General features: G+C 41.5%; 3 protein-coding genes and 1 pseudogene across 5 annotated transcripts; 2 read left to right on the top strand and 2 right to left on the bottom strand.

The window, feature by feature from the left end:
- The first annotated feature begins 155811 nt into the window (after positions 1–155811).
- STX16 (syntaxin 16) lies at positions 155812–178834 on the top strand. Of its 2 annotated transcripts, none has more exons than XM_063297003.1 (8): positions 155812–155996; positions 166113–166220; positions 167017–167157; positions 168818–168980; positions 169082–169173; positions 169967–170110; positions 170931–171011; positions 172519–178834. In XM_063297003.1, exons 1-8 carry the CDS (start codon positions 155916–155918, stop codon positions 172621–172623), a joined length of 915 nt encoding a protein of 304 aa, XP_063153073.1. In that variant the 5' UTR covers positions 155812–155915; the 3' UTR covers positions 172624–178834. The 2 variants fall into 2 exon arrangements, with proteins under 2 accessions (XP_063153073.1, XP_063153072.1); XM_063297002.1 differs by having other exon boundaries at positions 155812–156050.
- Positions 178835–179772: 938 nt separating this feature from the next.
- On the top strand, positions 179773–203216 carry NPEPL1 (aminopeptidase like 1). 2 transcript variants are annotated; one of them, XM_063297000.1, is made up of 12 exons: positions 179773–179953; positions 185935–186030; positions 186549–186719; positions 188140–188229; positions 190047–190128; positions 191829–191971; positions 192635–192712; positions 195963–196063; positions 198446–198569; positions 199309–199485; positions 200053–200163; positions 201846–203216. In XM_063297000.1, exons 1-12 carry the CDS (start codon positions 179804–179806, stop codon positions 202002–202004), a joined length of 1482 nt encoding a protein of 493 aa, XP_063153070.1. In that variant the 5' UTR covers positions 179773–179803; the 3' UTR covers positions 202005–203216. The 2 variants fall into 2 exon arrangements, with proteins under 2 accessions (XP_063153070.1, XP_063153069.1); XM_063296999.1 differs by having other exon boundaries at positions 185935–186120.
- A 1027-nt stretch (positions 203217–204243) lies between these two features.
- LOC134494006 (G-protein coupled receptor 12-like) lies at positions 204244–205066 on the bottom strand (annotated as a pseudogene).
- A 264-nt stretch (positions 205067–205330) lies between these two features.
- Positions 205331–286301, bottom strand: LOC134493995 (piezo-type mechanosensitive ion channel component 2-like). Its single transcript, XM_063298860.1, has 41 exons — positions 286284–286301; positions 285578–285692; positions 283971–284107; positions 282915–283178; positions 282271–282376; positions 281807–281988; positions 280361–280509; positions 278322–278518; positions 267753–267916; positions 264672–264848; positions 262956–263099; positions 262253–262453; positions 259343–259547; positions 259051–259152; positions 257518–257683; positions 256738–256981; positions 254511–254607; positions 250887–251049; positions 249313–249402; positions 247712–247812; positions 246320–246391; positions 245568–245692; positions 242717–242852; positions 241726–241892; positions 228200–228366; positions 226398–226640; positions 225716–225974; positions 224947–225135; positions 223884–224040; positions 222188–222314; positions 220435–220582; positions 219123–219337; positions 216334–216492; positions 214434–214581; positions 213064–213249; positions 212569–212661; positions 211249–211418; positions 209729–209845; positions 209250–209329; positions 207377–207605; positions 205331–205718 (listed from the first exon to the last, which is right to left on the bottom strand). The coding sequence occupies exons 1-41, from the start codon at positions 286299–286301 to the stop codon at positions 205463–205465; spliced, it is 6465 nt and encodes a 2154-aa protein (XP_063154930.1). The 3' UTR covers positions 205331–205462.
- Positions 286302–288358: the final 2057 nt, after the last annotated feature.

The raw sequence follows: 288358 nt of genomic DNA, 5'->3' as shown, positions 1-288358 counted from the left end.
CTAGAACTCACAGTCTCCCGGTTTCTAGCCTGTTGCCTTAACCACTACACCAAACTGGCTTTCACATATGAGGTTTAATGGCTGAATATTTTCCTCTTCTTTGCAAAGATTGTGATCTTTGCTATTAAAGGGAATGCCTTTTTCATTTTGCCTCCTTTCCCATGTCAGCAACTATAGCAACATACAACAGTGATCACAGCTATTGCCAAAAAAAGAAAAAACCTAATAGCAAAATTGACAATATACTAAGATTTTAGCGTCACTGGTCCCATGGGCTTTAAACATAATAGAAGAATGGCAGCAAGGTGGTCAAGGAGCCTTTCCAAGATTTCGGTGTTTCTGTCGTCCCAATTTCTCAGCGTTTTGTCAAACCACCAGTCAACTACAGGTAGTCCTCACTTAATGACCATTTGTTTAGTGACTGTTCAGACTTACAATGGTGCTGAAAAAAACAACTTACAACCAGTGCTCACACTTAGAACCGCAGCAGCGTCCCCACAGTCACGTGATCACAATTTGGGCACTTGGCAATCGGTTCCCATTTGTGACCGTTGCAGCATCCCATGGTCATGTGATTGTCATTTCTGACCTTCCCAGCCAGCTTCTGGCAAGCAAAATCAATGGGGAACTGCATGATTTGCTTAATGACCATGTGGTTCGCTTAACAACTGGTGATTCGATTAATGACCACTGCAAAAAGTCATAAAATTGGGTCAGATTCGCTTAATTACCATTTCTCTTAGCAACCAAAATTCCACTCTCAATTGTGGACGTTAAGTGAGGAATACTTGTACACAGAAGTAGACATACTACTGAAATACATGGAAGAGGAATGCTAGCGATTTATTTCCTTTTTGTGTAGTGTGGGGTAGAGACACTTTCATTGACTTCATGGTGGTGGTAGCTCAGGGAACTGACACTGATTGGAGGATGCTAGGTACTGCTTATGTCAGCCCACAATATAGACTGATGGTGGATTTATTCACTAAGCATACTTTTATTAATTGAACAGAGTAGCAAATGCTTCATACAGAATTTGTTGTTGTTTATTCGTTCAGTCGCTTCCGACTCTTCTTGACTTCATGGACCAGCCCACGCCAGAGCTTCCTGTCGGTCGTCAACACCCCCAGCTCCCCCGGGACGAGTCCATCACCTCTAGAATATCATCCTTCCACCTTGCCCTTGGTCGGCCCCTCTTCCTTTTGCCCTCCACTCTCCCTAGCATCAGCATCTTCTCCAGGGTGTCCTGTCTTCTCATTATGTGGCCAAAGTATTTCAGTTTTGCCTTTAATATCATTCCCTCAAGTGAGCAGTCTGGCTTTATTTCCTGGAGGATGGACTGGTTCGATCTTCTTGCAGTCCAAGGCACTCTCAGAAGTTTCCTCCAACACCACAGTTCAAAAGCATCGATCTTCCTTCTCTCAGCCTTCCTTACGGTCCAGCTCTCGCAGCCATATGTTACTACGGGGAACACCATTGCTTTAACTATGCGGACCTTTGTTGTCAGTGTGACGTCTCTGCTATTAACTATTTTATTGAGATTTGTCATTGCTCTTCTCCCAAGGATTAAACGTCTTCTGATTTCCTGACTGCAGTCAGCATCTGCAGTAATCTTTGTGCCTAGAAATACAGGGTCTTTCACTGCCTCTACGTTTTCTCCCTCTATTTGCCAGTTATCAATCAAGCTGGTTGCCATCATCTTGGGTTTTTTGAGGTTTAGCTGCAAGCCAGCTTTTGCACTTTCTTCTTTCACCTTCATCATAAGGCTCCTCAGTTCCTCTTCCTGGTTTTTTCCTCAGTTCCTCCCTGTTTTTTTCCATTATCCAGCGGATATTGGCAATTTGGTCCCTAGTTCCGCTGTCTTTTCTAAACCCAGCTTGTACATCTGACAATTCTCGCCCCATGAATTGCTGAAGTCTGCCTTGCAGGATCCTGAGCATTACCTTACTGGCATGTGAAATAAGTGCCACTGTTCGATAGTTTGAACATTCTTTGGTGTTTCCCTTTTTTGGTATGGGGATATAAGTTGATTTTTTCCAATCTGATGGCCATTCCTGTGTTTTCCAAATTTGCTGGCATATAGCATGCATTACCTTTATAGCATCATCTCGCAAGATTTTGAACAATTCAGCTGGGATACCGTTGTCTCCTGCTGCCTTGTTGTTAGCAATGCTTCTTAAGGCCCATTCAACCTCACTCTTCAGGATGTCTGGCTCTAGCTCACTGACAACACCGTCAAAGCTATCCCCGATATTGTTGTCCTTTGTATACAGGTCTTCCGTATATTCTTGCCACCTTTTCTTGATCTCTTCTTCTTCTGTTAGGTCCTTGCCATCTTTGTTTTTGATCATGCCCATTTTTGCCTGGAATTTACCTCCAATGTTTCTAATGTTCTGGAAGAGGTCTCTTGTCCTTCCTATTCTATTGTCTTCTTCCACTTCTGCACATTGCTTGTTTAAAAATAATTCTTTGTCTCTTCTGGCTAACCTCTGGAATTTTGCATTAAATTGGGCATATCTCCCCCTATCGCTGTTGCCTTTTGCTTTCCTTCTTTCTTGGACTACTAGTGTCTCAGCAGACAGCCATTTTGCCTTCTTGGCTTCCTCTTTCTCTGGGATGCATTTTGTTCCCACCTCTTGAACAATGTTGCGAACTTCTGTCCATAGTTCTTCCGGGACCCTATCTACTAAGTCCAGTCCCTTAAATCTATTCTTCACCTCCACTGCATATTCCTTAGGAATATTAGTGAGTTCATATCTAGCTAATCATAGGGACGCGGTAGCGCTGCGGGTTAAACCGCTGAGCTGCTGAGCTTGCCGATCGGAAGGTCGGCGGTTCGAATCCGCGTGGCGGGGTGAGCTCCTGTTGCTAGTCCCAGCTCCTGCCAACCTAGCAGTTCGAAAACATGCAAATATGAGTAGATTAATAGGTACTGCTTCGGTGGGCAGGTAATGGCGTTCTGTGTAGTCATGCCGGCCAGATGACCATGGAACTGTCTACGGACAAACGCCGGCTCTTCGGCTTTGAAACGGAGATGAGCACCGCCCCCTAGAGTTGGACACGACTGGACTTAATGTCAAGGGAAACCTTTACCTTTACTATCTAGCTAATCTGTGGGTCTTCCCTAGTCTCTTTAGCCTGATCCTAAATTGTGCAATAAGAAGTTCGTGATCTGAACTACAGTCAGCTCCAGGTCTTGTTTTTACTGACTGTACAGATGTCCGCCACCTTTGGCTGCAAAGATGTAGTCAATCTGATTTCAGTGTTGTCCATCTGGTGAAGTCCCTGTATAATGTATAAAGCCGTCTCTTAGGTTGTTGGAAGAGAGTGTTTGTTATGCAGAGTGAGTTGTCTTGGCAAAATTCTATCAGCCTATGTCCTGCTTCGTTTTGTTCTCTCAGGCCATGCTTACCTGTAATTCCAGGTGTCATCTGACTGCCCACCTTAGCATTCCAGTCTCCTGTGATGAAAACAATGTCTCTTTTAGGCGCGTTGTCCAGTAGGTGCTGCAGATCCTCATAGAACTGCTCTACTTCAGCTTCTGCAGCATCTGTGGTTGGGGCGTATATTTGGATCACTGTGATGTTAGATGGCTTGCCCTGAATTCGAATTGAGATCATTCTATCGTTTTTTGGATTGTATCCAAGCACTGCTTTAGCCACTTTACTATTAATTATGAAGGCTACTCCATTTCTTCTGTGGTCCTCTTGTCCACAGTAGTAGATCTGGTGGTCATCTGATGTGAAGTGGCCCATTCCAGTCCATTTCAGTTCATTGACGCCCAAAATGTCTATCTTTAATCTTGACATCTCACCAATAACCACATCCAATTTGCCCTGGCTCATAGATCTTACATTCCAGGTTCCAATGGTGTGTTGATCCTTAGAACATCGGATTCGCCGTTCACCACCAGCACCGTCGGCCGCTAGCCGTCCTTTCGGCTTTGAGCTAGCTGCGTCATCACGTCTGGGGCTAGTTGAGCTCATCCTCTGTTCCTCCCCAGTAGCATTTTGACCATCTTCCGACCTGGGGGTCTCATCTTCCAATGGTATACCGACATATCTCTGGTTGTACTGATCCATTTAGTTTTCACGGCAAGAATACTGGGGTGGGTTGCCATTACCTTCCCCAGGGATCGCATTTAGTCTGACCTCTCTGTCATGACCTTCCTGTCTTGGGTGGCCCTTCACAGTTTAGCTCATGGCATCATTGAGGTGCTCAAGCTGCAGCACCATGACAAGGTAACGATCCTTTGCTGAAGTCATGCAGAATTACAGTGTATTAAAAAAACCTCAGTGTTCAGGAATCAAGCAATTTCTTGTAACCATTCACCTAGGTAATTAAATTTAGCTTTAGACTACTTGTTCCTTCTGAAAAAAATGCTCATCAAAATGTGGTTAGAAAATGAAGTTACTTTCAGAAGGAAACATAACATATTCCTTTTGGAACCCTCCCAAGCTTTAATGAGATCCAGAAATTAAGCACATCAACTTTGAAAAATTAGAGTAAATGATTTTGTAACGACAATCTTAACTTTCAAGATCTGCATCTGATTCTTCCCAGGCAATGCCTCCAGATGAGATCTGTGAGCTGAAATTAATAGAGCTTAACAGCAGTGAAATTCCTTTAGGAATGTTTTGCAGCCATTTTCTTCCCTGTTCATTACTATTATTATTTTGTAGTTCTTATTATTAATGGAAAATCAGAATCCATGCACTGTTTTTAAACACAAATGTTTCAAAAGGGCTCACAGATATGTGTAAATGCTCTCTGTGCCTTTTTTATATAGGTATCTTTTCATGTCATAAAGTTCCCCAAGGGGAGAAAACACTCCATATACATTTTATGGACACACACACACACACACACACACACTTAGCTTAAGAGCCCCAACTGTGCATGTAGTATCTCATCATGACAGCTGTTAAGACCATATCCAATTTAAAGTGGGGAGAATATAGCCTTCCAAACTGGAAATCTATCAAGATGCAAGCATCTGGTGTCTCCACCTTGTAGACTGCCACTGAACCCATAATTGCTACAGATGATATTTTTTTTCCAGGTCACGCAGATGGCTTTAATTTAGGGGACTGATTCTTTTTCCCGTCTCCTCAAATAGCCCAGGTGCATGCACAATTTCATTAGGCATAGCCTTGCCCAACCTGGTCCGCAATTAGACCACTGTAATTTGTGAAATCTGCCTAATTTGAGGAGTTGAGGACAGTCATTTTGTGCTCTTGATCCCACACTGCAGATGAGATATGATCTCCTTACATTTGACAGGATTTTAATCTACCCTGCTTTTTCCAAATTTGGTCCAGTCAACCTGTTCCACCACTTTTCCCTGATAAATCAAGAAAGCCACAACGTCACAAAGGTAAGAGTACATGCCGGAGAAGATGGGTAAGACCCATCTATATAATGATGCTTATTTGCAAATGATAGTAGCCTCTGAGCCAAAATGGGAGAATTATAGTGCTCAACATTAGAAGAACACATAGACTCTGTGAGCATTATAGAAACCTGGTGGAGTATCTCTGAATATCTGTATAAAAGACAGAGAAGACTGTACTGTGGATAATGTTGGCCTGTATGTCAAAGAGGGCACAAAGTCTGATAGAGTAGAAATAGATGGAGCAGAGTTTTCCACTGGATTATTGTGGATGTCCATAACAATCCATGAAAGGAAGTTGATACATATGCCACCTTTTTCTCACACATACACACACAAGTGACAAATCTAAATTTAATGTACAGATAGAAAAAATAAATTTAAAAGGTGCGTGGGGAAAAAAAACAGTATTAGTAATAGGTGACTTCAGGCACTCTCACATAGATTAGCAGCATGCACATTCTGGATGTGATGAAGAGACCAAACTTTTAGATATCCAAAAAGGACTGTGTCCTGGAATAGCTAATGAAGGACACAACATTAGAATTAATCCCAACTAATCTCCAGAATCCTGCATATGGTCTAAAGTGTACTGAGCCTGTTGAGAACAATGATCATAATAAAATCATTCTGTATGGATGTAAGTGGACACTTGTTGTAAAAGTCCAACACAGTCATACAGTATTTGACTTCAGAAGAGCAAACTTCCAAGCAAGCAGACAAACAAAAAAGAGGGCAATTGATGAAAAGAAAGTTGAAAGGGAGAATCAAGATGATCAGTTCTCTCCACAATGCTTTGAGATCATTCAAAGCTACAATAATAGAATTATACTCACATCAGGAAAGGCACCGCAAAGTCTACAGAGGTCTCCGAATGGCTCACAAACAAGGGCAGACAAGCAAAATTTGAAGTCTTGCCCACATGAGAACAGAAATGAATTCAAACTCTGACTAAAGGTATGCAAGCAGTTGATAAAAGATGCAAACTTACAATGACAAAATCAGACTCTGGAGCGTATGGCAAAAAGCATGCTGGCTGGGGAATTCTGGAGGCTGAAATCCACACATCTTAAAGTTGCCACGGTTGAGAAGCACTGCAATAACAAATTATTCTTCAAAATAGCCAGAATATAGAAGCAGCCAGAGAGACCATTGTGCCATTGACCACACAGACATTAAAGGTGCAGTAAAAGAGGATAGGGAAATAGTAGAAAAAGCGAATTATTTCTTTGCCTCAGTCTTCATTGCTGAAAACATAGGAAAGGTGCCCATGCCTGAGCTGGCTTTCAGGGAGAAAACTGGGCAGAGAAAAATACAGAAAAAAATGAGAGACAAAGTTATAAACCAGAGTGACACTAAATCCCTGAGTCCAGGCTGTATCTACCCAAGGAGTTCTTAAATACAAAATTGATGGGTTTTTTTAGAAAAATATGCAACTTCCCAATGCCTGGAAAATATCCAGTGGGACTTCCTTTTATAAAGTTCCTCATTGAAGCTTCTAAGCAAATCCAGCTGCCTCAGGAATAGAGGAGGAGGTGCCTTCATGGATTGGCAACTATTTGAAAAACAGAAAATAGGAAGTTCTCACACTGGTGAGACAGGCAAAGTGGACTCTCTCAGGGATCAAGTTGGGCCAATGCTTCTGAGCAGTGAAGGATCTGAAAAACTCCAAAATGATATCTCCAGTCTGGGTGAAGGGGCTTCAGAATTACTAATGTATGATCTCCACATGCTTTGGACTACAACACCCACCACACTAATCTAGCACTTGGTGGGAAAGCTTGACCTAGAATGAGCAAGTGGGGAAGATTTGGATCTAGATTTTTCTAGCTGTAGGCCTGCACTTTAATGCAGACTTGAGATGCCCTTGAGATATATCAAATTACAATTGCCAAAATTCTGGGACTCTCAGGTTCTGTCCCTAACTATGGCGCAAACATGCCATGGTAACATCCAACAGCTAACAGTAGTTAATGGCACTGCAAAGTGTTTAAAACCTACTGTACACCACCACCCGTTACACAGAGATTAAAGTCACATGACCTGTGATATTGGTCATCCAGGTTGATGCAGGCATGCCCTCTCTCACCTAGGGCTTGGCCTGCCTGAAATGATCAATAAACACCTTTAGGGAGAAGCAAGCAAGTCATCCAGGGTGTCTGGGGAGGGATCAAAAAACTCAAGATGGCTACAAGCATGCGATTGAAACCCTACCCTTTTTTATGTGCACATAAATCCCTACCATCTTCACTTTTGGGACCCCCACCCTGTGCAGATCCCTACAAACCAATCTCCCAGTCCCATTCTTGGTTTTTATTCTGCCGAGCAAGGATGAGTTTCTCCTGCACAAGACTTAAGGGAACGATGCAAAAGTGTACAGCATTCAAACAGGATTTGGAGAGAGGAGATGACATGTGGGAACACGGCCACTACTTTTGTGAGTTTTTTTTTTAAAAATAGTGTCAAACCAAATGACCCCTCTAGTTCTGAACAAACATGGCTAACAACAATAGGAGAGTCTAAATAGGATTTAAAGGATGGTTCAGCATACATGTTTAGATGCTAAAAAGGACCCAGAATATTATTAACATGCTTAGCTGGTCTTTGTTTGTCTTAGACAAGTCTGGACAACTCCCTGCTGTCCTTAGCTCCTTATGGTTTCAGTAAGAATTTATAGACCCGAAGCCATCTGCCTCACGTTGCAGCTCTTCAAGGCCAGTGTAAATGCACTGAGGGGGAACGAAAGACACACAAAGGAAAGGTTAACCGCTCTGCCTCCCTGCCCCTCTAAGGGGCACCATTTATAGTCACAAGTACAAGGCGGCCTCTTAACAGATGAAGTTCATTGCCTACAAGCACCTCCAGAGGTAACTGCCAAGTACATAAAAGAAATTAATTGCCCGGCCCCATTCTCTACCCTCTTTTAGCATGTTTCTCATGATAAAAACATCCCACAGGCTTTGCAGAACAGTATGAAGGCGGCCCGGTTTATTTGAAAGGACTGCTTTCATCTGCACCGTGCAATCAGATCTTCTTGGTAGTGCGGGTATGTACAAATTCCACAGGCACCCAAATTTGTATGTTTGCTGCAGAATATAAATTGCACATTCCTGGTTTGGATGCACCAAGCTGAAGGTGTCCCGTCCCCCCACCCCAGCACCACCACCAAGTTCCTTGCATGGCAGGCAGCAAACAAGTATTTCTTCTGTTCCCCCACCCCCCCATCAATTTTTTAAAAACTCATGTGAAATTAAAACAAATCTGGGAGCTCTGGTCTGGCTTTCCTTCTGAATGACAGATCCTTCCTGCCCTGTGCTCACCACATCTCTCCAAGCACAAGAGTCAAAGCATCCTTCTTTACAGCTGAGGATGGGAAATATATTTGTGGTTTTGGGGGAAAAGAGCTCAGAACTGAAGAGGCAGAGAGGATGTCAGTTCAGGTTTGGGCTAAGTGCCATCTTCTCAGTGGACCAAGCAACTCTCAAAAGTGCTCACTGCTTTGGGAGCATTTCCTTTGCATTGTCAGACTCTGCTGCTTTCTGCTGGCCACCTCCCCTACCTATTCATCCTGGAAGTTCCCCTTCAATAGCACATTTGCACAACATGCTAAGCTATGAGGTGGTTTAGTTTATGGCAGTGTTTCTCATCCTTGGCAATTTTAAGATGTGTGGACTTGAACTCCCAGAATTCCCCAGCCAGCCACATAGGGTCCACACATCTTAAAATTGTCCACACATCTTAAAATTGCCAAGGTTGAGGAACACTGGTTTACAGGATTATCCAGAGCTAGGCCACGGATTAAATTAGGATCAAGGAGAAATGTAATCATGGTTTGTAATCATGGCTGCTCACGGCTTAGTTTACTCTTGAACCATGGTCTGGCATGACACTCAAGTATAAAGAATGCTTGTGGTGAAGCAACCATCATACTCCAGGAGAACGAGATAGAAGAATGAGTGTATGCAAAATAGAGCTGCCCCAAGCTCTATGGTTCCCATTTTGTTTTTCCCATTCTGTGGATATGTGAGGGATTATTTTCCTAAAGAGGCTGGGAGAGAGGGATTAACCCTTTCCTTTTGCCATATTCAGTGGCTTTGACCCCAACTGAGCCTCTACTTCTTATGCTCCTTAATATTTTTTAAGATATTTTAATAAATGCAATATGGTCTTTTTGATGCACTTGAGGAACTTTCTGTGTTTGTTCCTAAAATAATCTGGCCAATCTTGAAATCTTGAGTACCGACTTGAGATGTAGGCAGGACTGGCCCTCCTGTTAGATAAAATGAGGCAACTCATTTAGCAAATTTTGCATCTCATTTTATTTATTGCTATTGAATTTTCATTAACTGATGATGATGATTGCGAGATTTTCTGCCATGTGTCAAAAGCTTCGTTGCTGCCAGTTCATATCCCCAAAATACAAGTTCCAAATTTTACAATGGAAATGACTGTTAAATCTAAAGTTTCAGTACAGATATATCCCTAAACATATTTAAAAGGGTACTTAAAAGCCAGAAAAGATGCAAAAGTGGAGTGAGCAGACAACCAAAATGATTAAGGGGCTGTAGCAGTTTCCCTAAAAGGAAAAACTACAGCATTCAAAGTGTTTTAGTTTAAAAGTTGATAGATAAAGGGGGACATTACAGATCATATTTCCCCAGCCTGATGAGGAATGCTCTGATAGAGATGTATAAAATCATGCATGTGGAAAATGTATATTTTTTAAAAAATCCCTTTCTCACATTGTTCAAACTGAAGCTAAGATAAGGAGATTTGAGACTGATAAAAAGAAAATCTTTACAAAATACCTTTTAAAAAGAGCTAAAAAGAGCATGGAAGATTTGTACTACTATTGGCAACTAATCAACGTTTGATTCTTCTCTCCTAATCACAGGGGATGTTGCTTCAATTCCAGCTGCTGGGGAGAATGAGCGGAAGAGAGTTGTTGTCCTCAAGTTCTTGAGATATGAGCTTTTTTCCTCAACCCACATATATCCCTCAATTGTCCAGGGGGAAAGCTGCTAACTGAATATGAACTAAATGGACACACTGGAGGAATTTCCCAACCCAGTGTTAATACCTTAATGATGAGGTCCCACTTTTTGCCCAGTGAATCTGCCAGATACAGGAAACATTCTGCATTTGCAGTTTTCCACTTCCCGCATTAGCAGCTGTCTGCTGAATCCAGAGATGGGACTTTACAAGCAGCCAAAACCTGTGGCTGCTCTGCAACCACAGGAGACATTTGAGTATATCTCCTGGCTCTTGCTTTGGGATGGAGAAGCACACATCCCCATCACCTCCCCTGCCTTACAGCTTGCTCTGGAATCCTCTGGAAAGTGGTTTGCATGCCACACGTGGTGAAAAGATTAGGAGGAAGCCCATCCTTTGTTGGGAACAGTTTGCAAATCCAAAGGGCTGTGGTGTGGAAAAGCTCAACAACTTCCTTGTTTCTGACTTGTCGTTGACTTCCCCATTCCCATTTAAATGCTGGATAAAAATGCTTTCATTTAAAGAATTCTCATTAATTCATAAATTCATAAAAGAACTGCAACTAGTAAATTTCCCAGCTCCTTACACAACTTGGAAGAGTAATTCTTATTTAAGGTCAAGCACCAGGAAGGCTGGATTTTTCAGAACCATAATACAATAATCTCATTTTTCTTTCCCTTCAGCCCACTCCCTGTCCATGGAGAAGAATAACACAAATTGCTTCCTTCCAGAAGTACACCCAAGACCACCACTATTTCCCACCAGGAGAGCAAAAACACGAACCCCGAGTAATACATCTTTCACAAGTTACATTCCCATTGTTTAGCATGGATGTTGTTGTTTATTCGTTTAGTCACTTCCGACTCTTCGTGACTTCATGGACCAGCCCACGCCAGAGCTTCCTGTCAGTCATCAACACCCCCAGCTCCCCCAGGGACGAATCCATCACCTCTAGAATATCATCTATCCATCTTGCCCTTGGTCGGCCCCTCTTCCTTTTGCCCTCCACTCTCCCTAGCATCAGCATCTTCTCCAGGGTGTCCTGTCTTCTCATTATGTGGCCAAAGTATTTCAGTTTTGCCTTTAATATTATTCCCTCAAGTGAGCAGTCTGGCTTTATTTCCTGGAGGATGGACTGGTTTGATCTTCTTGCAGTCCAAGGCACTCTCCGAATTTTCCTCCAACACCACAGTTCAAAAGCATCGATCTACCTTCTCTCAGCCTTCCTTATGGTCCAGCTCTCGCAGCCATATGTTACTACGGGGAACACCATTGCTTTAACTATGCGGACCTTTGTTGTCAGTGTGATGTCTCTGCTCTTAACTATTTTATCGAGATTTGTCATTGCTCTTCTCCCAAGGACTAAGCGTCTTCTGATTTCCTGACTGCAGTCAGCATCTGCAGTAATCTTTGCACCTAGGAATACAAAGTCTTTCACTGCTTCTACATTTTCTCCCTCTATTTGCCAGTTATCAATCAAGCTGGTTGCCATAATCTTGGTTTTTTTGAGGTTTAGCTGCAAGCCAGCTTTTGCACTTTCTTCTTTCACCTTCATCATAAGGCTCCTCAGTTCCTCTTCGCTTTCAGCCATCAAAGTGGTATCATCTGCATATCTGAGATTGTTAATGTTTCTTCCAGAGATTTTAACTCCAGCCTTGGATTCCGCAAGCCCAGCATGTTGCATGATGTGTTCTGCATACAAGTTGAATAGGTAGGGTGAGAGTATACAGCCCTGCCGTACTCCTTTCCCAATCTTAAACCAGTCCGTTGTTCCGTGGTCTGTTCTTACTGTTGCTACTTGGTCGTTATACAGAGTCTTCAGGAGGCATACAAGATGACTTGGTATCCCCATACCACTAAGAACTTGCCACAATTTGTTATGGTCCACACAGTCAAAGGCTTTAGAATAGTCAATAAAACAGAAATAGATGTTTTTCTGAAACTCCCTGGCTTTTTCCATTATCCAGCGGATATTGGCAATTTGGTCCCTAGTTCCTCTGCCTTTTCTAAACCCAGCTTGTACATCTGGCAATTCTCGCTCCATGAATTGCTGAAGTCTACCTTGCAGGATCTTGAGCATTACCTTACTGGCATGTGAAATGAGTGCCACTGTTTGATAGTTTGAACATTCTTTAGTGTTCCCCTTTTTTGGTATGGGGATATAAGTTGATTTTTTCCAATCTGATGGCCATTCTTGTGTTTTCCAGATTTGCTGGCATATAGCATGCATTTCCTTGACAGCATCATCTTGCAAGATTTTGAACAGTTCAGCTGGGATGCCGTTGTCTCCTGCTGCCTTGTTATTAGCAATGCTTCTTAAGGCCCATTCAACCTCACTCTTCAGGATGTCTGGGTCTAGCTCAATGACCACACCGTCAAAGCTATCCCCAATATTGTTATCCTTCCTATACAGGTCTTCTGTATATTCTTGCCACCTTTTCTTGATCTCTTCTTCTTCTGTTAGGTCCTTGCCATCTTTGTTTTTGATCATACCCATTTTGGCCTGGAATTTACCTCCAATGTTTCTAATTTTCTGGAAGAGGTCTCTTGTCCTTCCTATTCTGTTGTCTTCTTCCACTTCTGCGCATTCCTTGTTTAAAAATAATTCCTTATCTCTTATGGCTAACCTCTGGAATTTTGCATTTAATTGGGCATATCTCCCCCTATCACTGTTGCCTTTTGCTTTCCTCCTTTCTTGGGCTACTTCTAGTGTCTCAGCAGACAGCCATTTTGCCTTCTTGGTTTTCTCTTTCTTTGGTATGTATTTTGTTGCCACCTCCTGAACAATGTTGCGAACTTCTATCCATAGTTCTTCCGGGACCCTATCTACTAAGTCCAGTCCCTTAAATCTATTCTTCACCTCCACTGCATATTCCTTAGGAATATTAGTGAGCTCATATGTAGCTGATTTGTGGGTCTTCCCTAATCTCTTTTGTCTGATCCTAAATTGTGCAATAAGAAGTTCGTGATCGGAACTACAGTCAGCTCCAGGTCTTGTTTTTACCGACTGTACAGATGTCCGCCACCTTTGGCTGCAAAGGATGTAGTCAATCTGATTTCGGTGTTGTCCATCTGGGGAAGTCCATGTATAAAGCCATCTCTTAGGTTGTTGAAAGAGAGTGTTTGTTATGCAGAGTGAGTTGTCTTGGCAAAATTCTATCAGCCTATGTCCTTCTTCATTTTGTTCTCCCAGGCCATACTTACCTGTAATTCCAGGTGTCATTTGACTGCCCACCTTAGCATTCCAGTCTCCTGTGATGAAAATAACATCTCTTTTAGGCGTGTTGTCCAGTACGTGCTGCAGATCCTCATAGAACTGCTCTACTTCAGCTTCTTCAGCATCTGTGGTTGGGGCGGATATTTGGATCACTGTGATGTTAGATGGCTTGCCCTGAATTCGAATTGAGAGCATTCTATCATTTTTTGGATTGTATCCAAGCACTGCTTTAGCCACTTTACTATTAATTATGAAGGTTACTCCATTTCTTCTGTGGTCCTCTTGTCCACAGTAGTAGATCTGGTGGTCATCTGATGTGAAGTGGCCCATTCCAGTCCATTTCAGTTCATTGACACCCAGAATGTCTATCTTTAATCTTGACATCTCACCAATAACCACATCCAATTTGCCCTGGCTCATAGATCTTACATTCCAGGTTCCAGTGGTGTGTTGATCCTTAGAACATCGGATTCGCCGTTCACCACCAGCACCGTCGGCCATAGCCGTCCTTTCGGCCTTGAGCTAGCTGCGTCATCACATATGGGGCTAGTTGAACTCATCCTCTGTTCCTCCCCAGTAGCATTTTGACCATCTTCCGACCTGGGGGTCTCATCTTCCAATGGTATACCGACATATCTCTGGTTGTACTGATCCATTTAGTTTTCACGGCAAGAATACTGGGGTGGGTTGCCATTACCTTCCCCAGGGATCACATTTAGTCTGACCTCTCTGTCATGACCTTCCCGTCTTGGGTGGCCCTTCACGGTTTAGCTCATGGCATCACTGAGGTGCTCAAGCTCCAGCACCACGACAAGGTAACGATCCTTTGCCGAAGTTAGCATGGGTGCTACCCTACAATTTGCCAAGCTGGATTCATGCAGACAAGTCAGCTACTTCTTTGATCATTCAGTAGGACTTCAAAATAGGTCATTATTGGAGATTGCTTTTGGCAGTCTTAAATATTGTAACAATTCCTAGCTATGATGTTTCAGCTAGCCAGCAATGAAAAGGAGGGGAAATACAGGAGACATACCTCCATAACGTCTAGACAAGAATGGTGATATGAACTGTAGGAGTTTTAGTATTGATTGACTTTCTTTACATGAGCAGACGAATGACGTGATGGCTCTTCATATTTCATATTTCCAGTCAGGGGAAGGGGGAAGTTAAGCCTGAGGCCCCTCTGCTGTGGGGTGCCATAGGGCTCAGTGCTTTCCCTACTTTTACTTAACATCTGTCTCTGGGGGAGGTCATCCTCTAACACAGGGTTAGGAATGATATTCAACTTTCCATCTCAACCCCAGGTGGAACAGGCAGTGTGGTCAAGATTCTGTCCCAGTGCCTGGAGGCTGTTACAGCCTGGCTAGAGAGGACTGAGCTCAGTCCCAGGCAAGTTGTGGTAGATGCCATTTGGCCCTAGGCATGCTTAGTTCTGAACAGGGTTGCCCTCCCCCATACAAAACTAGTTTGCAATTTGGCAGTGCTTCTAGACTCAGAACTCCTGCTTGAGGAACAGGTGGTTGCTGGGCACAGAGGGCCCTTGCACAACTTCACCAGGTGCACCATTACAATCTTTCCTGGAATAAGAGATCCTACTCACCATCACTCATGCTTTAGTCATTTCCATTTTTGAATAGCAGATGTTGTAAGGAAGGCAATTGAAGGGAACCTTCCTTGTCAAATTTCCTGAAATATAGCTGGCTCTCTTAAATGAACCTTTGGTCAGATTCAAGAAGGCTGTTCCTTACAAAGAAGTACAGCAGAACAATAGATGCATCAAGTCTAATTGTGGCACAAACCCACTTGTACTATATACTAATGTTTTACTTAATTCTCAGTCCTTGTTTCTGATATCTCACAAGCCTATGTGTTTCTTTTCCCTCTTCCCTGTAAGTGCTGGTCACAGCAAGTGCACTCAGTTACAAAATAATTTGTAATATGTTAGCCTCAATGCCTGCCCTATGCTTTTATTTTTCATCTGAGGATAGATGAAATTAGAGGAGTGAAACTCTGCATCATCTATTTCCCTTCCCATCTTGGTTCCTGCCACCTGTGGGATCTGAAATGTGATCGCTTGTATAAACAGAACCCTGAATCTTCCACCTCCTCTTCTGTTCAGCTTGGCTGCTTGGGACTTTCAAAGGTCATCTCTATAACTGAACTTGGAAGAAAAAGACAACTACTCTCACCCTTGTTTGTGAAGGCATGTGACTTCTGATAGAAGTCACACTACGGTCTGGTGATGATCAGCAAGGCTCACTTGTCCAGTTTAACAGTAAGGCCGTACAAATTTAGTGGACTTCCCAGATGAGCTGTTATAAAATTGCACCCTAAGTCAGTGAAATAGATAAGAGTGTTGGCACCAAATCTGGGAAGGGGGAGTATGCTACAGCAGCTTAGTTTTCCTAAATTTCTGATTACTTCCTATCAAGAAAATTGCATGTAACGCTTAAAATCAACTAGAGTTCAATCCCAAGTAACAGCTGGTTTTGATATTTTCAAGGGCAACAAGCATCATTTATCTCTGCATCTCTTCTTAAGTGCAACTGCAAACTATCTCAGCGCCTAAGAGAGCCACTTTGAATGCCCAAAGCTTGCTTTTACATCCTATACAAAGACTGGAATGAGATACAAGTCCAGTGGCTTAAACATCGGTCATTTATCTTTGTCCTTACACACACTTTTTTTAGTTTTGTTTTGACCATATTTTTGCCTGATAAGGAATTCTAAAGAACTTGAAAGCACGCACAGTGTTTTGTGACCTTAAGATGGTCTAGTAAAGGTTTAATCATATACAGTTTTAATAGAAGAGAATGTATGTAGCTCAGGGTTGAACTGTGGAGTCCTTGGTGCTCTCTGGGCTTGGTTGTTTGCTTGCAGAGGTGTCATTACCTGACTAGGTAACATCATCAGTGCTGGTGAGTGTGGGATTTACTCCCTGTTTATGCACAGTAGCTTGCTCTGCCAGTGGGGGTGGGGGGGTGGTTTTTTCCTTGGTAGTTCCTTGATTAGGGTATTGCTTTCTGCTTGATTGTTTGTCTGGTGTTAACCCCTGCTTATCGAAACAATAGAAACATACGTGGGTTGCTTTTTTATATGATAGAAATGCAAGTCTATTGAAAAACAACCCACACTAACCAAGTGCTCCATTACCAAAGTAACAACCCAACCTCCCACAAGAGTAAGAACATTATTTAGCAAGTACAAATGCACTGCAGCAACCCAGAACAGTAGAGAAAGGAAACAGACCACCTATACAACATCTTCCAACAAAATGGATACCCACACAACCTGAGTGCCTGACCACTCACCCCACTACAGCACAACCAACACAAGCTATGAAAAGGATAACACTGCCATACATCAGAAACAACCAAGAGACTGTTACAACCACATGGCATCTCCATAGCACACAAACCAACTAAAGCCCTCCAGAACATCTTAAATAAACCAAAAGACCCAGTAGCCCAAGAAGAAAAAACAGCAGTCATCTACAATATGCAGTGAAGGACTGAAACAGCCGCTATGTAGGACAGACAGCCAGGACAGAAGATTAGCAGAGCGCATCCATGAACACCAACTAGCAGTCAGAAGACACAATGAAAACTCACAACACATGGACAGACTCAACCATAGTTTCAACTTGGAAACTGAGCATCCTAGACCAAGCTAAATCCAAAAACTCCAGAGAATGCCTGGAAGCCTGGCACTCAAACAAATCAGCCATCAATAGACACTTAGAAATAAACCACGTTTACATACCATTCAAAAGAGACAAGGAAAAGTTAAGAAGGAAACAAAAAGACCAGAAAACATCCTCTCCAGCAGCCAGCACCCAGATAAGCAGGGATTAACACCAGACAAACAAGCAGGAAACAATACCCCGGTCAAGGAACTACCAAGGGAAAAACCACACCCTCACCAACACTGGCAGGGCAAGCCACTGTATATAAACAGGGAGCAAACCCCTCACTCACTAGCACTGATGATGTTGCCTAGTCAGGTCATGAAACGTCTGCAAGAAAACAAGTTCAGAGAGCACCAAGGACCCCACATATACAGTTTTTGAACTCCTCCTTTCTCTGTTTGTCTTCAGTCTGTCTCTACAGCTGCTGATATCTCTGGTTCATTGCCTATACTTAGGTCCAGTAGGAACCATCCTGTTCGATACTCTCAACACTGCAGATTCCCCAACCTGGGTCCTCTCTGGGTATGTGGCCTTCAATTTCCCATATTCTATAGTGAGCTGAAAATTCTAGAAGTCTCATAAATCTGGAGGATGCTAAAGTTGGGCAATTCTGCCCTATCTATCTATCTATCTATCTATCTATCTATCTATCTATCTATCTATCTATCTCACTGCACAGACCTGAAGTGCTCCCTCTCCTTTGTTCAGCAGATGGAATGGTAAAAGGCAATCTAGCACCTACCAGAAGTTTTGGATCTTGCAGCCTTTAATCCTTGACCATGCTTCCAGAGGTTTATAAGAGTTGGAATCCAAAAATGCCTGGAGGACACTGGGTTGCCCACCTTGGGCCGTCTGTTTTGTGAGAGAGAGACACCATTTCAGTGTTTCTCCAGCTGCCAAATATCCAGTGTCACACCTGAAAAGGTCAACCCTCACCGAATGTTCTATTCAAAGGCATTCCAAGAGTTAAGAATTACAGAGTTGGAGTGAATCTTGATGGACTAATCTTGGCCAGATTCTCTTCCAAGTATTCAGAGGTGTGCTGTCTTTGGTCTCCGAACAGCCTTTTCTACTGTCATCCAGATGTTTTGAGGATATCAAATCTCAGAATTCTCTCTAAATTAGCCCAGAGGCTCCACTTAATTATCAAAACCATTAATTAATATAGAAAAGAGGATCACAACAGTGCACAGTAATTAAAGGCTAATAAGAATACGTTGTGTTGTAGAAACGACGCTATTTTATTTCTCATCCCCTAGAAGAATGAATTTAATTAATGAATCAATATCCCACCACCATTCAGCAGGCTCTGTGTGACGCACATAATAATCCTCAACAATTAAAATAACAAAACAAGTGTGCCAAAAATTAAGAGATAAAAATTAGAATTAAAATGAACATGATACTAACCATAAAACAGATTAAGATTAAAAATTAGAAAATCAGCCCAGCAAAAGAACTCATAAACCTCAAGGGCACAATGGGAAAAATATATATGTAGTCTTTGCAACCTTCAAACCTTGGGAGACAGATTGTTCCAAAAAGTCGGAGCAACCACTAAATAAGCCTGCTTCCTGGCTTTGCAAAGAAGAATGATGGTTTGGTTATAAATTTGCTAATTGTTTTCTAAACTGCAAGTAAGAGTGTTTCTCAACCTCAGCAAATTTAAGCTGTGTGGACTTCAACTGCCAGAATTCCCCAGCCAGCCATCACTAACTTGGTGTTTAGGTCCCTATTCAGTAATGAAAACGTTGAACTTCAAAGTTGTGATTGTTCTTCATTTCAAGCCATACCATACCCCCTCACTCATAACATGAGTGGCTGGATTGTCTATATTGTCCTGCAAGGCAGTGATCCTTGTCAGTTCAATTTCCTTTGATCTGGAACGACACTGACAGTCCAAACGTCCCAAATGAAGCATTTCACACCTCCATTTTTTTCCCTTTCCACTCATGCACTGTCTCATGCTACCTCATCCATATGCACCTTCTTCTGCAAGCTATGCATGCCTACATGTGCTAACATCTGCGTTTTCTCAACAGTTGCCCGCAAACACCCACACAGGTGCCTCCCACCCCTGGCTTCAGAAGAGAAGCCTCTGTTCTTCTCTGGCTGGCAAGACTTCTGAGCCATTCCGTCCCCCCCTCCCCTTCTTTTCCTGAACTGACCCATGGAGATGGGCCTGAGCCAAAAGCACTATGTGGTCCAATTAATAAGGTCTTGAGCAACTTCAGCCGGACAAATAGAAAGGCAGAGAGAGAGAGAGGAGGCTTGTGTTTACTCTCCATCCCAAGAATTCCCCCTAGAATTAAAAGACTGCAGTCAGCTAATTCTGTGGCTGCCAATTCACTTACCAGTATATCCTTCCAGGGGTATTTGCTGCTTTCTTGACTCCTTTGTCTATTCCACTGTTCAGTTCAATTTTATTACAGTCACTGACCAGTACAAGTTACAATTCTATAAAGATATACACATTAGCCTTAAAATATGAACCATCTGATTTGAGATAATTTTACATTTGAATTTACAAGTTCCAATTAAATATTAAAATATGTTTAGATCACAATATAAATGAGCCACATAATCAAATTTAAAAACAATCTTATTAATTTACATTATCATGACTAATGAACTGAACTGAGTATTCCACTGTAATCTCTAAATGACAATCCCTTAACATTTCCTATTACATTCTCCCAAATGACAGATTTCTGAGACTATTATTGTTATAATTATTATTAACACTCCATCCACATTTTAATCTCAAAACTATCGTGTGAGGAGAGTTAGGCTGAGAGACTATGACCTGTCCAATGTGAGTTGAAATGTCGAGCTAGGATATGGACTTAAGAGTTCCTGTTTTATTCCGTCATTCCAAAGTTACATATAGGGTTTTTAAAAAATATATATTTTATATTTAGTTTCCAGGGAGTAGCAGCTATGGGCTAGGCTGGAAATGCGAAGTCCAAAAAGACAGAGGCAAATTACTTCTGCATTGCTGCCTAGAAAACTACAGGAATATGTCCATGAAGTTACTAGTAGCTGACTGTGAGTTGAAGAAGACTTTACTTTTGACACACATTTCATAATTTCCCCCTTCTGTCACATTAAAAATTAGAATTTATTTTCTATCCCACCTTTATTATTTTTATAAATAACTCAAGGCGGCGAACATACCAAATACTCCTTCCTCCTCCTATTTTCCCCACAACAACCACCCTGTGAGGTGAGTTGGGCTGAGAGAGACTGACTGGCCCAAGGTCACCCAGCTGGCTTTCAGGCCTAAGGTGGGACTAGAACTCTCACACCACGCCTGATTGGCTCTTGGGCTGAGAGAGGGGGACTGGCCCAAGGTCACCCAGCTGGCTTTCAGGCCTAAGGCGGGACTAGAACTCTCACACCACGCCTGATTGGCTCTTGGGCTGAGAGAGGGGGACTGGCCCAAGGTCACCCAGCTGGCTTTCATGCCTCAGGCGGGACTAGAACTCTCAGGCTCCGGGTTTCCAGCCTGGTGCCTTCACCACTAGACCAAATGTAATGGAAGATATCATAATTTTATTTTATTTATTTAATTTTTATCCTGCTTTTATTATTTTTATAAATAACTCAAGGTGGTGAACATACCTAATACTCCTTCCTATTTTCCCCACAACAGCAACCCTGTGAGGTGAGTTGGGCTGAGAGAGAGTGACTGGCCTAAGGTCACCCAGCCCGCTTTCATGCCTCAGGCGGGACTAGAACTCACAGACTCCGGGTTTCTAGCCCGTTGCCTTAACCACTAGGCCAAACTGGCTCTCTTTGGTGGTAACTTTGGGAAATCACCCCCATCGCTTTTGGGTGTGTGTGTTCGTGCACATATTCTCAAAGTCCAAATTGTGTCCTTCACATGTTTTTGACTAGTATTTTCAGGAACCCAAGCCAGGATGCTAAATGGCCTGGAATGGTGGAACTCATACAAGTTAAAGCGATCATACAAGCAATTAATGACAGACGATCCTGGAAAAATGATGTCCATTGAGTTACAAAGAGTCAGAAATGACTGAAGTAGTGAATAACGACAAGGTTAAGCTGAGAAGTTGGAAAAAAAAACCCATATTCTGGATGTAAACGTTTTCCATATGGTTGCCATGAAAACCAGGCTAAGCTGGTATCCATGTAATTATTAGGGATCAAGCTCATTTTGAGAGAGACTTTACTTACTCCTTGAAAACAAGGAATAAGGAAGGAAGAGAGAAAAGGAAATAGGTATAGCTTGTGGGAAAGGGGAATGATATACCACTGACTCACTCCTATGAACAAACATCAGATTTCAGAAGCAATTCTTGAAAAGGATGAGTGAAGAGTTTCAAAATATAGACATCTAACATATGTACTGCCCCAGACCTTTGCTTTTACTAAGTCTTTACGCAGGGGAGTCTCCAACTGGAATAAAAACTGAGCAAGAAACCTCAAAATTGGATGCACTGTTAAAATTTCCTCAGATTTTCATTCAGCATAAAATATTATTTTGCTTAAACCATATCTCTACCCACTTCCACAGCTCAGCAGGGTTTTATAAAATATTTTTAGCATCTGACAGCTGAGATGAAGTACACTGATGTTTTTTAGTAGTCCAATTTGCAGCAATTACATTTATTTTCTTGTAATGAAATCAACTGTGTTGCCCAGCTGTTGGTTAATTTTTGATTAAAGCCTGCAGTTGATCAGATGTCAGTGTTCAGAGGAACTAATGAAGAACAAATACTCAACTCTGATATTCTAAGGTAGCGTTTCCGTTTTCTTCCTTTAGGGAACCTTTCTCACTTGTTTAACTGCTAAATAATTTCTTAGTGTTCCTTGCTGAACTTGAGCAGAACCTTCCAGAGACGTTTCTCAAGGACATTTCGGATAGTTCAAGATTTGTTGCTAAAATTTGTTGCTAAGAATGTCCTGATCCACTGCTAAGTAGTTTGGGTTGGACTCAGACTTTACATGGAGAGCCAGATTTGTAGATGGCCTCTGCTTTCTGAACTAGGTTAGCTATCTAAACTTCCTGATTAGCTAGGCTTGATACAAAAGGGAAACTCTGGCCTAGAGGACAGTATTTTGCAAGATCTCACATAAATTTATTGGGGAACTTCTGAAGATCATACAACTCTACACTGTTATACTACATTGTTACACTACATCATACTACTGTACATTAATCGCTGTCTCTGCTATGAACAAATGTACAAATATTTTTGTTTCTCAGGAGCAGATTATCGGCCAGACCTTTCCATGGCCTTCTTACAGAGGAGGAGGAGATACTTTTCTCAGAAAACAGTCTCCCCCATCTACAATATCCACTTGCCTTCCTTTTGTTTTCCAGGCAATAATTCCAACAACAGCAACATTTGGAAAATTGCTGTCAGGAACAAGAGAAGAGAAGCCTATGAAAAGCAAAATGAGCCAAAATGCAGGGAGGTTGTACCAAAATAAGACATGGACATCTAGACTGAAGCCATTTAGTGACCTGCTAGAACCACCTAATGGAGCAGAGTTTAACACAGCAGAGAAGCTGTGCACAGAAAAAGAATATTATCTTAAATGGCTTTAATGAGCACATCAGAGAAACACAGGTTATTGATCTTACACACTCAGCCCTCCCAAGCATAAAGAATTACATGCTTAGACATAGTTAGCTCAAAGTAAAGTAAAAGAATATCTTACCATTTTATTCCTTGGTGGAAAATGAAGTTCCTTGTATCTTCTGTTCTTTCTAAACTTAATTCACCTTAAACACTCAGCCCTATAGCTGCCAAGAGCTGCATGGAAGAAAATGGGAATTCTAGGCCCACCACATGGCGCCCAGAGATATGGAGCAGCACACAGCCATGTGCTTAGGTCCTGATGGAAGAAGGAGAAAGAGAGAGAGAGGAAGTGGGAGTGGCAACAAACAGCTTCCTCAGAAGCATGTAGAGTTTGCATCCTAGAGCAACCATCCATATGCTAATGAGGCATGCTGGATTTGCCAGGATCTCCAACATGGACCACCTGGGCCCTGTTCAAGAAGTGCAATATAGTCCCACCTCCCTGGTAGGAAAATTCAATTCCAAGTTGTTGTTGCCTACAGATCTAACATTAACTCATCCAGCTGATACCTTGGTAAGATAATTCACCTGTGCTGAATATTATCTCTAGTGTGTTTCTTGAAAATCAATATCTCTGCTTGTCGCAGCTGTATTTTTGAAGAGGATAATGTTGTATTATCCTTCTACAGCAACTATATAAGATTCTGAAACATCCAGCAGATCCTGATTGAGAAGTCCTGTTTTGGAAGAGTTAAAGGCCTTTTTTTTTCAATCATTTTGGATGGCCTAACAGCCATGGTACATAGCTGTACTTGGCTTGAACTTGAGAATAGGATTTCACTGCTGAGAATCAACTCATTTGGGGTGAAGGATAACTGTAGTTTGTGACAGTTTCATTCCTCAATCCAGGACAGGCCTTTCAGAATAGTCTGATTTAACCATAATTAGTTTGATTCTTAATCTAGATTTAATAAACTTTTGAAAAAAGAAGAACATGAGTCTGCTTGTGGCTCTTTGCAAGGAAGAAAATTTAAAATTAAGGTTTACATCTACTAACTTCAGAAATGTTGCTCTAGGCCTCTGAAGAAAACAGCAGGCAAGAAAAAAAAAGTGCCAGCTCATGAGAAAGAAAAGTTCTAATCTAACCTGGAATCTATTGCGCTAATTTTATGCTTGAAGTGGTCTATCTTTTGAAAAAAATGGAGTTGCCTACCCCTTCTCTGAATAGTATTAATTCCTTCTTCTGTCATGTCTTGATGTGGGGTCAGTCATACTACAAGGCAGACTAAGGCAGCTGTCTCAGGTAGCACATCATGGGAAGAGCAGCCTTCTTTCACAAGATCTGCCAGCCCACCCAGCCTCTCTTACATTAGACTGCTGTATTTGTTATTATTTTACTGTAAACCTGGGCAGTGTTGAGCTTCGGGGTTTAATGATCATGGTCTAGACAGCAGAGTTCCTGACGTTCTGCCAACAACTGTGGCTGGCATCTTCAGAGGCAAGATGGTCTGCTACACAGACCACAGACAACTGAGCAGGGATTGACTTCATAGCCAGGTGACCTGACTTTTGATTGGTCTTTAGCTGAGCTAGTTTCTGATTGGTGCAGTTTGGTGCGGACTGGTCTCTGATTTGTTCTTTCTTTGTACCTGAACCTGATAGGTCATTTTGGTGTTGTTGGTTCCTGATTGGTCCTTTGTTCATGCTGGCTTCTGATTGATCATTTCTGGAGTACTGATTCCTGTTTGCTTCTTCATTCATGCTGGGTTCTGGTGGGTTAATCTGAGCAGCTGAGTCCTGATTGGGTCTGACTGAAGATGCCAGTCACAGTTGCCAATGAAACATCAGGAAATCTGCTGTCTAGACCACAGTCATTAAACCCTGAAGCTCAACACTGCCCAACAGATACCGGCTGTGAAAGCCTACACCAGTATATTACTGTAAACCTCTTTTGAGTGGCATGATAAAACTGAAAGCAGTTCGTGGATTTGTAATCACTGCTTTTTGTTTTATCAAACTCTTCTCAAAATAGTTTAATTTTTGCCCTACCTAGGTGTCCAGTCCTCCTGCAGCCCAAGTAAAAATGGCCATGGACAGCAGTGTCCAGCAGCCAGACTGGGGTGGTGGAGATGCCACCCTGACTGCAACCACTTTTCCAATAAAGTATGGTAGTTAAAGCTGATTTTTAAATACTTAAGTCAGCTGTGGCCTGGGCATGATGCAACTTCAATGTCATGTGGACATAGCATAAAAAAACATTTACTGGAGCATGCACGTGCTACAGTTGAATAGACATGAAGATAAACCCTTAGATATTTTATACTACACAGTAGTCAAACCGTTCTAGGAGTCATTTCTGTGTGCCAGTCCAAGCTGTTTTATTTGCTCATTCCAAATGTTATTGAGGCTAGTATCTCTGCCAGATTTTGCATGCTTCATGACATTTTTTACCTCCAAAAATACACATTCTCTTGATGTTCCTGGTATTTCATTTTATTTTCCTGTAATTTATTTGGAAATTTGCCATTTAGGAGCAAGGGGTGTGTTAGCTTGGTGTTTCACTGTTCCATCTTGGTTGGGTCAATGTTCAGCTTCCTAACTGTGGTCCAGGTTCCCTTGCTGTTGTGAGTCATGCTGGGCCTTATGTTGTTCTTTAAGCAGCATGGCTGCAAACTGGTAGAGTTAGTATTTTCCACAAATGGGCCAAGACAGAGAAGAACATTGTTTCTAGAACAATTATTTAAGGGAGAGCAAGAAAGAAATCAGGGTGGAAAAGCTACCTTTTCTTATGCACTGCTGGCAGAAATGGAAAGGAAGTATATATTTCTTTTCTTTAGGACTTTTACAGCCATTTCCTCTTGTTTGTTTCTTTTCCTTTCCTCAATTGCTCTCAGTGCCTCTGAATACCTTCTTTTTGCAGTCTCTGGCTTAAGAACTCAAAGATCGGAGTTCTGGCATCAGGGGACACCAGCTATGTATCTTCCTTTGGCCTCATGGGGACTTGAAAAGTCAAATAAGTAGTTTTCCACCTCAGAACAGAAGATCTCCCATGGACCCTATGATTTTTCTTCCCAGGGAGCTGCCTGAGGAAGGTACACAGCGTTCACCTAGAAAATAACCTTTTTGTAAACTTAGAAAAAAATAAATTATCCTTGCATTTTGCAAGCAGAAAAACATCTGTCATGACCAAGACTAATTTGGTTTCGACACTTGCATTTTAAGGCAATCATTTAAAAAATGGATGGGTTTGGCAAAAGCAACAAAAATATAAAATGAGATTGTTTCTACTCATATCAACAGGTGAAAAAATAGCAGCATCTTCTATATTTTAACACAAAAATGGCTACTTTTCAGCCAAACAGATTTATTTGGGTTGTTTAATCTGAAAAACTGCCAGTGTTCTTTTTCTTCAAAGGGAATTCAGTGAAAAATTGGAGAAAATAAGCATGAAAAATTAATTCAGCTTCACACCCAATCAGCTTGACTTGTTTGGAATCTTATTAATAATAGTCACAAGATATAGTACCCTGATGATGCTCCCGTACATTAATTTAAGAACTTTTTATCATCTGTTCCCTTGGAATATATTATTTATTTAAGATGATTGTTTTTATTGCATTGTTTTATTGTAATTTAATTGGTATTTTATTCTTGTTTTATTGTAACCCCCCCCACTCTGAGTGAGATGGGAGGTGACTAAATTTGAAATATAAATAAATAAATAAAATAGCCCAATGCATGTCGATGCAAAAAGAGGTCCCCCTGCTTACTCACAGATAAATGGGTACAGAAGTGGCTTAGAATTAATATAATTGAACTCAGGTGATTCCCCCTACCAAGATATAGTCCAACACTAGATGGATTCACAAATTATGCCATGCCATAAGTGTGATTTATTTGGGGCTTAGAATGTTGTATGACCACTGCAAGTGTGGGTTAAAGATCATGGCTTATATTTTAAGGTGTTGTATGAACTCAGCCATTGTGGATTATTCAGTAACTCATGATTAAAACAGAAAAGTGATTTGCATAAGCCCAGCTGGCCACAGTTTGTTTCATCAAACCAGTTTTCATGCTTCTACCAGAGAGGGAATGAAGTGACCACATACTGACTTCTAAAACATGTAGCATCTCTGAGAACGGTGCCACTCTTCAAATACCAGAATGGGCATCACACAGATAATTCCCCAAACCTGGTCTCTTTTGTCTGAGAATGCAGAACACTGGAAAACAAATTTAAGTTACAGGAGGGCAGATACTTTTGGAATGTTAGAAAAAAACTTCCAAGCAAGAAGAATGGTTTGATAATGGAGAACCCTTCATTAAATGTGCTCAGGCAGAGACCAGCTAGCCAGCGATCCTTCAGCGATGCTTTAATTTGGATTCTTCCCCTGAGCAGGCAGTTGGGCTTCATAGCCTAAACAGCTGTCTGTGATTCTACTCATTCCAAATTGGTATCCTTAGTATGGTTCTTGGAGTTGCCAAGATTTCCCTTGGCACCTGCCAGACTCCCTACCCCACCTGATTCTATTTTTTTCATACACACACCTACACACACACCTACACACATACCTACCTACCTACCTACCTACCTACCTACCTACCTACCTACCTTTATATTTTAAAGAGAAAACTAGCATGCTGGAAAGCAATGTACCAATCTTAAGTATTTGCAGCAATGCCAAGGGCCCCACATAGACCCCAGAGGGAGTCTTAGGAAAGCTAACAGTGGATGGCTTCAACCCAATGCTTTCTTTAGAAGTGTGCTCCTTTTTCCAGAAATAAAAAGAGGAGAGCTGAGATGATAGGAGCTATCCTGGGAGGAGAGCAATCTCAACTATTTATTTTCCAGTACAGTAGGGAGGTGTTTGGGGATTAGCAGCTATTTCATTTATTTTTTCATTACCTTTCTATCCCACCACAATCAAAATCAGCTACCTTTTGTGACAGTGCTCACAACATGGTCTCAAAAGACTAGATGTATATAGTGGTCCCCAAGGTGGAGATCCTCTCACTTAGAGCATGTGCCAGAGCTGGATCAGCTGGCAGTTACTGCCTTTTGTTTTCTTGTCTGGTAGGACCCTGCAAAGAGGATCATTCTGAACATTTTTATTGCCATCTATGAATACGACTGAAGTGTTCTTCATGTAATTGGAGCCAGTCCTCCAAAGAACTGGCAAGCTATAACGCAAAGACATTCAAACAGTCAGACCATCTTTAAGGTCATTGCTCGATCCAATCCCATACCTGTAGTTTGGCAGCAATGTTACTCTCAGCACAAATGCAATAAAAAGCACACGTCTGGGAAGTTTTCTTCCAGAGAATAAACCAAGTGTCAGCAGTCATTGGGATAGAACGGCCCATAAGCCTCCCATATCCCATGCTTCTTTACCGTTTGCTCCACTGAAAGCCATTCAAGCTGAGCCTTGTTATGACTGGCACAGCAGGAAGCTCAGACTTGTCCATTTATCAAGGACCATGCGGGTGTTTCATAAAGTTCCCTTTCATATGGCTGCTTACTTTGAGACTGGCAGGGTTTTTCAAAGGGCTCTTTCCTGCATTTACCTCTGTAATAGTCAAAATGCTTCTTGAAGTAGCCTACAGCATGTTCTATTATGTATTATGACTGTGCAAGGCTTTGACGCATGTGGGGACAGAAGTTCTTTAAAGCAGCTGCATTATTTCCAGGGGTCTCATTGCAGGTTGATGGACTTGGAGGCATCCCTCGCAAAGAGCCTGAGACTTGGAGCCACCCCCCATTTAAATTTCCCACAATACCCTGCCATGCCACTGCATCAAAGAATTGGTAGATGTTTAAATGTATGACAACTGGCTGGCCATAATCTCCACAGTTCCCAGGTCTTCTGGCATTCCTAAGAACATTGCAACTGTCCAACACTAACAGCCAAGGCAGGGAGGACTGTGAAGCTCCAAGACTTTTCATACAGCACCTGCTCCCCTTATCAATGCCCTTTCTGGAACCTCCTCAATGACTGAAAATTGGCAACATGAATGCCATTTGCTCTTTGATGTGGGGAACTTACCAAAACTATAGTTAAACTCTTTAAAAGACTTAATGTTTTAGAAATCAGGCTCCCCACAAAGCAAAGGGATAAAATGGAAAACCCTGGCTCCTTCCCCAACCATGAAGCCCTCGTTTCAATCTCCAGAGAAAGGTCAGGAGCCATGTGCAAGCTGACACTTGGTTCTGACTTTTGGGTTCTCCCCACTACAGATGAAGAGGGGCTCTCCACCCATCCTTGAGTCAACAGAATACGATCCTGAAATTTGCTGTCTTCATTTCTGATCCTTCTCCTCCTCCTATTGCCCATGTCCCAAGTTACTGCAGTGTCCAGATTTCCCTCTGAAGAAATCAGTGAGAAAATGAAACAGATTTTACACCATGAGGCAGTCTTGGATACAGATGGAATGAGAGGGAAAATGTTACTTTGACACTGGTACCACTAGGAACAATTTAAGCCTGTCTCAGCCATGAGCTGGGGATGAGATGAAGACGACATTATGGGGACATAGCAGAAAAAGGACATGTTTGTGCCTTGGGCAAGTGGGATGCAACCTATGTCCCAAAAGCAACTAAATAAGCAACTTTTCCATTTATGAAGTTCCAACATGCATCACTACTATTTTGCTTCTATTCTTTTGAATTCTCCAAGGGAACTACAGTTTTAAATGCAGACTTTCACAATTGTGTTGGACTTCCAATTTAAATGCTGCTTTGTTAGACCTGAAAACCTGCTCTTCCAATACTTTTTCCATACAAATTATGGCAATAGATGGCATTCTTTTCTGAATCTCTAATATCCCTTTTCTAAAATTCTACCATCTGTTCCAATGCAATTAGTTGTAATTTTGCAACCCTGTTGAAGAAATACAAAACCCCGCACAGCTCCTGAAAATAAGAGCCACAGAGAATATTTTGCTGTTTAAAATTCACTAACATAAAGTGGGGGGGGGGGGAAACGTCCTGCCGGCTATGAATCTTACAAACCACGCTAGGCATTAGAACTAGTTGGTATGACACTTTTTGTTTGTTTTCTGTTCTGCTAAGAGAACTCTATATTTTAATGATGAGCAGGCATAATTTTTCCTAAAATGTTACTGAAACCGCCTAGTTCAAAATCTTGGTAAAAGAAGCCAGCCTACAAAGGGGGCATAGTTTGGATCGCTACCTTGTATGAGTTGGTTCAGGATATTGGAAGAGAAGGCAAATGGGTGTCCATCTAATTCCTAAATACTCCTGCTCAATGAGGGCCCTCTTGACCTTAAGAGGGTACTTAAGACATGTTTATTTCACAAGGGTTTGGGCACTAATGGCGAACCAGCTGCTTAGTGTTTTGCAAATGGGCTTGCTATTGGATTTTATTTTATTTTAGCCTTAATGTTTGTTTTGCTGCATTATTGTAAACTGCCTTCAGTCATAGTAGGCAGTATACAAATTGTTGTATAAATTAATAAATCATCTATCAATATGTATTTAACGAAATGTAAATGGTGGCAGCAAATGCCTTTGGATGGAGATCTCAACATTTAAAGAATAAATATAATAAAATATAATTCCCTTTTGGGAGATGGGCGGTGATAAATTTGATAAATAAATAAATAAAATAATTCGAATTAATCTGTAAAATAACACACAAAGCTGTTTCAGTGCTGTAGTGCTGCTGCAGAATCCAGGCAAAGCAGCATGTGTTATAAAATCCCTAGTCTTGCTTAATGTGTGAAGCCTACTCAGATCCTAATCCTAATCAGGAACTTACATAGTTTGCGATATGAATGGATGATTGTTTAGGAAAAAGATTTATGCTTGGTAGGTTTAAGGAAATAGAATTAAGACAATAGATAAAGTAGATAAGTGAGATCAAAAAGATGACTGGAATATCCATGAAAGCTATGGGTTATCAATGGGACAGGTTGTGATTGCATATGTCCATAAAATTAACCAGGGGCTGAACCTGCCCCTAACCCTAACCCTAATAAATTCTGGGAATTATCCCAATATATCTGGTGGGTGCCAGGGTAGGGAAAGTCAGCACTAAACTTTTTCATTGCAGACATTTCAGCCACAAATTCCGTTTTTGTTTTCCTTCTAGGATGTTATTGAGAGAATGGAAGTATATTAGATAATCAACTACTTCCATTCCATAACAATATTGATGCTAGCTAGCACTTTAGGTTTTATGGTTGTGGAATGTATGCACTCATGCAGAACAAAGAGTTACAAGTCAGAAAAAGCCAGGGAGACACATGGAATTAAAACGAAGGCTCTGTGTATCCTTGACCTTGAAAACAATTTACTGTTCTTCGTAATAGTAAGCAAACATTTCACCACACCTTAATATCTGGAAGATCTGCTATTGGGCAGATGAAATTGCTCCAGGGGCTGGATCAAGTCCATGAGCTGCCAACTGGCTTCCCTGCTACAAACCACTGAATATTTTTGTTTTTTCAATAAATCATAAACTTACTCCATTTCAGACAGGAACCTTTTTTCTTCAGGGCAGAATAGTTTGTCCTCCCAAGAGCTGGCAGCTCTGCAAACCGAAGAAGTAAGCTTATAAATGGCATTCAAAATGAAATAAACATAATTTTGTGTAAATAAGAAATCATGAGATAGTTCTGTCTTTCCATAATCAAAGGATGAGGAACCTACTTTAGAATGCATGTTTCTTAGTGGGGTTGCCTGTTTCAAGAAGCGTCAACAAAACCGTTTCCCAGACTTTCAGATAGCCAAATCCAGTTTTCGAGCTAGCTGCTTTTTAAGTTTCAATACTATTTGCTTTATTTCCAAGTAATCCCATTAAATTTAGTGGAACTTTTTTTTTTCAGAGTTTTCATATTTTACATATGTGGTTTTTATTTTATGTGTGTGTGTGTTTGTGTGTGTATACACACACACACACACACACATACATATGTCTATATGCATGTAAATACATCTGTAAGGGGCCACGATAGCTCGGTTAAGATGCTGAGTCAGAGGACCATTAAGGTCGGCAGCTCAGCAGTTCGAAACCCGAGAGCGCGAGCCGCATGACAGAGTGAGCTCCCGTCAACTTGTCTCAGCTCCTGCTAACCTAGCGGTTCAAAAGCATGCAAATGCAGGTAGATAAATAGGTACCACTTTGGTGGGAAAATAACAGGGACATGAAAGGAGCCCCCTCGGGTGTCCCCCAGGCAACGGTGACTGGCAAATCCTTTCAATACAGAAACAATACACACACCAAAAAAGTACATCTATGTGCATATATGCCATAAAAAACCTATGGTTTTCCATGGCATATGTTATAGCAAATAACAGGTGAACAGGATAATTCCTCTCTATTTTACCCAAGCAGTGTAGAGTCCAAGAAAATATGAGGGAGGCAAAAAATATCTAGAGGTATTTCACCTTTGACAAAATACCTCTTTCATGAATGTTTCCATTGATACTAATGGTGTATGAAAAATCACCTCACCCTATCTGGCCTTTGCTAACTGTGTTTCTAAGCTAGATACACAATGTCCAACAATCACCTTTGCTGTCTTATCAAGGAAGAAATACATCTTCCTCCCTCCACTTCTCCAGCAGCCTAATAATGAAGGTTCAGGTTGACAGAGCTGCCAACGTGTTATCTTTGTGTTATAAATGCAAAAAAATGATTTGCTTCACAAATTCAAAATCGATATTTAGGCAATTCTGCCAGCACCCTGCTGAAAAAAAAAATGGAGTCTTCTCTATCAGTCATTTTAGCAGCTCACTTCCTTGAAAAAAATGAACTATTTGCCAATCACAGATAACTGACATGTGCTGAACAGCTTGAAAGCAGAGCAAGCACTTCTCTCTGTAAAGTATTAAGACGGTTTAAGACCAGCAACAGAGCAAAATATAAAGAGATTCATGTTTTCCTTCCCCCAGTTGCCAATGGCAAAAACAAGGCAGAATTTGGGGATACATCATTTTGTAGTGTGCACCTGTGAATCTAAGCCCCTATTAGCTCATTTAAAAAAAAAATTCACAAGAAAACTAATAGTCCCTCTATCAGCTAATTCATTTTGGACACGGGTTTAGTGCTATTCCAGAAGAGCACTAAACCTGTATTCAGAAGCAGCCTAAACGGCTGACAGACACTAGAAGGATTCTGTGATTAAATGTCAAACAGAAACCTGTCTCTTTCTCCCCCACTTTACTCCCTGCCCTGTTAGACAATGTTCTGTTAGACAAGCTGTTCAGGCTGATCCAGGTCTCCAATCAGATTTTCCTACTGTCCAAATCAGGTTGTCCCTGGAAGACAGAGTCCAGGACCAAAGGGGAGAGAGAGTGCCTGCATCGGCCTAAAGTGACTAATAATAATAGGTGCGTTGATCCCAACCCCTAGAAGTCACCAGACTGCTTCAACACATGAGATTGTACCCATGGCAAAAATTGTGTTAGAATAAGAAGGAAAACACTACTTCAAAATTAGAACAGCTCAGGATGAATTAAAACTGATTTTGGTATGGGTTGGGAACAAGATGAAGGAAAAGTCAGAAGGATGTGGCCCAGGAAGAAGCTGCCGGGGCATGTTTGTGCGATGAGTAGATGCAAATGAGGAAAAGCTCTTGAGATAACCCTGGAAGACACATCAAAAAGAACCTTGGAGTTGCGTCTCCACAGTTAGCGCTTGGGTAGCAGCCCGAATGGGTGCATCACCGATCACAGCCTTGGCTGCTATAGTGAAGCTGTACTGCTACTTAAATGACAGCAATTATTCTAATTCAGCAAGCGTAACTTTGTGTCATCCTTTGCTCTTTTTGGGTAATGCAGTTCCTGTTTTTCAGAGCCAGTGGCCACCCAAGTAATCGTTCATTGAATGAAATATATCTAAAGCAGCTTCTCCCAACTGTTGTCCTACAGCTGTGTTGGAAGGTAGCCCTCATTATCCTGAACTGTCCAGCAGATTCAGTAACTGGAGTCTAACACATCTGGAAGGTAACTTGGTTTTCCAAAATATACAGACTAAAGAGTGTGATCACAGAGAGCTAATTTTAAGTAACAGCATTCATTCTTTTTCTGATATGCATAATTTTCCCTATACCATCCCTTCCGTTTCTCCTCTGCTTCCCTTGTTCTGTCCCCCATCCCGCAAGGTTTTTCATAAAGCCTCTATTCACTCTCCCCCAGAGTTATTCCTTTCTCTTCCTCTTTGGGGGAGGACTGGTTGCTGCAATGTTAGGAATTGTGTTGTCTCTTTTAATGCAAGAGTGAATAATCTTGGATAATAATTGATTTCTTGTCTGATACCTCAGACTCCTGCAGACCTAGGCAAAATTAATTCCCACAAGAGGTCACAGTTGAGGCCTCGAGACCAGGGAACTATCTATGATAAACACAACCATTTATCATTCAGCTGTCTTTCTCGGAGACTGAATTCACTTTCAGACAATCAGTCCTCCCACTAATTTAACCTAATGGCCAGCAAGCAAGTTTACAGATCTCCTGAGTGTGTTGAGCTTATCTTGGGGGCTTCAGTTCTATCCCTCTCCCAGCATCCTCTCATCAGTAAGATAACCAAGAAAAGAGGTCCACATACAACCAGGCTGTAAGGTATGTCAAATGAGTTTCTGTTAGCTGCAAAAGAGGGTTTGGATAACCTAGCCAGATAATCAAGACTGACACCTTGTTTAACCCACTTTGCTATCAGGCAGTGGGAGGATGAGAAATGGATGGGAACGGAAAGGAGAGGAGGTGGGGTGAGGGGAGCAGAGTGGTGTTGACTTTGTCAGTGAGAAGTGAGTGCAAATCCTCTTGGGTGGCCTTGTTAAGTCATAGCACAGATTCTTATTTCTCTCCTCTCCTTCTTTTCTAAGGGAAGTATGGCTCTTCAGATAAGTGGTGCATCAGACAAAAAGCAGGGCTGGCAACCATAAGAAAACACCTTCTATATAGATAATGCTTTTTGGCATGTGTACAGTACATCTTGAATACCATTTTGGTGGGATGAATGAGAGAAGTCTTTCAGTCTATCTCGTTCTCATCCACTCCTGGTGACTATTTCAGCAATGAAGTTGACATGCCATGTATGGATAGGCACTCTGGAACTACAACTCCCATCACCTGTCACCATTGGATGTGTTAGTTGGGGCTACTAGGAATTGTAGATCAGCAGCCGCTGGGGACCAATAAATTCTCTAACCTTGAACAACATCCACAGCGAATCCCAGGCTCACCCCCATGCACACACACATGGTACTTGTCTTCCACTTACACAGCCATGGTCAGAAGAAGATTCTGTTTTTGTTACTCTCATTTCCCCATATTCTCCAGTGTCATAATTATGGTTAATGCCGATTTATTTCAACAAGCCAGTTTCATTAACCATGCTTTAAAGCTAATTTATTTCAAATTAACCATAATTGAATTTAACCAATGTGTTTCTAATTACCCAAAAAACTATGGAACGCTAAAAGTAAAAACAATTTATTTTGAACTTCTCCCAATTGTATGAGAAGAGGCTAAAATAGGTAGGGAGAAGTAAGTGACCTGCTCAAGGCCCACCATAAATTTTAAAAATCACAACAAATATGGCTTAGTATGTTATGCAAATGTCAACACTGATTTATTTCCTAATTAAGCAGCCATATGAGTTTTCATCTTACATGTTTATCGACATTTATATACTGCCTGTTCAAACAACTCAAACTGGCTTATAATAAAAATTAAAACAGCACTAAATAAGAAGAGTATAGCCATTTAATTAAAACCTTAACTGAATGCTCCATGGAAGACAACTCTCTGCCAGTTCCGAAAAACTAAAAGGGGGGGGGGGCTGAATTAAAAGGGTAGCATTACGTAGAGCAAATTTATGCACACTGAAAGTTCAAATCTTTTTTGCAAAGAAACAAAATATTTTTTTCACCTGTATTAATGTTGTTTAAGGTATGAAGACTTTAAAAAGAAACCACAGCACACAGACATTGCACAATGTCTCTGCAATTTCAGTCTGAACCTGCCCCATTATAGGCCTTTAAACCTGCTGTCCTCAGTGGTATTCCTCTTCCAACTGTTTAAAGCACCTTGTATATTTTATCTCAGTCGCCATTACAGCCTTTTCTTAAAGTAGGTTAGTATTACAAATGTTATAACTGCAGTGGCAGGGATAACGAAGTTCTCTTGCCTAAGGGCACACAGGGAATCTGTGGTTAAAACAGAATTTGTTCGAGGGATTTTATAGCATGCAGTCAGATATTATTATTATTATTATTATTGTTATTATTATTATTATTATTATTATTCAGAAAGCCTTCCCAAGATGGTTTACACAAAAAAAAGAGAAAACATCAATAAGATCAACATTAAAACCAAAACCCTGTAAAAGCTGAAACAGCACAGCAGAATACTAGACTCCAGATGAAGCTCAGGCAGAAATTCAGGGAATATTTGAATGAATAAATGAGGGTTTAGGGCTTTCTTAAGAATTGCCCTGATGGATCCCTGGTGGGAAGTGTAAAATTGCATTTTAATGGCTGGGAACATAATTTAGGCTTCTAAATCTAGAATTCACTTTAGAACCCATCAACTGTAGTCTGTTATTAATAGAAATTATTTATTATTTCATACAATATGGTTAATTTATCACATAGTAGGAGATGGCTTAAGCCACTGTGAATTAATATAATGTTCTTATACAAATCTTCATTTTATGCTATCATGGCATTATATATAATACTTATAAATGCTATTTTTTTTTCTTGGGCACCTTACTTAGCAATCCTCATCTTACAACAACCTTGTCAAGGCATCTTTGGTACCAATTTTAATGCTATTTTTTAAAATGAACTCAAAATATAAAAGTTATGCAAAGAGTTGGTGCAATTCATATCAAGGAAGGAAGGAAAGAAAAATCAATCAATCAGTTAATCATGCAAACCTGATTGCTCTAACTTTCCAACTTACATTGGGAAATCTCTTTCAATGAAAATAGTATACAGTATTTGTTCTGTACCAGCTGACTGTCTTTATTATTATTATTTATTTGGAGAGCCAGTTTGGTGTAGTGGTTGGGCACTGGGCTAGAAACTGGGAGACTGTGAATTCTAGTCCCGCCTTAGGCACAAAGCCAGCTGGGTGACCTTGGGCCAGTCGTTCTCTCAGCCCTAGGAAGGAGGCAATGGCAAGCCACTTCTGAAAAACCTTGCCAAGAAAACTGCAGGGACTTGTCCAGGCAATCTCTGAGAATTGGACATAATTGAAATGATTTTTTTAAAAAAATATTTATTTAAATGTATTGGCCACCCAGCTCCAGCCAACTCTGGAAATCTTACCTTGCCGTTATTGTATCTGATCGTTCCTTATTGTTACCTACGAAAATTAAATTGTTAAACTATCACGGACTGCTCCATTCTTCAACTGATCATTAGAGAAGTGTGCTGAATTGGTTAGGAGGCCAGACTACGAGCAGAGAGATCCAGGTTCTAGTCCACCTTCAGCCCCAGAAGCTGACTGGGTGACTATCGGGCAATCACTCTTTCTCAGCCCAACCTACTCACAGGTTTGTGGTGGTTGTGGGGAAAAAAACAGGACAACAGGAGCACTGCATATGCTGCTTTGAGTTCCTCTACAAAAGGTGGAATCAAAATTTAATACATGCAAAAATATAGCCCAGATTATGATAGATATCACCACACAGAATACTTTAGCCATTGTGTGCTTAACCGTGTTCAACCAGAATGTTGAAAAATGGCACTTGTGATACAAATAAATGAAATAGAGGATGAGAAGCTGATATTGCCAGCCTCTCAAGCAGTTGAGAAGGCTCTATCTTTTCCCAGACTGGCCCCAGATGAAGAACTGATCTCTCCATTTTTTTCCCCCTAGAAGACAGCAGATGTTCTACTGATGTTAGAAGCAAACCACAAGGCAGTTAGTCTGTCCAAGAAGACCCCAGCAGGATGGAGAAGGCAGAGGCCAAAACTAACATTTCAGTGCCGTGTGGTGAGTTTGTTTTCCATAAAGCTCTCTTGGCTTTAATGGGCTGGGCGTATGACTCAAAATTAATGGAATGCAATAATTAATTTCACTTGTCAAGTCTGCGTTACCACATCTTCCGTGCTGGAAGTAGTGTCACATCATGCTGTGTTTGTAGAATAACCTTCAAATGTATTTAACATGGAAAGTAGGTCTACATAATCCAAGGCTATTGCCTTAGAACTGAAATAAAAGCAACCTCAAAATCATCGTTGTCAAATACATCGGTGGAGAGGAGTTCCAGTGTACGACTGATGATTCTAGAAAAAAAACGGTGATTGTTCAAGTAGAAAAACCCTCTGGGATATTTTTCCTGCCCCTATCAAATTTCTCTACATCCAGGAAATTACCCCATCAATTCTCTTCATATTGGATGGGAGTTACAGGCTTGCTGTCCGGAGTAGAACCTGATTAGCACTGTAATTTCTTTTTTTTCCCCCAAACACAATCTCATAAACCTTCCTACAGCTGCTTCAGAACAAAGATTTATCTTGCCATTTTTCCTGGGCATCCTCCCAGACCTTCTCTTTCATAGTAGTTAGCAATGATTTTCTTTCCCCTAAGAAATTCTGTGCAGATGCATAATCAATGCAGTAGGTCCTGCCTTAGAGCATAAAGTTAAATCAGTTTCCCCAAACTGCCCTCTTGTAGGGGTGTTTGGGACTGCAGTATGCTGGTAGGGGATTCTGGGAGTTGCAGTCCCAGCAGTTCTGAAGAAAGACAATTTGGAGACGGCTAAGCTAAAGTTGGTGAGAGCCAGTTTGGTGTAGTGGTTAAGGCATCGGGCTAGAAACCGGAGACTGTGTGTTCTAGTCCCACACTGGGCATGAAGCCAACTGGGCAACCTTGGGCCAGTCACTCTCTCTCAGCCCTAGGAAGGAGGCAATGGCAAACCACTTCTGAAAAACCTTGCCAAGAAAACTGCAGGGACTTTTCCAGGCAGTCTCTGAGAATCAGACATGACTGAACAGATTGAAAAAAAAAAGCTAAAGTTAAAGGCAATTGTTCTTGTTTTATCATTTATTTTCTCGTGCATTTAATTTTAGAAAGAAGAAACACCTATCACCACCACTCTATAATTTCTACAACAGGAACCAATATTTCAGTGCTAAATGTGAAGGAATGAATTAATGTAATGGACTGTCTTAATCCATTCCTTTGATCATGTGGAGGTAGTTCCTGACATGGTGAAAGAACTCTTTTTTTAAAAAAATTGCAGGTAACTTTGTTTTATATGTTCCAATAGTGCATCATATAGAGAGATACCTGGAATCTGTCAAATAGGGCACATATTTTCTTTCAAGATCTTCAGTACCCTAAAACATCTCACCTTGCCACTTAACGGCCAGTTATTAGTGGATTTAAATACCTTCCATTTTTATGCATCTCTGGTTTTTTAATTCTTCTACCCAACAATATATCCTGAATCCATATCTGGTCTCCTGCTGTCTCAAAGAAGCACTTTGAGGAGTGAAATGTCAAACCCAACTATTTCCTCGAGTTGATGAAAGATTGCTTTCAGGTGCTTTAGGGGTTCCTTCGGTGGATGTCCATAAATCAAGATATCATCCAGTTGCATACTCAACATTTTTGCACAGCAGTGAACTCATATTTGCAAGATCATTAAGGAGCACCTTGTAATTCACACCAGCCATGGCCTAACAACAAATAAGGCTCGTTAGTTAGTGTTGAAAATCATTTGGGGAGAGTCATTTTATGCATCTGCCAATACTTTCTAATAAATCTGAAGTTTTAAAACACATGTGCATACACACATACCCAAGCATAATTGAGGCCTGACATCAGCTGGTACCTCATTAATTTATACAGCTTGTTGAAATAATTTGTTAACACAAAGATGTACAGCTTGTAGAGCATGGAATGGGCAATTCCCAAGTTACTACTTGTCCATCTTGTTAAATCTACAAGGAACATTATATCTGACTCAACCTCCCTGGATATATCTTTTGCAATGTTTTCTTTACATAAATCTGAGTTTGCGTGCACACACAGACGCTTTGTGTTTCCTTCTCTTCATATTTTAAGTAACTGTATATTCTTCATCATAAGCACCATGGTTGACTTGTTCCTATTTCTTAGAGACAATCTGTAGCCTTTCTTCCAGTTTGATCAGATGGAGATTTTCCATTGATGTCTATTGATACATTCTTTATTTATCTACTCTTCTATCTACTTGAAAATCAAGGCAGCACACAACAATAAGAAAAATATAAAATGCAGATCAAACAACAATATAACCAACATACAGATCAAAGCATTGTTCAGCTTATTGCCGATGAACTCTCTCATTGCTCATAAAAAGGGACTAAGTGACTCTCCAGTTAACTCCCACCTGGTAAGACTGAAACCAAATAACCAATCTAAGCAATATAAAATATATGATTACATTTTACATACATTACTTGATGAAGGGAAATTTCAGGATTTGGACCAGGATGTTTGGGAAGGTAGTACTTTTTCCTTCCCAATTTGCTGATCTTTCTCTGACAATTACCCATAAAGGCTACTATTTAGTAAAGGATGGATCCTTCCTACCCACAGGATTGATGCACTACCTGTAAAGTGATGAATTTGTGACTTCAGTAGCACTGACTCTTCACTGCCTTGCAACCTACTGATCACAAGGGACAATAGGATGTAGATATTTGTCTCTTAGTTTTTTTGTCTTTCACTCAGCCTGCTCCTTGTCTATCTGATTGCTAATCTCAGGGTCATTCTTCTGTTTTTATTTTTAGGCATGCATGTAACCTTGGATGATAAACTGATTAGGGTCATCAGACAAGAACAAACAATGGTGAGGTACCTTTAGATGGGCCACCTGATTGGCCCTGTGGGTCACATGATCAATCCTTTGCTGAAGCATCACATGATTAGTCTTTTGAATCTGCTACAGCAATGTTGGGTGGGGAATTCTGAGAGTTGAAGTCTACGCATCTTAAAGTTGCCAAGGTTGAGAAATATTGTGCTAAGGGATTCTGCATTCCGTATCCTTCCAAGTTCCATTTCCTTTTCTCCAAAGTTTTAGTGTGGGGTATTGCTTCTCAGATCTTTGCAGGGTTACATGAGGATCTGATAAATATCCCATGGGCATTTGATGCATTAGATTTAAAAAGAAAAGGATGCAAAGGAAGGCAGAAGCTGCTATGATATATTGAATACGTTAAAATGCAAATGTTCAGAGTATAATTATTTGTTCAGCTCTCTTAGTGAAGGTACCTTATTCTTAGGTAAAAAGCATACTCCTTGAGGATCAATTCTCACAGTATAAACCCATGGCATATTTCTCTAACTATTAACCCATTTATTTTTTAGGGGGAGGGGATGAAAATCAATTGGTATCCTTTAGCTTAGCAATGGGGAATTTTTGGCCTGCAGAGCACAGATGGCCTGCCAATGCTTTGGCTGGATCACTTTTCCCATCTCCCCATAGATCCTCCCCAAATCTCCCTGAAAAAGTAGCTGTACCCATATCACTAAATAGTAGTAAGGGACAGGAGAGAAATTACAGGGCCCAATTATTTTTTGGTGCCCAGTTATTTGCCAAGAACAGAATTCCCTTTCTTAGCACATTCCATGGATTTGGACTAGTCACGATTTCTCTGTCCAACCTATTTATTTGTGGGTTGTATTTGTAGCCTGTCTTTTCTCAAGGAAGAATATTTGGAATAACAGGATTTGTTCAATGTTAGGATTATGATTTCCATGTTGCTCTTTTCATTGCAAAAAAAAGTCCACAAGGAGTCTACTGTCTGTGGCAGCGGGAGGTCAAAAAAATCAAGATGGTACTTGTGGCTGCATGATCAAGCCCTGCCCCTTTTTCATGTGCATCAGTGGATTTAATAAGGGGGCGAAGCTTCACTCACACAGTCTTGGCCACCATCTTGACTTTTTTGACACTCACCCATGACCATCCTGGTTTGCAATAATCAAAAACATTTCGAAATAAAAACTGAATAAACAATCTTCCAAAAGACAAACGGTGTATAAAAAGGTGGCCTTTTAAAAGGTCCCTAAAGCAAGTTAGTGTTGGGGCCCAACTGGTTGCAAAAGGAAAGTGATTCCATAAGATACACTCCACCACAAGGAAATCTTGCTTCCATCCTGCTATCAAGCAAAAGGACGTGGCTTGGAGAACAGGAGGAAAAGACTGGACCTTGTTACCTTTTTAAGGTAAAACACTCTTTTACCCTCACAATAATCCTGTGAAGTAGATCAGAGAAAGGGAAACCCAGACAGTTATCTGTCCAAGCAGGGACTCAAACCAAGGCTTTCCCAAGTCCTAAACCAACAGCCTGCATCACTCTGGCTCTCTGAGGTCCATTGTGAGGATGAAAAAGGATGGGGGACATCCTGGGAAAGAAAATGAGATTTAAATGGGTGGGGAAGGATCAGAGTTGTGAGACTGGGAAGAGTTTTAGTGCTTGTTCTGGAGAGATCATTGTATGGATTCTTCATGTCATAAACTCTGAGATCTTCAGATTTCACTCTGGGGATAAAAACGTGTTGGGTGTTTGAATGTTCAACATGCCTTTTATTTTTTTAAGAGCAGAAGGGGATGGGATATCAGACTGTAACACTCTTAGAATTCACTCCTGCCTCCGCCATGCTCTAGTCCCGAGGAACCCCTCCCCACATCCGGGAGTTGCTTCAGGGAGGATCTGCCACTGGCACCACTTAGAGATGGAGGAGGCTTTAATGGACTCTGCAGCACAGAGTTAATGGATTAACTCCCGTCTGAATTCAGTTAGGCACTGCCTGACTCCGTACTGCTGCTGGGCATGAAAGGTGAAAGGTCCCCTGTGCAAGCACCGAGTCATGTCTGACCCTTTGGAGGGACACTGCTCTCACGACGTTTTCTTGGCAGACTATAGAGCAGGGTGGTTTGCCATTGCCTTCCCCAGTTGTATACAGTAATTCACTTGGCTGTCTGCAGCTGGTTTTTGTGCAACAAGGAACAGACATATTAAATGTGATCATTCATTTATGCAGCATTTCCTTTGGCTGAGGAGACCCTTTTCCCTCCTCTCCACCCCCCAAATTAAAAATTGGAGGCAGACTTCACTCTTGTACCTGGAATGGTTCATGAAGAATGAAGATTAGATTACAGACTCACACGGGAGCCAATACCACCCTCAGTGTTTCGGCTTCAGTTTGCAATTGGAAGAAAGCAAACTAGGAACAGCAACACATATAGAGATGCATGCATTGAGGACTTCCCTCTGGGGCTTTCTTGGGAGCAGTGAAGGAAGCTTTAATAATATTTTAATCACTCACGAGATGCTGGTAATTACTTCATAGATGAACTGTCTCGTAAGAACCTGCCACTGTGTGCTGATGTGGAATATGACATCTTGCTAATTCCTGGAACTGAACAATAGGCCAGGAATTTTGGTTAGTATATGATGGAGTTTTTAAACGTTAATAAAAGAACTCCAAGAAGCAAACAGCAATCTTGCAGAGTAGAAGCGTGAACCAAAAAAGGGATTTGTGCATTAAGCTTAATTACGTTCAGTAATAAATTCAGTCTTCACACTGTAGTTAGATGAAGAAAATAGAGATAGCTTACTTTTATTGAGTAGATCTGGATACAGGTAGGTTCATAGTAGAAAGCACTTAATCATCGCTGGTTCTTGGTAGCAGAGGATGGTTGGGGAAGTGCTGCATTCCTGCAGCTCTTCCTGCTTGCATGTCTGCCAGAAGGTCCGTAGGTTGAGTCATGGCAACTGGATTTCTTTCTTTTTGGTAGAAATGTTTCACTGCTTGTCCAAGCAGCTTCTTCAGTCTTCAGTTGGACAAGCAGCGAAACGTTTCTACCAAAAAGAAAAAAGTCCAGTTGCCATGACTCAACCTACAGACAATTCCACCTGGATGACTAAGAATCTTCATTGACGTCTGCCAGAAGGGTAATGGAGACTGTTAATCCCCAAGCCCAAGAAGAAGGAGGAAGTGGAAATCAGGTGACCCATGTGACATCCCACAAGCACAATGGAGATGCGTTTGCTAGAGAGACCCCCCTTATGCTTATGAGACAATGCTGAGTTGATCCTTGATAATTCCAACAGTATATATCCTTCATTCACACAAACACATGTGCTTGCATAGGTGTGTCGAGAGAGAAAAAGACATTTCCTGTACAACAAAGTAGGAAGAACTATTTTTAGGAGTAGAACCCAAAAGTAGGACACATTTAGAACTCAGATGAATAGTGTTACAGTAAACATATTTAATAGAAAAATACACCAAATGGCCAAAGATTGTTTCAGTAGAGCAGGAAAACTAGAGCTAATACATATCCAGCCTGCTGCAGGGACTAGCAGTGTGAAACCTGAGGTCACTGGAGCACTCACGGGATCATTAGGACACACCTCCCTAAATCATTTTAATATTGCCAAATAATTTCACTGAAATCTAGCAGGATTTGGAGTATTTTGTGAGAGTTCTCCTAAGATTTTGATGATCTCATTTGGGATTTCATGAGATGTTGCATATGATTGTGAAATCTCACAAGATTTTTACAATCTCATGAGAATTTTAAAAAAATAGCAACACCACTGAACAAAATTACGTACATCAAAATTAATTCACAAAAACAATCACATGTGTTTTCATAGGCATTTCCCTCAAATGCTTATTTTTCTTTAACATGCACATTTCTTTTTTTTTAGCACACCTGTTTTCTATGCAGCTTTTCAGCCAAGAACCGGTTCACAAAATTTGGAGAAGGGCACAAAGGATAACTATGTTCTGATCTACATTTTAATTCAGGAAGTTGAAATTAGCATAGCTAACTTTAAAAAATATTTACCATGTGAAGTCTTACAAAATGACTAACTGGAGCTTATGTTATTAGCAATTATCGCAATGTTTTCTAGAATCTGAAAAGATTTCGGACAAAGAACAATCAGATGTAACCAAATTTGGTATTTAAACATTCTTGTTACCATTTTATTCAAAAACATCCCCAAACATTTATGTCCATCATCTATGGCAGCCTTCCATGTGTTTGCAAAGTATAAGGATATAATCTATAGGGTACATTTTCCAGGAGTTTTCGGCAGTCCTTTTTAATATTATTTAGCGCAATGTCAGGTTTAAATTTGAGCTATGCCAAAAATATCCTCCTTATTCAATTATGCAGCTTGGCCAGATTAAATCTGCTGCCACCCAGGTGGTAATGTTGCCTTAATATTCATTTTTATGGGAAACTCTATAACATTGTTTGTCCCCTTTCCCACAAAAGAAAAAATAAATAAATGATAAGGTGCATTGTGGTTGGTCTTCCTTGTACAAACATGCCACTCCTGAATTTATTGGATGACTTGTTGAGAAATTAACAATTTAAAGTAGCTGGCAGAGTTTTTAATATGAGGGCCAATATTTTTAAATGACAGTATTTGGATAAAAATTGCTATCTTTATTGCTTTAAGTGACCCTTTAGAGAATCCACTCTTAAAAATACATGAATGTTTCATCAGTTGTTTTAGAGAAATAAAACACATTAGCTTTTGGACTTGCTGCTGTAAAATTTACAGTTGATACTTACTCACTAACTAACTAACTTATTTTGTCCAGCCAAATAACACCTGCTTGCAATAATCTTCAGTAGCTTTTATAGGCAAGCTATGTCCAGTTGGGCTTATGTGAAAAATATCCTTAGTTTGCAGTCCAAATCTCCCAAACCCAAGCCATAGATTTCTGTGGAAAACTCAGCTACCCAGTGGTTATGTGCCTCTGTGTATTTGATTTCCTTCACAATTGATATAAATCAAAAGCTGTTTTCAGTTTGAAGCTTTAGTTTAAGCTCCTTAAATATCAAAAGCTTATTGAAAAATTGTTAGGAGTATGGCAGAATTGGTGTCAGGATAAGAAGGAAAACATTTCTTCTGAACTAAGAACAGCTATTTACAAATCGATATTGTCTTCAGAATAAGCTGGGGATGATGTGAAAGCAATGCCATGAGGATACAGTCACACAGGCATCTTTATGCCATGGTTGTTGTTGTTGTTGTTTATTCGTTCAGTCGCTTCCGACTCTTCGTGACTTCATGGACCAGCCCACGCCAGAGCTTCCTGTCGGTCATCAACACCCCCAGCTCCCCCCGGAACGAGTCCGCCACCTCTAGAATATCATCCATCCACCTTGCCCTTGGTTGGCCCCTCTTCTTTTTGCCCTCCACTCTCCCTAGCATCAGCACCTTCTCCAGGGTGTCCTGTCTTCTCATTATGTGGCCAAAGTATTTCAGTTTTGCCTTTCATACCATTCCCTCAAGTGAGCAGTCTGGCTTTATTTCCTGGAGGATGGACTGGTTTGATCTTCTTGCAGTCCAAGGCACTCTCAGAATTTATGCCATGGTTAGCAGGCACAAAATGAGGATGTGTCCTGAGTCAAATACTTGCTTTACGCAACATTCTGAGGTGGGTTTTTCTACTGAGAAATTGGAAGGTTCCTCCTTAATTATATTTATCTCAGTTTATAAAGATATTTACAGCTGGTTCTTGTCTTCACGATGTGAGAGCAAAATCTGGACCCTGTGGAAGTTTGGCATGACACTGGGAACAGCTCATTAATACTCTAGTTTCTCAAAATCTAATATTGGATTTTACAGCAAGTTGATAACATGGCTGTAGTGAGATGTCATGTAATGTGGAACAATAGTAATAACATGTAGCAGCTGTCAAATAAATCCTGTATCTGTGTTATCCCACCCCAAATCCTTCAAGTCAGCTGCAGTTCCCCATTTTGGAAAGAGGAGAGTCTTAATTTTATTGATACTGCTTTATAACATGTTTTAGAATGATCCTCGAAAGTAAAGAGTGTGACTGTCAGGAAGTCACATGGCTGATTTATAAAATATCACTGAGATTAGAGTAAAGGTTGGTTGGTTGACTGATTTCAGTTGACTCAAGAAAATCCCTGCTTTTCATTCAGAATTACTATGTATTGCTGTAAATTGCAAATAATATTTTAAAACGGCAGTATTTGGATTTTAAAAATTAGATAAAAATATCTTGAAAGATAGATATTTTAGTTAATTTAAATTTCTGCACACAAAGTTAAAGCATCAAAATTCTGCTGGGTTTTAAATGAGCAGTGTTTGACTTTCAAGGTAAGAATTATATCAACTGTGTTATTGCAACAGTTGGAGGAAAAGGGAGGTCTAAAAGGTATTAGAGCTAGTCACAACATTGGCTCCACTGAAGGGACAGTTCTTCTGTGAAGCAGCCAATGAACTTCTGAAATTAGCCTGCGGCCAATTGAAGTCTGTAGCCCAGTCAGGAGTGCTCAAGTCAACATAAAAGGGAAAAGTAGACTTTCAAAGCAGAACAGACGTATTCCTTGAGGCTGCTCTGAAGAAGAATGGGGCACTAATAGGGAATCATGTCCATTTTTGTCCTCCAGAAACAGCTGCCTGCCTGTTCTAGTAATGGGGCAACCAGACAGAACCATTTCATTTTGGGTTAATCTGCAGTATTTCACAGTTCTGTTTTGCAGTAAGTTTTATTGGGGGGATGGGAGTTGAGGCCTACTAAGTAGGTTGGGTCACATCACATTCCTGGGACACTTTGTTTCAAGGGGAAGTTGGGTGGGTTCTTGGTTTCTTACCTTAACTATACAGCTTTCCTCTGTTTCCCATCTTAAAATAGTAGAAATGGTACCTTCAGTTTTCAGCCATCATGCTCTGAAGAACTTCTGAGAGAAAAAAAAACTCTCAAGTTTTATGTGGCCTTGGGGTCACAAACTATCCATCCTTATGCTAAGACAATTCAGCCTCCTTTTAATCTAATCTATTAGGGTTAGGATGATCTATTGGAAGTGGGATTTAAGAATCACATCAGCCTGCTCAGTTGATCTTGAATGAGATACAGCAGGGGTGGAGAACCCATGGCTCTCAGGAGGCTTCTGAGCTACAACTCTCAGCAGCCCTAGACTGGACAACCAATAGTGTGGGATGCCAGTTGTTGTTATTTAGCAACATCTACAGATGACAGGTTCCCCACATTGAGATATAAGGTTATTTTGGGTGTTACAGCAAAAAGAAGGGAAGAAAAAGTACAATGATCATCTAAGATCTTCTCTGAAACTGTGATTCCTGCTGCACTTTTGTGATGAAATGGACAAGCTTCCTTCACATATGCAGTTCTTCTGATATGAGAGTTCCTCTGGGAAAGTAACAGAGACTGGCATAAGCTGTTGGTGAGAGCGCAGGGGAATTCAAGGGAAAAGGTGTAGCTCTTCTCCAGAGTCCCTTGACTTTGTGGAAATCAGATGAATAACTGCACGACAATCCAGTTATGAATGGATCAATCTTTAGCTGGACCACAACATAAAAATGAAAGACAGGACAGCCTGGAGAAGATGTTGATGCGAGTGGAGAGTGGAGAGTGGAAGGCAAAAGGAAGAGGGGCCGACCAAGGGCAAGATGGATGATATTCTAGAGGTGATGGATTCATCCCTGGGGGAGCTGGGGGTGTTGGCGACCGACAGGAAGTTCTGGCGTGGGCTGGTCCATGAAGTCACGAAGAGTCGGAAGTGACTAAACGAATAAACAACAACCTACTAGAAACTGAGTATATTTATTTGGAACCCAAGAAGAGGGAAATGGTCAGTTGGAAGACAACTGGTAAGGTTTATTAGAAGATGTTCAACCTTTGTACCTACTATGGTTTTGGATGAAGTTTAGCTAGATACTTCTTAAATTTTATTCTGCCATGGATCCATGATGCAGTGAGATTTCCAGATTCAGTGCAAGTAGGATTCCATGGCAGAATTTTTTAAAAGTGAATTCCCAACCTATTCTGGTAAATCAGAAGATAAAAACACCATGAACTGAGCGACTGTATCCATGTAGTTTTCTTAGCAAAAATATGAAAAGAACTGTCTTTGCTTTCACCAAAGATGTTCCTTTGATTCCCAAGTCTACTCTACACCCCTAGGATTTCCTGGTGACCAGTCCTGCTTAATGTTCTTCAAGATCAGCCAGGTTAAGACTATCTGAAGGGAGGCAAAGGTAAAGACTAATTTATCTTAACTATTCCTTTCATTAGCCCTTCTTGCAAGAGAAGAAGCATTCCAAAAACTTGACTATGTTTTGCAAATGTAATCTCAAATCCAACTGGACTATATCCATCCTCCAACAGAATATCCCATTGTTATGTGATACTATGATTGGTTCTTTAGCAATCTGATTTTGCTATAGTTAGTGACCCCTTTAAAATTAGGACCTTTCTTTTGACCTAGTACTAATTTCAGTACAATTAACTTTAGGTAAATGCCATTTCTTTTATCTTAACCTAGAATTGCCTGGGTGTTATTTTTTAACTTTTGTTGGGATCATTTATTCAAGCCTGTTTTCAGCTTCTGTGTGCCCTCCAGGAAGTTACCAAAAGTTTTGTTTTTAAAAAAAAACCTTGCTGACTAAAGCATTAAGTCATTTTGAATGTCATATTATATTAGTTTCTTTGTGGAGAATAAAATAAGTATCGTTACGAGTGTGGATTAATCTAGGAGGGCTTTTACAACATCCTACTTCAAACAAAGGGGCCTACATGTTTTAATGATGAGATTGCTATCTGGCAAGCCTGCACATAAAACTTACATTTTACAATCCACTGGTCAAATCATTAAAAAACAGAGCACAGCCCTCCAAAGAGAAATTAAGGTTAATGGATCAGAAATAAGCGCAAGAATTTTTACGGTTCAGGAATCAGTAAAAAAAAATTTTTGCTTTTAGATTTCTGTGTGGGCAAACCATTCAGAGGTCATGGTATGAAGATTTAACTTTGTCATGGTTTTGACACTTAATGAGAGGAGAAAAAAAAAGGAAAGAAAAGAAACAAACCCTTCCAGGAGCTTGCAAAAAAATGGGCACCAACAATTGAAGACTGGCTTGTTCAGCTAACTTAGTAGTCACTGCTTGATAGAGGAGACTCATGATGGTCCAAGAAAATTCTCTTAGCAATTGCTCAAGATTACAAAATGAGAGTCATTTTTTTTTAGTGTGCACTTACATCTAAGGGCAGGACCTATTTTCCCCATGACAACCCAGTGAGGTAGGTTGACTGAGAAAATGATGACTCAAAATCACCCAGGGAAGTTCCATAGCTGAGAATGGACTAGAACCTAGGTCTTATTTTTCCAGTTTAACATCTTAACCATACTGGTTCTGATTGATTTTTTTGATTGATTATGTGCCATCAAGTCATTTTTGACTCCTAGTGACTAGATAGATTGTAGATACTGACTCTGTTACCTACCTATTAGATATAAGGTGGGTGTCAGATGTAGGCCTGGTAGGCAATGTCATGTAGATTGGGGTAGAAACCTCAAAGTGATTTATACTTGTAAAGGCAAGTCCTGGGCAATAGGAGAAGGCATAAATCAGTGTTTCCCAACCTGGGTCACCTCCAGATGTCTGGTTCCTAGACTTCTCAGCAATGGCAATTCTGACTGGGTAATTCTCAGAGTTGAAGTCCACACATTAGAAGGGTACCCCCAGGTTGGAAAGCACTGGGTGAAATGGTCAGGTACAAAAGTGGCCAAACATCTCCTTTTCTCAAGATGATTTTTCTATGTAGAGAAACTCTTTTGGAAATAGGCAAACTTTGAACTTCCTTCTTCATTGTTAATTATGGACCTTCTGGAATAGCCAGGTCTAGCTTTGGTTACCAAATGCTCCAAAATGAAGTACAATAATATAGGTGGGGCTGCTCCTGAGGATGGTTTGAAGGCTCCAACCAGTATAACATGTACATTCTCATATACTAGTAAGGACAAGGAAGTCAAACACAGATAATTTTGCACTAATGCACTGGCCACTAAAACACATTCAAAATGTTGGTATTAAATGTTAAAGACCTAAACAGTTTGGGACCAGGCTATTGATAATACTAATGGGACAGATGGCAGCACCAGGCTGACCTTCATTGTGTTTGGAAGCTAAGCAGGGCTGGGTCTGGTTGATACTTGGATGAGATTCCTCCCAGACATACCAAGACTGTGGGCTAAAGTGGGAAACTAGAAAAAGCATCCTAGAAGAATGCAATGCCAAATTACTTCTATAACATTGCCAAGATAGCTACATGGATGTACCCATGAAGTCACTAGGAGTTGGGCTCAACCCAAAGGAGACTTTATTTATTTAAGGAACTTCTCCATTCTGGTGCAATCCTAGACAAGTATCTCTGCAGAGGTCATTCTTGAATGCCTCTCATTAAAAATTGGCCTGTAACAGATACAGAATCTTCATGGTAGTTGCCTAAACACAGTGGAACTCAGTTTCTTTGGAAGCTGTCCTAGCCCTTTCTGTGCAGGCGCTGGCAAATAATCAGGACTTTTCTGTTTAAAGTTCCCTTTGCAGTCTAAGCAGCTTTGTATGCTATTCCTTATTATTGGCTCTCCAAATGTTATGTCTTGCAGCTGGCGGTGCTCTTGTCTGTTTGCTTCTCTGTAAAAGCATACCTCTGAAAAATTCCTAAAGTACATATGTGAAGTGCAATTAAACAAATTTATATTTCTGTATATTAGTTTGTATGAAGCACTGAAGGAAAACTTCCCCTCTGAGTTTTTTGTGTTGCAAAATTAAAGAGCTGGCTGCTCCCAGCCAGTGTGCAAAACTATGTTCGTACACACACATATGGGGTATGCATTTGGTTTGAATGATGCGGATCCCATCTTGACAAGACCAGGTTTCTAGTAAGGCGAGACTTGGGATCACATTCCATTTTTTTGTACATGAGAAAGTTTGTAGAGCAGTCCATGCATCAGGAAACACTGAAAACAAGCTCTGGGTGTAGTTTTAACCCTTGCATGTGCAGACGAATACTTACAGAAGACTAAAAAAAATCTATCTCAAGAACTGGGCAGAGGGGTATTTACATTGCTCAGAGTGCTCTGAACATGAGCTTCTGGACTTTTGAGGTATTCCAGAAAATACCTCAAAAAAGAGCCCTCATAGCGACTGGTAGTCACAGCACAGCTTGGACTTCACTGTTGGCTTTCATCCGATAGTCTGTCTTCCTTTCAATGCAACCAGACAAAACCTGTGCGCAATTCCTGACTGAATTTTGACAATGGCTAAACTTGCTGGTAGGGACACGGTGGCGCTGCGGGTTAAACCGCTGAGCTGCTGAGCTTGCCGATTGGAAGGTCGGCAGTTCGAATCTGCGTGACGGGGTGAGCTCCCGTTGCTAGTCCCAGCTCCTGCCAACCTAGCAGTTCGAAAACATGCAAATGTGAGTAGATTAATAGGTACCGCTTCGGCGGGCAGGTAACAGCGTTCCGTGTAGTCACGCCGGCCACACGACCACGGAAGTGTCTACGGACAAACGCCGGCTCTTCGGCTTTGAAACGGAGATGAGCACTGCCCCCTAGAGTCGGACACGACTGGACTTAATGTCAAGGGAAACCTTTACCTTTAAACTTGCTCGTCAAAACTCACCTTCTCCCCAGCCTCAGTTCATGTTAAGGAAAGTGACTGGTGGACACTTTCTGGTGTCTTTGGTGGGAACAGAAAGAAGGTAAGCTGGGGGAATCTGCCAATCTTGGTTCTTAACAAGTGCTCTGTACCATTAATAGGAGCAAACACTTGCATCATGACTGTGGCAGGACAGAAATTGCCAGTGGGTACAGCAAAATTTATGCCGGTAGAGTTTTCTACTGGCTCGAGGAGTAATGCTTAATTCAGCCATGAGAAATAGCCCATCGTGGGTTTGTTTTAAGGATGGTGGCAGGCTGAGGCAGGAGGAAAGATAGATAACTCCTTCCCCATTCTCTGCCATGGCCCTGGTCCTCTGGAACCGTGTGGCCCTGGAGATTTACACAGCTCCTACTTTATCAGCCTTAGAAGAGCATTAAAAATACTGTTCTTTGGCCTTGGGGTAGGGTGAGGTGGAAGAAGGCTTTTGTCTGTGTTTATCTCCATGGGTGGGGACAGAGTTGGCACTTGCCCCTTCCAAATGATGCTGTCTTTGGAGTTTTATTTCCATTTTTTACTGGTTTTATTTAAAACATTTATATTGCCGCCCATCTTACAACAAACTCCGGGCAGCTCCCAACCAATAGTTAAAACTATATCAATATACAATTAATACATACATATATCTATTAAATCTATTTTGATATCTATATCTATACCTATCTTTCTATCTATATGTCCTATATCTATCTATCTATCTATCTATCTATCTATCTATCTATCTATCTATCTTTATCTATCCTATCAATCTTTCTATCTTTCTATATCTATCGATCAATCGATCTACCTTAATCTATTTTGATATTTCTTATACACTAAGCCACCCAGAAATAAAATCAAACAAGCATACAAATATTGATGGAGAGAAAGAAAATCATCCACGGGCACCCTCAGAGTGTGTAAAACCTGTCTGGCTCATCTATTACTTTGAAGTGAAATCAGCCATTGGGACAGCCAATTTCATGCTGGGATAATTTTCTGCTGATACAAGGATGAGCAGAGGACATTTCCATTTAGAAGTGGGGGAAAGCCCAAATTGTTGCACTTACTTTTCAAGCCGCACCTCAGAATGTTATATGGTACACCTTTGGAAGGGTTTGCCATCATATCTGGTAGTTATAAATTTATTCCAGAATAATATAGATGAGAAATAATATTATAATACTGTAACACTGCAATTCTGGCATAAATGTATCGTTGGTCTGGATATTCTTGGTTCATTCCTCTACTCCCCTGCTGGCATATGATGAGGTGGCAGGGAATCTACACACAGTGTAAAAATAGAAGGAAGAGAAAAGATCCAAGTTATGTAATTCAGTATGCTTGGGGTGTGTGCAGCTCTCTGAAGGAAAATTTTGTGGTGGGGAAAAAAAACAAACAAAAACCATCTTCTTCAGGTCTTCAAAGGGAAGAGTTTCTCTGAGCTCTGCTTTCCTTGTCAGGTTCATGGAAAAATGAAGAGAGGGAAAATTCATCAAGTCCTGATATAATAAAGATGGAACCAAGCAACGTTTTCTGTTTCATACAGAATTCTCTGTATGCTTCCCCTTGAGCCAATTCTGCCATTACAAGGATATCCCAGCAATAGGTACTATATTCTTATTCATGCATTAAAAAAAAACCCAAATAATTTGAAAGTCTTAGATATCTGGCTGAGCTTGATTGCTCTTGGAGGCTACATAGCTTATCCTGGTTAGTGCTTGGATGGGAGACCACCAGGAAATTTCTGTTCTATAAATTAGACTGGAAGCTTGGGAAAAATATAAGAGCATAAAGAGGTGGCAAGCCCTTCTGTATTGCTGCTGGGAAACCTACATGGTTGTGTTCAGTTACCAGGAGATGAGTTCAGCTTGATGGTGATTTTCCTTTGCTAGAATAGAATAGAATAGAATAGAATAGAATAGAATAGAATAGAATAGAATAGAATAGAATAGAATAGAATAGAATAGAATAGAATAACTTTATTGTCATTCCAGTATACACTATATACCAAGTGCATAATAATATGAAATTTCATTGCAGTTGGCTCACAAACACAATCAGACACTAAAATAAAAATACCATAATTACTATAAAATATATATTCTTTACATATTACACTTAAAAAAAACTTACTGAGTATTCAGGAGTCTAATAGCCAGGGGGACAAAGCTATTACCCAATCTAGCCGTTCTACATCGGAAGCTATCTTACTCCAGGACATTCTAGCAACTCTCCTTATGTTGGAGATAAGAAACAGGCCAGTTCAGATATTACCCTGACATGCTGGATCTGGTCCATCATGAGGAGCTAGTGTGCTCTTCTCACCTTTGCCCCTTCTTTCACCAGTGGGATGATCCTTCTCAACACCAAAAGTGTACCGTTGATTTCTGGATACCTTTTTTGGAAACCAACCACAAACAATTTGAGGGCAAGTTGTTCATGTGTAGAATATACTTGTCCTAACAGTCAGGAATCACGCTGAGACGAGGAGTAGGTCTCTAGTGTTTATTACTGCTACATAAGACAGAATCCTAACAAACTGAAGAAGCGTGGGAAAACCCAGACAGATAAACCCCAAAAGTTAAGGTGGGTCTGATCTGTGTCTCTTTGAATGGCTGCTCAACTCCTCAGTACTACGCATGCGTTTTCCCCCCTGGATAGAGGCCCCCTCCTGCTCGCCATCAGTACTCATGACAATACTCTTGTTATTGACCAGAGATGGTGGAGTGCAACAGTACATCTTGTTAGGACAGGCTAGATTGACCCTTCAGCCTGCCCATGGGCCAGCTGCTATGTTACTGAGCAACTCAACCATGATGGCTTGCCCACTTTACAGACACCATTCTACCAGAGCCTTCCCCAATCTGGCATTCCCCTAGTCCCAGCACAGCTATCTTGTGACAGCAACACACAGGTTGGGGCTGGCCCTATCATCTCATCTCATCTTTCTTTGGGGACATGCACAACCCTTTCTCATTAATCCTAGAGAAGAAGGTCTTGCTGGTGAGCTCCATGCCGGTGTGTGTTCTCTAGCTTAACTGGAACAATGGCTTGCCACTTCATTTTAGCTTCTCTTTCACCCTTCTCCCTTGCCTATTCTTTGGATATTGTTCTCTTTATATGGAAAAGCCCAACTTCCCTTTAAAAAAATTAATAATGGAGCCACTATTTTCTTTCTCTCTTTCCAAAGGTATGGTGTTAAGTCTCTATAACATCTAAAATTCACCTCCCAGGAGAAGCTAAGACAACACCAAACATGTGTCCTTCCAATTTGCTGTGCATGTCTTAAGAGAATTGCTCTCTAAATAAATTATATTTAATTTACTAAATTCTATTCAATTTACTGTTTAATAAAAGGGTATCTCCACTGACCCCTGCTTTATTTACACTGCTGATGTTGTATGTGTCCTTACTCCACATGCTGTCAATTGGGAAAGCTGGGCCATGTGATTAAAGCCCACCCACATTTTTACATGTCTTGTCTCCCATGTTCCAAACACCCGAGTAATTCATTCTAGACCCAGTGTTATAGGCTTTTGCAAGTGTGGCCAACTGTGAGTTCAGAAAACTAGGATTAATAAATACTTCATGCATTCAGTAAGGCCTTCCCATCATGATTAATTTCTTAATATGGGCATCAGACTATCTTAAGCTACTTTCCATGAATGAGACCTATTTTCCCACCTAACACAGGATTCCCTACTCCAAGGATGGAGTAGATCTCTGGATCCCTAGACTAGGGACTAATCTGGTCCATCAGGGGATGATGATGATTTTATATGCCATCAGATCCTTTAGTTAGACTCATGATGGCTTTCAACAATATAAAACACAATAAAATGCCCAAAGTAAAGTCATCCTAACCCTGTCAATGACATGGGTACAACGTCATTGTACATAATTGTAAGGGTTGAGTCTGACTCTGACTCTGAACAAGGGGAAATCAAAACTAATGCGGAGCCGAAAGGGGAAAACAAAACCTATTTGGAAAGAATTGGGGAATTTGAAACCAGGGGTGATTCAGCAGAGTGGGAAAATCCTGAGCAGCTGATTGGGCAGAAACCGGAGGTAGGTTCAAATCCTCCAATCAGTGCTCATGAAAGGAGAACTGAGAAGTGAGCCAAGCAAAAGGCAGCCCAGTTGGCTCCAGAGGAGAAATGGTGTGGAAAGAATTGGATAAAAAGTCACCAGTGCAAGGAGCAAATCACCGGAGACAACTGATCCATTGGGCTAACTGCTTCTTCAAGAAAGTCCTTGGCAGAATTGGGAGCCTTGCCTGTAGCCGATGTGGAACTAGTGCCAGCTCCTTCCACCACTGTGGAATTACCTCCTTTGCACTCCGCTCCAGCCGAGTCCAGCCTTGCCTCCAGATCCAACCATTGTCTTGCCGCTCCAGCCGAGTCCAGCCTTGCTTCCAGAGTCAAGCCTTGTCTTGCCACTCCAGCAGAGTCCTGCCTTGCCTCCAGAGTCAAGCCTTGTCTTGCCACTCCAGCTGAGTCCTGCCTTGTCTCCAGAGCCAAGCCTTGCCTTGCTGCTCCAGCTGAGCCCAGCCTTGCCTCCGCAGTCGAGCCTTGCCTTGCCTCCTTGCCTCGTCCTTCAGCTGAACCTCATGCTCCATTCTTGCCATGAACTGTAACTACATCCAGTCTTGCTGCTTCGCTGCAAGGATTAGCCAAGTTCTGCCTTGCTGTATTGCCACAAACTTCCTCTACTCCTGATCTTGCAGCCTTGCCTTGTTCTCCTCCACTGCCTGGGTGGACTTGATTAAACTTTATTGCTTAATTAATAGACTTTTATCTGATGTAAATAGTTAACTGTAATTAAAGAATTCCTTCTAAAAACTGCCTGGTCGTCTCAGTCCAAACAGGACAATAATACATAATACAAGACAATTTGATGAACATAAAGCAAAGCAGCAATTGAAAGATATAACATAGACAAATTTAGCTCTGGCCTTAAGAAGGACAAATGGTAGCTCAGCCCTGGCAAAGAAGAAAGCATGAGAAAGAGACTCAGAACAGCACTACCTTGACTTTGTGGTCCTTAAAAAGGAGCAGGGAAGGTTTTGGATTTGCTTAAAAGATTCCGTTATTCTATCTCTGGAAGGTTCTGTTATTCTCCATTCTTGCAATCCCTGCCATGTCTGTTTCTTGACCTGGCCTGCCTTCAAAGGCTGACACATAGTAGTAAAAAATTAATAATTGGTGGGTCAACCGAGGCCCCTCCCCTTCCCAAATTCCCCTCCCCTTTGATTGTCTTGCACTTGTCAAGGGAGTAATGGGTGTGTGGATGAAGGCTCCATACCAGTCATGGCTCCCTACTTCCTGGCACACACAGTGGCCTTGCGTCAAGGGGCAGGGTCTTCCTTTCCAAAGCCTCCTTCTGACATAAGCCAGCCCACCAGGAGAGGTGTGGGGGGCTACTTCCAGCTACTGCTTGAGTGTTCTGAAAGATCACCTGCTTCATCATTTAATCTGTTATTTTAGTTTTGATGCTAAGGGGAAAAAAAAAAGAAATACTCATTGGGATTTTACATAGGCTAAGCTAACTGAGTTGACCTTGTGGACTATGGGGGCTGCACGGGGGCGCAACAAAGTCAAGAAGGCTGTGACTGTGGGATTGAAGCATACTGCCCCCCATTTTTATATGTGCCACGCCTAGTACTATGCCACTTGGTGTGGGTGAGAAGAGAAAGCTACTTCCATCTCATGCATGGAAATGACTTTTCCTGGATCCTGGTCAGCAAAATTCATTGTAGGAATCCAGAAAAAGTGTATTTTGTGCAGCTTTCTATAGATTTATGACTGCAATAGAAGAGAATATCTGTAGCTCAGGGATGAACTGTGGAGTCCTTGGGGCTCTCTGGGCTTGGTTGTTTGCTTGCAGATGTTTCATTACCCAACTAGGTAACATCATCAGTGTGAGTGAGTGTGCGGTTTGCTGCCAGTTTGGGTGAGGGTGTGGTTTCCTCCTTGGTGGTTCCTTGACTCGAGTATTGTTTTCTGCCTGATTGTTTGTCTGGTGTTGATCCCTGCTTATCTGAGTATTGGCTGCTCAGAGAGCACCAAGAACTCCACAGCGTTATGACTTCCCATGATTTTGCATATGAGGCTGAACTGAACTGTTCAAGCCACTGCAAAATCTCACTTCTAAGAGAAGAGCTTTTGGGATGGGCTGCAGAGAATGTGTTTGAGGTGTGAGGTTGAGATCCTTTTAAGACAGTCTTCCCACCATTCTTTGGGTGGGAACATATACATAGCCATATACAGACTGAACACATCCTTGATACAGACTGGGATGGTCTCCCCTTGGGAGATCTCTTCCATTGTCTCTCCCATCTCTGATGTTTACACTGCCATGGTTCCTGCAGAAGAATTATGCTCTTTTGTTCTCCCATGAGCGAGTCTTGGGGTCAAAGTTAGGAAGTGCCAAAACATCGCTCAGCTGCTTATTTGCTTAGTATGAAGAAGTTGGTTGCCCTTTCTTTACCGAGCTGAGGAGGACAAAGAAAAATGATTGTGTCTCCAGAAAGCAATATTGCATACTAGAGCAAATGCTGCAGTGTGGGGACAGAAGCCATATGTAGATTGGCTTTGTTGTTGTTTATTCGTTTAGTCGCTTCCGACTCTTCGTGACTTCATGGACCAGCCCACGCCAGAGCTTCCTGTCGGTCGTCAACACCCCCAGCTCCCCCAGGGACGAGTCCGTCACCTCTAGAATATCATCCATCCATCTTGCCCTTGGTCGGCCCCTCTTCCTTTTGCCTTCCACTCTCCCTAGCATCAGCATCTTCTCCAGGGTGTCCTGTCTTCTCATTATGTGGCCAAAGTATTTCAGTTTTGCCTTTAATATCATTCCCTCAAGTGAGCAGTCTGGCTTTATTTCCTGGAGGATGGACTGGTTTGATCTTCTGGCAGTCCAAGGCACTCTCAGAATTTTCCTCCAACACCACAGTTCAAAAGCATCGATCTTCCTTCGCTCAGCCTTCCTTATGGTCCAGCTCTCGCAGCCATATGTTACTACAGGGAACACCATTGCTTTAACTATGCGGACCTTTGTTGTCAGTGTGATGTCTCTGCTCTTCACTATTTTATCGAGATTGGTCATTGCTCTTCTCCCAAGGATTAAGCGTCTTCTGATTTCCTGACTGCAGTCAGCATCTGCAGTAATCTTTGCACCTAGGAATACAAAGTCTTTCACTGCTTCTACATTTTCTCCCTCTATTTGCCAGTTATCAATCAAGCTGGTTGCCATAATCTTGGTTTTTTTGAGGTTTAGCTGCAAACCAGCTTTTGCACTTTCTTCTTTCACCTTCATCATAAGGCTCCTCAGTTCCTCTTCACTTTCAGCCATCAAAGTGGTATCATCTGCATATCTGAGATTGTTAATGTTTCTTCCAGAGATTTTAACTCCAGCCTTGGATTCCGCAAGCCCAGCATGTCGCATGATGTGTTCTGCATACAAGTTGAATAGGTAGGGTGAGAGTATACAGCCCTGCCGTACTCCTTTCCCAATCTTAAACCAGTCCGTTGTTCCGTGGTCTGTTCTTACTGTTGCTACTTGGTCGTTATACAGATTCTTCAGGAGGCAGACAAGATGACTTGGTATCCCCATACCACTAAGAACTTGCCACAATTTGTTATGGTCCGCACAGTCAAAGGCTTTAGAATAGTCAATAAAACAGAAATAGATGTTTTTCTGAAACTCCCTGGCTTTTTCCATTATCCAGCGGATATTGGCAATTTGGTCTCTAGTTCCTCTGCCTTTTCTAAACCCAGCTTGTACATCTGGCAATTCTCGCTCCATGAACTGCTGAAGTCTACCTTGCAGGATCTTGAGCATTACCTTACTGGCATGCGAAATGAGTGCCACTGTTCGATAGTTTGAACATTCTTTAGTGTTTCCCTTTTTTGGTATGGGGATATAAGTTGATTTTTTCCAATCTGATGGCCATTCTTGTGTTTTCCAAATTTGCTGGCATATAGCATGCATTACCTTGACAGCATCATCTTGCAAGATTTTGAACAGTTCAGCTGGGATGCCGTTGTCTCCTGCTGCCTTGTTATTAGCAATGCTTCTTAAGGCCCACTCAACCTCACTCTTCAGGATGTCTGGCTCTAGCTCACTGACCACACCGTCAAAGCTATCCCCGATATTGTTATCCTTCCTATACAGGTCTTCTGTATATTCTTGCCACCTTTTCTTGATCTCTTCTTCTTCTGTTAGGTCCTTGCCATCTTTGTTTTTGATCATACCCATTTTTGCCTGGAATTTACCTCCAATGTTTCTAATTTTCTGGAAGAGGTCTCTTGTCCTTCCTATTCTATTGTCTTCTTCCACTTCCGCGCATTGCTTGTTTAAAAATAATTCCTTATCTCTTCTGGCTAACCTCTGGAATTTTGCATTTAATTGGGCATATCTCCCCCTATCACTGTTGCCTTTTGCTTTCCTTCTTTCTTGGGCTACTTCTAGTGTCTCAGCAGACAGCCATTTTGCCTTCTTGGTTTTCTCTTTCTTTGGGATGTATTTTATTGCCACCTCCTGAACAATGCTGCCAACTTCTGTCCAGAGTTCTTCCGGGACCCTATCTACTAAGTCCAGTCCCTTAAATCTATTCTTCACCTCCACTGCATATTCCTTAGGAATATTAGTGAGCTCATATCTAGCTGATCTGTGGGTCTTCCCTAATCTCTTTAGTCTGATCCTAAATTGTGCAAGAAGAAGTTCATGATCGGAAGTACAGTCAGCTCCAGGCCTTGTTTTTACCGACTGTACAGATGTCCGCCACCTTTGGCTGCAAAGGATGTAGTCAATCTGATTTCGGTGTTGTCCATCTGGTGAAGTCCATGTATAAAGCCGTCTCTTAGGTTGTTGGAAGAGAGTGTTTGTTATGCAGAGTGAATTGTCTTGGCAAAATTCTATCAGCCTATGTCCTGCTTCATTTTGTTCTCCCAGGCCATACTTACCTGTAATTCGAGGTGTCATTTGACTGCCCACCTTAGCATTCCAGTCTCCTGTGATGAAAATAACATCTCTTTTAGGCGTGTTGTCCAGTAGGTGCTGCAGATCCTCATAGAACTGCTCTACTTCAGCTTCTTCAGCATCTGTGGTTGGGGCGTATATTTGGATCACTGTGATGTTAGATGGCTTCCCTGAATTCGAATTGAGATCATTCTGTCGTTTTTTGGGTTGTATTCAAGCACTGCTTTAGCCACTTTACTATTAATTATGAAGGCTACTCCATTTCTTCTGTGGTCCTCGTGTCCACAGTAGTAGATCTGGTGGTCATTTGATGTGAAGTGGCCCATTCCAGTCCATTTCAGTTCACTGACGCCCAGAATGTCTATCTTTAATCTTGACATCTCACCAATAACCACATCCAATTTGCCCTGGCTCATAGATCTTACATTCCAGGTTCCAATGGTGTGTTGATCCTTAGAACATCGGATTTGCCGTTCACCACCAGCACCGTCGGCCGCTAGCCGTCCTTTCGGCTTTGAGCTAGCTGCGTCATCACGTCTGGGGCTAGTTGAGCTCATCCTCTGTTCCTCCCCAGTAGCATTTTGACCATCTTCCGACCTGGGGGTCTCATCTTCCGATGGTATACCGACATATCTCTGGTTGTACTGATCCATTTAGTTTTCACAGCAAGAATACTGGGGTGGGTTGCCATTACCTTCCCCAGGGATCGCATTTTGTCTGACCTCTCTGTCATGACCTTCCCGTCTTGGGTGGCCCTTCACGGTTTAGCTCATGGCATCATTGAGGTGCTCAAGCTCCAGCACCACGACAAGGTAACGATCCTTTGCTGAAGAGATTGGCTTACTAATGTAATTATTATTAGTTTATTGTGGAGCTAGTAACTCCAACTGTGGATGTAAAATTTAGAGATACTTCTTATCTCATCGGGCTGTTCACAGTATATTAGTTTAACCTTGAGTCTTCTTTGATCTTTTCCTACCCTTGTACTGATTTGGTTCTGGAGTATCTTAGCTCTTTTCCATAACTGAAAAAAGAAGTGGAAAAGTTTTTATAAGCAAAACAGACTGGCAGGTTTTATAATGATATTATGATTTCATGAGAATATATATCTGAAATCTGAAATCTGACTCTTCGAACACTATTAACTTTTCTCACAGCAATGTTTCCGTACAGTCTAAAATAAGTTTATAATAGCAAATTCAAAATGAAGGCGTTTAACAGGCAGGTTCAGTGGAAATGAAGATAAAGATGGCTTCAGTTCAAGTGGAGACTGGTTGCAGAGAGACATGGGGTAGTGAAAGGATGGATAAATTGTATGAAATGCAGAGAATGACAAGAAAGAGTTTGCAGGAGGACTGTGTTAGTCTAGGGTAGCCAAAAATCAGGAGGAGTTTGGGTAGCATGTTTTCAGATTTACCAATTTTATTAAAAGGCATAAGCTTTTGTGAGCTACAGCTCACTGTAGCTTAGCTGGGACAGAGAGCTGTTGATCCCTGAGATCACCTCTCAATAATAGAGGATCCCAGAATGCATGGAGAACACTATAGGATTTTTTTGGATCAGTTTACATCCAAATTTTGGCTAAGCATCACAGAATTTTAGGATTTAAGTGGCTGTTATATAGATTGGTCCCAGCCATATTAAGTATGGGGCAATCAGTGCGAGGTAGGATGGATTAAAGTCCCTCTGGTGGGAGGAGATGGGCGGTGATGAATTTGATAAATAAATAAATACATAAATAAATAAATGGTCTGGTGACATGCAGAGTAAATAGGTGGCTTCTCTCTATACACATAGCTGATGATCTGCCTTTCTATCTTTCCACATTATTGTCGCCAGCAGTGGAAAAATGGATAGATAGATGGATCCATGGAGGTTTTCTCACTAGTTAAAACTTGCTTTCTTTTTCTACTGCTTTTATAAAATAACAAATACCAAGCCAGAGAATGCAGTCTATCCATAAAAGTTTCAAGATGGCCACCTTGTGCAAAGTAAAGGAGAGAAAGGGATGGAATAGAAATTTTGAACCAATGCTTGAACTTCATTTCCCAAATGTTGCAATGCAGTCTTCCAGTGGGGAAAAATGTGTACAAAATGCATATATTTGTAGACAATGTACACAAACATCCACATATGAGTATTTATGGAAATAAGATGCTAAAATGCACTGGGTTAAGGGAGAAGATCTATTGCACAAATAGATACACAAATAAGAAAAATTGTGTACATCTATATACCTACTAGAAGAAATGTGTACAAGAATACATGGAACCGTTTTTTATTTTAAAAAATGTTCAAATTGGATGAAATGAATTTAAAATTTAAGAAATGATATTGAGGAAACAATGGTAGCCATGGCTACCAATATGTCCACATACATTTACTTTCCTCCTGTTATGAGAATGTATAATATTCCCATTTAACAGGGAACTTTAGAGCCGGTTTGGTCTAGTGGTTAAGGTGCTGGGCTAGAAACCAGGAGTCTGTGAGTTCTAGCCCTGCCTTAGGCATGAAAGCGGGCTGGGTGACCTTGGGCCAGTCTCTCTCTCTCAGCCCAACCCACCTCACAGGGTTGTTGTTGTGGGGAAAATAGGAGGAGGAAGGAGTATTAGGTATGTTCACCACCTTGAGTTATTTATAAAAGTAATAAAGGCGGGATAAAAATAAAAAAAATAAACTTAAAAATGCCATTTCAAGATTTCTTTCACAACAAAAACAAGCTGAAGGGGATGAACTCCTGATACAATAGAAATAGAAATCATTTCAGCTTAAGCAGGTGCTGTTTGGAAGAAATGGTGGTAAGGAATGATAACAGTTGGTCAGAAGTGGAAAAAGAGTTGTGGTTTTCAGCTGCTCTCATAGGATATAAATTTATTATTTATTTATTTGATTGATTGATTGATTGATTGATTGATTGATTTCTATAGCTGCCCATCTCAGCGAGTGACTCTGGGCAGCTTACAACAATAAATGTTTCACAGTCGCATTTTTCCAATGCAGGATTCCTGGGATGTCTGGTCCATGCAAGGAACTCAGGGATCTCATCAGATCAGGTTGATCCCAACTTCTCTAAGTGCCAGAGGATTTTAGGATTTAGGCAGCTGTAACAAGGATAGTTATAGCCTGATGAATGGAGCAATTGATACAAGGCATGGCATAGGATGACAAATTAGAGGGTCACGAGTGACATATGCAAGATGACACATGGGGTAGGACAGCCAGGGACATCTGCAGTAGGGAGGCAAGGGGAGAAGTAATGAAACGTGTGATGTGACGTCACAGTAGGAAAGGGCAGAAACTGAGGTGTGATATCATGAAGCAACTTTGTCAGTTTGGTATTATTGTGGCTCAGGAGTGTGAACATCTACCTCTCTGCCCATCAAGCTCCGTGTCCCCCGTAATTTTTATTTATTTATTTTATTCTTTTGACTTCCAAAAGAAGCGCCCAGGGTCCCCCATGTGGGGGAGATGGGCGGTGATAAAAATATGATTGGTAGATAGGTAGGTAGGTAGGTGAGAAGGAAGCTATCCCTGGAATGTCCTGGTAGCCTTCCTAACCAGAACAAATTTAAATGGCTTAGCTTCTAAGCCAAGGTCAGGTCAGCCAACTGCTCCTACTTAACTGAAGCTCTAGAATAAATATTATTTACAAAAAACGACCAGAGCTTCTGTAGGCCTCCAAAGTCTTTCTTAGAAAATGAAAAGGCTGAAGAGTCTAGAAATACCTTTGGACAATCTTAAATATCTCTTTGGATCCCAGGCTATAAATGTACATTATGCTGAATGACCCGATGAGAATATCAGTAGCCACAAACACCTGTTGACAATTCAACATTTGTGAATGCCAAGGTTTGGAGTAACCGTGATGGGGGGGGAGGGTTGAAAAAGTCAAGATAGCAGCCACAACAAGATGATCAAAGCTCTGCCTCTTTTTTATATGCATCTGTGTGACAGACTAAAAAGAGGCGGAGCTTCAATTGTATGGCCAGGGCTGCCATCTCTTTTCTTTGGATATTTGTTTTTGAATATTTAAATATTTCATAGAAGTTTACCAAGCTTTAAATGTTCACTATATAACATACCACTTCCGAAAAACCTTTTCAGTCATGGGACACCAAAAATATTTTTTTTTAAAAATGGAATAAACAACATCTTTCTCTCTCTCTCTCTCACTCTCTCACACACAAACAATAATTCCAAAGATTTTGGATGAGAATGCAAAAGCCTTTGTGGAGATTTTGTGATCTTGCAAGACTTTGGCCATTTTGATGTTTAAACCATTTAATTTTGGTATTTTGCATAAGCAATTTGGAGGTATTACAGATTGTGTTGGCACCTGTAGGCACTTTATTACCAATCACTGACATGAAAATAGACCTGATATTTTCTGAACTGCAGCTAGTAAATATTTGTCAGTCTTGTTGACATAAATTATTGGCTTGATTCATAACCAGATCTGCATGTCTCTCCCATAGATTTCACAGTGTCAGAAATAAAAGAATACATGACAACTTGTGAACTATAGGCCAATAATGCCCACAATTTCTCCATTTCTCTGATCTATAAGCAAAAAGTAAACTCCTCCATGTAGCTGTGTGATCAAAAAAAGAAAAAGAATACAGAATCATTCTTCGTCAAAAGCGAGGGACATTTGAGGAGTGTGATCCAAGTTCTGCAGCAATCAGACAGAGGACTCCAAATGAAAAAAGTTTTAAAAGAAGAAAATATTTTTTTCAGTTGTTATCACAGCTACTGACAGCTTCTATATTACCATACTGGGAAACTATTGTAAGAATGATACTTTAGAAGAAATGTCCAACAAAACATACAAGAGATGGTAGGATTTTCTTCCAGGCTACAAATATATTGCAGTCCTATAGATATTTATCTGAAAATAAGTCCCACTGAACACAGTGGAGTTCAGTTCTAAAGACTCTTTCTCACTTGCCCCTAAGCATGCCACAAATACACCCCAGTAACCACTTTTTTCTGACATATACTCATGATGTTGCCTTCATCTCATCTCCAGCCCATCTAAGCCAGCTTAAAATAATAATAATAATAATAATAGACAAAAAATAAGACAAAAAAGTCTGGATAGTGGACATTGCAATACCTGGAGACAGCAGAAGAGAGGAGAAAGAACTGGAGAAAAATCACAAAATACGAAGACCTGCAAATAGAAGTAGAACGACTGTGGCAAAAGAAAGCAAAGATAGTACCGAATAGTAATAGGCACCTTGGGTGCAATTCCAAAACATCTGGAGCATCCCTTGAACGCCATTGGCATTGACAAAATTGCCATCAGTCAATTGCAAAAAGCAGCTTTACTTGGAACAGCTTACATCCACGATGATACCTTTAATATTATTAAACAACAACATCTGTCTATCCCAGGTCCTTGGGAAGGACTTGATATATGGACAAAAATGTCAAATCCAGTCTAAACATCTGGCTGACTGTGCGACCAACCATAGTAATATATTAAACTTGTAGGCTGCCTGACTCCCAACGACTGGGCAGCTCACAACAATCAAACTAAGTTATTACAATAAAACCAATAAAAGGTAAAACTGCAATAAACCAGATGGAATGAGGCAAGGGGTCTCACTCTCGCTGGTCAAAGGCCTGGCTCCCGAAGGATGATGTTCCATGAACACAATAAATAAAAATGCATTCAAGGTAACAGCAGAGTTTGGTTCGGTGGTTAAGGCATCAGGCTAGAAACCGGGAGACCGCGCGTTCTAGTCCTGCTTTAGATACAGAGCCAGCTAGGTAAGCTTGGGCCAGTCACTCTTTCTCAGCCCTAGGAAGGAGGCAGTGGCAACACACTTCCAAAAAACCTTGCCAAGAAAACTGCGGGTCTGGCCCAGGCAATCACCAGAAGTCAACACTGGCTCAAAAGCACCCCACCCCCACAAAAATAGCAAAGTGTAAGGAAACTTATATTCATTTTGGTTGCTTTTTGTAGAACTCATAGAAACAACCCATAAGTTAAAATACAAACATCTGCACTTGCCTAGTTTAAAAAATCGAAAGGTAGGGAGAAAGGAGGAAAAAGAGAAGCGATAATCAATCTCTGCACTATGCTTTTAAATGGCACCAATGAAGAAGCTACTTCTGATTTTCTTGAAGGAGGAAGAAAGTAATCAATGCCATTTTTACATGTCACACTAATCCAGTGTTTCTCAACCTTGGTAACTGTAAGATGTGTGGACTTCAACTCCCAGAATTCCCCAGCCAGCTTTGCCCACATCTTACAGTTGCCAAGGTTGAGAAACACTGCAGCAATCCCTTGTTCAGCTGATGAGAATGGCTTTTCTCCAGCATAGCAATGTACTTCCACTCCTATTACACCTGGACAAACTATGGTTATGCTAGGTATGGGTTGAAACAAGCCACATTCAAGGTTTATTTTACGAAGCTTGTTTTTTCATCAGTGCTAATCAAGATTAACCACAATTTAGGTTTTTGATATGCTTAATCCAGAAAAAAGGCTGAAAAAAGACTCACTTTTATAAGATTAAACTATAATTCAACATCATGGTTCCCAAAGCATGTTAAGCCACAAGGTGGTTTGTTTGGTATAGACTGGGGGTGCACCAGATGTGACATGAAGACCACATACCACCTGCCAGCATTCATCTTATGGCTTCTAGAGTGGGAGTGGGGAAGCAAGATATTTGGCCCTTTTTGCATTTTTAGGGTATTGGGGGGATAGGGGTAAAATGGGTGCTATAAACTTACCAGGTGCTTAAGGAACCCATCTTACCCTTACCTCCTCGCCCCACAAAATGGCTCCTTTCCCACCACTTGTAGAGTGTTGCTCTTGCCACACCTTGCAACACCTGGTGGGGCTCACCAGCAAAGGAAGTTTTGCATTCCAGGGTGTGAACCTAGACATTGTGGAGAGGGCAAGTCTGGAGCAGAAACAAAATTGTTCCAATTCTCCACAATCCAGTCTCATTTTAAGCAGCACGAGATAGAATTCCTGTCATATCTTCTGTGCTGACTTCTGTCAAAATGGTTGAACCAGTGATAAGGGAGAAAGTCTTCCAGTTTGCATCATAATGCAAATTTTGCACTTTGCCATTTTTTTAAAAAACAGTTGTACTTCTCTGAAATTTGCAATAATACTCACTTTAAACAAATAGGTAAAAACAAGAGTATTTCAGGAGGAAATGTGCTATCGCACATAGATAACTGAAACAGCATAGAAAAATGCATCATATAAAGTAACGCTGTTTGCAGAATGTTAGAGGAAAACTGTGCACCATATTAGAAGAAACAGCCCCAGGGATGCAAACTGTTTTAAAAAGAAATTCTCAAATGAATGCAGGCATAGAATGAGCCCAAATTAAAACTGGGAAAATAAGAAACTAAGATTGACATTTGCTGACCTCTAATTTTAAAAAAAGTCCTCTACACACCTTCTTCTCCCAGGTACTGTGACTCATAGACTCTGAAAGAAGAGTGCTTTCTCTAAGTCAACACTTACAAGATATCCAGGGAGTTGATGATGATGACCTCAGCCAGGCAGCTGCACATAGAAGCTCGCCCAACATTCCTATGGAGTGAAATCTGTTCACCTGCAACAGACAAAATGGCCAACTAAGCATTACACACTTGCAAATTCTATTTTCTTTTCATGGGATATAGCATAATACATCCCAAAGAAAGAGAAAACCAAGAAGGCAAAATGGCTGTCTGCTGAGACACTAGAAGTAGCCCAAGAAAGAAGGAAAGCAAAAGGCAACAGTGATAGGGGGAGATATGCCCAATTAAATGCAAAATTCCAGAGGCTAGCCAGAAGAGATAAGGAATTATTTTTAAACAAGCAATGCACGGAAGTGGAAGAAGACAATAGAATAGGAAGGACAAGAGACCTCTTCCAGAAAGTTAGAAACATTGGAGGTAAATTCCAGGCCAAAATGGGTATGATCAAAAACAAAGATGGCAAGGACCTAACAGAAGAAGAAGAGATCAAGAAAAGGTGGCAAGAATATATGGAAGACCACTATAGGAAGGATAACAATATCGGGGATAGCTTTGACGGTGTGGTCATTGAGCTAGACCCAGACATCCTGAAGAGTGAGGTTGAATGGGCCTTAAGAAGCATTGCTAATAACAAGGCAGCAGGAGACGACGGCATCCCAGCTGAACTGTTCAAAATCTTGCAAGATGATGCTGTCAAGGTAATGCATGCTATATGCCAGCAAATTTGGAAAACACAAGAATGGCCATCAGATTGGAAAAAATCAACTTATATCCCCATACCAAAAAAAGGAAACACTAAAGAATGTTCAAACTATCGAACAGTGGCACTCATTTCACATGCCAGTAAGGTAATGCTCAAGATCCTGCAAGGTAGACTTCAGCAATTCATGGAGCGAGAATTGCCAGATGTACAAGCTGGGTTTAGAAAAGGCAGAGGAACTAGGGACCAAATTGCCAATATCCGCTGGATAATGGAAAAAGCCAGGGAGTTTCAGAAAAACATCTATTTCTGTTTTATTGACTATTCTAAAGCCTTTGACTGTGCGGACCATAACAAATTGTGGCAAGTTCTTAGTGGTATGGGGATACCAAGTCATCTTGTCTGCCTCCTGAAGAATCTGTATAACGACCAAGTAGCAACAGTAAGAACAGACCACGGAACAACGGACTGGTTTAAGATTGGGAAAGGAGTACAGCAGGGCTGTATACTCTCACCCTACCTATTCAACTTGTATGCAGAACACATCATGCGACATGCTGGGCTTGAGGAATCCAAGGCTGGAGTTAAAATCGCTGGAAGAAACATTAACAATCTCAGATATGCAGATGATACCACTTTGATGGCTGAAAGCGAAGAGGAACTGAGGAGCCTTATGGTGAAGGTGAAAGAAGAAAGTGCAAAAGCTGGCTTGCAGCTAAACCTCAAAAAAACCAAGATGATGGCAACCAGCTTGATTGATAACTGGCAAATAGAGGGAGAAAATGTAGAAGCAGTGAAAGACTTTGTATTCCTAGGTGCGAAGATTACTGCAGATGCTGACTGCAGTCAGGAAATCAGAAGATGCTTAATCCTTGGGAGAAGAGCAATGACAAATCTCGATAAAATAGTTAAGAGCAGAGACATCACACTGACAACAAAGGTCCGCATAGTTAAAGCAATGGTGTTCCCCGTAGTAACATATGGCTGCAAGAGCTGGACCATAAGGAAGGGTGAGCGAAGGAAGATCGATGCTTTTGAACTGTGGTGTTGGAGGAAACTTCTGAGAGTGCCTTGGACTGCAAGAAGATCAAACCAGTCCATCCTCCAGGAAATCAAGCCAAACTGCTCACTTGAGGGAATGATATTAAAGGCAAAACTGTAATACTTTGGCCACATAATGAGAAGACAGGACGCCCTGGAGAAGATGCTGATGCTAGGGAGAGTGGAGGGCAAAAGGAAGAGGAGCTGACCAAGGGCAAGGTGGATGGATGATATTCTAGAGGTGACAGACTCATCCCTGGGGGAGCTGGGGGTGTTGACGACCGACAGGAAGCTCTGGCGTGGGCTGGTCCATGAAGTCACGAAGAGTCGGAAGCGACTGAACGAATAAACAACAACAACCTTACAGCAGTTGTTCCAATCTAAGCAACTTACTTACTTACTTACTTACTTACTTACTTATTTAATAAATTTATATGGCTGGCCAACTCACACATGGTGACTCCAGGGAGCTTACAAAATTAAAATTCACAGTGTAAAAAAACCCATCAACCCCCCCAGAAGATGGAACTGGTTGTCCTACCCATGGGGAATTGAAAATAGAGAAATGGCCCTACATTACTTTCAAGATACGCTCCAAGTTTATATATTATTTAACTAAATGGGTGTCATGTTCACTGTTTCAATGTACACTATACATCGTAACGTTTCACATGCCATGGCGCTGGTGTGCGTTTCTGTTTGGGAGGGAGCTGCTGTGAAACCTTGTACCAAGCTCTGTGTCTGTGTTCCTTACAATGGAATGTGTTTGGGTTATGTTCTCTGTTCAAGGACTTTTCCCGCAGACCATCAGAAGCCGTTAGGAGCACCTGAGATTGTGAACTTGGGAAGATTCTACGGGGGGAGGGATCTCATTTACACTGAGGGTTTTTAGTTTGCATTTGGTGTGCTTTTATCATTCTCAGCTTTCTCTGTGATCCTGCATACTATTCTTTCATAAATCAGATATCTTTGAATTCCTGCTCATGAGTCTGATAGTGTTTTAGAATAGGCATTCATTACATAAAGCTGAGAATCACCAAAGTTGTACCATTAGCTCCTACCAAGATTAGTTTCTTGTGAGGGAAAATAGTTAATGATGGCCAAGTCCAAGCTCACGACCGGGGGACTTGAGGAGCCGGCTAGCTTGATGCCCGAGTCGACGGTCAAGAGCGGAGAACTGAGCCTCACCCCAGAACCTTCAGATTTCTGGGAGGAATCGAGTTGCAGCCCTGAGGTGGAGGAATCTGATGATGGGGGAGAACCAGTGCAACCGGCACCCAGTGAATCACCCGCAGAGTTGATCACCTGGGATGAAATGGGAGAACCCCAGCCAGGGACATCCCAGGCGTCCTGGAAGTATCGGTTCCCGCTGACCCCAGACGTAGAATTTACCACGGTGTCAACGGAGAGACAGCCTAACACGCGAGGGAGGGAGGAATCTCAAACCTCTGAAAGGCTAAGAGTGGTGGAGGCCAAAATAGAATCGATGGAGTACATGTTAAGAAACCTGTTTCTATCATTGGGGGGGCAGGGAGGCGCAGAGGAGATCCCAGCTTCACGCAACCATCCCCCATCCTCCCACCTGGACCGCCGGCAGAGCGGGGCCGGAGACAGCTCTGGGATGAATCTCCACCCCACAGAGCTCGACCACCAGTGTCCCCACCCCGAAGAGGGAGAACTACTGTAACCTGGGGCCCAACCACTCAAGCAGCCGCCCATTCCGCTCCAACAGGAGTGGGGGTGAGAGACTTTTCTGTCAAGTTTCATGGGGATCCAACCAAGTTATCTTTCTTTCTAACCAACGCTAAAAGTTACATGAGGCAGTTTGGAGCATACTTCCTTTCCAAAGAGGCTAAGATAACTGCCATTGCCACCAAGTTGAAGGGTCGAGCGGCTGACTGGTATGTTCAATTAAGTGAGGCTGACTCCCCTGAACTTGAGTATTTCGAGGACTTCCTGTGGGCGTTAAAGCTGCATTTTTAGGATCCTCTGGCCAAGGCAAGAGCTAAGAAGGCGCTGAAGGATCTTACCCAGGGCCAACTGTCTGTAGCTGATTACGCCCTGGAGTTTAAGGCTTTAGCTGGGAAAATCCCTGATTGGTCTCAGTCAACCTTAATAGAACAGTTTAAAGAGGGACTCAACCGGGACGTACTATGGTGGGTGTTGTGTAGGGACAACCCAGAGTCATTGTACGAATGGATCTGTCTGGCCGGCAAGGCTGAGCATGCCCAGCATACCTTCATGCAAACCAGACGACCTGAAAAACCACCAGCCACCATGAGGGGACCCCGAAGTGCTGCAACTGCTGCCCAGCCAGGCTATAGAGCCTGGGAAGAGGAAAGAGATCAGCGCTATGCGAGGGGTCAGTGTCTCCGATGTGGAAAGGAAGGGCATCGAGCAGCTAATTGCCCAAAAGCCAAGCCTGGAGATCGAGCAGGCAAGCTGCCGGCCAAATCACACACCCCCCTCGCGGCGGATGACAGCAGCCAAGGGGGCAGCCGATGCTGAGGAAGTATTCTACTTCTTGGGAGAGGCTGAAGATGACTCTAAGGAGCCGGCAGATGAAGAGCGCCTGCGGGCAGGTGGAGGAGGATGGGCACGAGGATGCTATGGTGAGTGCTGACTGTCCCACTTTAGCAGTAAAAGTGAAATTGGGCTCCTGCACAAAAAATACAGAGGTCTGGGCGTTAGTTGACTCTGGGTGTTCCAGGTGTCTAATTCACCCTGATCTGGTTGCTGCTTTGGACCTGCCTAGCTTCCCCCTCCAGCAGCCTTTGATCTTCACACAGTTGGATGGTTCAACGGCGGGGGGGGGGGCAGCAACCCATTTCACTGGAACTGTCGCAATGCAAATGGGCAGCTACCGTGTGACTTTGAAATTTGTTGTAGCACCTGTTGGCAATCGCTTGGTAATCCTGGGGATCCCCTGGTTGACCTATCGAAGCCCCTATATAAACTGGGAACACAGAACTGTGACTTTTGAAGATGGGTTTTACCAAGCTCCTACAGTGGAGAGAGCTTCACGTGCGGGGGTTGGAAGGGCTGCAATCGCCATGCCGCGCCCTAACTTGGTACATCTAGAAGGCTTGCCCAACCGATACCAAGACTTTGCAGATGTTTTTGGGGAAATGGAAGCAGATCAGCTACCCCCCCATTGGAAAACCGACTGTGCAATAGAGTTGGTTCCCAATGCTCAATTGCCCAAGCCAAAAATTTATCCAATGACTCAGAAGGAGCTTGAGGCATTACGGGACATTATTGACAAAAATCTGTCAGGGGGGTTTATTGAACCTGCAAATTCCCCAGTTGGGGCCCCTGTGCTATTCCGGGAAAAGAAAGATGGCACGCTTCAACTCTGTACAGACTATCGAGGGTTAAATTCCATCTCAATTTGCAACAAGTACTCTCTTCCACTCAGGAAGGACATGTTAGCTCATTTGTCTAAGGGCAAGATTTTCTCCAAGCTCGATCTTCGTGAAGCCTATTTCCACATCTGCATACGAGCTGGAGATGAGTGGAAAACCGCTTTTAATTGCCCACTGGGTTCATTTCAGTACAAAGTCCTCCCTTTTGCGTTGGCAGGGGCACCCAGAGTCTTCATGCAATTGATTAATGAAGTATTACATGATCATTTGTTTAAAGGGGTCCTGGTTTATTTAGATGATGTTCTCATTTACACTGAAACTGAGGAGGAACATGAACGCCTCCTCAAACAGGTGTTAAGCAAGCTTAGAAATGCCAAACTCTATGCCAAACTTTCCAAATGTGAGTTTCACAAAAGCCAACTTGACTATCTGGGCTATAGGGTGTCTGACAAGGGCATTGAAATGGACCCTGCAAAAATTCAGGCGATTTTAAGTTGGGAACGTCCCCGCACCCAGAGGCAATTGCAAAGTTTCCTCGGGTTCAGTAATTACTATCGCCAATTTATCCAGGGGTTCACTGAGATTGCTTTGCCCCTCACTGATTTACTCCGTACCAAGGGCTTGGGGGAGACATGCAAAGTGAAAAACCCTGGGGCAGTGCTGAATTGGACGCCTGAATGCCAGGCAGCATTTGAGAAGTTAAAAACCCTCTTCACTGCTGAGCCTATTCTACAGCACCCCGATCCTGAACGCCCCTTTGTGGTCCAAGTTGATGCTTCTGACTCCTCAGTTGGGGCTATATTGTTACAGAGAGATTCTGAAAATCACTTAAAACCCTGCGCTTATCTGTCCAGAAAATTTTCTGAAACCGAATGCCGGTGGCATGTTTGGGAAAAGGAGGCGTTTGCTGTAAAAGCAGCTTTGGAAGCCTGGCATCACCTCCTGGAAGGCGCTAAATGCCCTTTCGAGGTTTGGACCGATCACAGGAATTTGGAAGCCCTCCGCACCCCCAGGCGTCTCAGTCCTAAACAGATTCGCTGGGCTCAATTTTTCAGTCGCTTTAACTTCCAGGTAAAATTTATTCCGGGGAAAAAAACTTTCTGGCCGATGCTTTGTCACGTTTACCTCAGGACCTTGACCAGGTGGCAGATGTGGTTGGGACTGTTCTTACTGAACCACAACTGGGTTTGGTTGCTGTCACTCGGAGCCAGACCTGTGCGCAGGCAACCCTGCCCCCAGCCCAGTCTGGGAAGCAGAAAGTGCAAGTTCTTTGTCAATTACAGAAAGACTTTCTCCAGGCGCTGAAATCTGACACTTGGTTGCTAGCTAATAAAGACACTGTTTCTTTTGAAAACGGTCTGGCATGGGTGCAACACCACCTTTATGTACCCAAAACTTTAAGAGCTGACATTTTACAGCATTCCCATGATGATAAACTTGCTGGACATTTTGGTTTTGTCAAAACATTACATTTGGTTTGTCGTCAATTCTGGTGGCCTACCTTGAGACGCGATGTAAAAGACTATGTGGCTTCCTGTCCTGTTTGTGCAATGTCCAAATGTAAGGGGGGGAAATGACAGGGGCTTCTACAGCCAGTGGCCAGCCTGTCCTGTCCCTGGGACGAGATTTCTATGGATTTTATTGTGGATCTTCCTCCCAGTCAGAAGAAAACTGTCATTTGGGTTGTAAAAGATTTTTTTTCCAAACAGGCACATTTCATTCCATGTGCATTCATCCCGTCCGCCCCGCAATTGGCGCGCCTATTTCTCATCCACATCTACCGTCTCCGTGGTAGCCCCTCCCATTTGGTCAGCGACCGTGGGACACAGTTTACTTCCCGGTTTTGGAAATCATTTTTAAAATTGATTGGCACCAAACAAGCGCTGTCCACCTCTTCCCATCCTGAGACTGACGTATCTACTGAGATTTTAAACTCCGCCCTTGAACAATTTCTTAGAGCATACATTAACTACCATCAGGACGATTGGGTGGAGTTACTGCCTTTTGCTGAAGTGGCTTACAACAATGCTGTCCATCAAAGTACCGGGCAAACCCCTTTTCGTGTGGTTTCTGGTCACGACTTTGTTCCCATCCCTGAACTGCCACAACCCCCTTCCCAAACATGTTCTGCCTCTGACTGGGCTGTTAAGCTGGCTGATTCCTGGCCAGTGATACAACAGGCTTTGGCTGATGCCCAGGCTGCTGACAAATTTCAAGCCGATAAGCATTGTTCCTTGCAACACGACTTCAAGATTGGGGATCAGGTGTATCTATCTACCAAATTTATCAAGTCACCACAACCCTCTAAAAAACTTGCTCCCAAGTTCATTGGTCCTTTCCCTATTGTTGGTCTTATCAATCCAGTTACTGTTAAATTGGACCTGCCTCACAATTTGAAACACTTGCACCCTGTTTTCCATTGCAGCTTGCTCAAGCCTGTCCACCACTCCTCCCACTGGCATCCCCAACCTCTTCCTTCTGCTCCGATCATGATTGATGGCCAACAGCACTTTGAGGTCAAGGAGGTCGTTGATTCTCGCAAGCTTCGAGGCACCCTCCAGTATCTGGTCCGATGGAAACACTTTCCTCATCCCGAATGGGTGTCTGCTCGCCATGTTAATGCTCCTGATTTAGTTCGTCATTTCCACTTGGCTTATCCTTTGAAGCCTGCTGCTTAGTGTTTTCTTTTTTGGGGGGGGCAGTATGTCATGTTCACTGTTTCAATGTACACTATACATTGTAATGTTTCACATGCCATGACGCTGGTGCGTGTTTCTGTTTGGGAGGGAGCTGCTGTGAAACCTTGTACCAAGCTCTGTATCTGTGTTCCTTACAATGGAATGTGTTTGGGTTATGTTCTCTGTTCAAGGACTTTTCCCGCAGACCATCAGAAGCCGTTAGGAGCACCTGAGATTGTGAACTTGGGAAGATTCTACGGGGGGAGGGATCTCATTTGCACCGAGGGTTTTTAGTTTACATTTGGCACGCTTTTATCATTCTCAGCTTTCTCTGTGATCCTGCATACTATTCTTTAATAAATCAGATATTTTTGAATTCCTGCTCATGAGTCTGATAGTGTTTTAGAATAGACATTAATTACAATGGGTATGTCACCCTTCCTATACAAAGTGGGGCTGTACGAATAGGTCCATTTCAGCTCTCATATCTTAAATTCAGCTCACTTCATTTCTTCTTCCACCTGAGATTTTTGTTTTCAAAATGGGAGCATGAAAAGTTCTTTTGTTATGTACATTTATTCTAATCTATGCAAAACTTGAAAGCAATTTTGCTCATGCAAAGCATTTTGTAAGCTATTTTTCTACAATATGAATTCTTGCTTTCCTCTTTATATCAATTTTGTACTTTTTTTTTAATCAGATAAGGAGAAATGTAAATTTTAACTGATTTTTGTTTTATACGTTGATTAAAATGTGCAAAACCAAAATTATACAAAATTAGATAATTTCATATTAAACAGTGAAACAAATTAATTTATCTCTCATTCCTGCCAAAGAGTTTAGAATACTGATGCTGTTTTATCTGCACAGCCATCCTAGAAGGCAGGATTGTTTGAGAAATAGCAAGTTATCTATATTTCAGGATTAACATTTCCAGATATATTCTGTTGAAATCTAGCATTTTAATTTAGAGGTGCTCCAATTCTTTGGGGTTGCCAATCACTTTAAATCTTGGAATTGCATGCCATGGGCATTCTCCAAAAATTGGATAGGGCCATGACAAAAATAAAATCTGATTACATTTTAATAAAATTAAATAATATTCAATTAATACAATGGGCCCGAAGTATTACATATTTCCTTTAGGAAGTAATGTTAAAAAATGTAATTTGGTGGGAAGTTTTAGATGGGCATTGACAGTGTCCTGATTACCAGGAAACACACTGAGACAATGACTTGGTCTCTAATATTTATTAGTAGTACTTAACAAGAATCCTAACAAACTGAGGAAGCGTGGGAAAAACCCAGCCATATAAACCCCAAAGGTTAAGGCGGTCCCAATCTGTGTCTCTTTGAATGGCTGAACAGTTCCTCAGTGCTACGCATGTGCTTGACAGTCTGGGTGGGAGCCCCCTGCTCGCCATCCTTACTCATGACAGACAGCTACATCCAAAGCTTTAGAGAAGCATCAAGTCCTTGGATTGCATATTCTTTCAAATCCCAATTATTGCAAAATCCTACACAAGAGTCCTCCAACTTGCCCCCTCCCCCCCTTGAAATGTTGGAATAAGATTCATATATGCTGAATATATATTAAGGGAAGTTGGATTAGAAGAAGATTAGTGTGGTTTTAAAACTGGAGGAGGACACATCCATAACAAGTCAAGAGCACAGTGAAAAAATGGAACTACAATTCAATATAAAGAAGACCAAACTAATGACAACAGATACAGCAATAGACCTTAGAATTGGCACTGAAGTGGTAAATCGCTTCTGTGTTTTAGGATTGACTATCATCAGTAAAGAACCCAGCAGTCAAGAAATGTGCTGCAGACTAGCCCTTGGTAGGGTAGCAGTGAAGGCTTTGGAAAAGATAGTCAGGTGACATGATGTGTCTACATCTACAAAGATTAGAATCATGCAGCCAATGGTTTTCCCTGTGGGTGTCAAAGTTAGACTTTGAAGAAGCAGGGCAGAAAGAGTATTGATGCTTCTGTACTGTGTTATTGGAGAAGATTCTTAAGAATACCATGGATACTCAAGAAAACAAACAAATGGATCATAGAACAAATCAAGTCAGAGTTCTCATTCCAGGTACAAATGATCGGACTCAAACTATCCTATTTTGGACACATTATGGGAAGAACCAGCTCCCTTGAGAAATCCATAATGGTGAGAAAAGTGTAAGGAAAGAGAAGAAGAGGATAACCAGCAGCCAGGTGGATGGACTCAGTCACAGCACTGATGGGGTGCCCTGTTGGAGACTGAAAGGCAGCTTTGGAATGCATCATCCTGGATAAAAACTTTCTATATAGCTGCTAAGAATCAATACCATGGAACATAATCAAGTACATAGAACAATTAAATAGGTGATAGGCTTATTGAATGGGTATCACTGGAACACAACAAGACAATAGAACCCCCCTCCCCCAGATTTAGTCTTTGGAGTTAAAGGATGCTAGTTTGGACACCCAGTCTGTTGCTTATCAAAAAGGCAGCTGTTTTCTTATAAAGAATCTTCCCCACCCATTTTTCCAGAATGAGCCAACAGCTTTTCCGTGAAGTCAACACAAGCTATCACCAGAAAACGCGTCATATACAAGGCTTCAAGTTGGATTAAGTGTACCCCACTTCTGGAAACAAAAGGTTTTGGAAAGAAAAAAAAAGTACACACATGAAAACATACAGATTACATCAGTACTGCAGTTTTCACTCAGTGAACTCCAAATTTCCATTCTCTGACACAGCCTATAATCTCCTGTCCTATTGGATGTAATGATAAATAGTGACACACATAATTTAACTTTTAGAAGGGCACACTAACTTCATAAGCCAAAGGGTGGGCTAGAACTGGAACATACTTGGGTCAATTTACAGTAAACACAGGTGTATACTTCTCTCCTTAGAATTGTCTCATGAGTTCAATAGGTGCAGGATTGATGTTTAAACCATTTTAGTCCATGTGGGAGAGAGCAGACCGAAGCCATATATTATGGGAAGTGCGGCAAAAAAGAATAAGTGAAATGTTCAAAAGCAAAGGGGTAAAAGATCTTCTACCTATGGCTTAAGTTTCTGAAAGCTATTACAATTTATGAAATGAGCTTCGTGTTTAGATTACAAATGGCTGATCAGGCTCTTTGCCACTTCTGGAGAGTATCCATCATGACACTGGCCATAAGCCAATGCTGTCACAATAAATCTACAAAATAATGATCATAGCTAGAGTTTTATTAGGAAAAGAAGTCTGTGCTCAGCCAACATTTTCTTCCAAGGAAGCCAGATTCTACAAATGATGCAAATGATGGAAATTAAGCAGATTTATTTCTTTAAAACTTTTTAATGTCACTCTACTGCCTGTAAAGAATTATATATTCAACACAATAAAGCAACAATTAAAACACTGATGGTGGAAAATAGCACGCTCCCCTTGAGAGCATCCCAGCTAGAAATTATTTTTATTTCTCTCTCCAGTCTCAGGAGAAGAAAATCCAACCTCAGAAGCACTTGCCAGCTCCTAAGAAAGTTCTAAGGCCAATTCTTCTTGAGATCAAACCTCTAGGAACTGTCCAGCATCTAATCTATGTAGGTCTTGGCTTATATAGGAAGGAATTATCATCATCATCATCATCATCATCATCAAATGGTCCAGGAAACGGAGGAAGAGATGCTAACTTTACTGTTCTCCCACATCAACCTGTCAACTGAAGACCAGCAGGAGTGTTATTTTCTTGAAGGGTGCAGTGTCAAAATTGTATGCAATAATTGTGTTCACTAAACATGCTTAATTGTCTTACTAAATTAACACATTTTCTGGGTTTGCACAGTATACCGAAACCTAACTAACCAAATGGTTCATACAACATACTAGGCTGCTTGCACACAACACAGACACACAGACACTCACCCTGCTTCAAACTAACCAACTTTAGCATGCTGTAGAAGTGTAGCTGTTGTTAGGTTTGTAGTAGACCTGTTGTATAATGGGAGGCAGTAACTGGAGATTCCTGGGGCCAAAGATACAGCAGATACTCCTCTCCACCCATAGAGATTACATTATGGGTGCCAGGAAAGATTTTAGCAGAATAAACATTCCTTAATTTATTCTCTGACTTACAATTCTGCATAATTAATTCTGACTAGACAACCCATGACCTGTTGGGTCACCATTTCAGAGATATTTACTTACCTAAACAGATCACAAAATGATCATGGACAGACAAAAAAGCAGGGAGAGCAGTAGCGATTTCTGACTTCGTGCCAGCTTCCCCATTGACTTTGCTTGTGGGAAACTGGCAGGGAGCATCAGAAATCATGATCACATGACCACGGCTGATCGCGGTGGCACAGCAGTGGCCACAACTTTCTCAGTATAACTGGTGTGAAGATCCTTGAAATTTCAATTACATGAGAGTAATGGGTCCTGGATTTTGTACACATTCTTTAAGTTAGCCAATATGAGGTACCTTCATTCAAAAATTGCTGCGCTATGATGCACCGTTTCAGCTAATTGAATTACAAACAGACAAACAGACAGGAGAGTTTTAGTAGTATATAGATTTTGGTAGCCAGAGGGAGTTATGCTGAACATTGGAATCCCCCTTCATCCAATGGAAATTACTTTTAGCCACTTCCCCAGCTTTTTTTTGCCCAGCAAGAATTGCCTTCACGCTTTCACACACACCTTCATAAACTTAAGGACTAGAAACTTTATCCTTTTACAGTACAATAGAAGTTCTTAATAGGCAAAAAGCAAAATATCCAGGTGTGAAATTTGCTATAGAAACCATTTATTTTATTATTTATTTTATTTTTATCCCACCTTTATTATTATAAATAACTCAGGGCGGCGAACATACCTAATATTCCTTCCTCCTCCTATTTTCCCCACAACATCCCTGTGAGGTGAGTTGGGCTGAGAGAGACTGACTGGCCCAAGGTCACCCAGCTGGCTTTCAGGCCTAAGGCGGGACTAGAACTCTCAGTCTCCTGCTTTCTAGCCCAGCACCTTAACCACTAGACCATTTATCTTTGAAAAAAACAAAGCAGCTAAACTAAAAGCAACAGTTAAGCACCTTTAAAGTACAGGTAACAGGCACAAGAAAGGAGAAAATATCCCTTGTGTAGTGGCGGAGGGGAAAAATAAAATGCAGCATTTAAAAAAAAAGACATTTCAACCAGCTTGTATACAGTGCTACTGAAGATGCTCAAGTGGAATTAAGAAAGCCTGGTACAGTAGCAGTAACTGGGGCTTTGTCCTACCCAGCCAAAGGCCTCTCTGCATAGCCACATAACGAAATACCGCAAATAATGTGGTCTGCATGCACATAAACAGAATTCCATCTCAATCCATGCAGATATTAAAAACATACCTCTGTTTTCTTGGCAGGCCAAGCAATGGGAAAAATCGACACATACTTCAAGATAGGCTTGCTGTTTTGGATCTTCCAACATTGGTCGGCAGATGAGCCAACAGCAGACCTCCAGCTGGGCTGCAGCCTATGGAAAGGTGCCTAATAAATGATGTTCATAAAGTCAAATAAACAGCCTAACTCCAGCAGACCATTACAGCAGTTATCTTTTCTTTAATAATGCTTACCATCATCATCATCACCATCATCAACACCATCATCACCATGCTTACCTGCTTGCCCTTTTGGGGGTGGCCTCTTTAAAAACATATTTAAGATTCTGACTTTCAAAATATTCTGAACATCTTTCATGTGTTCCAAAGGACCGTGCCTTCCGATTTGAAGACTCCGGTGTCTTCCATTAGCGGTGACTTGTAGTTCATTGGCTGTTAGCTACATGGAAAGAGTAGGTTAGGATCTGCATTCTGTTTATGCATTCAGTATACTACATGGCAACTCCTAGATGGAGATGTAGTAATCAACTAGAATCCCTGACTATCATTTACCCCATTGCCAGGGTGACCATCCCAGGTAGGATGTGGCTTCTCCCCCCCCCACCTCTTACAAGAAAATAATAACAATTATTTAATAAACTTCTATGCCATCCAACTCTCAACGACTCTGGGTGGCTCACAACAATCAAAGACGTTACAATAAAGTCAATAAAAATAAAAAATAAAGATAAAATTGGCAAGTGCGATGAAGTGAGGTGTCTCTCTTGTGCCAAAAGCCTGGGTGAAGACCAGGTCTTCACAGCTCTTCTAAACAGCAGCAGATCTGGGGCTATCTGGATCTCAAGGGGAACTTACTTCCAGAGGGCAGGCACTCTGGATGGGGAACTTCCATTTGAAACCTGTGAATATCTTTGCAGAGATAGCAACGTGTAGCTGAATTGTGTTATTATGTACATTTTGTGCAGCCACTGGAGCATATGACTCCAATGTGGCAGCAGAACAGCTGGATACCAGGACTGGATAACTGGGCAGCGTAAGCAGCTGGACAGTTTGCTGCTATCACAAGCTCACCCAACATCTTGTTGGGACAAGGTAGCCTTTGCTGGCTGACAGAATGAAGAGCGATCGGCTGAAACATCTTGGTGCTGATCTCTGGCTAGGAAGAGGAAGTTCTGATTTGCACGTGCAGCAGACAAATAAACCCGCTCCTTCCTCTAGGGTCAGGGTCCCTAAAACAGCAGAAGAGCTCTGTGTGGCACATCGAAGTGGAGATTCACTTCCAGAACACTTCCCCTTGACCTTGTAAACATGACAGAGATCAGTTTTACATAATCCTGCCATGAAGGAACTATTCATGCCCCTAAACAAAACCCCTTGTCATCCTTTTTGACCAAAAGAAAGGAATCTTACTCAGCTTAACAAAGCAGGATGAAAATGACAAAAGCAAGCGAAGTGAAGACTCAATCTGTGTGATCACCTAATGAGAAAAAAGGCAACAGGATAACTAGGCAAAACTGCAGATGTTCCACAGTCAATTAAGGGCAGGTGCCTAATCCCATCAATGTTCGCTGCTCATTAATAAGAGACAACGGCTTTTTCCAGGACTGCTGCCACCTCTATAAACCATAGGTTTTTTTCTTAACAATAAGACATTTCTCTTTACACAATCAAACTTATCCAATTTCCATATACGGTCCCAAGATCCTGACAGCAAATCAGAGCCCTAGAATTTCCTGCCTCACAATTCAAAATTCTTGTAAAAAATCTTACCTTTCTATGGTTTTCTGTTCCTCTTTTCTGTACGGTGGAACCCAACAGCTGTTGCTCCAATGAAGTGTGAGATCTTCCTCTACAAAGTTGGGCTCCATTTTTCACCATCCATGACAACCCAGTCAAGACTTGCTTCCTTTTTATTCTGAAATCAGAAGACCTGGGTAATGGAAAAGCTCGTCATCTGGAAGTGTACCAGTAAACCCAGGGTTTTGTAGTAAGCAGGGAACTGTCCACTTCATGAAAACTTCATTCCTACAGTAGATGATATCCAGTCCATCAAAAGGAACTGGTCCAGTGATTATTTATTTAGCAGTTAATTTACCAGATTTCTATGTTGTCCATACCTAAAAGCTTCACTTGGCTGACAAATATATAATGACAATAATAACAGGCCAATAAAAACAGAAGGGTGGATGAGTGCAGGGTGCCATTTGCTTCCTCAGCTTGGCCTTTTGTATGTGTTGCCTTACAATGCTCCATCCTGCTGGCCAGGGATGATGGGACCTATGGTCCAGCATCTCCAAAGAGCAGCAAGTGAGGAGAGGGTGGTCTAGATGTGTTGAGGGGTTAGCACCTTCTCTTTCTCTTTAAAATTTTCCTGGCATTTAGTTCTTGCTTACTCTACGTTAATTTCTTCTCTCTTTCATTCTTTGCCGACGTGCTTTTGGAGGAGAGCAAAGGCAAAGCAAATTATTCAGGGGAAAATAAATTAAATGAATCAAACTGCTTTCATATCCAAAGTACTTTGAAAAAAACATCAGAACAAAGCCCTGAAGTGTTTAATTTATTTTAAGTAAATAGGAAAATGTTGCCAGTTTTTAAAACCAATTAAATTAATTCAAGAGAAGACCGCCTGGATGAAGCATAATTACATGCTTTGCAACCGCTTAAAGGCTGTTTTTGTTTTTTTGTAATCAAATGGCCTTTGGGAGTTTTCTTCCTGCAGACTTTGGAATCAGCCCTTTAATTCTGGAGCCAGTTGCTCATAGTTGCTCTTCCACATGCGGAGATGATACGGCACTCAGTGAAATCCCGTCTACTCTATGGAAAAGTATTATCTGATGTTAACAGACAATTAGGTTCTCATTTCACAGTTTTGAAACACATTTTCTCTAATCTCTTAATTAGAAAGGTATATCAGATGCTTAATAAGTTGTGCACACTGCTAAATCCTTTTCTATTTGTTTATTTTTAATTAATTTTTAAAAATACAATGAAACTATAAAGGATCAAAACAAGAAGAAGAAGAAAAGAAAAAGAAACAATAAAGAAAATATAGAATTATGACTTCTGCCCTTCTATCGAGTAGTTTCCATCTTACTCTTTCCCCTTCTTTTTCTTTTTGTAATTCCCTTCCCCTTCCCTTTTAACCTGTTTTAGTCCCCAAATCTGTAAATCCTCAATTCAGTCTTTTCTTCTTTCAACAAAAAAGTCCATATAAAGTTTCCAGTCTTTCAAAAAGGTCTTTATCGTTTTTTCCCTGACCAAACTGGTCAGCTTCGCCATTTCCGCAAATTCCATCAATGTTATAGTCCAATCTTCCACTGTGGGTATTTTGTTATTCTTCCATGCTGCTAAATTCTTGATGGGTAGGACACAAACTCCAGGGCTGATGGTTCAGAACTCAGATTACATGGCAAGACATGTCCAAGGTATTGTGTGTTCTGTTAGAGCTGAAATGAAATATTTAGAATTTGGTTAATTTGGGAATGTGAGCATTGACATCAAAAGGTTCTGTTAAAATCTAGGAATTAAAATTTGACATTAGCGTTCAAATTTGGTAATTTAAGTGAGGTGGTAAGGCTTTGAGAAAATTTACTAAAATGGCAACTGTCATGAATTCTGTCATGTATCATCAGTGAAAATCAGCAGCCAAATACTATCACAATACAAAAGACAGAGCGAAGAAGTCGGTTCAAGCAATTGATTTGAAGTATCCTATAAAGCTGCAAATCATTCAGATATTTATTTATTATTACCAGGAGAGGCATTTGGAGGATTTTCTGCTTCAGTTGCAAAAATAACTTGGCCTATCTTGGATATTATGAATTTAGATGGGGGAAGGAATTTTCAGGGTTGGCCCAATCATTAGGCAGAGTGAAGGGTTTATTATATTTATTATATAACAAATTATATATTATTATATATAATTTATTACATAATAAAATTATTATATTTTTACCACCAGGAATGGGAAGAGCTGCTTGGGATTTTTTTCCTCTAGATCAGTGTTTCTCAACCTTGGCAACTTGAATCACACTGGCTGGAGAATTCTGGGAGTTGAAGTCCACACATCTTCAGGCTGCCAAGGTTGAGAAACGTGCTCTAGATGCATGACTGGCACTGGGTATAATATGTCAAAATGTGGTTGGGTTCATGATCTCAATTGGGTCAACCTTGGAAACATGGGTGCTATTTTCTGTGCTTTCTGAAGCAATAAAGCATCTTGAAGCATGCACTATCTCCAGTTTGGCAGGCACCAATTGTCAGATACTATCCAAATAGTAATTATTTTGGAAAGAATCTTGAGCTGCCAATATCTGATGCTGAAGAGCAGATAACTGCCAAATATTCATTCATTCCAGGAATGTTTATACCATTAAACGTGAATGTAAAATTCCACTGGCCCTTTATGGAAGGTAGATAGATAGCTGGTTGAGATTGGTGGTCAGTTAGATCAACTTAGACCAGGGGTGCATTACCTTTTTTAGACTGAGGGCCCCACTTGTCCTTGGAGTATCATACTGAAGGCTACATTCAGAGATAGAGGCCAGGAGAAAAACTACATTTGCTTTAATTTAAAATGAAAGTAATTAAATATAGGTAGTATTATTATTTCCCATGCATTTCTTAATTCCCCTTTTCTGTCTCATTAAAATTCAGTTTTGGGAAGGATGGTAGCTCTGCAGTACATACATAACAACAAACTTGGGTCTCATGATAGATGACTTAGGCAATGAGTGATTTGGAAGTATGCTTCCAGCATTTTCTTTTAAATTGCTTATCCAAGAAGAGATATTGCTTTACATTCTTTGTGGAAGCCTATAATTATACCAGCAATTACGCTCTTCCACAACAAAGTTTGCTGTTACCCCCTCTATGCATTATATGCAATCAATTTGTAGAACTGACTAAAGCTGATGCTGCAGTAAGGTTTCCAAAACACAGTGATAGATCTGAAATCACTTTGATCCCATATCATTAAATAACAAGCATAATTATAGTTTTTGAGTTAATTACCCCTGATCTACCCATTCAAATGAATTCTGGCTATTTTCTCCCTGAAGTCAATGCAGACATATGTATGTTTTCATTGCATCTGCCTTCCATGAACTGTTTCTGCTGATATTTAAGTTTCCCACACTGATGTGGGATGATGGTGATGGTGATGGTGATGATGATGATAAAAGTTGGGTACTAAAAATTACAAGAAACCTGAATTGGAAAGCATTTACATATGTTGTTGGATAACTGTCCCAAGCAACTTGTGTTGTGGTATGCTAAACCTAAAGTTCTATTAATTGTTGTTTCTTGCAAAAAGAAGAAAAGTACACTAACATTTGAAGAATGTTGGTGAACCCTGGCAAGGCTGAATGGTTCTGGGTTTTGGGGCCTTCTGGATCTGTGTATTTACCATCTTTGGCACTGGATGGGGTGGCTCCAGACAGACCTTGTGCACATCCTGGCAGTCCTTCTAGACTCACAACTCCTGCTCCAGAAGCAGGTGGCAGTCATAGCTAGGAGGGCCTTTGTACAACTTTGTGTTGTGCACAGTTGTGCTCTTTCCGGGACCATGAGGCTCTATTCACAGCTACTCGTGCCCTGGTTACCTCTAGAATGGATTACTGTAACACTCTTTACGTGGGGCTGCCCTTGAAGAGTATCAGGAAGCTTCAGCTGGTGCAGATCGTGGCTGCATGCACGGATAGTTATGTGTGTCCCTAGGATGGCGCACGTTACACCTCTGTTCTGCAAGCTATATTGACTGTCAGTTTGCTTCCGAATGCAATTCAAGGTGCTCATTTTGACCTTTAAAGCCCTACTTGGCATGGGGCCAGGTTACCTGAGGGACCGCCTTTTCCCAGTTACATCTACCCATCCCATCAGGTCAAGCAGGACAAGAATGCTGTGGGTCCTATCTGCAAAAGAGTTCCATCTGGCAGGACCCGGATGGCATGTCTTTTCTGCTGTGGGCCCCTTCCTCTGGAACATTATTCCCCCTGGGGTGAGATTGGTTCCATCCCTTCTTGCCTTCTGGAAGGCCCTCAAATTGTAGATTTTCCATCAACCCTGGGGGTCCCATGATGAATCAGCAAGGTAGTTGTGTGATGTCAAGTGACAGTTGTTCTCTTGCTGTCTTGGGTTGTTATGTTTTATGTTTTTCTGTTTTTTTAAAATTTAAGTTTGGGTGTTTTATGGTTTTTATTGTTTTTATGTATTATATGCCGCCCAGAGTCACATTTCGTGAGATGGGCAGTTATGTAAATTTGCTAAATAAATAAATAAATATCTGCAACAGCCAATGTTTTGTTCCAAGATAAATGTTACTCCCCCCCATTTCACCTACATGTTTTGCTCACATTTTAAGAAAAATGAGGAATGAATATTGGTCATCAGTGTAACGGCCCCAGGGTTACAAGGAGCCCTTACTCCTCCAGCGTTAAAGGTTGCAAGGCATGTTTAGATACTTTGAAGATGGAAGCTTAAAATCTGATTCCTGCTTACATGAGAAACTGGTATTTTGGATTAATTTCTGTCTAAAAATTGCAGCAACTTTGGCTTTGTTTTTCCTTTTGGATATGCTTTTTTTCCTTTTTTTTTTTTTTAGTACATAGACAGAACAAAGTATTAGCACTGTAGACCAGTTATTGTTAATGATTCTTGCAAAACATTTATTGGTACTGCAGGAAGAATTTGACTTGTCTGAAACTGCAGAATGGTAATATATTCAATTAAAACATGATTTCCCAGTTTGGACCTAATATGCTAAACCTTCTGAAACTCCCAAATTACTTATTGAGTTGGAAAGTTTGGGGAAGAGTCTAGACTTACTGTTTCTTTGTATAGAAATCTGAAGAGAATAACTAAGCGATACTGGTAATGTGAAAGAATGCTGGAATATCCTATTTTGACAAATCAATGATCTGTATCTTGAAGAATGTTAAATCTGTTTGTTATGATCTTAGGATGGGATTAATTCATCCAAAGATTCTTTTTTGTGTTTGCTTGACAGCTGAGTGGATGTTTAAGAAGAGAAGGGTGTGGGCCTTTTTATTATGGAAATGTAATAAATTTGAGAGGAAGGAAAAAGACAATGACCAACAGTAAGAAGGATGGATTCAATTATCGTGATGGGTATACCATTGGAAGATCTAAAGAACCTGGTTGGGGACAGGTTGTCCTGGAGAAAATGTATGTAGTCACTAAGAGTCAACCCTCACTTGATGGCACATAATCAATCAATCAATCAATCAATCAAATATATTTGAGGAAATTTGAAACAAATGGTTTGAGCTTGTGTTATAATTGTCCCATTTGGAGAAGAGAAAAGGGCTGAAGATGATAATATGATACTGAAAAATATACTGAAACATTGAAATGTATTCATTTATGAAGAACTCTGGACTTATCAAGCTTGGAGCTAGCAAAATTAAAAAAACAGTAATTCTGCACGGTTGGGAAGAAATTGCCACTCTGGGCTTAAAATCATGGACTGAAGAAATATCTTCACTCTCATCCTTTGAATGACCTCTTTATCAAGAACACTGAAAGACTGGGCAGTATGATTCTATGTGACTATGGTTCAATAATTTGTTTATTAACTTGAGGTTTTTCTCTTTTTTCATTTTCTTTGTTCCATATTCTCCTGTAGGTTTTTCCTTTGCCTTTGTCTTTCCTATTTTGTACATAATAACAATAAAAATAAAAGGAATGAAATAAAAAAGAAACAAACATAAAAGAAATTAAAAAGAGCCCCTCCCCTCCCTTTCTGCAGTCTCCTGGAGCTGTCAAAAGTCCCTGCTGTTTTGAAGCTGAAAATACATGAAAACTTCAGAGTAAGCCCCCAAACAGACCTTAAAATAGTTTGAAAAAGAAGATCCCCACCCTTCCCCCAACAAAACAAATCTCAGAACCTCACTCCCATTTTGGAATGGCAGTTCAATAACTTTATATAATTAATGATGTATACAAGACAGCCAGAACCAGTGAACGGTTCAAGGTGTTGGACTAGGAACATGGAGAACCAGGTCCAAGTCTCCAAATCGCCAGGAAGCTCAGTGGGTGATTTTGGGCCAGTCCCCCTTTCTCTCAGCCCAACATACCTGGTTTAGGGAAAAATAACTTAAGAATTTCTCCCCCTCCCCCCATACAGAGAGAGAGAGAGAGAGAGAGAGAGAGTAACAAAATATTACATCATGAATGGTTCCATTTAATGCTGTAATCAGCCAGTTGCATTTCACTAGCATTGCGGTCTCTTTCCCTCTCTTCTGCAAGGATCAGACTTACTGCTGGGGGGTGGGAGGAAGGAGATTGCCTGAATATCTGTAGCAGTGTTTCTCAAGCCCAGCAACTTTAAGATGTGTGTTCTCCAACTCCCAGAATTCCCCAGCCAGCATAGCTTCAAAAGCTTGAGAAACTCTGATCTGTAGTATTTCTACAAATCTAATGCATAGTGGTGGTTGTATGAGGACTGGCATTTGAGGAACTGAGAACGCTGTTGGTGTATATCTCTGTTCTCCAAATTTTTACCTTTCAGATAGGTTGGGATTGAACTTCTCAGCATTTCCAGTTCAGAGAAGATGGTGGTGGTGGTAATGATTTAAATATACTTTCATTATTTGGGAGTAAGCCTTGTGTGGCACAAAGTGGTAGGCGGCAGTATTGCAACCGTAACTCTCCCCACAACCCAAGTTCTACCCCAGCGGAAGCTGGATTCTCGGGAAGCCAGCTCAGGTCGACTCAGCCTTCCATCCTTCCGAGGTCGGTAAAATGAGTGCCCAGCTTGCTGGGGAAGGTGACGACTGGGGAAGGCAAACCACCCGACTATAGTCTGCCAAGAAAACGTTGCGAAAGTGGCATTCCCCCAAAGGGTCAGACATGACTCGGTGCTTGCACAGGGGACCTTTCACCTTTCACTCTTTTTTTCATTATTTGGGAGACTAGTAAGAACACAAAGGAAATAGTAATTTTCTGTGGACAAGCCATAAGATCCTTGTTGTTTATTCGTTTAGTCGCTTCCGACTCTTCGTGACTTCATGGACCAGCCCACGCCAGAGCTTCCTGTCGGTCGTCAACACCCCCAGCTCCCCCAGGGACGAGTCCGTCACCTCTAGAATATCATCCATCCATCTTGCCCTTGGTCGGCCCCTCTTCCTTTTGCCTTCCACTCTCCCTAGCATCAGCATCTTCTCCAGGGTGTCCTGTCTTCTCATGATGTGGCCAAAGTATTTCAGTTTTGCCTTTAATATCATTCCCTCAAGTGAGCAGTCTGGCTTTATTTCCTGGAGGATGGACTGGTTGGATCTTCTTGCAGTCCAAGGCACTCTCAGAATTTTCCTCCAACACCACAGTTCAAAAGCATCGATCTTCCTTCGCTCAGCCTTCCTTATGGTCCAGCTCTCGCAGCCATATGTTACTGCAGGGAACACCATTGCTTTAACTATGCGGGCCTTTGTTGTCAGTGTGATGTCTCTGCTCTTAACTATTTTATCGAGATTTGTCATTGCTCTTCTCCCAAGGATTAAGCGTCTTCTGATTTCCTGACTGCAGTCAGCATCTGCAGTAATCTTTGCACCTAGGAATACAAAGTCTTTCACTGCTTCTACATTTTCTCCCTCTATTTGCCAGTTATCAATCAAGCTGGTTGCCATAATCTTGGTTTTTTTGAGGTTTAGCTGCAAACCAGCTTTTGCACTTTCTTCTTTCACCTTCATCATAAGGCTCCTCAGTTCCTCTTCACTTTCAGCCATCAAAGTGGTATCATCTGCATATCTGAGATTGTTAATGTTTCTTCCAGAGATTTTAACTCCAGCCTTGGATTCCTCAAGGCCAGCTTGTCGCATGATGTGTTCTGCATACAAGTTGAATAGGTAGGGTGAGAGTATACAGCCCTGCCGTACTCCTTTCCCAATCTTAAACCAGTCTGTTGTTCTGTGGTCTGTTCTTACTGTTGCTACTTGGTCGTTATACAGATTCTTCAGGAGGCAGACAAGATGACTTGGTATCCCCATACCACTAAGAACTTGCCACAATTTGTTATGGTCCACACAGTCAAAGGCTTTAGAATAGTCAATAAAACAGAAATAGATGTTTTTCTGAAACTCCCTGGCTTTTTCCATTATCCAGCGGATATTGGCAATTTGGTCTCTAGTTCCTCTGCCTTTTCTAAACCCAACTTGTACGTCTGGCAATTCTCGCTCCATGAACTGCTGAAGTCTACCTTGCAGGATCTTGAGCATTACCTTACTGGCATGTGAAATGAGTGCCACTGTTCGATAGTTTGAACATTCTTTAGTGTTTCCCTTTTTTGGTATGGGGATATAAGTTGATTTTTTCCAGTCTGATGGCCATTCTTGTGTTTTCCAAATTTGCTGGCATATAGCATGCATTACCTTGACAGCATCATCTTGCAAGATTTTGAACAGTTCAGCTGGGATGCCGTCGTCTCCTGTTGCCTTGTTATTAGCAATGCTTCTTAAGGCCCACTCAACCTCACTCTTCAGGATGTCTGGCTCTAGCTCACCGACCACACTGTCAAAGCTATCCCCGATATTGTTATCCTTCCTATACAGGTTTTCTGTATATTCTTGCCACCTTTTCTTGATCTCTTCTTCTTCTGTTAGGTCCTTGCCATCTTTGTTTTTGATCATACCCATTTTTGCCTGGAATTTACCTCCAATGTTTCTAATTTTCTGGAAGAGGTCTCTTGTCCTTCCTATTCTATTGTCTTCTTCCACTTCCGCGCATTGCTTGTTTAAAAATAATTCCTTATCTCTTCTGGCTAACCTCTGGAATTTTGCATTTAATTGGGCATATCTCCCCCTATCACTGTTGCCTTTTGCTTTCCTTCTTTCTTGGGCTACTTCTAGTGTCTCAGCAGACAGCCATTTTGCCTTCTTGGTTTTCTCTTTCTTTGGGATGTATTTTGTTGCCGCCTCCTGAACAATGCTGCCAACTTCTGTCCAGAGTTCTTCCGGGACCCTATCTACTAAGTCCAGTCCCTTAAATCTATTCTTCACCTCCACTGCATATTCCTTAGGAATATTAGTGAGCTCATATCTAGCTGATCTGTGGGTCTTCCCTAATCTCTTTAGTCTGATCCTAAATTGTGCAAGAAGAAGTTCGTGATCTGAACTACAGTCAGCTCCAGGCCTTGTTTTTACCGACTGTACAGATGTCCGCCACCTTTGGCTGCAAAGGATGTAATCAATCTGATTTCGGTGTTGTCCATCTGGTGAAGTCCATGTATAAAGCCGTCTCTTAGGTTGTTGGAAGAGAGTGTTTGTTATGCAGAGTGAATTGTCTTGGCAAAATTCTATCAGCCTGTGTCCTGCTTCGTTTTGTTCTCCCAGGCCATACTTACCTGTAATTCGAGGTGTCATTTGACTGCCCACCTTAGCATTCCAGTCTCCTGTGATGAAAATAACATCTCTTTTAGGCGTGTTGTCCAGTAGGTGCTGCAGATCCTCATAGAACTGCTCTACTTCAGCTTCTTCAGCATTTGTGGTTGGGGCGTATATTTGGATCACTGTGATGTTAGATGGCTTGCCCTGAATTCGAATTGAGATCATTCTATCATTTTTTGGGTTGTATCCAAGCACTGCTTTAGCCACTTTACTATTAATTATGAAGGCTACTCCATTTCTTCTGTGGTCCTCTTGTCCGCAGTAGTAGATCTGGTGGTCATTTGATGTGAAGTGGCCCATTCCAGTCCATTTCAGTTCACTGACGCCCAGGATGTCTATCTTTAATCTTGACATCTCACCAATAACCACATCCAATTTGCCCTGGCTCATAGATCTTACATTCCAGGTTCCGATGGTGTGTTGATCCTTAGAACATCGGATTCGCCGTTCACCACCAGCACCGTCGGCCGCTAGCCGTCCTTTCGGCTTTGAGCTAGCTGCGTCATCACGTCTGGGGCTAGTTGAGCTCATCCTCTGTTCCTCCCCAGTAGCATTTTGACCATCTTCCGACCTGGGGGTCTCATCTTCCGATGGTATACCGACATATCTCTGGTTGTACTGATCCATTTAGTTTTCACGGCAAGAATACTGAGGTGGGTTGCCATTACCTTCCCCAGGGATCGCATTTAGTCTGACCTCTCTGTCATGACCTTCCCGTCTTGGGTGGCCCTTCATGGTTTAGCTCATGGCATCATTGAGGTGCTCAAGCTCCAGCACCACGACAAGGTAACGATCCTTTGCTGAAGATCCTACAGAGCTGCTAAAACAAAAACGAAATTAACTGCTAAAGCGAGCCTGCCGATTAGTGTTTTATGTCTGTCCTCATTCTTTCTTTCTGCATTTGTTGATTTAAAAAGCTTATAGAAACTGATCCATGCTTGGAAGCTGAGTACAGTGTTGTACTCAGAACTGAGGCATTAATCCTCACAACGGTATTCAAATATCTTTCAAAAATGTGTTGCACCCACTGCGTGCAGCCAAACTTTCCTTAATTCCTTCTCTAGCAACCATGTATTCTACAGATAGCTGTCCTAACAGCCAGGAAACACACTGAGACAAGGAACTGGTCTCTAATATTTATTGCTAGTACTTAACAGGAATCCTAACAAACTGAAGAAGCGTGGGAAAACCCAGACATATAAACCCCAAAGGTTAAGGCAGTCCCGATCTGTGTCTCTTTGAATGGCTGACCAATTCCTCAGTGCTACGCATGCGCTTGACAGTCTGGATGGGAGCCCCCTGCTCGCCATCCTTACTCATGACAATAGCAGGCTGTATCTTGCTTTACTGATTTTTTTTTTTAATCATATGGCATAGCAGTTTGGTGTTCATGCTGCTTTTTTTTCTTGCTGGGAAATCCTTGTGAGGTCCGGCAGCCAGATGTGTAGACTATTTAGCCGTGACAAGTCAAGTTGCCCGGGGTGCACCACGAGGAGGCTAGTCTACATTGCACCGAGTTTGGCTGAGAGAGAGGGACTGGCCCCAGCCGGCTTTCAGGCCTAAGGTAAAGGTAAAGGTTTCCCTTGACGTAAAGTCCAGTCGAGTCCGACTCTAGGGGGCGGTGCTCATCTCCGTTTCTAAGCCTTGGAGCCGGCGTTGTCATAGACACTTCCGGGTCATGTGGCCAGCATGACGACTCGGAACGCCGTTACCTTCCTGCCGAAGCGGTACCTATTGATCTACTCACATTTGCATGTTTTCGAACTGCTAGGTGGGCAGGAGCTGGGATTAACAACGGGAGCTCACCCCGCTGCGCGGTTTCGAACCGCCGACCTTCCGATCAACAGCTCAGCGGTTTAACCCGCAGCGCCACCGCGTCCCTAAGGCGGGACTAAAACTCTCATACCACGCCTGATTGGCTCTTGGGCTGAGAGAGAGGGACTGGCCCAAGGTCACCCAACTGGCTTTCAGGCCTAAGGCGGAACTAGAACTCACAGACTCCTGGTTTCTAGCCCAGAACCTGAACTACTAGACCAAACTGGCTCTCTGCTTTACTGATTTGATTTATAGTCAGTTCCATCCTTAGAGTTCGGGTATAGGTGAGATATATACTGTCAGAAATCTCCTCCCTGTCTTATACTGTATATATTATTCTACCTTTTTTAGAACCACCAAAGTCAACTTGAATAACTTCCATCACTTTTGGAAAACAGCTGCCATAGACTAAGCCAAGTGAGGAGAAGAACATTCTAAGAGGGAGGGTTAGAGTTTGTAGACTTTCACCATCACTTTATGCTGTACTCAAACCAGGACAACATGTTGGACTTTAATTCCAAGAATTCTCAGTTATATAGGCTGAACATTCTGGGAATTGAAGTTCAATATCCCTGGAGGGCATTTGTTTGAGGGATATTTATGCAGCCAAATTTGTGTTTCTTTGTTAGATGTGGCAGAATCGAGGGATCATGTGGATCAATTTAAATGCAGTCCACATCAGTGCAGAATGTGCACTCAGATGCCATTCCGTTCTGGCCAATATTTCAAAGAACTCTTTTTAAGAAATACATCCCCCAAATCTGCACAGTTTTACAGATTTGCAGAAGGCTACTTCCTTCTGCCTTTCTTCCCAGGCATACAAAAACAGAGCGCATGTTCTTGGACTCTTCTCCTGGTAGGATGTAGCCAGATTCTTGGGTTCTGCACCTCTGAGTATATATGACTTCCTTAATGTCTGCAATAAAGAATTTAATCTAGCTAAGCTGTGTCCCTGAAACTTCTCATAAAATGAGGTACTCATAAAATGCAGGGATTTGGGATGCAGTCTGAGAAGTACCAGGCTGAAAAGCACCAGTCTGAATGACAAAAGCAACACCATATGGTCATTCCACAGACTTTGCACATGCATGCAGTATTATAACACATGAGGCACAAGCCTTACCCCTTTTCTACAACTCCGTGACAGTGCTTTCTTCAGTCTGAACCCTCCAGCTATCCCCATCTCAGGAATGCTGCTGCTTTGCAAAACGTGGGGTATTACTATGTTTTGAACTTTGTGAAGTGTAACACTCTCTCTTGATATGAGCATGCATTAGTCCCACAATGTACCAGTCCAGACATGACTTCAATACCTCTAAACAGCTTCTTTATTCACATACAGAAATGGTTCTGCAACAAATGGTAGATATTGTGTAACAACCTCCTGGTGGATCCTTGTCTGTATTGTTGGAGTTATGAAAAGAAACCTGGAAACTCTCCATTCCAGTCTCAGTAGGAGTCTGACAGGTGCCATCAGCAATAAGGTCAACCATGATCAAACCTGCAGCCTTGTTAGGTTAGAAATAATATTAAAAAGAATTGTCCAGGCTGAAGAATCTATGACAATACCCAGCATTATATTCTGTGGGGATTTATGAAAAGATTCCATTTAAAAACTGGCCTGAAAATGTTGGGCAAAGTTTGTGGTGCATTGCCAAGAACAGTGGGCTTCTGTCATCTGCAGAGTTCAGAACCACAAATAAATTTTCTGGTGTTTTGGTAGACTTAAAAATCCTATCACCTTCCCATCCTCATTACTTTGAAAATGGTAAGTATGACTCTATAATATTAAACTTCATTTCTGCCTTATATATAAAGTTTAAGACAGATGACAGTTGTCTTAATATTCAAAGAGGCCCAGGAACAGAATATTAACGTGAGCCTCACCAACCAACCCTCGGTCCATATAACGTTTTTCTCTGCTGTTTTTGTCCACAGAAGTTATGAGTCAGTAAATAGGATCCGGTAGGGAACCAACAGGAGTGTCCATACAGTGTGGTCAAGAAAGTCAAAATGGCAGCCACAACAGTGTGATCAAAGCTCTGTCTGTATCTGTGATGCACAAAAACCAGGCAGAGTTTCAATCATGCTGTTTTGGCTCCCATCTTGACTTTTTTGACCATACCTTATGAATAGCCCTGAGAACTAAATATACTGAAATAATTCTTGGGACCCTCTTTGAACTCCTTAGTTTTACTGAGTGAAAAGTATTCATCTGTCTCATCAATGAACCCCATTAAACACACTGAGGAGAGGAATCTCCTCCATTTATACAGTCAAGGACAATTCCTTCCTTCCTTCCTTCCTTCCTTCCTTCCTTCCTTCCTTCCTTCCTTCCTTCCTTCCTTCCTTCCTTCCTTCATTTTGTTCCTTTGAGTCAGTGCTGATTCCTGGTGACTGCCTGGATCAGTCCCTGCAGTTTTCTTGGCAAGATTTCAGAAGCAGTTTGCCATTGCCTTCTTCCTTGGGCTGAGAGAGAGGGACTGGCCCAAAGTCACCCAGCTGGCTTTGTGCCCAAGGTGGGACTAGAACTCACGGTCTCCTGGTTTCTAGCCTGATGCCTTAACCACTACACCAAACTGGCTCTCCCCTTTATTGCTGTACTTTAAAAACAAAAACAGAAAACAGAAAACTGTATGCCCAATTCCAGCTGTAGTCATGAGAAAAAAAAATTCTGTTCTCCAGCTCTTCTCTCTTTCCTAACTTTATGGGGATTGAAGTCCAATGCATTTGGATGCCATGAGGCTAGGGAAAATTAGAGAATGCAATAGATTGCTAGACAGATCGTGAGACTGGTTGAAGCAGTCTGGTATGTTTTTATGGAAATTCAAGAGGGTGCAGAGCTGAGTCAACATCTTTGTGGCCATGGCTGGGAGTGTGCCAGAGAACAAATGATGGTGACTTCTGAAGTCCCATGCCTCTCCAGGCAAGACCAAGAGGAATGGCCTTTTACCGCTTCTATGAGGACAGGGAAGGAGAGAAACCTCTGCAGGGTCACTCCGTTACTCTGAAGCCAACAGCCCAGTAAATACTTGAGGTGAATAACCGGGAGCCAAGGAAACAAGGGAAACATTATAGTTTAAGAAACTGTAGAAGTCACAATTGATGAACTGTGGAGTAAATAAATATTCAGTTCTCATTAATGTGGATGGGAGTTAAGTGGCTAATTTTCTGCACGTTTCACAGAGGATTTACCTTCCTGCCTTTTATAGGACAGATTAATTTATGACCGCCTTGTGTGAACAAGCTCAGAAGAAGGCTATTTACTGTTTTTTTTTAATGAGGCCTCAGACTAACGCTAGAATTTTGGGCTGAAGGGAAGGAAATTTTAGTTGAGCTCTAAATGGAACTAATACCTCTGAAATGTGGTTGGAGGTAGTCCTTGACTTACAACCATTCATTTAATGACAGTCTGAAGGATGCTTTATGGCCTGTAAGCACTTCCAAGCATTGTAAAATGTCACACACCCCCTCAGTCACATGATTACATTTTGGGTGCTTGGCGACCAACTTGCATTTATGGCAAAAAAACACCCATTGGGAAAGCTGGATTCGCTTAATGACCACATGATTCACTTAACAATTGTCATAAAAGGTTGTGAAATCAAGTCTAGTCATGTGGTGACTTGCTTAATAACTGTCCTGACTTACAACCACAGTTCCGGTCCCAGTTGTGGTCATAAGTCGAGGACTACCTGTAATCTCAGTAAGAGACAAGCCAGAACCACAGCATAAGAATACCTTGTTAGCAATTGGTACATTTTCACATTTGCAGCAGATGTCCACCCAAGTGAAGCACCACTTCTCAAAAAGTTAAAGCAGCCACATCCTTTTCAAAATGTCAGAAAGGACAGTGACAAATTGGAACAAGTTCAGAGGAGGAATATCAAGATGATGAAGGATCTGGAAAGCAAGCTCTAGGAGGAATGGTTAATGGCTCTGCGTATGTTTAGCCTACAAGAACAATGACTTGCAGGAGATATGATAGTATCTTCAAATATCTGAAAGGATGTCATACAAATGAGGAAGCAGACATGTTCTGTATTGCCCCAGAAGGTAGGATCAGAACTTGAGTTACAACTACAAGCAAGGAGATTCACGCTAGATATTCCTTACCGTACAAACTGTCAGCCAAAAGAACAGGCTGCCATATGACATGGCAATTTCTCCTTCGCTAGAGGTCTTCAAATAGAGGCTGGTTGGTCATCTATTAGAGATGATCTAGTGGATCCTGCATGGAACAGGAGGTTGAACTAGACGACCTCTAAGGTCCATCCAACCAGTGGTATCTATGTGTCAGGTTCCCTTCTCTTGGTTCGCCTGCTATTAGAGGTTTCTACACGCATTAGCTGGCTTCACACATTCACCTCATTCCCAGAGAACCCACCCGTGTTAGCTTCACAGTCCTTTGCCTCAGGCATTTCAGCCAAGGATGCTTTGCTGCTGATAAGGCACCTGGGTTGTTTACAACTCTAACGAACCGCCGAGATGGGAGGAGGGAACTCAGGAGTGAGGAACAGCTTGTTTGTGAGACAGGGAGGAGGGATGAGATCAGAGGAGGGAAAGAATCACTTCGAATGTCTTGGCGCCAAAATCTCTCTTGGAGCTTTGATTACTATCCTGTGTTAATCGGATCCTTAATAAAGAATTATTTAAGCTTTCTGATGGACTGTCTGGAGAATTTCTAAGTTAGGATCTTGGTATTGGGATCGTCACACTATGGGGGAAATTAAAAAATGTTGAGATGGCAGTTGCACAGCATGATTGAAGCCTTGTTCCTTTGTAGATGTATGAGACATTGATGCACATTCAAAAGGGCCAGGTCTTCAACTATGCTATTGTCACCCTCATCTTGACCACTTTGAACCTTCCTGTAGGCACCGCTGATTCCAATACTGTAACTCTATGAAAGGCTTGGAAGTCCTAATTGCCTATGCTTGCAAACACAGGCCTAGACCACATTTCCACTGAGACTGCCAATGAAGTAAAATCAGACACAGCCTTTAAAGCCTTTCAGAGGACATGGCTGCTTTAACACTTTGCAGAGAGGTTCTTTGCTAGCATCCACATGCTTTGCAAAATCCCCTTTCAAACACTTTGCACAGTCCAAATTATTATTTTAACAGCTTGTCCTAACTGACCCCTTCCAATTCCACAATTCTCAGAAGAGCCAAAAGATAGTAGTGTGGACACAAGGCATTTTAGAATTAAGTATGCATCCCTTATTTAGTATATAGTTCCCTTAATATTGTTCCTGGGTCTAAGTTATTTCGTTCTGCAACATTTAAAACAGATTAGAAAGCTTTTGCTGTTCTTCAAGCTGTAGTTCTCTCAGGCTTGGTTCCAAAGCACAACTCAATTGACAGTCTAGCATTTCATCTAAATGTAAGCAGTTAAGGAGAAAATCCAGTTGCATCATTCTTAGTGCAATGATCAATATGAATTAAAAAGTTGGCATGTTGACCTACTGACTTTTTGGTTTAAATCTAAGGTTCCCAACAAATCTAATGAAGTTTTGTTAATTTTTTTTTCTGGTTAGGGATCAACCTGAGAGGAATGGTATGTGGTCCCCACAGGCTGTTACATTTCTCAAATACGTTTTCTTTCCAAACCTTGAACTTGATCTGAGTGAGTTCTAGCAGACAGTCCGTAATAAATAAAATTCCTTTCTCACAGAATCTTAGCAATAATACTTCTTCATCTTGTGTGATGAAAGCTTGAGTCTGTGAAATCATCAGTCACCACCAACATGTTGCCAGTTTGCTTAATATTAGGCTCCAGTGATAGACACTAAATCCAATGGTCTGTTAACTGAAACATTAATAAGAGATGCTGCTTTCTGAGGTAGAGCCTTATATTGTTCCTTCAGTACTTAAATGTGCAATATATAGTCATGAAAACAGTCCACCAAACAGGGACAATACTGTTGAGGAGAGACTAGATTTCTGTATTTCTGTAAAGTAATCCATTATTTTAAAAGCATTACATCAAGATGTTCAGATCTTGCAGAACTAGACGGAGCGTGATTTTTCTTCATTCTCCAAATTAGCAAGAGTTCTCTTTTGCTGCCCTCATTTCAGATCTTTTTCTCTTAGTCCAAGTAAATTGCTGATCTCAAGGGGCAGTAACGAGTGTATATGCTTGAGGATCTAAGAAGCAATTCCTATAATAATTGAGGAATGGAATGACATGACATCTATAGCCGATGTTTTTTCTATGCATGAAAAGTGGTTGTGCAAAAGGAGTCTTTATTTGCTTATGTGACTCACGGACCTTTAGAGATCCAGAAAATTAGTATCTCCTCATATTAATGAATATATCTGCAAGAGTTGTTCCTTGCAGGAATTATCAAAGAGCCCATACATATCCCTTGCCTTGACTGAGTGCAAGGAAAGTGGTCCTGTGAGGATGTCTATTGATTACTGAGCCCTGAATAGCACCACTGCACCTCAAATAGATGATGTATTGGAGAGTTTAAGTAAATGGTTCTTAGTATTCAGAGCTCCAGACTGGATACAATTAAATCCCATGGTTTCAGGCTGTCTCATAAGGTCTCAATAAATGCAATGGGGTTTTAACACATAAGTATTAACTGATAAAGTATTTGTAATCTTTCTCATATGTGACCTGCATCTGCATATCCATCTTGTCTTTGCCTCCTTCCCCACTCCCTGCTTCTTCCCAATTTAAATCCTAAATTAGGATTTAAATCTTTCCATGCATCTGATGAAGTGAGCTATATCTCACAAAAACCTGTCTTTTAATACAATTTGTTAGTCTGAAAAGCTGCCACCAGACTCCTTCTGATCCATGACAGGAATAGGGGAAAAAAAGAAATTTGCATTCATTTGTCCTCTAGGGCAGTGTTTCTCAACCTTGGCAGCTTGAAGATGTGTGGACTTCAACTCCCAGAATTCCCCAGCCAACATGTGGGAGTTGAAGTCCACACATTTTCAAGTTGCCAAGGTTAAGAAACACTGCACTAACATATTCTCACTTCGAGAAAATACCTCAAGGAGTCACTGGAACTCCAGCCACATTCCAACTCTTGACGGAGAAGGTTGTCGGCGACACAAACCTTGAATTGTTGGTTTATCTTGATGATTTAACTGTGTTTCAGAATATATTAAAGGAACTTTAATGCAGATTTATGAAAGTCCTAGATAAAGTAGAAGCCTATGGTTTAAAGTTGTCATTGGCTAAGGGTCACCTTTGTCCATCACAAGTATGTTGGACATATAGGGCTTAAAAAGGGGATTTCAATAAATCTGGCTAAGACTGAGACTGTAGCTACAAGGGAACATCCATAAATTGTTACTATTATTTTTTAAGGATTTTGTAGTTTTATAAGAGATTTGAAAAAAGAAACTAGTCCTCTATCATTCAACAACAACAACAACAAAAAGATTTGGCATATCATCTGCAAAATATCTTACAGAATTAAAATCCCTTGAAACAGATGGGCTGATGAATTATATGAACAACCTTTCCACAACATTTTTTTTTGTTTCACTCATGCTCTGGTTCTGTTTTTGCTGATAGTACAAAGCACTGATGCCAGTTTGGATGGCCTTGGTGCTGCTTTATATCAGGACTACCTAAAGGGATTATGTCCCTCTGAATTCACAAGTAAGTAATTATCTGAATATGAAAGAAGGTACCTTAGTTCTCAATTAGATCTCTTGTTCTCAAGTGGCCTCTGATGGACAAGTTTCATTATTATCTCTATGGAATCAAGCCTATTGTGTTAACAGGTAATAATCCACATCCCTAATCTTAACCCCTGCAAAATTAAATGCAATAGGACATAGATGGATTTGCTGTTTTAACAGGCAAGAAGAAGGTATATGCTGATATCTTACTTCAGCAAACTTAACATTGGCAGAACAGATATACAGACCAAAGTACCAAATGCAGCAGTGAAAGTATGATGTCCATCCCTGTGTTCTGAAGGACTTGCTGATCACCTAGAATGAATCTGTGTGATTTATAGTTTTTCTCTGGTTTTGTCCCATGTCAACGATACCAATCGAAGACAGCAGCTAACACTATTCCTACAGGAAGTAGTATGTCTTTCTTTTATTTTTAAGGACAAGTAGTATTTCTTTCTTCTTTAGTGAACACAGTGGTAAAACTTTTTGCTGAACTAAAATACCTTCAATAACACATTGGTGGATCATCCTTCCAAGAAAACCATCTGATCTTGCTGAATATAAAACAGATTTTAGTGTAGGTTTTCCAGCATAACATTTTAGAGGCTTTTTGGACATGTATCTTAGAGATTGCAAGAAATTGTCATAAGATTCAATAGCCTTTGAACTCTTTGATAAGCATCCAAGCATTCAGGATGGATTTTTAAGATGATCATATGGTCTTGCCATTTGTTCAGATTTCTTAGTTAAATGCCCAAATATGCATTGGTCTCTATTACAGCCAGTATACCATTGTACTGTTTGGCTGGGCATAGGAATATCATTATGGATACTGTCTAATTAGTTTTAATTATTATCTATTCTATTCAGAAAATTCTAGCTTCACAATGGCATAGTCTTTGTATGATTAACTTTGCTTGCATAGTCCCCAAATAGCAAGCCTTTTTACTGCTTAAAGCAGTGGTTCCCAACCTTTTTGGCACCAGGGACCGGTTTCATGGAAGACATTTTTTCCACGGACCAGGTGTGGTGGTGGTTTTGGGATGATTCAAGTGCTTCCTCTTTTTCCTGACCTTTTATTCTTTTTTCTTCACACCATTTGGAAATAGCGTCCAATGGGCTTGCTTTCTCTGACAGGAGGCGGAGCTCAGGCAGTATCGCGAGCGATGGGGAGCAGCTGTAAACATACAGGCTGTAAATTCGCTTGCTCGTCCACCACTCACCTCCTGCACTGGTACCGGTCTGCAGCCTGGGGGCTGGGGACCCCTGGGTTAAAGGAACAAACACTGCACATATTGTTCATACCTGTGACTGGAAATTATAGTAACGTATTGTCCAGAAAAAACTTTGCAGAATTGATTTTTGGTCCTCACAGTAATCACTGTAGTCCAATCAATACCTTAGGAATATTAAATCATGGGGAAATATTACCATTTGATTTGTTGTTAAAGCTAAATATTTTTGTGGAACCCAGTTGCTTCTTTACTTGAGTGCTTGTTATCCGGTGGAGCTAAGTAAACCCCTTTATTTATTTTTGAATATTTCTAGGGCTGTACAATTGTAGGAATAATAATCACCTCCATATCTGCAAAAGAAGATAACCTCATATGTCTTGGAGTAGTAGACTAATGGATAAAGAAGCTTCTTCCTCTGTGTCCCACTGGTCTTCTTTGGAAACTTCCTTAATAATCTTGGGGATAACCATGTTTACTTACTGTATTTCTTGACATCTTGAGAGAAAAGTGTTCCTCCTGCAGTTCTTACAACTGAGCCTACAGCAGCTCTTCTTCACTTTGGTTGTGTCTACATGGAATCCTAAATAAACTCATCCTTTGCCCCATAATATCACTAGTATAAGGTCTTTAAACATCTTTATGCAAGATCATTGTGTTTGCTTGCTCAAACACCTCCATCTGGAGTCTTCACAGCTTTCCTAATCCTGGGGAAAACATGTTGGCTGTCATGACACAATGCTTGACTAGCAGCTTCTCCATTCTGAACTTCTCTCAATAATGGTAGAAACGCAGGGGGCTTGCTTCTTATTTTTCTGCCTCTCAAATAGATAACCTTGAGTACCTAAAATTCGCTAGCTTCTTGCTGCCAACTTAAAAGTATCTATTTTCTTTTAAAACTTTGAAAGCCATTCTTCTTCTTGACAGTTGGTAGATCTGAATTGAAAATAAGCATCTTTGCCATCTAAGGGATGCATTTCCTTTTGGAAAGCTGGTTTTAGGGTTGATGCCTAATGCTGGCTGGGGATTTCTGGGAGTTGAAGTTCACACACCTTAAAGTTACTAAGGTTCAGAAACACTACATTATAGGAACAGCAAAACCTAGCTCCTAGCTAGCTCCATCCTACCAGGAGGAGAATGCAAAAGCATGCGCTCCATGTATGTGTGCCTGGGATGAAGTCCCTTGAGATTAGCAATTGCAGAGACAAAGGACAGACAGAAAGACAAACAGGAGACACAGAGTAAATCCTTAACTCTCTAACTACACCCTACTGCCCTCTTGTGGTCAGGAGGGGCTGAAGAGTCAATGACATTGGATTTGTACTTCCCACAACATGCTTCTGAGCAATAACAAAGGGCTGTTATTACCTTGAATGAGATTAGTTGAATTAATAAATATGTATGGCAAAATTTCTGTTTTTCTGATAATCTTTTTTTTTCAAAAACCGCACTGTTGTTGTAGACCTCTGACTTCAAGATCCAAATCCTAGCTTAGCCAATTGCCTTATAATCTGTCTGGAACCAAATGATCTGCATTCGAATGAGCCAAAAAGCATTTGAACTGACTTGAAAGCAAAGTCTTTGGACAAAGAACTTTTGGTATGAATGAGTTGAGTTAATTTAAGACAAGCATATTTAATCCCATGTTTTAACCAAATAAATTTAAAAAATCAAAATCTTACAAGTTTCATTCCAGTCTATTGCCATTAGAACCATATTATGCACTACATGTAAACAAATTATGAGCTGATAGGCAGTAGGAGGCCACAGCCAGAATTTTAAAAGCCAACCCTTATACAACAGCAGCCTTGATATTTCCAATATTATCTTTGAGATAGATACATATCTGGAGAAAGTATCTTTTTAAAAAAATATTAGCTGAAGATAATTGTCATTATTTTACTAACCTGGTTTTTTTAATTGCATGACTAATAGTAAACAGAAGCACAGGTGGTTTTCCCCCCAACGTTCATTTACTATGCCATCATAACTGCTCAGTTAGTAAAACTGGAATTAAACAAGAGGTTACAGAAATTGTTCCTATGAAAACGACAGATTTATGCTATAGCTCTAGACTTTTGTGTGGGGGTGCCTTTGAGTCACTGCTGACTCCTGGTGATTGCCTGAACTAGTCCCTGCAGTTTTCTTGGCAAGATTTTCAGGAGTGGTGTGCCCTTGCCTTCTTCTTCCTAGAGCAGAGAGAGGGACTGGCCCAAGGTCACTCAGATGACTTCATGCCTAAGGTGGGACTAGAACTCATGATCTCCTGGTTTCTAGCCTGGTGCCTTCACCACCACACCAAACTGGCTCTCTAGCACTAGTTGGTTCTTAGTTGGTATTGCTGTGATTACTGTTCCATTTTGCAAAAATAAAATGAAGAGCCGTTCTCAGGAAATACCACAAATGGTTTATTTCCCATTATGACTCCTATATGTTTTTTTCAAACACTTTATCAAGCTTGTGTTATGACAGAATGGGGTGTGGAGGCAGGGGCACACAGAGCAGTTTAGAGATGCCTAACAGAATATTGCAGTCAGACCCACCATCCCATTCCTGCTGGCATGCTCTGATGGGCAGATGTTTTCCTACTCACTGGTGACACGCTGAAGAGAGAGGTCAACAAAACTGGAAGAGTCAACTAACTGCTTTGCCTATCTTACACTGCACCTGTATGATCAAGCAGTGAGCTGGAACAGCTGCAGGAGAGGCAGGATAGAGATCAGCAATGTGGTCAGCAAATTCCATATAATCTTCTCCCAGCTGAAGGACCTGTGGTGTGCATGTCAGTAGTCAGGAATGGTCCTTAATTAAACCACACAGGACCTCCAGAGGTAGAGGCTATATTGCATCTTATGGATGAAGGAGATGCAGCTGGTGCACCAGACACAGGTAAAAAAAGATGCTCCTGGTCACTGCCACCACTTGAGAATCAAACAGATTTAACAACACATACAGAGCTTCTATGTCTTGCTTGCCTCCCATCAACATGAATTATGCAGGAGTGTATGTTGTTATGAAAGGTGGATCACAGATTCATATTCAAACTTTCTCTTTATTGGAAGTGCAAAACAGACGTAGGGCCAAATAGGGCCCTGCAGCTCACCCACACCTGGGCAAGGTAAAGAAGCCTTATTTATGGGGGCCAGGACTTTGACTTAAAGCGCAAGTAGAAAAACTGTGGCACCAAGACCACCTTTGACAAACAGAATTCTTGAGCATGGCTTCCAGATCCTATTTAAAAGCTGCCACCAAAATGTAATTTCTTAGCAAAAATGGAGGGATTGTTAAAAGCACTGAATTAACTGCATTTAACTGAACAGTACTTCAAGAAAACGATTAAGTTGAACTGAATCAAACCTAGATCTTCTCCTGGCTCCAATTACGTTTGGTCTGTGGCTCCCAGTGGGTCACTCAAAGGCCAAACGCAGCCTCAAATTGCACAGCCTTGCCTCAAAGGACGCTGTGCTTCCCAAAGATGTGTGCTGTGAGCATGCTGGATGGGCAGGTCTTTCTCCTGTCTGTGCACTCCTAATAGCAGTGGAAACTTACAGCTCCTGCCTTCCTTTCTCCCCAAAAGGCATGCAGGTTACCTTCACAGCCAAAGATGCAGTCCTGCCTATGCTGTCCAGGCTGCGCTAAACTCTCAACACGCTGAGTTTTCCGCTGATGTAAAAAGAATCTTTTCTTAAACTGGGAAAAGGGAGTAAAAAGAATAAAAGGCACATTTGAATATGCTTCCATTGAGAAGTTATTTGCTGCCTAGTAAACCCATTTATAGCCACTCAGCATTTCACATCTGAATATTCTAAGTGACACACATGCTGTATATCAGCCATTATCTGACACTGGACACTTTTGCCGCGGTTCCCAGGCGCTGTTTGGACGCTGCCAAAGAATTCAGCACCACAGAGCTTGGAAAGTTAGGGTTCCTCCCCACAACTCCCAGCCCCCTGTCCATTGCCTGGGCTCAGAAATGAAAAGAAAAGGAAGAACACATTGGGCCTAGTGCTCCAAACTGATAGGCCCTTCCTGGCCATAAAAGGGACAGATTTTGCCATAGACTTTCTTCCAGATTAGGGTTGCCAGATGTCCAGTAAAAGGAGGATATGCCCTCCTCTTTGTCCTCTGTCCAGCAGGCTTAGCCTTGAAGTCAAATATTGTCTGGCTTTTTGAGTTTCTTATCTATCTATCTATCTATCTATCTATCTATCTATCTATCTATCTATCTATCAAATTTCTCTGCCGCCCATCTCACACATGATGACTCTTGGTTGCTGTTGTTTTTCCTGGATTGTTTTCACAACAGCACTCGTTCAAACTTTCCTGTATTGTGACCTTGTAAATTGTCTGAGGAGATGACGGCCTAGATTTATGTTGTTTATTTCCGGATTTCAGCAATCCACTTCAATCCAGCCCCTTCGGATCTATGATCATTGTAGTCTGTAGATCACAGGACTCATCATACGTTTTTGTGGCAACATTTGGAAAGCGTGTTGTTGATTCTTTATTATCGCTTTACATTCTTGAAAATAAAGTTCTGTTGGAAAAATATTGCAGTTGAAAAACCAGTCTTTCTGATCTTGGGAAAAGTAACTTCATATATGTGTAGGCCTACATACTTTTTTTTCCGCAGTTTTTCGCTGTAATTTTTGTCACTGATGTCAAGAAAGTTTAACAGTTACTGTGTCCTCCTCCCCCCTCCCCTTTGTTCTCCTTTCCAGTTTCTGTGTCCTCCTTTGCCTGTTTGGGTATCTGGTTACCTATAGATAGATAATTGGCCTATGAACAGGACTCTACTTTTTGAAGATCTTTACACTCTTCTCACAAAAATAGAGATGTATATAATAGAATAATTAAAAGATAACGTTTCCCACAAGTAACTTCATGGAGCCATCCATGCAGTTTTCTTGGTAAAGGTATGGAAGAAGCTTACTATGGCCTTTCTTCCAGCTGTTTTTCTAACTTCCCAGTCTAGTCTATAGCCTTGAAAGTCCCTGGTGCTTTCCCATCCATGTACTAACCAGACTTTGCCCTGCTTGATTTGGGGCCCAACGAGATTGCCCAGATGCTGTCAAAAGCATGGTAGTGTACTGGATTCATAGCCCATGCTAAGCTATAGGCTGTTTAACCTTGGACTATGGAATCCTTGGTGCTCTTTGAGCTTGGTTGTTTGCTTGCAGACATTTCATTACCTGTGCACTGATGATGTTACCTAGTCAGGTAATGAAATGTCTGCAAGCAAACAATCAAGCTCAGAGAGCATCAAGAACTCCACAGTTCAACCCTGAGCTACATATATTCTCTACTATTATAACCTTGGTCTGTTAAAAAAGCTACAATTAATTGGATCCATGTAACATACTAAGCTATAAAGCATGATTTATAGATCACAAAGGTTGGTTTGCAAAATCTAAACTGAAATCAAGCAAACTACATTTATAGCTTAACATAAGACATAATCCCACCCAGAGGTTCTTATTCTAAACAAGCAGTTCAAAGGATAAAAGACATCCTCACCTGTTATCGATTTCAACTTTAGGTAGGAGAAATGAAGTGCTAAATGTTCCCAGTTGGAAAGAGGGAGCCAACACTTGGGCCCTTACATCCTTCCAAACTTGGTTACTTCCAAATGTGCCAAACTATAACTCCCATCATCCACAACTAGTGCCATACTGTCTGGGAAGATGGGACTTGTAACCTAAACATCTGGACAGCAGCTGGTTGGAGAAAACAGACTCCCTTCAGATAGAAAACAAGAATGTCCGGAAGAAAGTTCTACCATGTTCTTTATATGCTAATTTCTCTGTGTAAGGGAATGGGAAAGCACTGAATCCTACATTCTTGGCTTGCTGTCTGAAATAGAACAGACCAGGAACATTTTTATCATGTACAGTAATGAGCTACTGGGCAAGGTAACTTTTGATTATATGGGAAGTTGATGTCTGGGGCTGAACTTAAGCTTTCTACATGTTCATGCTTATCTTGGATTAAACCCCACCGAACTCAGTGAGATTAACTTCTGTGCAAGCATGGACAGAATTATACTGGATAGTAGCATTTCTTATATGCATTTATTAAAAAGAGCACCCCCCACCAATTAAATTTCAAATTACTTCCAAGTAATCATGCATAGCCCTGGGCTACAAGGCAGTTGTCAAAATGAGTGGCCAAGTGCATTGTATGTCTACCACGCCTCATTCCCTTTAAATGTTCTGACACACCCTAACAGCATGTTGTTGCAGATAGTGCCAACAAAGCAAACAAGAAATATTTAATTGCTCTAAAAATGGGCCCAGATCATTTCAAGATATATGAACATCCTGCTGAGATGATAGGCAGGTGGCAAAATAATTGCTTAAAAGAGATAACTGGGTGACCTGGTTTGTTTTCACTGGCCTTGGGTGAGTTGGATCATGCCTGTAGAGATAGCTTCTGCTTTCTCTGCTGCTTCCCCAAGAGTATGCCTTTTCTTTTCAACTCATGTAGCTTTGCTGATAAGTTTCTTTCAAAAGAAGAAAAGAAAAAGAAAACAAGGCTGCCAGCCAAGTTCATGTTGTTTTAAAAACTTAAAACGTATCACTGTGGGAAATTTAAATTGTCCAGATTGCTTCAGAAAGCATTGGGGATGGGGGAACAAGAAAGCTACAATAATACTCTTTGTTATTTTAATCTCTCTTCCCCCGCCCCCCGCCCCCCCCCCCCGCCCCATAGCTTAATTCTTTGTGCATATTACGAGGTACTTAGAAACCTCTTTTCTGTACATCAGAATGGTGATATTAACTGGCCCTGTCTGCCTTGTAGTTTGCCAGCCAGATACCAAGAAGCTGCATATCAACTTTTATCTTCGTTGCTGCAAAAACAATGTTGGAAACATGGGCAGAGCATTACAAACCCACTGCCCAATGCCTTCATACTAAATGTTATTGCCAAGACTGTACTAGACTATAAAGAAAGGAGACTAGCTGGGTTTGGATGGGTCCTTTTAAGGAAAAAAAAAGTGGTGGCTGGGGTGGATTTGTCCTCCTCCACCTTACAGAAAATTAGAACCAAGTAAGATGCAGTCTTTGAAAGGAGACAAATAAGCCCTCCACTCTCCACCCCCAGATTTGAAAACACCTTGAAATAAAGGTCATTGCTTGAGATGCATCCATGTGTTCCATGTTCCATCCTAATGCAGCTACATTTGGATAATCTTCTGCCTAAAATTCTGGACAAGGGTGCCGGTCAGGGTGAAGACTACAAAATGACTGATCTTCCAAACCCAACAGAGAGCAGTTTTCTATGAGCCTATATTTCTATTCAAACCCTTGATTTGGCAACAGCCAAACAGAACACCCATGTCTGCTCCAGGGGAAGTGATGGTGATTATCTTCTCTTTCTCTGTCCTGTACTGGGCAGTTTCAATTTGGAAGTAGCTGAAGTTATGATCCGGTGCAAAAGACTCAGGAATCTTTAACTTACATGCAGAGCTGCTTTATCCAATTTTATTAGGACAAAACTCCTGTTCCTGTGTTCAGTGGAGCTTATCTTTAGCTAAGTGTACATAGAGCAATTATTCTTCTTTGGACTATTCTGCATTTTGCACTGTCTTGGGAATGCCCAAGTAGCAAACAAGGTTAATAAAAGTTAAGTAAACAGGTGACTAAATAAATAGATGAATACATGTGATAAAATTCCAACAGCTGAAATTCCCACTCTGCCCACAGGATCTTTCCAAGGCAGACAAGTGAACACACACTCAATATGGCAGAAATCTTCCCCGGGTTTGTTGTTTTAAATGCTGATAGCATAAAAGCAACTCATGAGTTGTGTAATATTAGCCTTAGCAAGGAGATGCCTTCTGTTGGTCTCATTGTAAACAATGCTTTTCAATATACAATTTGGGAGACTAATTCAAATCTGCCAAGGGAAAAGGTAAAGAGAATGTGCACAGCCTAAAGCAGCATTTCTCAATCTTGGCAATTTTAAGATGTGTGGACTTCAGCTCCCAGAATTCCCAGCCAGCATGCTGCCCTAAAGACAGAGCTAATTTGCGCAACAGGGGAACAAGTCATTTTGATGAAACCGAAGAGAATAGTTGTCATGTTTGTACTATCAACTGATTAATGGACTTCCTTAAAGAAGGAGCTATTTTAATTAATGTGTAAGCATGTGTGACTGAAGGGCTCACATTTTCCCTGCCTCTATTTTCCTCCTTTCTCTTGTTTTCCTTGTGTTGGAATTCTAGATTAAAAATGGAGAAGTTCTCCTTTTATACTCCATAAACCAGCAGAATAGAGAAACAGGATGTCCCTGGAATTTTCTTCGATGAAATGAAGCCAAAATGGCTATTTAAGAAATTAGGATGCAGATTAGTATGTTTGTATACACACACACACACACACACACACACAGGGAGGGAAAGAGAGAGAGAGAGAGAAATAGTATTAAAAATTGAATTTATACTTAACCTTTATGTTTACTCTAACATTCAAGGTGGCTTACAACAATAGGCTGGCTGGGGAATTCTGGGAGTTGAAGTTCATACATCTTCAAGCTGCCAAGGTTGAGAAACACTGCTCTAGACTATTAGTGCCATTAATTCCTAAAAGGTGCTAGCTATAGTTTACAGTCAGCATTATTGCTGAGTGTAGCACAAACAGCATACAAAATATAATTGCTCCAAGGGAGCAATGAAAAAAAATCCCCCACATCACCCCATAAGCCTAGTGGAGCTCACCATACACATGGTCTAAAATTACATCCTGCCTCCTCACCCAATGTCCTTGACATTAATACATCTAGAGAAATAACATAAAGAGACCACAGAAGTTGGAGTTATGACAATGAGTTTGGCAAATTTATAAACATTGAAAGAGAAGCATAAATAAACCTGCAGGGAGGCAAAAAAATGGGGTTTTGACATTTACAAATCACAAAGGTTGAGAGGCCTGGGTAAAGTTTGCTGAGGTCCTGTGTATCTAGGGTAGCCATCTTTCTCACTTCTGAAGGCACAGAGAAGGGCCTTAGAGATGCTCTCCACTGACAGTCCAGTTCCAGTGGGAGAATGCCTACACGTAGAAAGTCTTCTTGAAAGACATGAAATGCAACTAACAGTGCCCTTAATTCCTTCTCTGTTTCCTCATCCACCACCCACGTTCTCTTTTGGTTTTCGGATCCAAGAAATCCTAGCCATGTCTGCTTTTTGGCAATAACCATTCAGCAATTCTTGCCAAACATATTATGTAAACACCAGCAACTCAAAACTTTGAATAAAGCATCAGTGGAGTAAGTGCCTTTTTCACAATCATTGCTTATTGTCTTTCAAGGGTTTGCTAATGACGTCTACCTCTGATGGAAATGCAGAGGACACTGGCCTCTTTGCAGCTGCTCAGGGGTAGGAAAATGTCATTTTCTCCCTTAAGTGAGTTATGATACTTTTCTTTAGTGATGGATTTAGTTTATATTTCTACAATTTTAACCATATAAAATTAAACACTTGTTGGGAGAAATTTCTGAAGGATCATGTGGAGAGGTTTTATATTTGCTAGAAAGTTCAAACAGCCCATGTTTTCAGCACTTGTGAGCAGAGCACTATGATTTTGCCTAAGTTATGGGCAATGTGGTTTGTCTGATGGGTGGCAGAGTTTTCAAAGGGGGTTAGTGGCTTAGATCAATGCTGTGTTAGCCAATTTAGAGGAGATCAGCCATTATATTTGGAATAATCTAAAATGGCAGGCATTAGCTAAGTGGCAACATCTAAATGACCTTGATTAATCTAGAAAAGCTAAATAGAATTGGATCTGTTTAGTGGTTAGATGGGAGGCTGTCCTGACTCCCAGGAAACACTCTGAGACAAGGAACTGTTCTCTAATGTTTATTGCTAGTACATAACAGTAATCCTAACAAACTGAACAAGCATGGGAAAAACCCAGCCATATAAACCCCGCAGGTTAAGGCGGTCCCAATCTGTGCCTCTTGGAATGGCTCACCAATTCCTCAGTGCCACGCATGCGCTTAACAGTCTGGAAGGGAGCCCCCTGCTCGCCATCCTTACTCATGACAGAGGCCATCACAAAAGGACCATAAGAAATAAAAACAAAAACAACCTAGAACAGCCTTTCTCAACCTTTTGACCCTGGAGGAACCCTTGAAATATTTTTCAGACCCCAGGAAACCCTGCACATTCAGGCTCAAATATAGGCCAGAAGTTAGAAAAGTATTATATTCGTTTCACATGTACGCCTGTATATATGATTAACTGTTCTTAAACCAAAAATAAAGAATGGAACGTACCTCTTTAAAGTGAAGTTACCTGAATTTGAAATAATTTTTTAAATAAATTATGATCTTCCAGGGAACCCCTAGTGACCTCTCGCGGAACCCTAGGGTGCCACAGAACCCTGGCTGAGAAACCCTGTCCTTGAAGAACACAGTGAAAAAACATTTCTGTATAATTCCCAAGCAAACTACATTCATGTTGGTGTCATCATCAGCAATAGAGCTTGACTTGAAGTGGACTTTACCTTTAAGATGTCAGACAGGTTAAGCAGAAAGTACTGGAACCATCCCAGCCCGCCACAATAATTCATTTTATCAGCTCTCTTTTAACTTGTTTCCCCCAACAGGTCATACCACTTTTGATGGGAACCAAAGCTTCACTGCAGCCCACCCATAGAAACACATCTGGGGAGTCAAACTGGGGGGAGTCAGTAGCAGATGTTTGGAATGGGGCAGAAGGATTTTGATACAGAGTTTGACTGTGATGCACACTATAAAGAGTGCCATGGCTGAGGGTATACTAAATTCTGGTGTTTCCTTTGCTACAATATATTTATAGCAGTCTTCCCTAATGTCCATGTGCAATAAGACTCAGATTGGAAAACGGAGTGAAGTATTCCATATGAAGACTAATGCATGATTCATGTATTCAAAAAGCAGTACTAGTCGCCATGTGGGCACTCATGTTAAGCCTCGCTGATGTCTCTCAGATGATGTCATCCTCCTAAAAAAAATTCACCCATGCAGTGCAAATATACACAGCAGAAAAGTCTTTCTGTGCAATAGTCAGTGTTTTATATTCCATGCAAAGAAAGCCCTTGATGGTGCAAGGTTCTGATGGCATGGAAACCAACAAACTTACAATTGTGCATGTACATATGTAGTTCCTCTTACAGACATCCAAGGGGAATTTCCTCCAAGCAGGACTTATTGGGCATATTCAGTGGATAAATGCTCTTTTCTAAAATGCCTGATAGGACTTTACAGTCCCATTATTCATAACATGATTCCCAAGAGGAGGAGGAAGGAGTATTAGGTATGTTCGCTGCCTTGAGTTATTTATAAAAAAGAATAATAAAGGTGGGATATAAATAAAATAATAAAATAAAATAAAATATTCCATTTAAGGTATTAAATGTTTTCTTTAATTAGTCACTGTGGAAAACATATCTGGAAAGGGGTTCCCAGACATTTTGATCTAATTGTCTTTTTACTTAAATAGGCATTTCCAAGTATTAGAGAACAATGTAACCTAGGTGCAGACAGCAGAGGCAAAGAATCACTGGGATGTTCTAGAACAACATTTTTCAACCTCAGCAACATTAAGATGTGTGGACTTCAACTCCCAGAATTACATAAGGGAGCTGCATGGGCAGGTAACAAAGAAGTTGGATATACACAGAAAAAAACACAAATCCAACACAATAATTGCTTTAGAACTCATACTAAGGAAATGTTCAAATTTGGGAAGTACCCCTCATCCAAGTTGGTTTTTCTACTCAAGTTGCTAGGCCCACTTTGGCAATGCCTTTTTTGTTGTCATGGTTTTTGCTTTGCTTTCAATGGCTTTGTATTTTTTGTTGTGGCCCAGGTTCTGAACTCCTTCCTCCCCAAGGTACAAGATGCAAGAGACACATGAAAAGGTAGCCCACAGTTCAGTGAAACTCAAAGGAATCACTAGTGGCAATTTAAAATGCCAACCAGTTTGAGAGGGTTGGCTGTGCATTAAAAACTGAAGCAGCAGCTGCCCTTTTTAAAACAATTGATTAACTCAGTAAAACGGGCCAATTTAAATCTGCATACTGTATTCACAGGGCAGGGTGCAGGGCACAGTTATGTGGGAGGAAATCCTGATGCATTCAGTGAAACTTACCTTAGAGTGAACATGCATACATCTATGTACTAGCAATGTCCTACAGGTGTGTGTGTATGCATTTACCTACAGCATGTGTCTCAAAACTGCTCCCTTGGCCTTTGTTACTGTTGGCAGATTGCTGGGAAAGCCTTTGGCCCAGGAGAGATCAGAAAAGTCACACACCAGGCATTTCTATAAAAATAATTTATTTACAGAAAGCAAAATGAAAGCAAAACATATTTAAAAGACTTGGCTCTCAATGAGAGCAGCCTGGCTTACTACATGCCCGCACAAAAGGAAAAGAGGAACTAACAAGAAGTCCGGGCAAGTTCCTCCCCCCCAGGCGATGCAGCCATCAAGCACGTGAAAAGGAGACAATCAAATTCAACCTCTTCACCCGGCCAAAATGGTTAGTTACCGTAGCAACCTTAATCTGTAGTAGGAAACATTAACAGTTACAACCCTGGGAATTTCATTCAGCCACTCCTGTTCATTATTGATTAGATGGAAAAAGCTTCCTAGTAGACTTTTTAATAAAGTATTCTAAGGAACTCTGTGCCATTTTGCCATAAAATATGACAGGCTTTGCACTTAGATTTATACCATGGGAACCAATGTGTTCCTGGATGCTGCTCAAATGCCCACCAGGTTTTCTGCCCCCATGATTTAAAGTTAAGATTCTTTTAATTACAAAGATTTAATGAGAATCCAGCATGCTGCAGACCGAGCACAAATCTTTAGCATCTTCTTTGTTTCTGAGAATACTTCCAAGCCTCCAAAACTTCACTGAAAGTGAAAATGGTGAGTGACTGCAGCCAGTTTTTGGTTTGGAAGTGAGCAAAGTTAAGATGATAGAGAGGATTCTGGGGTCAGGGTGTCCACAGGCTTTGTTCAAAAAAGTCAAGATGGTGGCCACAACAGTGCAATGGAAGCTCCGTCTGGTTTTTATGTGTATTGCTGATTTTGTTTACCACACCCTACAGACCCCCTGCCCGCAGAGACTAGAAGAGTGACAGGGACTGGCCATGTCTACATCAGCCATTTTGTGAACAGCAAATGGAGGTCATTTTGTGACAGTGTTCACAATATGTTCTCAGAATAAACCCAGCCCTGGGTTTAGATAGTCTATTAATCCTTTCTGCTCTTTCTTTGAAAGACCTTAATGCTTCAAAGAAAACAAATGGAGCTGAAATACAATGCTATTCTCTGAGGGTAGCCAGGGTCTGGCTTATCTCTCCTCCTGCTATATGCATAATATTATGGGATGGAGTTCTCCATGGACACTTTCTTATTTAAAAAGGATAACCAGCGTCCCCTGCTTCCTTGATTGGAAGCCACCCTCTCAGATAATGCAGCAAAACGTCTTGGATTAGGAATGTTTATTTTATTTCATCATTAATCCCTCCAATAACGAACATTCCCTTTGGCACAGCATATATCTAATCTGTCCAAACCACACAGAATTTGTCCACAGCCAGTCCTAGATCCCTGACTGCAGAGTTGTTTGCTCAGCTCCCCTTGCCAAGAAAGTCAAGCAGCTGAAACTGAAATTCAGAATGGGGTTGCGTGTTACTCTCTCAATGAATGATTCCACAGAAACAGCCCCCTCCCCCTTTAGATACACCTAAAATTCTGGGGTATGCTTGAAATGCTGCCTTTATCTAGGGATGGAAGGCAAAAGAGTCTAGATATACCACCACGGGCCTCTGTGGGGAGGGGGAGGGGAGTCCAAAAAGGCAAGATGTTGGCCGCTATCAAAGCCACATCTCTCTTTTATGTCTGTTGCACACATAATGCATGTAAAAAAAAGTGTCAGCCCTTCAAGGTAGACCAGACTGGGAAACCAGTTATGAATGTTAATGCTCCTTTTATTATAAGGCTATATTAACAGAATTCTGCAAGTCTGAATGCGCATCCCCCCTCCCTCCCCTTATCTTTGTGAGAACAAGGGAGGGTCTTGTCTGAGACACTTGCTCAGATTACAGTTCTGCTCTGGACTCAAATCTCTTTTGTCTGATTGTTGCCTTGCTTGCCACTCTTCCTCCTGCTCCTCAAGGTTATTCCTTCTGCCCATTACATCAAGACATGGGACTTCAATTTCATAAATGCAGCTGCCATCTTGCCTTTTTGATCCCCCTCCCCACAGATATTCCTGCACAGTCCGTCCTGTTGGGGATGCAAGTCAGTTTACAGGTAGAAGTGATACGTTTCTTATTCAGGCTTATATGCAGAATAATTTGCTGGGAATTGCCATCACTGCTAGGTGCTGTTCGCTGGGAATCAGCCTCCCCAGCTAGAAAGCAAGAGGCAGAAGACATGCGTTTGAGGACACATTCCTTCCAAAGGAGAGGTGCTAGCTTTAAAAGGAGTGCCAGGAAGTAATACATTGAAGAATGTTCCAGCTGTCATCACTGCTTTGTTGTCAGTGATGTGTGATCAACCAGAGGGAGTGGAGGCAATGGCAGATCTCAGAACTCATTTTCTTTCTCAGTTTCTATCTTTCAGGCTCATTCCTCTGAATTGTGCAATTTATTTATTTATTTATTTTCTATCCCGCCTTTATTACTATTATAAATAACTCAAGGTGGCGAACATACCTAATACTCCTTCCTCCTCCTATTTTCCCCACAACAACAACCCTGTGAGGTCTGCTGGGCTGAGAGTGATCAATGCAGTTTGCCTTTAAAATATATAGGGTATACTAGAAAGTCTGCCAAAAAAGTGCATAATTCATGAAAATAAGGCACAGGAATGCCTTCCTACTGGAGAAAATGATGCAAAAATGATGCACATTAGGTGAAACAGCAAACAGATATGTGGATGTTTGGAAAAAAAGAGCATATGTGCACAGATTTTAGGGTGGATTTTTAAAAAAAAAATAATCTCAAACTAGAGTAGGAATTGCATGTCCTGAATTTAGCAAATAGCCAAAGGAGAAATGGAATAGTGACAAATTTGTGGAATGAGGAACTGAGAGGCAACAAAATTGACATACTGTGTGGCCCACCTGTGTCTTTTTATTCTCCCTAGTGGAAAGACCCCAAAAGCAAACCACTAAGGGTTCCCATGCTGGTATTTTTCTGCATCTGTTGCTGTTGATGCTGATCTTTGCTAACAGCTTAGGCCAGTGTTTCTCACCCTTGGTAACTTTAAGATGTGTGGACTTCAGCTCCTGGAATTCCCCAGCCAGCATGCTAGGAGTTGAAGTTGCTAAGGGTGAGAAACATTGGTTTAGGCTGAGAAAAGCAGGGAAAATCAACCTCAGCAGAGATGACCAGAGTTCAGCCCACAAGCGTGTGCCATTCATTATAAGTAATTAATTGTCATTTGAAATCAGGATTTCTAAGGAGCTAGCTTCTTTAAAAAGATGGCTAGCACTAAATTAATGTTGTGATTAATCTACAAGCTATACAGCCAATACATTTAAGCGAACTTTGAAAGAGCAAATTAAATGGCCATTTAGTTAACAGACACTAGCATCTTCATTAAATTATGCATTAAATTGCTTTATTAAAAAAAACACTCTTTTCACAGTATTTTTAATTGATTAACTAATGAAATCATAGACTCATAGTATATATCATTTGGAAGGAAATCATCTAAATTCAGCTCAGTGAAAACTTCCAATATTACACAGGTCATCTTAATTATTACATATCTCTAATACAGATTTAAAGAAAACATTAACTATTAAAATGGAATATTATATTTAAATGTAACTCTGATTATTTTAAAACCCTGTGGGAAGCTAGATAGCTACATTCTACACTGGAAAATGTAACGAAGTGCCATTGACATGCATTTCTAGCATTTCATGTCCAAGTCGCAAATCTGTTGTGTTTGCTCATGTAGTTACCAAGTTCTTACCCAGATCTCAGTTGATTCAGTGTAAAATTCTGCTGCTTGCAGTTGCGCACCCATTGGCATATCCAAGTTTTTTCAGTGAGTCATGTGGTTTTCAATAACCCAAGGGCAACAAACAAATGAGAAACCAGCCTTTTGCAAAACCAAAATTATGAAATGTTCTGTAGTTTCTCCAGTGACATGCTCGCCCAATGTGATGCTGCCTGATTCTGGGTTACACAACTGTATTATTAATCTCAGAAATGAGATTTTCATGTGATATAATTTCTATCATTTCAGAACAGCAGCCTTTCAGAATTGGGAGCTGTTCTTTATGGGATGACAATTTAGTACATGGTTTGGTCTATGTCCGACCCACTGGAAAATTTGTGATAGGATCTTCTGAATGCAATTATCCCTGAACTGATTAAAGAGCTGGTAACACAGTTTCAGAGAGTAGTGTTGTGGACAAAGGATCAGGCCAGAAACTTGGAGAACCTGCACGAACTTGTCCAGGCAGTCGCCAGGAGTTAAGACTGACTTGAAGGCTATAGGTAGAGAGATGGTCTTGTACACGGACAAGACCTTTGTCACACTAGTAAAATATGCTGAAAAGTGTTTGATAAAACAAGAACATATTTCCTTCTGCTGTTTCCAGCCAGGGCATACTAACAGCTAGTGTATTTATATAGTTATTCTCGCTTTGTGGAATCTATTGGTTTGTACTCTTGGCAGAGTTGCTACATCGACTTTATCACTATCTGTTATTCCTTTATTTCTTGGCTGATACTTGCCAGTGTCTGCCTTCTTTCTTTGAGGAAAACAGAAGAGAGCCCAATTAATTACATGCTGGCAATTTCTCCAGCATTTTTAAACAATTATCATTCAGGTCGAAAGAAAAAAGACGGCTTTTATGGTTGTTTGAAGGAAGTAAAACTTCTCATGGCTGAGATAGGAGGCTGCAGCATGAGATGGTTGAGAGATACATATGGTTGACCTCTCTTTCTACAGATATCTCTCTGAGGCAGGGGCATATCCAAAGGGGTGTGGATAATGGCACAATACGTAGGTTAAATGTTCCCAGTTACTTTGCTTCTTTCGTGGTCCATGAATCTCCATTAGATGCTACTGCTACTGAGTCTGGCAATGTCCAGGCATTCTTCTGAAGACATGAATTAACTTAAATGCATATTCATCCCCTGTCCCACAGCACCAGTACATTCAGGCAGGAGGTCTGAAGGGGAGCTGTGTTTGCTTGAAGACAAAGTTACCAGCATGATCTAAGTTCCTGCTTTAACTGGGTTCCAGATCACATAGCAAGCTATGTTACAACTCAGGTGAGTACTCCTACCCTTCCCACTTGAATACATGGAGACTAAAGAGAGACACGAACAAGGGTGCAGATTTGGCCCTGTGCTTCTCTTACTACAAGTCCTTAATGCAGTGTTTCTCTGATGGAGTTTTTAAAGGTTAATAAAAGAACTCCAGGCAGCAAACAGCAATCTTGCAGAGTAGAAGCGTGAACCAAAAAAGGACCTTGCACATTAAGCTTATTTACGTTCAGAAATAAATTCAGTCTTCACACAGTGGTTAGATGAAGAAAAATAGAGATAGCTTACTTTTATTCAGTAGATCTGGATACAGATAGGTTCATCGTAGAAAGCACTTAATCATCGCTGGTTCTTTGTAGACACTTTCTATGGGGCGAGAGCTGCAGCTCCTGCTTGCATGCATGCCCACGAGGTAATGGAGATTGTTAATCCCCAAGCCGAAGGAGGAGGAGGAAGTGGAAATCAGGTGACCCATGTGACATCCCACAAGCACAATAGAGATGTGTTTACTAGAGAGACCCCCTTATCCTTATGAGACAATGCTGAGTTCACCCCTGATAATTCCAACACCCCTTCTCAACCTTGGCTACTTGAAGATGTGTGGACTTCAACTCCCAGAATTCTGGGAGTTGAAATCCACACATCTTCAAATGGTCAAGGTTGAGAAACACTGCATTAATGTGTTAAGGAGGATTCCTGAATAGGGCTTTCCTGTTGCATTATTCCGTGATCTGGCTGTCACCTTTGCTTTGAGAGTAAAGAGAGGATTGTGCTAGCCTGACTTAATGCTCTAAGGGCAACTCTTACCAGATCAGGCATGAGGGAGATTTCCACAAAATAACTGCATCCCACCATATTTTTGACTCAATATAAACTATAAATTGTTTGGCTTTTCTGCCTTAACTATTAAAATATCTTCAGCCTACTTCTGTGTCTGGGGTTTACCTTCAGAGTACAAATGTTTACAAGACGCCCTACACACCTTCTCTTTATTGAAAACTATGTAGGCCAGGAAGGCTTTATCCTTGCCTTTTCCCTGGTCTTCTGGTTTTGCAATTTTATTGCTATGCAGGAGCATTTTGTTCTGTGGGTACATGTCCACAGTCTAAAGGCATATTGTCCAGGCAATACTTTACCACCTCACGGAAAATCAGTCCTCTGTCTGTGGATTTATGACTTGTCCAGTGGGTTGTGTAATGATGGTGTGGTGGAATTTCCTCCCAGTCCCTTGGTTGATTCACAGATGAATTTTGTTTAAAATGTCCATCTGTAGAAAATTGACAAAGGGGCTATCATGTATTCTGCAGACACCTACTAAATTGGAACATGGAGAATGGAGCTTTCATACAGTGCTGTTCCTCTGATTGATAACACACCTAAACATGTCTGGATAATCAGTGCACACAAGTGAAGTGGATTCTCCTCCCAAAGAAACAAATACAAAAAATGCATGCCTAGGAGATAAATAATATACATTTCAGGGAGGGGAAAGGCCAAAGGGGACCATTCCCTTTCATGCATAATCTCTAAATAACATTTTAGTTAATGGCTTCCATACTGTGCATCAGAGGCCATAGTTGCATAGTAAAAAAAAAAAAGAATAACAAGAATTACTAAGACACCATATTAGCTGTACCAGCAATGTTCTGCTTTGTGGAGTAGGAAAGTCTTTCCTTTTTTCTCTGCCCAGATTTTGGCATTGACCAGTTATTAGCAATTCAAGCCAGAAAAGTGGTGAATTCCATGATTTAAAAAGAGAGGGCTGCTGTGCCTGTGTCAAGCAGGAAATTGCTGGAGCATCACCGTTACGAAGAAAATGGTGCCTCTGAGCAGTGGCTGTTGACTCACCAGACAAAGTAGAATTTACAATAAGATTAGGGCCAAATTACTGATGGTAGGTGGACTCAAGGGGTGAGATCTCAAACAACTGAACTATCTTCTTGCAGATGTGTTTCCAACTGTTAGCAACCAGATTGTTACTTTTGCTCTGCTGTCATTTAAACTAAGAAAGAAATACTTAAGTTCTGAGTGATAGCTCTGGCTTTATCTTGCTTTAGCCTTCTTACATCTAATACTCTTATATTACTTCATTTTACAATCTTACTATTCTACTATTATTTTACCGTATTTTATGGTATGTTATACAGTACGTTATGACCTGTGGTTACAACAATAAACTTATTTACTTACAAAGGAGAAGATTGGATGGAACATCAGCTGATCTATTCGCGGTGCCTATTGATTGATTGACTGATCGACAGATAGATATTGCTTTAGAGCATCTTCAGAGTCCAGTATGACCATAGAGATTACTTCCTGTCCTCCTCAGCTCCAAGCTCTTCCTAACCTTTGAACTTCTCACTTGAGTATCAAATGCATCCAAGAAGAATAGAGGACATGAGGATGTCCTCTTCCACTGTTTTTTCCTAACAGCAGTTGATATTTAAAACAAGACGCCAGCTTTTAGGACTTGATGCCATTTGCCCAAAGAGTGGAGGATATTTGCCACTGTGAGTGCACTCAACAAATTTGTGGACCCCTCACATGTAATAGCCAGTTCCCAGTGTTCTAGTTCTATGCCATCAATAAAATGTAAAGCTGTGGATATCCTTACCCAGAGGGGGGAATTGACTCTAACTTTCCAAGATGCTGGAATTACATCATTACTAATGGGGGGAACTACTTGTGAGAATTAATTCTTAACTCCATCAGAAGAAAACAACTCAATATCAGATTTGTCTGTTACCAGAACAAGAGACAGATGGAAACCAGGCCAGCCATCCAAGAGAGTCATCCAGCCTGTTGCATAACTTCAGCAGGAGAAAGAGGTACAAGAACCTGAACAATGATTTCACTATAAATAGGTCTCATATTTGATAAACAGCAATTACTGGAATTCTTTTATAATGACTTCTTAGCTTTTTTATAATAGAACTACTTATCAGAAATTCCTGGATTCTTGTGTCCTGCTTCATTGGTTCCTGTCTAGCTTGCTGGGAGAAGCCTAACTTTATGCAGCTCCCAGGAATTTTCAGAATATGCAGGCCTCTTTTGCACATGGGTGCACACACAAATGCCCATCATAAATAAGGATTTTATTTCTATAGCTAGGTCCCAAACTAAAGCTTCCATTCCCTTCATTGCACTTAGATGTGGACACAATGCCAAACCCCTTCCATCCCTAAGAAAGAACAACAGACCAAATGTCATTCTTTGACTGTCTCTCCTAAGCTGGATGGTGGCAGGTCTTGTGTTATGAGTCATAAGGAATCTCTTAATTCTAACACTGGGTTTCTTCTGTATTTTCAATTAGAGGCCATTCCTTCCACCTCATCTGATTGTAGTATCTTCCATGTCCCAGATACCCAGCTGGATTGTGGACTAGGTAGGGTGGAAACCCTGCAAAGATGGCATTCTTTTGGGAACTGTTCCCAACATATGGAGACTTAATTCTTGTTAGCTAGGGCAGTTCCTGGCATGAATGGAAAATGTACTTCAACTCTCTGTGGTCTCCCTTTGGCTTCCTTCCTTTGCCATATTATTCTTGAACAGCACGCAAAAGACTCTACGCTGCTAGCTCCATTTTGTCAATCCAATCCAATCCTGCCTGGCTTCTGGGTGGTCTTGGTGAAAGAGAAGAAAAACCATACTGTGCCAGGGTGATATAATAAGCACAATAAACACTGATGTTGCTGTGTCAGGGGCCCTCCAAATCATTTTAACAATGGGATGTTTCTACCAACCTTTCTTTTCTGCTGCTTGCTTGCTTGCTTTCTTCTTCTTTTTCACTCTCAGGTGCCTTTGGTGATCATGCTATACAGTTTGAAGCGGTGCTACAAGCCTGGCCAGGATCATTTACACCAATATTTACACTAACTTCTAAAGCTTACAGTCCAACAAGCTGGATTTGGCCTGGAGATGACTGAGAAGTCAAATCCAAGCATAAGAAGGCTTTATTTGAGTGTGTGTGCGTGTGTGTGTGAATTCATATACCTTATAACTATTTGCAAGGAAGAGTCCAGATTTAATTTTCTAAATATTTAAATTGGATTATAGTGGCCTCCAATATGATGGGAAAGAAAGACCTTTTCTGCTCACCAATGTTGAGGCAGTTCATAAATAAATACTTGCATCCATAAATGCTCCTTCCATATCCACACTGGTACCAATTTCACAGGCTCTGCCAATGGTCTTTCGTCTTACCCAGGCACCTGCCATCGTGATTACTTCCTCTTTTCCCAAATGGCTTTAACAGCTCTTGCCACTTACCCAGCTGGCTGGGAATTATGGAACCATCATTTTCCACATACCTGGTGGTTCACCAAGTTAGGGAAAGTGGAGGCAGAGAGTTAGCTGGGAAAAAGAACCAGTTGTAGTGCAAGGGGATGCATCAATTTTTAAGAAGTCTACAGCCTAGTTTTCAGTGATATGTTAGGGGCCAAGTAGGTACAGTGAAGTCCAAAGCTAAATTTCATACAGTCATAGAAACATGGAATGTGTAAGTTGGAAGGGAAGTGCAATGCAATGCAATTTACCTGTAAGTAAGGTTAGAGTAAAATGTAAAGTTAAGTAAAGGTAGAATTAAATACATCCATATAACCAGTCTCCATATATTTAATGAGTTTTCTCTTCTGACAACTTTGGTGCAACTTTGGGAGATGTTAGAAGTAGCCAAGGAAGAAAGGGTCACCAGAGCTCCATCTATTTAAAGAACTGCTGAATCCATGCCGGGGAGCTTGATGTTATTATTAAAATTTATATGGCTGCCGAACTCACGGTGACTCTGGGCAGCTTACAGAAATAAAACTCCAAATACAAAACCCACTACATCCCCACCCCCCTGGCAGCAACAATACATTCAAATAAACCACTTGATGGGCTCTGTATCAACCTGGGATCCCCAGGCCTGCTGGCAAAACCATGTCTTCAGGCCCTATTAAGATGGCATCCAGTCTTATCTCCATGGGGATGATGTTCCACAGGGAAGGAGCCACCATGGAGAAGACTCTCCTCAGTCCCAATAGATGGACCTCCTTAATGGGGAAGACCCATAACATACCCTGCCTCCCCGATCTGGTGGGTTGGGAAGATGTAACTGGGGAAAGGTGGTCCTTCAAATAACCTGGCCCCCGAGCAAAATCCAGCAATCTGTCCCCCGAGTTCTGGTGGCTGCCCCACAGCCTTGAGTAGAGATGGAAGAAAACTCCAACCTGGATTTCACTGGCATCGCATTTACAAGATCAGCCAAAAGGTACTTTAATGCAGCATGAATGGTAACACTGAAGAGGTAGAAGCTGAGGCATTACCACCCACTTTTTGTGGGTCAAAAATTCTCACCAAAAACCATTCATCTATAAAGCCTACATCTGAAAAAGAGTATGTGTCCCTGAATGCTAGGTACAAAGCAGGATAATTACAGTTTTAAAGGTGAAGATACACTGGGAAAATATGGCGTAGTGGTTAACGTGTTGGACCAGGAGTAGGATGATCCATCTTCAAGTCCAGCCAGAGGCACAGAAGTTCAGTAGGCGATTTTGGGCTGTTCTCCTTCTCTTTCTTTCCACCCAACCTACCTCGCAGAGTTGTGGCTATAAAATGAAGTCACTTTTAGCTCTTGGAGAAAAAGTGAGATATCAGCCCAACAAGTCTGCATTGGGAACATTTATTTTAAAAGTAACAGTGTTAAGTAAATATACGTTTGGGGGAAAAAAGTTACCTTAGGGAACTTGACACTGAATCTTATATGCTTGAAGGGACTTAAAAAAAAAGGGGGGGGTAGTTGGCAATTAAAATAATTTCAGATTTTTAATTTTTTAAAATCTGTTTAAGAAAAAAATCAGTGGAATGGAATACTAACTTCTCACCAGTAAAAGGAAACAGATTTATTCTGACCAACACAGAGTTCTAACCTTCATGACATTTTTGCAATACCAGGCATTTTTTCAAAACTACACCTGTTGTTACAATGCTTTTCTGAACTAGCAGTGCCGTTTTTCATAAGGATGAATCAAATGAATGTCATCTGATGACCTGTAAGCAATTCCAAGGAATCTTTCCTGAAAAAATATACTGTAATGATATTCAGGAAGCACCCCACACCTCATGCTCATTGCTCTGTGGCATAAACACTCAAATGCCCCGTTTCTTCTAAGATAATTTTTTTGCTTATAACTGCTGAAGGTGGAAAAAGGCATTTTGAAATAGATTGGTATGTGCATGCATGCAAATGCAAAAAAATATGACTTTCCCAACAGATGGGGGAGGATCTCTTTCTCTGTCTTTTTAAATTACCCAGATCCTTATTTTTGTATTAGTTATGCAGATTCCTGATGCGAATTGAATATGAACCCAGTACTGCAGCTTTCCGGGAAACGTCCGAGGAAAAGAACAGATTTGTTCAGCAAGGCCCTTCCTTAAAACCAAGTTCAACATAGGATGTTTTGCTGCGCATAAATTTTCCATTGTTCTTAGGTTGCATTGATTTGATTTTACATGAATAATATTTTTATTCAGTGTTTTAAAATATGTGTGCCAGTTTGTGAAGCTTTCCAGGAAAAGAAAGGGAGTAAGAAAATTATAGACTTTTTGTGGAATTGGCTCTTTCAACTTTTGGCAAATCCAGAATTTGGAAATACAGTATACCAAATTTTTCAGTAAATCAGATATGTACTACTACACATATTTATTTCTAGGGCACGGCTATTTTGATCTGTTGCAGTGAAAAACAGCAAATTTCTACCACAGCACTATAGCTAAGGTTCTCTCTCCAACCTTTATAGGTATGAAAATACAGTTCCCATTGTTTGCAGCAAGCACGGTGGGAGCTATAATCCAATAACTGATTGCACAATTCAGTGACTTAAAACCTGGCTAAAATAATATATTAAATCACCATCATAGTTAAACTGTTCAAAAAATTAAATTGGGAAGATGTATCTTGACACCTTTAAACATTTAAATAGGTTTTTTGAGATATTCAAGAATAAAAACATACACTGAAGGTGTAAATGTTCTTTTGCCCAATAGAATAAATATTAACAGATTGGAACTGTTCCCATGTATTCTAAGTTAACATCTTTAAGCTCAGGATGAATCTATATTAATTATGACTCAAATATCTCCAAAAAGAGGTGGCTGAAATGGTGGTGGTCCCTGTTCACCTATATTTATAAGGGTAGTTAAAATTCAATAAATGTTCTGTAATTGCTTATTGATTCACCTCTCTTCCCTCTAAAACCAATCTTTCAAAAGAGTAATGAAGCAGAGTGTCTGTGACCAACTTGAATAAATAGTTCTTCTCCATCTTTCCCGTATTGCATCATGATGCATAAAGAAAACTTAGTACGGTGTTACCTCTTAGGATTACTTTTGTAACAGGTTCTAAAAGAGATGATAAAGCTAAAGAAAGATGGAGTGCTATAATGTAAGACTGGATTATGTTCTCCAATTCCTTCTGATCAAAACTTCGATGCACTGAGGCATTACCACCACATATGAAACCAAGTATCAAGGACCACAGGCTTTCTGCATTTTGTCACCTTTCTAAAAGTGGAAGGACTCATTGCAGTATCACAGGGAATGTGTTCCTTAATTTGGGAATAACACAGGAGAAGAATACCCTCTTTCATGTAGTTATCACGCTCCCCTATACATCATGGCTGTTGCCCAGTCATTTAGAAAAGCACTAAAAAATTGGCAATCCTCCAAGAGAAATGTGCCCCATCTATGATATATTATAGCCTGCCAGCTTGTTAACCATCCTGTTTTTGCATTCTAGAGAAAGAGGCAAGCAAGAGGTTTGTTACATCCGTGGTGAATCACGGTGGCTGGTTTTAAAGACATTGATGCATGTGTTTGGAGGTGTATTGACATAGCTTGGAGATGAGCCCCACAAAAGTTTAGACAACACTGGCCTAAGTATTAGATTGCTTAGATTTTTCATCCGCAATATCCCCTTCTGCAATTTCCTATGCATTATATCTTCTTTAAGAAGCACCTGTTCAGAAAAAGGGGAACCACTCAAGAAATAGAAAGAGCTACCCATAGCAATAATAACTGATAATTACTAACTTCATTATAAAAAGTAATCATGTTTGACTCCTAAAGAGATGCAGTCAAGCCTCTCCCCATTTCAATGCAACAGAGGACAATATGATAGTCCATCGTTTTCCATGATTTTTGTTTGCGCAAATAGAATTAAGTGGGACTGGAGCACAGGTAGTCCTTGCTTAATGACCACAATTGGGACTGGAATTTCACTTGCTAAGTGAAGTGGTCATTAAGCAAATCCAATCTGATTTTACAACCTTTTTTTGCAGTGGTCGTTAAGTGAATCACACAGTTCCTCATCAATTTTGCTTGCCAGAAGCAGGCTGGGAAGGTTGAAAATGGTGATCATGTGACCATGGGATGCTCCAACAGTCATAAATGTGAACCAGTTGCCAAGTACTCAAATCATGATCAAGTGACCAGGGGGATGCTGCAATGGTCGTAAGTGTGAGGACCGGCTGTAAGTTGATTTTTCCAGGACCATTGTAAGTCCAAACGGTCATTAAACAAATGGTTGTTAAGCAAGGACTACCTATGTAAGAATTTTCAAAAAGGTATTCCAGGGAGAGGAGTAGAAATGAAAAAGCACAGCATGGACCATTTCTGTCATTCAACTTGTTGCTGGATTGCTTTTCCCAAATGCCTAAAAACTGGAAGTTGCTTAGTACAGAAAGTGCAAGAAATTCTATTTGCTTGGTGAACAAATTTGTTTCCTTATGCGTACTTTTATTACTGGTGGCGGGGGGGCGGGGGTAGCATTGCATAACCCTGTGCCACTTTGCAGACTCCACAGGCTATTTCTGGATGCTGCCAGCTATTTCCACTTATTATCAGCACTGTCATTCCCTTGCAGCAGCTCCTAGTGCTCCTTTCTGCTTCATCGCACCACCCTCTGCTGCACCTGTTCCCTAACTGACCATTTGCAGAGCGGAATAGGACAAAACAGAAGGCAGTTCTCCCCTGTGACCTGTTATTGAGGTTCTGAACAACGGTCTCTCTCTCTTCTGGAAGAATGCTAAGCCAGGTCAAAAATACAGCCTGACAGGACACACATGCAGCAGACAATTGCTGGAAGAAGTGGGAGGGCGTTTTCCTGATGTACCTGATGTGTCATGTTTAAATAGGAAAGAGCACTAGATTCATGTTCAGAAACAGCTCAAATGACAGGTCAGCAGCAGAAAACACTTCCATGCTGACCATCTGTTGTCCAGAAAACTAGAAATGTATTAAATTCTCCACCCCAGGTAACCTCCTACCCTACCCTTATTAAGTTATTATTAACCTTACTGAGAAGAGCAACTGGTTCTCGCTTTTCCTGCTGGCAGTTGATGCTTTGGTGGAAAAGAGGGGAGTGAAGTCAAGGAATCGACCAATCATTTTCCTTCACTTGTTCCACATCAAAATGGTGAGGAAGAACCCTACAATACTTAGCATCCTCCACCATTAGCCAGGCTTAGCTCGAGTTGCCTGGAGCTGGTTCTCCCATTCCTATATCAGAATAAGGTAGAGGTTTAAGCATAGGAAGATTCTTGCTTTTACCTGCCCCAGTAACCCACCAGGAGATTTCAGCAAACCACATCGATTCTATTTATTTGCTAATTCTACACTATGGCCCAGTAGAAACATTATGAACATGCAGGAACTTGGCCAAGCAAATTTTACAAGTTCTTGATTTCCATGATAAATTTTTAAATTTCCTTTGGCTAAAAATGGATGGAAAATATGTCCAGCTATTTAGACAAATCTTACCCCTCTACCTCCCTACTCCCACCCCCTATGATGTCAGAATAAGGAAGAGCAATTATATTGCAGTAATGATTTTCTCTTGCCCATTTATCATGCTTATTGCATTCCCCCAAACCGCAGTGGCAGTTGCTTCTTTTAGTGCGCTCCAGAGATTTGGCCCAAATCTCATTTTACTGATGTCACATTGGGATGGATTAATGGGAATGTAAGGGAACCCTGGCTTACATAGTTTTGATGGATTAATCATCTCAGACTTGTTTTGACTGCCTGCAAATAGTCTGGGCGTGCTAGGCCTTGCTTGCATCAAAATGTAAACAGCCACTCTGAGTACAATGGATTTGAGAGGGTGTCTTCATAACTGTTTGTTTCTCTGAAAGGAGCTTGGAATTTGAGGGGGGGAGTTAAGGGGGAGCCCAGCACAAAAATTAAAGATGGCAAATGACAGTTAGCTCAATCATAGCAAAGCAGAAAAGGGGGAGGAGGAAGAGTTTTATAAGCTGTTCAAGCTGCTTCCATTTCCCTTTGTGATGTCAACAGAAACCCTTTGCATGACCGTAGCATTGTTATCAATCATCCACCATCTGCTATTCCTCCCTACTGTATAGTAGGAGGCATTTGGGTGAAAATAGTTTGCAAAGGCAGCTGGAATCTCTAAGGCTTGAATGAGTGCCAGTGGGTTTTGCACATTGCTCAGAAAAGCCAAGCAATTAATCTCCAAAGTCTGAAGATAATGCCGTCCAACCATTGTAGGTTGCGATTTCAAAACAGCACGATAACCCTCATCATTAAGTGAAGGTATAAATGCTATTAGGAGATAGGGAGATGATTTAAGCCCATCTAGACATAGCTTCCAGGCGTGTATTTAGTGCATGGGCTATGAATAAATGAGTGTTTTTCTAGCAAGATAGGAGCAAGTAACACAACACAGAGCTTCATTCTTCAAAGGCCAGTGAGTCTGTCATCTTTCTCTTTTTTTGTCCCCTGTCTATTTTTCTTGTGTTCACTAGTGTGGCATGGTATTGCTATACTAGTGTAGCTAATGGCTAGTGATTTGGGTTTAGTCTTCCGTGGGGCTCCATCTGCATTTTCCATTAATTTTAGCACATTTCAGAAAGGCAAAGGATCACTGCTGGTGAGCTTTGCAAGGAGAATTTTCAGAAGGCACAGACTACTGTCTGCTTTTTGTTCAAGTTCCATTTGCTTTCTTTAAGAAATCCTTTCACCCCAATCTTATGATAGAGGTAGGACACCTAAGGGCACCGTCTGCTTCCTACAGACCACCCCCTGATTTAAAATAAAAGCTATTTAAAAATGTAAAAGGCTAAATCTTCCCAGTTTGTCAAATCTTGTGAGGCTTTGGAGATTCCATACAAGATTTTGTGAAGTCTCACTCGACAACGGCTGAACTCCTGCATATCATGTGGAAGAATACCACAATCTCATGCCCAGATTATGAGATTTCAGAATTCTGTTTTGGGGGGTCTAGGAGATTGGGAGTTTTAATTTGTGGTTTAAATATCTGCAAGTTTTAAAGCATCTGTTGTGCTCCTTAAACCCCCCAATGCCCCAAGTGCAAAAAAAAAAAAAAAGTCAACATTTTTGGTACCCATCCCACCATCTGGAAAGGCTGAAAAAGGGATGATGGCAGACAGCAATTTTTGCACCCCTGCTCTGCACAATGCAACATGGCAGCATCTACCCAATTTTGGCCAACCTCAGAAAGCTAAGTAGGTTAGTACTTGGATGATTGACATCAAAACATCCCCAGGCTGTAAACTAGACTGGGAAGTGGAAGAAAACACTCCAGCAAGCAGCCATGGCCAACCACCTCCCTAGTGTTGCCAATGAAACTACATAGACAGGTCCAGGAAGTCACCAGGTGTCCAGCTCAATTCAAAGGAGTCTTTATTTATATTACATGTATGATTCAGACCATCATGTGTCCTAAGCAGAGCTGGTGCTCCACAGTCATCAAGCCATTGATGAGACAGCTCATTACAAGGGCTCGGCAACTTCAATGCTGGCTGTTTGGCTTGTCACCTGCCGCCCTTCCACTAAGTCTTTGCATAAAGTAAACTTGTGACCGTTTCTGTACTGCTTCAATAAACACATTTGAACCCACACCCTACTTCCTTTGCCCTCAGCCTCTTCAAAGAGGTTTTGAAGATATTGAGAACTTTTTATCCTTGCAGCAGAAGTATTCAGATGATATGGGATACCCATTTTCAGCCCTTGCCATTATCATTACACTCAGCCCTGGCAGTCCACAGCTGCCTACATCTTGGAAACTGTCATAAAGGATCTTGGTAACACTCTTTGACACACACCAGGCAACCTTAGCCAACTGCTGTCGCAAGGCAGCCAAGCCAGCGATATCAGTGTTCCACCGCTGCTAACTACAGATGTGGGGAAACTTTTATCAACCCAGAAAGGACAAATTAGGTGTATTGGACCATTAGCCATTCCTGCTTACTGATTGATTGAAAACATAACTGATGGCAACTTTCATAACAAAAATCCAGAATGTAGAGTCAACTTAAAAGGTAAGCAAGCTGATGCTAATGGAAATGGAAAATCATTTTATTTCTTGTAGACTTCCTTAACTTTGGGGGAAGGGAACTGCTAGAAGATTTGAGATGATAAAAAAGAAAGCAAAAAAAAAAATTGGCCAAGGAAACTAAGACTTCTTTGCTTTTGGCTGTTATTATTATTTTTTAAATCAAACTAAGACTACAAAAGTATGATTTCTTCTTGATACTAGAAACTCTGTTTGGAATGAAAGCTTTTTTTACCCATTTTTGTTGCACAGAATAAGGATTCCTGTCTGTACCTTTAGAAACAGGAAGTGTGTATGATGCACATGGGTACTATTGGGTGTAAAACGGAATTGTCTGCCATAAACCAGCATATCAGGAAAGAGGGTTATGAGTCTTTTGAAGTAATATTTTTAGGGCTATAATAAATCTTAAAAATAATATAATAATAATGTTAACTATCTATCGAAGAATCTCTCAGGACAGCTTTCCTCAATCCGGCAGCTTTTGAACCTGTTAGACTACAACTCCCATCAACCTGCAACCAACATGGCCAACACATCCTCAGACCTGTCCAGAAAGGCGATAAAAGACAATTACCCATTGTACAACTGAATGAGTAAAGAGCTCTATCAACCAGCCTCTAGCTAACTACCATCTTTTTTTGTTTTTGGAGGCAATTGTGAGACTTAGCTGAAGCTTATTTAATCATATTATGGTCTTTTAATATATGTGAATTTAAAATCATTTTTTTAAAAAAAGGAAAATAAATAAAGCCCATCTGTTTTCCTTAAAAAAAATGTGAATATTTCCAAGCCAATAGAGAGCTCTTTTAGTGACACAGCTCTGAGCTTTAAAACTATACATGTATTAAAAATAAATAAACATAGAAAAGCTGTCCTTTGCCTGCCATCCAAAATGGTAATGTAAATTTGACTGGTTGAGATAAAGGGAGATTTGCCTTCCTATTGCAATGCAGAATTACAATAATGTAAGTAGAGGAAACAAAGAAATTAGAACTACAGCTGAGCTACGCCATACCCACAAGTATTTGAATGCCAGAAACTGCTCCAGATGGTATCCACAGACTCAACAAATTAAATTTTTAAAAATTAAATTAAATAAACACAAAGATACACAGTCAAAATCTCCTAAAATCTCAAAAGATTTTAGCATTTTTCAGATGTGCACTTGAAAGATGTTAGGGAAAAACACTGAAATTGTGTAAGATTTCAATCTTCTCACACTGACATCTTGGGCTTGTATGAGATCTCCTAAGATTTCAGCCATGCTTAAAATTACTTTTATTTGGGTAGGAGGAGTGCCCGATATCTGCAAATGTGATCAACTCTTGTTTTAATTATTGGCTAAGAAATATTATAAAGGCCATAATTCTCATAGAAGAAAAACTTAGCAGCGATAACTCACTTCCTCATCACTACATGACATGACTACTGCACTAAGCTACACATGGGTCTGATTTTGAAGACCATTCAAAAACTGCAAAATACTGTGGACGGTTTAATGGTGGATGAGAACTGCCACAGGCACATAAGACGTTTCACAAGCCCTGCATAAGCTTCCAGTAGTTCTGGGTACATTTTAAAGTGCTTGTTTTAACCTATGAAGCCCTACATGGCTTATCTCCCAGGTATCTCCAAGACCACCTCATCCAACCAATATCAACCTGTCCTATATGTTCTTCCTGGGTGAAGCTGTTAGTACATCCCTACTTTCATAAGGTAAGTGGGGCTGGAATTCAGAAACTGTTTTTCAGCAGTGGACTCTATTTTATGGAACAGTCTCCCTCTGTTGGGGCCCAGCTGGATGGCCTTTTGGAAGTTGGCTAAAACAAGAACTTTTCTGGAAAGTGTTTGGAGAATGATGGGGTTCACACCATTATGGATTGTTAGCCCAACTCATTCTTTTATTATTATTACATTTTACGTGGTTCTACTATGTTGCCAAGTGTTCTATGCTTTTATGATGACAACTGTCAAGATTTTTTTGATTATGGTGGTACTGTAGACAAAACTGATAAACAAACAAACCGAGGCTTAGCAATGGCTCAGCCCCATCATTGGGTATATGAAGAATGAAATATGTGTTAGCTGATAAAATCCCCTAACAGAGATCAGGAACTGTTGGTACCAATGGGAGCTTCCTTCTCAAGGATATATGGGGGATTAACCACTTCATGACAAGAGAGATTAATTATACATCAGCCTTCCCCAGCCTGGTGCTCCTTAGATGGGCTGAACTATAACTCCCAGGATTTCACAAGTGTGCTGGCTAGGGATTCTGGGTGCTGAAATCCCAAGAGATCTGGAGGACACTTTCTCAACAAAACTGAGGCAGTCCAAAATTTATCCCATCCCTCTCCTATGGAATGAGACAGATGATGATGAAGATATATTCCCCTGAAAAACTGTGAAATAAGTTGAGTTCAAATCACCCAGTAAATTCCATGGAGATTTTAACTTGGGTCTTCCTAATTCCAGGCCAACATCTTATAACCACAATTCTATACTACTGTACAAACTGCAGAAGTGCAGCCTGTAGCATCAAAATCTAAACTCCAGTAAGGGAAAAGAAGCTGATGTAAGCAGAAGCATGTCCCCTGTTTTGATCCTGATGAGGCTTGATAGGGTTTTCAGCTTTGTAATGTATAACTAATCCTCAGTATGACCCATGGTGCCCCCTCCCCAACTTCTTTCTATATGTATTGGGAGGGGAGTTCAGCTGTACTTTGCAAGGTATCCAGCCATTTCAAGCTCACATGGTTTCTTCTGTCCCTTCTCTCCCCCTTCCTTTCCTTTCATCTAGATACCCAGTAGGAAACTTTCTTGAATAAACACAAAACCACTTTATCTCTTTAATGGCAGTTCAGAAAAGGAAGCTGGCAGCCCCATGACCGATTCCTTTCCCTGTAATGATTTTATCAGGGCTCAAGAACATAACTTCTCCAGTGTTGGGAATACATGCAACACATTACCTTTTCCTCTTCAAAATTCCTTGCAAAAACAGAGGTAGAAGCAGGATCTTACATGAGAAGCCAAAACAGTAAGAATGGAGACAAAACTGTCCTCTAGGCCTTCAGAAGGACTTGATGGTTGTGCCTGTATCACAAGAAGGCTGTTTGCTGTTGCTAGGGAACAGCTGTTTTAGGTTGGACTGCTGCCTAAAACCATTCCTGGCTCTCAAAGGTGGAAAGGCTCAATATTACCTACAATGGAAGAATGGATGGTAAAGTTGATGGAGTTGGCTGAGATGGCAAAATTGACAGCTTTGATTAGAGGAAAGACATTGACTAATTTTATGGCAAAGTGGAAACCCCTTTTGGACTTTTAGCTAGAAACAGAAAAGAATGAAATTATGGTATGCAGATTTGATGATTAATAATATTTGTTGACAATAGAAAAAAATGGATGTTATGTTGTAACTTTAGACTAAGAGTTTAATGTAAGGTTTACCTATACCTGTTGTAAAAGAAGTCAGAAGTTACTCCTTTTTCTATTTCTGTTCTTTTCCTTTCCTTTTCTTTTCTTGCACCTCTGTTCTCTTTCTTCATTAGTTTCTGTTAGATTTTATCTCTCTGTTTTAAAACTTAATAAAGCTATTATAAAAAAAGTCATTCCTGGCTCTGTAGTAGTTTAAAGGCAAAACTTTGTGCCATAATAAATTAGGGAGGGCACTGTTTTCATTCCCCAAATCCTCAGAAACAGTTTGGAGGTGGTCCATTAGTATCTTCCATTCTGCAGTCTTTCCAGTGAAAATCACTGGGTTCCTCCACTCCTCCACTTGCTGGACATCCTGCAGCAAAGCAAATCTCCTGCTTCACTCCACACAAAAAGGAAAACGAAGAAAAACTCAAGGAGCCTGGTGTTTGGAAAGCCTGCTGCAGAGAAGGGAAAATTCCACAAAAATTCTCAATTTCTTCCAGAGCCAGATTAAAGCCAACTGATGTCCTAAGCATAGCCCAACAATGGTGCCCCTCGACAGAAGCAACTCTCACACCATGAGACGGAAAAAAATGTGATACCTGACAACACCTTCAGACCAAAATTTTAAATTTTAGTCACTTCCCATGTCAGAGAAAACCCTTCTTTAAACATTGCTGCCTAAAGTTGAACATGGTAGATAAGGACAGTTACAAAAAAATGCAACTAAAGTTGAGCGTGGCAGTGAAAGAGTTAATGGCATGACAGCAAGGGGGGGAAACTCGGTGGTGCCCCCTTCCCTTGGTACCCTGAGCACATGCTTATTTTGCTTAATGGTTAATCCAGGGCTGATTTCTTCCCTACTCATTTGGTTTGAGCTACCAGTAGTCCTCATTTACTGACTGCTTGTTCAGCGACCGTTCAAAGTTACGATGGCACTGAAAAAGATTGTAAACCGCCCAGAGTCCCTCTTCTCAGGGGAGATGGGCAGTGGTAAACATTTGAAAAATAAATAAGTAAATAAGTAAATAAATAAATGGAGATTTACAATTGGTCCTTGAACTTGCAGCTGTTGCAGCATCCCCATGGTCACATGATCATGATTCAGGTGCTTGGCAACCAGAGAGCATTTACGACAGTTGCAGTGTTCCACAGTCACATGATCGCCATTTGCAACCTCCACTGCCGGCTTCCCACAAGCAAAGCCAGTAGGGAAGCCAGCAAAAAGTCGCAAGTCATGGTCACGTGACATCGCGTTTAACAACCGCAGTGACTCCTTTAACGACCACAGATAGAACTGACGTCATAAGTCGGCCGCGGTCACATGTTTCACTTTATGATGTCACTTAGACCCAATCGCGGTCAGTAAGTGAGGACTACCTGTATTGAGGAGGAGCGGCAAGCCCTCATGCTTCCATTCACTTTACAGCAGCAGATGCTCAGGAGCACAGAAGGGATGAAGCAGTAGTTCCCTCCAATGGTGAAACTGAGAGCCAGTTTGGTGTGGTGGTGAAGGCACCAGGCTAGAAACCGGGAGACGGTGAGTTCTAGTCCTGCCTTAGGCACAAAGCCAGCTGGGTGACCTTGGGCCAGTCCCTGTCTCTTAGCCCCAGGATGGAGGCAAGGGCAAACCACTTCCAAAATCTTGCCAATAGGAGAAAATAGGGCTGTGAAACACAGCCGTAGCCTCTCAAACATCAACTAGCTTTGGAATGGTTTCAGCTGTACAGCTGGACCAGAAATTAAGCAGTTTACTCATCCTGATGCTGTTGACATCATGAAAACTGCTTTGAAATGGATTCAGAATCAGTTGGGGAAGACCTTAAAGGGCCAAAGACTATTTCTTGACAATGGTGACCTCCCTGGAAAATGCATACAATGTTGGGTTTATCCAGCTACCAGACCAGTGGGCTCCAAGTGGACAAATGAGGAAGGAAGGGAGGGTTACACAGCTCTGAAAATCCAGAAATGTAGGATTCCTACATTCCTTGTGAGGGGAGATGGGCGGTGATAAAAATTGGATAAATAAAATAAACAAACACTTTTGAGTAGGGATTCCATTCAAAAGAAGTGGATATATGAAGAACAGGGCTGGGCAGCACTTTGCATTTGATTTCAAAAAGACTGCATTGGGGCACAAATGTAGCACCTCTTTGCAACTCTTCAAAGCACCCAGTCTTTTCCTGATGCAGGAAATTAAATCCAAACTGCTGGAGAGGCCACGTAAGAAAAGCACTGGAAGAGCTCAAAGAACCAACAGTGAATGGAGCATCTGGATCACGATGGCCGCGGCTGTTAAAGACTGAGCGCCCGGGAAGGGCCATACCTCCTGCTCTAACCAAAGAGGAAGCTTGGGCAAGGCATGTTTTAATATTTCACTGTTAATTGGGGAGGGGCAAACAGAACAGAGGCCTGTTGGGAAAGGAAGTTCTCATCACATTTGGGGCAAATTTTTCTTTTTCTCAAAATAAAGCTCTGCACCACTGTGGGTGAGTAAGACTGTTCAGTTCTCCATTTTTTGAATACTTCAAAGAAAGATCACATCAGGGCTGCACAATGTTGCACAGTTAAGGGATCCAGCTTTGATCCTGCTGTTACAATACAGAGGCTACTCTAAAAGAAAGGGAGGAACTTTGCTCCCCCAAATAAAGTTGATTTTCATTTTGCAGCATTGTACTCTTCTCAAGTTTTTCGTTCAGTCATGCTGTGAATTAATATAAAGCTGTTTTCGTCCCTGTTTAAAAATAAATAAATTTGCTTGTACTAACCTGATTTGTTTCACTGGTTTAGTAATAATAATTTATTAAATTATGTGCCGCCCAACTCCCAGTGACTCTGAGTAGTTTACAAATGGTTAAAAACATCTAAAAACAAAGGAACCACACAAAAAACACAAAAACGAAATTTGAAGAATGCCTGCCTTTCGGGTACCAAATGACCTGGAGCCAGTCTCGTCTCTTGGTGACCGTCCATGTTTTGCACTTTTGAACAGAAAAGAATTAATGCCCAGCACTAACATTCTGGAATTTGGGTGTATTACTTTAATACTGATACTGTATCACTCACTTTACTACTGCACCATGCAGTCCTCTCTCCAACCTGATCTCACAATACAATTTCGTTCTCAATAGTAATTTTTCCCCTTGGAATACTTTTATGATCCTATCTCACCCTCCCTCTCCCCTGGGCACCCCGGAATTGAGGTTTCCATGTGCAACTGAGTTATACATTTTCCAGTCTTTTGCTATTCTGCCTCTTACAGGTAGAAATGATTTTAAAGCTGCCGAACCCGTTTTGCAAGATTTTTCACCCACTTTCTCCTTTAACCTCAGATAAGGGAGGGGAGACTTACCAGCAAAAAAAATTAAGCTTGTTCAGTTTAGCTGTGTTTTATTTTATTGTAGGCTCTTTTTTGCTATGTGCTTGTGCAGCTATGAATACATAGGCAACCTTTTTTTTATTTTAAGACCATATTCCTGCAGTTGTGCAGTTTGCACAAACTGAATTTAACATTATATACCACCAATCCCACAATCACAGTAGTATACTGTGGCTTGTAGCATTTGACCATGCCGTCAGCAAAAGGCTGATGTGACTGATGGGTGTGGCACTAGGTTATGTTATAACTGCGCTGGTACTTACACATTCATTGGAATGTGCCCACAAAAGGCCATTGCTTTTGGAAAATGCGCCGTCACAGCAATGCTTCAGATCCTACTTGACACTTTTGGTAGGCCAACTCTGGCGAATGACCCTGGATAATCTTCAAAAAGTTATGCAAGATTGGATGTGGTTACTGCATGGATGGGAGGCCACCAGAAATCCCTGGGTTATAGACTAGACTGGGGAACTGAAAGGACATCCTGGAAAAAGACAATGAACAAACCACTTTTTTTTTTTGCTTAAAAAAAAACATGGACATGTCAATGGAGTTCTGAGAACTCAAGAGGGGTTTTACCTTTTAACCACAGTGTTCTGACAATCACATTTGTATGCCAAGCAAGCCTGAGAAAGAGCAACACTGGGGCTGTTTGCACTTGCCTCTCTCCTCTGAAACTTTTAATTGCACATTAGAGATTAAGCTTTCGATCTTCGCAGCCAACAATTGTTATGTGACACCTCTGTGCAACATAAATAGAAGCAATCCTTTCTTTTGATCAGCACATGCAGGAATGCTGTCCTATCACGCACTCATATTCTTCCAGTTTTACTTATTTACTTAGCACCTGGAAAGTGACATGGCTGTGATGAGTTTCTTAGCCGGGTCGTGCCTGAGAGGCTTCCACAGAGGTGTGGTTGCTAATTAGGAATGTGACTTACTTGGCTTCACTTGAGGACAGCATCCGTGGACGATTTGAGGCATTTAAACAAGACACTACTGGTGATCGTTTCCAAAAACAATAGTTGCAGAGCACCAAAAATGGAAGGGTCTGTCTACACAGCATTAAAAAATATTGGTTTTTTTTACTTTTTGTATGACATTTGCACACATCCCTGTCTTGAAATAATAATGCAAGACTCCATCTTCGTATAACAGATGGAAGAAAAGCAGTAGCTGGGGTAGTATTTATTTAAATCAGTGTTTTGCAAACTTGGCAACTTCCGCTCCCAGAATTCCCCCGCCAGCATCTTAAAGTTGCCAAGTTTGAAATCACTGGTTTAAATTGTGGTGGTCCTATTGAATGAGATGGAATCAGGTTGTGGATGGATATATATGGAAGATTTATATTCAAGGAAATCAGGAAATGGAACAGCTTGATACAACTGCTGCAAGAGGAAGACATTTCCCTGCTGGTGACTGCCACACTTAAAAAAAAAATTCTGTATAGTATTTTAGCCCTCTGAATGTTTAATCCTAATACAGTATACAACAATGATTTATGCTGTCCATTTTATGCAAAGATCAACTTGCAGCTATGATTAACTAAATCTATGAATGAGCCAACTGTATGTTTTATTCCTTTAATGACGATTCACCATGTCTTTCAGTGCTGCTTTTGCAAAGCTGCTTTCTAAAATGCAATGAGATTAAGATTAGAGAAATGCTGCTTGACCATTTTACATTTTGATTCTGATGATCCTCATGCTGATCTGTGCCCATATTGAAGCATGACTTGCTTTGGCAATGGCATAGGAGTTGCCTAGCTGGATCAGACAATGGGAAGTTAATCTGACATTGTGTTTTCAGTAGTGGAAAAGCAGGCATTCCAAATTACAAAGAAAACATGACCGACCCCCTATCTGTGTGGGTGAGGTCTTTAAAAACAACAATCAAACCAAGATTAGGGCCTTATATACTTTGGTTAGATGTATGTATCGGGCTAAGCCACCATCATTTAAATTATTGTTTGCTGAATAAACCACATTTGGCTGGGTTCCCATATTGCCCTGTGCCATAAAACAGAAATGTATATGCCACGAAATGATTTTTCTCACTATTTCCCAGCTACCCACAAATTGTTGCCCTCATCTAGGAGATGGGAAAGGATCATATTTTCCATTTTGGCCTTGCAGACAATGTCACGCTACAGCAGCCAAACCCTTAATGCTACTCCATCACCCCTCGCTTCATAAGTTAAATGACACGATAAAGTGCAATCAACAGTGACCATTTTGGCTGGCCAAAGTCAACCATTTCTCTTCTCTCCAGATCCTAGCCAAGTCATTAGCAGCAAGATAATATAACTTATTCTTGCTTACAAAGAGTTGGGGCAGCCTCTTTGCTGCCTGAAGTTCTCACAGCCCAGCTCAGAACACCTTCAGTCAGGGAGCAAGGGAACAATAAGATGCGGCTGCTTTATTTGACTATCAAAGGCCTGAAAAAAGTTGATTCTTCCCCCAGGCATGTGATGGCTCCAAAAATTCATACATTATTCAGCCCCCAAATTCATCCTTCTTTTGCAACCCCTAGAATCACAAGTCACACTGTCAAAAACAGAGAGATGATGTTCCTCTAATTTTCAGTGGTAAAATGATACACCTACCAAGAGGTAAGGCTGGATTAGTGCCGAGAAAGGCAAAAACAGAAAAATACAGAAAAATGCAACATCAGACAAACAGAACCCCTTTTTCCAAAGTGTCCACCTTTCCCAGATAGATTCTGCCTGTCTAATTTGGAGGGCCAGAGAGCATCTCCTAAGGATCGCTCCCTACCAGTCTGTATTCCCACCCCGCTTGGCGAGGACTCCTGCCTACTCCCCAGTCTTCCAGGAAGCTGATAAAAGTCTAGATTTTCCAAAAGGCCTCTGGAAAGTGCCTCTGGACCATTGGCACCTATATTAGTTTTATGCCAATGTTAATTAAGTAAATGCATTCGTATTGTGCATTTTTGATGTTTCATGCGTTAAACTCTCTGTAAACTACCCATCTGGATAGAGATAGTTGAAAAGTAGTTAACAAGCGATTTCCTAATGTGATTAGAAGAGGAAGTACATGAACTTAGTGTCCTTTTAAAGGTGGCGGCTGGGGTTTGAGCAAGATGGCTATTCCCTCATCTCCCACTGCTCAAAACATACTGCAGACCGCTGTCTTGCAGTCTCCTCATGAGGAGCAGCTGCCTGGAGCACTTGTGGGTGATCTCCTGTCCTCTCTTTGTCCAGAGAGGTTTATTTATTTATTTTATTTATTATTCAAACTTAATTACTGCCCATCTCCCCCAAAAGAGGGACTCTGGGCGGTTCTACTCACTGGCTCTTTGTCACAGTTGTTGTTGGCTCTGCTTTTCATGCAGACATCTTCAGTCTGCCATTTCTTCCTCCAGAAGTCCATAGCACTAAGGTGTTAAAATTACAAAGAAGAACAAAACTTGGGCATTAGGGACAATATGGGGAGAGTCATATTATTCTTTCTCCCTCTCTCACAACACTAGAACATAAATGTCTAGTAAAAATGTTTGGCCCTAATTCTGCGAAAAAAGGTTTTATGGCAGCAAACTAATGATTATCTGTGCAAAAAAAAAAAAAAAGTATTTGGACTGGAACCTGGGAGCAAGCAACTTCACACAGCAATCCCAAACTCCTCAGTTTATAAGTGTATAAGAGAGAATGGGTTTTTTCCCCTTGTTTGTCTTTCATCTTCTTACCTGGCATCATACATCCAGCGAAGCTAATTCCTGTCCATTAAAACGTTACAATTGTTTCCACGCTGAGACTGTAAACCATTCCTATGGCTGCTTCATACTTTCAGAACAGGCCTCTGTAAAACTTGCTTCTAATTGAAGCAATGAGCAGTAATCAGAGCAGCATCTTCTCTTATTTACAGCAACACAAGCCTGCCTCATTTGCAAGATGCAACTGGGGCTTAATTGACGTAAATATCCCTCACCAGCTATCATGCTGAAGAAAAGCAGGTGGTGATTTTAAGGCCCCATCCCTACCATTGGACACGCCTTGCAATCATTTCAGAAGCTGAAGCTTTCTTCACTTCCAAAGGCTTTAACAAGTCCATGTGCCCAAATATTCAAGAAGTTCATCCAAAGCACAAAATGTGCAAAATAAAAGGAAAATGAATCAGACTTGCTCTTAACATCCTGTCCTCCTCTGATTCACTTGGGAGGTGAACTTCGTTCCTGGGTTCTTCAAAGCCCTTTTCTCCAAAATGCAAATTGCTTAGAAAGGAAGATTTGGTTTTCTTCAGCCAGAACTCCTTTGTCATTCAGGCTTTATTCAGATTTAACAAGCCTCTTAAAAGAAAGGCAAACAGAGAGAGTCTGGTTCCCTTAATGCACGATACACTTGATCGTTGTTGTAAATGTTTTTCTTCTGTTTTAATTGTAGACTGCCTAGAGTCGCTTCAACAACTGGGGCATCTAATGAATTTGTCAAACGAGCAAAAACAAACAAACCAATTTACCCTTGAACTTTCTTTCCTCTCAGCTACCAATTTGTGCAAAGCTGCATCCTGGCAGGAATGCTTCAGGTGGAATGCTGGACCTGGAGAGCTTCCTGCAGGGATGAAGCTGATGCTGCATTCTGCCAATACGTGAGCTCTCCTCACTTGTTCTGCCACATATACAGAGAACACCAAGAAAGGTAAATGAAGCTGAGATTCTATGCTAGTTAAACTCAAGGAAAAACATCTGCACCTCGAGTCCTTCTTCAAGCTAAAGAGGTCCTCTATCATAGTCCTTGTAAGAGGAAAGCCGTGTTAGTCTATGGTGGCAAAAGATCAGAACCCACAGCACCTTTTCTGACTAAATTTTATTGAAAGGCGTCAGCTTCTGTGAGTTTGCATCTGATGAAGCAAGCTGCAGCTCACGAAAGCTTGTGCCTTTTAATAATATTTGCTGGTCGGAAACGGTGTTAGCAGACTCCTTCCGATTTCTATAAAAGTCCAAACATTTTCTTTTACCGATGGTTGATTTTCAGTGAGAATTAGCTATGATCCTCAGTGGACAAAGCAATATACAGTACCTCTGAACACCTGAGGCTGACTGCTGCTGTTGAACTGGCACGTGTTGAAGGAGGTTGGCTGTGGTGGACCTTAAGAGGGCAATTCTTCTTTTGTTTGCTTTCTGGCCCAATTTATTCCAAACCTCTTGGTTGTATCTCACAAGTAGGACCACCTTCCTAAGATTTTCCATATTTGTTGGTTGGAAAGTTGCTTTCAGTGTGTTCAGCTATTGCCCTCCAGCTTCCAGCAGCACATAGGTGTTCTGCTTCCAGGTAAAATGTCCTACAGTGTCTGTATGTAAGTAGTTCTCCTTCTGAGAAGCAGGACAGACATATAGTTTGTGTTTGGGTGTTCTCTGTTTTTACTATACATTAATATTCTTTGATGCAAGTCACACAGAGAATTCGGGTTCAGGCATATGGTTTTGCAAACAAAACACCTACGTTACTCAACATTTTCCCCAATACTCATCCATGCACATGCTAGATCTTCTCACCTTAGCCCAGCCCAATCACCCAAATCCTAAAGCTGTGCAGCATCTCAGTTAAGGGATGCTGCACAGGGGATTCTGTAGCCGTGACATATTCTGAAGTTACTGGGCTGCAGAAGCATCTTGATTGCCATTTACCAAACTGCATAGACTTCCCTACTCTTTTATATATAATTCAGATCGGTACAAATAGCACCCAGTGGAAAAGCTATTGATGCAAATGAATTCTTACAGAAAATAGAACTTGAAATGTTAGGCAGGAGTAAGGAAACTGGCGCTGCACCAGTCAAATGATGCACAGGAATACAGGGTGTATTGGCCTAGGAAAAGATTCTAGCCTTCAAACCCCATTCTTGCCTGCCCCCTGCTGCTCGCAATGGGAAGTGCAAAAAAATTGGTAGCCCATTTTTTCCCCCCATTCCACTCTCCTGGAACAGACTACTGATGAAATGATATCTAATATAAAACAGAATCAGGCTGTTTTCACTACAGCTCCAAGAATAAAATAAACATTATGCAATCTTTCTGAACATTACAAATATCTTTTATATTTATTATACATTTAAATAGCCAATGGCAAGGGATTTCTTTGGAAATCTTTAAAGTTGTTGCTAGTTAAGCTGACAAAAGAGATCTATCCTGGATTAGAACTGTTATTGCTGGAATATTCTTACTAGCACAAGAACTGCTTTATGAATCAACTTGCCTCATTCTTTTAACAATGATAAATATTCCGATGCAAGAGTATTGGAAAGGAAATGGGACTTTATAATGACTAATCAAAACAACTGGATCAAATAATCCAAACACAAACAGAGCAAGTGCAGGCATCTGAGGCTGTGCTTCTTACACATACACCAAAACATGTTTTCCATTGTCGTGGATGTGAAAGAGGGAGTGCAACTCTGAGGAGGAAGATCACACTGTATTGAGACAAGAATTGTTGGGTTCCAGCACGCAAAGAAAGAAGAATGGAGAACAATAAAAAGCAAGATCTTTTATAAGAGTTTTGAATTGTGGGGCAGGAAATTCTAGCTCTCTGATTTGCTGTCAGGATCTCATTGTAATGATTGCCCTAGCCCCAAATACTCAGACTCACAAGAGGATGCTAAATGAAATCTGATTTATTAGAGTACTAAAAGCAAATACAGAGAAAGCTGAGAATGAGCAAAAGCGCGCCAAATACAAACTTAAACCCTTGCTTCAAACGTATCCCGCCTCCCTCGTAACAGCCCCGCCCGGCACAGGTGCTAGCAATCGTCAGAGTTGCTAGCCTGGGAAAGTAACCTTGAGCGCAGTAGATAACACAAACACATTCCAAAGCAAAGCCAAAATATAATCGTTCCCATCCTCCCTAGACAAATGAAACACGCATCCAATTAATGACATGCGAAACGTTACGATGCATCCAATACATTGAAACGGCGCACATGACATACCGCCCTCCTAAAATACCCCTAGGGACCTGGTTTCGAGGGATAAGCGGCGTGGAAACGGGCCACCAGAACCGGGGAAGCTACATCTGGTGCAGCGACCCACTCTGGATGAGGGAAATGCTCCCAACGAACTAAATATTGCAAAGTATTGCGAAGGCGTCTAGAGTCCAAAATTTCTTTAACTTCAAAGTGTTGCTGACCATCAATCATGATGGGGGTGGGAGGTGGAGGTTGCCGATGCCAGCGATCAGAAGTTATAGTCGGTTTGAGTAAGCTGCAATGAAAAACAGGGTGTAAGCGTTTAAGGTTATGAGGCAAATCAAGTTTAAAAGTCACAGGGTTAATCTGAGCGATAATTGGGAAAGGACCCACAAACTTAGGCGCAAGTTTCTTTGAAGGTTGTGATGACTTGATAAACTTGGTAGAAAGGTACACTGAGTCCCCAACTTGGAATGCAGGTTGGGGGGCCCGCTTCCGATCAGCATACAATTTATAATCCGCTTGAGCATCAGCCAATGCATTTTGAATCATTGGCCAAGAGTCAGCCAGTTGTGTTGACCAATCATCTGTAGTGACTGCACCTGCAGGAGGTTGTGGGAGATCAGTGATAGGTACAAAGTCTTTACCCTGAGCTACCCGAAACGGGGTCTGCCCAGTGCTTTGATGCACTGCATTGTTGTAAGCCACTTCAGCAAATGGTAGAAGGTCTACCCAATTGTCCTGCTGATAATTCACAAAAGCGCGCAGGTACTGCTCTAGAGTAGAGTTAACTGCCTCAGTGGCCCCGTCCGTCTGAGGATGCCAAGCCGTAGAGAGGGCTTGCTTCGTGCCTAACAGCTTGAGAAACGCCCGCCAAAACTGCGAGGTAAATTGTGTACCTCTGTCCGAAATCAAGCGGGAGGGACATCCGTGTAGCCTGTACACGTGTACAAGGAATAGACGGGCTAACTGACGCGCTGACGGAATGGACACGCAGGGGATAAAGTGGGCTTGCTTGGAGAAATAATCTTTGACCACCCAAATGACCGTTTTGCGTTGGCTGGGTGGTAGCTCTACAATAAAATCCATGGAGATTTCTTCCCAAGGGGAAGAGGGGGCTGCTACCGGCTGCAGCAGCCCTTGGGGCTTGCCCACCTTGCGCTTGGACATTGCACAAACAGTGCAGGAAGCAATGTAGTCTTTGACATCTTTACGTAATGTGGGCCACCAGAATTGCCTCCGAACGAGGTGCAAGGTTTTTACAAACCCGAAGTGACCTGCGAGTTTGTCATCGTGTGAACGTGTTAACACATCTTTTCGGAGGCTTTCAGGAACGTAGAGGCGGTCGGACTTCCAAGCGAAGCCTCTGTCAAAAGTAACATTGTCTTTATTCGCAAGCAACCAAGTATCCGTTTTCAATTCTTTTAAAAACTTTTGTTGCAATTGGGAGGGAATTGACAAAGGGCTTGGCTGAGCAGCGCTTGTGGTGGGCGGTTGTTGCGCGCGCGTTTGGCTTCGCGTCACAGCTTGCATGCCCAATTGGGGCGCCGACCATAGGGTGCTTACCACATCTGGCGCCGCCCCAGAGTCTTGAGGTTGCCTTGACAAGGCATCAGCCAAGAAGTTCTTTTTCCCTGGAATAAATTTGAACTGAAAATTGAATCGATTGAAAAATTGAGCCCAACGAACCTGTTTAGGGCTCAGTTTTCGAGGGGTACTAAGTGCCTCCAAGTTTTTATGATCAGTCCATACCTCAAAGGGGTGATTAGCCCCTTCCAACAGATGCCGCCAAGCTTCTAATGCAGCTTTCACTGCAAATGCCTCCTTTTCCCAAACATGCCAACGCCTCTCAGTTTCAGAGAACTTGCGGGATAGATAAGCACAGGGCTTGAGGCATCCTGCCTCGTCTTTTTGCATCAACAATGCGCCAATAGAATAATCGGAGGCATCTGCCTGTACAACAAAAGGCTTTGAGGGATCAGGGTGTTGTAAAATGGGCTCTTTGACGAAAGCTGCTTTCAGCCGCTCAAACGCCGTTTGACAAGCAGGCGTCCACCTCAACAACGCTCCGGGATTCTTGACTCTCCTAGTATCTCCCACCCCTTTTGTTCGAAGCAGGTCCGTTAGGGGCAAGGCAATCTCAGCGAACCCCCTTATGAATAATCTGTAGTAGTTGCTGAACCCCAAGAAACTTTGAAGTTGCCTGCGGGTACGGGGACTCTCCCAGTCCATGATAGCCTGCACCTTGGCAGGGTCCATTTCTATACCTTTATCAGAAATCCTATACCCCAAGTAGTCAATTTGGGTCTGATGAAAGGCACATTTGGATAGCTTTGCATACAATTCAGCAGATCTGAGTTTACACAAGACTTTCTTTACCAGAGCTACATGCTCTTTCATGGTTTCCGTATAAATCAATACATCATCCAAATACACCAGTACACCTTTAAACAGATGTTCATGCAAAACTTCATTGATTAATTGCATAAATACCCCAGGGGCCCCAGCCAACCCAAACGGCAACACCTTATACTGGAAGGCTCCCAACGGGCAATTGAATGCAGTTTTCCACTCATCACCCTCCTTGATTCGTACACGATAGTAGGCTTCTCTTAAATCCAGTTTAGAGAAGATCTTGCCTTTGGCCAGATGTGACAACATGTCCTTTATCAATGGCAAGGGATATTTGTCGGAAATTGAGACGGCATTTAATCCGCGGAAATCCGTACAAAGTCTCAATGTCCCATCCTTTTTTGGGCGGAAAAGAACCGGCGCCCCCACGGGTGAATTCGCCGGCTCAATGAATCCGCGCGCCAAATTTTTGTCCACAAATTCCCTCAACAGAGTCAGTTCCTTTTGCGTCATGGAATAAATTTTTGGTTTAGGCAATTGAGTGTTGGGCAGCAGTTCTATGGCACAGTCCGTCTTTCGATGGGGGGGCAACTGGTCAGCTTCCTTTTCACCGAATACATCAGCAAACATCCTGTACTCGGCCGGCAAGCCCTCCAGAGGAGAGGCCGGGTAAGGCGGAGTCGCAGCTGCCGCAACCCCCACCATCTCCTCTGGGGCACCCTTCCCCTCTGCCGCTTGATAAAACCCATCCCTAAATGTGATGGTCCGGTAGACCCAGTTTATTTGGGGGTTTTGCTGCACCAACCATGGTACCCCCAACACCACCAATGGACCCCCTACGGGAGCCACGACAAAAGACAACCCTTCCTGGTGACTGCCCAGTTGCAAGGCTACTCGCCCTGTAAAATGGGTGACCGGTTTGCCCCCTGCCATGGACCCATCCAATTGAGTAAATGCGATGGGTCTTTGTAGGGGAAAAGTGGGGAGCTCCAAAGCCGCCACCACGTCGGGGTGCATCAGACACCGGGAACACCCCGAATCAATCATGGCCCATACTTCCACCGTCTTGACTTGGGAACCCAATTTCAATTTCACCATGAGTATGCGGTAAGTGCCACTCACCGCTGGAGGCTCGCGCCCGTCCTCTACCACCTGCCCAGCGGCGCCCTTTAGAGCAGGTGGCTGGCGTTTCCCGCCGGTTGCGGGATTTCGGTCTCCCCTTCAATTTCGTAGAACATCACATCGTCTCCCTCGGTCTCAGCCACCGCAGCTTTCTGTTTCCTCGGCAACGCAGGGGACTTCGCCGGCGGTTTTCCGGGCCGTTCCTCCACCTTTGCCTTCGGGCATGCTGCCACTCGATGCCCCTCCTTACCACATCTCAGGCACAATCCTTTGGCGTACCGCTTCTCACGCTCCTCGTCCCAGGGTCGTTGTCCCGGTTTTCCCCCGGTGGTCGATGTGCGGCTGGGCTTCATCTCCCGCCCCGACTTGGCGGTCTTCCGCTGGGCAAAGACTTCTTGGGCATGTTCAGCCCTTCCTGCTAGCAGGATCCACTCATACAGCGTGTATGGGTCGTCCCTCCCCAGGGACCAGCGCAGCACCTCGGTATTCAAGCCATCTTTGAAGAGCTCGATAATGGTTGCTTGGGACCAGTCATCCACCTTCCCAGCTAGCGCTTTAAACTCCAAAGCATAATCGGCCACGGATCGGGACCCCTGCTTGAGTTCCTTCAGGGCTCGCTTTGCTCTCTCCTTTGCTAAGGGGTCCTCGAAGTGTTGCTTCAACGCCCAGAGGAACTCCTCGAGATTTTCCAGTTCAGGCGCTTCCGACTGGCACATCTGGACATACCAGTCTGCCGCCCTCCCCTTCAGTTTGGTGGCAATGGTGATGATTCTTGCCTTCTCCGATTGGAAAACCGCCCCCCATTCCTCCATATAAGCTTTCGCATTCGTCAGGAAGAACGAGAGTTTGGTCGGGTCCCCATCAAACTTTACAGGGAAGTCTCGCATGCCGCCTCCCGCCGGGCTGCGCCCCACCACCGGTGCTGCTGCGGCTGGTGCTTCCCTGACGCGGGGCGGCACGGGGCCCCGGGGCGATCGCCCGGGCGATGCTGCGATTTCCATCTGGACCGACTGGTCCCCTTCACGCCTCCGCACCACCCGTCGCCGTTCCGGGGTCAGCCCCTGGGAGGAAGGGGTTGAATGCCTCTGGCTGGATTCTTCCCGGAGCTCTCGCATCGAGGTTACATCCAAGCTCAGCTGTTTCAGAATAGCCTCCAACGAATCCATTTTCGACTCCAGCACTCTGATTCGATCCGGAGTGGGTGAGCCCTCCGTTGGCTGCACCTGCACCACGTTGGGGGATAAGGGGTATCTCTGCCTCCAGGATGGGCCCCCCGCTGCTGTGGCATCTCCTCGGGTCTCATCCCAGGTGAGCAGCTCGCCCGGAGAATTCACGGTGGTCTCCGGGGCCGTTTTCAGCCCCCCGGCTTCGCTCTCCGACCCAGAGCTCGCCTCCTCTCTGATGGCGGACAGCTCCCCTCCTTGGGACGGTCGGCCGGACGGCCTCACGGTCGAGTCCGGTTCCCCTTCCTCCATCATCACGATTTCGGGTTCGGTCATCGCGGGCTCTCTCCCTCACAAGTTAGACGCTTGTCTTCCTTGGACAGGGGCCAGCGGAGTTAGGAACTGAGATTCTCAGCTTTATGTAATGATTGCCCTAGCCCCAAATACTCAGACTCACAAGAGGATGCTAAATGAAATCTGATTTATTAGAGTACTAAAAGCAAATACAGAGAAAGCTGAGAATGAGCAAAAGCGCGCCAAATACAAACTTAAACCCTTGCTTCAAACGTATCCCGCCTCCCTCGTAACAGCCCCGCCCGGCACAGGTGCTAGCAATCGTCAGAGTTGCTAGCCTGGGAAAGTAACCTTGAGCGCAGTAGATAACACAAACACATTCCAAAGCAAAGCCAAAATATAATCGTTCCCATCCTCCCTAGACAAATGAAACACGCATCCAATTAATGACATGCGAAACGTTACGATGCATCCAATACATTGAAACGGCGCACATGACACTCATTTAGGGAAAACCTGGTAAGTCTGATTGTGTACTGTAGGGAGAGCTGTTTTATTGTTAAGGAAAAAAACATTTTTAGAGGAGGCAGCTACGCTGGAAATAACCATTTGTCTCTTCTTAGTGAACAATGGATGTAAATGGGATTCTGCCCCGTCAGCAAGTTAACTTTGTCAATCTCCTTATTAACTCTGCCTTAAGTCAATTGCACAGGGCTGGATCTTCCCTGCCTCTAGCCAATTTCATTCTGCCTTTGTTAATGGCTGAGCCTTATAGGTAGTCCTCACTTAAGGACCATATTGGGACTGGAATTTTGGTTGCTAAGCGAATTGGTAATTAAGTGAATCTGGCCCAATTTTACAACCTTTTTTGTGGCAGTTGTTAAGCGAATCACCGCTTAATAGGATTATGTAAAGTGGGGAACTGAACCTGGTCTCTGTCATGTTTGCGAGGTCCAAGAGAAGTGTCCTGGAAGTGAACTCTCATGTCATTTCAGCCATAACAATCCTAATGTAAACTTCCATATTTTTATTTTTAAAAATCATCACTGCATTTATCCCCAGATTCCAGCTACTGTGTGCACTCCATCTTTTGTTGTTTATTCGTTTAGTCCCTTCCGACTCTTCGTGACTTCATGGACCAGCCCACGCCAGACCTTCCTGTCGGTCGTCAACACCCCCAGCTCCCCCAGGGACGAGTCCGTCACCTCTAGAATATCATCCATCCACCTTGCCCTTGGTCGGCCCCTCTTCCTTTTGCCCTCCATTCTCCCCAGCATCAGCATCTTCTCCAGGGTGTCCTGTCTTCTCATTATGTGGCCAAAGTATTTCAGATTTGCCTTGAATATCATTCCCTCAAGTGAGCAGTCTGGCTTTATTTCCTGGAGGATGGACTGGTTGGATCTTCTGGCAGTCCAAGGCACTCTCAGAATTTTCCTCCAACACCATCTTGCACTCCATCTTGGTCTGTCCTAAAAGACTGCCTTCTGCAGAAACAGGCAGACTGCTTCCTAGCAAAACAGGATGGATATATTGGCTGCCAGTTTTCTTCTTCTTTTACAAACCAAAATTGTTTAGGATTACACATTAACCAAAGAAACCATAATACAGGTCCTTATGATATAGGTTTCAGGCATACCTGCACATTGGATTCAGCTACTTGTTGGAACAACTAAGAAAAGGTATATCCCAGCCAAGCATTATTTTAGATGAACCTTGGGGTAGGGATAGCAAAACATGAAATAAATCCTGTATAAATCCTGTGGGTTTACATAGCCTTCTTCTACTATGTATGTATAATTTTGGAAAAATATTAGAATCAAAATGGTAAGTTCTGTATTTTATTTTCATTATGCATTAGCTCCATCTACTGTCTTGTCAATGCTGCATACAAAAAGTACAAAGAAAAAGTTGTAAGTTAACAGGGATGGGGAAGAAAAACATACGTGCATTTATTTTGACAATTGCCAGAGAAGAACACAGGACATAAGTTCCTAATGATGAACCAATACAGAACTACAAGGGAATTGTACTCCAACACATTTGGAGGTACCAATGCCTATCTAACAAGTAAGTAATGAACAGGAAAACAACAGGGCAAATTCACTTCCACCCAACGGCTGAATTCACACAACACATTAAACCCGGATTTACAAAACGCAATTGCTGTGTTTGCATAAAGTGCTATGCCAAATAAATATTATGGATTAACACTGTGGTCTGGCTCATACAACATGCTAAGGCTATGGTTGCATTCTCACATTTAAATTACTTAGTTCTATTTAGCCTAATCTAGCATGTTCTGTGAATTCAGGTGAGGGTTGCAGAATAGGCATAATGATTTCAGTTCACATTTGAACCTGTGACTAAGCAACTGAAATTCCAGTCCCAATTGTGGTAATTAAGCAAGGACTACCTGTACAGTCATTCCTACAAAAGGCAAATGTAAAGGAAGACTGAGTTCCTAAATCATTGCTCCAAAAAACCACAAGCAAAACTGATCCTTTCCCACAAAAAAAATTTTTTTTTTTTAGGAGTGGGGGGAATCGCCAAAGTAAACATGCAAATAAAAAAGACCCACTCCAAAATTGGTTCTAACCCAAGTTCCTAGGGATAGATTGTCATGGAGAAAATATACCTAGGTGGTTGGTAAGAGTCGAAAACGACTTGATGGCACATACAGTAACCAATTAAAAACAAAACAAAACAAAGCCAAGGCTGAATTTTCTTACAGAGGACTAGCCTCTTTTCAAAGAAAAGAAGCAACAAACACCACTCATTCTCCTCCTCTTCAACCTCAGCAACTTTAAGATGTGTGGACTTCAGTTCCCAGAATCCCCCAGCCAGCATGGCTGGGAATCCTGGGCTGGGGAATTCTGGAAATTGAAGTCCACACATCTTAAAATTGCTGAGGTTGAGAAACACTGTTCTAACCAGACTCTCTCCTACCCGCCCCTTCTCTTGACTTCAACCTCTTTCGGGCCATTTTATTTTGACAATTACCTGAGAAGAACACAGGACATAATTACTTAATGATGAACGAATATATCGCGTCGAAAAGGAACCGGCAATAGAGGAAGAACCACGAAGCGCTTCGCCTCTTTGACTCTTTCCTCCGCTCCTCCTCCGGAACTTTAGAATCTCGTCTTCTTCGGGCCAGTCGGGGAAGGGTTTGGGCGTCGGACTAGGCGGAAGTGAGCCGAGCCGGGATTGCAGTCAGGGGGCAAGCGAGGATGGGGGACACCGGAGGGGGTCAGGGCTAGTCACTTTCCTTCCGTGGCCGCCCTGCCCTGCCCGCGGCGGCGGGGAGGAGGAGGAGCAGTCTCTGCGCTGTCCGCAGGAAACTTGCAGGGCTTGCGAGGGGGCTAAGACGGGGAGGATCGGCGGGCTGCTCCTGGGGGCGTCTAGGCTGGGGGGGCAGTCATCCAGGCGGCTTAACGGGGAGGGGGCAGCTTCCCTTAGAACAAGGCTCCTCCCTGGAAGGTGCCTTGGTGGGCGTCCCTTGAGGTGAGGCTGAGTGGGGGCTCCTACAGGCTCTCAGCGACGCGGGCGGGGGGTCCTAGAAGGACCTCTAGGAAACTTTCAGGCATGGCCACCCGGCGTTTAACAGACGCGTACTTGTTGTTGCGGAACAACGCGATCCAAAGCCGGCAGCTGCTGGCTGAGCAAGTGAGTAGTTACAGCTCCTCCAGTCCTCTGACTTCACGTAGCATGGCTGCTGCGGTGAGTCTCCCTTCATCCTACTGTATCCCACATGACGCTTGTTTGTGTGCCAACCGCTTAGATATCAAGCATGCTTTTGGGGTCCCCCCCTTTTCCCTGTCTCAAGTCCTCTCCTCTTTTCTCCAGTCTATGAGATTTGGTTGACCTAACAGGTTATTTCACATATATTTTCCAGTCCTTCATTTTATGCTGGGCAGCCATAGCGTCTGTGCGTGTGAGCTTCCTAAATGCACCTGATTGACCGCTGTGTGACACAGAATGCTGGATTAGATGGGCCTGATCCAGCAGGGCTCTTCTTTTGCGGGTGTTGGCTACCAGCTTGGCTGGATTCAAAAAAGGGTTGGACTGGTTCATGGAAGTCATGGGGATCAATGGCTATTAGCCTTGAAGTCCATTGAAGGCCCTTTGCTGAGAGACTAGTGGGCTTCCTTGGGCAGTTGGCTGGCCACTGCGAGAAGAGTGCTATACTACATGGGCCAGGGATCCAGTCCAGCTGGGCACTAGTTATCGTTTTATGTTCTTTTTCTACTCTGAGATTCCATAATAAATCTATTGGTAGGCTTTTTCTAAAGATGGATCATTCTACACATTTGTTGTGGAAAACATGGTCTGTGCTTAAGGGGAAGATGTGATCAGTTTCAGTTTCTGACAAGCTAAGAATAATCACAAAGTGACCAGAAATGGAAGATATCTTTTTTTTCCTGGGATGTAAATTCACCAAAATTTAATACATTTTGTTGTTGTTTTTTGGATGGGGGAAGACGAGATGGAATGTATTTCTTCCCCCATTTTCTAAACAATAGTGCATGTAAAGATTTATCATCCCTGTCAACTGAAGCTGCTTATGGTCTACTATTTGATTACTTTGGAAGTTGTGAGAGTTTGAAATAGACCTGCCTGGTTGATTTCCTTTTCTTCTGATTGCCAGTCCGCCTGGCAAGAACACCTAATAATCATGTTTCTTTCCTCTTGAACACACCAGGGAAAACTCAGGGTTTTTTCCTTAACAGAAGGACTTTTATGCCAAAACCTTGGAGTTGCACTAAAAAGTTGAACTAGTGAATACCTGCCAGTATGATTTGAAGTATGTGTGTGGAAAGGGCCTAGACTGTGTTTTGTGGTGTTTGAAATACCTTTTATAGTCATACAGCAGGACATAAAGGGGCAGTTAAAATTAATGCAACCCTTTTCTTTCTCATGCCATCTTTGACCAGTTGAGTGCCCTTGAACAAGCCTCTAGGCTGTTTGAAACAGCCCTTTTCAATTTCAAAATAGACCGTGTTGAAGTCGGGATGTTTCTTTTAAGGTTGGAATAGCCTGTTTCAAACTCCTCATGTTTCTGGGCACAAATATTTAGATTCCATAATGGGGGGTTTCAGGCTCAGAAAAGTTTTAATACAATATAGTTTGAACACCTTCTGAAAACCTTCTAACATCTAACATTAAATCTAGAGGTTGATGGTGCAAGGAAAGGGTGGTATAAGAATTCATAGGTACTCCTTTCAAAGTTGTAAATATGGGATTTAGTCAGCTTTGTTCTACAACAACATCCATCTGCGTAATTACTTTCTTTTGATACACCACCACCATTTTTTCAGCTTGCTGATAGTTCAGTTTTCAACATCCTGCCCTAAAACATTACCATTTTTCTTTAGTGAGGGCAAAATAAAGGTAGCAATAGTTTATGTGGTTCTAATGATTTAGTGTTGTTAGAGTCACATGTTTCTTGAGAGTGGATGAATGAAAAAGAAGTAATTTATAGCTATCTGAGATATAGAATACAGATTATTAGGATATTATCTAACTTATTTTCAAACGTTGTTGAGTTAGACTAGAGAAGGGGTCCCCAGACTCTTTAGCTCATCAACCCCTTCATGAAGTTCCAGACTGTTCATCAACCCCCAAACGTTTATTATATTAAAATGATTTAATACTACTTTAACTAATAGTACTATGAATAACAACAACAACATCGACCCCCTTGGATAGTCCCATCAACCCTTGAGGGTCGATATTGACCACTGGAGAGCCCTGGACTAGAGAGCAAATTGGCTAGTTGCAGCTCTTCAGTGGTACATGCAGTGAAATATTCATGTGTGTATTTTTTATACAGTACATGATGCTGTACCTTTGGACTTCCCCTTTTCAATACAAACATTTTTTCCAAGTTGCTGAAATGCTCCAAAAGTGACTAAAAAGGGTTATTTGCTGAAATAGAAGTAATCTTGCTTTCTCTCCATTGTGCCTTTGTCAAGGTCCATTATGAGTTGCTATTTTCAGAAACCGGTTCTGTAATATTTATGAGATCTAGAGTCAGTTAATAATTGGGAGCCCCTACTAATATATAATAAGATGATTTATGATTCTAAGGCAGTTTTCCCTGGTCTTTTCCCTCCAGATAGGCTGGAGAATTCTGATTTTTCTTAAGAGAATAAAACACTGCTGATACTTCAGAATGTCAGTTAACCTAGTAGTAAATTTTATGCCAAATCCTGCAATGTTTCAGGTACCATTAATGTCTGAACCTACATTTGAAATAATCAGTGTAAAGACTAAAATATGATCATTTTTTCCTTTAAGAAGAAAATCATTAATAATAATATATACTGTAGCTCTATAGGAACAGGGTTTTAAATATGTTCAGTTAATCAAAATAGTTCATTTGATGTGTATATATTCGTCGTTTTACAGTAAGCATATTTTTCTGGCTGGTAGTTGTGTTGTGTTCTTTAGTCCAGGTTGTTCATCTGTCTTCAAAAAGGCCTGCAGTAAATGTATAATTGGCTCCTTTCACATCTTTTCCATTTACTTTTCACTTTCTTTACAAAGAGACATTTCTGCATAATTAATTTCCCATTCCATTGATTTAACTCTGTAATAGTTTGCTCTTTAACTACCAACTCCTGAAGTTATATTTGCAAGTTCAATTAATGTTTTATAGCAACAAAGGTCATATCCAGCAATGCATTTTCAGTCTGCTTTTTTTTTTGGCACTGCATGACCAGCCCTTAACCATTGTTTGTTCAAGTTATAATGTGATGTCTTTTGATCAGTCTTTTAGACATTTGCAGTTTTCATGCTTACTTATTAGGGACTAGACAATTTTTTTTAAAAATTGAAGGAGTAAACTAAATACAATACCCCATTTCTACTTCTGCTTCTTTTAAGTAGGTAATAGAATAATGATCAGCATCTATGAAAGACCCGTATGATTTCAAAATATTTCTTAATCTGGATAGAAAGGAAATAGTTTCCTAGGCTGTTGTTCAAGTAATGCCAAAGCAAGTACTTTCTTTGCTCACAGTGAAACAGTAAAATAAGGTTATTGAGGGGCATCCGCAGAGCGGGATCAAAAAGTGCAGGATAGTGGGCATCGTATTGTACTTGAAGCCCTGCCATTTTTCTACATGCATGCAACATGGAGATACAAGGGGGCAGGGCTTCAGTCACAATGCCACACCCTCCATCTTGTAGATTTTGACTCCCTCCCATAGATATCCCTGAAGTTACGGTCTTGGCATCATTTGAGGAATACCGCTTGTCACTACCCAGCAGCCTCTGTATGTGGGGAAATATTCCCTGGTTCAACACACAACACCCTGCTGTTACACCTAATTAAATGGGTCTACATGTATTGGGACAAATTCAAAATGATGAATGTTGGCATTTCCATATAAACTTTCTCAGGTTATGGGAGTATGTAAAAACAAACTTGTGCCTCATTTGTTGCACATGACTTTAGGTCTCTCTGCTTACTGGAATATTTGCATTTCTGAACATTTACAGTGTTCAAATATTTTGAATATTTGGGTCAGCGTTCAGTTTCATTTGAAAATGGTATGTATATATAACCTAATTTCTGAGATTACTGTAACATATGCATACTAAAATCACAAATTCTGTTACTTCAAGAAAATAAAGAGAAGCAGGGACAATTTTTAATTCATGTTCGAGTTTGTTTACAGTATTTATTTTACAGTGTTTGTATGCTGGCCCGGTCATCGATTTGAGGTGGCTGACCAGAAAAGCCCATGATAAAATACCATAAAACCTCAAGTCATAAATGACAGCATAGTTTTCTTAACTAAAACAAATCATCAGTTTCATCAGCTGGCAACTGTTGTATCAAGTCTACATCCTAATATTGTTCTATATTGAAGCCTTAAGTAGCAACTAGCTTTTTGCTTTTAAGCAGCTGTGGAAATCACAAGGATTATTGGATTACTTGAAGTTCACCAAACTCAGTATGGGTATATGCTTTGCATTCTGCAGCTTAAAGAGAGAGAATCTAAGCTACTTTTACTATTTCGTGCCAGCTTATACCACCTTCCTGAACTTATACTACTACAGAAAAACTTCATGATTACTATTTAGTATTAGTACTACCAGTAGTAGATTAGAAATAGCATAGTGACAAGTTTTGCAAATGAGTTGCCTTACATAAGTTGTGCACTCAGGATACATGTAAAATTTAATAATCCATTATTGCAAATAATCTGGTGGATAACAATGAAAAGTAGTGACTTAGTCCATCTCCATCTACTCATCCAGAATCAGCTCTCATTGAGTTCTCTGTAGTTCATTCTCATGAGGATGTATATAAGATTACAGTCCCTGTGGGACCTGTAGTCATGTTCATAAATTCACATATATTTCTTACGCCCATTTAAATAAAAAGTCATTTGTGGAAACAAATTTGATTAAGCAACAGGTTTTCCCTCAGGGTTTTCCTAAGACAGAACAGGATGAAAGTATAAGTCAGAAACTTCCTTGGCTATATCATGAACAAAACTGTTGCATTTTCACTCCATTCATTTTGGAAATTTATTTTTAAATTCTGTATGATTTAAATAAATTTAAATCAATCAGGGTTTTAACACACATACTTTCAAACATTTTATTTCCAAAAATAGACAAGCAAAATATCTAGGTTCATTAACATCTCACTGAAAAATATTTTTATCTGGTTCAACTATATGCAGGCTTAATATGGAATGATTGACCTTCAGAAAAAAAAAAGCTGCCATTCTTAACAAATAACATGTATGGAAATTGATGCTGTTGGAAAGCTGGGCCATACCAAAGTTCACAAATGTTTCACCTACATGAACAAATGAATATTTCTAAAGGGGTGGGCATTCCTTTAATTCTTAACTGGCCTTGTCCCCTGGGAAGTGATGTTGGCACCATGATTTGTGCCTTGTTTCTCATCTCATCTCATCTCCTTTTTTGACCTGCTGGACAGGATAACTGGAGCTCCATTTGTTTCAGCAGGCAAGAAGTATAAGACTAAATTAGGGATGGTAGTTGTGACTAGATAGCAAAATTGTAGGGTTGAAAGTGCCCTCAGAGTTCATCTAGTCCTGCTAATTGGGAAATTTCCTGTGTAGAGCATGCTTCTTAAAAATGGTTTTGATTTGGTCAATTGACTAATCAATAAAGTTATTCATTCATTCATTCCTTAAAAATGGGAACAATGTTGAATGTGAGAATTCTCTTGGTTCCAGCTTGGCCACACTTCATTCTGAAACTAATTCCAATTTAGGATCAAGAGACTGGTAATGAATGCTGCCTGTATGGACTTTCTGTAATGAATTATCTGCATGTAATCTTTGATTTCCCCCCCCCTGTTTAGGAACCTAGTTTGCATTCAGGTGTATTTTACAAGTCGTTCCTAAACTGTTCCATTACAATTATGTACATAAAACAGTGGATTATTTTAGATATCTCGTGGATATTGACTGTGTTATTACCAAGTGTCATGTAACTGAATTAAGTTGGAATCAGATTCCCTTATCTTGGATTCATTGAATAAGTTTGGATTGAATGATTTCTTTTATTTAGGTTAAGTAGAAAATTCTGGTCCCACTATCCTATGAAGGATTAGCACTTTGTACTGTTTGTGAGGGTCTGCCTTGGTTTTCCTTTTATTTCCTTAATGAACTTTTTAAAAGCTTGTTATGTAAAGCTCCTAAAATGTGTATTTCTTTACAGATCAAGAACATGATTTGAAATATATTGAAAGGGAAAATATGCAATATCCCCAAGGCTAAATGCCAAATCCACTTGAAAGCTGATACTGCTTTGAAAGACTGTTTTGTTTTCTATGATAACCTGGCAATGTTGATCAATAAAATACGTGCATTCCTTCAACTGACTGTACCCTGTGCTCTGTCCTGTTCTTTTGTTTCCCTCTCTTAAAATTTTTGCTGTCCCTATATGGATGGGCTGATGTGATCAACAAACCATCTCAGGAGCTGGATGAGGTATAGTTCTCTTTGTCTAATCTGTTCTTCCAAATAAAATGTCATTCAAAGTTGCCTTGTTCTGGCAAGGTGACTGGCCCATTAAATTCAGAGTTATCTCTCCTGAGGGTTTTCCAAGGAGAAGCCAGAAGGCTAATTTGCAAATAGCCATCCTGAATTTCTCCAGCTTACTTCACTTCCTCAGAGCTGATCATAATATGCATGGATATCGAAGTGGCCAAGATTTAAAATAATAATCTTTAGACTATATTTTATCAGTGAAAGGGGGGGAATCACAACCTCCATCTCTGAAATACTTTAGTTCAGAGTTATTAGTGATAGTGATTAATGCCATGGGCTGGGCTTTTTGTATAGAGGGGAACCTTTCTTTTATGCTTGCTAAACATGTATAGCTGTCACAAATTAAAATTTCTAGTGGTGGAAAGTTCAGACTAAATATTCAGTCTGATTTCCTAAGTTGATTTCCCAAGTTTTAGGGTGATAATCCTAAGCATCCTTACTCTCTAGCCAGTGTTTCTCAACCTTGGCAACTTGAAGATGGGTGGACTTCAACTTGCAGAATTCCCCAGTGAGCCATGCTGGCTGGGGAATTCTGGGAGTTGAAGTCCACCCATCTTCAAGTTGCCAGGGTTGAGAAACACTGCTCAAGCAAATGTGCACTTTTTAGTTAGCACGCTTGCTATTACTTAGTACATTTGTTAGTTTCGTTATACAGTATACTTACCTGCCCTTCTGCTCAAGAGATAATGTGATTTCCTTTTTCTCCTCACAAGAGTTGTGTGAAACACTATAGGCTAAAAGCTAGTGACACTCACTTAAGATCACCCTGTTGGAGTATTTAGAGAGAGTGGAATTTATTTGCCTGGTATATTAATAAATTTGAATCTTCTCAGCTTAATGTTCTAATGTTCCACTCCAGGGCCTTCACAGAGGTCCTATGAGAAATAACACTTCTGTGGCTTTGTCCCAGGTGAAGGAAGAGCAAGGGCTGGGAATGATATTGCCCTCTCCTCCAAAGCTCTGTGCAAGGCCTTTGACTGTTCCCTGAGGCTCTGCCAGGAAACCAGCATAACCTAGTCAGAGTGCCATTACCTACTCCCAGCCACCCATAAGAAAGAGTCCAGGCAACCCTTCCACAGGGCAGAACTAGCTCACTATTATCAATTTTGCTGCAACCTTGCACTCCTCTCCCAACAGCCAGCCATAAGGTACATAGAAATATTTTAGAAGTATTTATTTTATGTTGTCAGGCTTAGAGCTGAAACCCATGTAAAATGTCATCAGCACAGGAGGATGTGGATGTTCGCTATTTATCCAGGCATTTATACTGTATTTAGAAGAACAAAAACTGTAAGTGGCTGTGGTCCCTGAAATTTCACTTTTACATTTTTTTTTTAATCTTTTCAATCATGTCTGATTCTCGGAAACTGCCTGGACAAGTCCCTGCAGTTTTCTTGGCAAGGTTTTTCAGAAATGGTTTGCCATTGCCTGCTTCCTAGGGCTGAGAGAAAGTGACTGGCCCAGGATCATTCAGCTGGCTTTGTGCCTTAGGCAAGACTAGAACTCATGGTCCCCTGGTTTCTAGCCTGATACCTTAACCATTACACTAAACAGGGTCTCCTTTTACATTAGCTTATATTTATTTATATAATATTCTATTAAATTTATAGAGACACATTTGATTAGCTTAGCTTCAGCATATATGCCATTTCCTTTTTCTGCTTTCCTCTAGAAATGACTAAAGACTAAGAATAATGTCCAATTGGCATGTTTATTTGGAAATGAAAGAAATGTAGAGTTTGACTTTGCAGACAAGTTTTCAGGTTTAAATAGATCGCTAGGAAGATAGGCACAATTTGAAAGACGGAGCTGCCACTGCAGATGGCACAGCCTACCTGATATGGTGGATTGCTTTAAGCATCCAGAGTTCCTTAAATGTAACATTTTCTCAAAACAGGAGCTAACAAGGTCCAAACAAAAGAGGTTCTAAACTATAAATAATTTTAATATATCAAGCCTAGTACTTCCTTTAATTTTAAAGCCAATTGTAGATTTTTGTATAGCTTCCTGAAGAAACAATGCCTTTTCATGGGCAGGATTGTCAGAGGTGGCCAGCAGCTCATTGTGCTTACTAAGTGGAAGTTGCCTGGATATAAGTGGAAGAGCAGCGCCAAGGTAGACCAGGGCCCAGGGCTAGCTAAATTCTCAGACCTATAAATTCATTTGGAATGGATGCCCCAAACTGACTTACTCTGTCTCGTTTTTTCCACTCTGCCCTTTGGGTTTCAATTTCACCCGCCCTCTGTGGCTTAGTTTATGCATCACACTAATTATTTATGAAAGTATGACTTGCTGGATAAATCATATTAGGATGGTTTTACCCAACACGCTGAGATGTAAAATATAGTTTACTAAATACAATGGCTGGATTCTTTCAATGTCCTATGCCGAACCACATTTTGGCTTGGTCCAAAGTGTAAGCCCAGTCTACAAGAAGATTTTGGAGCTGCACTTTGTGAGACCCTATCATCATCCCAAAGGCTAAGAATGTTATATCAAATATTGTATATGCCGTCTAAACTCAGCCTTGGTTTAAGCCAGGATGGAGGTAATTTATACCTATCTACCTGTCTCCAAGATCTTTTAGACATCTTGACAATGGATAGACAGACAGCTAAGCTGGGACATAAAATGTGTCTTGGTCTTTGAAAAGGAAATAGTAAGAATAATGCTTTTCTTTTAACAGTTACCAGCCTTGCACAGAATCATTTATGCATGTATTAACCTCACATTCCATTTTCATTAGAGAGTTCTTCAGTTGCATAAGAAAGTATGTGTATGTCTGGAAAGTAATACAGCAAATAACAAAAGCTGAAATAATTACTCTCTTTCCACGTGTTTTTTTTTGTGTGTGTGATTTTTTAAAGGCAAGGACAGCTGTCCAAAACTAAATATTGCTTTATTAAGTTGCGGTATGAGCCTTATTTCCATTTGGCCTTTGTCACCACTCTGTAAATTCCTCAAGTCCTTCATTTTCCTTGTGCATCTGCTTTTCTTGCTTAACAAGACTTACTTTTTCAAAACTTGGCTTCTCTTTCAATACAACTCTGCATTTATGTACAGCACATTTAACATCACTGTGAAGTGATGCTTGGCCTGGGAATTCATTAGTCAAAAGGTATGAATGAGTCATAACCTGAAATATTTTAGGTATTATGTATAGAGCCAGAGCCTTTTCCTTAAGGCAGTGTTTCTCAACCTTGGCAACTTGAAGATGCGTGGACTTGCTGGCTGGGGAATTCTGGGAGTTGAAGTCTATGCATCTTAAAGTAGCCAAGGTTGAGAAACACTGCCTTAAGCCAATGGTTTTCATTTAAAATTGAGAGAACTTTGTACATCAGCTTGTCTACTGAAGAACTCTATGATTTCCTGCCATAAAACCCCTGCAAAGTGCAGAGTTCTGAAGGGGGACACTCTAGGATACGTGCTTGTATGCAAGAATGTTGGCCAATCCTGTGGATTCTTACAGTTGTATTACGACTGTCTCAAGAAATATATTCAGCTCTTTGCAAATCTAAATTAAAATAGAATAATCTAACGGTGGGCAGACTTCACCACTTGTCCATCATTACTGTTTTTTTCATCAGAGAACCTTGGTTAGTGTCCAAGAAGTCTCAGAATTGTAAAGAATCAGAAAACCATTAGCTTGAGCTCTAAATTTTCAAGTTTTTTTTTGTTCTTGATTCTCATTTTGATTAATAACTGTGTCTAAACATATTTTTTCTATTTTCTCCAGCTTGCAGATGATCGCATGGCATTGGTATCAGGGATCAGTTTAGATCCTGAAGCTGCTGTCTGTGTAACAAAGAGGTTGCCTCCCAAGTGGATTGATGGTATAGAAGAAGTGAGTTTATTCATATATAAAGAATGTGATCACATATGCATACGTTCTGGACAAACAGTAGTAAAAATTGGTAATATTAATGTGTTTACTTAATTTTTATCTTCTGAAGTTTAGGTCGGAATGTAAAATTAGAAAGTGGTGTCCAGAGTTACAGTTTTAAAAACATTCAATCAGAACATAACCTGAGTAAGTGCATAAAATAGCCAAATATGAAGTTGCTTCAGCCATAACTCTTTGCAGTATTTCAGATTTTAAATGAGAGAAAGAGAGGCGTAGCTACTGGGGAGATACGGTATTTTATTCTCACATTTATAAAGGACAAGAGTTTTGGTAGGGGAATCCATTTGCTTTACAAAGGTTCAAATTGCTAGCATGAGCTAGAAGAGGAAATTCATAGGGTTGAAGACAATAAGATTACAGAAGGAAATAGTTGGATTATATCTTGTTGAGATTGCTCTTAAAATGGAGTAAGTGAAATTATTTCATCAGCCTAGCTTTGTCTGAGTTCAGTTTCTTAGTCAAGATGATAAGAGATAAACTCAGATCAAGCGTTCTGGAAGTGGTCTAACTGCAAGACATGCTGTGTTTTTTTCCCCTCTGGATCCAGTGCTAAGTCTGAAAAGAGTAAGAAGATGCCACTTCTGTATATATAGCATTTCTCTATAAATAGACAATGTGATTTTTTAAAAAATACAATGAAATCTAGTGTTTTTCACTTTAGTATTGTCTGGAATGTTTTCTTCTCTAAGTTTCTTTGCTTCTAATTTCCCCCTTATTTTTTAAATTACATTTTAAGATTCAGTATGAGATCTCCAGGATAAAACAGAAGATGAAAGAAATAGCCAGTCTACATGACAAGCATTTAAATAGACCAACTTTGGATGATAGCAGCGAGGAAGAACACGCAATAGAAATAACCACTCAAGAAATTACACAGGTGCCAATGAGGTTCTCTTTTCAAAACAGAATTGGGTTTTACCAAATGCAAATGTGTTGGTAGGTTGCCCTAATGCTCCCTTGGATAAAGTGAAAAATCCAGCAGTCAGAAGTCAATTTTGTTTTTAAAAAAACAAAACAAAAAATTAAATATGGCAATACTGGTATATGGGTACACATGTAATTTTAAGGAGGAAAATGCAAAGATTTTAAACATCCACATTCAAGAATTCCAACCAAAACACATTTGTATAGATGATGGTAATTATTACTAAAGTTGTTAACAATGGAGACCCAATTTGAATAAAGTACTTAAGATTCTATGTTATAAAGTTAATTGTTCACCTATTGCAACTGTGCATAATTTAAATACCACTGATGCAAATAACAATTTATTTCAATTTGCCAACATTTTGCAACAGTACATCTAGCACTTAACATAAAAATTGAAGTAATTCCGTTGCTGGGCTAGAGTTGGAGACCCCAAGGTTACTTGTCCTTGGGGATTTCAATTTCCTACCATGTGACAAAGGGTCTGGGATTTCTCAGAAGTTCACGGCCTCCAGAGCAACCATAGACTTGTTCCAGGTCATTGGAGGTCCAATGCAAACTGGAGGTTTGCATGCTGGATCTGAACTTTTTCCCTTGGGGCAGATGTGACATGATCTCGTTTTAGAGGACATTACCATCAGTCCATTGCCCTGGTCAGATCACTTTCTGATTGTTTTTTTGACTTGCTAGGATGACCCCCACCTGTTTAAAATAACTCATTCCCTACCGGGGAGGGATAAGACATAGGAACTTCTATTGGACCCTTGTGAGAATTATTTTTGCTATGTTGCAGGCAGATAAAGTCTCTCAGATCTACTTCCAGTTGAAATCCAGTGGGCAGGTCCTGTTGAGATGCCTGAGGTGGAGTCTGGTAGAGTTACCTGGGGCTAGTTTGAGGCTGTGACCCATGAGGAAGTGGACAGAGTTCTCTGGATGTTTGTTAGATCCAGGTCCCTCCTGATTGGTTAAAGCTGTCTGGGAGTTGATCTGTGGCTTTGGCGCACCCCAGTTTTGAAAGAGGTGGTGGTGCGCCCACTCCTCAAGAGACCATTGCCAGACCCAATGATTCTGGACAATTTTCATCCAGTCTCCATCCTTTCCTTGGGGAGAAGGTTGTTGAATTGAATCTGCTTCCTGTACTATTTTGAAACTTTCAAGACAGCCTGACCAATTTGGCACCAGGGGTGTCAAAAATTTGCATGCAGCTGTATGTGGGCCCCTTATTCCACCTCAGTATGGATTTTGTTTTTTGTTCAGGATCAACACAGCTCCTTTTGCTTTCTATTGAGGAGGTAGATATTACCAATAGCTTCAGTTACTGGCCTGAGCTACATATATTCTGAACCCTGAGCTACATGTATTCTCTTCTATTGGCTTCAGTTATTCTCGGTACGGTGGAAATCACCAGGAACTCAGCACAAGTAATTTACTGTGAGATTAAATTAAGTAAACCATTAAGGCATAGTTGGATGTAGATACAGCTGTAGGCGATGAGCTTGCTTCAGTTTAAAGAAATAGTTTCTTAAGGTTTTTGTTGTTGTTGTTAATTGCACAAGTTGGAATGCTTGCTGCTGTTTCACTATGAAAATGTTTTCTCTTGTCTTTCCCAGCTGTTTCACAGGTGTCAAAGAGCAGTCCAGGGCTTAAACAGCAAGTCTCGAAGCTGTACGGACCAAGAGTGCCGGCTTCTGAAGAATGTTGTGTATTCCTTAGCTCAGTCTCTGCAGGACCTCTCCACCAGCTTTAGGCACGGGCAGTCTGACTATCTCAAACGTAAGCAATTGACCAAATGCAGCCTTTTATAGCAGGGCATCTTCTCTTCTTTTATTTATTGCTGGGGACTCTTAGTGACAGTAGTCATCTTATTCTTGTAGGCATGAAAAATCGAGAAGAAAGATCCAAACATTTCTTTGACACATCAGTCTCTCTCATGGATGATGGGGAGGATGCGACAATCTACGATAGGGTAGGTGCCAAATGGTCAACTGAATTATTTGTATAAAGAAGGACAAAGCATCTGGTATTTATTTGACTGCTTTGAAGAATTTGAAGGTAATGATTGCCTTCAATAGTTAAAGTTTAGTGTGTCTGTTTTCTATTAAGGTGCAGATTCCTCAACAGAGATGAACTTTTGAAGGCTGCATGCTATTTACTGGCATGCCAAAGAATTAAAATTGCCACCCCCTCCTCTCTCCCTCTCCCTTTCCCTCTCTCCCCTTTTCTGACATCTTTCTCTATTTCTGATTGACCAGCAGGCTGCAAGGGAAATGATAAATCACTTTTGCAGAGGGCTTTGAGAATTAAGCTGAGAGTCCCATATTATCCTCTGGCTGCAGGCTGCCTACCTGCTGCTAAAAATCTGTGCTTGCTCTCTAGGATCTCTGCCGAAGATCATCTTCATTGTTGCTGGGAAGAATTGTTCCACTGCGGGATTTTTAGATTCTTGCCTATAAACTGATTCATTGGAACTCTCAAATGGTGCAACTGGCTCAGAAGGGTTGTCCTCATGTCACAATTGCAGTGCTTATCTCTTTAAAAGACGACTTGTAAGAGGAAGATTAAAGAGATGGCAGAGGGGAAAAACGAGAACAATATTTTGAAAAATAAAGGCGGATATTACCTTGCAGGTTGGGCTGGGAAATTAAGAGTATTCAGTTCAGTTGGTAATCCTTTTGGGGTTTTTTGCATATTGTATGATACAATACTTTTAGCTATTTACAATCTGGTATTCTTGTCTGTTTTTTTTTTTTTTTAATAAGGGCTTTACAGATGACCAGTTAGTATTAGTGGAACAAAACGCTGTGTTGGTGGAAGAGCGGGAACGAGAAATTCGACAAATTGTACAGTCCATTACTGATCTTAATGAAATTTTCAGGGATTTAGGAGCAATGGTAGTTGAACAGGTAAGTGGCTCCTTGATATCAGTGCGATTTGCATCATAAAAGATCTTGCGTTGCAGCATTATATCCCTGCCTTGGGTTCAGCTGAAGAAAACCAGGATGTAAATGTAATAAAGAATTAGGTGGTCTGGACTCAACCGTATTGAAGTAGCATTATTGAAATAAATGATCTGTTGGATCTAGTCATTTCAGTTTGGCTTACTAACTGAGGATGATTCTGAAACCAGTCCCAACTTAATTAAAATTAGTCATTTTATTTTATATTTCTGTTGGTGCTTGGGTTGATTAGGAATGATTAGTACTGTTACCATTGTCAGAAGACTTGAGTTTTGCTGAGCATCTTATCTGTACCTTTGTACCAATTCTTCGAATACTCATATAAACCATAGTGATAGAATCCTAGAGTGGAAGGGGGCCATTTGGATCACTGAGTCCAGCGCCCTGTTCAGTAAGCTTATGGAGACATTTAGACTTGTATATGTATGCCAGAAAGAAAAAGAAAAAAAAGTGGGAATATGAACCCTAAAAAACTGTCTAAAGAGGACATGCTCTGTAGTTCGAAAATATGGATGGGGGAAAATGCAGAGAGCACAGAGTGTGAATGGAAGGGGAATGAAGAAACCTGGAAAAAGAAATCGGACAGGAATATATTCATGTGCACACGTGTGTGTGTGTGTGTTTGTGTGTGTGTGCGTTCAGTGGATGTGAAAGAAGGTGTGGCTGAGGAGAAAAACGTGGGAGAAAGAGGGCAAGAGAAAGATACTACATAACACGTACTGTATGGCATTTCAGTCTATAGAACTGATACATATTTTTTCTTCAGGGTACCGTACTGGACAGAATTGATTACAGTGTTGAGCAATCATGCATTAAAACAGAAGAAGGATTGAAACAGCTACATAAAGTAAGCATGTTAAGACGTCTTATTCTGATTGCCACTATTTCATTCTGTTGAGGAGTTTGTTATTACAGTTCCAGAAATGTGAGGCATAACATTTTCTCTTTCCGTACCTATTGTTTGTAGAAGTTAAAAAGGCAATGATGGTAGCCAGCTAAAATTAAGGAAATTGGACAGATGGCTCCTAATCATATCTCAGCATCTAGCATTTAACGATTGTATGCTGATGTGATTATCTTTTCCAGACTGTGCCACCTGCAGTTCTCATAGAAACCTCTTTGCAGTTGGTAGATGGGTATTCTACCCATTCCTTTGTATGAACTGAACTGTCTCTGTCTTAACTAGTCTAGGTGTAAAGTCTTAAGTTCCTTATATGTGGGGTATAAATCAAGTATCATAAACAAATAAGCATGGGTTGCACATTTCAATAAGGAAATTATTTTTTTCAGTTATTAAGACTAATGCTACATATACTTGTACCAGAAAGGGAAACACCATTGATATATTTATATCCTGTTCTGTAACAAACCTCCCATGAAAGTTACTTAATGAAAAATAAATGCAAACAAAAATGTATATAATAAAAAATATCAGCCAAATAAAACAGCCAAATTTAATCTGAGTTAGCTGGAATTTTATTCTAGCTACAGCAAAATAATAACAGTTACTAATACAGCCATTTTTCGTGGACTCTCATTAGCCTATTCTAATTTAATTCATGGCATATTATGTAGATAGCACAGAGATGCCCTAGAAGAAACTATACAGAGACAGTTATAAGAATATTTACAAAAACATACTTTAAGTCCAGGAAACAAAGAAAACATTGGGAATAAACTCAGATGGGTTCTGCCCTAACTCCCTGGGATATAAGGGGAGTGAAGAGAAAATGCAGTCAGGCTTTCAGGATTGATGTCAGCCCTTTGAGATAGGCCAGACCAAGCTCTCTTCACAAGTTAGACTGGAACTATATTTATATTTAGAGAGCCAGTTTGGCATTGTGGCTAAGGCATCAGGCTAGAAACCGGGAGACTGTGAGTTCTAGTCCCCCATTAGGCACAAAGCCAGCTGGGTGAACTTGGAGCAGTCACTTTCTCTCAGCCCTAGGAAGCAGGCAATGGCAAACCACTTCCAAAAAACCTTGCCAAGAAAACTGCAGGGACTTGTCCAGGCAATCTCCGAGAATTGGACATGATTGAGCAGAAAAAAAAAATACTGATATAGACTGTAGTAACAGAATGTTGAAAGCCTAAAGCCTTTTTCTCTTCCCTCCCTCTTCTCTCCCAGGGAGTTAAGGCAAAGCTAGTCTGAGTTTATTCTTAATGTTTTCTTTGTTTCCCAGGCTTAAAGCATGTTTTTGTGCATGTTGTTGTAACCGTCTCTACATAGTTTCTCCAGTGTCATCTCTGTGGCTCTCTACATATTATTCCTTATTTAGAGTAATTTATTCTGCTTATTTTCTGCAATCTACAGGAAAGTATCTGTGTTAAATTCCTCTTTTCCTTATCTGCAGGCTGAGCAGTATCAAAAGAAGAATCGGAAGATGCTTATCATTTTAATTTTGTTTGTTATAGTTATTGTCCTAATCATTGTCCTTATTGCTGTAAAGTTTCGCTAGGCAATGTGCCAGTGATGCTTTCCTTTCTCTCTGTGTTTGTCTGAGGGGTAGCAACGAATTTTTGTGTGTTGTATTCTGTTTTTGTTCCTGACAGGAATGGTTGAGCCGATGCTCTTGAAAGCTGCCTTTTGGATGAATGTACGAGGTCTAATGGTGCAATGTCTGTGCAATGTTCATAGAGAAAACCTCTGTTTTACATGTTCAGTGAATATGGAAGGCAGTGATTTGCAAAAAACATGCAGAAATATCGGAATTTCTGAGGAAAGCTACCAAATCAGGCATTTCATTTACCCAGGCCATTGTAACACTAGAATGCATTTTTAAAAGTGATTTAAACATATAGGAAAATGCTTCTACTAAAGAGGAATCGTAATGCACTTTCTACTATGGCTTAGCCTATGGTTAATTTTAGGGTAAGCTGTCCAAATTGCCCTGTGGACATCATTCCAAAAGCTATTGAGTTGGAGATAAAAATGCCTTAACGATACAGCAATAGTTTCATTTTACCATCTTTTCCCTCCAGAGTTAATATTAGTATGAGTTCACGGAAGTAAAAAAGATAACTCTGATTTCATTCTTTTGTTCTGAAAGTGGTGTTTTGCATTATCAGTAACACTCCAACCACAGGGAGTGCTACATGTTTTAACATTATTTTTAAGTTTTAAATAATCAGGAATGTGTTTTGATTATTTCCACCTCTTCCCACTACTGAACCGAAAGTTGTTTTTTCTGATCCCTTTTCCAGAATCTTCCTCCCCAAGCTGAATCTGTTGTTATACAGCAACAGTTACATACTTAATCTTACTATTTTCAAATAGTGAACTGAAAAGGGCATGGTAGAATTCACACACAGTTTGAATTGAACTAATAGTATCAGGCACCTACACCTAAGTGAAATCTCTTTTGTTCTCAGCTGCATGGCTGTAGAGAACTCAGGAGAAACTTGGAATCCTGTTCAGTATCTCTGATGTTGCAGGCGGCTCTGCTGAAAAAATGGCTTTCATGATCAAAATCATGACAGTTTAACCGTAACTTAAAACTGCTATGCAATTTGGGGGCCCTTGCTTCAATCCTTTTAAAAAAGCATTCTGGACTGAATAATTTAGAGGTCGTAGTTTGCATCTCTTTTTGCTGTGATTTGGGAACACCACTTGCCAACATTTTGTAGTTGCCTGGCATTCTTACCCATTTGATCATGCGGTAATTGCAATGCTGTCTCTGCACTTGCCACACCCTGTTTTCCTCCTTTCATCCAGCTCTTTGCATCATTCAGATTTCTTGTAAAATGACAGTTACAGAAACAGTAATCATAGTCTTATCTTGGTTCACTGTGAGATGCTGCTTGCTAGATAAAGGCAGAACCTCACACAGAATGTCTATAGCTGAAGCCCCTTTGAAATAAGCAGGATCGCCACAAGAGGATGGTGTTCAGGTGCTGCTGTTATTATGTCAGTGAGGAGGTGGAAAAGTGCTCTTGGTGAACTATGCCCAGCAATTTTGATTCATATCCTGTTTACAGAACCTCCGCAGAAGGCTGCTTTATGCCTTCCAACGCAGTGGACCACTGCTTCCGGGAAGAATGGAATTCAGTCTCTTTATTATTATCATCTGCAGCACATGTCAGTTCTACAGGTAGATTTGTGATTTGTACAAGTTCTGGGCCAGCCAAACAGCAGTGGATAACAAGACAGCAGATAGCATGGGAAATATGGAAAAAAGTACTGTACTTTATACATTTGCAAAAACCTATTTGCATTTTATGCATGCATAAAATAGACAAAAATATGCCAAGAGTGATGGCTGCCAGGCTCTGGTCTGTACTGGAACCTGGAAACAAGGGCCACCTCTATTTATTGAAAGTTCAGGTAGTCCTCGCTTAACAGCCATTCATTTAGTGACAATTCAGACTTACAACGGTGCTGAAAAACAACTTGCAACTGGTTGTCACATTTACAACCATTGCAGCACCCCCATGGTCACATGATCACGATTTGGGCACATGACAAGAGGTTCACATTTATGACCGTCACAGCATCCCATGGTCACGTGATCGCCATTTTTGACCTTCCCAGCCAGTTTCCGGCAAGCAAAATCAATGGGGAACTGCATGATTTGCTTAACGACCATATGGTTTGCTTAACACGCCTGGTAATTTGCTTAACAACCACTGCAAAAGGTCGTAAAATCAGGTCGAATTCACTTAATGACCGCTTTGCTTAGCAACTGAAATTCCAGTCTCAGTTGTGGGTCATTAGGCAAGGACCACCTGTATCATCCTGTTACCTAAAATAGAATACCCAATTTAGGGCTGGCCTCCCTGGGCCTCTTTCCCCCAAGATAAGAAAAAATCTGTTGGCTTCAGTCTCTCCATGATTTGCTCCTTGTGCCTCAAGATAACAAGTTTCAATACCCTGGCAGGCCATGGTTAACCTCCTTTTCTAAAATAAATTCCAACATAGAGAACCTAGCTAATGGACCTAGATCTCCATGATGGGCATGGGGCAGTTGGAAAATGATACACTCAGGTCTTAAAAATACCTGACATGACCCAGTTAGTTTAAACCACTGTAGAAATTAGTTGCATACCTGTTGCAGTGGGCCCATTATGGTATCCTTGTTCTAGACCATTGATGGGAAACCTATGACACGTGTGTCAAAGGTGACATGCCATGACATTTTGGGTGACATGCCAGCGTTCACCAACAACTGCCACGCCCCGGGAAGCCCCAGCCGCAGTTGCCCTGGCCACCTCCAAGACCCCTGCTGTCCTGCCCTCCACCACCCCAGCTCACCTGGCCATCTTCTTGCTCCCTCTTGTGCGAAGCCAGTTCCTGCAGAAGCTGCTTGCAGTTTGCACGAAGAGATGTGCCTTGCCGTGAAGGGGCGTGCTTTTGCTCTCATTGCACAAAGCTTGTTTGTTTGGGGTGGGGGGTGACACGCCAGCAGAGTCAAGTTAGGCACTTTCTGAATTTTTGACCTGCTGACCCCTAGAGGTTCACCATCACTGTTCTAGACCCAGCAGATGCTTTATGGCCCTCTTGAGGTTTTCTGGGCATTATTCCACTGTGATGGCTGACAAAGCGCAGTGCCCCCACCCACCCACCCACCCTGTTTGTTTGCATGGCCTTTTCTTTTTCAGTATTAAAATGTTAAAAAGTCTCTCATGCTGCCAACCCACAGGGTGTGATCAAAAAAGTCAAGAGGGCAGCCACAGTGGTTTGACTGAAGTTCCATCTCTACTTGTGCCAACCGTAGACAGGCCGTGGGTGTCATACCCAAGGGATGCAGGTTGTACCCCTCTGCTGTAGATAATGATTTGCAAACCACTGGGTCTGTACTTGGCTATAAACCAAATCCAAAGAGATCATAATGAAGCTAGATATGGATTGCTTGGCAAGCAGGGCAATAAAGTCAAGCATTATGGTATTTTGCTAGCTATACAAGTGTAACAGAAACCATAGTTCTCAACTACCATAGCTGCAGTGTAAGTAGGTATTTAGGTTAAGGAGTGTGAGTAGCTATGCCTAAAGATGAACATGCATCCTCACATACACACACACATGCTTGCAAAAGGTTTGACTTAAGCCAATTTAATTAATAATAAAGGATGGTCAGAAGGTAGATTAGAATCTCCTGGTAACTCTCTGGGTGATTTGCAGTAGATTTATAGAAATTTGTGGTCCCAGTTGATTTATTATGAGCAACACCCAGCCTCTTTCTTAGGCTGCTAAAATGAAGAAAAAAATGACAAAAATCAAAAGTAGATTTTTGTATGAAAAAACTGTTATCAATTCTTGCACCTGAAAGCAAATTACCGGCTAAATATTTTGTTCAAGAGCACCTTTCCATATTTCTTCCTCCCTGCATTCCTAGTGGACTTTTACCCTTCATGTTAGGGCAGAGAAACAAGCTGGAGTCCTTCTGATGTTCCAATTTTGTGTCTCTGAGAAGAGCCCACCTTCTTCAGAGAAACTGGTAGAGTCAACTATGAAGAGAACTCTGCATCATGAAGAGCCCAATACGCTCCATGAGGAAAGCCCCCTCATTGATTGCTTTCTCCTTTTCTTCACTTTGAAAATTCTGTTTTATGCCAAAATTGGGCATGCTAGTAACATTGTTTTTCTAAAAGCCGCTATTAACTTTTGAGCACTGAGAAATGAAGCACCCTGGAAGGCACCTTGTGTGTCTCTATTAGAGACACAGTGAGAAGTGTATTCCTTTTTTGAGATGGCCGCTGTATGTGTTGCTCAACAACAAGCATAGCAAGATCTCTGCTTCAAGAGCCTTGCAGTCTAAAATTTGGTGGGGGAGAAAATGACAGAAAAAGTAATTCCTCATAAGCCGAAGTACATACAGTGGCATGTACTTTGGGAGGACAGAGGCTGTAGGCACAAATGGGGGAGTTGGAAAAAAGGTTCTTGTTCTGCCCAGTCCCTGAAATTAAGCCAGCATTTAGTAAAATCTTGTAGAGACCCCACCTAGCCTTTTCTACCTTGGGAGACAGTTAACTTATGGAATACTGTAGCAAAAGAGAATGTTTTGCCATGTACGTTTTTTATTAAAATCTTTAATCAATTTCATTAGGTTTAATAACAAGAAAAACTATTTATGAACATGTACTTAAACAAAACCAATGGCGTGATTTGGAAAAGGCCATCTTGGCTGCAGACAAAATTGATGCATGTCAGTGTGTGTGTCTTTGTCAAAAGTAAAGTATCCCTCAAGTCAAGCTTGACCCTTGATTACTATGTGGATACTGTACTTCCACTTCCGTTGGCAAGAATTTAAAAATGGTTTGCCATTGCCTTCTTTCTTCCTAATTGACTAGATTTCGAAGTGTGGCCTACACCTTAGAGATGCCCCTGCTTAGCTTTGAAAATATGCGCACAATCATATATATTACAACCTGTAGTATAATGATAGGTTTAATCAAAACTGGATTAATTAGATACAGAAACAGACTTTATTTGCCCCTCCCTCCCCCCAAGAAGAAGGTCAGGAAATAGGAGTGAAATAGGAAATCATGGAAAAGGGTTGAGCTAAGAGAAATGTGTTCTCTAAAGAGGATGATGGATATAGCAAGCTGGATGTTTGGAAGAAAAAGGTGTTTCGCTGCTAAAGGGAAAAAAAATCACCGCCACTCTTCTGGGTACAGGGAAAAATGGTCTCTTGGGAGGGGAAAGTTATTTGCTTTCATGCCCCTCCCCTCGAAAGGCATATGTGGGTTAATAAAATACAACTTTGTGACAGGCTACTGCCACTAATATTATTTGTGAAAACTTCTGAGGCTTTATTTGTATTTCTGTCTACTGCAATATATTTTTGGATGGTTAGCCCGAATCCACAGTTTCTCCAAAGTCTTCTAAAAAGTCTTAAATCCTGAGAACACGTCAGCGTAAGATATGTACATTCCAAGGGGTGGGTTTTGCAGTCTGGGGATTCCTTCTGTTCATCAGTCATAGTTTCATGTAAGATTACTGTACTTTAGGAAGAATTTTTTAAAATCTTATTTAAAATTATTTATTTAAAAAGCACTAGTTAAAGAGGTGGTCTTTTTTCTACACTGAGGATTCTTTATGACTGCCCCATTGGTGAACAACTAAACTGGCTTGTATTTTAACGACGACATGCCGTCTTTCCAAAACTGGAAAACCAGAGCTGAGAACTAGCGCCTTTTTACCCAAAGAACCCATTGTTATAGTCTGATTTGAACTGAGACTTATTAATCATGTGAAAAAAGATGTAACTCTAACTTTCTTGTGACCTCTCGCTGCTGAATGATGCTTGTGGTATGTTCCAGAAGGTCTTACGTTCAGTCTTCTTCAGGTTGGGACCGAACTTGGGGTTAGACAGGATTGAAAACTGCAGAGAGATCTACTGCCTGTCCAAAAGGTTCGGCCCCACCACCCTGCGGATTGCTGCCCAACAGACTTTTAGCGAAACTCCAAATCTGCAGTGCAAAACGAAGGCTCATGACAGACCCGGTAACAGGGGAACCATCCCAAATGAGGAATCATCTCCCGATTCATCACATACGGACTCGAGGAGCAACAGTTGTTTTGAGCCATGGTGGATCTGCTTTCAAATCAAATCAAATGAATTTATGGTGTAAGTAGCATAAGGGATCTCATTTTTACCCAGCAATGTACAGTCTATTTTCTTCTATTTCTGTGAACAATTTGTAATGTATGAATAAACTGATCAACTCCAACGTATGGTCTGCTAGATGCCGATTTCTCCCCCCCCCCCTTATTAAAACTCATTGTCACGGGATGACAACTTCAGGTTACACTACCTGCCCATTAAATTTAGTATTTTCTTCCATTAATGTTTTTAACAACAATCCAGGGCAGGGTTTCTCAACCAGGGTTCCACGAGAGGTCATTGGGGTACCCTGGAAGATCACGATTTAAAAAATTATTTAAATTTGGGCAACCTCACCTTAAAGAGGTAAGTTTCTTTATTTTCAGTTTAAGAACACTGTTAATGCCTATATACAGGCCTACCCATGAAATGAATATAATTTTGTAACTTCTGGCCTATATTTGAGCCTGAATGTGCAGGGGTTCCCTGAGGCCTGAAAAATATTTCAAGGGTTCCTCCAGGGTACAAAAGGTTGAGAAAGGCTGATCCAGGAGGTCTTTCACTGGGCTCATTCCTCCCCCCTCCCTTATTTGAAAGGGTCCATCGGTTCAGTTTTGTCATACATCCCGCGGAAACCCGCTAGATTTCAACCTTGGTTTATGCACCCTTCCAGCAGATTTCCTCCTGTTGCAACGATGGGGGGGTGTGTGTGTGTGTCACAGGCCTGTTTCCTGCCCACGGGGGTCTCCTCCTCCTATGAAGCTTGACAGAGACAGGTTCCTTTGCAGCCGGAGAGGTCCTGCCAGCTCTCCTACCTGCGAATTTTCAGGCGGGACCTGTCCGGACTAGACGTGCATTTGGTTAAATCTAGCTTGGCCCCCAGGAAACAGCCTCCCTGACCCTAAAGGGGCTTTCCCTTGCCAAAAAGGCAAGCAGCCACCCGGGGCGCAGGCGGCATTTCGAGGAGGGCCCGCTTCGGCCCGTGGGATCGCCCGACCGCCTCCGCCTCCGCTTTCCGCGCTGCTGTCCTTCGCGCGGCCGCGGGAGGCAGGCGCGGCACCTGCCTGGGAGGAGTCGACGCGCCGCGGGCAGGAAGATGGCGAGCGTGCAGCTGGAGTTCCAGGCCAGCGCCGACGAGGCTGACCCGCAAAGCCGCCCGGTGCTGGTGCTGGGCCAGCTGCAGAATCTGCACCGGCTGCCCTGGGCGCACGTGCGGGGCAAGCTGCAGCCGAGGGTCACCGAGGAGGTAACGCGGGGCCGGGCTGGGCTCCCCTCGACTCGCTGCCGTGGAGGGCTGCCGAGCGCCCCGCCGCCCCTCGGAGGGGCGCTCTCCCCGCTCCGCAGCCGCGGCTCCCCCTGCGTTGGTCTGCAGCCGCGGCGGCGGCCCTCCCTCGCCCCTTCTCCTTCCAGCTGGGCCTAGCCTAGCCGAGCCAGGCACCGCTCCATCCGCGGCGGTCGGCTTGAGTCCCTTCGCCTCCCGCGGCGCCCTGCCCGGGGCAGAGCTCCTTCTCCCGTGGGGAGCTTTGCAAGGTGGGGAGGGGTGCCCCTCTGTATGCGAGGTAGGCGCGCTCTGGCTCCGGTGCCGAGGACGTGGGCTTCATGGCTGTCGGTGCAGATTCCGAATTAAGTGGATTCTGAAATTGCTAGCTTAGTGGCTCTCCGCTGTCGGTGCTTTCTCGAAGTACCCCCACCCCTTTCTCCGACTTACCCAGATGGGCTTCTAGAGATCCCATGGCGTTCAGGTAGGCTGAAGCTGTGTGAAGTCACGGATTTAGGCTGGGTCAAAATGTTGCTTGCTTCTTTGAGGCATAGGGTGTTGGGTAAACCCAGCCTTTGTGGCTTGTAAAGAGTTGTTTATGGTTTAATGCAGTGTTTCTCAACCTTGGCCACTTTAAGATGTGTGGACTTCAACTCCCAGAATTCCCCCCCAGCATGGCTGGCTGGGGAATTCTGGGAGTTGAAGTCCACACATCTTAAAGTGGCCAAGGTTGAGAAACACTGGTTTAATGTGTTGGGTGAGCTGAGCCAATTGTGTTTGATTCAATAAACTATGGCTAAGCAAAATAAGTTGTTGTATACCATAACATGCTGTGTGAATGGAGCCTTAATCTCTACATGTTTATGCCAGTTTCCCCAATGTTGCCAAGGGAATTGGACGGATTCCCATACAGTATCCATTTAGTTATGTAGAAATGTGGAACTGCCACTTCTCTTCTTTTTATAAATATCGTTGCTATCACATAGAATAGAAATTCTATCATGGTAGAATTTCCAGCTCTTATAATTTCATAATGGGAGTGTGAAATTCAAGCTATTATTTTTTTAAACTTATTTATTTAAAAGATCTATAAACTTATTCCAGAGCCTCCAGGCTATATACGACAAACACAGTGCAAAGAACAATATAATTAAAAGATAATAAAACAATATGAATAATGATATGGGGAAGGGCAGGCTGGTTTGGAAAATAGGCAACTTTGAAATGTTCATTTACAACAGTAAATCAACAGCTATTCAGACAACTGCAATGGAATATAATATCATAATTCTGAAATGAAAGAAATATTATAATTCAAGCTTTTAAGTCTTAAGGTGTTGAACTAGGATTACCCTCAGCCATGGAAGCACACAGAGTGTTTTGTACCCAGTCACTCTCAGCTCAACCTACCTCACAGGGTGGTTGTTGGGAAGAATTGGAGGAAATAATGCTACAAATGCTGCCTTGGCCTTCTGGTGAGCTTTAAATCTAACAAATAAACATTTCACAGCACAACAGAGTTCAACTAGAACAAATAAAGTATGGGAAAAGTAAGGGTGAACATTTTTTTCACAGCAAAACCCAAATCAAACAAGTCTTGGTATCTTAAAGACTGACATGTTTTATGCTGTGGAGTCCTTGGTGCTCTCTCAGCTTGGCTGTTTTCTTGCAGACGTTTCATTGCCCAACTAAGTAACATCATCAGTGCTAGTAAGTGTGGGGTGTGCTCCCTGTTTATATACAGTGGCTTGCCCTGCTTATGTTGGGGGTGGTGTTCTCTCTGTGGTAGTCCCCTGATTAGGGTATTGTATACTGCTTGAACAATCAAGCAGTATACAATACACTAATCAAGGAACTACCAACTTAGTCAAACAATCAAGCAGTAAACAAGAGCCTAAACAAGGAACTACCAAGGAGAGAACAACACCCCCACCGACACTGTCAAGGCAAACCACTGTATGTAAACAGAGGGCAAGACCCACTCCCTTTTTGCACTGAAGATGTTGCCTAGTCGGACAATGAAATGTCTGCAAGAAAACAACAAGGCTCAGAGAGCACCAAGGACTCCACATTTTATGATATAATTCAGTTCTTGTTGCATTTAAGGTTCCATAACTGGAGGGGAGAACTGGTCTGCGTTGGAATGGTCATCTCATTTTTGTCTTGTCCATTCCTCCTCCCCTCCGCCCCCAAAAGGAGAGTGCAGCAATCTTGGGCATCAGAGAATTCCTAGCTCATTGTGGCAGCTGGAGAACCAGGTTGGGGAAAGCTGGGTTGCAGTGACTGGTTCACACTAAACCATGATTGGTTGATCAAGCCAAGACTGGCTCGCTTTACACATTGCACTAAGCTTTAAGCCGTGTTTTGCAGACCACAGTGGCTGAGTTCACAGAGCAGATTAAGCCCCAAATAAGTGAAACACGTCATGGCAGATCACAGTGGGTGAACACAGCAACCACTGTCTACTTAAAGTGCCACGCAGTTCTTTAAAATGGCAGGGATTCAGGTGATAGTCACAGGATCCAAAAATATTTCAAGAGGGCTGTGTTGGCCTGTTAACCAAGGGCATCCTTTTCCTCTAGCGTGTTTGAGGAAGCATCCTGGGTTCACTCCAGTAAAGCTCAGATCTTCTATGGCAAAGCTGTCTGCCTGTGGGATGGGGAACGAATAACAGGTCTGCTGCATCTGCCCTGCAAGATTCTGGATGACCTCAAAATAGCAGCATCTCTTTGGTTGGTTGGTTATTTGGATTTTTGGCTGACCAGATCTGGCAGTCCTAACCATGAAGTAGATTTACCACTCTTGCTGAGGAACACTAAGGCCCCCACACTTTTTCTATCAAAGTGCAGGTGATGAAAAGGGATAGTACAGGTAGCCCTCTGCTTAGGACCACAATTGGGACCGGAATTTCTGTCATAAGTCGACTCACCACATGACCAGACCAGATTTTATAACCATTTTTATAACCGTCAAGTGAATCCCCACTGTTGTTAAGCAAATCATGGGTTGTTAAGCAAATCACCATGGTTTTAAGCAGATCCAGCTTCCCCAATGGACGGTTTTGGCTGGAAACCAGCAAAAAGGGTCACAAATCATGACCATGGGATGCTGCAACCAGTTGTAAAAGCGAGTCGGTTGCCAAGCGCCTGAATTGCAGTCTTGTGACTGTGGGGGTGGTATGATGGTTATAAGTGCAAGTACAGGTCTTAAAACACTTTTTCCAAGGCCGTTGTAACTTTGAACTGTCATTACATGAACAGTCATAAGTCGAGGACTACCTGTATTGACATATTATTTGGATAATATGAACAGTATATCCGATTTAAAGTTGTGTTCCTTTTATAAGGACACCTCTTCCTCTTTTTATATCTTTATATAAATTCTGTGGCTTCTTCATCCCTGTTGATCCTATTCAAATAGGGGTGTGTTTGGCACAAACAGTGGGTGCATTTTATGACTGAATAGGGTGCCGCACAAGCCATAATTTGCTCAGTTTAGCCAGGGGGAGATGCACAGAGCTTCTGTTCTTGTTTAATCAATGTGTGTTCTCCTAGTTGAGCAATACTGACAAAGCATCAGGACCAGCATATCACACACTTGAGAAGCATTCTGTGAAGGTGTGTACCAACAATTCCATTAAGGACAGCTCCCCTTTTATTGACTTTCACCAGCTATTTTCACTCCTTTTCAACAGCTGCGCTTCCCCATGACTGGAGAATTGTTCTGAATCCAGCCAAGATTGGCAAGAAGACTTCCAGACTTAGAATCTGGACTAAAGTCTTTGGGAGTTGGGTGGTTTACAAATTTAATTTTAATAATAACAGCAGCAGCAGCTTTTTATGGCTTTTTTTCAAACAACCCCTTCTTGGGGATTCTTTAAATAGGCCCTCAATCCTTCAGGGGAACTATTAATAGTTGATATTTGCTTTATATTATATTTGTTTCCCATTTTCTCTGAAAAAGCCCATGCAGTTGGGAACTGCCATGGGAAACCTAACCTTGGCTCCCTGCTTAAAACATTGCCTGGCTGGACTCACCCAGTGCTCTAAGCCAAAGGTAGTTTGTTTGGCTTGGCTTAAAGCCATGTCTGGTTTTGGCTATTGCAGTTTGAGAATTATGGGCTGTAGCTTAGCTTTCACCCAGCCAATTAGAGTTTAACCAAAAAAAGCAAAACTTAGCATGATGTGTGAATGCAGCCACTTTGATACAGAAGGATTTTGATATAGTCTAGAAAAGGATTATCACATAATTACACATGCACATATTTTTGAAGGACTGTAAATGAGGGACTCTTAAATTCCCACACTCTCATTGCACTGGGGGTAATTAGTGATTTTTGTTTCCCACAGCACCCTATATTGACTGTTAATGCCAAAAATTAGGGCTGAAAAAATACAGACAACCACTAGATGGCAGAAAAGAGCTGGAATTCTCTGTATCCCTTTGCTGCCATCGTGTGGTCATCTGGACTTCTGCAGCACAGATCTGATAAGTCTATGAAAATTAGATTTTGGAGGCTCTGGTCAGTAGGGGTGACAGCTATGTGTGGGGTAGCTCAACTGACTTGGTTGTCCCTGAGTTGCCCCTGAAAATGGAGCCAAGCTGTCTCCTCTCTCTGGCCATTGGACCTTTAGTAGCAGTTAATCACAGCTATGCTTTTCTGGACTGGTTGGTTTATAATTTTGCTTGATAAGGCCACCTCAACTCAAAGCCAACTCTGGGTGGCATACAGTTAAAACCAGCACAATAATTAAAAATATCAACAAAACCCCAGAAAAAACATCACATATCACAATCAAAACCAGCACAACGCTTCAAATTGCGACATCACCAACTTTTCCCAGAATTTGGGGGAAAAGCCAAGTTCTTAAAAGATGCCTAAATGCTTACAGGATCAGAGTGATCTGAACCTTGGGAGGAGATACCATTCCAGAGGAAAAGTTCCAGGAGAGAAAGTGCACTTCCTAGGTCCTTTTGGACAACGTTGCCTGTTGGTTGCATGCATGCTTTACATTCAGCATATAACAACATAGTGGTAATTAAGTGCCAGCTTGCCGTGGCAAATTAGATTATGTTATTGAGGAGCCTTCCCCAATCTGGGTATCCTCCAGATGTTGCACTTCAGTTCCCAGAATTCTGCAGCCATCGGAGCCATTGCTGAGGATTCTGGGAGTTCAAGGTTCAAGGGCACCCACTTGGCAGCTGTTCAGCCTAGGGAAAGAACACAGTTGAGTCTTTCCAGTATCCCATGATTTCTGACTCTGGATTGGTGTCAGCCCTTCCAGGTAAACCAGACAGGAGGTATGACTAGAGGAACTAATTCTACTTTATTGTAAGGCTACATTAACAGAATCTTGCAAGTCTGAAAGTACAAATCTCCTGCCCCCCCTCCCCGAATTATTGCTTGACTGTTCAGGGCAGCTCTTTCCTAAATTTCTTCTTTGGACCATTACCCTCTCACGGACTCCCTTTCCTTTTATCTGATTGTTCCCTAGGCAGCATTTCTTCCCTCTGTTCTCCAAGGATGCCCTCATATTCCATCACAGATGGTAACATGATCTTCCATGACAGCAAGTTGTCACTTGATAAATGGTTGTGTGCATTTACCCCATTGTAAGTGTACACTTAAAAAACACCCTGAATTTTGAATGCTTCTATTATCCCTGCCAGTTTGGATCAGTCCTTCCCATGCAAGAAAAACTTAAGGGGTCATAGAAAGAAGAGTCCCAAAACAGTATTGGTCAGACAAGGGTGTCCTCAGGGTGTGGTCCAAAAAGTAATGATTGTGACCACAGTGGTACAGTTGAAGCTCTGCCTGTTTTTTATGTGCAACATACATAAAAAATGGACAGAGCTTCAGTCGCACCATTGACTTTTTGGATCACACCCTGAGGACACCCCTGGGCTGAAGATCCTGTGTAAAGAACAGTTGCCTGCAGAAGACCTAATCTTTTTCCCTCTGTTCTCAGATATGGCAAGCAGCTTTAAATACTTTGAACCCGAACCCCACCGACAGCTGTCCCCTCTACCTGAACCATGCCACAGTAGCTGCTTTACCTTCCCGGGTGAGTCGACATAACAGCCCGTCTGCTGCTCAGTTCCTGACCCGGGTTATTCGAACATGCTTGCCTGGAGGAACCAAAAGATGCATCCTTGTAAGTAAAGGTGGGAGAGGAAGCACTCAAAAAAGTAGAAAGGGGGTGATCTTTCTTAAATGCCAACTTGTAAGTTGGGGGCTGCCTTGTACGGTACTCCTCATTTAGCGACTGTTCACAGTTACAACAGTGATGAAAAAGTCACTTTGTGACTAATCCTCACATTTTACAACCTTCACAGGCCTGTAAAGGAAAGGAAAACTGAAGTAAGATCATAAGCTCAGCTGCAGTTTCATTTAGCAGCCGCTTTGCTTCACAACCAAGTTGCCGGTCCCAATTGTGGTTGCTAAATGAGGACTAGCTGTAGTTAATTTCTAAAACGGGTTGATATCTCTTTATCTCAGTAAACATGGTTTCCTTTCCTACCTCAGACTTGTGCAATGTACTTTTTTAAAAAATAAAAGGTCACTGCTGGCTATCCGTTTCAGATGGTGTGTGAGCGCTCAGAGGTCTTCGCTTCAGCTTGCGCCGTAGCTCGGGCCTTCCCACTCTTCACCCATCGCTCCAGTTCTTCTAGGCGTACAGAGAAGAAGACCGTAGTTGTGGAGTTTTTCCTAATTGGGCAGAACAACGGCCCGGTAGAGGTCGAGATGTTGAAAGTAAGTCAACGTTTCCCAGAGAATGCTTCAGATTATAAACAAAACAAATTATCACAGGCCGTCCTCGCTTAATGACAGTAATTGGAACCTGAATTTCCATCACTAAGTGCAATGTCATGTGACCACACCACTTAGCAATGGCAGTTCTGGCAGTCCCTGGTTACCATCACTAAGCAAATCACTGCAGGTCATCAAGCGAGGACCTCACGTGACCACGACTTCGGACTTCCTGCCAGCTTCCCCATTGACTTTGCTTATGGGAAGCTGGCAGAGAACGGCGCAAATCATGATCATGTGACCGGGAGATGCTGCAATGGTCGGAAATCCAGGGCAGTTACCAAGCGCCCGGATCACAGTAATGTGACTGCGGGGACTGCAACAGCTGGAACGTCAAGGACTGGTCATACCTATCACTTGTTCAGCACCATCACAAGTTCAAACGGTTGCTGAATGAGTAGTTGTTACACGAGGACCCTCCACCAGGGCATGGCCCAACCTACCCTTAAATGGACCAATGAAATTAAAACATGCACAAAGACATATCAGGGATTACAATGACCACCAACAAGCTTATTCAAATATAATATTGTATATCTAGAAGCTAGCCCTTCCCAAACTGGTGTACCCTGCAGGTGCACTGGACTGCAAGACCCATTATCCCCAATCTTTGGCCCTAATGAATGAGAGTTATGGATATTCCTGTCAATCACATCTGGAGAGAATCTGATTGGGAAAGTCTGGGATTGAACTGGACATAAATATATTTTCTGATTGGGAATAATTTGAAAGATTATTTTGGGGCCCTTGACAGATTTCTTTGATGGAGTGAGTCCCCATGAAGTTAGTATAAAATAAAGGCCAATGTCTCAGGTGTTTCTTCACATCTTAAGTGATTCTTAGTGTTGTTATTACAATTGTCACACTTGTTTGGTGGCCAGAGTGGGGGGGGTACTGTGTTTTTTATTCCTTTCTAAGCATATATGCAGGATGACAGAACCTGGCCAGATGTTGAATGTTCAGGTGTAATTCATTCAAGGATGGAAGTCCACAAGGAAGATACAAGTCATCAGCTAGACCAGGAAGTCAACACATAAAGAAGGCAATGGCTGACCATTTCTGTGCTGCTCCCAAGAAAACTAAAGACTGTTTTAATTTTAGGCATTGAGGCATCATGCTGATAGGTCTAACCCTCATTCATTATTTCTGATAGGTCTAACCCTCATTCATTATTTACTCTTAGATCTACAAACCCTGCTAGGTTAAAATTTGCTAGCCCCAAATCCTTCTTGGTAATCTCTTGTCATTCATGATGCTTGAATAACTATGATACATTAAAAGTCTGTGGACAGTATAAATACACTGTTTGGGTGAAACAAAACCCCACAACCTCAGACTCCTTTTATTTCTTTTATCTTTTTAGTGTCTGGAAAGCGCTACAGAAGGGGTTAGGCTGGCAGCTCGAATCGTTGATACCCCTTGCAATGAAATGAACACTGACAGTTTCCTGGAGGTGGGTGATACCTTTTAACACTGGTGTTTTTCCAGTGAATTTGGAAAATCTTATCTACGATTCATTTTCGTTTCTAGCAAAACCTTTTGGGTATTTTCTCCAAGGGTTGCTCAAAAAGATGATTTGGTTATCATTTGATCCAGAAATAATCCACAGTTGCAAGTAGAATCTCATAAATCTGAAGGATAAAATTAGTCTTTCTAAGCCTGATGTCTTCTAGATATGCTGGGGCTACAGGTCCAAGAAGGCTCAGCTAGCACCATCCTCCCAGCTGGTACAGGATCGGGGCCATGAGAGTCAGATGTCATTTGAAAACATACCTTGTTCAGTGTGTATTGAGGTGTGAATAGTTGGAGTAAGTGGTGATATGGTTTTTGATGACAGGATTTGAATTATGACTGAATTCCATTATGGTATTTTTGATACCTTTGATTTGTTTTATGAGGATTGCACTTACTAATATTGTATTTTGCTGCTTGTGAGAAGCTTAGGGATGAAACAATTGAAGCAGCATAAAAGCACTTCTAATAAATAATGAACAAATGTTGAGCCAGCAGAACTGACTGAGGTTTGCGGGGAGGGGTATCCTTTTTTCCCCAGTGTTGGAAAATTAACCAAAATATTCACTTACTTGCCCTTTCCTAAGTTCTAAAATAAATAACTCAGGGTGGCTGCCTCATTGTTTCAAAGTAGAACTTACTGTTGAAATTCCTGATTGCTTTGGGTTGATAGTTTATAATTCTGCCACTGCTAATCACCCAAGGAGATCAGAGATTCGTCCATGCTCCCATCTCTAAAAATCAGAGCAGCAATGAAAGGCATTTTTCTTTCAAGGCAGCTTCCCCACCAAAGCTTCTCCGCAGTAGAGTTGGAAAAACACTGTAGAATCCATCATGTAGAAATAATAATTTCATTGCACTTGGGGACTCCCTAATGTTATGATGTGTTATGACCTCTTACATTTCACCTACTGTATGTACCTCCACATTTATAAGATGAAAAATACATGATCTGTAATATTAGTTGGGATGGCTTAATTTTCTTTTTATGGATTGATGTGTGTTCTTCAGCACATTGTTCTCATGGCAGCTCGGCAGTGCAAAGTAGAAATGGTATTATTGGCATAAAAGTCCACCATTTTTAACTGGCCTTGGTAAAGAAGGACTTGCCCTTGCCAAGTATCTCTCCTCAAGTTTGTTTAGTATGGAGCCATGGATCCTTACCACATCTTAATTCTGCTGGCTTAACTACATGTTTCCTGGGTCAGGAGGTGTGCTGGCATAGCTACACAGAATGATTTGGTCAAGTCAGAGAGAAAACCTTGCCTTTTTTTTTTTTGCTTTGTGGCAAAAAAGAATAGAAGGGAGACTGCTGGTTTGGACTTGTTGTGTCAAAGCACTCTAGGAACCTTCACTGCCAGTTGATTGCTCACTTTCTTCTTAGAAGGATGAGATAGTGATGACCACAGTGGAGAGGCTGAAACAGTCCCCACCAGCAACTAAAATCAGATCAGCAGCAACTCACAAGTTCTTGGCTTTGCAACAAAATGACATCTAAGAGCCAAAATACAGGGAGTAGTCAATAAATTAGGTAGAACAACTGAAGAAAAAAGCTTCTCTCAGGTGACCATCTGCCTTGCTTCAGAAGAAGCCCTGTAATGATGAGCCCAGGGGAATTGGATGTGTAGGAACACAGTTGCAATGACATATCTTAAATGTTGGACTTTACACTGTGGCTTTTGTGTTTTAAGCAGTCGACTAAAAATTATTGGTCATTTGATGATGATCAAGTAATGCCTTCTTTTACTTTTTTGGAAGGAAATCAGAAAAGTGGGAAAAGATCTGGGGATTGTTCCAACTATTTTTCAAAATGAAGAACTGAAGGAGAAAGGATTTGGAGGTTAGTCAAAGCAAAAAGATTTTTTCTCCTCTCATACACCCTAGAGAACTATTTCTTAACTCAGCCTTTCCCAGATGGGGCTAAAACTCTTAAAGAGCTTGCTATGCTGGATGAGAACTGTAATCCTAGCATATATGGAGGACACCAGATTAGGGAAAGCTGGCATCTGTGATTTTAACCCCTTCCTCATTCTGTTATTTGATTGATTGGTTGGTTGGTTGATAGATTGACTTGATGATGCATAATCAATCTAGCAACCACATAGATAGACCTTCTCCTTGATCATCTGTCTCCAGCCTGGCCCTTCAGGTCTTTCAGTGGCACCCATCAATGCTGCAACCAAGTTCCTCAACCCTGCTGATCGTTATCCTCTTTTTCTCTTTCCTTCCACCTTTCCCAGCATTACAGACTTCTCAAGAGAGCTAGGTCTTTGCATAATGTGTCCAAAATAGGATAACTTGAGCCTGGTCATTTGTGCCTCAAGTGAGAAGTCTGGATTGATTTGTTCAATGATCTATTTGTTTGTTTTCTTGACCATCATGGTATTCTCAAGACTCTTCCACACAAATTTTCAAAAGCATCAATATTCTTTTTATCCTGCTTCTTCAAAATCCTCTAATGATTTGGGTCTAGCAAAAATAATAAGATTTCACCGGTCATTGTTCCAAACATAGTCCTTAAACTTTGTCAGATGCTGTTCAGAAATTTAAGGCTTGTAGAAATAGGAAAGTGAGGAGCATGGGAGAACCTCAGATGTTCTGGGCTTTGCACAGTTCTTTGAGGTCCTACCATGTATTTTAGAAGCTGCTCTCCCCATCTCCCTTATAGAACAATCTAGAAGCAACATAATTCTGCAAGCTTGCATCATGTGAGGACAGGGGGGATATAGTATCTGGATACCATGTTTAAAAAACAGGTAGTCCTTGTTTAGTGACTGAAATTGGTTCTGGCAAAATGGTCATGAAGCAAACCACGTGACCGACAGAGAGAGAGAGGTGCAAAGATCGCTGGTTGCTGCTGACTCATTCAGATAAAGTTCTTTCATACATTGTCCTGTGCCTGACCCATTTTTCCCCTTTTTTTGCCCCCTGGCAAGGCAGAGAGATTGCTTAAACAAGCTATCTCTTCCTGAGCTGCTTTTTTACACTAATTGAAAGTTATCACACTCAGCTCTGTGACCTTAGTTAGTTGAGTAGACCTCTTCTCCCACTGCAGCTGCTGCTTGAAACTGACCCGGCCTTAATCAGTTTCACACTGAAGGTTTTTGTTGTCCTAAATGTGCACATTGGTTGGAAAATTAAGGCAGTTGCTAAACGAGGACTACCTGTATCTGTAAATATTGGGGAGGAATGATGATTGGGTTAAAGAGCATGAGGTGGTCACTGGCTACTAATTGTGATAATTAAGCTACCTACTGGTGGCGAACAAGAGGGAAGGTTGGCTAAAGTGTTAGTGACTTGCTTGGGATTTTGAAAAGACCTGTGGTTGGCCACCTTAAGAAAAAAAACGTGGTAGAACAGTTAGATTTTTCTTCTACTTGAGCACAGCTCATCTTTGTGAACCTAAATCTCAGAAAATAGTTCAGCTAGGAGGGTAAAAATTGAGAGCTCTGGATTGAAGGATTAAGAAATTGCTTATTGGTTTCCTGAAATAATTATTTCAGCCTCCATGGGAAATAATGGCTCTTCCTCCATCTCCAGGCATCTACGGGGTTGGGAAAGCAGCCATTCACCCCCCTGCTCTAGCAGTGCTCAGTCATACCCCAGAAGGTGCCACGCAGACAATTGCCTGGGTTGGAAAGGGCATTGTCTATGACACTGGAGGACTCAGCATCAAAGGAAAGGTATGTAAGTCCAGAGTCTCTTCATGGGGGGACCTGGCAGGCCACTCCAATATCCATGGGTGAAATGGACACCAGGAAGTGTTCTCCTTGCCCCTATTCACATCTGTGCCTCAACATCTAACTGAATGCATAACTGATGACTGACATGAGTTAATTATACCGCAGCAGCATCACAAATTAGGTTTTATACATCCCTTTGCCACTTCACTTCACTTCGCCCCAGCTCTTGCCAACCTAGCAATTCGAAAGCATGCAAATGCGAGTAGATAAACAGGTACCGCTTCGGTGGGAAGGTAACAGTGTTCCGTGAGTGTCATGCTGGCCACACGACTGCAGAAGTGTCTTCAGACAATGCTGGCTCTTCGGCCATGGAATGGAGATGAGCACCACCCCCTAGTGTCGGACACGACTCAATGGGAACCTTTACCTTTACCTTTTTGCCACTTCAAACTAAATTTTGACAGGGAAGGAGAGGCAAAGATAAACATGGAATGAAGAGATGGGAATGCAGTCCGTAGGTCACATCAGCTACCTTGAGTTGGGGGAAGTCTCACTGAACTTGTTACACTTCACTTTTGAGAAGCACGTGCAGTTTTTAGCCAGGAATACTTTGCTCCAATGGCTTTGAGACAAATGCTTGCTTTCCTGCTTTTATTTTGTTAGACAACAATGCCTGGGATGAAACGAGATTGCGGTGGAGCTGCTGCTATTTTGGGAGCCTTCAAGGCCACTGTGAAACAGGTAAGTGAAATTCTGCACATCACTGAAGATGGTTAGTGTGAACCATCTGGTGATAGTGAGATTATCTTTTTGATTCTGAATATCTTATATGCTTTCTGTGAATCTTTCCAGACTTTAGGTTTCCATGGTTCTACTCTTAAACTGTTCTTTTCATCAGATTGTAAAGAAATTGCTTTTGCTAAAAGTAACATGGGTACTACCCAAGTCCTGTGTATATGGATGCCTACACATAATTCTCCAGGTAACATTCAAGTCATGGACCCATACATACATGGTTCTAAATGAACCATTCCAATTTTGCAAGAAGTGGTCCAACATTAGCATATCTTTCAACATAAACTTGAAATGCTTGTACAAAGTTGGGACAGCAATCTGCATAGAATTTGAAAAGTTCTGCACACCTGTGTTGTACGTACATGATTCATGATTTTATTAAAATCATATATGTTGTTTGCATGATTTTTTTTCTTTTATTTTGTTTTAATATGAGGCATCTAGAACAGCTTACAAAGAAAGCCAGATTAAAAAATTAAACGGGTGTAAATCAGTAGAACATTTATATACATACAGTATATGCACACGTTCAGACAGATGACTGTAGTACAGTAATTAAAGTTATATGGTCAAAAGGGCAGCATATATTTGGTCATGAATGAAATTTCATAGCAATCAGTAAGTCTGTAAAACAGGAAAAACAGATCTTCTAAGGTAGTACATTTCAAAACTTAAGCCCTGCAACAGAGAAACCCTGAACTCCCCCCACCCCAAAAAATGAAAATGTCCTTATTTGTAATCTGGCACTTCCAGTTGACCTCTGAGAATGACCACTCTTGTGTGATGGGGTTTATTTTATTTATTAATTAGATTTATATAGCCACCCATCTCACAGGAAGTTATTCTGGGTGGCGTATAGTAATCTATGACAAACAGTACATATATAAAACAGGCATTTAAAAATATAAAATCTGCATTAAAAACAGAGATTAATTAAAACTAAAATATATGCAGACTCCAAGCAGAGAGAGAATGAGTACATCCACCTCAGTAGTGGAGCCATCTAGACAAGTCTCCAGTTCCCTGAGACCCTGAGGCCTGGTGGCATAATCAGGTCTTGAGGGACTTGTGAAACAACAAATGGAATGGAACTGACCTAAAGTCACGGGGAGGAGGAGAATGTTCCTTCAGGCGGGTGCCATGGCAGAGAAAACCCACCAAATGTACCCAACTCTAAATAGAAGTGTGAACTGAAAAGCATATTTGAAGTTCTGAGTAAGGATCTTCTATCTGGGTAAATGTGCCAATATGGTTTACTTATTATTTTGGTTCTTTTATTAAGATGGACCTTTGCTATCAGCCTCCATTTTCCCTAGCATGCAAATAGAGGCATGTTCAAGACTCGCAATGGCCACTTCCATTGTCACTATGCTCTCAGCTTGGCTGTGTACTCAGTGGTTGAGGTCAGACTTAGCAAATCACTCTGTTGACTTCTGGCTGTGCTGGGAACCCCTGGGAACAATGTGTGAAGTTGGCAGGAAGCCACCAGCTGCTCCCTTCTCTTTATCTGATTCATTTACAAAGCTTTAGGACTAGGGGAAGCCCACGAGTCCATCCAACTTAATCTTGCCTGTCTGTTGGCAGGAGCAATGCTGTCAGATTTAGACATTTTTCCCAACCCTACATGGAAATCCCAGGGATTAAACTTGGGACTTCCACAAAATACATGCTTTACTACTAAGTTCTTTCTCTATCACATAATACCATTTTCTACCTTCTTCATTCTATCACAGATTGGGAAAGAATGAATGTGGGGTTGTTCTTCTCTCCTTGCTAAATTTGACCTTCCTAGAATTTCTGTTCAAATGTTGATTTCAGAAATAAATGCCATGCATCTAAAACCAAGCAGGTCACAAAGATGTGGGCCTGAATATTTTCCACTTGGGCAAGTTTGACAATTTCTAAGTTGTATAATATTTTATTGCTGGTTGCTCTCATTTCAGTAAAAATACATTTTTTCTCTGCACATTAAAGGTTTTTCTTTGAATGCTCCCCAATAGGGCTAGATTCAGTATTTTTTATATCAAATAATTCAGCCCACGTACTAGGACAGACTGGATACTGAGATGAATATGTTAATTGGAATCATACTCGACTGAATACGAAAAGATTCAGATTCAGAATTTTCCAATTTTCCTATTCATTGCTGGTCATTGCATAAAATGTAATGTTACATGATCTTATCACCCAGATATGGAGGCTGGATGGAGACAGTGAAAACACAAGTGTTGGAATACTGGGACAAATAGATCAGTGTCTCTTTAAAGCAAAAACAAAAAAATTCCACTCCCACAGTAAATCCTATTGCTGTAAATCTTGCTGGCAGCTCTGATGCATTTTGTCCCCCTCCCCAACGGCCTGGGGATCCAGATCTCTAAAAGCATTCTTCGTAGTGATTTAATGAACAGTAGGCCAGCCAAGAAAATTGGTCAGAAGATAACTTAAATGTTAAATTAGCATTTCCCTGGGCAGTTGCTTTAAACAGCATCTCTCTTAGAGGGAAGGAGCTGTATCAAAAGCTTTGTTTACAGCCCTGAGTGAACCTCCTCAAGTGAAGGATAACTATTCAGAGCTCTCCAAATCAAGCCAAATAAAAACGTAAGAGGCATGCTTTTAGTTTTTTAACATTACACTTAAAAAGGAAGAAGACAAAGACGCTGTGTTTCAAGTTAACCAACTTCAATAGATTCAGCTGTTACTTTTTTTAAACAGGGCCCTTCTGGTAATAGTTGAGTTTTAACTTTCCTTATATAAGCTCTTCTATATTTAAGTTTTGGATATATTAATTTCTAGTGTTGTTTTGGTAATACCTTAATCTTGCCTGTGTTTTTAATCCTGCTTGTATGATTTAAAAAATAATAGCATTTAAATGTGTAAGTTGGAGGGCGGGGCACGCACACACACGCATGTATGTATAAGGTGCTACTAGGATTTTTATGAGTAACTTGAGCCAGGGATACTTGTAAAATGCACAGGCCTATATCTGGAGTTTGGGTGTGGTGCATGGAAACCTTGCATTTATTTATTTTTTTATTTGTATGCCTTCCATTCCCAAAGGCTGTTGTTGAAGAGGATAAACAACGAATTCTAAAAGGAGAAAAAATGAAGAATGGAAACCCCAAGAGAGGGACCTGGGTCTCCTAAAGAAATGTGCTGGTTAAACTTAATTGATGCCTCTCCTTTTTTCCCATAACAGGGCTTTAAAGACAATCTTCATGCAGTGTTTTGCTTGGCTGAGAATTCTGTTGGACCAAATGCAACAAGACCTGATGATATTCATGTTCTTTACTCGGGAAAGTAAGTTTAATCCACTCACCGTCTCCACTGCTTCATTAAAGAAATTTTCCTCCTGCTTTCTCTTTTTCATTTTCTGATATTTTAATTTGTTAGGTGCCTTCCAAAACTCAGCAGGGTTGAAAGGGAGGGAGGGAGGGAGGAAGGAAGGAGAAATTTTTGTTGTTGATTATGTGCCATCAAGTTGGTGTCGATCTTAGAAACCAGATTTTCTCAAGGATGATTCCCAACCTGATCCTTCATGTCTTCCAGCAGAGCACCCGTTGCTGCTGTAACTGAGTCCATCAACCTTCTGAATACCGATTAAGTACTGTTAAAACAGCAGATTCGGGCGCTGAAATATTTTAATGGCGGGAGCATATGTACGTCATATTCGTAATGTGGAGAAAGTGGTATTTTGCTCAAGATTCAAGTTACAAAAAGAAAACCAAGCTTTTAGCTCTTATGATTGATAGGAAATATTTGAAAGGGTATGGGAAATGCCTGTTGAAATCTCTGTTCCTGGAGGGTTAGTCAGATTTACCAAGTAGTCAAAAATAGGATAACAAGATCTGTTGTGCCGTGCTGTGCCCTACCCAGGAGCACAACTGAATATTATGCCAAATACCAACAACTATAGAATAAACTGGGCAAAAGAAGAGAAATGTGTAAATTGGATCAAAGTAAAATGGTTTCAGTGGATTAATAAAAGTAGTATAAATTATTAAAATATGCAGAGGGCTTTGTAATATATTTTGTAACGCATGCAGTTCAAATATCTGGCCTGGAATTTGTATTTTTTTTATATAAGCCCAAAACAAAGCATGAACCATCATCTTATACAGCATACATTTTGAACACATAAGCAAGATAGACCAACCTTAAATATGCAGATCTCATGATTATGTAGGTGAGAGCAAGCTGTAAGACTTCCAGTGGCTCTAGGACTTTTCTCAGTTGTTTCTTTCACAGGAAATGATAGAATATATTTGCATGTTCCCTTTGTACCTCTAGAGGTGGTCATGCAACTCACATAAGGGAGAAAAATTCCTGGAGGCCTTTTTCATCTGTGGTCTTCAGTGATGGGAGTTCAGGTGTCAAGTTAAAAAATCTTTAGCAAGCTCCTCCCAAATGTGAAGGTCTTGGCTTGCACACAATACACTGTGCAAATGCAGCAGTTGTGCATGTCTGATGAGAAGTGAGAGTAGATTTCATTGAAAGGGCATTCTGCATGTTTTCAGATGTTCCATGTGTATTCTGGAACTCTAGATCAGTGTTTCTCAACCTTGGTAACTTTAAGATGTGTGGACTTGAACATGCTGGCTGGGGAATTCTGGGGGTTGAAGTCCACACATCTGGAAGTTGCTAAGGTTGAGAAACACTGATCTACAGAATTTTTTTTTTTTTAAATGCCTTTGAGTCAGTATTGGAGAAGTCCCCACAGTTTTTTTAGCAACATTTCAGAAATGGTTTATCTTTCCTTCTTCCTAAGGCTGAGAGAGAGTGACTTGCTCAAGGTCACCCAGCTGGTTCTGTGCCTAAGGCAGGGCTAGAACTCACGGTCTCCTTGTTTCTAGCCTATTGCTTTAACCGCTACACCAAACTGGCTGTCCTAGAGGGATTAAGAATCTTTTTCACATTCACCTTTACAATTCCCTTTTTCTGGTTGGCTTCCACTTGGACAAATAATTGAAGGAACCCATGTGCTTTTGGTCCCTTCAATCAAACAGTGCTATCAGTGCCTTTTCAGTGGTGGTGCCAGCACTCTATAGAAGAATATCACTCCAGAGGTCCATGCAGTTCCCACCCTGATGATGTTCTGGAAGTCCTTAACAACTTGGCTGTTCTCCCAGGCTTTGAGGGGATAGGGTGTGATGATGTTTTTTGTTGGAAGAATGTCTTTGTTCAGGTGCGTGGGATTTTCTTTTTTTCTTTTTTTACTTTTTTTAACTTTTCTATTTTTAATGTAAGCTGCCCAGAGTAATGTTCAGGTCGGGTGACCTCTAAATTTCATAAATAAATATTCTGTAGCTGCTGTATTAAAAACACTGCTTACCTAAAGAAAGAAAGCATATCAAACTAGTGTAGGAAACTTATGCTAAAATGGGATGGATGGATGTGTGTGTGTGTGTGTGTGTTCATTCATTCAGTAGTGTCCGACTCTTGGAGACTGCCTGGACAAGTCTCTGCAGTTTTCTTGGCAAGGCTTTTCAGAAGTAGTTTGCCATTGTTTGCTTCCTAGGGCTGAGAGAGAGTGACAGGCCCAAGGTCACCCAGCTGGCTTTGTGCCTAAGACAGGACTAGAACTCATGGACTCCCGGTTTCTTGCCTGATGCCACACTGGCTCTCAAAATGGGATATGGTTATGTGTAAATGAACTGTTACCCACTTTTCCTTCTTTCCAAGAACCGTGGAAATCAACAATACTGATGCTGAGGGGCGGCTGGTACTTGCTGATGGAGTCTCCTACGCTTGCAAAGACCTTGGCGCTGACATCATTCTTGACATGGCCACTCTCACAGGTGCTCAGGTACTATTGGTGTATGCATCAATAGCATTGCTTGCCCCCATCACTGCTCCAAGCCAGGAGGATCCTTCTGATGTTCCACCCAAGGGGATAGTGATTATATAAGGTTGTGTGCGAAGCCCTTCCAAGGGAAATAAAGATAGAACCATCTTCCTAGGAGACTCACCAGGGCTTCAACCTAAGCTTCTTCCACAGATGGAAAAAAGCTCATTGATCTGGCTATCAAAGGTTAGTATCACGAGAATAATGGCAGGGGGAAGCAGGAGGGCATTGTTAGTGGTGTAGTTTGTATTGTAAGTAATAATTCATATTCTGTCACTCCAAACAACATTTTATCCTTCAGTGGCTTTGTGAAGAAGCAGGAGAGTGCTTCTCAGCATTACAGTAGTTCTTTTTTAAAAAAAAATTATTATAGAATTTGTGTGGTGCCTGACTCCTGACCACTCACAGGGAGCTTAGATCTGAATCCATGTTTCCTAGGTCCTCAATAGTTCAGGAATACTCTGATTTGCCTGTAGCATCCTTTCAGTGTAAGGGTCCTTCTTTCTTTAACTTAGAACACGTTGCAGAGGATTCTGAGATAAATTCTCTGCCTCCCCGTCACATTTTCCAGCATCTGAGAATGGAGGAGCTCTTAATCCCACTGTATGGTGTCCACACTCAAGCAGAGACACTCATAAATGCACACTTGGATATTCTTTGCTTGTCTTGGATTTCACATTTTGCCCTCTGCCTCTTCTAGGGAATTGCCACGGGGAAGTACCACGCAGCTGTCCTTACCAATAGCGAAGAGTGGGAACAAGCCTGCATCAAAGCGGGCAGAAACTGTGGTGATCTGGTTCACCCCCTCGTCTATTGCCCCGAGCTCCATTTTAGCGAATTTACCTCAGCTGTAGCCGACATGAAGAACTCAGTGGCAGTAGGTTTGATGGGTTTATAATATTCCTTGCCTCGCTCCAACCGCTGGACTGTTTTCTGCCCTGTGTTTTTTTATGGCCTGGTTTGGTTTTTCAGATGATAGCTTGAAAGAGCAACTGCTGATCCATTCCGTTCCTTGGCATCCTGTTAGTTTGGGCCAGTGGCTCCTTAAAATCAGATTATTTTGTGTATAAGATCAACCATGAAAAGGGGGAAGATGAAAAAGTCTCCAGATCTCAAACTGTACTGGCTGAAGGGTTCTGGAAGTTGTAGCTCTGGAGAGTCCTGGAAGAGGCCACTGAAAATGGGGTTCTTATGTGCACCTTCTCTAGAAACCATAACAAACTGCAGTGATGCCAGAATGATGCCATCATCACGCAAATGCCAATATTGAATACTTCCTTCCTGCTCTCTGACCCCAGCATGCAAGTCACTGCATTTGCCTGATAACATCAAGCGGGCATCATTTGCCCACCCCTGCAGACGCCCCCATTGCCACTTTAAAATTCAGGTTCTAAAGCAACCAAACTGAACTAAAGGCAACTTCCCTGTGTTGTTTTTTCTTCAGGACCGGGATAACTCTCCCAGCTCCTGTGCTGGACTTTTTATCGCTTCACACATTGGGTTTGATTGGCCTGGTGTTTGGGTCCACGTAGACATTGCAGCCCCAGTCCATGCGGTGAGTGAAGAGGATTTCCTTAGTGCTCAGCTTGACTTTCTCTTAATGCTCTGCTTGTCTTTCTCCCTGGAATCTTGTCCCAATTCTTTATGCCCTTGAAACACTTCTTTTTGCTACATAAATGTTCATTGCTTTCTGTTATGATAAAACATTTTTTTTCTTGAAGTTACGCCCACTGTAACTGTGTTTTCCCTTTTATTTTTCTATTCTTTTATCTGATTAATGCATACAGTCTGGCTGTGTGATTTGATGGTTTCTGGGCTAGACGGCAGCAGTCAGTTGCATGTATGACTGCCCTGTAAGGTTATCTTGAAACTACCATACATTCAAATCATAGCTGGTAGGGTTCTCACTTGCACCAGGTGTTGTAAATACTGCATGACTTAAAAGAAATACACAGGCTTGCAGATGGCTTCTCGGTGCAGTTTAGAACATGATGGCTAATCTTTAAAGCTTTCAAGATTTCCCTGGTGTTTGCATGAATGTCTTTCAGGAGTTCAGCAAGGTCTCTTATGCTGTGTTCTCTGAAAATATTATGAAATGTTCTTCCTAGGAGTTACGGGTAGGGGATATTTTATACTAGTTTTAGGAAGAATTGAAAGAATAGGCTGTTCTTAAGCAATACATCTTTTAATAGTCCAAGTTGCAATAAGAAAAAAAATTACAGTGGAATATTGTGAATGTTGTACCTGCTTTCTGTGTTTTAGATCTTTTAACAAGCAGGTGGTTGGTCTCCACATCCTTCCTTGAACTCTCTTCCCTGAAGTTTATTCCCTCTCTTCTCTGAATTTTGCAATGCAAAACAAGCAAATTTAGGTAGCTTGAACTGGATAGAAAACTCTTCAAACAACTATCTGGTTGCATCATCATCATCATCATCATCCTCATCATTATTATTTTGGTTGTGGTGGTAACTTCAAGTCAGTCTTGACTCCTGTTGACTGCCTGAACAAGTCCCTGCAGTTTTCTTGGCAAGATTTCAAAAGTGGCTTGCCATTGCCTTTTCCCAAGGGCTGAGGGAGAATGACTGCCCCAAGGTTACCCAGCTGGTTTCATGCCTAAGATGGGACTAGAACTTACCATCTCCTGGTTTATAGCCTGGTGCCTTAAACACTACACCAAGTTGGCTCTCAACCATCTGATAGTATTAGTTATATTTTTTCCCTTAAAAATGTAAAAAACAAAATCTACATAGCCTGAACTGTTTTCTATTGCAGTCCTAAATATGGCGTGTTTTCTTAAAAATACTTTGTGTTTGGTCACAAAAAGAATGCCTACTGATGTGCTTCATTGTATTTTCTTTTTTTAAAAAAGTAAGCTGTAAGACTCATGTGTGCAGACTTAGTGCTAAGCCATGGTTTGGATAACTAGAGTTCACCAAATAAACCCAAGTAGTTTTGGTTCACACAGTAGCCTGAGCCAATCCCAACAAGCCACTTGTGCGAGTGGATACTTGGCATCAGCATTCAGGGCTTTCTCTGGATAGATGGACGGATGGATGATAGATAGATAGATAGATAGATAGATAGATAGATAGATAGATAGATAGATAGATAGATTGATTGATTGATTGATTGATTGATAGATTCAGGACTTTCTGAAAGAGAGACAGATATGTTTGTTCTTTCGTTAAGAGACTGAATGAGGCTAGCCATCTGAGATGCCTTTGTGTTTGCCTCTAGGGAGAACGAGCTACTGGCTATGGCGTGGCTTTGTTGCTGTCCCTCTTTGGCCGTGCCTCTGAAGACCCTCTGCTGAACATGGTCTCTCCATTGGGCTGCAGCGGAGACCCTTTGGAGGACGACATGGGGAGAGATTGCAAGAGACGGCGCTTGGTTTAATTCCTTCCCTCCCCCTATTTTGGAGCTGGCATGCAAGAATTACCTCACTTTGCACTGATCAATTTCCCAAACCCTAAATTAGCATGGGTCAGAAATGGCCATTTTAAGTATAAAACGAAACAGACACAAAAGTTGCTGCTGCTTATATTCTGGTTTTTGATCTCATGATGATGAAAGGCCCAGTTGTACTGGTTTTTAATAATGGTTTGCATTAGGGTTTATTGCTAATGCGAAACAACTTTGTGGCTCCCAGCCCTTGTTGAGAAGGGCCCGGGAATGTTTCTCATCTGTTCCCCTTTCAAAAAGTATCTGAGCCTATTAATACAACCGCTTGACCTCTTACTACCTGTAGAGCCTTTTGAGTTAGTTCCCTGGAGTTTCACTTTGTCAGGGCTTTCTCAGTCTTCTGTCTTTCAAAATATATAAAATAGAGGGGAAAACACAATGCAGTTGTTACCTTACAGTCTAGACCAGTGTTTCTCAACCATGGCAGCTTTGAGGTGTGTAGACTTCAACTCCCAGAATTCCCCAGCCAGCATCATTTTCCCTAGAGGCAAACACAAGGGCAACTCAGATGGCTAGTCTCATTCAGTCTCTGAGCAAACATACAGACATACATGCATACTGGGAAAAACTGGGAGTTGAAGAAACTGGGAGTTGAAGCCCACACATCTTAAAGCCGCCAAGGTTGAGAAACACTGGTCTAGACCAAGTGCATACTATGTGGTTAAAGGCAGCAACTCTGCTTTCAGCCGTTCTGTCTCTGGACTCCTGTTCCCTTCTATCCTGCCTATTGGGGAACTCAACCTGCAGTCCTGTTTTTGTCCCCTACAGGTAGGTGAACAGGCCTAGAGAGGGAAGAGCTGGAAGGAACAGTTGACTGTCTTGCCCTGCGTAACACAGGGAAATGTGAAGCCCTGCATCTCCTTTAGTTGTAAGGTGGCAATCCTGGGATAAGAACCACTTTAGGCTCTGCTGTATTTTATGACATTAGTGGAGGCCTTAATCTCTTTTTTTTAAAAAAAAGGCTTTTAAACAAAATTCTCCCTCATATGCGCCTCCTGCATGATTATTTTATCAGTGTGACCTATTGCATATCTCCATGAAGTTCTTAACACTCTTCTGCTCTTCTGCTGATGAACTGCATTAATGTTTAGAATTGAAGCCCATGCGGGAGGTAACCACGCCAGAATAAAGCTTCTCTTGCCTCAACACTGTTTGGGTTTTTAAATCAGGTTTACAATGCATTTTTTTCCTGCAAATCGCTGAAGGAGCTTCAAAGAGTGCTAGACAAATTTATAGAGGTATGGAAGATACACTGATTATTGTTTGCATGGAAGGCTGCTAAATGCAGCTGGAGCAGTTAATGTTTCATGAGTAGGTCCCGAGACTGAGCAATCGGTGACTGCCCTCTTGCTCTTCTAGGAACCTCCATGGGGCCTCTGGTTGGCCAGTCCTTCCTGGAAACAAAGGGCTGGATTGTCTGGACCTAATGCATTGCTATTACATTATTTGTGTCAAAGGCCTGAATGTAGGACCATCCAAGGAAGGTCACTCTATCCTCTAACCCTTTACTAGCATTAAAATCTTAGTGTCAATGAGTTAGAAGTGACCACTTAGGCCATGAAGTCTAACTAGGCATCCACTGCAAGAATCGAAGCATCTATGACAGATGTTCAGCCTCTGCTTGAACATACCCAGCAAAAGGGAGCTACAGTACTATCTTTATAGAGAATTGGTTCCATTGTTGAAGTACTGTCACTATTTAGAAAACTTTTCTAACATTCAAGCAGGCTCTGTTTTTGTAAAGCAAAACTATTATTCTATGCCCTGCACACAGGGATTGTGACCTCTGTATGGGAGTATCTACCTGCCAAACATGTACATAACCATCTGGGAATCTTAGTGGGCAAAAGAGAGAGGGAGAAAAGTCCCAGGATACAAAATTGTATTTTATTTGTATGCCTATGTAATATTGTGTTCATGCCACACATATTTGACAAATTAAAGATAATTCCTAATTCATTGCTAATTTTACTGCCCTGTTGAGCTGAATTGGTAATTTGGAAACAGATTGACTTACAACGAAAGGGGAAAAGAAATCCTAGAAACAGCTACCACCCACTGAGGATTTCCCTTGGCCCAAGTTATTATGTAGCTTTAGAGTTTGTATCTGTATGCAGTATAAAACTGTGTATCACACTCTGGATATTAAATCTCATGTTTTTGCACACCTCCCTTACGCAGATATATAGGTATAGGTATAGAGGGCCGGATAGGTGTTATCTCCCAGGAGACAATAAATTGCAAAGGGTAGCCAGCATGAGGCAAAGGACCCCAGGATGAGAGTCAAAGTGGGGATTCCATGTGACATAGTGTGAAGTGGTCAAGAAGTGTCTCTGGAGGGCGATCTGACTGACAGACGATCTTGCTGATGTGCACATACAACTGCAACATGACACCAAAGACCTCAAAAGAAATAGGATGATGAGGTGGTCCTTGTTCAACAGTTTGATGAAGCTGCAGGTGGAGTTGTCTTTCAAGCAATTCCAGCCTGTCATGGGCAACAGTCCAAAGCAGATGGAGACCCCCCAAGTGAGGATAAGGATGATGTAGGTCCGGTGACAGTCCTCTCTGAGTAGTAGGTCAGTGCATTAGAGAGACAAGTAGCGGTCTATGGGGATGGCCAGGAGGCTGCCCACACTGGCTGTGAAGGAGGTCACCAGAAGGCCCATTGTGAGGAGGTTCACTATCTGACTGGATGCAATAAATGAAGGCAAAGTGAAAGATCAGGCCCAAGCCAGCCAAGAGATTGGCAGTGGCTAAGTTCCCAATCAGCAGGAACATTGGAGTCCAGAAAGCTGGAGTGTAAAACATGATGGCCACCATGATGGCACTCTCACAGGAGATGATAGTCCTGGAAACACAGTACAACATCCCAAGGATTTAAGGGGGCAGCAGGAGGAGTCTGAGAAATAGAAGGATTTGCTGGTGCTGCCATTAGTAGGCACAAACCAGCCTGGCTGGACCTTGGTGGTGGTGGTGGGTACTTCCCATTTCATGCTCTCTGCCTGTGATCTTGGAAGAGAGTCCTACTGCACATTCAGGGAGGAAGCCTCGGTTGGGGAAGGGGTGGATAGCAGTGGGGTCAATCCGTGTGTCCGATTGGATGGCTGCAGGTAGAAGGAATCTGCCTCTCTCAATGCAGATGTGGCTGGAGCTATCAGGTGGGCTACAAAGATGGAGGAGGCCCAGTCCAGCTGCAGCGATGGAGCCAGGCTGGCTGGGAGTTGGGGGGACCCGTGGAGTTATAGTGAACCCCCTAATGCAGATTAAATATCCAATAAATCAAAAGAACATTGTCTTGATGTCCTGTGGAGTGACACTCATCTCCCAAGTGCAGGTAGTGATTTTTCTCCTAGTTTTCCTTTGTGGCAATCTCCCATTCTCGCCTGCTTTCACTTTTCCTTGCGTTCTCTGGTCCATTTGATCATAGTTTCAGGTGATCTGTACAGGAAGATCAGTTTAGCAAAGAGCTGCTCTTCTAGCTCCAATTCCCCAGCCTCTCTTGCCAGGAAGATTTCTCTGCACAGCTTCAGGATGCGGTCCACGTTGGGCAGTTCTTCGAACATAATGGAGCGTGAGAGTCCATTGAAAAACTCTCGGATGAATTTCCCAATGACCAAAACAAAGGACATATAGAGGCCGGCAATGCTGGAGTTTGGGAAGAGAGGAGACAAGGTTATTTTCAGAGCATTTGAATAGCGTAAGATTTGGAATGCATTTCCCTGTTTCTGGCCCTCTGAACTTTATTTATTATTTATTTATATTTCAAATTTCATCACCACCCATCTCACTCTTTGAGTGAGCGACTCTGGGCAGTTTACAATAAAACTAAAAATAAATACAGATTAAAATACAATAAAGCAGTACTTCTTAAATAAAAATGTAAATGTAGATTTACCTTCCAAGGCAGGTCACTGCAGTCCAAACAGTTTCATATCTCCCAAAATTTGTATGGAAAATTTTGTATGCGTGCATGTCTTTGAATCAGTTGACTGCCTGGGCAAGGGACAACCCTAATCCTATTGTAACTCATCAGACAATCTTGTATGTGGGGACGTGACATAATGTAACACCCATATCTCTCGAAGAGAAAATATGTTGCTCAAGGTTGAATTGTGGAATGTCCTGCCAGTGTTGGTGGGGGGGGTGGTTTTCTCCTTGGTAGTTCCTTGATTATTGCTTTCTGCTTGACTGTTTCTCTGGATAACAGTCAAGCAGAAAACAATACCCTAATCAAGGAACTACCAAGGTGACAAACAAGCAGACAAACAAGCAGAAAACAATACCCCAATTAAGGCACTACCAAGGAGAAAATCACACCCCTACCAACGCTGGCAGGCAAGCTACTGTATATAAACAGGGAGCACACCCCACACTCACCAGCACTGATGATGTTACCTAGTTGGGTAATGAAACATCTACAAGCAAACAACCAAGCTCAGAGAGCCCCAAGGACTCCACACCCATATCTCTGCTTTGACAGCTTAAGGGAAAGTGGACGGTATATACCATTCTGACAGCCTATATATTTCTTCCTGCAACACTGCTGAACACCAGGACCTGGATACCTGTTGTATATCATCTTAAAGTACAACAGTCAATGAGTTCAATTCCTGGTATAGCATTAGAACCTGACAGAATAAGATCTGGCTATGTATGTCTGATATGTTCCTGTATAGGATGAAACCAGTCGTACTGTTTCCTGTTAGTAAATGTAAGTAAAAATAGCTTGAGTAAATTACTAAATGGGATTGGCCTTGAGGATTTTTTGCAAAGCTATTCTAAGGCTTCAGCTTTAGGAGGCTAGATTTTTATTGATTACTTTAAATTAAACTTGTTTTTTTTTAATCAGGATATTCAGGGTGGTTAGCAGTTTAATATAAAATATAATGTAAAAATAACTACAATTACTATTAAAGGGCCTGGATGAAGAGAATGCTCCTGCTTCCTTTCCTGAAATTGTACATACTATAGTGGGAAAAAAACACAGTTCTGAAGCCTTGCATACTATGGCTTGTGAATAAAGAAAACACTGGAGATAAGACCGGTGGCATAATGAGATTTCTTTTTTGGTGCCCTCATTAGTTCCTGAGAAAGTTGCCAACCCCTTTTACATGCTACTTCAACCACCAGCAGGACTACCTCAGAAATCTTGTGAGTTTGGACTATAACAGCTGCCAGGTAAACACTCTAAGTCTCTAGGACAGCCTTCCTCAACTTGGTGGCCTCCAGGTGCATTGGACTTCAATTAAATCAATGGCTGCTTAGGGAGCCAGAGCAGGAAATGGTGGCGCTACCATCCTTACCCATATGCAGTGAAGAACCCCAGGCTGGAAGGATTGACTTTATCATTACAAATTATAATCTCCATATTCTTGCTGCATCCATTATCCAAACAGGCAGGCTTCTGCTCTTCAACAGTCCACCATTCAGAAACTTGGCTTGAAGGCTCCTTGTCTGGCAGGTGCTGCAGCTTTATGGTTATATTTCTGAAGAATGCCATTGCATCGATGTCTTGTAACTTCTGGGAATGAACTGTTGAAAACAGGTTAGTCTGTGCTTCCCACACCTTCTCCCTCACAACAGGACATGTGCCTGTGCTGATTCTGTTCACCTCTTGTAATAAGACAGGGAGCAAAGAATTGGGTGCAGTCCCTCCATGGCCATCGCTTAATTATTTAGACCAGTGTTTTTCAAACTTGGCAACGTTAAGATGTGTGGACTTCAACTCCCAGAATTCCCCAGCCAGCATGGCGACTCCCAATTCTGGGCGTTAAATTCCACACATCTTAACATTGCCAAATTTGAAAAACACTGATTTAGGCTGTGTATAATGCTAAGCTTTTATTTTTATTTCATTTTATTTCGTTTTGTTTTCATATGAATACGTGAAACTATTTATTAGTTTTTTTAGTGCATTATAGCTTGTTCAGCTGAAAATGATGATTTAACATTATGTGTGAATACAGTCAAAAATGGTCTGCGCCCTCACATCTTCTATCCTCTATTTCTATACAGGTAGTCCTTGCTTAAGGACATTCATTTAGTGACTATTCAGACTTACAACAGTGCTGAAAAAACTGACTTGTCGCCAGTCCTTGCACTTATGACCATCGCAGCATCCCTACAGCCATGTGATCACAATTTCAGTGCTTGGCAATCGGTTCACATTCACGACCATCACAGAGTCCTGCAGTCACGTGATCACCATTTTTGACCTTCCCAGCCAGCTTCTGGCAAGCAAAATCAATAGAGAAGCATGTGATTTGCTTAACAACCATGTGGTTCACTTAATGACTGGTGATTTGCTTAACGACTGCCACAAAAAAAAGTAAAATCAGGTCAGATTTGCTTAATGACTGTTTTGCTTAGCAACTGAAATTCTGGTCCCAGTTGTGGTCATTAAGCAAGGACTACTTCTAGTCAAAACCTACAGCATACTGGCATTCCCCCATTGGCATGCAATTATTACAAAAACACTTCAAAACACAAGAAAAATTGTAGTCTATAGAAGTGCAACTGGGCTCGTACATCCTATTAAATCATAGTTTGTTTTAACCATGTTTTGGTAATTAAGCCAAAGTGATCTAATTCACATGACATGCTAAACCTTGGCTGGTTTTCAGGCCACAACTGGATTCACACATTGCAGTAAGCTCAAACCAAACCATTATAATCACCAGTCATTAAGCAAGACATCATGTGACTTCGACTTGCGAATTCACTGCCAGCTTCCCCGTTGACTCTGCTTGTTGGAAGCCAGCAGTGAAGGTTGCAAATGGCAATCACATGACTGCAGGACCTGAAACAGTCGTAAATCCATGCTGGCTGTGAGGTGACCAAATCTCAATCACGTGACCATGGGGACGCTGCAACCACTGCAACTTCAAAGACCAGCCATAAGTCTCTCTTTTCGGCACTGTCATAAGTTTGAACAGTTGCCAAACGAGTGGTCAGTAAGCGGGGACTAGCTGTACAGGCCAACGTTGTACCCTTTACCTATGACCATGGGCAACATGTTTTCAGATTTGTCAGTAGAACAAAAGTTATTTGTGATAATATCAACAGCAGTGATGGTGACAAAGATCTCAGAATATATCAGAACCTGAAGACGAATCTTCTTTCCTAGCATATCAAAAAATAGATAGCACTTTTTAGTTTGCCAATCATAGAACTTACCAACTTTCAAGCTATATGCCATTTTAGCGTCTGCCCCATTAGTTGCTCTCAGATATCTTGGTAGAACACCAGGAAGTAGACTTGGGAGAAAAAAAGAATAGTAAAGTTCTTATAATTACAGGCTTCCAAACCAATACTAATGCTAAGTTTCATTTTCAAACTCATACACCCAGCCTCAATAGTTTGCTGCCTAAAGTGGAGCACCAAATGTCATATCTCCTCCAGGCAGATCAAGATAGATTGTTCCCAAAGCCAGAAAAACAATTAGACACTTGAATCTGAAAATCCCACAAGCATTTCTCCCTAGCCTTAGCAATAAAAATACAAAAATAGCCTTCTGCCCAAAGTCTAACAATTTGCTGTGCTTTCATGACATTACATCCTTTGATTATGCAGTTGCATCACCACCTTGACTTTTTTGACCTTGTTACAGACTCATAAATAGACATCAAAAGAAACAAGAAAAAAAAACCACCTACATTGGTTCAGTCCGGGTCCCAGAGAGCATGTGAATGATTTGATCCCTTATTTCCTTCTCTTTGTATCGCATGATATGTGTGCCAGATGCTTCAATATTCTTCACAAGAGACGCATTCCTAATTTCATAAGGAAATGAGCAAAAATCTTTAAATGATGCAACAGAAGCCATTTGGGGAAGGTCTGATGCAGACAGTTCCTTCATCTTTATGATGCTTTCTGGACTGTACATTTTTGTGAAAGCACAACAAACAGGGATTTAAGAAGGGCACCTCTTTCTGGAAAGGAATATTTGCCCTAGAGTAGGCTTACCAGTCTGATGCTACACCTAATGCTACATCATAATATGGTTACTTTGGGCTCAGTGGAATTTGGGAAATCACCCCAAGATGTTTGCCACTGGGGTCAAGGGCAGACAAAGGATGAAAGATGGGTTGCATGAATGTGATGCAAGCCCCGCCCCCTTCCTACCTAAGTCATGACATTGCACACACACACAAAAGAAGCAGGCTTATGTTTCAATGGCACAATGCTAGTTTCATCTTTTTGAGAAAAGGGCTGCATGCTGTAAATGCCTCTGAACCTTTTTTTAAAAATAAATGTTATTAATAGCTTTACAAAGAATATAAAAACTAACACCAACTAATAAAGAGTAGGAGGGAGGGAGGGAGGGAGGAAAACAAAAAGAAATAGGAAGAAGCTTCTGATTTCCTCTGCAGCTAATATAAGTACAATTACAAAATTAACGCTTACTCTATGGTTACAAAAAAAGCTCACTTTTTTCTATTATCCAGTTCTTTTCTAATCATCAAAACCACAAATCATGAGTGCATTTTTTTCCATTTCATGCAAAAAGTCTATCGGTCAGCCATAAATGTAGATATTGTTTTTTCTCTAATCAAAGAAGTCAATTTAGCCATCTCCGCAAGTTCCATCATGAACCTGTCTGACACTGTTTAGTGTTATGGGGGAACCAGGCCAGGGTGGCTTGTTAACCATCGACTGTCAGATCCCCCCGATCAAAGGTTTTACAAAACCCCTTATCGGAGCATCTACCATCATTTCCTTCACCAAGGAATGGACTCTGTTGCCAAATGGGAGCGGGTGTGAAGTTGGAGTGTGAAGTGGTTTATTATGGCTATGGCGGACATCAAGGACACAGGGTTGAGATATGCCAGGAATATCATCTGGATGGGGGGGGTAACATGGTTCATGGGAAAGGGGACTAAGTAAGGGAATGTAGTTTTTAAGTTAGGTTTGAGTGGGAACTCTTTATTCGCAGCTTGCCTTCTGTACCGTTCGTTACACTTCATTAAAACAGTTAAAGGAATCCCAGCCTCCTGACTGTGATTGTGTGAATGCTCGAATGATCAGGTGCTGACATGTGATTAAAAAGGGCTTAGTATAACATGGGAGGCAGGCCACAGTGAAGGGAAGCTAACGCAGTAACTAGGGAGTGCTCTTCAGTTTCTAAGCTGGCTTCAATATGTGCATAAAATATACTTACTTATTTTTCTTTTACCTGAGAAGAGTCCACTGGAAGTTGACATAGATTGCAGAGGAATTGGAGAGCTCTGCTATCATCATTTTCCGACTCCCTGGGCTGATACTCCAGAGCAGACTGGCATTGCCTTTTATTTTAGCAATTACAATGTCCTCTGGACTGTAGCCATCTATAAAGTCTGAGGCAGACTGGAGGGAAAATAAAATAAATCGGGGGGACAGTTTTAAAAGCGCGACATAGAAAACAGTCCTTGCCCCAACCTGAGGTTTTTCAAATGTATTGGGACTGCAGAGCCCAGGGTTCCTAGCCAACACAGCATTTGCAGCTCCAACATGTGGTAGAGTGCCAGGCTTGCTTTAAAAGGCACCACCACCATCATCATCATGATGTTGTTTTATTAGTAGTTTGCAATTTTTTATGTCACACACACAGAGACATGAATATGCCAAGAGAGCCTGGAAACATGTGAACAGCCCCAGTCCAGTGGTGTGCTGAAGTTGGCTCATACTGGCTCGCGAGAGCCAATTGTTAAATTTTCTGGAATTCTGCAAGCTGGTGGAAAGCAGAGCTGAGCCATGATCTACTGTTTGGTGGCACGGTGTGGTGGCAGCAATGGCGCCAGCAGAGCCAGTTGTTAGGCATTTAGCAGCACACCCCTGCCCCAATATGTCCTACTTTACATTTCATCATGAAAATGTGACAGCATAAGAAATAGGCCGAAGTCAACCTGGGAAATTCCTTCCAGGCATCAGGCAGCCAACAAATTGCACACAGGATCCAGAGGAGGAAAAGAGAACAATTTCCAACCTGAACAGCTCCTGCTTTTCATTGCAAAAGCAGCTGGTGACTGAAAAAGGTAAGATTTTGTTAGCTAACCTAAGTTGGGAACTGTGTTCCCAGGGTCCAGTAACATCTACCTGTAAATCGCCCCTGCTTTTAAAGCTGTAACATGGCACAAAGCTCCATGAAAGAGTTCAGTTTGTTGGATTGATTCAGTTACATCTTCTTTTCTCAGTTACATAACTCTGTTGTTTTGGGGTTTGAACTGAATTTGAATCAGAACTCATCAAGGCCTTGGGCCAAGAACTGGTTTCTAGGGCCAGGATTAAAACTGGGAATAATATGAAATTAACAGTAAGAAGGGATGCAGTGTATTTTTCTCAAAATGAAGTAACAAAGCCAAATGGTACTATTTCCTTCAACCTTGGCATGCCCTGTTTGGGCCAACTAGAAGAAAAAATGCCGGGAAAACTTAATGTCTGCTGTTCATGTTGTAAGAATGCCCTTGTGTATATATATTGTGTATATATTTATATGTATATACATATATATACTTACAGGATAGAGAGCATATTGAGCAGCGAGTTGATTATATGCTGCACGAGTGAAAGGAACCAGATTTTGTTGCTGAGCACTCATGGTGAACAAGGACTAGAAAAAAAAGCAAGAGAGAGACAACATTACAAACTTTTGCTGTGCTAGAGATGTAACTCACTGTATTCACTTCCATAGATTTGGCTTATATTCGCCCTGTGTTAATACAGCGATGCAGCTCTTTGGATTCCATCTCCAAACAATGCTTTGGAGCTGGGGGTGGGGGGAAATATCACAGCATCATTTTCCAAATTTCCACATTACTAACTGTGTGATTCTTTCAGATAGAGATAACAAGGCTTTATTAATTTAGTAAATAAAAATGTCTGGCATTCAAGGATCTACTAAACCGCAGACCTATAGCTCCTTTCTCTTTTTTGTCGTATTAAATTGAGCAATGGAAATGGAGCTACTTATGAAAGGCTTAACTATTCTCTTCTCAACTCTCCTCTCTGTTACCTCATAACCACTGATGCTGATTTTGACGGAAACATCCAGCGGGTGGTTGGTCACACCTGCCACAGATTTCAGTGACATAAGAAGAAGTGGGAACCACACAATGAGAATAAGTAAAAAGATAGTGAAGCCACCCATCCCATACTTCAGAATTGGTTTCTTCTTCTGCCCAGGAGGTTGGGGGTATTTCTGGAGGGGACAGAGAAGTTAATTGACAAAGAGTATGGGTACTCCATATACATACCGAAATACATAAATGTCCAAACAACCTATATAAAAGTCATCTGAAGTCAGAACCAGGAGAAGCAACCCTGGAATTCTATACAAGTGCTTTCCCATTGCTAATTCTGGTTTTGAGGGTGATTAAAACCAGCAACAGAGCATGTTCTGAATTCTACTTTCTGAGCTCTGGATATCTGTTGCTGGTAAATAATGTTCAAAGGTAATGTATCACTGAATGTTTTTCTCCCCTCCTCTTGTTTTTTGAGTTAGAACTCAAAAAACAAGGCAGGGAGATTGAGGACCATTGCAGGACCCAGGTAGATTGTGGAATTCATGCCCCCCAATTATGGAAATGGCATATAATTTGAGTAATTTTAAAAGGGGACTGGAGAGGTTCCTGAAGGATGAAGCTATCAATGGCTACTGAGTTTCCTGCCTTCTGAATTATGGGCAGCAGGCCCATAGCACTGGTTGCTAGGGAACTTCGAGTCCAGGGTTGTGAGTTTCCCCAGTCATCTAGCTGGCCACTGGGGGATGGATACATACATACATACATACATACATACATACATACATATTTATTTATTTATTGCCCATCTCCAACAACTCTGGTCTAGATGGGCTTAGGGACTCTTTTAAGACAACCAAATTGACTGTATTTTTTTTCCTTACACAGAGAGTAAACAGCATCTGGGACATCTACATAACTGAAAAATATGTCCCTGGGCCATTTTAATGGTATGCATCAAGCAGTAACCAAAGAAAGCATATTATTATGATATGATATGATATAATTTGCCCAGTGACAAATATTTCAACATCCCTTTCTGCTTTATCTCAGAAATGTATGATGATCTCAGTGTTTTCATATCAGAGTTTCCGAAAGCTACATGTTGTGGGCCATATTTCCACTTGTGAATATTCAAACATGAGCAAAAAGATGTATGTCACTGTTCATCACAGGACTTGGGAATCTTAAATACACTGTTTGCTGTAATATGGCCAATGAGAGCCATCCATTTCAGGGTTCTACTAAACCATCTTGCCACTCCCCAGATGTTTTGCACTAGATCTTGAGATTTCCCAGCAAGACTACCCTATGTCACCTGCATTAAGAGGTCTAGCAAGAATCCAGAAGAAATACCACTCACTTTTTCACATTCTCTCTGACATTTTAAGATGAAAATATTTGCATAAATATCCTCCAAGCAGATCCAACTGGACAGGCTGAGTGTAGTATCAGTCCAGACCCAGTCTATGGCAGCCTTCAGCTCAGTCAGAAAAGGTACTACACGAAATCTATCCATGGGGAGAAGAAAAAGGGCAAGCTGATATTGGCCAGCATTTTGTAATAAGCACTTCAAATAGGAAATTTGATAAATTAATTCTCAGGAGTTTATTCAAGGCTTTCTTTTAAAGAAAAATCTGCAGAGAAATATCAAGCTTTGATTTGGATACTGATAACATCCTGATATAGATACCTGTAGTTCTTCTTTCAAAGAACCACAATTCAAAACATTCCATGGAGACCACAAATAACTGTCTCACACATTTTAAATTTATGCTGCAGATTTGTTCTGCAACTAAATCATTCAATCAATCCTGCTAATATTGCAGCTTCCCTGGACGTTTTCTGGTACAAAAACTTAAGACTAAATGAAAATGGTAAATTGCACTTTGCTGTCATGCACAGAGGCAACAAAGGTTATGTTGATATGTTATTGATTGACTGATTGATTGATTTTTAGGACCAGCCAATCATATGTTTCTGTGACCTAAACTGAAGGATGGCTTGAAAAAAAATTATTACCATAATTTCACTTATGGTTATTTATTAAAAAATCTATTCATGTTGTCAAAAGTGAGCCATCCTCATTACTCATATGAAAAAGAAAATGGAAGATAATCAGGGTTTTTCCTTAATTTCACTGTCTGGGAGCCACAGAATTCTGATTATCATTCTACCTCAGGGCTGGAGAGACTTTGAACATGGAGGATCTACCTTGTTTCCCCCATAACTCTGGTATCCAGTAAATCAAGCCCAGTGCATCCATCCCGGGCAAATATCCAATCTTTTTCTTGAAAACCTCCAGCAATGGAGCACCCACAACATGCACTGCTTAACAGCTCTCACAGTTGGGAAATTCCTCTTTACTTCAAGCTTGGATCCCTCTTTCTAAAGCTTCCACCCACTGGTTTTGTCTTACCCTCAGGTGCTCTGGAGAATAAATCCACACCCTCTGACATCTCTTCATGTATTGGAAGACTGCTTCCATATCTCCCCTGAGCCTTCTCTTCTTTAAGCTAAACATACCAAGTTCCTTTAATCAATCTTCAGAGGATTTAGCCTCCAAGCCTCTTGCTATCTTTGTCATTCTTCTCCGCACTCTTTCCAGTTCCTCAGCATCTTTTTCATATTGTGGTGACCAAAAGTGGAAAAAGTATTCTCTAGGAGCTCAAAGAGGCATACATAGCACTTCTTCCTCTAATTTCCCCACAAAAAACCCTAAATCTATGAAGTACATTTGGCAGAAAGAATGAGATATTGACCCAAGGTCACTCAGTGACCTCCTTTAATTGAAGGAGGACAAGAATCTGGGTCTTCCAACTCCTAGTCCAATACCATAAGTATATTATACTGGCTGTTAGGCTGGGAAAGACTAACGTGCCCAAAGTTACCCTGTGGCTGAGGGGGGACTAGAACTTAGTCTCCTAGCCTTAGTCCAACATTTTAACCACTATGCCATACTGTTTAGAATGAAAGGCATCTATATCTAGACATTTGTTTGGAGCAACAGAATGGAGCTCACCTTCCCTTCCCCACAATCTATATCAGTAGAATAATTTGGGCCAAAGAAGAATCCTTCTGTTGCTGAAATCAGAAACCTACCACTTAGTCCTAGTCTCCCTTCTGCCACTTCCTTCTAGGTGCATACATGCTTAATTCCGTTTATTTAGCAATGTTTGTCATCCTGGAGGGAATGAATAGAAAGGCTTCTGTTTTGCAAGGATATGAAAAATGTTGTCCTGTCTTGTGAAATTACTGCTTACCCTTGGAATAGGTAGAGGTTTATATAGTTGTAACTCTTAGTCAAAAAGTTGCCCGTGATCCGCTTGGGGTAGCCACATTTGATCTGATATGCAGACAGACCAAAATAAATGCACTTGACCAAGTACCACAGCTGAGCCACTGTATTTCTGTTGAATCTCCTGCAAGTGAACAGAAAAAAATCATTCCAATCTCCCTCTTTTTCTAACAACAACACGTAACATTAACATGTTCTTAGTTCTTGGCTGTTACCCAGTTGAGTATATATGTACAGATCCCTAAGGGGAGCACACAGAATTGTCATCAATTACACAAGAATTGCAAGGGTATTCACAGGGGAGGAGGTCAAAATCTGCAAAATGGCAGCCACAACATCACAACTGAAGCCCTGCCCCTTTTGTACATGTGTGTGACATTGACACACAGACCAAAAGGGCACGGCTTCTATTGCCACACTGTGCCCGCCATCTTGCAGATTTTGATAGACACACAGTACCCCATAGACCAGTTGTGGATGCACAGAAGAGAGAAAAGAGGAGAAGAATTAAATCCTCTTCTTTATTCCTTTAATAACAACCGCAGGCTGTATAAAGTAAATGGTTACAGCTTTATGCACTACAACTACACGTACAGCATTCTGTATCTCATATTCACCAGCTACTGAATGAATCCAAGGCAGATTCTATGAGCCACAAGAGTGGCCATGTCTACAGCACAGCTTTTTCTGCTAGGGCGCTGTTCATGGATGGACTAAGGTAAGCATGCACAATAAATATAACAACCACCAAGTATAAATGCTTAGCTCTACAGTTTGGGCCTGGGTATACTTTCTGCAGTGACGTACTTCCTATATTGTAGCACAATTTGAAGTTCCATGTATACATGGCAATCCAAAACTTTAGGTGCATCCCCCAAAGGCCACCAAAAGTTATCGCCAATGTGTATTTTTTAATGTGACAGAAGGAGAAACATATTAAATGCATGCTTGGAAAGTAATCTTACTAATTATATTTAACTATAAATGTAAATGAAATCAAACCAAATTAACTTTTGTCCTGCCTCCAGCTTCTTGCTGTTGGATATGGCTTCTGGTACACCAAGTTTGACCCTGGCCCAGAAGAAGTCAGGTACCCTTGCACTGTGGTATGATTTCATGGTACTTTTATTCAGTAAACCACTATAAATCACCATTTATGAACTAGAGCCTCATTCCAGACTTGCTGCTTCTTCAATGCTCTCTGTATAATAATCTCCAAAAGATTTACACCATTATTTTACTATTAGGATTGAGATATTTGAATTGCAGTGTTTCCATGAATATGTAACTAATACAAAATTCTAACTCTGTTATTTATCTGTCCCTCTGCTGTCTCTCCAGCCATTGTTAACCCGTCAACTCGCCTGGGAAGATATGAAATTAAATACATTTTTCTGTGGATGTTCACAAGTTGATATCACTGAACCACCCTGAAGCATCCCTGAGGGTTGGGGAGGGTCAAGAAAGGCAATATGGTGATGTCACATTCCACCATCTTCATTTTTTAATACCTCCTGTAGACACTGATAGAACGGTCAATCTTTTTTCCACTGTCTACTCTTTTTAAAAAAAGGAGTCTGGTAGCAACTTTTCTGGCTACAAGTAGTCTTTGCTTAATGACCGCAATTGGGACCGGCAAATCCATTGCTAAGCAACATGGCCGTTAAGCAAGATATCATGTAACCATGACAGACTTACGACCTCACTTCCGCCATGGTAATTAAGCAAGACATCACGTGACTGCTACTTGCAATTTTACTGCTGGCTTCTCCGTTGACTCTGCTTGTCAGAAGTTAGCTGTGAAGCACGCAAATGGTGATCATGTGATTATGGGACACTGCGATGGTTGTAAACTGCCAGTTGTGATGCATCTGAATCTTGGTCATGTGGCTGCAGGGATGTTACCATGGTCGTAAGTGTGAGGACCGGTCATAAAGTTACTTTTTCAGCACCGCTGTAACTTCAAACAGTCACTAAACAGGGCAGTCATTAAGCAAGGACTACCTGTAGTTTTATAAAAAGATATAAGCTTTTGTGAGCTTCAGCTCACTTCATCAGATACAGTAATATCTGTACTATATGTCTGAAAGGAGCTGAAGACACTAAATGGAATCACCAATATCTAAAACAGCACTTAAAACCCCAAGACCAAAGAACAATCAATATTTAAAACGATCTTTAAAATCATAATGAAAGCAAGAAATTATGAACCCTAAAAGCCCAATTACATTCAAGAATGACTGAAGGAACATTCCACAATGTAGGTCAACTACCAACATGGACCTAGGACAGAGCTAGGTAAGCTATAGGCCATGTACAGCACCCAACTGATCTGAGTAATCCCCAGAGCCCTCTCTTCCATTGCTTCTGAAATCGGGTAGCACTCTTCGGGTATATTTTTCATTGCTTAACCATTGGAAAGCATTACGTCTCTTAATTTAAGTTTCATGTTGCTATAAAGAATGCTTTCATTGTAATTCAGCTTTTTAAAGGGTTTTTGATTCCGGCCCCACCTGTTTCTTTTTGTACAGCCCATCACATCAAACTAACACAAAATATGATTCTCATCCTGGAATATCTTAATGATACGGTACTTATCCTGGTGGGCTTGAAGTAGCACCTCAAAGCGCATAGAAGAGACACATATAGAATAAAGGCCATTCCACCCACTCAGTTAATACCTCCCTTTTGAATTGAGCCCCAAAAGAACTTTGCAGGAAACAACTCCCAAAGCCCTCCTGGATGTTGTCATACCTTTGTGTTACTCCTGGCAAAATGAAACACATCCAGATATGAATGCCAAAGACCAGGATCACTTGAAGGACACACTTCCCAAACTTGTTCCTTCTTAGGTAGAGTGCCCTATCAATTATCATGACTCCGAAGTGCATCAAGAGCATCGCAAGCCAAGATCCAGGGACTTTGTCTTCTGAAAGGGATTCTGTGATGTCAGCAGCGTCTGAATGCCTCTGAAATATGTTAGAAAAAGTCAACAACAACAACAACAACAATAGTAAATAATGTCAGTTTAAACTAGATTTGGTTAGATTTCCTCCTCTTTTCTCTGATCTCCTGTCTCCAATTTCTTTTGCCTATTACTTTCTCCATTTCTTCACTTTGCTTAGTGTTGTTTACTCCAAAGGCATAGCATGAGAGATATTTATTGATATCAATAACCATAACAATAATAGATTAATATTATCATGGTTATAATGATAGGACACTTTAGACTGACATTTAAAATTCATTTAAAGCTTAAAGCTTTAGATGCAGAACTTTATCAGAAACACCTGTATTTCATTTTCAAATCCAGCTTAATGTTTTAATTTAACCAGTGTTTTCTCTAATTGCCATTATACCAGAAAGAAGCCACATAGGAGCAGTGTTTTTCTTAGACTCTATTCCAAATGCATCATCATCATCATCATCATCATCATCATCATCATCATCTTTTTCAGTTTTACTTTTTGCTTTAAAGTGTTCGAGTTCAGTCCTGATCAATCACTTCTCTTCCAGTATCCTTCCTCTCCTCTCCTCTCCTCTCCTCTCCCTCCCCTCCCTCCCCTCCCCTCCTCCCTCTACAATGCAAGGAAGTAATCCTTTATTTTATGCTCACAATGACCCTGTGAGGTAGATCAAGCTAAGAGATCATAATTGGCTCAAAGTCACCTAGTGAACTGCATAGTTAAGTGGGGATTTAAACTTAGATCCAATAGTCCAAAACTCTAACCACTACCCCAAAGTGGCTCTTGAACAAATATTCACAAGAAACAATGAATTCTTGCAGCAAAAATAACTGGAGACTTTTGTGACCATTTATTATAATATTTGGCTTCACTGAATTTGAATTGCTCTCAAAATGGATGCATGGATTTGGAGCTTCTGAAGTAATAACAGAATACTTTTGAGCATATCAAGAGCACAAATGAGCATTTCTTCCTCATCACTGAGGGAAGCATTAGCAATTCCATTTGAAATTCCGGGGTAAAGCTTCCTTCCAGACCCACCCAAAAACATTCTACAAACCCTTCCTGTTAGAATCTCTGCAACGCACACTGATACTTACCCCAAAAGCCCCATAGCCAAGGATGACAATAATAAAATTAATCACATCCGCGATGAACATGAAAGCATAAACATCACAGACTGGGCTGCACTCGGGATAAATGATGTCGTAGAAGAACTGCTTGATAGGCCGATAAATCCAAAACACACTGGGAATAAGAGTTTATCTAGATCCATCAAAGTGGCAAAGTAGAGTCACATTTGTTAAGATAAAAGTCCTTGCTTAAAGTTCAAAAGGAAAGTGACTGCACTGGTAGCAGACGCTGCATGAAATGCACAAGCTAGCTCAGTGCTTCTCAACCTTGGCAGCTTTCAGATGTGTGGACTTCAACTCCCAGAATTCCCCAGCCAGCATGGCTGGCTGGGGAATTCTGGGAGTTGAAGTCCACACATCTGAAAGCTGCCAAGGTTGAGAAACACCAAGCTAGCTAGTTGAGATGAGGTTATAGACCCAAAGAGTGGTCTAAACATGGACTATTTGAAAACCATCATTTTCAGTGCCTCCTATTTCTACAGCTGGATACCCCCTTCCCCTTCTGCTCTTTACCACAAAGTCTGATGCACGTTCCCTTGGGTCAGGTCAGATGAAGTCAGAACTGGCTTTACAATCAGCATTCCAAAAAAGACTCACCACAACTGGGGCACTGATCAGCCTACAGTTGCAAAAAAAAAAGACTATCCTCCTCGGGGCGCACCCCAGGCAATGTGACTTGTCATGGCTAAATAGTGTACACATCTGGTTGCTGGACCTCACAAGGATTTCCCAGCAAGAAAAAAAGTAGCATGAACACTGAACTGCTATGCCATACGATTAAAAAAAAAAGTTGCAAAAAAAATGGATGCTACTTTTTGTGGCTGATTTCTGGCCACTGTCTAGCATAAGGTCAAGATATATAAGAACAAAGATGTTCTTAGAGTTGGAGGGGGGGAGAACCTGCTGAAGACTGATCTTTACAAATCTATCAGGCTGATATGTCTGCTTTTATTCTAGGACTTCTCAACTAAGACAGCCATGAAAAGACAGTTATCGTAATTATAAATGAAAGCAAACCACAAGATGTTGGTTCATCATCTATCTTCATGACAAAGACTTCATCCAGTCTTACTGTCCCAAAATTGGTGGGGAGGGTGGTCAGGTCTGTTGTTCTCAGCAACTGACTGATTTGTCCACTGCTGAAGCCATGAGCACAGAGGCCTCTACAGGGGCTCAAGGGGTAGGCAGATGACAAAATGAGCATCACACCTTTGGGATTAAAGCTCTGCCCCTTTTGTCCATGCATTGTCGTCACACTTCCATACAAAAGGGGCAGAGCTTGCAGTGCAACAGCGCAGTACTCCTTTCATCATTCTGACCACTGATCTTCTCTCAGAGCCACGTTCTTCGCTGCATTTGCAACCGTCATTTGCCGTATTTGCATCGTCAGTTCGCAAAATGGACTGAAATAAGTATTATTCCAGCTAAGCAAAATCTCAAAGATCTTGACAATTTTATACTCAAAAAACAAACGTAGCATGTTTCTCCCTGGAAGAATTCTACGCAGCGGCATAATTTTTTTTACAGGCAATGGAAGTTTTGTGTCTGTTCCTCCCACCACCTCCTCCCCTACCTGCAACTCTGCTCATTCAAGTTGCAACACCTCACTTTCTTTAGAGATTACGAGGGGGGGGGGGGGGGGGGGGGGAGAGAGAGAGAGAGAGAGAGAGAGAGAGAGAGAGAGAGAGAGAGAGAGAGAGAGAGAGAGCCCTCCATTTACATTTTAATCAGCAACTTTTTTGCCTTATGTATCTTCTGGTTTATTGTTTCTTTGGAAAGTCTCTTCTTGCCAGGGGGAGGTTTTCTGAAAAGCCTCCACATCTTCTGGTCTTCTTTCAGAGGATTGTCTGACAAAAGGAAAGCAGAACAGCCACCGTGATAAATGAGAAGCAATATCTCATTTTTTTGTAATGCTCCCTGACTCATGTGGGGCCCCATTCGCTAAGCACATGACAATGGATCTCCCATCCAATCAAGTCTTCTACAGTCAATTTTTCCACTGATCTCTGTATGAAACACTAAAACAGATGCCCTTGTGCAAATTCCTGCTTGGGAGGTTCCCCCAAAATGGCACCATAAAAATCTAATGAGCACAGAGGGGCCACGCTTTCACATTTTCATTGCAAAAGTTTAAAGAAAGATGAAGCTTCCCAGCAGAAACCAAACCACAGCAGTGACAGTGAAAGAAGGAGCAAGCTGGTAGGACAGGGGGAGGCCATTTGGGGGAGGCTGAGGGACACAGTGGACAGAAGGATAAAAAAAGGGACAAGCCTGGGGTTTTCTATTTCTATTTCCATTTTTGAGGTATGGCACTTAACCGGATTTGTACGAATCATGGCAGGTGCCAATATGGGAAACAAAAATGGGGGCTGGTCAGTAATTCTAACTGTGACTGCGGGAATGTCCCGCAAACTTCCCATCACATTGCGATGGAATGCCCCCTCAGAAGGTTCCGTGGCTCCCTGCAAGTACTACATCTTAAGGGCACTGCTGTCCAATGGCTAAAAGATCTTGATATTTGGCCGTAGGCTTAGCCACTCTAGTAACTGCTCATACATAACTTAATTCCATTTATAATTTTACTCATTATTCATATTGCATATTTTTAAAATAATCTACTGTCCCAATGTTTTATATTTTATACACATTTTATATATTGTTCTGTGAACGTTTATGCAATAATGTTGTATTCTGCTATGCCGTATGAAATAAATAAATAAAGGTACAGGGCTATTTTTGTTTCTCGAATACACTGAGTTTATTTTATGGTTTATGCTACATTTGCCATCTCAAAATGATGGGAAATTACACTGCCTGTTTTCAGCTGTGGCACTTGTGGTTTAGTTGGAGAAGTTTCTAAAACCATAAAAGGGGGTTCAGAGCCAAAGGTTACTCACCCCTGAGATAAGATAACAACAAATTCAAATGAAGTATGAAAGGATCACCCTGAATTCTTTCCTCCCTCACCTCCAGAGAGCTTAAGACAGACATATTTCTTCAATGCACGATCTTCCTTTTTTAGGATGAGCCTGTTAGGATCATCAATGGGATTGTGTTCCTCACAGGACAGAAGAGCAGAGATCACAGCCAGCAGGCTGCCTTGAGGGGAGTGCAGGTTATTATTTTATATTTCTGTCAGATCTCAGAGTGAATTAAAATCAAGGGCATATATCAGGTACTAAAATATAACTAGGCTTTTTGATGTAAGGTAGTATTCATCTTGACTGAGCAGGAAGCGGCTGTTTGCTTCTGTGAATCTGACAACAAAATGTTCTGCTCTCCAGCTCTTCTTTCATTAGTATTCTCTTCTTGAGGTCTACTCTTTCTGCTGATCAGGACGGGCAGGATTACCCTTTTCCCTTCCTCTCTTCCTTTCATGGCAAGAGTATTTTGTCCGCACATTTGCATTTATCTACCTCGATTAGCCCTCTTGAAGATGTTCCTGGAGAGATGCTGTCCTCTTGAGCTAGGCTGATGTTCCTTCAAATGACCTTTGCAACTTTTCTTCTTAGCTCTCTTGATCATGTCCTTTTGTTTAGGATCTCGTGTGCTGGAATCCCAGAGCCCATGGTACTGTGGAACAAAGAAAGTGAAAGTTATTACATATGGGAATCTTAAACCACATTTAAAAGAAGAAAAAGAAAATGCTGGCTCTAAATGCATAGTTCCCATGTGTGTCACAGCACAGAACAGAAGGAATAATTGGAACTTTCATGGAGAAGGCTAGCTGTCAAGTAACCATCTGAATTTCAGTATTTGAGGGGACCCAGACTGGGGCCTTCAGGCAGAAAAACATTTGAAGAGATAATCCTTCAAATATTATGACCACAACATTGACTGCTTCACTTGCTCTATGACAAGTCTATTATAGAATTAGGGAAACTTCAGTCATGTGGCTGGAGCAGCTCTATATTAAAAAAAGTCACAGCATGGAAGATTTTAGTTGGGAAAGGAAATAAAAATGTAAAGAATTACACACAGTAGAGAGAATTTCCACAGTGAGGAACATCTCTTTCTCATGATAGTGCAAAACAACTGGTCATTCAAGAGAGACCAAAAGAAATGTTTTGTTACATAATATTTGGCCAAACTATAGAATTTCTTGCTTCTAGAAGTTGGGTAGTTAAAGAAATTAATGGAGCATAAGGCTTCCAAGGTGCATGATCATTCTATATCAGCTGCAGTCTCAACGGTAATATATTTGCCATTCCCATCTTCCAGGAAACATGAGTGTCACGTTCTATTGCATCAATGTTCTGCTGGTGGGACATGGCTGATCTTTATGGGAAACTGACCGATCACCATGGGTGACCAAAATCTGGATCACCACAGGGACAAGATACTGGACTAGATAGGTTCTTGGTTTACAAGACTCTTCTGATGTTATTATAGATGTCTGCTATACTACATGTTAACAAATCTATGCTCAAAAATGGCTGTTTAGAGTCTTCGTTGCTTATTGAGAAAAGATTGTAGTACCTTCAAGATGTACCTGTGGAAGAACAAGGCCAGGAGCTGCACCAGATCATACTGTGCATATCCATCTTTCTTCTCAATCCCAGCTATATTTGGCAAAGCAAATGGTGCTTCTGCACTGATACTACAATATGGCTTAGATGACCAAGGAAAGAAGCCAAGCTGGGAAATACATTTGATCACAGTCGTTATCTGGCAGAGGAAGGAAACATATGTAGATTATCCTATTATCATAAAATGACAATGCTTCAAGATTTCTAAAACCCTAAGCAGTGCTAGAGAAGGGGTACTGTTCTGTTCCACAACACAAGCCTCTTACTTTTATCCAGCTTACTTAATGATCATCTTTTCAAAAGAAAAAGATCATGGAAACTGTGGGACAAATTTACCCTGCAGGATTCAACTGAAATAAGTGTTTTCCTCCTTTATCCATGCCAGATAATCAAATTAATTTCCCAGGCTTATGAACAGGGAGGACATATATTCCAGATACAAATCACCATTAATTCAAAGGCCTGTGTTTGAAGATGCCAGCAAGAAGTTCTCTTTTCCTCCTATTTGTCTGAGACCTTGTTACTATGTCCTGCTCTAGCTTCCTTCTTTCCAAACATGACCAATAGTTGCTTCCAAGTCAGAGACTAAGATTTCCAGGTAGGTTTGAGACCTCTTAGTGCCTGGATCAGCTCTTTATTTCAGTGAAGCTCAATGAGGAATGAAAGTGATGGACAGAGAAGAGTGCAGCAACTAAATGCAGCAACTATTGAACACTTACCTCAGTGTAAATGATTGCTGTAATCCAGAAGAATTTGGTAGGCCTTGGAATGGACAGCATGGGCCACAGGAATATCAAGATGGGGAGAACCAAAGTAAGAATGGAAGCAGAGACCATGTGGTTGAGAATGATAACAAAATAACATAGCATTTCTGATGTAGAGACCATAGCATGGTACAAAGCAAGTCCCAGCTTCAAGGGGCAAGGAAGGCACTGGTAAAATTTATCTGACTGTTCCAGCTCATTGTCATGAAGAGTGCTAGACCATAATTAAGGAAAAAGCACAAAAGAAATGTAATTAACTACTGTAACTAAGAGCATATATACCAGCTGACATATACTCTAGAATAAATAACATCCTGAACTTTAGATGCAGCCATCATGAACATCTTTTTTTTTTCCCCCATTGGGGATTGTTAAGGTACATTTACTAAGTCAGACTTCCCTGACCTGAAGTCTTCCAAATGTGTTGGGATTGTGGCTCTCAGCATTTCAGCCAATGTGTTGGAGAACATGTTGGAGGTTTGAGATGTCTGTTCTGGGTTGTGTCAGGACAGTGAACAAGAGGCCCTCTCTGAAATATACCGGGCCTAAGGATTTTGTAAACTTGAATTTATGCTCTTCAAAAGCAAACCGAGATCACAAGGCAGTCTTAATAAAAGTTTAATGGTATATGCCTTGCCTGTTAAGCAGCAGCTCACTGGCTGTCATCATAGCAGAAATTTCACCCAACGGCTTGCCAGCTTTTTGACTTCTAGTGAACAAGGAATCTGCAGATTCTTGAATTTCTGATGGAGAGCTGGAAAGATTGGCAGGTTCTGCACAGGAAGAGATCGGACTGAATCCTTGGGAGCAGGCTTCTTTATCATTCCCTTCTTCTACCTTCTCAGTCCTCACTGCCCCTTTGGCAGGTTCACTGGATCTCCTGCTTTCCAAAGGCACAAAAAATTGCACTGAAGTCTTTTAGGAACTCCAAGATTGGGAGGAAATGGTTTAGAATTTGGCTTATTCAGCTATGCTCTTCTTCCAAAGGACTGTTAAAACAATTTGTTAGCCTTCATGTCTGAGCCTTTTTTACCATCAGGGATTTATGGAAAGCAGATATCAATGGAAAGAGAAGCTTCTCGATAACTAGGGGCATTTGAGTCCACTTTGTTAGAATAGGAATAGGCAATACTTCTTGCTCAGAAATAGCACACTATTCCATATTTGGCCTCCAAAGTAAAAATCTCATTATCAAAAATTTGTGCTTTACCACCCAGTACAATTGGGCTGGGGGAGGCCACACATTTGGTCCATGGGTAACAGGTTGCCTAACCCTGTTTTAAAACATAAAAATCTAACGAGTATCCCTTTTGTCCAAAGCCAAGCTGAAAAGTCTAAAAAGGGCACCAAAGTAAATTGGGGGTGTGGGCTTTATTCTGCTGCTCTGCATGCACAAATGTCTGTGTGTGGGAGTCACATCATAGAATCATAGGTTTGGAAGGGATTTTGGAGATCATCTAGTCAACCCCACTGCCCAGTGTAGGAATCTTCATGTTCATTTATTTATTTAAAAGACTTCTGTGGCTGCCCATCTTAAAAACTCAATTCTGGGCAGTTCACAACAGTTATATAAAAACAAACTTCATGAAACAATAAAAGCAAAAACAAGCAAACAATAAAAACAGAAACAAAGACCTGGCATCGCAACCAACCTTCTGTCATGCAGCCAACACTGCTATCTTCCAGCTCTGACTTCACCCTATCCTAGCGCTTAGGGGAGAAGCCAAGACAAATGGCTATGATGAAACATGATGTCATGTTGCAAAACTCACAATGTACATGTTTACATCAACATGTGCAAGGGATGCAAGTGTGCAAAAGGAGGGATTTGCACTGTGTACATTTCATTATTTTGGTGTAATTTTGGTGCACCACAGATGCCTGAGTCTGCATACTCCTTTTCTGTCAGAAAGATTGTGCAGTCCTTTATACTGTATGCAGGCAGGAGAAGTACCTGCTCTCCAAGTCCAGTCTGATCTTAAGCAGTCATGTTATCTGGAAAGGCAGCTACCTTTGAAGGCTTCCATTTATGAAGACCACTTCAATTCTTCTTCCCCTACACCTGCAGAGTGAGGACAGCCAACATTCTTTGCTTTAAAGCAGCATTTCTCAGCCTCCGCAACTTTAAGATATGTGAACTTCAATTCCCAGAATTCCCCAGATAGCATGCTGTCTAGGGAATTCTGGGAGCTGAAGTCCATACTGCTTTAAAGGATGAAAGGCAAAAGCTGAGATAATTTCTTGGTGCTTATGTCCCTGGGGCACTTCCCTTGATTTTTAATGGGCAAAAGAGATACCATACAGATTCAAATATATAAAAAACCACATCATCTGTTCCTCAGTTGGGAAGAACATCACAAAGCACTTCCTAATGTACAGGAACACTACAAGAAGAAAACGCTGGAGGTTTCCACATTGTGGCAGGCAGTTATTCCTTACCTGAGATGCACACATGATGGCTCGGTATTCTCGATGGGTAGAGATTTACGTCCTTTGCCTTGGCTTTCCCTGATTTCTACTTCTTTGGCTTTATTTTCTCCATAAACTGGCTGATTATTCTCAAATCTGTAATGCTGTAGAACCATATCTGCTGAAACCTCATTTCCCTTTAGAAAAATAACAACCCAGATCACAGTTAATTGGGTGGAAAGAGAGCAGTAAAGGAGAATTAAATGGAATTGTTTTGGATCCATGGAATCTTAGAAGAAATTGGTATTATTTGGAACTGACATGTAATACAAGCAAGGAGAAAAGCTCTTCTCCACATTCCACCATCTTTAGTAGGAACATGAGAAGTTGCCTTCTATTGAGTAGGACCCTTAATAATTGTTTAGTTCAGCTTAGTCAATGCTGACTAGCATTGTTTTTCTGGGTCTCATGGCAGGAATTTGTCCAGCGGGTCGTCTCTGCTAGAGCTCTTGCTTCTGCAAGGATGAACTAGCTTGTTGACCTTCAATTCAGGGGTAGGCAAATAGTCATATAAACCACCTTACACCTTGGAAATTTTGCCTATTCCAAAATATATTCTTGCCCAAACAAGAGAATACTCTTGCCAAAAGTTGGCTTACCTAGTAATTCAGTGGATAATTCTGAATACTGAGATTTAAGAATGGCATCCAGAAACTTTCTTTTCAGTGATTGGTAACTTGGTTGCCTGTGGGCATCAGGATGCCTCTTGACACCTTCCTCAGCAACTGCCAACCTGCTTCTCCTTACTGATTTTAATATTTTTAATTATTCTTCGAATGGAAAAAATGGGAAGGCTAATATGCTTTAAAGAACAGCTCCATTCTTAAATATTAGTGTACTCTGGGAGGGACATTGGTGTCATGTTCACTGATTCAATGTAGTTTATACATCGTAACATTTCACATGCCATGGTGCTGACGCGCGTTTCTGTTTGGGAGGGAGCTGCTGTGAGACCTTGTACCAAGCTCTGTACGTGAAATCAGGGCAATGGAATGTGTTTGGGTTATTTTCTCTGTTCAAGGACTTTTCCCGCAGACCATCAGAAACCGTTAGGAGCACCTGGGATTGTGAACTTGAGAAGATTCTACGCGGGGAGGGATTTCATTTGCACCGAGGGTTTTTAGTTTGAATTTGGCGCGCTTTCATCATTCTCATTTTTCTCTGTGATCCTGTATACTATTCTTTAATAAATCAGCTATCTTTGAATTCCTACTCATGAGTCTGATGGTGTTTTAGAATAGGCAACCATTACACAAAGCTGAGAATCCCCAAAGTTGTACCATTAGCTCCTAACAAGATCAGTGTCTTGTGAGGGAAAATAGTTAACGATGGCTGAGTCAAAATCCACGACCGGGGGACTCGAGGAGATGGCTAGCTTGATGCCCGAGTCGACAGTCAAGAGCAGAGAACTGAATCTCACCACAGAACCTTCAGAATCCCGAGACCTGTCAAGGGATGAATTGAATTCCAATTCTGATGCAGAGGAATCTGACAACGGGGAAGAGCCAAAGCAACCCGCACCCAGCGAATTGCTCGCAGAGTTGATCACCTTGGATGAAGTGGGGGAACCCCAACCAGGGACGTCGGGGACATCCTGGAAGTATCAGTTCTCACTAACCCCAGACAAAGAATCTACTACGGTGTCAACTAAGAGGAAACCAGGCACGCGAAGGAGAGGGGACTCTCGAACCACTAAGACACTAAGAGTGGTGGAAGCCAAAATAGAATTGATGGAGTACATGTTGAAAAACCTGTCTTTGTCACTGGAGGGGCAGGGGAGACGTGGAGGAGATCCCAGCTTCTCACAACCATCCCCCATCCTCCCATCCAGACCGCCGGCGGAGCGGGGCCAGAGACGGCTCCAGGATGAATTTCCACCCCGCAGAGCCCGGCCATCAGTATCCCCACCCCAAAAAGGGAAAGCTACTGTAACCTGGGGCCAAACCACTCAAGTGCCTGCTGGTTCCACTCCAACCGGAGGCGGAGTGAGAGACTTTTCTGTCAAATTTGATGGGGATCCAACAAAGTTATCTTTCTTTTTAACTAATGCTAAAAGTTATATGAGGCAGTTTGGGGCATGCTTCCCTTCCGAAGCTAAAATAACTGCCATTGCCACCAAGTTGAAGGGTCGAGCGGCTGACTGGTATGTTCAATTAAGTGATGCTGACTCCCCTGCACTTGATTATTTCAATGATTTCATGTGGGAGTTAAAGCTGCATTTTGAAGATCCTCTGGCCAAGGCAAGAGCTAAGAAGGCGCTGAAGGATCTTACCCAGGGCCAAATGTCAGTAGCTGATTAGGCCCTAGAGTTTAAAGCTCTGGCTGGGAAAATCACTGACTGGTCTGAGTCAATTCTAATAGAGCGTTTTAAAGAGGGACTCAACCGGGACGTCCTGCGTTGGGCGTTGTGTAGAGACGACCCCGAGTCATTGTATGACTGGATCTGTCTGGCAGGAAAGGCTGAGCACACTCAGCATACCTTCATGCAAACTAGAAAACCTGAAAAACCACCTGCCACCATGAGAGGACCCCGAAGTGCTGCGACTGCTGCCTGGCCAAGCTATAGAGCCTGGGATGAGGAGAGAGATCGGCGCTACGCGAGGGGTCAGTGTCTCTGATGCAGAAAGGAGGGCCATCAAGCAGCTGATTGCCTAAAAGCCAAGGCTGGAGATCGAGCAGGGGAACCGCCGGCCAAATCGCCCCTCCCCCTCACGGCGAATGACAGCAGCCAAAGGGACAGCTGACGCTGAAGAAGTAATCTACTTATCAGGAGAGGCTGAAGACGACTCTAAGGAGCCGGCGGGAAACGCCAGCCACCTGCCATGAAGAGTGCCTGCGGGCAGGTGGAGGAGGATGGGCACGAGGATGCTATGGTGAGTGCTGACTGTCCCACTTTAGCAGTAAAAGTGAAATTGGGCTCCTGCACAAAAAATACAGAGGTCTGGGCGTTAGTTGACTCTGGGTGTTCCAGGTGTCTAATTCACCCTGATCTGGTTGCTGCTTTGGACCTGCCTAGCTTCCCCCTCCAGCAGCCTTTGATCTTCACACAGTTGGATGGTTCAACAGCGGGGGGGGGGGGGGGGCGGCAACCCATTTCACTGGAACTGTCGCAATGCAAATGGGCAGCCACCGTGCGACTTTGAAATTTGTTGTAGCACCTGTTGGCAATCCCTTGGTAATCCTGGGGATCCCCTGGTTGACCTATCGAAGCCCCTATATAAACTGGGAACACAGAACTGTGACTTTTGAAGATGGGTTTTACCAAGCTCCTACAGTGGAGAGAGCTTCACATGCGGGGGTTGGAAGGGCTGCAATTGCCATGCCGCGCCCTAACTTGGTACATCTAGAAGGCTTGCCCAATCGATACCAAGACTTTGCAGATGTTTTTGGGGAAATGGAAGCAGATCAGCTACCCCCCCATCGGAAAACCGACTGTGCAATAGAGTTGGTTCCCAATGCTCAATTGCCCAAGCCAAAAATTTATGCAATGACTCAGAAGGAGCTTGAGGCATTACGGGACATTATTGACAAAAATCTGTCAAGGGGGTTTATTGAACCTGCAAATTCCCCAGTTGGGGCCCCTGTGCTATTCCGGGAAAAGAAAGATGGCACGCTTCGACTCTGTACGGACTATCGAGGGTTAAATTCCATCTCAATTTGCAACAAGTACTCTCTTCCACTCAGGAAGGACATGTTAGCTCATTTGTCTAAGGGCAAGATTTTCTCCAGGCTCGATCTTCGTGAAGCCTATTTCCACATCTGCATACGAGCTGGAGATGAGTGGAAAACCGCTTTTAATTGCCCACTGGGTTCATTTCAGTACAAAGTCCTCCCTTTTGCGTTGGCAGGGGCACCCGGAGTCTTCATGCAATTGATTAATGAAGTATTACATGATCATTTGTTTAAAGGGGTCCTGGTTTATTTAGATGATGTTCTCATTTACACTGAAACTGAGGAGGAACACGAACGCCTCCTCAAACAGGTGTTAAGCAAGCTTAGAAATGCCAAACTCTATGCCAAACTTTCCAAATGTGAGTTTCACAAAAGCCAACTTGACTATCTGGGCTATAGGGTGTCTGACAAGGGCATTGAAATGGACCCTGCAAAAATTCAGGCGATTTTAAGTTGGGAACGTCCCCGCACCCGGAGGCAATTGCAAAGTTTCCTCGGGCTCAGTAATTACTATCGCCAATTTATCCAGGGGCTCGCTGAGATTGCTTTGCCCCTCACTGATTTACTCCGCACCAAGGGCTTGGGGGAGACATGCAAAGTGAAAAACCCTGGGGCAGTGCTGAATTGGACGCATGAATGCCAGGCAGCATTTGAGAAGTTAAAAACCCTCTTCATTGCTGAGCCTATTCTACAGCACCCCGATCCTGAACGCCCCTTTGTGGTCCAAGTTGATGCTTCTGACTCCTCAGTTGGGGCTATATTGTTACAGAGAGATTCTGAAAATCACTTAAAACCCTGCGCTTATCTGTCCAGAAAATTTTCTGAAACCAAATGCCGGTGGCATGTTTGGGAAAAGGAGGCGTTTGCTGTAAAAGCAGCTTTGGAAGCCTGGCATCACCTCCTGGAAGGCGCTAAATGCCCTTTCGAGGTTTGGACCGATCACAGGAATTTGGAAGCCCTCCGCACCCCATGACGTCTCAGCCCTAAACAGATTCACTGGGCTCAGTTTTTCAGTCACTTTAACTTCCAGTTAAAATTTATTCTGGGAAAGAAAAACTTTCTGGCTGATGCTTTGTCATGGTTACCTCAGGACCTTGACCAGGTGGCAGATGTGGTTGGGACTGTTCTCACTGAACCACAACTGGGCTTGGTTGCTGTCACTCGGAGCCAGACCCGTGCGCAGGCAACCCCGCCCCCAGCCCAGTCTGGGAAGCGGAAAGTGCAAGTTCCTTGTCAGTTACAGAAGGACTTTCTTCAGGCACTGAAATCTGACACTTGGTTGCTAGCTAATAGAGACAATGTTTCTTTTGAAAATGGTCTGGCACGGGTGGAACACCGCCTTTATGTGCCTGAAACTTTAAGAGCTGATGTTTTGCAGCGTTCCCATGATGATAAACTTGTTGGACACTTTGGTTTTGTCAAAACCTTGCATTTGGTTCGCCATCAATTTTGGTGGCCAACCTTAAGACCCGATGTAAAAGACTATGTTGCTTCCTGTCCTGTTTGTGCCATGTCAAAACGAAAAGGGGGGAAAACACAGGGGCTTCTACAGCCAGTGGCCAGCCCATCCCGCCCCTGGGATGAGATTTCTATGGATTTCATTGTGGACCTACCTCCCAGTCAGAAGAAAACTGTCATTTGGGTTGTAAAGGATTTTTTCTCTAAACAAGCTCATTTCATTCCATGTGCGTCCATCCCATCAGCCCCACAATTAGCGTGCCTATTTCTCCACCACATCTACCGCCTCCACGGTAGCCCCTCCCATTTAATTTCTGACTGCAGCACATGGTTTACTTCCCAATTTTGGAAATCATTTTTAAAATTGATTGGCACTAAACAAGCACTGTCCACATCGTCCCATCCACAGACTGACGGTTCCACTGAGATTTTAAATGCCACTCTTGAACAGTTTCTTAGAGCATACATTAACTACCATCAGGACGATTGGGTGGAGTTGTTACCTTTTGCTGAAGTTGCTTACAACAATGCTGTCCATCAAAGAACCGGACAAACCCCTTTTCGCGTGGTTTCCGGTCACGACTTTGTTCCCATCCCTGAACTGCCACAGCCCCCTTCCCAAACATGTTCTGCGTCTGACTGGGCTGTTAAACTGTCTGATTCCTGGCCAGTAATTCAACAAGCTTTGGCTGATGCCCAGGCTGCTTACAAGTCTCAAGCTGATAAGCATCGTTCTTTACAACACGACTTCAAAGTTGGGGATCAGGTGTATCTATCTACTAAATTTATCAATCACCTCAACCCTCTAAAAAACTTGCTCCCAAATTCATTGGTCCTTTTCCTGTTGTTCATCTTGTCAATCCAGTTACTGTTAAATTGGAACTGCCTTACAATTTGAAATGCTTGCACCCTGTTTTCCATTGCAGCTTGCTTAAGCCTGTGCACCACTCACCGCGTTGGCACCCTCAACTTCCTCCTCCTGCTCCAATTATGATTGACGGCCAACAACACTTTGAAGTCAAGGACATCGCTGATTCTCGCAAGCTTCGAGGCACCCTGCAGTATCTGGGCCGATGGAAACACTTTCCTCATCCTGAATGGGTGTCTGCCCACCATGTTAACACTCCTGATTTAGTTAACCGTTTCCACCTTGCTTATCCTTTGAAGCCTGCTGCTTAATGTATTCTTTATTTGGGGGGGGGGGCAGTATGTCATGTTCACTGATTCAAAGTAGTTTATACATCGTAATGTTTCACATGCCATGGTGCTGATGCACATTTCTGATTGGGAGGGAGCTGCTGTGAGACCTTGTACCAAGCTCTGTATGTGAAATCAGTACAATGGAATTTGTTTGGGTTATTTTCTCTGTTCAAGGACTTTTCCCACAGACCATCAGAAACCGTTAGGAGCACCTGGGATTGTGAACTTGAGAAGATTCTACGGGGGGAGGGATTTCATTTGCCCCGAGGGTTTTTAGTTTGAATTTGGCATGCTTTCATCATTCTCATTTTTCTCTGTGATCCTGCATACTATTCTTTAATACATCAGATATCTTTGAATTCCTACTCATGAGTCTGATGGTGTTTTAGAATAGGCAACCATTACAATTGGCCCCTTATGGGTTTTAAATCATGGGTGTCTGCAGCCTGCTATTTTCTTTGGAAGTATCTAAGCCCATGACTTCCGGTGGGGACATGGCTGACTGAACAGCTGTGCCTGTGGGCTCAGTGGGCAGAACTGACAATACAGCAGTTTTTTCGGGCTCAGGCAGGTTTTTCCTGAAGCCCAGGAGCGTTTTTCCAAAAAAAGGAAAACACCTGGAATCACCCCATCTGTCCTCCGGATGGCTGTTTGCAGCGAGAAGATCACAAACAGCAAGTACGAACAGCCGGGAGTCTGGGACATCACCATTTCCAAGCCACACTGTAGCCTTAAAGGGACACCAAGACCAGCCACCCCATTTCTTTCCACAGCAAGGAGAAGCAGGTTCTCTTGGTGCTTATTGTTATTTTTGAGATCAATTTTTTTTCAAAAATTCTTTTTAAGTTTTGGGCTTTGTTTTCCATCCAAATATTAAGGAGGATTGAGAGTAAATAATTATCTCCCTGTTATTTTTGTACTAAATTTGAAGATATTAGCATTTTCCTACACATTGAATCAGCTGTTTTGAACTTCCAAATTTTCTGCTTCTACTTTCCCTGGGGAACTGTCTGCATATCTCACTTTTGCTTATGTAAACACATTTCAGAATTATTTCATATCTTCGACTTCCATTGGTTAAGATCCTAGGAGGCACTATAATCTGCGGGAGACATGGAGGATTTTAAACACTTTCTCTGACTTCCGACAAGATTTTAAACAGATTATTTCTGACTCCTACCAAGTTTCTATGCAAGGCATTCAGGAAATTGTGGAAAACATGAGGTCTAAAATGTGTCATCTGGTTGGGGATGTCGTGGATGAAACTGAGGAATTTATCAGCAACAGAAATGTCTCTTCTAAGAATGAGATTGGGACTTCAGTTGAAAATTATTTATTTATTTATTACTCAAATTTAGCCACCGCCCATCTCCCCCAGAAGAGGGACTCTGGGCGGTTTACAATAAAATCCCACACGAAACATAAACATTAAAATCACATAAAACAGTTACGATAACACACAATAAATAAATAAAATCCAAGAGAGATGTAAAATCCAAGCTGGTGGGAGGGACTCTAGGGTGCGAGCCATCCCCAAGAATGGTTATTCACTTTCCCACCCCAGGTAAGATGGCAGAACCAGGTCTTCAGGGCCTTCCAGAAGGTCAGGAGTGAAGGGGCCTGCCTCACCTCCGGGGGCAAGATATTCCAGAGAGCGGGGGCCACCACAGAGAAGGCCCGCTTCCTGGACCCCACCAGATGAAATTCTCTTATGGATGGGGTCCATAACATGCCCTCTCTGCTTGATCGGGTGGGGCAGGCCTGTCCTAACAGTCAGGAACCATGTTGAGATGAGGAATATGTCTCTAGTGTTTTATTACTGCTACATTAGACAGAAAATCCTAACAAACTGAAGAAACGTGGGAAAACCCAGACAGATAAACCCCAAAAGTCAAGGCAGGTCTGTTCTGTGTCTCTTTGAATGGCTGCTCAACTCCTCACTACTACGCATGCGCTTTCCCCCCTGGATAGGGGCCCCCTCCTGCTCACCATCAGTGCTCATGACAGGGCCGATGTAATGGGGATGAGACGGTCCCTCAGGTAACCTGGCCCCATGCCATGTAGGGCTTTAAAGGTAATAACCAACACCTTGAATTGGACCTGGAAGCAAACTGGCACCCAGTGCAGCTCGTGCAGCAACGATGTTATATGTGCCCACCTAGGGGCACCAAAAATAGCCTGCGCAGCTGCATTTTGGACCAGCTGAAGCTTCCGGATACTCTTCAGGGGTAGCCCCATGTATAGCACATTGCAGTAGTCTATATGGGAGATAACCAGGGCATGAGTGACTGTTCGGAGGGCTTCACGATCCAGGAACGGGCGTAACTGGTGCACAACCCGAAGTTGCGCAAAGGCCCTCCTGGCCACGACTGCCACCTGCTCTTTGAGCAGGAGTCGTGAGTCCAGGAGAGCCCCCAGATTACGCACTGAGTCTGTCTGGGGCAGTGCCACCCCATCCAGAACTAAAGATGACAGTTTCCCGGAAGATGAAGCCCCATCAACCCACAGCCACTCCGTCTTACCAGGGTTCAGTTGAAGCCTGTTGTTCCCCATCCAGACCCCCACAGCCCCCAGACACTCGGAGAGGGCAGTCACTGCATCACTTACCTCACCCGGGATAGAGATGTATAATTGGGTATCATCAGCATACTGATGATACCTCAACCCGTGGTGACGGATGATCTCACCCAGTGGTTTCATGTAGATGTTAAACAAGAGAGGAGAGAGAACCGAACCCTGCGGCACCCCATGATGGAGGGGTCGAGGGTCGGATCTCTCCTCTCCCATCACCACCGACTGGGACTGGCCCTGGAGGAAGGAGGTGAACCAGCGCAGAACCACGCCGCCCACCCCCAACTCCCTGAGCCATCCCAAAAGGATACCATGGTCAATGGTATCAAAAGCCACTGAGAGGTCAAGGAGAGCAAGGATGGATGCACTGCCTCCATCCTGCTCCAGCCAGAGATCATCCATAAGTGCGACCAATGCAGTTTCTGTCCCATATCCTGGCCTGAAACCTGACTGAAAGGGGTCCAGATAATCCGTTTCCTCCAGGACCCTCTGGAGTTGTAATGCCACCACCTTCTCAACCACCTTCCCTAAAAAGGGGAGGTGGGAGACTGGACGAAAGTTGTCCAGCACAGTTGGGTCCAGTGATGGCTTCTTGAGGAGAGGGCGCACCAGTGCCTCTTTAAAGGTGACCGGGAACACCCCCTCACTCAAGGATGTATTTACCATCGCTTGGACCCAACCACACGTCACCTCCCAAGCTGCCTACACCAGCCAGGAGGGGCATGGATCTAAATAACAGGTGGTGGCATTCACAATCCGGAGGAACCTGTCCACTTCCTCGGGTCCAACCAGATCAAACTGCTCCCAGATAACAAGGCTAAAATGTTCCCTCGGCATCTCCACAGACCCTGCTTCACGCATGGAGTCCAACTTAGACCGGATCCGAGTGATTTTATCCTGCAGATGCTCAGAAAACTCTTCCGCACGGCCCTGTAGGTAGATCACTGGGCCCACCTTCCCCAAAAGGGTACGTGTGATCTTAAACAGGGCTGTCGGATGGCAATTTGCAGATGCAATAAGAGCGGAGAAATACTGCCATTTCGCCGCTCTTACTGCCACAAGGTAGGCCTTAATAGCGGCCCTAGCTTGTGTTCAGTCGAATTCGGTCTTTGTCTTCCTCCAGCAGCACTCTAGGCGTCTCTTAAGCCTCTTCAAAACTCTCAGCTCCTCCGTGAACCACAGGGACTGTCGGGTTGGATGAGGCAAGAGAGGCCGCACAGGCGCGATCCTGTCCAAGGCTCCAGCCACTTCCCTGTTCCAGGCAGCAGCCAGGGCCTCCGCTGGACCATGCAGCAGATCCCTGGGCACCTCCCCCAGCTTCCTCTGAAACCTCACTGGGTCCATCAGTCGCCGGGGGCGGACCAATCAAATGGGTCCTGCCTCCCTGTGGAGGGGAGTGGCATAGGAGAATCTCAGGGCCACCAGGGCGTGATCTGACCATGACAATGGGGATAGATGTGGCTCTCCCCTCAGATCACGTTGCCACTGCTCCGACAAAAAGACCAAGTCCGGAGTGAGCCCACTGTCTCAAGTTGGGTCCCGAATGATCTGGGACAGGCCCATGGCTGCCATGGTAGCCACGAATTCCCGAGCTGCCTCCGAGGCACGCCCCAGGGAAGGCAGATTGAAGTCCCCCAGAACCATAAGTTTGGGGAACTCCACTGCCAAACCTGAGACGGCCTCCAGCAGCTCAGGCAGGGAGGTTGCTGCGCAGCAGGGGGGATGGTACAGTAGCAATACTCCCAACTGTTCTCGGGAACCCAACTTGAAGAACAGGGTCTCACACCCGGCAACTTGTGGGGCAGGGCCCCTGAAGGCCATAAGAAACTCTCAGATGACAACAGCCACCCCTCCTCCCCTACTCTGGTATCTCAGCTGGTGCCACACCCGAAACCCAGCTGGGCACATTTCTGAGAGGGCTACCCCCCCTTCTGAGCCCAGCCAGGTTTCAGTGATACACACCAGGTCTGCTCCCTCCTCTGCAATCAAATCACATATGAGGGGGGCTTTGTTGTTAACTGACTTGGCATTAAGCAGCAGCAGCCGGAGACCAGGGCCCTCAAGGATCTGCTGTCCAGGGCCCGGGTCTGAACTCGGAGGGCTGGAATACACCACTGGTAACAAACACCGGGGGCGTCTTCCCCGAAGATGGCCCACCCTCCGGTTCCCGTCATAGCATCCCCGACCCGTCACCACCTTGATGATATACCCTGCTCTATAGCCCCCAGAATTTCCAGGCCCAGTTGCCTCCACTCCCAGACCTCCAGAAACCCTGGGTGGAAATAAGGGTCTCCTCCTCCACTCACCCATTCTCCAGAATCAATCAACAACCGGGTAATGGCCAGCCCCGCAGCACACCAGCTCACACTCTCGGCACTGCGGGAGTCTAGCCAGAGCTCCGCACACCTACCCTGTGCCCCCCTCAGCCTCTCTCACTGGTCAATGGGGAGCACCCACCCATTCCTGTCCCCCCCCCGTCTCTCACACAGGGGGTAGACACTCTCTCACGCACAAACACAAAACTCTGGACCGAATCTCTCACCCTCGGAGGGGAGTACCACACCCACACAGGAGGGACCCTCTTAACTGCCTGCCGTCTCTGGGCAGGTTAGGGGATGACTCGCACCCACAACCTAGCCTCCCCACAAAGTCTTCCACCAGGAGGCTCTGGTGCGGAATCCACTATCCTGGAGACCGTTGTTCCACCCAGGCCTGGCTGTCCCATCCAGGTCTTGTCGCTCTGCCAGTCCGCCACTCCACCAGCCACTGCTGGGGCCCAGCCTCGCTGCCCAGGACCAGGGCCCAAAAAAGCCCCAGGCCCACCGCTCCTCACCACACACCGCAGAGTCGCCACGACCACCAAGGCCTGGCCATCCCATCCAGGGCTTGTCGTTCTGCTGGCTCACCACTCGGCTAACCACTGCGAGGCCAGCCTCGCTGCCGAGGCCCAGGGGCCAGGGGCCAGAAAAACACCAGGCCCACCGTTCCTTGCCACAAGCTGCAAGCCGCAAATCGTTGTGAGCCCCCCAAGCCTCGTTGCCGAGCCGCCGAGCCTCGTCTGGGACCGCAGAGACACTCAGGCCACACCTCCACGCCGTCAAGGCCGTCGTGTTGCCCAGCTCCAGCCCGTTCAGCTTGCCGCACCAGCCCGCAGGCCGCAGAGTCCACCAGGACCTCCCGCCGCCCGCCACGGCCCCTCGCTCACTGCCAGTCCAGGTATTGAAGTCCAGGCTGGGAAGACCAACAAATCTAAGCCCAGGCTATTTAATTTAAGCCCAGGCGATTCTTGTCCACCTCAGCCCCATCAGTAGCAAGCTGGGGGGTTGGCCAAATGGACCGAAAGAGCTGAAAGCCCCCGAAATTCTGCAGCGCTAAGCGGGAAGGAGCGGCAGCGGCAGCGTCTCCTCCCGGCCGCCATCTTGGGAATTAGCTCTCCGATGTTATAGGTTGAGGTTGAGAATTTACTGTGATTCCCTTGTGGTGTAGAAGAATAGAATGTATCAAAATGTGACAGAGGTGGGGCTGGCAGCACAAACTCATCAGGATCAGAAGCATGACCATCTTTGAAGAAATTAAAGGGAGAGATTGAGTTGCAAGCCACAAGTGAAATTGATCTTCTGATGGAACGCCATGAAAAAGAAGGGGTTACTATGTATGGGAGGTCTCCTGAAGAGAAGTCGGAGTTTTTGAGTGCGGCAGTTTGGCTGTTCGATTTTTTAAAGAAAAAAGCTCTGTGCGCATTGTGGGGATATGTAAATGCTCTGAAAGTGGGATAAGGGTTTAAGAATATTTATCTGGATTGCTTTTAGGTTTGTCTGATTTCATTTAACAATTTGGATTAAGATTAAGGTATAATAAAAATAATACATGTCTGGTTTTGGGTTTAATATGATTAAGATTATTAAAATTGTTGTATCATCAAGTACAATGACAGACAATTTATATGTTTTTAATTTGATCTTTATTATAGTAGACAGGAATGTATAGAATAGTAGTAGGAAGGAAATAAATAAATGTTATCTTTGCGGGAGAGTTGACTAGGAGGTCTATATTTTTTCTTTTAATATAAGGGGAGGGAGCACCTGTATTTAGTGATTTTTATAATGTGCCATTGGAATGATTTATAGAAATAATGTGATTTTGGTTTAATACAGAGTAAGAGATTGATTATGGAAAATTGTTGTATATCCTTGCTGTTAACAGTCGGAAGTCACCTCTTTTTTTTTTCTTTGTAGTTTTTTATTTTTCTGTAGCTTTTATCTTTGCTTGAAACTTAATAAAATTCTTATTAAAAAAAAGGAAGTATCTATGCCCACCTGTCCACCAAAAAAAATAAATAAATTCACCCTAGCACTCTGGAATGCCATCTAGCAATGATTGGCCATCTGACTAGAGACCAAATACAGTTCAGGACAACTATCCACAAAGTCCCCATGCATTTGCATCAACTAACAACAACACAACTAAGCACAGCAATACAAAATAATAAAATTCAATATCAAGATATTGATCAATCCAGTTTCTTAAATTAAGATTGCAACTAAAACACAGAGCCTCAGTAAACTGAATGTAAGCTACAGTATTTCAGATCTTACCTTGTTAATCTGTTGCCAAAGAATGCACTTTTCTATTCTCAACACATCAGCTATGTCTAGGTTATCTTTAAACAGGGAATTCAGTGCTTCTGTAATATCATCGATCAATGCGTGCAGCAGTACCAAGATAAGCTTGATAATGTTGATTATTCTTTGCACAATACCTTCTGTTGTGAAGAGAACAAGCATATTAGGTGTGTGAGAAAAGGTGAGAGTCCAACTGCATTCCAATTCTAAACACCCCTTAGAAATTTGCAAAGCTTGGGCCATGCAAATCTAGGATCACCACACCTTGAATCCATCCTGTGAATTACATTAAGACACTTCAACATCAGTGCTTTAAAGCAGTTTGTGATCAGCTCCAGACCCAAATGCTCTCATATCATTGTCTATAGTCAGCTACAATAATTAGTTTCTGGCTCTGCTCCAATTTATTATAAACAACTGCAAAACTGGTATTTTCTTTTCAAACATTGTAGATCTGGAATTTTCTTATTCCCAAGTGAGAACTTGCATCATCTTATCTTCTTGCTCCTGTAATGTACCATTACTCCACAGCCACCAGAGGTTCAGTGTCCTGTTCCTCATCTCCTTCTGTATTCATAAGCTAGAACTTAACTCTTCCCCCTCCCCAAATGCAACTGCTACACCAACATGCTGTCATGGTGAAAGCTATTGGGAAATTGTCCAATTGCAAAATTGCCAATCTGTCAACACTTCATACACCCATGCAAAAACAAAAAAATCAGAAGAGCACCCTGAACTTGTGACTTCAGGCCAATGCTTTCTGTGGAAAGCTCAGTGTTGCAGTTGTAAATGTAGTGAAGTTTCCACCTTTCCATCAACAAGAATTTAAATTTATTTTAGGTGGAGAAGTTTCCAAAATATATTAATAAGGCGTGGGAGATGCCTTAAAATATAGTATTTCCCACTTCTAACCAGTCATGGTACAACCTAGTGAAAAAAATAGTTGTGTGTAAGTATCTCCTACCTCTTCTACCCCCTGCCAGTTGTTCATGTTTTTTCTCCTCCTCCTCCTCCTTTTCCTTTCTTTGAATCCTGATTTCATTTTGCCCTCTCATTCTTAGAGCTGATTTTGAACTGCTCATCCAGGCTTCATACACAAGCTGCAAAGAACACAGATTCTTATTCAGCAATGGCTAACTTGGGGCAGAATTAGGCTGACCATACATCCCATTTTGAACGGGACAGTCACATTTTTTTAACATTTCCAGACCATCTTGTTGTTTTAATATAAATGTCCATTTGGTTCTGTTTTCTTAAAAACCTTACTTAAAAATTTGAAAGTTCCCACGAACCTGTCAGAATGTAGTCTGATTTGAGTGGAAGGGAGGGGAGCTCAACAGAAATGGTCGGAAAAAAGCCGCAGAACTCAACCCGCCGGGAAACTTAAAAAGAAAACAAACAGGATCAGCTAATAGGCGGTGATCAAAGGGCAAGCCAATTGGCTCCTGCCTTGAAATGGTGGGAAGAAAAGAACATAAAAGCACAGCCAGAGGAGGAATGGCTTGTCAGGGACAACCGTTCACTAGACTCTCCAGCCCAGCCTTGCCTCTTGCAAACAAAGAAATCTGAAGATTCCCAGCCCGAGAAAACTGGAGATGTTCCTGCCTGCCGATCCAGCCCGATGCCCAGCCCTGCCCCGTTTTGCCATCCCAATGTCCATTTTTAACCCTGTCCTGTTTTGCCATTCCAATGTCCCATTTTTGTCTCAAGGAAATATGGTCAGCCTAGGCAGAATACATTAAATTATTTCCTATTGAATTTCTACCTGGCTTTTATTTTCAAACAGAAATTGTGGGTTTTGTAAAGGAGCCAAAACACAGAACAAAAATTGATGTACTGAAAGAAGATAGAACCTAGTAATCATGAACTCCTTCTGTTAGAACCATCCAACTTTGAACCCAGCTGGAATTCCACCGTTATTCTTTCCTTGTTGCAGCAGGCAATAACACCTTTTTGATCATACCCAGGCTTGGAAGCCAGGCAAGGTCAGATCAGACATAGTTAGGATGATCTTATACTTAGATGAGATTAGATACCCGGGAACTCCAAGTCTATTAACTATACTGGAAAGTTAGGGAAAAAATCTGAAAAAGTTATGGCAGTCATGCTATCGCCAAGAAAAGTGCATGAATCAGTACATATAATCACTCTTCTCAAGAGGCTATTGCTGGACCCAACACAATTTTTGTCCAGTCTCCAACCTTCCCTTTTTGGGGAAGGTTTTGAGAAAGTGGTTGGCTTGCAGCTCCAGAGGGCCATGGAGGAAGTAGATTATCTGGACAGTTGGGATTCAGACCCAGTTGCAGTACTGAGATGGCACTGATCTTGTTCGGCAATTACCTTTGGTGGGCTCAGAATGAGGGTAGTGCATCCACCCCTCCTTGATCTTTCACCAGCTTATGACCCCATCAGTCATGGAATCTTTTGGGATTGGTTCAGAGGACCAGTAATGGGAGACACAGTGTTCCTGTGGTTCTTTTCCTTTTTCCAGAGTTGATTCTAGCTGATGTTAGTATGTGGAGAGAAATCAAGCCTGGGGCCCCTGTTATGTGGGGTTCTTCAAGGTTGTAGAACCTCTCCCCTCTCCTATTTAACAACTACTGAAGTCACTAGGGGAGGTCAGCCACTGAGATGGGGCAAGGTATCATCACTATACATCTCTGCCCCAGGCCAACTAAGTGATCCCATCAAGGTCCCTTCCAGGTGTCTAGAAATTGTGGGAGCATGGATGGGGAGGAACAAGCTCTGACTCAACTCTGGCAAGACTGAGTAAATGTAGGTTTAGAGACCCCCAGATGAGGAGGTTGTCTATCTTTATCTCTGAATGAGGTTGTACTACTCTGGATGAAGTTGGAGGGCAATTTGAAGGTCCTCCTGCACTCAACCAAAGATAGAAAGGCCTTTGCATTGGATAATCTTGTGTACCAGTTGCCCCCATTTTTGGATCAGGAGGCCTTACTGTAACTGTAGTGCACTCTATATGGGACTACCTTTAAAGAGCATTCAGAATCTGCAGCTGGTTCAGAAGGCAGAGGTGTGGGGTTCCAGGTGCAATTTAAGACACTGATTATCATATATAAAGCCCTACATGGCACAGAGCCAGGTTATTGGCAGGACTGCCTTCTCCAATTGTCTCTCAACCTGCCAGAACCAGCAGAGTTGGCCTGCTCCAGGTCCCATCAATAAGTCAGTGCCATCTTGTGGGACCTAAGAGTCATGCCTTCTCTGCTGCTGTGCTTGCCCTGTGGAACACATTCTCCTAGAGGTCCAAATGACCTCAACCCTATTGGTCTTCCACAAGGTGTTAAAGACCTGGATGTTCCCACAGGCATTTGGGCCAAGTGGTTGAGTAAGACCCATTGGTTAGCTGCTTAGTTACTGTTACTTACTGTAGAATGGATTTTTCAACCCCAGGTATATGATATATTTTGTTATATTGTTTGATAAACTGTTATTGTTCTTTTAATCTTTATACACTGCCTAGAATCACCATAGTGAGATGGACAGCTGTATAAATTAAACAAACAAACAAATAAATGTAAAGACAGCCATCTTCTTAATTATTACTGAGCCCTTTCCATTATTCGTCATATAACTTAGTTTTCTAGATTAGAGTTGTACAGTACTATGCAAAGGAGGCAGAGAGAGCTTATGTTGTATAGGATTGTAATCTTACAAAGCCTGAATGAATAAGAGTTTTTGCCTACCATTTAAAAATAACTCTACATGCCTATGTGCCACTTTCATTTGCTCTCATTCTACAAGAGTCCCTTCCCCAACCCAGCTCTTTTTTCCCTTTCAGAAATTGGTCACACCTGCAAAGCTGTTTTCTTTTTAAAGGATTCTTTTTTGTTCTTTTCAGAGTATCCATGTTCCTTTTCTTCTTTTTCTTCTTCTTCACTATCTGTCTCAAAAAGGCAATAGCTCCCACTTCGAATCACTGAAATTGACAGGGGATGCAGATATTAAAAATCTCTTGTTGAACTCTATGCCACATGCACAAAACTCAGATTCTCAACCACATTTTAGTTCCTCAAAGATTGCAGCTCCACTGCCATGTTACTTACTCGCAAATACTAAAACCAATTAGAACAGCTTTCTACCTAACCTGGTGCCCTGCAGATGGAGCTGACTTCAGCTCCCTTCTATTCAAGCCACTTGTAGTCCAACCCATCAGAAGAAAATCAGGTAGGGAAGAGGGGAAACAATCATTCTTTTGCCCAGACATTTCACAGTAGATCTACTGCCCTTGCATGAAACAGGCAGGACTATATATAGTACCTGAAGATGACGCCCACCTTTTTTTTGTAAGTCCTCTGCATTAGAAATATTTTTTAAAACTCTATTTAATCAAGGACATCTTTCTGATCAGCCAAAATGTTTTAAACCAATTTGTCTAACTCATTGTTCATGATTTTGCAAGCCTAGCAGTAATTATTCAACAGCATAAACATCAAACAAACCATGAAGGACAAGTTGAAAGGACAGAAGGTTCTGTTCAAAGGAGACAAAAGGTAACACCAAGGGAGTAGACCTTTCTTTAGCATTGTAAACACAGGGGATGTACCTGAAGTGTGTGTCACCCATGGCTGCCACCAAGTCTTTTTGTTCTCTTTTTCCATCTTGCTGGTATCATCTTCTGCAGAAAAGACAAGAAGAATCACTCAGTAAAAAGTGCCTTAAGAAGAAGTAGAGAAACCTTCCCCAGTCTGTCACTCTCCAGACATGTTGAAGCTGTAATTCCCAGAATTCCCAGACTTCATGACTAAGCATGGGCATCCACAGGGTGAGGGGGCAAATGTGAATGACATCATCACACAAATACTGTGGTTAACATAGCTGCAGCAGTTAACAGCGGAATTTGCTGATGCCGTCATCACACATGTACTTTTAGTGTCGTTGCATTTTGCCATAAACACTGTTGTGTCCAAGGCCATTCCAGCTTGGAATTCTGGAGTTGTAATTCAAATCTGGAGGGCATTGATTGGATGATGGAAATGGGAGATTGATTCTGATAGTTAACAGTAACCTAAAATTGTAAAGAACTTGGTACTATCTGGGACCAAGGAGTATGCTGCTTTTTTTCCTGCTGTATCATTCCTGCTCAGCTCTTATCAGTGGTGCCAGATAAAAGTGAAACAGACATCTAATGTGTTCCTTCCAAGCAAGACCATTAGAGACCAAGAACCAACCATGGCTTCTAATTCTGGCTTATTTGCAGAGGAATTAGATGAAGTTCCTGTTTTTCACTGTAGGTGCAGCAGCAGCAGCCAAGTGGGAGCAGTCAAACGGTGATATCAGAAAGTTGCCTGGGTGTGCCAGAGTCCCTGTGATTTATGGTTTGCAAACATGAGAACACGCCCCTTCAAACTCATACGTGATGCATGAAGAAAAAGCAACACACAGCGTGGCTATGTGTGCTAAGAAAAAAACGTTTTGTTTTTTCAAAAATTGGAACCAATTGCAAATGGTTTTGCAAATTATTTTATCGAAAAATGAAGTATAAGTTTTTCAAAATAAACTAAAATAATATTTGTTTACTTTATACGAAATGTTCAGCTGGGAAGTAGCATCTAGCTGATCTTGGCTGATCTCAAAAAACTAATCAGGGAGACGCCTGTTTAGCATTTGCATGGGAGTTCACCAGGAACTCCAGGGCTGTAGACCAGTCTGAGAAGTTGAAAAAAAAATGCCAGAAAACAATGGCAAACCACTTCCATATTGTTGCTAAGAAAACTACGTGGATGTGTTCATGGAATCAGCAGGAGTCAAACTTTACTAAAAAGAGATTTTAGAAGTGCAGTTGTTCACACGGAACAGATACTTTACGTGTGAGAAATATATAACCCAAATGCATATTGCATCCAAACTTCTGGTTATTTAAATGTCTGGGATATTCAAAATTTTCTAAGCAATAAGGCTGCATATGTGACGTTTTGTAAAAAATTTGGGTTTTTACCTGGATCCTCCTCTTCTTCCAATTTCTGATCAGACTCTGCTTCTAGCACATTTTTCTCCAAGGAACTTTGTTTTTTTAATTTTGGTTTAATCAGGTCCACCCTAAAAATTCACAAAAGAACGGATGGTTTCCTTCATCCCCCTCAAAAGATTTCATTTCTAAATAACTCATGATACAGTTTCTTCACAAATCACACCGGCAGCTGGACTTGGTTAAACTCTTCTCTCCAGGTTCAACTCTAATTTAGTATAGGCAACCCACAGTATTTCCCTTTTACTCAGAAAACAGTTTGCTTTATTCTAAGCCCAGTTCTGATCATGTTAGTTCTGATGATATATATGAGAAAGCAGTGAACTCCTAAACCCGTCGAAGAGTTCCCCAAACCTTGTAGGCTAGTTTTCCTGAATGAGCTGCTGTATTCTGCCTCAATGCCTCCTTCCTATTTTCTTGATTTGGGTGTAGTGGCAGAAGCAGCAGGGAAGTCTCCCTAGAGCAGCATTTCTCAACCTGGGCCACTTTAAGATGTGTGGACTTCAACTCCCAGAATTCCCCAGACAGCCATCCCAGATGCCAGGGATCCTGGGAAATGTGATCTTTCCCAGGATTTCTAACTCCACTGTATGTCACTCAGAGCTTTTGGGAGGAGAACTAATACCCACCATACTTGTCTTGGATCAAAGCCTGAAGATTAGCAGTCTCTACATTTCACATTCCCTATCTGGAAATCATGAACATCATTAATTTCAGCCCATTCTTATCCATGTTTACCAAGACTGAGATGCACTAGAATTTATTTGCAAGTAAGTGAGCAAAGAACTATCAAGGATGCTTTCATATTGATATAACTGAGATTTTTTAAATACTATGCCAGTATTTAAGGAGTTATGATTTCTTTCCTCTCCCTCTTTTGCAGGCTTCACTTGCTTGCCTATACAGAACCGAGCATATATTCTTCCCCTGAAGCCTAATGCACAGGAAGATGTCTGAAATCTGCCTGAGCTTATTTCTTTTCCTTATAATATCTACCACAATTCCATATTTGTGGACCTGAGGGTCATCGGGGATCATCATTTCCATCTAGCATCGTTAAGTTTATCAAGCCCCTTTCACAGAGAACACTGGGGGGAGTATTTTAACTCACACCAGCTGTAGGCATTTTTTTTGTAAAGAAGTTGTTGTGATGTGGATTTAAACATGCAGACTTCTTTGGACCACCGAAGACAAAAATAAATATGTATTTTTATTTGTCAGCTGTCCAGAATTGCACGGAATGTATCTCACAGATATATGTGTTAATTGCAAGGGATGAAGGAAAAGATGCCACAAAAAAGGATTTAGGAAAGAAAGACAAGGTATCTATCCAAGGCTTCTAGTCACAAGGAACAATCTGATTAGAAGCTATCCAACCCACATTGGTGACATTAGTGACATTGACATTATTGAACTGAAACTTTCTGCATACACTACTCTGCCTTTAAGCTGAAAATCCATTGCCACCTTTTCCCAATCGAGAACAAGAGAAGAAAATAGGTTGCTGTTCCTCTCCTAATAATTCCTAGGTAAATTATTTGATGAAGCTGTGACTAAATGAAGGAACTTACTGCCTTTTCATGATTTCCACTGATTTTCTATTTTCTTCCACCCGAGAAATCACCTTTTTTTTCAGTTTCAACTCAAACATCTCAGCTGTTCTGTTTTGAAAAACAAGTTGGAACAATCTTTCAGAAATTGTGCCTTGGTAGATCAAGGATCTAACTAATCCAGCATCACTTTTTTTTTTTTGCTAGATTAGAATGCTGGCCAGGAAGCTGCCTCTGTAGGAACCCATAAAGAGGGCAGAATGCTGAGGGCCTGCTCTATTGATAATATTTGGATGTGTACTGCCTCTGTATGCAAATGAGCCATTTAGCTAATATTGCTAACATCAGATGAATCTACAACAAAACATTACAGCATGGAATGCACCTATTCTCTTTTTGTCCATACCATGTGGCTTTTTCTCCCCTTCTAACAATAATCAGCCAATATTCCATAATTCCATTAAACATGCCCAGTCTGTGCTGTTTTGGGATCAACTCCCCTTAATTTTGGCAACTGGAAAATGGAACTATTACGTAGTCAGGCTGGACCCTCCAAATATGTTGGGATTGAAATTCCCAGAATTTCCAGGCAGCATAGACCGAAGTTCCCTACAATTAATGAGAATTTCAGGTATTGCCATTCCAATAGATTGAAAGATCATTAGGTTGAAAAAGCAACTTTAGAATTTAGTTAAGTTTATTTCAGACAGAAGAAAAGTTATACATCAAACCATTTATGTACATATGTATGTCAACCCATTAAAAAAACCTGCATCCATTAATTATCAGCAATTTATTAGACAATTACATTCATAGGAACTTAAATTCTACAAAAGCTTAGAATAATACTTTCTAAGGATCGTGAAGGAGTCAGTTTCCTTCATGCATAACAACCTAATTAAAATATGAAGTGAAATTCATTGTTGGAAGGTTGTTTTCCTTTATATGACAACTGGAAATAGAACATGTTAGCAACCAACAGTGCTGAAAAATATAAAATTGAGACCTAATCAATTCACACTTCTAAAAAAAGCTATCCCTTCTTTTTAGAAATTGTGGGAACTATTCCCGATATTAGGAACCCACATTTGCCCAGGAAACTTGTATAGTTAAGAAAAAAGCATATTAATTGGAAGATGTTGGCCTGAAAAATCACCACAGTCCTTGCTCAAGCCTGTGATGGCTTTTAATCTGTCATGTGATCAGAATGACACAGTCACCAATTTCTCCAGTAACTTCAAGAAAGGCTTAAATTGGACAATGGAGGATAACTCTAGGGCAAGGTTCAAGTTTTCAAGGCACTAGACCAGTGTTTCTCAACCTTAGCAACTTTAAGACATGTGGACTTCAACTCCCAGAATTCCTCAGCTAGCCATTCTGGCTGGGGAATTCTAGGAGTTGAAGTCCTCACATCGCAAAGTTGCCAAGGTTGAGAAACCCTGCATTAGACATTTTAATAGCCTGGTTTGTTCCATGTCAGTTATCTGCTACGTTAGTTGCATCAATTAATCATCCATCTTTTGCTTTGTTTCCATCTCCACTTACAATAACCAAGTGCAATATTGTCATAAACTTCAAATATAGTTGATAAATACCTGGAGGCTAAGACCTTTGCAGCCTTGAGATCTGTCACAATGTAGAGGTAATAGTAGCTCATAAAAACTCTTCTCTGGATCAGCAAGAATGTGAAACATATTGCATCCCACATGATTCCTGCTTCATTCTTGGGCAATTCACATATCTCATTCCTAGGTGGATCTGTGCAGAAGGAATACACACAAACCTCTTTTTCTAGGTCATAGGATGGAAATGTAAATCATCCAGTTTCCTTACTAGAAGGATTATATTTTTCTTGTTTCTGCTGTTGTTATTATTATTGTTAGTACAATTAACAGATTCATACAATTTGTGTTTTGTACAATACAGTGTGAATATGTGAAGACCATGAATGAAGCTTTGTTTTGCAGAGATAACAAGGATAACTCTGGCTCTCGAAAGGGGGGGGGGGAACACAAACTGTGGTTTCTCTTTTATTCTGTAAAATAAAACAAATAATTTATATCATATCCTATGGATAAAATTCCACAAAGCCTAAACTCTATCCTATTGTTAAGTAACTCCAACCCTCAACACAGAAGAGATGGTCCAAGCTATAACCTTACACACATTTGGTTCATGTTACAGCGTCCTTTCTATTGAGTTTTATTACTGGTGACTATAAAGATACATTCATGCTGTTTTCTTGTTAATGATACAAAAGTGATTTACCACTGCTTTCTTCTAGGATTTTTTTTTTCAACTTCCCAATCTAGTCTACAGTCTTGGGAGTTCTTGGTAGTCTCTTACTCAACCTTGGTCTGGTTCCAACCTTTATTAACTTTTCAAGGTTAGCTATGAAACCCTTTTGATCTGAGTTCAAGAACTTTCTTTTCTGCTTAGGCAACAGAAATCTCTTGAATCTATAGAACATATTTATAAAAGGAAAAACCTATCAGCTGAATCTTGTATTGTAGGGTTACGTTACTATTTTTGTAGGCCCTCATAATTAGATCTACCAGTGGAGAAGTTTCTAGCCATCTGCATAAATTGGATTTTTTCTTATCCAGTTCAACAGGAGCACAACAGATGAATGAGCACAGGTGACTACTTTAAGAATAATGTAAGAACGGTCTTATTCCAGATTAGAATTCTTGTCCATCTTCCCCCAAATTATCTACTGTAACTGGCTGCCACTTTCCAAGGTTTTTCCGAGGTCTCAGGAACAATTAAATCTAAGATATTTTGCATGGAAAGCAAACACTCTAATATTGAATTTCTTCCTAAATTGGTTGGGAATTAGTAAATAGTAATTATGATTCTACACAGATTGTCTGATTGATTGAGTGATCGATCGATTGATTACTTAAGCCTCTTTGCTGTTCCAGTGGGTCTAACTCTGAACAAATTACAGGTCCTGCATACAATATATAGGATTAAAAACATACATAGTAATATTCAACAAGGCATCTTATGTCCTCATCCAATGTAGAAATGGCATCAGATGCCTTAGTTTGTCTGGGAGCTGAGGGTGAAAACCTACCACAAGTAACCGGAAAAAAATGCATCTGGAGAAATATATATATATACAGTTACTTGTGGTAGGTTATACATACATGCATGCACACGGGCACACACACACAATACGAAGATTAGGGGAAAAAAGGAATGAAAAAACTTTCTCCCAATTTCAGACCTGCAACCTTCTATTTATATGGCAAGAATTATAACCATTGTGCTATTAGCATGCTCATGGTAAGGAAAGTTGTAAAAGACATTAGAAAGAAAGAAGGCAGCTGGAAAATATTTTTAAGCTGCTTGTTGTGCCTGCACATAGGTGCATTTTGATGCCTTAACTCTGTATGCATAAATTGTGTGGGTTTGGCTTTGTGTATATTTATCATTAACGACAAGCTGGCCTTGAGGAATCCAAGGCTGGAGTTAAAATCGCTGGAAGAAACATTAACAATCTCAGATATGCAGATGATACCACCTTGATGGCTGAAAGTGAAGAGGAACTGAGGAGCCTTATGATGAAGGTGAAAGAAGAAAGTGCAAAAGCTGGTTTGCAGCTAAACCTCAAAAAAACCAAGATTATGGCAACCAGCTTGATTGATAACTGGCAAATAGAGGGAGAAAATGTAGAAGCAGTGAAAGACTTTGTATTCCTAGGTGCAAAGATTACTGCAGATGCTGACTGCAGTCAGGAAATCAGAAGACGCTTAATCCTTGGAAGAAGAGCAATGACAAATCTCGATAAAATAGTTAAGAGCAGAGACATCACACTGACAACAAAGGCCCGCATAGTTAAAGCAATGGTGTTCCCTGTAGTAACATATGGCTGCGAGAGCTGGACCATAAGGAAGGCTGAGCGAAGGAAGATTGATGCTTTTGAACTGTGGTGTTGGAGGAAAATTCTGAGAGTGCCTTGGACTGCAAGAAGATCCAACCAGTCCATCCTCCAGGAAATAAAACCAGACTGCTCACTTGAGGGAATGATATTAAAGGCAAAACTGAAATACTTTGGCCACATAATGAGAAGACAGGACACCCTGGAGAAGATGCTGATGGTAGGGAGAGTGGAAGGCAAAAGGAAGAGGGGCCGACCAAGGGCAAGATGGATGGATGATATTCTAGAGGTGACGGACTCGTCCCTGGGGGAGCTGGGGGTGTTGACGACCGACAGGAAGCTCTGGCGTGGGCTGGTCCATGAAGTCACGAAGAGTCGGAAGCGACTAAACGAATAAACAACAACAACAAATCATTAACAGGCTAAATCTATCCACCACAGGATAACCATTTCTTCACTGAAGGACCATAGTCTACCACCCTGGTCCCCTGCAGGTTGGTAGGTAGATGACTTTGACTTCCCAGTCTAGGGTTGAGGGAAAGGCCCCAAAGCTAGACATCTGGCTTCTGTGCCCAAGGGAGGATTAGAACTTGAATCTCTCTACTCCTAGTCCAGCACCTTCACACACACACACACACACACACACAAACACAGACGGATGTCCAGGAAGACCACAAGAAGTAAAGTAATTGCCAATTGCTTTCCTGGTAGAGAAAAGTAGATGGGCACAGCAGCAGGGGAACTGTCCAATGGGAGGATAGGGTAGCCTGCAGTCCAGACTGAATCCCTTGCAAGTTGTTGCCAAAGTGTCTTAGTCCAGACATGGTTTTTAAAAACCGGCCTAGCATTATGCCATCCAAAGCACAAGGCAGGAACAGCTTAAATGGTAAGTGTGGCTATATTCTGAGGCTCTGTATTCAGTAGCATAGCTCTGACTATTGATAAAGGAAAAAGCACTACCTTAAGTGTGGCAGAGGATGAAATGTACTCAGTTTGCCCTTTAAAATGTTGGATACATCCTCCCCATCCACTAAATTGTTTCTTCGTGGTACAGAATAGCAGATATCACCTGGTGTCCCACTTTCCGTCTCTATTCTACTGCTGTTACGTACATGGAACAACCAAAGCCTGCTCTCTTTGAGATAGAAAACGTAAAATTACTGTTATTGTTTTGTGTTAACCTTGGTTGCCAATAGAATGTATGGCACTTAGTTGTGATTGCTTATAAGCCTGAGAAAATATAATAATAAAATACATGTGATTCTCTTCAAGAAACATCTGGAGTGCCTTGCAGCGTAAAAACTCTCTTTTTAGGGAATTGCTTCTCACTTACCTATTTCATATCCTGGTATCGTGCAGTACATAGCAAAGATCTGAATTAGCCAACAATGATTTATTTGTAATTTATTAAGGTATGCACATGCTCCAATCTGTAGGAAAAAAGGAGGGAGGAAAAAGAACAATTTAGCAGGGATTAGGGACCCAGATCTCTCTCCTGCTTCCCTCAAGTGGATGGGAGTAAAACTGGAGCTCTGCCCTTAATGATCAAAAATCTGGTAGCACCTTTTTGTACTAACACGTGTTATTAAAAGGCATATAAGTTTTTTAATGAAAGGTGCAGCTCACTTCATAACATGCAAACTCACAAAAGCTTATGTCTTTTAATAACACGTGTTAGTACAAAAAGGTGCTACCAGATTCCTGATTTTTGCCCCCATAGACTAGTGTTTCTCGACCTTGGCAACTCTAAGATGTGTGGACTTCAACTCCCAGAATTCCCCAGCCAGCAGTTGAAGTCCACACATCTTAGAGTTGCCAAGGTCGAGAAACACTGCCCTGGACCAACCTGGCTCTCCTCCTACAGTGCCCTTACTGATGTCATCCAATTCCTGAAGGATCCTTAAAGCAACAGCATTAATGCTCCCAATAGCTGCTATTGGCATTAATGCTCCCAATAGCTGCTCCACGATAGTATATTCAACTTAAGCATTTCTTATTTAGACTTTCTGTTCCTGAAACCAGTGCTGCTTCTTAAACTCTATACTGATAAAAAATCTTGGAAAACCTGACTAGGGTTCCCAAGCCAATAATTTATTTTGTTAAGACATTGAAGAAAATAGATAAAACTGACATTAATTATTTATACAACTTTTGGAATAACATACATGTATGAGCTATGCCAACCTGTTCCTTCTAACTTAAAAAAATACCCAATTTTTCAAAACGGAATCGTTTCAAGCCCCAGAAGCCTTGTCAAAGACAGAATTGGCTGCAAAAGATGGGACCTTTTGAACATTTTGAAATTGGTTTGAGCTTTTAACTTCCCAAGTGACTGAAACAGCTGATTTCATACTTGAAATGGGTCATTTCCATTTCAAAATGAGAGTTTTGAATTGGAAATTTTTGTATACCCCTATCACCAACTATTGCATATTATCATAAGAATTCTCCTCTTTGATTAAACAAACACAGCAACTTCCATTAAGGTTTTTTTTTCCAGAATGCCTCTTGGAAGTTGGACTTAGAGGCATCTACAGGGGGGATCAAGGAAGGACAAATAATATTAGTGGTGTTGTGATGCAAATTCTACTCTCTTCGTAAATACATCATAACATACTGTACTTGTAAGAAAGGGGCAAGGTTTGCGTCATGACAACACAATTTCATTTTGATGAGAGCAGGCACATTTGCTTGTATTAGTAACTCCTATCAGCTCAACTGTTGGCTAGGTTTGCTGGGTGACGGCAAGGCTAGATTCAGTTATCAGAAATAACCATCTAATGTGTTTTTCTCTTTTAGATTTTGGAAAAGTACGTTGGAAGCTGCATAATCTCAACATCTGCAACCAGTTCTACTGTACCCCATTAGAGTTATGAGCAGTTTCTGATGACATGGCTCGTTCTACAGTGAGTGCATCTACTTTGTCATATCATTGCCAGAATTACAATGTATTGCATTTAATTTGCCTCTGGATCAACAGTGGTTCCAGACTGTACTACGTAAGGCTGTGCCAAAATATTGCAATTTCTCACACTATCCCTAAAAAGAGACTTAGGCTTGTCTTGTTCAACCTTATTCTTAGAACGCTTGAGAATTTCCTTCAGATTTCTCTTCTTGGTATTTTGGAGCCTAGTTAATTTTGGAGTTGCCATGTCTTCTACTGTTGTTTTCTGCTGCACAGCTTTCCACCATTCTGGAATGTCCTTAGCCACCCTAACATCTCAATCTCAAAGATGCCCAATGGGAGAAGTTTCTTAATGATGTCTGCCCTTGGGATTTAAATAAGAGGAGCCATGGAGGTTGCAGATCTCTGGAAATCAGTTTGTATAGGGAAAAACAGGACATCCATACCTACTTCATATCTAAAAAGAGCAAGAGCATGGGAAATTCACCAAAACTCTTTTTTCCTTTGAAAGAAAATTTGAAAACAAATTTTCTTTCATCAAACTGAAGAACTGGTAGAAATAAATGCAGAAGAATTCTTCTGAGGCAGTTCACAATAAAGAGACACTTTTGCCCAGCCTCAGTCAGCTGATCACAAATATTAACCCACTACATACAGCAAGAAGGTTCTTTGCCGTTATGACCAAAGTAGTGTATGCAATCAAGTAATCCCATCGTCTAAGAATGTCTCTGATGGGCTTCAGCTGAAGGCTTTGTCCAAAGCGCATGAAGTAGAAGCAGGCGATGAAGTAGCCAACACAGAAGATGCTGATCCTGGCTGTCCCAGTCACAAAAATCAGGCAAAGGACAATCCAGAACAGGTACCTGAATATAATCACTTTCATCAGATCCAAATAAGTTCTGTTCAGAAGAGAATAATAAGAGTAGAATTAAAAGGGAAACTAAATGGTATAGTAACAAGGAAATAAAAAACAGAATTGGCTACAAGTTCTAGAGAGAGTGGTGGCTGAGTTCACCCTCTATATTAAGCCACTTTGTTTATAACTAAGGTCTCTTGGGCAGGGCCAGCTTTAGGCTGAGGCCAGGTAGGCACTGGCCTAGGGCCTGAAAGCTTAGGAGGTGCCAATGCTGCCACACCTTACAAATTATTCTAAAAATAAAAGACTTCACATTGACAGAAGGTGGCGTTGTCAGTTGTCGTAGCCCAGGGGCACCAAACACCCTTGAGCTGGCACTGCTGTTGGGGAAGAAGGAGGATTTGGAAATCACAGCTGTGATTCCATACCATATTAAGAAACAACCCTAAATTCCAATAGCTGTACTTGCTAGGGATTATGAAAGTTTTAATCCCACATATCTAGAGGAGAGTACATTGGGAAGTTGGTCTGCTTCCTGGAGAAAACCCAAACCTATGGGCATTTTCCTTCTTTCCTTACCTGCAATGGATAAAGTTTGGTACCCGACTGAATTCCCTGAGATCTGCTGGGCCCAAATTTTGATTAATCTCTGTGTTATCTCCAGCTTGCAGCTTGACTAGAGGCTCATCCTCATCTTCAAAAACTTGCCATTGGAGGGAGGCAAAAAGCAGAAGAAGGAAGTCATCTGCCATAAGGAAGGAAAGATTTTTTTAAAAATTTGGAAGATGGTTTCACTCTGTGTTCTTACTGTAACATGTTTCTCCAGAAGGCGACTTCAAGCATCTGCATGTATAAAGAAACACTGTCATATAAAAATGTCACCATGCTATCAATTACGAAAAGGTCCATGCTCCATAACACTCAAAAACAAAACCTGCCACAGAATAACTGCAGCAATGGTTCTTAGAAGCAGCTCTGCTAAAAGTTCTCACTTCTAGCAGCTGCTTGAAATGTACAGGCTAACCAGGAGAAGCAAAACTAACTTTACAAAGATTCACTAGCACAAGATCAAGCTGGTTTCTTCAAGGCTGAGAAGACATAAACAAACGGATGCATAAAAAATCTGGATAAGTGTTCTGCATGGAATTCAATATACAGTGATATTGTAGGTAACTCTAACCCTTCCTACACCTTCCCTATTTTTTGCCACAATACTGCACCCATATTTGGAATTTTTGTTAAGGTGCAGTTCATTTGAAATGCATTCTGAACTGGGGAGAGCCTGCACTAAAATGCAGGGTGGGCATAGGTGGACAACCTTTTGGAGACAGGGACAATTTTTTTTTTAAATGTGAGGGATGATTAGCAAAGAACTGTAATAGGGGAGTAGGATCTCTAGAGGGGGCATATTCAGTTTGTGGAAGTGAGGAAGTTCTTTTAGCAGGGTGTTTGCTAAGTTTTAAAGAACATTTAAGTACTAATTTAATTTAATTTAATTTATTTTATTTTATTTTAAAAAACAATGGTAAGAAATTGCACTGCCATTTCTCTCTTGCTGTGAAAAAGATATGCAGTCAGAGGTAGCAAGATAGAAGGATGGAGAAAGCTTTGCAACAGGAATCTGCTAGAGCTGCAGAAAATGAGCAGCAAGTCCACAGCCATATATGCACCCCAAATTAAAAGGTCATTGCTTGCTGGAAAAGGAGTAGCATGCAGAAGATTCAGCCTGCAGCATTTCCAGACTGGGCAAGAAAATTCCCATGTCTGGAATCTTAAAGAACCCTGGGTAGTTAGTATAAACCAGGAATAGAAATTTGGTGCTCAACAGATATTTTGGACTGAGATACCCATACTCCTTGGACACTGAAAATAGTATTCCAGCCAATATGAAGGGCACCATATTGCCTATTCCACATATAGACAATTTTGAGCTAGATGAACATTGCCTATTTTGTCCACATTTTCCCCAACTACAACTTGTACATAGAATTTAGCTGTATGTCATGTCATTATCACTGTTTACCTGCAGGAAACAATCCAGAACTATATTGCTCTAAAAATAATTTTTGTCTCCCCATTAAGCAGACATTACCCTTTTCAAGTTATACTTACACAGGAGAAAATTTGTATTGGGTCTCTCAGCAAAATCAGGCAGATAAAGCCACTTAATCATATTTGAATGGAGCAACCAGTAGGAATTTCTCCATGGATAATCTGCCAGCAAAGAGATCATCTGCATTACACAAAGCTTCTTAAACCAATTTCCAAGTTGACTGTCCAGACAGGTTTGATGCAAAGGGAGCTGCTGAGCACCAGTGGCAAAGCCAACCCTTTGCTCAACTATTGGTTATTACCCTCCACGTGCCATGTCTCTGCTACCCCACGCATACACTGCTGCATTTACCTTGGCACAGAGCAGGTGGGAGACCAATACAAAGTAGATACTGAAAGCTCACAATGCTGGCAAGAAAGAAACAGTATTTGGGCCAGACTTTGGCCACTGCTTTCCTCTGACGGTAGCTCAACAGATAACTCAGCCAACTTGCATGGATAAGCGCATAGAAGTCCATGCGCTGCCCAATCACAGTAACTGCAGCCACAAAGCATATCTGAAAGAAGAGAAGAGGCAACAGAGCTAACATCACCAAGACTGGCTCAAGGGATTTAACACTGAAGTCAAGCATTGAGTCTGCAGTCACATATACAATACCAGAAACTTTTGCTCCATAATTAGTGAATCCTTTAACACACAAATCTCCCATATAGTTGTTATAGGTGTGTCTGGATTGTACTACCAGGTACTACGACTATCTCAAGAACTGCACTGGTTACCGTTTGGTTTCTGGGTGCAAATCAAGGCACTGGTAGTCATGTTTAAAGCCCTTCATGGTTCTATATTTATCATCACTAACAGTATTCATCCAGGCAAAAATGGGTATGATCAAAAACAAAGATAGCAAGGACCTAACAGAAGAAGAAGAGATCAAGAAAAGGTGGCAAGAATATACAGAAGACCTGTATAGGAAGGATAACAATATCGGGGATAGCTTTGACGGTGTGGTCAGTGAGCTAGAGCCAGACATCCTGAAGAGTGAGGTTGAATGGGCCTTAAGAAGCATTGCTAATAACAAGGCAGCAGGAGACAACGGCATCCCAGCTGAACTGTTCAAAATCTTGCAAGATGATGCTGTCAAGGTAATGCATGCTATATGCCAGCAAATTTGGAAAAGAAAATGGCCATCAGATTGGAAAAAATCAACTTATATCCCCATACCAAAAAAAGGAAACACTAAAGAATGTTCAAACTATCGAACAGTGGCACTCATTTCACATGCCAGTAAGGTAATGCTCAAGATCCTGCAAGGTAGACTTCAGCAATTCATGGAGCGAGAATTGCCAGATGTACAAGCTGGGTTTAGAAAAGGCAGAGGAACTAGGGACCAAATTGCCAATATCCGCTGGATAATGGAAAAAGCCAGGGAGTTTCAGAAAAACATCTATTTCTGTTTTCTTGACTATTCTAAAGCCTTTGACTGTGTGGACCATAACAAATTGTGGCAAGTTCTTAGCGGTATGGGGATACCAAGTCATCTTGTATGCCTCCTGAGGAATCTGTACAACGACCAAGTAGCAACAGTAAGAACAGACTACGGAACAACGGACTGGTTTAAGACTGGGAAAGGAGTACGGCAGGGCTGTATACTCTCACCCTACCTATTCAACTTGTACGCAGAACACATCATGCAACGTGCTGGGCTTGAGGAATCCAAGGCTGGAGTTAAAATCGCTGGAAGAAACATTAACAATCTCAGATATGAAGATGATACCACTTTGATGGCTGAAAGCGAAGAGGAACTGAGGAGCCTTATGATGAAGGTGAAAGAAGAAACTGCAAAAGCTGGCTTGCAGCTAAACCTCAAAAAAAACCAAGATGATGGCAACCAGCTTGATTGATAACTGGCAAATAGAGGGAGAAAACGTAGAGGCAGTGAAAGACTTTCTATTTCTAGGTGCGAAGATTACTGCAGATGCTGACTAGAAATCAGAAGACGTTTAATCCTTGGGAGAAGAACAATGACAAATCTCAATAAAATAGTTAAGAGCAGAGACATCATGCTGACAACAAAGGTCCGCATAGTTAAAGCAGTGGTATTCCCAGTAGTAATATATGACTGTGAGAGCTGGACCATAAGAAGGCTGAGAGAAGGAAGATCGATGCTTTGGAACTGTGGTGTTGGAGGAAAATTCTGAGTGCCTTGGACTGCAAGAAGATCAAACCAGTCCATCCTCCAGGAAATTAAGCCAGACTGCTCACTTGAGGGAATGATATTAAAGGCAAAACTGAAATACTTTGGCCACATAATGAGAAGACAGGACACCCTGGAGAAGATGCTGATGCTAGGGAGAGTGGAAGGCAAAAGGAAGAGGGGCCGACCAAGGGCAAGGTGGATAGATGATATTCTAGAGGTGATGGACTCGTCCCTGGGGGAGCTGAGGGTGTTGACGACCGACAGGAAGCTCTGGCGTGGGCTGGTCCATGAGGTCACAAAGAGTTGGAAGCGACTGAACGAATAATAACAAAACAGTATTCAGCTCTCAAAGTATTTGATTTCCTAGGCAATATACAAAAAAGCTAATAAACCTAATACAACACGGTTTTAGTAAGCCAAATTAATATGATACTGAAGGAAAAATGGAAGAGGAGAAAATAGGAAATACAAATAAAGATGTATGAGAAAAGTAAAAACTTGTTCACCAAATTTATGGCTATTAACTTGTGTCCTGTCTTCCATGGACAGATAAATCCATACTACTACATTAAATTGTATGCAATTATATACATGCAAGGAAAAGTGCAGCTTTGATTATAGCAATGATAGCAACTCACCATCTGTACAATCCAATACAGATTAATCCAGTATTTCCCAATCCAGTATCTTTGAGGTATATTGTGACTACAACTCCCAGAGTTCCCAATCAACATGGCCAGAGGAGAATTCTTTTGTAATTTACTAAGGCTGGAGAATTCTGGATATCACAGTCCCAACAGATTTGAAAACATGGGTCAAGAAAAGTGCACTATCTTGTCTACATGTTTGTAAGGAAGACAGATGGCTTTCTCTCTGAATTTCCAAACTATAAAATGGAGTGGTCCATAATGAGGACCAGGGGTCAGACTTTCCTTCACACTTGGCTCCCTAGGGCCACATTAGATGACTTCCTACTTGAAACCAAACATCTTCTGTCTTCTAAGTTGTCTATCTCATCCCCAATGCCAAGAAGATATGCTTCTTTCTTACCAACATTTTCTTACCTCCAGTCCAAATTTGTAAAAACTGTAGTTGAGAAAGTATTTGATGCAGTTGAGTAGCCCATCATCCAAGTTCTCCCAGGCAATATTACTAAAAAGGCTCCCTGTGACTGGTGGCAAGAGTTGATTTTGAGTCCAGTAAAAATATTGGTGGTGATACACTGTTGCTTCTAAAGCCATTAGAATCAGGATGGTGAGATGATTCTATGAAATACAAAAAGACACAACCTTTATAAGAATGCTCAGTTCCCCAAGCACCCCACCTATCTATAGCACCTACTGCTTTTTCCTCTTCAATAGCTTGCCCTACTGAGACAACTGTACACTTGTACATGATTCCCATTATTCATGAATCATTCCCTTTTGCTGGAAGACAGAACTGCCTCTCATATGATTCTCCTCAATGGTCAGCGAATGGCAATCAAGTACCACTGCTAAGCCTGGTCAGCTTCCGAACATCTAACAAAAAGTAGGTTTAATACCATCTTCTCTAGGTAGGAAAATGTCTTGAGCCAGTTTTGTTCCTAATTTTAAAGTGGTATTAAAAAGTTTGTCTGACAGTAAAATTATTAGACAAACATCAGCTTTCCTATTAGGAGGGCTAATCTCAGGGTCAGTGTCTCATAAGCAAAAAGATACTTTTTGAATTGACTGTAATATTTATTCTCTTGCTTACCATAATATTAGTGCCTAAATAGAGTCCTACCTGTAGATAAAGACGAATATTGTCATTGCACTTCAACAGCCCTCCAATCCAGAGTGCTGGGTCAATTGGTGCCATGTATAAGGGTGATTTCTCCAACAACTCATCAACATTGGTAGAGTGGTAAGTCATATTCAAATGCAGGTCCTGAAGAGATGGACACTTCATTCACTCATTCATTCATTCAATTTATATGGCTTCCTATTAGCTAAACAATTCTGTTTTCAAAATTATACTTCTTCAATTTATACGGTAGCCCATTCGCCAAATGACTCTACACAATTGTACTTCTTGTTTCCATTTTTTAAAGAAGGAGAGCAGGCAAAAAAAAAAGTCCTCAGGGGGAAAAAACGGGGGGGGGGACTTTATTTCAGAAAAAACATTCTCATTTGTTGGTTTTCTTCAAGCCTCCCCACCTCTAGTCCATAATATAAGCCTTGATTTGTTTTATTTATTTATTTATTTTTCAAATTTTGCCACCACCCATCTCCCCCAAGAGGAGGGACTTAAGCCATTCTGCCTGGAAATTCTGGGGTTGCAATTCCAACATATCTTGAAGATACCAAGTTGTAGAAGGCTGAGTTAATTATTAAGAATATGCAAAATGTTCTATTTTGAAATGGGCTATTCTTCAGAACTCAACAGCATTCATTTCTTCCATGGTGTTTCAGGGCTGGATCATGCCCGGATCATTGTGAACTGCTTCTTGTTCCCAAACAATCTACTTTTGTACAACTACCAGACCAGCCCTGGAACACCTGGATGGACATGATTCAGAGAAAGAACAGAACAATGATATGTGAGTTGAACTGAACAGATACCTCAACTGATTCCTTTCTTCAGGTTACTTCCTGCAAGCACTGAGGATTTCTAGCATTGCTCAGAAGCTTACAGTATTAGGAAATAATCAGTGAGATCCTAGCAGCAAACCAGCTTTATGGACCCTCCACCCATCCATCCTGTGCAATATATAGCCATGAAATGTGGGCTATTCTAGGATACATTCTTTTGTACAAGGAGAAACAGGTGGGGAGGGCCTATGGTTTTCGAGTTGGGAAACAGCTGAGAGAAAAACATTTAAGACGGATGTCCCTCCATCTCTTGTTCCTTTGTTTGCTTTACGCACTGGACAAGGGGCAATTTGTGGGGCTTGACAATACCCTTTATCAACTAAACCTGCCCTGTAGAGTAAGGCTAGGATTCCATAAGACCACATAGAGATTTCATAGGAAAAGCCAGGATGTGGGGTGGTTACCTCTTGACAGAGACACGTATCATGGGCATCTGGGCAGGAGGAGGAAGAAGGGGAAATGATATCACATGCACATGACACAAATCACATACTGTATGTCATTCATGTCATGACACAAATGATGAAAATAATCTAATTCACATCATTTCTATGATGAAGTCATGAATGTGTGACATGATTGTGGCTTCTACCAGAAGCTTTTCACACGAATGGTTTCTTTCTGAAAGGCACTGCTCTATAAGCCTTTCTTTATCACTAAGCAACATGGGATTGGCTGTGAAAAAATCCAAAGTTTCTACCAAGTTGCTTTGCTGCTTTGTGCAGGCTGACTGAAGGAGGGTGATGGACCTGTTACCCAATGCATCTAGAACTACTTGGAATTGTCTGATTAAGGGAGCCAGAAAACCTTTAAGGAAATACAAGGAATGCTTGAGGAATTTGGATCCTCAGCTCATCAGCACACTGACCTGAGTGCAGTTTGAGGAATAATTCCAGGGCTTGACAAATTTCAGCTGGTATAGCATTTTACAGATGACCATCACACAAGACCAAAACACACAGATTCTTGAGGCATGGGGACGAAGTTTGGAATAAGGAATAGCAAATGCCCACACAATAACGAAAACGAAGTTCATCAAACACACCTACAAAATATTGGAGACATGCCAAGAAAGCAAAAACCAAAACCAACAGGACTCATTTTTGCAAACAAATTGTTTCCAGGCTTGTGCTTCAGGGATCAAGTGAAGCTGCTGGTCTAATCCAGATTGGAAATTTTATCCTCAAATTAAGTCATAGTAGTATTAGTCTGATTTTTTATTCATCTGCAACTAGGCACAATACAAAATAATAAAGATCAAGAAGTTGGTGGAGAAACATCCTATATTTACAATCACAACTAAACTATACAGCCTCTGTAACTTGAAGGTCCCATACCTAAATAACATTCTGGATTAATAATTTATTAATAATAAATTTCTGGATTAAAAACTAATAATTAAATCAACTTCACTTAGGTCTGTAGAAAAGAAGTATTTGTAATGCATTTTTAAACGTTGATAAATCAGAGTCAGGGTATATTCTGGTGGAAGGTGGTTCCAGGAGATTGGTAGGTAAAGGTAAAGGTTTCCCTTGACGTAAAGTCCAGTCGAGTCCGACTCTAGGGGGCGGTGCTCATCTCCGTTTCTAAGCCTTGGAGCCGGCGTTGTCCCTAAGGACCCGTCCGTGGTCATGTGGCCGGCATGACTCACGGAACGCCGTTACCTTCCCGCCGAAGATTGGTACAAGGTGGGAAAAAGTTCTCAACTCTTATACAACTGTTTTAGCACAAGGAGCTACCAGTTAGCCCTGGCTAGAAAATCAGGGAGAGTCCCCATATACATGATAGTCAAGCAGATTTTCCTGTTAACAAGGAGTGCTGGTGTGGAAGGCCCAATGACTTAAATATGCAACTTAAATATGCAACTTAAATTCATGAACACAAGCCTATGTAGGGATTGGTGACAAAGGGAGGTGAAGTATTTCAAGGGAAGCCCAGAAGTGTGCGGATTATGCTGTTCTTGACCCTTATCAGGGATGAGAAGAGGTGTTGGATAACCTGGCCAACGGACATGAAGTTTAAAAGGTTAGGCCCTCCACTTTCTTAGTTATTATGTAGAGGAACATTTAGGCTAATTCCTCTCTTGAGATTTCAGTCTTTTGCATGAGATCCCATGAGATCTTGGACTGAGATAACTTTTTCAACATTCGACCATTTTACAAGATTTGGGGCAATTTTTTTTTTTAATTTGGTGGATGCATGTACCATCATGTTAGAACATGCAAAAGAATTTAGTGTCTGAAAAAGCATCTGACTTCTGAATTAAAACAACTCAAATGCATAGGAATGTTCCACTCCTTGTATGCGTTGCTCCTAGAATCAACTGTTATCTTAGTATTTTGAGGTTCATGTCAATCTGTAGAACTCCCTCTTAAGAAAGACTCATCTTGTATCCTCTCTAATGGCCTTCCTTAGGATCCTCATTTTGGGAAGGCTTTAGAAAGCATAGTTTGAATGAAGGAATAGTTCAAAGTATATTTGATGGTTGCATATCTTTTTCTTTCTCTGCTGTTTTAGCCCACCCCCTTGCCGTGTGTGTCTGTGTGTGTGTGCACATGCACATGCACATGCACATACCTTCAAGTCAGTGCTGACTCTTGGCAACTGCCTGGACTAGTCCCTTCTGTTTTCTCAGCAAGATTTTCAGAAGTGGTTTGCCATTGCCTGCTTCCTAGGCCTGATAGAGAGGGACTGGCCCAAGGTCACCAGCTGACTTCATGCCTAAGGCAGAGGTGGAACTAACAGTCTCCTGATGTATAGTCTATTGCCTTAACCACTGCACCAAACTGGTTCTCATTTTAGACCCATTATGGATGTTTTATTATAGTTAATATTAATTGATAAAATTACTAAAATAGTGTCCTGATATACATTATCAGTCCCTTTGAACCCACAGAGGAAAGGTGGAAGTTCTTGTATTTTAAAAAATGAAGAAAAGCATGGAAGTATCCCATGAAATGTTCCACTGTTCTGCAAACAGACTTTCAGATGAAATTCTCTCTCATACTGGCAGGATGAACTGTTTTAAGCACATTTTGCATTGGTTTCATTTGACTGTTGTTTTTAGGCTGAGGTCTGGGATATAGGGACAAGCATTCCAACTTTGTGTAGCGACTTGCTATGATCCATAGCACAAGCTTTATTCTTATGACTCAGAGGTCAGATCTCCTAAGATCACAAGATGGATATCAGCACATCACTGAAGGGGAATATTTGGGGTGAAATTATACCATTCAGCTAAGTACAGACACAGTCAGAGATCCCCTTTTAACCCCATGATCTAAAGAGAACCCTCCACCCTCTTTCACTGTATTTCTGTATCTGCTACAGGGCAGGAATAACTTTCCTCTCAATCTACAGAGGTAACATCTGGAGAACTTAAGCACCAAGGTGTGCCCAGAAGGGAAGGAGTTAAAAAATGACCCACCTGCAGCTTATTTAGATCTCCAGTGTCTCCAGAAATATGCTAAAGTAAATTATTACTTTACACACACACACACACACACACACACCAGGTTGGTCTAGTGGTTAAGGCAATAGGCTAGAAACCAGGAGACTGTGAGTTCTAGTTCCACCTTAGGCATGAAAGCTGGCTGGGTGACTTTGGTTCAGTCCCTCTCTCTCAGCCCAACTCACCTCACAGGGTTGTTGTTGTGGGGAAAATAGGAGGAGGAAGGAGTATTAGGTATGTTCAGCGCCTTGAGTTATTTATAAAAATAATAAAGGTGGGATAGAAAATAAATATAATATAATATAATATAATATAATATAATATAATATAATATAATATAATATAATATAATATAATATAGTAATATCCCACTCTGATGCCTTCAGTATTTATATCCGGATTTTTTGTTTGTTTGTTTTGCTTTCTTGATTGAATTCCTGCCTTACTTCCTGGTTCTCCCTGTAGACTGTTTCCCAGACAAGACAGTTGTTTACTAACCTCTTGAATTGTGATCCAGATAATCCAAGTAGATACAATCTTAAGGATGTGCAGCTCCAGAAATCTCCATGCAAACACCTGCAGGTCCTGAGCCATTGCTATGATCTTCAGAAGACAAAGTGCTAAATTGTCAACCACTTCTGCCCAGGTATTCCTCTTTTCTACTAAAAAGAAAAGTAATTTATTTATTTTTTTAAATTATAAAATAAGCAGAAGGAGAAAAGGGAGCTGGGATTTGCAAACTCTGAACTATGCCTTCATTCAAGCTTTAAAAAAATTCCCAACAGAGGGATAAAGAATAACATGGCAGAGAGAAATTAGATAGATCTACTGCTGTGATCACACAATGAATATTACTTTGATGAAAACACTAATTTTTTTAATATCTCTTTGAAAACCACAATTATGTGGATACAAGTGTGATTATCAAACAGGGTTAAATTTGCATATGAATATATCTTCATTCAGCCTTCCCAACTTGGTCATGCTGCCTGGGAATTCTGGGAATAGAGGTCCTAAGACATCTGGAAGTACCAGGTCAGGGAAAGCTGTCTTAAAACTGATACTGAAGAATACATATAGAACCACAGAATTCAAAGGGATCTCAGAGGTTATTAGTTTAACCTGCTGCTCAGTGCAAGATCCATTACACCATTTGGGACAGATGGCTATCTAGTCTCTGTATGAAGCTCTCCAGAGAAAGAATGTAGCACTTCATGAGACAGTCTTTTAAGTTAATGGCAAGCCATATATGAACACTCTCTGAGTGCGATCATTCAGCCAATTAGGAATTCATCCAACAATTGTATCTCTCGACCATGTTTTACCATTCTACTGGGTGAGAGCATCATGAGAGACTTTGTTGAATACCCTGCTGTGGTCGAGGTATGCTATGTCTATGGTATTCTCCAATCTATAAGCGAGTAAATCAAGAAAGGTGATAAGTTTAGTTTGGCATGATGTGTTAATCGTTGCAATTCTGTCCAAGTGCTCACAAACATGGTATTTAATATTCCGCTTGAGGACCTTGCCCAGTAAAGACATCAAGCTGACAGGTCTGTAATTTCCTAGCTCTATCTTCATCCCCTTTTTAAAGACAGGGACATTTGCTCTCCTCCAGTCTTCTGAGATCTCGTAATTCCTCCAAGATTCTGAAAAGTCACAGTGAGTGGTTCTGCAATCACCTCCACTAGATCCTGGGGCATAAGAATACAAGAGACTTGTATTCAAGGTACCACTAGCTGTCTTAGAAGTTTCTATATCAAAGCATTGTATATGGGAAACTAAGAGGAAGTTTTTGAAATCCTAACACAGGAGGACAATGTGATGCCCTAAGCATCTTGGAAACTTTCTGGGATGATACGCATGATTGGAACATAATCTTGAAAGGCTGCAAATTCTTACAAAAAATACACAAGAAGGAATTGAAGTGAAGGCTACTGGAACTCTTGGAGAACATGACTGTCTTAACCTTGAGTTCAAAATAATCAAGCAGAGAGGAAATAGAGAAGGGTCAGTTTGTAGAGCAGATTTCAGAAAGTGGATTTTGATGAGTTTAGAAAGAAAGTAGATCTGATTCAATAGCTTGAAATTGTGAAGTAGCCAGGAAGTATGGGAAATCCTGTGAAGATGTAATTGCCAACAACTCCTATTAGAAAGCAAATGGGAGACATCAGAAGACTGGTATGGATATTCATAGAGCTTTCTAAAATGTGCGTGTGTGTAGGGAGAATACATACGTATGTATGTGTGCATGTGTGTGTGTGTGTATGTATCTTTCTGAATGAAATGGAAGGATGGCCATATAACCAAAGAAGGATGCAAAGCAGTTGCCAGAAATGGTACAGATAGTGTCAGAAAGACTAAAGTTCAGAATATGCTGTAGCTTGCAAGAAATGCTCAGAACAACAGCAGCAACAACAAAGGCATTTTGGATATGTCAGAAATAAAATGAAAGAAGTTATTGGTCTGTTGTGAGGAGAAAGGGGGAACAGGTAATGCATGATGGCCAGAAGGCAGTAGGTCTTAATTTATCTTTTGCACATGCCTTCTCACAGAAGGGAAATGGACCTTAGGGCCATTTTTGTGTCACTACTGAAGGAGGGAGCTGCAGCTCAGGACTGGCATGGAGTGGGTAAAAGAACACTTAGCTAATTTAAATGAAACTGGAAGAATGTTGAAAAACAGTATGGCTGCAGGTATAGGCAGTGCAATTGGAGAAAAGTGAAGATATGGAGTGCTTTGCTTATGGAGTGCCTGTACGGCTTGTTTAATATATGTGTGAAGACTGCATCTTCTTACCTACCTGATGACTGGAAGAAGGCCATGAAGGGAAAAGCAAGAATGAATGCAAAAACTTGATGGGGATTATTTTGTTAGGTGGGATGGGAAGATGTTCAGCAGAATTCGGACTGAAAGTATAAGGGGTGACAATAAGGAAAAATTGTGCAGTGAGACTTTTTGACAGTCAGGGGGTGTGCAGACCAGATTTTTGCTCTTCAGCAGTCACTGATGTGAGTTTCAATGCGAGAAAGAATGTTTCTTCTGTCATTGCTGACTTAGAGAAAGCATATGATAAAGTAAATAGGCTTGAATTGCAGAATGCTTTGTGCAAATATGGAGTTGAAGTCCATGAATGCAGTAAAAGCAGTATATGATGGAAAAGAAGGACTGTGAGAATAAATGGAATGCTTAGCAAATGATTCAATATTAAACAGAGAACAAGGATTGTGCAATGTTCCCCTTGGCTACTTAATATATTTAGTAATAAATTTATGTTGCTTGCAGTCACATTGCAGGTATCTTGGCTGGGAAATGTCTGTGCATGCAGATGATGCTATCTGATGGGCAGCAAACGTTAGAAATATTTCATAATGCAATAAGGAGTATGGGTGTGAAGATTAAGGCACTGACGACCGAGGTAGTTGTATTTAACAGGGAGCATAGACTGAAAAACTACAAATACACATAAAAGGTGAAAAGTTAAAGCTAAATGAATTGGTCTACCTTGTTAGAATGTTTACTGAAGATGGAAAAATGGAAGAAGAATTTTAAGACATGCATATGCTGGTAGAGAGATACTTGGTAGAATCTGGTCTGTTACAAGCAAAAATGGCTGTGCATAAGAATGTACTTTGGTCTACATTGTTATGCAGAGGTGAGAACTGGCTATGTCAGGAGAAATATAAATGTAAATTGAATGTAATGGAAATAGTTTATTTCAGAAGTCAAGAATGAATAGAGGCTGAATGAATGTGGACTGAATACTAAAGTAAATACCTAGTATAAGAGAAGTCCATTAAGGTGGTTTAGTCTTACAAAGAGAATGAGCAAGGACTGAAGTACAAAACAAATATATGAAAAAAGATGGAATGGGTTGAAAGGAACCAGGAGATATAAAAAGTCAGGGTTGAGTGACATTGTTGAGATCCTCAAGAGAGGTGAAGGATAGAAGTGATAAATTTAAAGAATAAAGGCAAGTGTATGAAGTGGTATATGGATGCAGTGGAAACAAGAATGCTTTGTAAAAATAGTTTGCAAGTCAGTCCTTCAAGGTAGACCAGACTAGGACATCAGAGTTATGAATGCTAATACTACTTTATTATAAGGTTACAGTAACAGAATCTTCCAAGTCTGAATGTACCTTCCCCCTCCTTCCCTTTATCTTCATGAGAACTAGGGAGGGTCATGACTGAGACACTTTCTCAAATTACATTTCTGCCCCAGACTCAGATTTCATTTATCTCCACTGTTGCCTTGATTGTGGCTCTTCCTCCTGTTCCTCAAGGTTATTCCTACTTCATCTAGAAGGTATGGAGAGATATAGCTAATGGTGCTGGCGTTCCTTAGCTTTTTCTACCTACTGTTTACTCTTTTTATGCATGTTTCATAATATTGCTTATGCCAAAAGGAAATGGTGTGATAGAGATGTATGTCTATTTAAAGGTGAACTGAATAGTGGACAGGCAACAACTATAAGCACCATTTTAATTTCCTTCCATAACCCTGACATAGAATCATCCTGAGGCATGGAGGGAAATAAAAAATGGCTCTTCTGCCCTCCTACCTACCATTGTTCAGAGGATGATGCTGCAGTCTGCACCTGCTGCCAAGAAAACCTGCCAGTAATCCATCAGTGGGGAAGCTCATCTGGGGTACTTCCTCAAATCTAAAGCAAGCCCTCTTCCCACGCTGTTTTGTACTGGGATTACGAGAAGGAAGATTACATTTACAAAACGAATGCTAAATTTATTTGAATAGAACAAAACACTAGGTCCTGTATTTCCAGTAGAAGAGTTTGCTCTTCAGCTTTACCCTTTTCTGTGAGGTTCTCAGATTTGTCCAGTCCATCTGGAAAAGACTCTTGTAACCGCTCAGCAGCCGGCCTGTTTAAAATACATCAGAATAGCTCACAAGCTCAGTTACCACATGGCTAATAAAGCAAGGTAAACCTTAGGCCATTCAAGTAATTTTTAATGAGGGAGACAATAATCTCTGTCATGTAAATACTTTTCCGGAAGTTTAAAAATACTAAAAGAAAATGAACTGTAGACTTGTGCTCTACATGACTTTGCCCTCAAAGATCACCTGGAAGCTTCAACTGGTCCAGAATGCAGCCAGCACCAGCAGTAATAGGCATGCCTTGGTATGCCCATGTAACATCTTTGCTTGGCGAGCTGCACTGGTTGCCAGTTTGCTTCCAGGTGCAATTCAAGGTCCTGGTCACTACCTATAAAGCCCTACATTGCATAGGGCCTGGATACTTGCAGGACCACCTGTCTCCCATGGTATCTGCCTGGACGATCCAATCTAGCAGAGTTGGTGCGCTTTGGGTTCCATCAATTAAACAATGCAACTTTCGGGACACTGGAAATGTGCCTTCTCTGTTCCAGCCCCAGCCCTCTGGAATGAGGTTTCCCCCCAGATTCGAACAGCCCCCACTCTACTAGAATTTTGAAGGGCCTTGAAGACAAGGCTCCTTGCTCGGCCCTTTGGTGAGGATGACTGACATTCCTCCTCTTCCTTTTCCTCGTTCCCGTCGAGATTTCTTTTCTCTGCCATTTTTGTTCTTTATTTTTTGTTTCTTGTATTTTTATTTGTTTTTAAATATTTTTAACAATTTTTAAACTACCCAGAGTTGTTGGGAATAGGACAGCATATCAACTTAATAAATTATTATTAATAATAATTATTAGCTGAATGTTCACAGCAATTTTGTCTTAATCATCAACTGTGATTTTTCTTTAGTTTCTAGTTTCAGGAGTTAAACTCCCATGCAGTGAAAGAGGGCTACAATCAGACAAGGCACTTAGTCTTATGCAAAAAGCGTTCTCTGTCAGTGTCATTGGAGGACAGCCCACCAAAACGAGCAGGGCCAGAGAACTTCCACGGTCTTCCAGTTCAGTTTCCAGAAGTGGATTTGGTCTATTGATTCCAGTAAATTCTTTACAACTCTTCATCTGGGCAAAATGGCTCATTTCTATTCAACTATGCTATAGTTATTATTTTGTAAAACCATTTGAAAAGCATTTGATATATTTCCTATGTTTAATATTCTCCAGATCAGGTGAACATTAAAATGTCCAATATGAAATTGGCTTGCTGAGTAACTAACAGATTAGAAACAAGATATATAATAATAATAATAATAATGATAATGATAATAATAATAATAATAATAAATAATGCACTTCCACATTCCCACTGCTCCATACTTTACCACCTTGAAAAGAAAGGATCATCTTCCAAACTGCCCAACCTGCAATGCTGAGAACAGGGAGCAAAAATCATTGCCCCATCAAGAGCTGCTTCAAGTCCTGTAGCTCTATAAAAGGAAATGAAACAACTACAACAAACAATATTTTGCAGGGCTGGTCCCTTGCAGGAGAGACAAGGAGATTGACTGAATTTTGTCAATTTTACCCTGCTAGGACAATTTTATCCTGCTCAGGATCCAGGAAGAGGGGTGAAGGAAGAGTCCCCCCCAGTGGAGAAACAGCTTGCCCCAAACTCTGCAGAACGCCAGGACTTCCTGCTGAAAACCAGCATCAAAGCAGATCCTCTTGCATTGCAGCTGAGCAGGAAGTAGACAGACTTAACTGCTTAAGAGAAATGACAGAATGAAATCACAGGGGTCTACAGCTGATTCAGGAATGGCACAATAACGTGTGGAAATGCCTCTACTTTAACCAGTGAGATGTCTCATGATGAAGTAGATCCTTCAGGTATATATGGAAGCTTTTTGTCCTATAAACATCAAGGCACTGCATCTCTGTGCATGTTGGAACAAGTCTCTTAGATTTCTCTCCTATAACCAGCTTTTCTAACAACTATACCAATCAGACTTAAAGCAAGCTTGTTTTGTTTAATGAATATTTCTCCAATACTTTTGTTAGCTATGTCCGCTAATGAAATTAAATGAACAGTACTAACTTACAAATATAAATGAGAGACACAGTAATGTCTTGATCCAATGCCTGGAGGCTGTCAATGTCTGGATGGCGAGAAACAGGTTTGACCCAACCCAAGCAAGATGCAGCAGCTGTAAATTCAGAAACCTGATGTTTCTAGAACTCTACCATCTTTGATGTCAGTGGGGTTGCATTCCTCCAAAGACGGTAGGCTCAAACTCTGGGGTCCTCTAGGACTCATGGCTCCTGCTAAAAGAGCAGGTGGAGTCTGTGTCCAGGAGGGACTTTTCTTAGCTGGTGCATCAGTTGCAACCTTACCTGGATGCACTGACGAGTCATTAATGCCCTTGATATTTCTCATTTCAATCACCATAATTCATTCTACGTGGGGCTGCCCTTAAAGACCAACCAGAAACTTTAGTTGGTCTAAAATGCAATAATCCATATGCTTCCTCGTCAGTCTTGATACTGTGTTACCCTGTTGCTACAGGTACTGAATGGATTACCTATATACTTCCAAGTGCAATTCATGGTGTTGGTTGCTACCTTTATACCCTTGAATGGTTCAGGGACTAGGTATCTGTCAGGAAACCAGGCAAGGAACCATGCTGAGCCAGTAATTCAACTCTAGTTCTTTATTGTTCTCACCCTATAGACAGAATCTTGCCTGACTAAGGCTAATCACTAACCTAAGGGAAAATAACCTAGAAGGGCTATAGGGCGGAGCTACCTTGAACCTCTTAACCTTCCCATCAACAGAGCCTGGGCTGCAAAGTCTCTTATCTGGAGTGTGTTCTCTCCCTGGGAACCAGCGGCAGCACTGGAATCCACCACAGTATCTGAAAGATCACTTTCCCCTGATGAATTCTGCCCACCTGACCTGGATAGGCTTCAAAAGTTAAGCAGATTTAAACATTTAATATTCTATGCAAGCTCACCTACTTTGCAGTTCCTGGATTGTTTCCTTAACCCTGAAAAGATTAAAGACAAAAAACACAGCAGACAAGTATGGAAATTTCCCGAATGTTCAGATTTTAGACCAAGGCCTTCCCAATCAACTACTACCAGAAACGTCTAACTGGAGATGCCAGTTAAGGACATCAGTGAGCTTTCAATGAGCCACAGCTCTTTTCTAGCAGGATCTTACAGTGCAAGTATTTACACATATACTTAAAAGTAAGAGCATTTGAACTGAATCGGACTTACTCCCAAGGAGGTCTATTTATGATTGCAACATTCAGCACTCAAACAATATTCAGTCATGCATCCCTCCCTGGAACAGGACATTCCCTGTGAGCAATAATTGTTAGCGGTGATTTATCTGGGTTTTAAGGGTACTTATGGTTCAACTCTGGAAAGCAAGTTAATAACCTCTTAATTTTGGCTAGCTTTCTCCTTGGTCAATAGCTGGCAGGGCTGTGCAAATCTTTCAAGAAAAGTGTTTCACAGCACACAGAGGTGCATATATGCACCTCTCTTCAAACATTAAAGCAGCTACATCTTTTTTCAGCCTTACACAGCTGCCTTGAAGGCTACTTCAGGCTGACTCTGCATGTCTGTGCATGCACATCCTTGCAAAGAGCCTTTTTTGAAAGGTTTGCATAGCTCTAATAGCTGATATCTGTTAAGCATGCGTGACTAAAGAAAAAGCTCTACCAGTGGGGATCAGAGACACAAATGACAGGCAATGCAAGCAAGAGTTAACATTACAAATTAGGATCTGCCTGGGGAATCTTTATTTCATTATTTATTAACCATACTTTACATTGTCTTATTGAACACTTCTAAATTGTTTACAAGGAGTTGGAACATAAAAACATGCCATATCAAATTATATTTCTTTCCAGATATTGTCATTTGCGAGGGAAAGATTCAAGAAATAAAGCCAACTCACGTATTAGCCAGAAGGCACACTAGAATCTCCATTTGCTTGTCACTGGGGAGAAACAGAACATAAATCTCAGTGCCTATTCAATTTCAATTATTGAAAGCCAGTATCACAGTACTGAAGATATTTCATCCCTTAAAGTAAAAATCCTCCTGGTTTCACTTTACATATTCTATAGCCCTCCCATATCTGGTAGTCCGCCTCAACAGGTGGCAATATCTGATAAACCCTAATTGGCCTAGGAAGCTAATTTGGGGATGGAGACTCTCAAGATGGGAGACCTCTTAGGGCTATAGGCCGGATTGGAAATTTTTAAAAAATCCAGAAGACGACAATGGTAAACCACTTCATTATCATACCAAGAAAACGGCATGCATGTGTTCAGGTAAATCACCTAGACCAGCTCAGCTTGAAGGAGACTCAACATAACTTTTAACTGGTGGTCAACAAATAAGTTGGCTATCAATTCCCATCATTCTGAAAATTCTAGGAGATGTAGCACAACAGGTCCAGAGAAGGCAGTAAGTTGGAGAAAAGCTGGTGTAATAAAAGCCACTTACTTTGCATAAGTGTTCTGATGATCAATTAGAAATGAACAATAATAAAAGTTAAGATAGTTGCATCTTAAATTGTACATGCAGCTTGTCCTCACAGTCATGGTCTCTAAGAAAGCCAGATCCATGATGGGAGAGAAAATTCTGCTTACATTTTGCTGAATGTGAGTAGAACTTTCTGAACCAGGGGATGAGGGATATGCCCAGAGAAGACACAGGTTGGAGACAGTGTGCATGACCCCAACACCATCCAGTTTCAAGCATTCACACATTTAAGCAAAGCCTAAATTGGGTCAAGAGAATAAAAACGGGGGTTTTGAAGCCAGATAAATAACTGAGGAGTCTCATCAAAAAGAGGAAGAAATAGATGAGAATATTTAGTATTTTTGTTTGGTATATACTTATTTTCTCCACACAACAACAATCCTATGAGGTAGCTTGGGTTGAGATAAAATGAATGGCCTAAAGCTACCCACTGAACTTCCATAGCTGAGGGTGGAACACAACCTCCGCATTCCTACTCCAATACTTTAACCACTACATTACACTGGCTCTCAAATTTTGGGCTGGCCCACTTCAGTGCCATTTTAACATCCCAGTGATATCTCTTGATAGACTGACCATATTTCCTTGAGACAAAAATGGGACATTGTGATGGCAAAACGGGACGGGGTTAAACTTATGTAATATTCTGTATTCACGAAAAAGAAGATAAAAAAGTTATTGACAGTAAGCTGGGAAGGTGCAGGAGGGGGAGGTGCGGCAATGGTTGGGTCTGGAGAGGCTGGTACAGGGGTGGCTTTGGGCAGAGAGGTTGCAGGAGGGCTGCGAGCTGGGACAGGAGGACAGGAACAAGGCGGCAGGAGGCTGGAGAAGTGCAGGAGGGCTGAGGGCGGCGGTGAGCTGAGATGGGAGGACAGGAATGGAGAAGTCTAGTGAACGGTTGTCCAACAAACTGTTCCTCTCTGGCATGCCCTTTTATTTTATTTTCTTCCCGCCATTTTGGCCTGAGAGCCAATCGGCTTCTTTTCTGCTGGGCGCATTTTTCTGACCGTCTTCCACTGCACTGATTGGCGGCAGCGACTCTTCCTCTTGCTCACCGCCAATCAGCTGTTCCTGCCGTTCCCGCTGCAGGTTTCCCACCGGATTGAGAACTACTGCCAAGTCAGCCTCCTTTTCAATTTCAATTTCAATTTTTCCCCGCTTTTCCCAATAATGGCTCCAACGTTTCTAAAAAATGGGACAAAACTGACATTTATGTTAAAATGACAGGACGGTTGGGAAATGTTAAAAAAACGGGACTGTCCCATTCAAAACGGGACGCATGGTCAGTCTATCTCTTGAAGATCTAATTAGCACTTTCCCTGAGGACTGGCCTTGGGACTACTTATTTGCAAGGCAGAAATTCAACTCCTGAGCAATTAACTTTCCATATGAAAGACAGGAATAAGAAGCCAAAATCATCTAACTTCCCACCTCCATAGAGTAAAACAATAATTCTTGGGATTACTAGCTCTATGACTCAATAGACCATTCAAAAGGGAAGATGTGTGTATACATACATTCATTACTAAGAACACATATATTTAAAATACGTTTATTTCTAAACAGGAGTTCCATAATCTCTCTCTCTCTCTCTCTCTCTCTCTCTCACACACACACACACACACACACACGCACACACACACATCAATATCTCTTCTATTATAGAGCCCACATTGAATAGTCTGCACATAATACCTGCCAGATGAAGAAGACGGACTCACAGAAATATTGGTCAGATCTGTGATCTTCAGGAAATCTTCATTGAAATAATGTAGCTGAAGGATACAAGCCAGAAGAAAGGCAAAGGGTAACATAATCTTTGCAAAGAGCTCCGTTATGCTGAACCGCTCAAGACCCAAATCTTTTAATCTGGCAAATGAAAAGACAAAGATATATGCAGATCCAGCTGATGAAAAAAAAGGAAAGGAATTCATTCACATTATAGGTACTCAAATGTAAGTCAATACATGTATAATTATTAATTAAAGAGAATGATAAAGCTAGCCAGTTATTCAGAGAGAAAGGGCATTATCTATCCTTTCCTCAGTTTTACACATTTCAGCACAGTTTGGGTATGAATTTGCACACCCCTGGCCACAACTATCCATCAGGCCTTGGTCTAGCTCGTTTTTAAACACTAATAAATATTCCCAAGATGTCTACGGCTCTGCACTTGACAGGTAAATAGGGTGGATGTGGAAAGTTATTTTTGTAAATAATGTTGTAAATGCATGGCTCATAGGTCCTTGTAGGCAAAAGCTTTGGCAGGATTTATATATAATAATCTGATGTGCCACAGCTCTCTAAAAAACACTTTTCCATAAAGAAGAAGAAATGTCATCTCATGGGACAATGTGTTGGTGGGTTGAACCTAACAACTAGGCCTGGTAACTTGTCTAACTATTCAACCCTATTACGAAAAGGCATCAAGACTGTCTCAGCCAGCTGGAGGCAGAATGTTTTCTCTTACAGAAAGTTAAATTCCTTCAGATGACCATTTCTGGGCAAACGAGCTAAGCAGTGATGGACCTGGTTGGAAACCTCCAAGGAATACTAGAGGGTTGTTTTTTTTTAACTTTATTAATTTAAAGACCAACATACATTTTTAAAAGATCTAAAAACAAGTCAAGATTCCAAGAACAACTTTTGTATATACTGGGGTAAACAAAAAAGAGAAATGTGGCCTGTTATGCTTTGCAAAAAGGATTACTTTTCCTCAAACTGAATCAAAAGTAACTTTTCCGGTATATTCCAACATCTCCCATCTTCTAAATGTCAGTTTTTCCAATACAACAATTTTCCATAATTTTTCATACCAGAGATCTAGTGATGGAGCCTCTGAGTTTTTCCAATGTTGCGCTATAGCCAGCCTTGCTGTAACAATCATGACTTGAACAATTATCTTCCTTTTAGTTCTTTGGATTGCCTCACTAAATCACAACAATAAACATATCTTGGAATTGTAACCGAATTTTCCTATAGCCATACTATTAATCTCTCCAAGCACTTCTGACCAGACACTTTGTATAAACTGAGGAGTTGAAAAAAAAAACACTTCTGTATTACTACAGGTAGTCCCAGTTAACAACGGCAACTGGGACCAGAATTTCCATCACTAAGCAACATGGTTGTAAAGTGTGATATCATGTGACTGCACCGCTTAGCAACAGCAGTTCCAGCACTTCCGGTTGCTGTTGTTAAGCAAATCCCATGCTGTCATTAAGCGCAATGTCACATGGTCACCAATTGTGACCTCCTGTTAGCTTCCCCATTGACTTTGCTTGTTGGAAGCTGGAGTGAAGATAGCAAGTGGCGATCATGAGAACGCAGGATGCCGCAACATTGAAATTGTGAGCTGTCGCTGAGCACCCAGATCACAATCACGTGACTGCAAGAACACTGCAATGGCTGGAACTTTGAGGACTGGTCATAAGTCCCCCTCATTCAGCGCCATTGTAAGTTTGAATGGTCACTGAACGAGTGGCCGTTGTGAGGACAACCTGTACTAGCATTTACACTGATGTGCCATGAACTGCCCACAGTTGAACTAGACTTGACAAAGGTTTGAGAGTTATAGCTCTATATTAACTCAATCTAGTATTGGCATCTATATTTCAATACCACAAATTCTTTATTTGCTTCTGTACAACAGGCTTTAGAAAGAATCCCAAGATACAATAGGAATATAGAATCTTAAATTAAAGTCCTTACCTTTCCTCTGATATTTCCAAAGTTTCTAGGAAAAATGCAGAAACCATCTCAAACTGGTAGGCATATATAGCAATGAGGACTACCATCGAATAGGAGACAACTATTAGCCAAAACCCCTTCAGGACTCGTCGCCAGCTCTCATAATGAATCTAGAACCAAGAATTCAATTTTGCAGCCTTAGTATTGAGTCTGAATATAATCAGATAATTGTACTAGAAGACCTATAGGAGATACAGTCAAGGCCAATGTTTCTCAACCTTGGCAAGTTGAAGCTGTGTGGACTTCAACTCCCAGAATTCCCCAGCCAGCATCCACACAGCTTCAACTTGCCAAGGTTGAGAAACACTGGTCAAGACAAATCAAACTGAGCTGCAGAGTTTTCAAAGGCCATTTGGCTTTATACTTATACCAAAATGTGACTGTAGATAAATATAGTGTGCCAATCAAAGCAAATATTTGTAGCTCAGGGTTGAACTGTGGAGTCCTTGGTGCTCTCTGAGCCTTGTTGTTTTCTTGCAGACGTTTCATTGCCAGACTAGGCAACATCTTCAGTGCAAAGAAGGAGTGGGCCTTGCTCACAATATTGTATACACCCTCATTGATTGTATACAATCAAGGAACTATTAACTCAGGCAATCAACCAAGCAGCAAACAACAGCCCAATCAAAGAACTGCCAAGGAGAGAACAACACCCCTACCAACACAAGCAGGGAAAGCCACTGTATATAAACTGAGAGCAAGGCCCTCTCCCTCTTTGCACTGAAGATGTTGCCTAGTCTGGCAATGAAATGTCTGCAAGAAAACAACAAGGCTCAGAGCGCACCAAGGACTCCACAAATATAGTGTGTCTGGAATCATTTTCTTTCTTAGAAATTTCAAGCTTCTTGCAGTCTTCAGACGTTTTTTTGTTTTTGTCTTTTTTAAACCCTCTCAGTAATTATAGCTGCATTCAGAGAGACAGGCAGTTTCTCCAATTTGTGAATTAATGTAACATGGCTAGGCTATAAGGGATAAGGGGAAAATTTTCAGATTGTAATTTAATGTGAATCTATCAGATCCATGCATTTCTGGAGCTAAGGAATGACCTAATTTGAAAGTATCTTTAATGTTGGCACTTCTTTGAAACTTCTAAGTTCTTCTAAGGTAGTTCTAAAACTTCTAAGGTAGTTTTTCATTCAGAATAGCACCTTGAATTTGACATAAGATTATATACAAAGATATGCTTATTAAGAAAAATATACAAATAAATGCAACTGTATTTTTCTGCAGATTCTACACAAATTTCAAACTGACGTGGAAACAGAAAAAGATTAAAACTTCAAAGGTAAAGAACCAAGAGAAATGCAAACTGACAGATTAATGCATTCTGAATTTGATCTCACAATGCTTTCCCTTCCCTTCAGAAATTAGGAATCAAGCAAGAGCTCAAACTCCAGGCCTGCTTACCTGGTACAAAGCCACACAGAACAGAAAAAGGATAACGTAGAGAATTTTATATAGGACCACTTTGCCACTGAAGCTGACAATAAAGAACATGATGGAACAGAAGTAAATCCAGTATTTTACTAGCATCCTCTTAAGTATAGAACCAAGTATATCCAGAAACAGGTTGTGCTGTGTGTCCACTTCTGCAACAGGAGTGTAAATTCAATCAGGAGCATCATTAATATTCAACAGCCCAGAATGATCTTTTAGGATAAATGACTAACAGTTTATGGTTTAATGTAAGCTTATTTAAATGTTTTTTTCCCCTAACAATCAGGCAGAATCTGTCTTTCTGTAAGTTAAGACTATTTCCTAAACAAGTTTCTCTGCCATCATTCCTGGATTGAATGAAGGTTTTGAAAATCCATTTTAAAGAGAGGGGCAAAGGGTCAGGGTAAACTTTGTTTAATATTAAATGTTCTTACCAGTTTGATATACTATCACTTCTTTGAGAGAACCCTCCTCTTCTTGCTTCTGTCTTTGCTTCACATACTGCTTCAACAACAACCAGAAGGTAAGCTGATATAAAATCTGCAACAGAACCACACAGGCATTTTGATGAGGGATATGTAGATGAGAACTAGATAACACTGAAAGTGTGACTTCAATTTTACTTTCTCTTCAGCACCTTCCAACCTACTTTCCACTTTCACAAGAATTAAGTCATGTGGACCAAGAGAGGGGCCTTCTCTGTAGTGGTCCCCATACTATGCCAACTGCTGCCTTCTGAGGAGTGCTTGGCCTCTACCCTTCTGGCATTCCACAAGGTACTGAAAACCATACTTTTTAAATGGGCACTTGATGCCTAGCAATTAACATCAGACAACCTTTAGTAATACGTTTGTCATGTTTAACTATGTTATAATGCTTTAATTTAATTAATGTTTTAGCTTTAAGGGAAGGGAATTGATGGTTTTTCTTGTATGTTGCTGATTTTTCTATACCACCCTGAGTCCTATGAAAGGACAGTATAGAAACATAAAACTAAATACATGATGCCTTCGTAAGTGTATTAGAGCAGGAGAGTATCTTTGAATCAAATTTCGGATTTCAGCAAGTATGTGCTCACCTTGGCTCCCAGATGGACACAGGGAAGAGAATTAGGTTTCAAATCCAAGTCAATGAGTAATGAAGTTGCAACCCCTGGAAATAATTCATCCTGTGAAAGATTCAGTCCCACAACAAAATTAAGAGTCACCAGCACATTTCCATAGGTGACAAGAAAGGGTGAGCTGAGCAAGGCACAGAGCTGACAGTTGGGTACCATCCAAATTATACAGGACCAGATTAGCAGAACAAAAGTTAGCCAGCTGCTGTAAGTGATACTCCAAACCTACAAATGAATACATAGCAATTATGTACTTTTAAGCATACGAATTTTGATAATGCTGCAGCTTTGTAGACCAATATGGATAATAAGACCATAAAAATATAGCCAGTACATAACATTTCCTATAGTATTCCACCTTAAATGGCTATATTCACATAACACTCTTAACTACCTCTGTAAAGATCTACCAGGTGCACTTGCACAACATACCTCCTTAGTGTTCACCTTAATAAGTTTTTTGTAGCTTAACATGTTGTGCAAACTTACCCCATTTGGTTAGTTGATGGTTCAGTTTATTATGCAAATCTTGAACATGGATGAATTCAATAACTAGGTTAAGCCTCTTTTATGAATGAAGCCATAATTTTAACCTTAACAACCTTATAACCTAAATATAACTTCGGAATTATTATATACCATAGGTGTCTTTATGGGTATAATTTTGATGGATTTTAAGACATGAGCCTTAAAATGGAGAGCTGGAAAGCATAATATCATAAGACAGACAAAGAACTGTGAACAGGGTGAGGAGTATCAAGCTTGAAGTAGAGCGTTTCAGAATTCTTCCACCACTTGGTGCCATAAAGATGTGCAGATTTATAATTCCCCAAATTCTCATTCAGATGACTTCAAAATTCTGATTTATTAGGAAGGCACGCAGCCAACTTGGAAATGCTCCTGACTTATTTGGAAGGCACCAGGTTCAGTAAGACAGCAGGATATGGATGCCTGGTTGCTGATGCTGAACATCTCCTTGGTAACAGTTCTTAAAAGACCCCAAAAGAAAGTTCTTACCATCATAGTAATCAGTGGAATGGTATAGCTCTGATTCATAATGAATTGTGCCAATGCTAAAAAGATACTCGACTTGTTTTCTTCCACGTTACATTTTTCATTAGCTTCTGTGGAGGTTTCAGAATACATTGTGTGCTCTGCAAACAATATTAAATTTGGAAAAATGATGAATTATAAGAAATGTCCAAGTTTCCTGCAAGCCAGTTTTTATCTTATTTTATTTGGTAACAACAACCCAGTGCCCTTGAAACCCACTTTGAAAAATTCAACAAGAAAGTGTAATTCAAGGAAGGAGGGAAGGAGGGAAGGAAGATGAGCAACAAGCATTAATTTATATATGAGCATTTTCCCATTCAATGTTTTACTTCTGTACTGCACACACTCCTTTCTCGAATTCTGTCTTCTATTTCCAGCAAACCACAGGTTATTGTTACATTGAAACTAGATAAACTGTGGTATGTACTTAAAAGGAGTCTTGGGAGGTAGGTATTTGAAAGGGAAAATCAGCTGCCTTGCAAGAGTCAAAGTACTCTGCCCCCCTCTGTCTAACACACACACACACACACCATCTCCTTTATTCTGTAAATGACCTATGCTTATCACTATGAGTGGTTTGATGAAATGTGACATGCTGTTTGATTGAAATTATGGTCCAACACTCTTGGAGAGCACAAATTTGGGTGAAGTTATTTGGTGAATGCCCATATTTTCTGATAATAACAAAGAGCCACATGGCACCTTCAAGAATAACAGATCTTATGTAGTTTACTCTTAGGAGAATAAGAAGTTGTCCTGTGCTGAATCATACCATATACCTCAGGATCAAAGACCCTGATTAGAAGCAGCTTGTAGGCTACCAGCCAGAAGTCCTTATAGACTTACTTGGACATGCCTGGGATTAAACCTGGTCCCTTTGTCATGAAAATTTATTTATTTTCTATCCCACCTTTATTCTTTTTATAAATAACTCAAGGCGGTGAACAGACCAAATACTCCTTCCTCCTCCTACTTTCCCCACAACAACAACCCTGTGAGGTGAGTTGGGCTGAGAGAAAGTGACTGGCCCAAGGTCACCCAGCCGGCTTTCATGCCTGACTAGAACTCACAGTCACCTGATTTCTAGCCCGCTGCCTTCACCACTAGACCAAACTGGCAGTGCTATAGCACTGAAGCACAGATCCTTTAGGATTCAAGTCCATTTCAGCAAATGCAAGAAGTATTATCATTAATTGGCAGTGATATACTTGCATTTCGCTCAAAACGTTCATACACAGATATCAAGAAGACAATAGCACGCAGAAAGTACTGCTTGCAATAACTCAATGCAAAGCTTATGATAAAGTCAAGTGGAATCACGGAGAACCAACCTGACTATGCTTTCTGCATTTTACATTTTGCATTTGGTTCTGCTTTAACTTTCCATCCATCTCAAAGTTCATGCAACAATAAATATGTTAGATTTTAAAGTGATATAAGATAGTTCTTTGCTGTTGGTGTAAGTACTCTTTGCTTCAGTATAGAAACTCAGTATTTCTCTGTACTGTACTTCCCAGTATTTCTATGACTGCTAGGCAGAATGATCTCAACTGGCACTCAGTACGATATACCTGATACGGAAATACTGTGTCCTTCATTGATGTAGCCATCCATACTGCAACTGCTATGGTTCTGACATTGCAAGAGGACAAATTCCTGTGAAATTCCACTTGAAAGAGAAACCACCTAGACAAACAATGGAAGTGTTTTGATTTTACACAGTGAGGGTTTACACACTCAGGATAAAAGCATTGTTACACCTTTTCTTTTGTCTAAGAGCACTATTAATTTTGATTTTTTTTTGTAGGCCCCAAAAATTTCATAAGCCCCAGGCACTATTCCTTTTAGGCCTAATCTATGATACAGGCGTGATGTAGTGAGAACTTTTATGGGCTTTCTTGGGAAGACAAACTAGAGTTTGGGGTTATTATTGAAAATAACAAGACAGTTGTACAACCTAAGCACAGCTGGAAAAAACAGCAAACCAATCATAGAAACAATGCACCCAATACCCAATCAACATTCAATGGCCCATTTCTCTTATTTTGTCTACTTTTACTTCATATTGTAGTTTTTCTTATGCACACCTTAAGATTCACCCTTAGCAGGCAGGGAGAAGGGGATATTGAGTGTTTTCCTCTAATTATCTCTCTCACTCCAAGGTTTCCAAAATGGTCCCTACGTCAAGAAACCATTTGCCTGAGCATTCTGGGTTATTATTAAGTGATTTGATTGACAGGGTTCATGATCAATCCAGGATTCTTAATAGCACTTTACCTTGTCATTAGTATCCATGCTCACCCAAAGCTCAGAACGCATCTTTATTTCTACATATTCTTCAGAATGGAACTGAATAGCCTCTTCTTTGCTTCCCTAAATGATGCATTAATTCAAATGGAGGAAAACCATCATGAAAACAATAAAAAATGCTATTTTCATATCCATGGTTTATACCCAACCTAGACCTGAGCTATATATTTAAACCTGGATTTATAACTATGTTACAGCAGAAAAGGTGATCACTTTAAGGAACAAAACGTATGAAAGCAAGGGATACAGAATCTTCTCAATAGCCAGGACTAACTTCTCACAGCCATGTGTTCCAGGTACTTTTCTCCCAGCTAAAGGCCTACCTGGTATCTTATATACATGGGCAGTATATAAATCCCATCACACACATACATACATACTGGCTAGTTGGACTTTCTTTCAAATGTTAACCAGTAGAGGTGGGTTTAATGCCTATTGAAAAGGAGACTTATAAAAATAGAAGGATCAGTCAAATACAGATGGACCAGGAATACCAAGCCAAACTAGATAATTCCGTGTCCATAAGGGGAAATCTCAGTCGTCTGGCTTATTCATATTGCATTTTAATATATACCATACCTTAGTAGGCAGTGCCCACTGCTGCAACATTGTGACCAGTAAATAATATAGGGCAAGAAGGAAAAGAGGATTCAAAGCCACTGGCCAGTTTAAGTGAGGATGAACGTGTAGTTTCCAAGGTGCTGTAATGTTTGTCTTAATAAGTGGCACTATGCCCAAGATCCTAGAGAAGAAGACAGTAGGAAAAAAGCTGCAGTGATTTAAATTTTTTAATGGAAACAGAAGAAGAAAAATAGTGACACAATATATTAGTCCACTAGCACAATCATTACATAATGACTGCAGCATCAACTTGACTTTCTTAATGGGCCAATGGCCTAGTCACTTTCAGTGCAACAATAAGCTATAACATAGTTTTTTTAATTCCATTTTATACAAACCAAGCTATTATGGCTTGTTCAGTTCCACCATGGTTAAAAAATCTTGGCTTTGTAATATGCATAATACACAGATTAAAGGATTACAGTTCTGGACAGTGCCATCTCCAGTGGAAGGGGAAGGTCACAAAATGCTCTTCAGAACTACGTGATACATTAACTTTTTTTTCTGTCTGATGCTCCAGTTTTCTTTTGCAAGGATTTAAAACAAAACAGAATTAAAAACTCAGACTCATACATGGAGGAGTGGATCCAATGGAATGGATTCCTCAACATCTAACTTTATTTCTAACCAACTGATCACAAGTATTATGTTGATAGTATCATGTTAAGTATCATGCTATGGATTTTCTCTGTGTTCGCTCTTTGCCCATCACTCTAAATGGTCTTCTTCTAAGAGATTGCTAATCTGAGGTCAAATCCTTCTACCTTTCTTCCCAGGCATACCAAAACAGAGCACCTGTTCTTGGACTCTTCCTGGTAGGATGTAGTAATGTAAGGTATTAGTCTTTGCCTATGTATATGTAGAGGAGAACAGAGATGGCCTTGAAGAAGTTACTGAACAGGTGTTGCATAAACAGCAGCTTAGCCTGAGAAGGGAGGAGGGAGTCAGAAGAAACTCAAATCTGCCCAGCTTTGATTGTCTTGGGAATAAGGGGGACTGAAAGGGAAACTGTGTCAGGGTTCCAGGTTTCTCTTCTCTTACCTTGTAATAATAAAGTAGAGTTCCAGTAGACTTTGTGAAGCCTGTTTCCTGATCTGGTCTACTACAAAGGAGTGGCATTAATCTTGAAAACCAGACAGAGTTTCTCTCCCTCTCCCTCCCCCTCCCCCAAATAATATCCAAGAAAGTAAAAATAGGGCAGTCTTGAGTTTCTTTCTCACTCCCTCCTCCCTTCCCAGGCTAAACTGGTATTACTGTAATGGTCGCTGAATACCTTGTTCAGAGCCATCTTCAAAGTCTTTTACACTCTATGTATTTTCTGTTATAATTATAAAACTATATACAGGTAGTCCTCATTTAATGATCACAACTGAGACTGGAATTTTGGTTGCTAAGTGAAGTGGTCATTAAGTGAATCTGAC

This window comes from Candoia aspera, chromosome 3, assembly GCF_035149785.1.
Source record: "Candoia aspera isolate rCanAsp1 chromosome 3, rCanAsp1.hap2, whole genome shotgun sequence".
NCBI classification, from domain to species: Eukaryota; Metazoa; Chordata; class Lepidosauria; order Squamata; family Boidae; genus Candoia; species Candoia aspera.
This window is presented reverse-complemented; position numbering and strand designations above follow the sequence as displayed.

Excerpts from the sequence above, each read along its gene's own strand:
- LOC134493995 (XM_063298860.1), bottom strand. Across the intron at positions 282,377-282,914 it reads GTGTCCATCTGGGAGCCAAG|ATTTTATATCAGCTTACCTT; the intron begins GTGAGCACATAC and ends GTTCTGTTGCAG. Across the intron at positions 211,419-212,568 it reads CTCAATATGCTCTCTATCCT|TCTGCCTCAGACTTTATAGA; the intron begins GTAAGTATATAT and ends TTTTCCCTCCAG.
- STX16 (XM_063297002.1), top strand. The coding sequence starts at position 155,916 with ATGGCCACCCGGCGTTTAACAGACGCGTACTTGTTGTTGCGGAACAAC. Across the intron at positions 167,158-168,817 it reads CCACTCAAGAAATTACACAG|CTGTTTCACAGGTGTCAAAG; the intron begins GTGCCAATGAGG and ends TGTCTTTCCCAG. Across the intron at positions 171,012-172,518 it reads GATTGAAACAGCTACATAAA|GCTGAGCAGTATCAAAAGAA; the intron begins GTAAGCATGTTA and ends CCTTATCTGCAG.
- NPEPL1 (XM_063296999.1), top strand. The coding sequence starts at position 179,804 with ATGGCGAGCGTGCAGCTGGAGTTCCAGGCCAGCGCCGACGAGGCTGAC. Across the intron at positions 191,972-192,634 it reads GACTCAGCATCAAAGGAAAG|ACAACAATGCCTGGGATGAA; the intron begins GTATGTAAGTCC and ends TTATTTTGTTAG. Across the intron at positions 199,486-200,052 it reads ACATGAAGAACTCAGTGGCA|GACCGGGATAACTCTCCCAG; the intron begins GTAGGTTTGATG and ends TTTTTTCTTCAG.